The sequence below is a fragment of the Lonchura striata genome, chromosome 6, assembly GCF_046129695.1.
Source record: "Lonchura striata isolate bLonStr1 chromosome 6, bLonStr1.mat, whole genome shotgun sequence".
NCBI classification, from domain to species: domain Eukaryota; kingdom Metazoa; phylum Chordata; class Aves; order Passeriformes; family Estrildidae; genus Lonchura; species Lonchura striata.
The window spans coordinates 25309690-25563949 of NC_134608.1; the positions used below are offsets into that span (position 1 = coordinate 25309690).

Genomic DNA, 254260 nt, shown 5'->3' on the forward strand with positions numbered 1-254260 from the left:
GCTGATCAAGAACAAACTATTGATGGATGATATTTTATGGCAGACTAAATAATGACCTAAGCCTACTCAAATTTCAGGCTGTTATACAACTGGAGTATGAGGAAGAAAGGCCCTAGGGGTTTTCAGAAACTGAGCTATCACTGGCAGCTGAAATAACACAGACCTTTCTAAATGTGCCATTAGCTGCACAAATGTGCTGATTGTTGCACAGACCCACACAGAATTCTCAGATAACCAACCCAAAACCAGAAGCAGGGGTGCTTATCTTATCTACCTGGCATAAGGGAAGGCGAAATTTGGAGGCATGAACAGAAATCCAAGAAGTTTTGTAAAGTTCACAATTCACTGTACATCTGATTCTCCTCAACTCAGTTATCACATAAGGTTAGCATTACCCTTCATTAAACACAGAATTGTAGCTTCTTTAGTACAATGAACTTGAAAAAAAAAAGCACGAAAAAATTAACCAGTCTCAGTTTCTGACAACTTATGAGGTCTTTCCCAAATGCCTTGAAAAAAATCAAAGAGAATTTTTGAATAATTAAAGCCAATATGAGAAGTGGACAGCAGAGGAATGAAGGTAAGGAGTAGTTATGTTGCATTAACTTGGCATTCTTTCAAGGAAACTTGTGTGCAACAACTAAAACTGCCTGGTAATCTTCCCTTTCTCCTCAGTACCTCCTCCCTCACAACTTCATAATCTCCCTATTTACTGCTATTTACTGCTGAGGCTAAAACCTCTTCAATTAAAGCAAAATAAAAAAGGCTTTTTGCTTCCCAGAGACCTTCCTGTTCAAGGACTCTGTCTATTGGCCCTGTCTAGCCCCAACACTGCCCAAAGCCTCAAAACCTGGTAGGTGAGACTAAGCCAAAATCCCAAAGTATACTACACACAGAATATTTTCCCTAAATAAATGTCAGCTTCAGTGCTGTTTAATTATAGAAGACATCTCTTAAATCCACTACATGCACTGCAAATAAATCAGTCCAAAGAACTGGACTTGGACTCGCTCCTCAAGCTTTTTCCTTCTGCTTTTGCCCTATATCCTCATATAAACCTGAGCAAATAAGGTCCTCCTAACTTCCCCATGATTAAACCAGTAATGTTGTGAGGCTTTCAACATCAGGCCATGAACATGAATTATCTTAAGACACACACACCACAAAAATTGATATTAACTTTACACAAAGAGCCAAATAGCTCAGATGAAAGATACAGCTCAGAGCATAAAATTTCTCTTAAAATACAATTAAAAGGCAAGCAACTACCACAGAAACACTAAAAGTCATCAACCATTTTGATGACAATTTCATAGAATTGGAACTTTAAAAAATAACTTTAAAAGGAGACACCAAGAATTTCAAAAACCTCTGTTTTATTTGTACAGAGTAAAATACATCATATAGCGAACACTGTTTTCCACCCATAACCTAAAACCATTATTAAGTGTTTTCTTTTCTCCAAACATCCTGGCCAGAAGCACAGACAATGGAAATGGGAATGCTAATTAGTCTCTCTCTGCCAGAGCTACAAGGTGCACATCAATCTCTGCTTCTGTAAGGATCCTGAAAGAACAAAAAGAAATCTTAAATAGCTTAAATGATTCTTCCCCTTAAGCTTCAATATTACAACCTAATATCTATACAAATAAGTTACAACAATGCATCTTTCTGCCCTTTAAAGCCCTGCTGCCAGTGCCACAGGCTGACATTCCAATTCTCTTGAAAAATAAAGGAAGAATCAAATGCACTAGAGAGCAAGGAGGTAACAAATGATAGAAAAATAACAGGTAATTCCTCATGAGTAATGCATTTGCAAGTTGAGACCTAGTGAGAAGGTAGCTTGATCCCTTGAGTGGCAGTAGAAAAGGGGTCATGCAGCTCCTGTCTGCTTTCTCACACTGTGCTCCTCTGTTGTCCTCAGCACACACCACCAAATGCAAAACCACCCATCACCATGTTCACCTTAAAAACATTAGGAAGGAAGCACTTAAAAGACTGAACCTGTAGGAACCAAAGGTTTGAAGTCTCTTCAGTCCCCACTTACCAAGTAGTCAGACTAAAGTAACTTTGTTCCCAATTTTACTGTTCCATCTTTTTAAATAAAAAAATAAAAAAAAACCCTCAATTAAAGACTAAAGCAGAAATAACTCTATCTCTCTGCAGCAAGCCAGACGTACCTACATTTTAGGTAAGCCATACCTGGATGGCTCTTTTGCACTCTAAAAACTCCCCAGAACTTTTTCTCCCACATTTCATGCATTCTCCTGCAGCTATACACTGAGCTGTGAGAAGGCTGTCAAGTGCACTGTATGCCATGTGAAGCTTTCCTGCCCTCAGCAGGAAGACTTCAGGTGTTGCCTTGATACACTGGCCAAGTAATCTTGGTGCACACAGTGTGCTGCAGGCAATAATGGAGGAGGGAAGAAATAGCAGGTGCCTTGTTTTCATGCTAGATGGGAATGCAGAGTACTTGGAAAATAGATCAGCCATTTTCAAATCACTAGTGATTTTTAAAATCCATGATCTTTTAATCTTATGAAATTTAAATACAGTTTTCCAAACTATACATGTTAAAAAATGCTAACTATTAAAAGATGAGCAAGAATAATTTAAAGATTCATTTTAGAAAAAGAATAACAAATTTAAGGGACTTGTAAATATTCCATAATATAAACCAGACTTTACTGCATTAGTTAGTATGACTGTGATTTGGAAGTGGACCCCAGATACCATTACTATGAAAAATGTTTATGCTTCTAAGCATGAAAACACTTTTAGACCAGATGTAACTACATTCAGTCATCAGAGAATGCAATACCCTTTTAAAACATGAAAGATCTCTTTTCTCTACTAAATCCCTTAACCATGTCACACATTTTAAAACTGCATTATTCTTTTTATACAATGTTTTCTACCCCTACACATTTTGAAGAGTTACAAGTAAAAAACCCTTCAAAACTTCAATCTCTTAAATTTATACCTTTTCTCAATTTACGATTACTCAAGAAGGTAAAACTAATTGCACATAATCAAAGAAACACACCAGGTTTTATCAACACTGATTGCTTACCTGAACTTAGGATTTTCCACTGTGACTACACCAACTTCTATTTCTGAAGGTTTGAAATCAATGGATAGTACAGTAGACAGACATGTTATTGCTGTCTGAAAGATGACAAAACCCCTAACATTAGAAAGAAAGCACTATTTTTTTTTTTTATTAATAGACATAGCATTAACAACTATCCTTCCTTCTGGTTTAAAGTTACTTCTTCTCACTTCAAAATCTCAGCTTAGAAATTCTAAATAGTTTCCCCTTGCTACAGAATACAGCCCCCTTCCAATCCTCTCCCTAAAAAGCCTAATCTACAAAAAGCAAAGGGACATGTTTTCGTATCAGAAAAAGACACAACAAAACCAAAACCTTTTATCATGCAAAGATACTGTTTGAAATACCTTCTAATACAAAGATTATTTTAAATTTCACTAAAAGTTAAGTCATACTGGTATTCCCAAAATCAAGCACTGTAGTAACCAAACACCAGTTACAGTGGGAGTGCTACAATTACAGAATCTGCTTCAGCTAATATAAAGCAAAAAAAGCAGATTAGATGACCATTCAAACACTTGCAGAATATTTTCATATAATTTTCTAGTTAGTATAGCTATATTTGCTCTGGCAGAAATAGAGAATTGTAGGGAAAAAGGAAATGCCTAACTACATTTCTCTGCATTGCAAGACTACATGCAACATATTCATTAAAAAATACTTTAAATAAATTTTAATTTCCTTCTGCTAGCCTACCTCTACTGTTTGTTCATATGTCCAGTCAAATTTCTTCTTTACTTTCTTTTCAAGAAAACTGGTTGACTCTGTCTGTTTAACTCCTGCAGCTGTGGCCTTGAATCCACAATAGTAACCTGCTGGATCACACTTGTATACCTGAGGGCCGTGTTCTTCATCAATACCAATCAAAATCATACCTTGAAGAGAAAATTTGTTAATGTATTTTTTTCCCCAATTTTAGCAATTTTATTCAGCTGAAGAACAGAATGGATACTCCTCTCTGTGAAAAAACATGCATGCCAGCAGTGCATCTCTGGGAATCAGTCCCATACCTGGAGCTGTGGTTTCCCTTTTATCTCTAATTTGCCATTTCTTACCAGCACCTCATTACCACGAGTGCAACCCAGTTCAGCAGAAACTATATTTCTGTCATTCCCAAAGAAGGCTACTCATTAAACATACAAACATTTTTGCCATGCTCAGTGTGTAGAGCACCACAAAGTCAGGAAATAAAGTTTACCAAACCAAAGCTCACATCCTGTGTCATATGACACAGAAGTATAAACAATAGTTCTATTACCATGTGCCTTTTACTAGAAGGCATAAACATGCTGAAACTAATGGAAATATTAAAAGATCAAATTTAGATTTCTTGTTTGTAACCTTGAAAAAACAGTGCATTACATTTTCCTCTTTAAACTAAAAAAATCTGAAATGAAAAGTGGAAATATCAGGACATAACTGAGTCTTTGAAGATCATCTGACTAAGTGTTTTGAAGCTGGATAGTTTTCAAGTAACACAAATTGACCACATCACTGAAATGCATGTGTTCACCCTCACGTCTTGATTTACAGCTGCATTGCCTCAACATGCATATTAAAAAATAAGTCAAAAGCAATACTTGCAATAAAAAACCAAAACAGAACAAGGTCATGGTTTTCAATTATTTTCACTTTACACTTGTGTAACTTTCAGCTAGTAGTTAGAGGTGATAAACTTCTGAGCAGCTATTACTACAACATAAAAAAAAAATCCCCTCATATTTTCAAAAAGGCTAAGGGAAAAAATGAAAAAGACATTTTTATTTATGTACTATAAAAAAGGAATTTCCAGCAGTATCAAGGCATGGGAAATGCCAAGGGAAGAAAGAAACAATCCTTCCTGAAAATTACAAGCACACAAGCATAGGAAAATTGCCCCATCACGGAAACTTTGGCACAACTCTGAATGTTGCTTCTTTAGTCTTAGTGCCTATTATGGTTACAAGAAGTGATTCATCAATTCTGAAACTATTCCTCCTTAAAAAAAACCAAAAAAACAAAACCCAAAACCCAACCAATCAAAAAGAAACTCAGAATGTTTAATCAAAAGGTAATTGAGGAAACCTGTTGAGTCTTTTACCTCAGTTCCTGAACAGCCTAACAGTATGTTTATAATTTGCTTACAGTCCAACATGAGAAAACAAGTCAGAACCAACCCCAGAACACACAGATGAACAGGAACATTGACAAAAAATGACTCAACACACAACTTCTTTTTAAGCTGCATTTGCCGTTATAAAACAAGACATGTAGAAATATTTGCAAGGAAAATATTTTAGGCACTTTTTCCTCTACATTATATATATATGATAGCTACGTTAGGAGCAAAAATTTTGTATATCTGTCCTATAATTACTATTTAGATTAAAAAGCCACAAAACCTGCACAAGGATAATTCACTCCCCATCTCTCTCTTCTAACAGTGATGTTCACCCAGACACAGTGCACTGGGTTTGCATGGCAAGGTTTTGGTAGTGAGAGGGATACAGTGTTGGCTTCTGTGAGAAGTTGCCACAAGTTTCCCCTGTGTCCCAAGGAGCTGAAGCCAGCCAGCTCCAAGACCAACCTGCTGCTGGCTGAGGCCAAGCCCATCCACAATGGTGGTAGTGCCTCTGGGATAGTGTATTTAAGAAAGAAGAAAAAAAAAAAAAAAGAAAAAAAGAGAGAAGGAAATTGCAGACAGAGAAGAGAGGAGCGAGAATAGGTGAGAGGAACAACTTTGCAGGCACTGAGGTAAATGACGGAGGGAAGGAGCTGCCAGAGCTGAGATTCCCCTGCAGCCTGTGGTGAAGACCACGGTGAGGCAGCTGTGGCCCTGCAGCCCACGGACATCATGGTGGAGAGACATCCACCTGTAGCCCCTGAGGAGCCCACGCTGGAGCATGTGGATGCCTGAAAGGGGCTGTGGTCCCACATGGAGCCTGTGCTGGGGCAGGCTCCTGGCAGGACAGTGGTGCTGTGGAGGAAGGAGCCCACACTGGAGCAGCAGTTCCTGAAGGACCGCACCCCACATAAGGTGGGGTCCTTGCTGGAGCAGTTTGTGAAGAACTGCAGCCTGTGGGAAGGACTCATTTTGCAGAAGTTCCTGGAGCACTGTCTCCCATGGGAAACACATTGGAGCAGGGAAAGAGTGTGAGGAGTCCTTCCCCTGAGGAAGATATAGCAGCAGAAACAATGTACTATGAACTGACCACAGACCACCTTCCTATCTCCCTGTGCCATTGTGGGAGAGGTAGAGAACCAGGAATAAAGTTACATCTGTGGAGGAGGTAGGGGGAAAGTGTTTTGAAGATTTTGTTTTACTATTCAGTATCCTATTTTTATTTGCTTGTTAATAAATTCAGTTAATTTCCCCAGGGTGGATCTGTTTTGCCCATGGTGGTAATTGGTGAGTGATCCCTCCCTGCCCTTATCTTGACCCATAACCCTTCCATGGTATTTTTTCTCTTCTTTGTCTAGCTGAGGAAGGGACTGATGGAGAGGCTTTGGCAGACACGTGGCATCCATCCAGGGTCAAACCACCACAAACAGACACAGTTACAAGCATCTCCTGCACACAGGCATCACTGCACAGTGCAAACAGACCAGGCCCCAAAAACTAAGGTGAAATAGGATCAGAGAGGCTATATAATTTCAAATTCTGAGTCAATGGTAAAACCATGGCTCCAGTTCAAGACCTACAACACTGCTCCCTCATTCTGCTGTTCACCCCCGTACTCCCTCAGTTACTCATTTTGAAAATGGGTGAGAATTTCTTATATGTGAATTTGCACACTTAGACAAGAAACCGTAAAGATAATTTTCATAAACTGTACTTACAGCAACCAAGGGGCCTCATTTCAGCATTCTGTGTATAGACCTGAGAAATATCTGCAATCCTTTTACACAGCATATCCACAGGGATGTCATACCCATACTTGTACTTCCAGTTAGCAGCCTCATAGCGGGCTCTCTGCACCTGGGATCTGCTGTCAGCTAGACAAAAAGAACTAATATTAATTCCACTGAATATGTACCATCTTTATTTCTAGCATTGCCTGAGAATATAAATTCCAGGTCCAACTTTACATTGTCTTTAAATATACCCATTAGAACTAGGAAAATTCTCCAAAATCAGACTGGTGAATTAAATACCTGTCATTCCTGTCATCACGCAGCCAATATTTTCAGTAATTTTGAATAAATGAGTCACTGTGTTGGAATCCAGTAACTTGTCCTAAAGAAGAAACAGAAATAGTAAGTAATAGCAAACACTGTCCTTGAAGTTAAAAGAAAACAAACAAACAAACAAAAAACCCCCAAACTCTGAATCCTCTGGTCTTTACAGAAGAGCCCAAAAGGACTCATAAACAGCTAAAAACTCTCTTTCAGGCTTTCCAGTGTTTACTGCTGTAGGCATGCGAAGGAAGAAACTGGAGAATAGGGAAGATTTAAAGCACAGATCTGAAGAAGGAGAAGAACAAGAACATGATCAACATCACAGTCCTTTTCCCTCTGAACAAACTTTGAGAACCCACATACAAAAGATTGCTCTCTTACTGCATGCTGCTCTTCAAACATAAAAGAATTTCCCCTCTTTTTCAACAGCACATCATCACTGAGCTGAAACACTCATAAAAACCTGCTCTATGTGCTATTGGTATCACATTTTCTCAGCAGAAATTAAAGAAATGAGGGAACTGGTTATGGACAACTCAGCCCTTACAAGCCAGAGCAATGAATGCAGCAAGCAGGGTCACCTCAATATACACTCAATACAGCAGGGTCAACTTGTATTTTAGATTTATCCCTTCAACAGCTACAGAGAAAACGCATATTCCGTACTAAGTGAGAAAATGTACAATTGAACACTACATGGAGCTAGAACTTGTAATAAGCAGAATGATAATTAGATATTCAGTTCAAATAGAAATTTATGTCAGTGCTAATAAATATAATATCAGTATTGCTGAGTCTCACCCCATCTTTTTTCCTCCTCTCCTTCCAGACCTCCCTTCAAGAACAGACTACTTACAGGTACTTTCTTCTGTGTTACAATGACTGCAGAATCTTTCCCACGAACAGCTACAGATGTAAGTCCACCTTGGTTTATGGCCTTAAAGGCATATTCTAGAAAAACATACAAATGTTAATAAAAAACTTGTGTCAGAGACACTAGTACAATTAAAAATTTCCCCCAACACATGAATCTCACCAATTTATGGCCTTTTAATACTTTAATACTTGCACAACGCTTTGTGTCCTTAAAATCTTTAGTACAATGTGCATTGACTCTCTTCAGAAAACCACTGTCACTGCTTCCTCGAAATGTTTCTTCTCATTTGACTTTTTGGTCAGTTCAAGCTTAACAGCAACAGAATAAAGTTTTATTACAAAAAGGCTGTTCTGAACTTGACCAAAATTGTCCAACCTTAATCTACAGTAATTACAAATTCTTACAGAAGAATTTTTGACATGAATTTTAGAATTTTAAAGGATACTTTTCTAATTTTTTACTGATATAGATGAAAACTGGCAGGATGACACAAGAGGCACAGGAGACAGGTTTTAACTATCATATTTTCTGACTTGACATTTAAACACTGCAATGCTTTTCTTCACTTTTTATAGTGAAAGCTACCAATTTAACAGTGTTATTCATGTAAATACAATGTGTTAAGAAGCAAACACTAAAGTAACAGTCATTAAATAATCCATGAAATAAATTTCTCCTGACTGTCGGTTTCAAAAGCCTTAGGCACAAGAACTTTAAAAACTGTTCACCTGGCAATATTTGACAAACATTCAGAAATTCCTAATATGTGGCTGAGTGGTAAGTTTCAGACAGCAGATAAATGTAGGTGAGTTTTTTCGTTAGCTACACACGTGAACCCAGAATTTAGAACACGTCTACAAACTGCACAGTAAATTGCTAAAACTACCTTAAAATAATGGGAGCACAAAACTTGGCTATTTTAAAAGCTGTACTCAGATCTATAGACAAGACTGCACAACAGACAAGTAATAATCTGAAGATGAAAAAAAATTCAAACCTAGTATATTAATGTTCAATCTGCTGAGTCAGGGTTGACTGAGGAAGGGCTCATTGTAGTGTATTTATGGCACTGTATTTACTACTCTCAGACATCAGAGCATTTACTGGTTACCCAAATGTGCCTTAAAGGATGTTTCCCCTTTCCCTCTGTACAACTCTGCCCACTTGGGATGATCAGTGCCAACCTGCAGCAGAGCACAAACCCAGTACAACAAGAGCCAGCACTGCCTGCAAATTGGTCATGCTTGAAGCCCTGAGCACAGGCTTTGCAACACTTGTCTATTTATCTGTACAAGCACCTGAAGGGAGGGTGTAAAGCCGATGGACAGAGCCAGCCTTTCTTCACTGATGCCCAGTGACAGGACCAAATCAGAGGTGACTGAGCACTGGAAAGGTTGCCTGTACTACTCAAAACCCATCTGGAAACACTCCTGGGCATCCAGCTCATCCAGATGGGCTTTCTTGGGCAGGGACTCAGAGGCCAGATGATCTCCAGAGGGCCCACCTGATCTCAGTCATTCTGTGGTTCTGTGACACTTAGGTGGCACTAGGAATAGATGCCTATCACAAACTAATTTTTGTTCACAACTACCAAAAACCAAGCTTGCTAAACTGCATCCCCTTATTACCACCTCCATTGCTCAGTTTTCAAGGAAACTGCTAATTGCTATGTATGTATTTCAGCAGCATGGCAGACATCCACTCTGAAAATAGCAGCCCCTTGCTGTTCCCTGAATATATGGCAACAGCCAGAAATTTCACTGTAGTAATTTTCTTCACCTCCCAGAATTCCACTCAGAAGAAACGTCACCTTTGAAGATTGAAACTAACAGGTGGCAAGAGAACACTGATGCTCTGAGGGATTTTAACCACAGTAATGCGAGATAACTGTTAAGTTTTCTAATATGTGATCAAAGGCACATGAATTTTCTGAGCTTTGGAAGCAGAAGACAGACCTAAGACAAAGTATAGGCATTTCAGTCAAAAATCACTATGCTGGAAATCTCTGTTCCCATACTGCCAAATTCCAGAAAAAACTCAAGTTTTAAGGCAATCTTAAAGCAACACATGTCCATGCTCATCCTTGACAGCCCCTAGCTAACCTTAATCCAGCGAAGAGACAAAGATAAAACAAAACCATCTAGATGTGGACATCTGATTGCAAGCAAACACGAGATTTCTGCCCATGCTATAACTGGATGCTGGCAAACAGAGACACCCATGGGGCACCATGGCCGAGTTACCAGCCTGGCTGTGAGTAAAGTGAGCTCATTCTTGCTTGAAGTTAACTATGCACATCTACATATTTTTCTTCCTATAGCACGTAGGTACATAAAATAGCTTTAAGACAGCTTCAGGCTGTGTGCAGAAGCTCTCAAATACACATGCAGATACTTCTTTCCAAGACACTGTTAAAAGTTATGGAGGTACCACACATTTCTCATACATTAACCTGCTGGCTAAATATACCCCAGAGGCAGAAAACCAAGGCTCAGTTTCCTCTCTGCTACTAATGCCAGTAGAAAGTTGGAGCCTAGGACTCCTCTGCCACAGTACCACTGAAACCCTGTGTGAGGAGGCACTCTCCCTACCATTCCTATGTATAAGGAATAAAAAGCATTATACATGCTCCAGATACAAGACATCGCCCATATGCAGGTATCTAGTATAGGTAACTTTCTGTCTGTGTAGACACCTACACACAGGCACCTTCCTAATTCTTCCTTGCAGAAAGGACTGCTCAAGACTGGGCCACCTGTCCAGGAGGCCTAATCCACACAGGCTTCTTCCTGAGAAAAACTCAAAGGCAGTCACAAAAAAATATGTGGCTGCCACAGGCAATTAATACAATCTGACTGCAGCAAGCTCTTTTCCCGGAGAGCAGACGGATTTAGGGACATAACATGCACTGGATGTGCAGTGAAGGCACTGCAGCTGGGGAAGGCAGCATCAGGATGATGCTGCAGAACAGTTCATCTGTCCCTGTTGAGAGGATCCTCCAGGGGCACTCTCAGACTGCTGTCCTGCCAGACTGTGAGCCAACTGTGTCCTGCACAGGGAGCACCAGGACGTGCACTGCAAAAACAGGAATAACAGCATCAGTGGCTTACAGAAGAAGCTGAAGCTTGGCTTCAGATTATTCCAAGAAACCTGAAAACAAAGGAAGGTTGCTGCTATCTCACAGGCCACAGTGAGCAGAACAAGCAGCATTCAGGTGTAACAAGAAAGTGCCTGAGTTCCGTCCAATAACTGGCTTTGTCACTCTGCCATGCAGGTTTTGAGGCAGCTCAAATCTCATTTCAAACAGCTAACACACTTCTCAGATCCCCAAACGCGGTGCTCCGAGGCTTGGCAAGGTTCACTCAAAGAAACACTTAAGGGAGGGTCCTCCGGCGGCAGGGGACACTCAGGAGCCCACCCTGGCTCTCCGTTTCCTTATCGCACGCCAGCATCCCTTCCCCGCGCCCCCACGCCGGCACGGCCGGGCCCGCCGCTGCTCCACGCTCCCACCGGGCTCTCCCCACGCCCCGCGGGCCAGGCCGGCTGGGAGCCGGGACCCCCGAGCCCCGGGAGGCGCCGCGTCTCGCCCCGTGGCACGGGCCGCCGGGCTCGGCGGAGCCTGCGCCGGCCGCCCGCGGCCCCGCTGGGCGGGCAGGCCGGGCCCGTGACGGGGCAGTTCGGGGCGGCCCCGGGCGCGGACACGCACCGACTTGGTAGAGGCGGCCCTCGGGCGAGAAGATGGTGATGTGCCGGTCGAAGCCGGCGCTGGAGCCGCGGGACATGGCGCGAGCGGCGCGGGAGCGGCGCGCGGCCGGGGGGAGCTGTCCGCGTGCAGGGCCCCGCCGCAGCCGCAGCCACCGCCGGAGCGCTTCCGGGTCACGCGCACACCCCGCGCAGGCGCGCGCCCTCCCGCACCGTCACGGTCCGGCGCTGCGCATGCCCGAGCCGCGCGCCGCCGCGCCGCGCACGTCACGCGGGCCGCGGGAGGAAGGCGGGGCCGGGCCCGCGGAAACCTGGAATTCCGCCGGGCGCGCCGCAGGGAACGCGCACGGAAGCGGCAGGAAACGGGATGAAAGGATCATCGCGGCATCCATCAACACGGGATAAAAGTATCACCGCCAGCCGGGAAAACAAATTCCAAACTTTCTTTTTCCAAATTTCTCCTGAAATTCCAAACTAAGTATTTCTGCGTCTCCTCTAGAATGAGAATAATTTTAAAGCAAGTACCTCAAAAAATAGTGTTTAAGGTACTCATAGGTAATTGTTGCCGCAGCTGCGTTATAATGCGATGTTTAAAAGACTTTTTATCAGTGTCCAGTCCAAAGGGAAACTCCCCAAATTTAAACTCGTGAATATTAGTTTTTTGCCTTTCAACATCTTGGAATTCCCCTGCTTTTTTTGGGAAGGCATTTTTTAAAAGTTGGTCATTAAAAGAGATGGAAGAGCTGCATTCTGGTATCCACGCCTCTATTTCAAAATTATTAGCTGAGCTTATTCTTTGTTGAAAGCAGAATAAAGGTGGGTTTTGTGTATGCCATGCATTAAAAATTTGTATTCTCAAATTTTTCAGAAGACTTCTTGCTTATTAATACTATGGAAGAATAATGTCCCACTGTGTATTACAAGACTGAGAGTTTGTCCCTTTCATTAGGGAAGGACTCTGGGCAGACACACAGCCAAGTTCAAAGGGGTGCTGCAAGCTCTGGAACACAGAACATGAACAGGTAGGACTGTGTCTGCTGGGTCAGAACAGAGCCAGTCTCACCTACTGCTTTCTCCAAATGTGGCCAAAAGGGGGATACCCAAGGATTTAAGACTAGAGAGAGCCTTTCATGATACACTCCCTGAATCCTCTCCCAGACTCCAACCTTCTGGAGAGACTTCCAAGGCAGGGATAGTGTCTGGTTATTTAGTAACCCTTGCTGGTTCCCTTTCATGAACTTTCTGGTCTCCCCTTGAACCCACATGTACTTTTTGAAACCATAACATGGCAAAGAGCTGGTCTGCATAATATGTTCTGTGGTTTTATCTGAAACCTCACCTTTTATCTGAACTTTCTGTCTGCCACTACCATTTGATGCTTTTGTACTGACACAGCCAATGAAGGATGCCTAGGCGTTCCTTTCTATGTGATTCCATTTGTGATTCTTACGACCTCTATGGTCTCTTAAGACCAGTTTCTCCAAGATGATGACCCACACCTTTATAGTTCTTCCATCTACAGAGCTCTTTCATTCTCTAGAATGATCTTTTTTTTCCCCTGAGAAAAGGACATGAGAAAATCTAAGTAAATATCAAGTGTTCAGCCTGATTGCCAAATAGTAACCAAGAAAATCCTTATGTTTGGAATCAAAGATTCAGTATTTGAATTACATAAAGGAAGGAGTTAATAGTTGCTCAATACCATGGACGTGATGGAATGGAAGTTAAGGTACTTTCAGGATACAGCTTCCAGAGTACAGCATTGTTTCAGAAGAGCAATCATGCTTTTGGTTTAATGTTAAATCACTTCTGGTGAGTATGGGGTATGGAGTCAAATTCTGTGTTGCAGGATCCTGAGGAAAGCTGTTCTCACTGTCATCTTTTTCACACAGTAAGCAGTAAGTGGGAGATCTTGGAGGTGATAATAGCTGGAGTGCAGGCTGAATCAGTTCATCTTTCTCAACTCTATCTTGCCAGCGTGTCTCTGTCTCCATGGCACACAGCAAGCTAAGCTAAGGGCACATTCCTTCTGATTCCCACTCTCCTCACTCAGTGTCATAGCAAATGGCAGTCAATGTCTCTTTGGGGGTACCAATTGCTGTACTGTTTGCAAGACTTGTCTTTCAGCATGAACCCATCTGTGTAATAAATTACCTTGAATTTTTACTGTACCACTATACAAACAGTAGATGTCAAATAGATCTGCTATTTGTACTGCCTTTGGTTTGGCTCTCACATTTATTTTTATTGTCAGTGAAACCCTCAGAATTCCTTTTAGATACTTGGAAGCATATCCTCATATTCATTGTTACCTTGAAATGCAGTATTTCAGTAATCTGAAATTTGAAGACTTAGAGCAACCCAAAGAAATATTTCACAGATGTCTTAAATAAAATTCAAATAATTAACCACAGAACTGAGGCTCTGGATACCATGTGCATCTATGTAACAAGCATTATACACCTGAAAAAGTCTGTAATTTCATCACTAATGTTTCTCCTTTGGTTCCACAGAGGCTGTTAATTCCTGTAAGGATCTACAGAGAAGTATATTAGCAGCAAACACAGAAAAAAGAAGTCACAAATCTGACACCAATATTGTAATACCTTCCAGTTGTAAATTCCGTATTCTGTTCCCTAAATCATCCCCTAAATATACTAGTAATGTGTATTTAGGAAGTGTTATTATTTAGAAGGCATTACAGTATCTCTCTAAGAACAGTTTTTGAGGTGAAACCCAAGAGATTGATGAGGGATATAGGGACATGTAGTGATTAAAAAGGAAGTAGAAGATGCATTTATTACAGCTGTATGTGGATATTATGCATGCCTGTTAATGACCAGGGTGAGGTAAAATACACACTTTAACAGATGAATATATCTGGCAATGAAATGGGTACCCTGAAGGTGCAGTTTCTGCTCAGCTAGAGCTGACCTAAGGCAGAGCTGCTGCAAGGACCTTCCTTCTGCAGCCTGCCATTTGAACCCCACTCCCACACAGGTACCCATACTTGTGCAATGGTGCTAGCTGAGTGCAACAATGCCAATTCTGACCTAGCCAAAACAAAGTTTTAAGACCCATCTCTGCATTGCTTTGGGCTGCACGACCATCAGAGCTAGGACCAAAGGAGGACTGTAACAGCACTGACTGACACCAGCTGAGGCCATGCACAACTTCATACAGAGGGTGCAGGAGCCTCGTACAGAGCGGCAGCTGCTACGCAAGCACTCCTGCACAGGAGCAGACACCGATATTTAAAAGCAGTATTTCCATTTCCAAGGCAATGTGGCAGTTCTCTGACTTAATTATAAAAGCAATCTTCTGACAAATTAGAAGTACTGAGAAATAAGAGAAGTAGATCCAATCTCTCTGCTTTCCCTACTGGGCTGGACTCCATAGGAGCTGTCATGTTCTGTCAGGAAAAGGGTCTGTGATGAACACTACCATCAATATGATGAATTTAATGCCAAGGTTTTATGTTACCTTAAGAGGCACCCAGCTCCTCTACACTTTCTGCACAGTACCTGAAGGACATGACTGTATGCAAATCACACTTGCTGGTTTACAAACTGGTACCAGAACATGTGTCAGGAGTGTCCTGGAAAAAAAATAGCAGGGAACATGCTTGAATGCTGAGTCCTGAGGAAGCTCGTCATGGGGCCCTACAAGAACTCAGAACTGCAAGTTCTATACAAAAAGATCTTAATGTTTCATCTCAGTTCTGAACAGAGGATTTTGTATGAGACGAATGTGACAAGCCCAGGATATTTCATCTGAGATTTATGTGGCATTTCTATGTTTTGGGGGCAGAAAGGTTTGCATTAAAGTCACAAGTTCAAGAAACAAACACATTTACCACACACACACTTATGAATAACTTAGAACACTTTTCCTGTAATTTATACTATTTTTTTGCTTTATAACTTGGGATAGATTTTATAGAAATATACAAGAATCAATTTTGTCCTATTATTGTCTTTAAGAATTTCTAGCTATCCATTTTTATTTAAAAAATCAATGCATTTCCATCAGCAAACTATTGCAGTAATGCCAAATCCAGTTGTAAATGGCAAATTTAGGAGTATGGAAGTGTGGAAAATACACAAAAAAAACCCACATTCCACTGGTTGTTTCCTTATTTTTCCAAATGAATGACTGCTATATGTTCCTCTAAGCAACCCTCTTGTGTTCTATGTGATGAAACAAATTCTAAGTGAAGTGAGGAAGTCTTAGGTGTGTGTGTGTGTAGTGAATGGTATATGCACCGTTTGTCCCCTTTAGCTCCATTGAATAGAGGTAGACATTGTGCAACGCTCTTGCAAGCTCAGCACCACAAACTCTGAAGGTACTTTGCAAGTCTTGCTTATTTGTTCAATGTATACAGTTTCAGTGTAGATTAAAAGCTTGGGGAAAAAATAAAAGATAAAAATGCTCAAACTGTAATTCCAACAGGAAAAATCAAGTTTTAATTCAAATCACAAAAATTGCTTGTAAAAATGGAAATAATGGACATAATTCACCCCCACTGGACCACCACTGATGTTAAGAGATGTATGCAGGAATGATTTTGTCAAAAGCAGTAGCAGTCACTCAATTTTCTTTAGTTACACACCTCACACATTTAATCCCATAATTGTCCTGCTGAATTCTCCTAGCCAGCAACAATGATTACAAAAAGAAAAGGCAGCTTCAGCTTGTCCAATTACATTTTTCATAATTTCTGTTGAATGCAGAGCCATTTTCTTGGTACTTCATACGAATATTTTTCCTCAAAAACATCTTTATAGGGAATATGCCATGTATCACCTGTAGTCTGTACCACACAGTCATAACTGAGAGCAGGCTGTTGGGAAAAAACAGAGGGAAAATATTTTTTTTGGACTTTGTACAAAGTATTACTAAAATGTCAATTATAAGTAGTTAGTTACGACTTCCAGTGCTTACCTTAGAAGTCTCCACAGTTTTATCTCTTAACAACTCTCATTTTATTTTCTTGTACAAAATAAACCCTAAATTTTAGTCCTGGAGGAAAAATGAAACTACCTTCTAGTATTCTGTGGTCTAGGAGTCATTATAAATTCTGTCTTCAATCAGCACTAGATAATAATGATTTCAGGATAATGCACTCAATTACTAGAAATGACAAAATTATTGTTGTTCTGTTCAGTTAAATGAAATCATATGGGAATTACTCAGGATGTGCAGTTTATAGGCTTGAATGTAGGATTTAATGACATTAATGACATTTTGTATTTGTTCTCCCAGTGTCTCTCTTTACAGAGCTGACTTGTTCTGTCCCAAGGAGAAGAAAGAAAAGGAGATGTAAGAAAAAGGCTTATCACTAACACTTTCACAAGCATCTGGCTGAACAAACTGAATAAACAATCTTTCAGGTCTACTAATTCAACATATATAAGACAAATACAAAAGAAACATTACTGGTTGGTAATTATGGTTCCCAGGACATACTATCACTCTATATGTATAGTCTCAGAAGTCTATTTTCCTGTGGTAGCTTCCAGAATAACCTAGAAGACAGCTATGATTGGGAATATCAATCACTCAAATAATTTGTATGGGAATTAAAACTTGGGAATTAGTAGTCCCTTTGTACAAGAGAAAGAAACAAGGTGTACCTAAAGCTGTGTTACTCAGGTGACCCACCATTCATTATTTGGCTCCGTAAGAAGAAACGTATATATGGCAAACATATTACATGTTTGTAATCATGAATGTTATTTTACAATTTTAACCGGCAATGGAAGAAAATTATCTGCATAGGTGCAGTATTCCTTTAAGCAGGCAACAACAATGCAGACAGACCAGATAACAAAAGAACTGCATAAAGAATGTCAGATGATAGATTTTTCCCTAGAAAAATCTTAAAACAGCTGCATTCCTGTTAATAAAAATCACAAGGATACAGAACTCCTAGACAATAATATCAGTATTCTGCCGTAACATGATATTACTGCAATGTCTGTAGCTGAATACTAACTATAAACCTGACTGTTATGGCCTTTCCCTCATGAAACTTTACACTAATGTTAGGTTACTATTATAGTGAATACTGAAATACCTGTATTTTTCTGCTTCTTTAAAATAAAGATGAAAGAAACTCTATTGTAAAATTAGAAATATGATGTTTTATAATAGTGCTGCAGAAGACAATATGGGATTTCAAAGTTTAAAATAAACTAAAACATTGGTACTCAGATTTTAATGAGGCCTGTAATGGTTACAGAGTTTCCAGCACTGGAAATATTTGTATACATCATCTTTTATGTACATTTACATTTTAAACATTTAGGTAGCATTTCTTGTCCCTCTCACAGTTTTCTTGTTTGTGGCACACTTTGTGAATCCAAAGAATTTGCAGTTAATAAGGGAGTTTTGAGTGCACTGGTACAAATCCGTTTCTTAGACTACAACAAGATATTTTGGCTTTCAGGGTTTGAAATAATGTATCTTCAATGAATATGCTCAGTGTGTTTTCTGACTGCAGTGGGAAAACTTACCAAAAATTTTATGCTCCTTCCATCTGCAGAAGGGAAGAACACTATCTGGTGCCCACGCTGCCACTTCCGGAACAGGTGACGTGTCAGACTGTCGGAGAGACAAGCCTTGTGATCCCGGAGAAAGTCTCTAGTAACAAACCTGCAATGCTTGCCCGATCGGAGTGTGGCATATAACAAGAAGGCATCATCTTCAGAGCTTCACAAAACAAATGGAAAATACAGACGTCATTCACAAGGCAGTAAGTGGCTGCAGGAAGTGATTCAAATGCTGATCAGGATTTATTCATCAACAACACTGAAAATTCCCACCACTACTCTAGTTCCCTGTAAAATAAAAAACTGTTTACCACAGGGCACCAAAAGCTAGAGTGCAATAAAAATTAATTGCATGCTACTTAGAGCACTTTTTTCATCTTCTCACAATCTGATAATAGAACAATATAGTATCCTGCCATGAAGTTTAACAATACTGTGCTATGTAGAACAAAACTGCTAAAACTTGACAGTGTACCCTCACACAGCAGCAGACCACAACTGCACACTGATGCTATCAGAAATTCTGTAGTTCAGGGCACCGTCCTCTTGGCAGTGGTTTTATCAGTCATAAACCATACAGCTGTCAATATGATTCCAAGTGATGAAAGTCTTCATAACACAACTTTGTGTGCTTTTGAAGCAAGTATAGCAAAGGATATGCTTCTTTCACAGACACAGATAGACTAGTAATGGTACGAAAAGCTAGAGCAAAATGCACATAAAACAAGTGTTGGTCTCTATTATATTGAGCTGTATTCTTCAACTTACATATTTTCAGCAAAGAAGAAGTCTGCCTTATTCTGCATCTCCTTCATAATTTCTCTTTTCCAGTTTGAAGAGTTCATCAGCATATGTTTGCGGCCCAGCACAAGCAACCTGGCATTCTCTTTTGCCAGGCAGTTGACAGCATCGAGCAGCTGCAGAAAACAAAGCAAACCCAAAGATTTTCTTAGCTCTAAAAACAGTGACATAGAATATTTTCATGTGTGTCTCACCTAAAGGGACTTCTAGACTACTCTAATTTCACACAGTTCTTAACTGCAATGCAAATTAAGCAGGTACCTAATTTAATTCCGTAATCACAAAGAAGAAAAGAAACAACAAACCAATTCATTAAAGGAAGCTACTCTCAACCACACAGAAAATAGAGTGTTTTTTCAGATGACACTTAGGGCCTCGGGCAGAGCTGTATGGAGATGTCAGAAGTTCCAAGTCAGCCGAGGGCACGAATCCCACCGGGTTCCGGTGATAGGCGCTGTGCAGCGGCGGAGCCCTGAGCGCAGCGCCTCTCCCCACCTGCTGGGGCTGGCACCGGCACGGCGAGCGGCAGGACGCGGAGATCCGCCACCTCGGCACTAAGGCTGTATGAAAACCACATCCAGATTAGTCCCCCACTTGTGAACCAACATACCGGTGGTAAACTCACTGCAGAGGGACTTTTCTGCAGTCTCTTAGGGCTGTGCCTGTTCTGCAACAAGCGCTTCTCAGGACAGGCACTGTGCCTGGGACTTTCCCTCTGTGGTTCACCCAGACTGAGCTCAGGGAGGGCAAAAGTTCTGGCTTTCAGATATTACTGTGGACTGTCACAAAACAATGGCATTCAAGTTCGACCCAGAAAGACAGAATTGTTTCTTGAGATTCATGCATCTATCGTATTTGAAAGACAAGTATGCTCAACCACTAGGAAAAGGTATTTCCTAATTTTTACCTGCATTTGCTACCACTATTTGCCAGCATACAATCTCCTAATTATTCTTTATTCCTTCCTGCTTTTCTAGCGACTTCCCTCTTCCTTGTTACTTTTCCTCCCTTTAATACCTTCAATTGCCCTTCTCTTGCTCTTTGCCCTCCTTTCCTCCTATTTGTGATCCATCTCATTTTTTGGTATAATTTGCTTTTGATTCAGGGGCTAGAAAGAATTGTTCATGTAACTCCTGTGTGCCATTTTACAATATATTTCGTTTCATCTACCTGCAAGTACCAGGAGAAAGCAGTGGCCCTATTCAGTCTTCTCTCAAGCTGCACAATCTCACTAGTTCATTTGTGTCAGATCTATACCACAACTACACATGAACTCACTGATCCAACAAAAGACTTTTTTGTGGCTTGAGCTTGCAGCAACCCAGCAGACAGACTTGAGTCAAAGGTTCAATGACTAATGGGAATACATCTCTGGAGGTGGTGAGGACAGGAAGTGCAGGACTGCCCTTCACAGGAAAGGACCTGCAGGTGGCTCAAACGAAATATGCCATGAATCTGGATCTGAGGTTTGGGAGAGGAAGTCAGAAGATTTTCTACATTCATTTTTAACCATTGAGCTGTAAGTTGCTGTTGCCAGTATTGATTCTAAGGGCCTAAAGGCTCTGTTTTCAGATACAGGACCTTGGTGCTAATGAAAAGCACAAATGCATAACAGTACCTATTGGAACTGATTTCCTGCTTCCAGGAAATCACACTTTATATTGGCTACACATGTGTACAATCTACCTTTTCCTGGTTAAAACAAACAAAACATAATGTAACCAGGAAAAGGCCAAAGGCAATAACTTCTCATGCACTGAACCAGTCCTGCAAATAGCTGGATCAAATACAAAGGAGAATTAAGTTGGTTAATCTGAGTTCATTAAAGATAATAAAAGTTAGGAATGTAGCTACTGCATCCACAGACATTTTCATGCACAGAAGTCACCAGTGAAGAAATAATAACAACTAGTAACTTTAGCAAACCCTTACAAATTCCAAATGAAAATATTTTTTCTTTTTGCCTAATATTTTGCTACATTACGGGAAGGTTAGCAAACAATCAGGTGAAAAAAAGAAGTTAGAAAACAGCAACTCTAGATACAGACTGGTCAACAGTAGCTATTCCCAAATATTCTTGGATTCCGATCCTATAGGTCTTTCTTTCTGGAGGTTGTAACTAGTGGCACTTTGTACCTGGTTAGTCATGTAGACTTTCTTGTCCTACATATTATTAGCATATGAGGTTTTCTAGTGTGAAGTGCTTCTGGGAGAAAATTGAGAGGTTGGTACAAATTAGCTAAAACTGGAAAAACTCAAACCCGGCTTAAAATGTAGTGAAATTAAAGGGAGTTAGCATTTTAAAATGCTGACACATTCCTGCTTACATAACAACCCACTGTCCTTCCTCTACTTAATACAGAGATTAACCTTACTTACACAACTAAAATACAGAAGATAAGACATTATTTTTGTTTTCATAAAAGACAATTTTGTTCTGCACACTCCCTTATCTGACACAACTTAACTAAAGAGCCTTTTCTCTCACTTTAGGATTGGACACTTTATGGGGGTGGTCTACATGGAGTCACAGAACTTACATGGGGGGTTTCCTAAGTGTGCCTACTCCCACGCCTGGCTGCTTCTCAAGAAAGGAAGATGTGAGACACACTAACACTTGTTTCAGTCACAGTGGAAAGTAACTGAACATAATGGTATTAACACAAACACAGCAGTAGTGAGTTCTCATTTAAAAAGTCAAGGGTATTTTATTAATATAGTATTTCCAGAAGTTGCATGAGTGTATAATGGAGCATAAGAAAGACAGATTAATTACTCTAACTCATACAAGGAACTATGAGAAGAGCAGGATACAGATTTCCTAAGACTTCACTGCCAATACCTTTCTGATCACTGGATCATGCTGTGTCATGTGTCCCCAGCTTCAAAGGTTAGCTTGAGGTAGCTTTCTCATTAGGTACTACTGGTAGATTCCCACTTGTGAAATGGGAAATCCCTACACACAGCTGCTGGGAGGCACACCACTAGTGATTCAGCAAAAGGTGACTCACCCGTATACACGCTGAGCATGAAGAAGTAACCACCAAAAATATTTAAATTACATTTTTTATTAATAAATCATGTTTGACATTGCTTAAACTTTTGGGTTCACTAACTGCCATTTAAAAGCAAAATTCACCTATAGGTTATCTGCTAGTAAGAGCAACAAACTGCTCTATTACTGCTCTTTTCACCTACTGTTAGTGCTGCCTCCCACCCAGCCAAAGCTCTGAAACTGCCGAAGAAGCCCCAGCACAGACCACAGGTTCAGAGCTGCCATTACTGTACTGTCAGGCAGGGTTGACATGATTATTGTCCCCAAAGTTTAGCCAGCAATTGAAGCAAGTCAAAAGAGGTGATTGTCCCACTTCACTCTTCACTGGTGTGGCTTCATCTTGAGTCCTGGATACAGTTTTGGGTGCCACAAAATAAAAAAGACATGAAGCTGTTAGAGAGCATCCAAAGGAGAGCAATGAAGATGGTGTAGGGGCTGGAGGTGAATCCGTATGAGCAGCACAGAGGTGACTTGGTCTGTTCAGCCTGGAGGAGACTGAGGGGAGACCTCACTGCAGTTACAATTTCCTCATGAGGGGAAGGGATGGGGCGGGAAGTGGAGGGGCAGGCACTGATTTCTTTGGTGACCAGTGACAGGACCCAGGGGAATGGGCCTGAAACTGGGTAAGGGGAGGTTTAAATTGGACATTGGGAAAAGCTTCTTCACCCAGAGGATGTTTGAGCACTGAACAGGCTCCCCAGGGAAGTGGTCATAGCACCAAGCCTGACCGAGTTCAACAAGCATTTGGGCAACACTGTCAGGGACATGGTGCTATCATTGGGGTGTCCTGCACAGGGCCAGGAGTTGGGACTTCAATGATCCTCGTAGGTCCCTTCCAGCTCAGGACATTCTATGATTCTGTAAATGAATTCCTGTCATGACTACATTTATTTGACTTAAAAGTTTCACTATTTTTGGTTATTTTTTCCCATATTGTAGATCAAGAAAATAAACTCAAGAAAAACCTGTTTACTTCAGTCCCACACACAGGAGAGACAAGATGAAAAGCCAGAAATTTTTGCCACAGCCAGTTACTCAAGGAAAGCATGTGTGTTGCTTGCAAGAAAGGCTGGATTTTCTCACTAAGCCTGGTAATTTCACCAACCACATTTAAGATCATTACCACAGCACCAAATATAAATGCTTCTTATATTCTCTACATTATTATTGATAACACAGTGTAAATTAGTCTCAAGTCCTCTTAATTCAAACACAGGGGCAGTATACATGTTTCTTGATTTCTCTGGAGTTTATGTGTCCCTGACTACCATGGGCATAGCTACTTCAAAGGGAAAGCAGTGATGGATGAATAAGTAACAGATTAATTAACTAAGATTAATCAGCCTGGTTTACTTTCTGCTCTTTAGTCAGGAGGCAACTCTTGGGAATTATCCCTTACAACACCAAGGATCTCTGCAATACTGCAGAAACAATATTGTTGGGAATATTTGTATCCTGTGTTACAGTAAAACTATTTAGATTGATGTAACACATCATCATGCAAAACTCTACCAGTGACAGCCCTTCGCACATCAGTGATGGCAATCACACAATGTTTAACATGCTTTAACCTGTCTGCATTGACTCTGTGCCTGGAATTGACTTATCCTCTCTTGACACATTCACTAGAGATATGTCTTAACTTCCTATCACAATTCATTAAAATTTGCAGTTCACTTTTAGATGTTAGCTTTTACTCTTAACAGTCAACACTTTAAATCAAAGGCAGATTATTGATTGAGCAGGAAAACTACCACAGAAGCAGATTTCTCAGTTCATTTAATATAGATTGAGGATGGTACGGTAGCCTCAGTTTGCTCAGATGAGGTGATACCTACAGCTGTGCTACCTGCAGAGTAGGTCTGTATTCAGAGTGAAGATGCTTTTGCAGCCAGGTCCCAACTGACTGGTACCAGGTGTGTACCAGGACACCTGGTGCTCCTGCACAATCCAGTGTTCCCACTGGCTGGAGGACTTGGCCCAGCTGTAACACTGGGTGAATGTAAACACATTACTTTCAGGTCAAAACTGACTACAGCAATACTCCATGGACTGTAACCAAGATAATGAACCATCTTGAATCCTGAGTAGTGGGGAGAATGAAGCAGAGTAACTGTAAATATATTCAGGTCAGGTACAGAAGCAATAGCACAATTTACATTTTTCTGTATTCATGATATCCTGGCTCTTATGCCAGTAATGGGGATATCTTTAATTATAACTCCATTTTATTTCAACTAAAGATGCAATCTGCTCACAACAATCCCTAAAACAATTCTGAATGTAGAAGTAACATGTTTGAAATAGTCTACAACACTGCATTCTGCTATATTATAAACTGTAGGTAAAGTGTCCAATTTCAAACAATCTTGAAGAGCCACCCCTTTTTTTCTACTGATGAGCTCAGAGAAAAATATAATACAAATCAAAACTGTGTAAATCAACCTCAGATTTGGTTAGACTATTATCAATTTCTCCTGTGCAGATAGGGAGGGATAGGTGCCTATCCTTCCCAGCAGAGAGCCATTTAAGAAAAAAAAACAACTTTGAAATAGATGTTTTCCATCTAATTACAGTCATGTCCTGCTCTGTCTTATTTCCAAAAGGCACAAGAAGTAATTTGATGGACAGTGAAGCAGTATTTCCTACAAAAATTAACAGAATCACAGTGGTATGCATGCAGAGAGTGACAATATATATACACAATTTAAACATGGAATTAAAGTATGACATGATGGATGGGGAAGTAGGTGAGGGATCATCAGGTGAAAGAGCCATTAGCTTTTTGGAATCTGGCTTTTTAGAATCGACTGTCATCTTTAAAAGATCTCAGCCACTTTGTCAGACCTTACACCTGAGAAATCTTTTAGTGTGAACATTCTTGCTCACACTTTTTGAATGTCTCTGCTTTTGAATGGTAATATTTTTATCATCATGATCCATAGATGAATGACATTCATCCACAGATTAAAAAAAAAAAGAAAAATGCATAGTGACAATAGTTACCATGCTACTAAATAAACAATGCAAAGAGCTCTAGAAATGTTGACTAAAGAAGATATAGACATTTTAGGAATTGCTGAATTTTATAGTACAAGTTGCAAAAGAGAAGAACAGGCAAATTTTTCTGACTCTTACAATTCAAGAAATAAGCAGATAGATATTCTTCAGTTGTCTAACTGCATTTTTGGAAGTTTAATATTGTAAGTTACTTCACTGGCACTGTAAGTGCCAGTCAAGTTTCTAAATCCAAAAGTTTTCTTAAGCAACTACAATATCATTTTTTTCCCCAATCACTTACATTTTTTAATGTAATGTTGATTTAAATGTACAAGCAGACCCTTTGATGTTGTGTATGCAGCTATGAAGTAGGAATAATGATGGAAAAGAAGGGGTGAATATTAAATCCAAAGCAGCATTCTTCTGGGGTAGCAAGTGGGAAATGTCCAGCTCACCATTAACTATAGCCCAGTGCTAACAATTAACTTTTCTATTTTGATTAAAACTTAACATTTTCTATGGCAGTTGTGGACTGCAATAAATGTGAATTTTCTGAATGTCTTCCTTTCTAGAGTCATGTAAAAGGACAAAGGTATTTGTCCTTTTCTGATCTTCTCTGAGATACTTTTTCTCCATAGCTGATATTACTGTATACTTTTATCTCTTCTCTTCCTCATCTTCTTTCTTGTAACAAAGAATAAATACCAAGACCTTGACAATGCATAAGGGGCAGCTTATGTGGATTTGATTTTATCCAGACATCTCCTGAGATACTACTGTTTTGTACCAAAACCTAGAGATTTACAAAACATTAAAAAGTCTCAACTCTCCATACCAAGGAGAGGAGTTAGGTGATACTGTCTATCCGTGATTATACAAAAGTAGGAAAAGAAACATGTAAAACTTGAAAGTGTTCCCTTTGCACTTCCACATATCAATACTGTCCTTTGTCCCATCCTTGAATTCTTTCTGCTTGCACTGCTGTTTCTTTAACAGTATTTTGTTACTGATCACTACACATGGCTTCATTGCACCAATATGACACATACATCATCTTTATATTCTTGAAGAAGAAAGTTAAATAAAAATGAAAAGGTAAGAGGTTTTACTTATTCTTGCATAAGGTTCAGATGTGAAACTTTACCTGTCAGAGCCACTGACTGTAAATGGAATAATATTCCCAACTGAAGTCACAGCTTCAGAGGTCAGCCTTCTTTCACTGGAAATCCAGTCTTTGCAATTACATTTATACTGTTGCTTTTCTACTATTATCAGAACACTGTATACAAAGATTTAGGGCAATAAGGGAGTTTCTGTTACCATGTTTCATTTTAGAAACAATGTAAAATGTAAAAATTTAGCCATTGGAAATGAACTAGAAACAATGTAGCTATATAAAAGGTACATTTGTGAGCCCAATGGAACTGTGCCAATCTTAAGATTTTCAGCGTGGGCCAGAAGCTACATTTAAGTACTGAAAATCCAAAATGTGAGCAGGATCTCCGGGTGGTGGTGGTGGCAGTGGCAATGGGATGTTATGAAAATGAAAGCACAAGCTTGACTGATCCTTTCCACAGATAGGAAATAACTCGGTGCAGGACTGAAATCGGCTTTGTCAGACTGAAACTGACAGTTTAAGAGGTACTAACACTTCAGCTCTCTCCACTGTCCTGTGCAGGTGTCTGTACAGCGTGACTGACTTTGTCTGATGTTATGTGTTTTCCCTGTGTCATAAAGTCCCAGACAGTACTTTTGTCCTTTGAGGAAAGGTCCTGCAGCAGCTGGGGACATCACTGTTAAAGCAGGTACAGGCATGATGCTGTTATGGTATATTAAACCTATGCTTCTACAGAGACATCCCATATTTTAATAAACTTGACAGCTCTGGAAACACTTTAACATAAGGACTACTTCTAAGCTTGCAGGACAACAGACATCCAGGTAGAATGACATGACAACCAAGGAAACATCAGTAAACTGACAACTTGCAGTTGAAAAAAAGCATCAGAGTACAGTATGCAGCAAATATAACACAATTTTCACACTGTCTTTCTGCTGTTTCCCAGTAATACTATTTTCCAGTTGCCTGCTACAGATCATTATACAGAGGTTACCTTCAAAACTTTTATACATCTTCAAGAACAATTGTTTCAGTAAGAACTTTTGCAGCTCTTAACACATAAATACATAAACAAACTACTGTAATGAATGATGATTTCTCTGAGAAGATCAGAAGGAGGAAAATTTTGTAAGTGTTCTTCTTCAACACTACAAAAATCAGCAGAAGCAAACTAAAGCATAAAGGTCTGAGATGGAGGAGCAGCTGCATGGTCAGAGTCAGACCTATCTGTCCTGGGCCAGCCATGAAACCAAAGCTTTCAGCAAGGAGGAACCTTAGGAGGGAATCTGTTTAATATTGCTAAGAGTATAACTGGTATTTACCAGATCGGAAAAACCTCAGGGGACTTTCATATCCATCAGCAGACCTTGCACTGCCAGTGCCATGAGGCAGAAGTTCAATATTCTCAGTTGGATCAAGGCTTACCCTGGCAAGAAACTCACTGTTCCTACAAAACCAACAAAAATCAAAGGCAGTGTAATGCAACTGATGTAAAATATGGGTCAGCATTATTTATCTTACACAGCCATTAGTTTTGATCATTACAGACTCATGCCATCTTACTACTAGGAACACTGCCAGCAGTGTCCATGCCTGGAGATCCTAGGCCGTGAAAGTCTGAAAGCCCACCATGATATCTAAAGCCCACAAGATCCAATTTTTGTACATTGATGCTTTTCATGTAAGTATATTGGTAGCAGTCTGCAATACTCAATAGCTGGACACTGGGCAGGCCACTGTTTTATCTGAAGTATTTTTCTTTTACTCAAAAGATACAGCAATTTGACAAATAGATGTTATTGTCATCTCCCACAGATTAATTATAGATGATATCTGGCATTTGTCTAAAGGCTCGGCCTCATGGGAACAACCAGTTATATGAAAAGCTTTGTATACTTAGCCGTTTTTTTCCCCTTGTCAAGAGAAACAAGCTTGAGAATATGAAAATATGACCACCAGAAAGCTTGGGCAGCAGAAGCCAAGTAAGAACCATTCCCAAGCCCCAGCCCTATTTCATAGAAGGATCTATTTTTTAAAGCAACTTTTAGCTCGGGGACTCAGAATTACAGTTTCCAGGTATCTATATGACTATATCAGCCAGCACTTTGGAGGAATTATGTTGCATCTTGCCCTCTTTTGTCCATTTCCATGTAAAAGATGCAGATACCCAGCTAACAACTCTGGAGCATCCAGGACTGAATATCAGTGCTCAAGCTCAAAACAAAACTACAATTTCAGAAGTGTTTTGTTTGCCAAATTTAACAGATAGCAAATGGTTAAAATTGTGTTTTATTACTGGTTATGTTAACTAGGCTGGTGGACTAAATAGACTTGTGGAAATGAGAGTGGGTGGGATGACAAAAAAGAAATCCCTAACCTATAGCATTCAAATTTCTGAAAGCCCATTTGGGAATGCCCATTCAATGGAAAGTTAAGAGATTTCACTCTTTAAGGCATGATATACAGATACATACACATAAACTAGAAGTGAAAAAGTCAAAACCCTCCAATTCTTTAAGGCACTTCCTCTCCCTATTGAAATGTATGGCCATTCCACATAAACAGATTTAAATAGCACAGTGCAATGTTTTACAGGGACATCGTGTACATGACTTCTGATGATGATAGCAGCATAGTGACATTAATGATAGATAAGCCCAGGGTAACTACTCCGCACAAGGAGCACGGTAAATCACCATCAAATCAACATCATTGAGATCAACATCATCTCAATGTTTCAACATTGAGATTTTGAAACGTGTGGTTCTGCTCTATGATTACTTGCAACCCTCTTATTACTACTTAATTTTATTTATTCAAATGTGTGGCAACTTAGGGCTGTGTTGGAAGAAAACTCCTATCAGTCAATCAGTCAATGAATCAAGTAGTAGTATAGGCAGTATTCAAGAGATAGGTATTCCAGTGCCCTTTTCTTAAGCTTGCACTAAACGTAGAAGCTCAAACTCTGGAGATCCACAGCTCTAACAAACACCTGCATCATACTTCTACTTTTTTTTTTTTTTCAGTGTATAGTGTAAGCACTACCTAACTTACCAAAGTATCACACAATTAGGAAATAAACAAGGAGAGAAGGCATCAGCAAGGTTGATCTTCCCATACTGGTTGGAAAATAGAATTATGTTTACATAATTTTGACAACCTCTTTAGCTTTTGACTCACTATTTTTCAATGCATATTTCCAGCTAGAACTGTGAAAAGAACTATTCAGATCATTAAAGAACTGACCAGTGAGTAATAGATCACAAAGAAACAGCATCACAAGCTAATTTCTCTGGGTGGAAAGGAAAAATCAGTAGATGCATATAAAGATTAGTAGTAAATATGTTAAACACTTGAAGTTGAGAATTTCTCATTAAGAAAAAGGTTTCCTAACAATGATACAGGGCAAGTAGTTACAATGCCAGAGATAAACCATTCAAAGGGATTTTAAAATTGTGTAATTTTGGGGGGGATCATATTTAGGAAATAATAATTACAGAATATAAGTTTTGAATATTTATTTTATGGAGATCTACAGGAAAACAAGAACACCAACACAAATGATGCTTTATAAGGTTGTTTCTTCACCTAATGGTTTGCAAGTACTAATTTTTAAGATCTTGATTTAGGCATTTTTCTTGAAGAATGTGAGTGAAGATTTCTATTGTGTAACAGTTACTTTCCTGAAAACTTGAACAGCAGCAGCAAAGGTAGCCACAGTTATCTTATTATGTTTTTGGTACTGGTGTTCTTACTACATCACTCCTGTTCCTCACATGATACCAAGAAACAAAATTGTTTACAAGTCTCAGCATGTACAATACCAGTTTAATGGCACAATTCTGGTAGCAGTCCTCTGAGAAGTAACAGATATGAGATATGAACGAGATCTCCTCTTTATATTAACACAAGTAAACTTATTAGTTTAATCTAATTTGATCTCATTTAGATTAACACCACAGATAAAGGCATAAGTCTGAATTAGCATGGGGACTATTTTATTTTGACTCTTGGGATTTTTGCCCTGCCTCATTTTCCCTCCCTTACCTGGAAGAACTGCACAAATGTACTCTTAAACAAGAAAAGTAAAAAGTAGAATAGGCATAGCCTCTTACCTTTTATATCTGTATCTGATGTGCAAAATCAATACTGGCAAAAGGTGAGGTTTGCATTAAGAAGTGTTTGATACAGAATGTCACCTTTAATGGGCAACAGTATTTTGGGTAAGAAGAGTTCTTATCATTTTTCAGAAGTTCAGTTTGAAAAGGGAATTCTTGTGAATTGGTTTCAAGCAGGAATACTGCCAGCACGATTGTCATCCCCAGAATAGAATTTTAATTCTGGTCAAATTGGTCTACTAGATTCAAATAGGAGTTCCTATTTCCATGTTCCAGACAACACAAAGCAATCAGTTTATGAAGAGATTTAGATTAAAAGCTGTTTACAATTGTATTTGATTTTCTATAAGTCCAGATTAAAAAAAAATAAAATAAAATTACTTTAACTACAATTTTAAACTTCAGTGCAGGTTATATTAATTTAATAATTTCAATTTATTTACTTATACATGTATGTCTCTTCCAATCCTGCTTTACAAATATAATGCAACTAGAAAAGAAACAACAAATGCAGCTTAATGGATTGTTGGGTCATTAAACATCATGTCTATATATGTAGATCCCTAGGAATAACATACTGCTCAAAAAAATTTAGGCTTTCAAAGCTTCATAAACAAATCCAAAGAGACTTTGGGCTTTTATTACATTGTACCTTTTTGCCTTCAGGTAACACAACTTTCAAATACATTTTCTTTCCTACTTTTACTAGAAATAGCATATCAAATGTCAAAGCCAAGCATGAACCAAAATCGGTTGCTTTTCAAATACATAAATAAATCCAGGGGTACATGAATGAGCACAATCATTGTCCTGAGGATTACCTATGCTGCTTTTAAGATGACAGTGAAACCAGCACTTCTCACATTCAAATCAAGTATTCATTCTTACAGAGGACTAGCTCATAATAACCCAGCCTTCACATTTTCTGGCCTGCTTCCCATAGCCTCTCACTCCTATGGAGACATTTCATATGAAAATAATTTCTAAAGAAGCAGTTCAGTTCCCCAAAGACCAGGTTTCCAATTTGGAGGTCAAGCACATTTACTGCCACAGTGACAACAATTCCATGATTATGTGAAGCAGTTGAGCTGCCCAAAGAAAAACCCCATCTTGTGGTTTCTAAGGGACAAGTGAAAACAGCAAGAGAGAAACTCATCCAGTTCAGAAGACACATTCATTTGACTTCATCACCTAGATTTTAGACTTCTCTACAACATACAACCTGTTACAATTACTAAGTTCACTGGGACATGAATCATCAAGGCAGGTTCACTCTCCCCTGCTGAATTTCAAGCTTATATTTCTAGTGGTTAGAAGAATCTTACAAAAGATGTGACACAAATTATTAGTAAAAAAAAAGGTATGATTGGTGCTTGGGTGCTTCTGTACTTAGGTTAACTTTTGATTTGCTATTATCACCAAATACAAAGGTAAAAACCATAAACACCAGATGGAAACCAATAGAGATAATTAATTTAACCATATGGGTTTTATTAATTTTATAGCCAGAAAAAAAGGTTGCAAATAACTGGAAGCAACACCAGGAAGAATCTGACTCTGAGAGAAAGTAACAGGCAGAACCTGTCAAATTGCCTGATAGTCAGATTTCTGTAACTTGATCAATTTCTGCTGCTCTATTCTCACCAGGAAATGCAAACCTAGAGCGGAAACCTCTGAAAAGAAATTGTCTACAGCCGACTGATGAGGCATTTACTTAGGGAATCCTGTCGACTTCCCCTTCCCTATTTCACAATGTTGAGGATTCAAAAGTTTTGAGAAAGCTTCCCCTGTATTTACAAGTCTGACCTTGTGCTTCCCTTCTTAACATGTCCCATCTACCTCCGACTCTCCTGTCCAGTGCTGCAGAAGAAGGACACTGGAGCACACCTTTATGGGAAGAGCCAGATTTGCTGGCTCAAGGTGTGTAGGCAACACAGGCGGTTCCTTGGTGGAAGCATCCATGCCAACCAGCTGTAGGAGTACTTTGGAACCTCTGACACACTGATGTCCAATACATCTGCACTTACAGTTTAAAGGTATCCAAAGCTGAATATATTAATTGCTCTTTTATTTCTCTTTTAGCCACAATCAGGAACTGCCAGGTTTCAGAAAAGCTGCAGGGAGAGGAGAATTTGCAGGCCTTCCTTCTAGGTTTCACTGGCAACTGAGTCTATCTCCTTCAGCTCTCCTGGGAAGTTTAACAGCCTTGTTCTTCTGCATCTGGTGACCAAAATTCTTAAGCTTGAGCTATGCTATTTTAGGATGGCCCCAACATAGAAGGAGAGGGGAAAGATTTCAGCAGATTGGTATTGATCTCTGAGATGTGTCTTCAGAGAAGTTCTTGTGCTGCGATATCCAAGGAACCTCCAGAAGTTATCTGATGAGATATGGATGCAATGCTGGATATTTCAGTCATTAATCTCTAATACTAAAAATAGGTGATTTTTCTTTCTCTTCTAAGATCACGTTACACAGATGGTGAAGGTGATTTTCAATGAAAACACCAATAATGTTAATCTTTAGGGTTTGTGCAATACTTACAGGAAATGAAAGTACAGGTCTAAAGATGTTGCAAAGATAAATATCTCTCCAATCTTGAGCAACAGGCCAAAGGTTTTGTTATCATGGAAATGCAAACTTGAACCATCATTACAAGACAGGAAAAAAAAGAAGAGATGGAAAAGGCTGAGAGCAAACGAACAAACACATCTGACTGCTTGTTGAGTGGTAAGACAAGAGGTGGTCAGAGGCAGAATTGATGAACTGTCACAGTATGACAAATAAGACCTCTGTTGGATGTATTGATTCCAAACAGAGAATGACTCATGGATCTACTTCATTCTTGTTTCATTTACAGACAGTAAAGTACTTGAGCAAATCACAGATGCTGCCAAAGGAGTCAGAAAAGAAAAAAAATTCTTTCCCATGGATGAGTTTTTGGGGTCAAATTTATTAATAACTACTTGTTTTGTAGGACAGCTCATAGAGTGGAGCTAACGTTTTCTACAAAGTATCACTGTCTTAATAACTGTACAGATGATCTTTTATGTATGTTGTATGGTTAACACTGACTGGAAGACTTGTAAAGATTACCACATGAAAACATGAGCATACTAGTATGTGTATTTGTCAACTATAATTGTATGCACAGGAGCTGATTTTTTTGTGTCTCATGGCCTCAAAAATGGTTTAGTAACTGGAACTTGGAAGAGAAAGTTGTATTCGCTATTTTTCTCAAACACTACAAGCTCCAATATGCTTTTTGCTCTCCTTGTTTCATCATAGAAGATTTATAGGCATTAAGGGGAGATTTCAAAGAAGCAAAATTATGTTTCAAAATTGATTTGGGTTATTAAGCCAGGAGAATTGTGGGTCATAGATACCCTGGTTTTCTTTTTTTCACTCTTTTCAAAAATTGTGCCTTTATTTGAAGAGTTGGTGTTTTTTGCCTTGATAATTGTCTTTATATTTGGAAAATAAGCCTTGCAAATTGAATACAGTACATACCAAAGCAATGGTTCTGAGCTGAATTCACAAAGTGTAATTCACTTTAATTCTGTGGCCAAAGCTGGTCTTTTTTCAAAAATTTAACAGGACCATTCACCATTTTCCTGTAGACTGCTATCCTGTGTTCTGTTTTTCTCCCTTAGCTTCATGAAACTTATGAAACTTTTTTTTTTCACTATCAGCTTTTCTTCCAAGACTGCAACCTGTCTCCCACCCCACCCCCCCCCCCCGCTCTTTTCTCTACTGCTAATGTAGCCAGGAATCCAGAAATAACTACTACAGAACCACTAGAATAACTAAAAAAATGTTAGTTTTAAACCTTGAATCTTCCTGTTAAATATAACTTTAGATCTTTAACATATAGAAAAATAAAATGCAACAATATGTTTACACACAAATATTGTTATGCAAAATTCTCTTAGTTCCTCCCCCAATTCAGAGGGCAATGTCCACTCAACAAGCCTAATGCTCTTTCCCTGGAAGAGATGAGAAACACATGCAAAACATGAGGTGTCCCCTGCACCTGCCACAGAGCACTCCCAATTGCAGCAGTCACAGCCTGGCTTTTTGTGACAGCCTGTGAGAGGTGCACAGGGCAGGTCTGGTGGCTTTCCTGGCAGAAGCTGACTGCTGCTTCAGGCCAGAGATGTGGTATGCTGCCAGCAGATCGGGATGGGAAGGAACAGCAAGGATGTGGCTTCCTCAGCTATTCTACAGGACTACAGCAATTTATTTGGGAATTATACAAACTCATGTAGTCCATTTATAGAAGTGCTGATTAAGTTTAAGAGGAACCACTTTGAATTACCTGCCAAGAGCAAACACTATTCCTTTGTGCATTGTTAACCTTGAGTAACTCAATCTGGAACTATTTTACCAATCGTTTCGACGTCTGAGTTTAATACAGAGATCAGAGAGTGTAAAGTTAGGGCAGAGCTGACCCCAGCTGCCAAACTGTTTGAAGAAGTGAACAGTGAGTTAGCTTTAATCCGACACACATTTGAAATATGTATTTAGTTACTTCTAACACCAGATGAGTACAGCTAAAAAAAAGGACCTGGCTGCATACTTAATTTACAATGTACCAAACTCATTGTAAATTAAGAATAGCAAAATATTCTTCAGATTGTTCTTGCAGATCATGCTCTCTCAGCCCTCTCTCATCTCCCACCCTGGTCCTCCACAGTTCAGGGGTAGCTGAAGCAGAGCAAAGTGCCTTCACTCCTCTTCTGCAACCCAAGAGCAGTCTCCAGAGCCTAGCTATCCTTGCACTGGGATTCCCTCTCATTTAGAAAGGATACTTCTGCAGAAAATTGTCATAAACAGGAAAACCTCAATTTAAAAACTATGTAACAGTTTGTTTATTAGAAGAAATGGACAATTAATGTGGAAATACCCTCTCTTGACCTTTACAAGGTGAAAGGTGAGAGCACTACAGAGAGTGCCAAATGTGATTGTGCTGGGTAAGGATTTATGTAATTAGATACATTGGGAGATACATAAATGTCATGATACAGCCTGAATCAACTTTGCTTAGTTAAACTGCAAGGATAGCTCTGTTTACAAGCCACACGTTTGCAGTACAGTGACTGACTCAGTCAGGCAAAACCCATCAGGTACAGTCTTACAGCAGCAGATGACAAGGCTGAATGACTTTAGACTTTAGGGAGGTTTGGAATTTTTTTCTATTGATTATATAGCAAAAATAATTTCCATTCTCTAATATCTTTTAATTAGGAGTCAACTTTAATGCCTAATTTAAAATGCTACAGTAAGGAAGCAAAGGGTTGAAAGGAGGTGATGTCCACTGTTGTGGTTTTACAGTCACTATGTGTGCAGGGCTCACCATTCCCTAGCCCTCAAAAAATCTTTGCTCCCATCTTCATGCTGCCTCCTTCCTTTTTTCAAGAATTGAGTAATTGATGCAGCCATATCATAATTTCTACCAGGAAACAGACCAAGAATAAAACCTACTTGGACAAAAGGGCAATTGGGGATTATCCTTACAAACCAAGAGTATCATAAACCAGAGAAACTGCCACAGGAGGTTCCAGTACATCTGTCAAGTCAATAATATTCATGATGATTTGCTTAGTGCTGACTATGAGGACAGAAGTTGTCTGGGAAGTCACATATCTAGCTTTATAGAATGTCAGAACACTTAGGGAATTAAATGAGTAAAAATTTGACCTTCAACCTCTGCTTGTTTTCTGTCTCCTCTTATCCCTCAAGGTACCTGTGCCTTGCCACACAACCCAGCCACTCCCCAAGATGCCTAAGGCATGCTAAATGGAATTACAGATGTTAGGCTGTTTGAAACAGAGCGGAAAATTTCATCCATGTTTTTTTATTCTAATCATATGACTAAGAGTTAGTTAGAGTCTTGGTCTTCAGCAGAACAGCTGCAGTTCTGGAAGCTAAGTAATGAAGTTAAACAGTACTTTTTGTTAAATATAAATTAAGACCAGGATGCATTTTAATTACCATGTTTTTTATCACATAAATCTTAGGCCTTCTCTTGTGTTAAATAAAATAAAATTTCGCCATTCTCTCTAAATCACATAAGGGACAGGTTCCAAAGAAACTAATAATTTGCAAATAGTATCACTTAAGAGTGTGTTAGAAATACAGCAACAATCTCATTTTCTCTTTCAGCTATGCTGCATACTAACTATATATTCTGCCAGAAAAGTATATAAAACAATGTCCTGACTGGGTCTAACAGATGCAATAATCAACCCTTGAAAAGGGTTGATCCATACCTGGAGACTCAAAACAACTTAGCTTTTTGACAAGTTAAATAATTTAGCTTTTAACAGGCTGGACAGCTTTAACATAGGTCCTCAGAAACACTGCTCATTTACTACCTCTCTAATCAAGCAGAAGTCACAGCATACCTCTCTTCTTCAAAATGGGACTGTCATGCTACCCCAGCCAGCCCGTCTGACCTCAGTAACCTTCACTCTTGGCTTCTTCCATCCTTTGTGCTCTGCCTCCCACTTCTCTCATATTATTTCTCCTCTCCATCTTCTCAGTTCAGCACTGTGTTTCCCTATGTAGACTGAAGAACTTCATAAGGCAGGCTGTAAGTGCCCCATACATGCCACTCCACATTTTCCATTTGGTTGTCACAGGCATGAGGACAGGAGCCTCCAGAAGAGGATGCTTTGTGGCAGAGCCAGCCCTCAAAGGACAGACTACAGCATTGAGTGAGGTCAGCATTCACAGATGGGAAACTACTTGGCAGCAACACCATAACCAGAAAAGCAACACATGAACAGATTACTGTGGCCTTCCCTTCCCTCCTCTGAAAAGAGTTTGGAGACAGAAGAAAGGATTGCTCTGCTTTGTGCGTTTCTTTCTGTTTTTAGCAGTCTCAGAAAAAAAGTCAATAAACAAGAATGCATGCTTCTTGTCAGAAGTATCCAAAATAAGAACAAAAACATAGTCCTTTTTTGACATGTTACAACACAGAAATTCAGAGTCATGAAGAAATAAAAAGATCTGCTAGCATCCAGCATGATCTCACATTTAAACTATGTTTCCACTTGGAAAAAACTAGAAACTCAATAGTTAATACTGTAATTGTGTATAATGACATCTAGCATTAAAAGAATTAAAAGTATCTCAGTTAATTGAGAGGATCAATGCAGGGAAAAGTCTTTAGTAGTCCATGTGTCTAGAATATTATTTCTTTTGGAAAGTGAAGGAGCTATTTTGTTGTTTAGAGTGCAAATATACACTTTCCATGCCAAAACAGATACTATTCAGCCAGTGAATATCTACAGGTCTATGGCAGAAATAATGGACTTCTCCAATCTCTCAACTCTCCATACTCCCAAAAACAGGATCCAGAAAACAGGAGCATCAAAAGACTGGCAGAAATCCCAATGATTAGCATTTTTTGTGCATGGCAAAATGTAATAATCATTCACAGCAATCTAACTCATAGGACAAGCCAATAAAAGCTAAAAGAACCTTCTGAACAAGATGGGGTGAGTCCAAATTACTTTTCTGCTGTGTAGGAAGGAAACACAGGTCTTCCCAAAATCCTCCTAATCAGTAAGCAGCTGGGATTCAAGAGAAATTTGATCTGTATCTATATGGAACAACCTATATGAAAGTTGATGCCTCCACAGAGTCCTCCTGGAGTTCTTTGGCATCATGGATCCCAAAGTGCCTCCATTACAGCCCAAGCTAAGGAGAAACTCAAAGGCAATTTATGCTGTTCAGCATGCTAATACCTCCTAGTAAGATTTCTGATCAGAACACAGGAGTAATTATCTGCCAAAGATTGGTTCTTTGCTCGATTGCCTCCAGTTTCTACAAACCATTCAGAATCCTGTTTAGAACTCCCACAGTGGGAAAGGCATGCACTGAGGAAGCCCATTCTTTTCTCCTCATCTTCAGCAGCACAGATATGTCTTTCTAGATGTTAAAACACTGTGCCACTATGTTCTTCCTGGAATTCTTCTAGATAATCAAAACTTCCTCCCTGATCCCACCCAAACAACTTGTGAACTTTTTTTGCTATTTTTGTAGCAAGTAAAGTACTCTCTTTGTGAGACAGTATCTCACGAAACTACACTGCCACTCTGAAGCATCTTTCAGCAAGTTTATCTAACCTCCCAGCTCACTTTTATCTACATATATGAGTATACATTACTTTCTAACAATAGCTTTAAAGTAACTCCTAGAACAAAAATGTATTTCTTGTAATTAGTAAAAGTGAATTTCTTTTTTTATTATCAAGCTAATTTATAAATTCATTTTAATTTTGAGAGTGCGAAAATTTAAATTCTGGCTTTGGAATAAGTGTGAGCAGCTACTTTGCTACTCCTGATTTAAAGTAAATTTGATTGACAAAAAAAAAACCCAAATAACCTTAAGCCAATTCTTAGTGAAATACTACAAGGGAGCATCAAGAATTCTCAAACATGGGTCATGACAAAGGAGCAGGATTTTTCTTCTACAAATCAAGTGGAAAGAACTGAAGCCAGTTTGAGCTACCCTTGTCAAACAGGACTCAAGTCTCAAAGCAATAGGAAGTGAAATAATGTTTAAATGTGTATAGGATGTGGTTTGAACTAACAGGGGGTTATTTTAATGACAACTTTTACAAGCATAACTACATTATACTAAATTTTCTACACAGCAGATTTACCCAGTTCCCCCAAATCCCTATTACTATGAAAACTTACACAATCACAGTGTTTTGCAATAAAAACTTTGTTATTATTGATACCTTAGCTGTAACTATAAACATTGAATACATGAGGAAATGTGTGACATTTTACAGCTAATACAGGTAAATATATAAGAGCAATCTTCCCACTAATAAATTTTAATTTGTGAAACTTAGATAACTCTTTGAACTTCATTGTGAATGTGCAACTAAGTATTTGCTCATTTTCTCTAGAGGATAAGTAATAATGAGCACTCACTGTTTTACAATCAGTATACACAAAACACTTAATGAATATTTAACCAGCACTTACATTTTCACACTGCATTCTTCTGGATTTTATGTGGGAAACATTGAGTCCATCAATAACAATATCAAAAGGAAGTCGATTTTCCACAAATGTTTGAAAGGCCTCCAATTCCTGAAATAAATAAATAAATAAATACAGATTAATATGTTGAGTTTAATAGAAAGAAATTCTAGTCCATTTTTATTTAAAAAGAAAATAAAGCCCAAATGTCTCACTTTTCCTTTGTTGCCTACACTTCACATCATTACTTGATTATTTCCTAAAACAACCACACCAAAAAAAACCCACTCCGTCTTTTAAGCCACATGTCTTACACTGGATATGTCCAATAAAACCATTACAACCAAAAATTACATTACAACTGAAACCCAAAACTTTACAGCAATCAAAATTACAACCTGGACTGCACACTTCTATAAAGATAGATGCTATAGTCATTGTCACACAGAAGCTGCTGAACAAAGCAACTTTACAGTCCAGTAGACAGTTTCACCATTACTAGCTCTTAACATATCCAAAAGAAAAATAATGATCATACTTAGGTTCTCTGAAAGAATGATGAGATCTCTGAATGCCAGTCAATATTTAAATAAACAACCATTTAGAAAGATAGTACTCCATCTGTGAGAAACATGTGGCTTTAAAGCTAAAACCATGAACTTTCTGACTAGGTCAGAAATGTAATGCATCAATTGAGCAAAACATCCAGTTTTTCCCTCATAAGAAAACCAGAACTGCTTTAGGTTTGAGAGTCCATAAGAGAAGAACAGACTACAAACCTATAATAAAATCTTCAGGAATTTCTCCCTTGATTTTTGGGGAAAGATTTAGTCCTTTTTTTGCAGACACTTGCATAAGATTTGTACTTTTTGCTTCTGATTATTTTTAATAAGACCAAGAACTCTGCATTATCCTGATGGGTAGTGACCTAGTTGCATAAATTACCTTTCTAGTAACAAGTAAGATTTATTTATCACTGACAGAGCTTTCACAATCCAGACTATAAATTAACTTTCACAGGAACTCAAAACAATTAATATTTCATGCCTTCTGCAAAAGATTCAATAAGTACTTGTCTCATCTTGCCTTCTTCCATGTAGCAATTCTGCAACATACATCTAAATAAAAACCACTGCTTCAGCACCCAAAAACATACAGAGCATATACAATTCTTCCTTGGAGAAAAAAATGAAAGAAAGAATCCATTTTTCCAGAAAATACAATGCAGTCAGGCAGTAGCAACTGATCACTTCAAAATTAGTTGGAATGCTTATGACAAATTATATTAGGAAAAGGGCTACCTATACTAAGAGTATAAACCACTCAGCTGTTAAAATTTCAGGAATACTTTCCAGGTGAACAGAGGTATACCAGTCAAAAGCACAGTGATAAGAATACAGACAACACAGGGCTTAGTCTAGCACCCTAGGAATCAATCACCTGTTATGTGATCTTTCATTTCTCTATGGCTTAAATAAATGTTACTGTTGAGAAAGTATAAAACACTGGACAAGGAAATTATCATCTAAACCAAAAATAAATTGTCAGCACTTGTAAAGTATTTTCCCCAACCCCCTGCCCTAATCTCAATGTATTTTCCATAGATGAACAAAAATTCTCATTACCATCTGACAAGGACACCAAGACACAGAAGGAAGTCACTAGGAAAGGCAGTGGCAGGGATAGCAGGCAGAAACAAGTGCAAAACCAAACAATATGCATTCCTGACTTCTGAGCTAGCACCACCCATGGACCTCCCCATGGTTCAAAATCTGGAGAGTCATCACTGCAATACTGGATGGCTGTCTGAAATGTGGGAGAGATGAAAAGAAGCAAAACACACGCAGCCCAAATGAAATTAAGATAGAAAAGCTCTGAGACAAAGATGAGTGAAAACAGAAAAGACAAAAAGTGGAAGCAGGTAAAATGTGGTAAACATTCCAACACAGTATTCTTTTCTCAATGCTAACAAATGGCAATATTATTTGAAGCAACATAGTTACAGTCAAGACATTTTTAAGAAGCAAACTATACAAGTAATCTTGTCTTTATGGACTCAGTTCAATACAAAACAAGCACTTTGCAGAGAATTTTTCAAGTGGCATTTTATTTCAAGTGACAATGGTTATAGAGCAGTTCCTGAAAAGGTGTTTTTCCCTTTAATAAAGGTTTTCCAGAGTAGACTGCTTTGTTCAGGGAATACTACAGCATGAGTTGGGGAAGCAGCAGATGCTGCAGGGCTGCCAGAAGAGTCTTCCTGAAAGACACCAGGATAGGCTCAGCACTCCTCAGAAAGCCATCTCCTGGCTCTCTGGGGTTTACTCCTGGAGCTGGGGAGATGCTGCAGCTTTTTCAGTGTCATCCCTTTGGCCACTGCAGGTTTCTGCACCATCTCCTCCTATCCATGTCTCCTAACACTCTCAACAGATGCCTGCCAGACAGCCAGATCAGCTCAATTGTTTTGCATCTCTATGTGTACACTCTGCAAAACAGGGAGGGAAAGTTTGCTGGTGGTAGCAAGAACACTTATTCAGGCAGGGAAATGAGGAGTTAATAGCAAAGTGCAGAAGACAAATGGCCAACTTTAATTCATGTCACCAACTACAGAAGACTCCAATAAAAAGCCTCAGACAGGCTAAAAATCCCAAGGGTCAGTTCATATTTTCCTCACGACCCATATTTCCCCCGCAACACATGAGAGTGTGCTCTTTCCTTTTCCAGAAAAAAAATACATTAAGAATGACAGAGAAGGTCTCGTCCCCTGAGAGACATCCCCAGTTTTTGAGCTGCCATATTTATCATCTTTCTGGACACAGGGAAGGAAAAGGGCAAAGCTTGGAAATAAGGAGCAGGCTACCTCATCCAGACATAATATAAATGTCCAAAGACTTACACAGTAGGATGTACTGGGTCTGGCTGAGCTGGAGTTAATATTCCCCACAGCATTAAGGCTGTGTCTCCAACATTCCCCCTCACCAGTACACAGGTGGTGGGCAAAATCTTGGGAGGGGACATCATAAGACAGAGGACTCAACCTGACCAAAGGGATATCCCATCCAAAAGTCACCTCCTCAGAACAACATCCAAGAGAAAGAAGGGGGTGAGGGAAGGGTGTTTGTTATTATGACCTTTGTTTTCTGGAGCAGCTGCTATACTGATGCTCTACTTCCCAGGGAGTGGCTGGGCATCACCGGTCAATGGGAAGTAGAGAATAAATACTTTATTTTTCTTCACTTCTGCATGCAGCCTTTACTCTTGCTTTAATGAACTGTCTCTATCCTGATTCACAAGAGTTTTTCCATCTCATTATACCCCTACACCTTGTCCTGTTGAGAGGAGTGATAGAGCAGCTTGGTGGGCACCTGGTGTCCAACCAAGACCAATCCACTACAAAGAGAGAAAGTAGACAATTCAAAGAATGCTGATCTTTTAAGGATTGGGATTTGTCTGGATTTTATGCAGCTCTTACTTCAGCCACAGTAGTAAACAGATGATTCATGCACAGTTCCCTAAAGATATCTCCCCATTAGCTATCTGTTGGAAGAAATTACAGGCTTTCTTTCCAATAAGTAAATGAAGCAGAGCACAGCTGCAGTTAGGGTACAATTAATCAAGAGAACCCAGACACAATGGCCATCAATGCAGTACAAGGATGACATGAAGGTTACAGAATCCTAGAATATGCTGAGTTGGAAGGGACCCACAGGGATCATTGAGTCCAACTCTTAGCCCTGCACAGGACCATTCCCAAGAGTCCCAGGAAAGAGCACCAAAACAAACACAGCAAACCTTACAGTGATTTTTAATTTGTTCCGACTGTGTTAATCTCACAAAGTTTTTAAGGAAAAGTCCGTTTTCCTTATGGACTGGGAACATGACTCAAACTGAAGGAACTAAACTAAATTCACATTTTGTATTGCTTATTGACGTGACCCTCCATAAGGCTCAGGCTCTGCAGAGAAGAACTGCAATACAGCAGGGCTGTTACCTCACTGCAGGACTTCCCCCCACACGCACAGCACAGCACTCACAGTGGCTCCAGTGATATCCTGCTTCACACCATGAACAAAAGAAAAGGGAATTTTAAAAAACCCACCTGTTTCCATTCATTGCCTTACTGGGAAAATAGGGGAATGCCAACTATGCAACCTTTAAAAATTATTCACTGCACCTTCTATTAAAAAATATTTTCTGCACAAATGGATACACACTGACTAAATCAACTAAAAGAAAAAGGCAGCTATAACCAAATCCATGATGGCATTTATACTGATATAAAGAATTTAAAGAGTTTTTAAATAATTTATTGTTTAATCACTAGGGCGTGGGTGGCTCAAGTCCATTCATACCTTGGCAAAAGCACAAATAGTTGCATTTTTTTTGCATTCCACACTAGCTCATGCACTATTTCACCACCATCTTATACTGGTATGTACTGGTGGTGCCCCAGAAAGGGGTGTTTCCACCTTCTCCCTTTCCTCAGCCATTCATTCCTGGCTTTGTTCCCTCAACTACCTATGCACACATGCTAGCACATGGAGAAAGACTCGAGTGGATGAACTCGGCCCATACAAGAGTTTGTAGTCTCCACCAGTTCCCTCTGCTGAGGTTACAACACAGAGGACTGTCCTGGCATGAAAATGCAGCCAGGAAATGGAATGAGACTGGTAGCAGGTGAGACTAGTGGGATCACCTTTTCTCATAGCATTTGACTATGCTAACTGGCTAAATTATGAAATGACATTTTATGAAATGCAACTCTCAGCCTGGAATATTAGAGCAAAGCAAGAGAGGTTGGTTGTAAAAAAACAGAATTGTAGGAATTATTGTTTGAAAAAGCAAGCAAGAAAAACATGACTAGTTTTGCTACCTTAATTAATTCATTTAAAGTTTTTTTTAAATAAGTGTACCTTCCAAAAGTATGGTTTATACAGCGAGAAATATTTGGAAAAGCAGCAGTAATAAATATAAAAATAGTAATTTTTTGTAAGACAATACTATTTCAGCTTCTGTAAATACATTTATAGATTTATAGAACAGAAATATATGTATTTCTTCCCATACCAGATTACAAGCTTCAAGACCACAACAAAAATGAGGGAAAGAATTCATTATTAGTATTTACTGATACTATGTTAAACATTAGAACAGAAATAAACATTTCAAAACAAAGAAAATATAACTAAACAATTAGTAAGAGTAATGAAAGTAATCCACATGAGTATTTTGAAATAATTTTAATGTCTGTAACAGTTCTAAGTGTATCACAAGTTCAAAATCACAGAAAAATTGAATCTCTTGAACATTTTTCTTCTCAAGTCTAAATAAGAAATATGTTGGCAACTAGAAATAAAAATCATGGCATTAGTCAAATTCTTGAACCATCCAAAAGGTCTACTACCTAAATGTCAAAACCCAAAGTAATCTAACTTACAAAGGAGATACATGAGCAAATTCAAAGAGACAAATACAAGAAAGGCTATTATGTTCCTGACAATGTACAGAGCTCAAAAATAAGAATTAAAAAAACCCCACACTAAAACGTATTCAAATCACTGCAGAAAAGGCTGTTTGTCACTTCCTCTGAACAATAAAGTTTTTGTTCACATCAGGAATGGTGGAGAGACACTAGTTAAATTAAAAAATTTAAAACTACAGTATTAAACATATACTTTCTCCAGAAGAAGTCACAATACTTTAAGCTTTGTACAGCAGAAAAAGCAGTGCTTCCTCTCTTGTTTAATGACAACATCCTCAAGTGAAAGGAAACAGCAAATTCTGATAAACAGAATATTATACTGCACTTAATTATAATGTAACTACCCCTATTATCAAACAGGGTGTATTTTAGAGAAGTGAAAACATTCCATTTTTAACAGTTTCATAAAATACAAAGTTATGAGGGTTGATTTGTTTTCAACAATGCTTCTTGGTATCAGAAGAAAAATATAGGAATGAACATCATGTGTGAGAAATAAAATTCAGCTGTCCAACTGAAACCCAGCCAGTTCTTTTTTTTAAGGCGCCTTGGTGGAGCATTCTTAAATCTGTTTGCTGCTATGCCCAACAGGTTGAATATTTCCCCTACAGTTTCAAAGCCTGGAAATCCCCTTCAAACCCTTCTAAACAGGATGGCTTTTCTCAGTATTGTGTATGATATCTCTATGTACCCTGGATTGCACACAATATGTTTGGCCTCTGTTACACGAGCCTGAGTTCACAAATAACCCCTGAGTCAGGAACTCCTGTGGCTGTAGCCTTGGCAGGCACTGTCAGGAACAGGAAGGTGCTTGCAGGCACTGGCTGTGATGTGCTTGTGCTGCCTGTTCACAGCTCTGCCCACAGCGGGCACTGCTGGTGCAGGACTTGGCTAATATCCATGGGAATAGAGGTAGAGGAGGAAAATGGCACACTTATCCCAGGCAATACTGTGCCACATTCAGAACAGGACTGACATATACGCTAAGCCCCTTTGGGTCATTTAGGGGCAAATCATGGAGTTGGAAGGGGAACCAAAGCTTTACAGAAAAAAAAAACGTATGAATCTAAAAGGTAAGAGTAGGAATTTTATGTTCAAGGTTCCTTGGAAATAGCACCACCTCATTCAGTTGCAAAAGAACACTGAGATGAATGGGCTACTTCCTCTTTGTCGTCTCCTTATGTTCTAGAAGAATATCCCTGCTTAGCTCAGATCTGGTGTGGGAATTCACATGAGCACAACCCCATCTCTTCCTGCCTTCTTGACAGCACATACACACATCTCCCATGAGCTTCCTTCCCACTGCACAACAGTCCTTTCAGGCTTATCAGAGGTATGTAGGAGCCACAAAGGGAATGAAATTACAGCATTTGCGTAAACACCCAGGAGCAGCTGCAACATGAAAGTCATCACAGCAAAAGTTGATTCTGACTCTCAGCATACCAATTATATCCTCTCAGGTTCAATGGCATAGCTCCCAATTAAATGCAGCCAGGGTAAACAAGCATGTGACAGAAAATATCACGTAGAAATTTGGTACAAAAGGTGATAGTCTTACTATAACTGTTTTCTTTCTATGGCAGCCTGCAAGGTTACAGCTCTCTGTATTAGATCATCATATGACATCCTAGTAGACCTTCCAGAAGCTATGCATAAGGATCTGAATTGATGCCTATTTTTAATGTGTAACATTTCATCACAGATAATCAGTTTTATAGTTCATGCAAGCCATCTTTTCAACATATTTGTAAATAGTGTTCACTACCATTCTGATGTACAAACCTATGCTGTTTGATTTTCATTGTTAAAACTAATTACAAAAAAGACTTATTTTTTTTAATCACTGCACAACAACCTACTTTTGGGGGTTCCTCAACAAATCAAGTCTTTGCTCCTCATTTTCTACTCTGAATACATTTATTCTTAAGTGATGGAAATAAAATAATGCAGCGATGCTATTGCAAAAATAAGACAAAATACTATTCCTCAGTGAAGAAAAAAACTGATTCCAAATGCATTTATATATTCAATTTGAAACATGGTTGGAAAAAATATTTAGAGCTCAAAGCAACTCAAACTGTTTCCCTGAATAATCATTTCATTGCAGGGAATATAGATCCACTAAAGAAAACTAGTTAGGAGAAAAGAAGGAATACAAAGCTAAAGTGTCCTGTTTGAATTACAGCCACTACACAAGAAATGACTGACTAGAAAATGAAATCCCCCTTCACCTTCTCAAATGTATTTGCTCACATCCTTATTTCAGCCTCATCATCTAGTTCCCCTCTGGAAGCCCCTGGCTGCAGAAGAAGTCACACAGTCTGACATACCTAAAATGGGCAGCATATTTTCATCACCACATGTCTGCTTTCATAGCACAAAGGCACTAAAAAGTCCCAAATTTATTTCTGGAAACATCTGATACATTATGACACTGTTTTGCCACTACTCCCACATCCATGTTCAAAATTCACTGAGGAAGCAGACTTTAAGCTTACAAGCAACAGTAAACACACCGAGTTCATCCCCATTCAGGAGAATTATATATATATATATAAAAGCTGCTGATACAGAATTGGAATGAGATCAACTTGAAACTAACAAGTAGGTAGCCCTGGAGTGATAAATTATGGAATTTCAGCTATCACACAGACTAACAGAATCTACTGACATCAAAATTTAATATAGTGTATTGTGTCTTTGTTTCATTAGATTGTATGCATTTAATCAATCAGGCTCTCACACAGGGGAACATAATTTCTACTACTCTTCAGATTGTATGTGAAGGTCCTGTTACACAGAACTCCCTTCCTAAATCTCTCCACCTTCAACTGGTACTGCCAACCTAGCCCTGTCTACCTGATCCATTTGAAATTTTCAAGCCATACAGCATTCAATAAAATACAGCCTTTTGTTTATTTTATATTATAGAACTTCAATATCTATTAAAACTTAAAATGAATGCTACATTTTGAAGGAGAATTTTATTCTCATGTACAATTCACAAGTATATTAGATGAAAAGTCCTGAACTGATAATTAGATCTGTGTGGAAATTAGATGACTGCACAATAGGCTGCATGTATTACAAATACACCAAGACTGTTTCAAGTTTCTGTAACTGACAAACATGAAAGCCTGAAGAATAAACCTGGTGTCCTCTTCCATATTTTCAAAGCTGGTGAAGAACTGAGGTGCCAGCTGCAGCAAACACCCAATCAATACTCAAAGCCCACACCCAAGATGTGGTGTGGGCTCCATCTAGTGGGACTCAACTTTGTTCTGTATTGCTACCACCAAATGTGTTATCTCCACACAAAATGTGTCAGAAATAGAATCATTAAGATTGGAAAAAACCTCCAAAATCATCAAGTCCAATCTGTGACTGATACCACCTTGTCAACTAGACCACAGCACTCACCCCATCCAGTCGTTTCTTGAACACCTCCAGGGACGGTGACTCTACCACCTCCTTGGGCAACCCATTACATGTTTTATCACCCTTTCAGTCAAGAAATTCTTCCTCATGTCCAACTTCAACCTCCACTGGCACCGCTTGATGTGATGCTATGCTCTCTTGCCCTGTTGACAGTTGCCTGGGAGAAGAGAACAACCCCCACCTGGCTGCAGCCTCCTTTCAGATACTTGTAGAGACCAGTAAGGTCTCCCCTGAGTCTCATTTTCTCCAGGCTGAACAATCACAGCTCCCTCAGTTGCTCCTCCTATGACTTACTCTCCAGACCCTTGACCAGCTCCATTGTCCTTCTCTGGACATGCTCCAGCACCTGAATGTCCTTCTCATGGTGAGGGACCCAGAACTGAATGCTGGATTAGAGATGTGGCCTCACCAGTGCTGAGTACAGGGGGACAATCACTGCCCTGGTCCTGCTGGCCACACTATTTCTGATACAGGCCAGGATGCCATTGCCATTCTTGACCACCTGGGAACACACACTGGATCATGTCCAGCTGCTGTCAAGCAGCACCCCTGGGTCCTTTTCTGCTGGGTAGTATTCCAGCCACTTTGTCCCCAGCCTGTAGCACTGCCTGGGGTTATTGTGACAGAAGTCCAGGACCTGACATTTTGCCTTGTTGAACCTCACAAGATTGGCCTTGACCCATTGATCCAGCCTATCCAGATTCATCAGCAGAACCTTTCTGCCTTCCAGCTCAACACTCCCACCCAACTTGGTGCTGTCTGTGAACTTGCTGAGGGTGTATTTGATCCCCTTGTCCAGATCATCATCAAAGGCATTAAACAGGACTGGTCCCAGCACTGAGCCCTGGGGAGCCCCACTGGTGCCCGGCTGCCAGCTGGGTGCAGCTCCTTTCACAGCCACTCTCTGGGCCTGACCATCCAGACAGTTTTTCACCCAGGGGAGAACATACCAGTCCAAACCATGGGCTTCCCCAGGAGAATGCTTTGGGAGGCAGTGTCAAAAGCTTTACTGAAGTCACTGCAATATACTGTAGTGTCTGAAATCGGGCCCTATCATATGTTCACCATGACCTTTGAAAAGCTTGATACTGTATACTGTAATTATAAATATGAAAGTGCATCTTTAAAACTGAGGAGCAGTTTACAGGTTGGTGGGTTGTAAAAGGTGACAGAACAACACCATAACCAGTTCTTTACTTTTTTGCCAGCTCAAGATGTCTTATTTTGTTCCATTCACTGGATTTTATTCCATATTTAAAATTCAGCTTTTGGAAGATCAAAAGATTTTAATTTTTTAATGTGAAAACCCCCCACATTTTTATTATTTCAGCATCCATTAACAGCTGGCTGAAAATGTAAGAACAAATAAAATATGAAAGATGTTGAGATTTAGATGCAAATTATAAACACAGCTGAAAAAGACACATAGGGTACTTCATGGCCTATCTAATGACCTATCAATTTAAAGCAAAGAAAAAAATTTCTGTTTTTCTCAAAGTGCCTGAACATTACTTTCATATATATTACTTGTATATGTACTGCACATTACTTCTATCCAATGAACCTGAGAGTGTAAGAGACCTACCTTTGGACTTGTCTTTCTAAAAGTGTCAGTTCCATGTATCACATCTCTTATTATTCTCTCACTGAGATGACTGTATTCCTGTTCGGTGAGGTTACTTTCCTCCAGCTGATGCTTGCAAACTGGGCATTGTCCACTGCAATAATAGTGAAACAAGAAAATAAAAGGAAAAAGGCTTTTAAATAAGAAATTCATTAAATATTACTAACTTGTCAATAGTCTGTATATGAGAACAATTTCTTAAAAGAGCCCCAACATGGTACAATCATACGAAAGTCACTAGCTCTTATATTCTTTTTATTTTCTTGAAACCACTTTAATTTTGTTCAAATACTTATCCAAGTAGGCTACCTCAAACTTGTTTAGTTCAAAATAAAGTGATCTTACAGTTCTAACAAAATAATCACTATGGAACCACTTGTCACCATTTTGTTCACAGATGCTTAACCCATGATAAAATGTAAGGTGATCTAAGTTTAGCTCTCAAAGTCTTAAACTGTTTACAGACAGTAAGACAGAAAATAGACTTAGTTCTCAGTCAAGACAATTGACTTTAGGATTTTAAAACTCTTAAAGGCTGGAAAAGGCTGTCTAAAATATGATAAATTATTATAACAGAGTACAGTACCACACATCCTTACATAATAATAATCTATTTTATAGCATGAACTATCACTGTTCTTTCAAGGACTTCAAAAACTGTGGGTTCTACATTGTGCTTTTACTTCACAGTATGCAACATAGAGTATTTTTATAAACCACCTAAAACCCCCATAATCCATTGGAGACATCCATAATTCATACATTTATAATTGCCGATTTGCTACAAAAGCATAAAGCAAGGTTTCAAATAGAATAACATTTAAAACAGCAATTTACAGACATTAAGAAAACTGCACTGTAATAGAAACACACACCCAAATATACCTGTGAAAATGTAAGAACCATTTTGTCTTCACTGAAAATGAGATAGGGAGAAATCTTTCATCTGTACAAATTAACTGCAGTGTGCAAACAGTATCAGTTTTCAAAAAGAGAACACTACACACCACAGCTGCTCTGCTATAGACCGTGTTAAACAACAGTACCATAAAGCCAACCAAAAAGGAAGTCTTTAAATCCTAAACATGAGACAAATAAGCCACACAGTAAAATGGCACCTCTTATTTTTCACTGTGATTTTCTGTCTTGGCTCTGCTAAGCGTAACTCTTTTCCAAATATGCATGCTGGGTCTTGTTTAATGTGCGAGTTGGAAACTGGAGTTTGCCAAATCATACATTACAACAAAGGCTCATATTCTCAAGGACTGAAATACTTTTGTATATAGGGAATGCAATTTTTTTTGTATTTTAGAAGGAGGGGTTCAATATAGACGAATCAAAACAACACCTCACTTATAAAAAGAATTTTGCATTTACCTGTCTTTAACGTTGGTCAGGTGTCCTCTCCAGTTCCCTCCTGGTAAACTAATAGGTATGGAGGGAAAGATAAATAAAAACATTAGGTAGGCTCTTATTTAAAAATATCTGAATTGCATGTCAGAATAATTATATTTTGGTCAACATTTAGAAATAAAAAAAACCAAACAATCATCTACCTTACAAAGGAATTATATAAAAATCCATATTAATTTAGTAACACCTGGAAATATTATATAAACAACCAGCATTTAACAGAATGCAAAAAACTAACACCATCAACATCAGCAGTTTGTGCTGTCCCCAAATTTTAAGAAACACACCAACAATCAGTGTGCACTGACAACTTTTAAGTTACTGCCCAACACATTCATAAGCCATTCCAATAATGGTAGTGCATTCCCACTACCACATTTTCCATCCAGGAAGACTAACTTGTAAAATGGCTCTGTAGTTCATATCAATCAAAACCAACAGCTAAAAAAATCACAGATGGGCTCACATCCAACCTCATGACAAATATGGAATGGGCTCAGGTGAACTCCATGGTACATGGGCACTGTAACTAGTTGTAATCTGCGGAGTCAGACAATCACTACTCATGATAAGTGTGACCAGCTAAATATTGTGCTAAAATATAGACCCTTCTATTAAGATTGCATAGAATACTAGGAGATTAACAAAGTCAACGCGTTTAATCTTCATTTTACCTAGTGGAATTTGCTGCCTCTTTCTTTAAAGAGAGAAACTATCTAACTTTCAACTAGCTTACTACTTCTACACTCCAATAAATTACAGGAAAAGCCCTCATACACCTGTCAATTTTCCTTATCTAGCACCCCAGAAAGAGAGTAAGTCAGCTGAATTTGAATTGCCATTGACCCAACACAATTTCCTAATTTTTGTACCAAGGAACAATATTTAACAGGTAAAAGAAAAGGTGAAACCAGTAAAAAATTTAAACTTTCACAGTAATTTGTAAGCAAAAATAAAATGCATCTTTTAATGACAACATGTCTCTTGTGGAGACACAAAAATAAAAATGAGATGTTGAATGGGTCTCAGAATTGATCTGTGGGATAATCTGAATTCCTCCTCCTCATAAACTGCATCTTGCTATTTAAACTTTATTTACCTTTCAAACCATAGCTTTATACTCCGCATAAATGTTTTGTGAGGGTATATTTGGTTCTCTCTCAAATATAAGAGGATACCAAAGAGCTCTTTTTGTAACTCAGCACCTTTCATACCCCTGCTGAAGTCAAAAAATGACTGCAGGACATCCAAGGTTGGGACCAAACCTTTAGCCAACATTTCATTGTACAGTTCAAAGGCGAGTTTCATTTCTTGGTGATGGCTGGCTGCTTTGATACAAGATTCATAGCACATCCGTGAGGGAATCATAATCTTTTTTACTTCTTCCAAAACAGTCAAGGCCATTCTCCATTGATTTGAATTGCTCAACCCCCTGATCAAAAGGCTGTAAGCCCCACTTTCTAAAATCTTAAACCTGGCTTTCATTATGTCATGCACATCACGGATTTCTGAAACCTGTCCCTGCTGAACACACAGGGTCAGGTATTTGACCAGCACACTGTATGCAATGTCCCCGTTACGCTTTGCCAGGTGGGTCAGCAAGGACTTAGCCACATCAATGGGGCTGTTGCACCTGATCATACTGTTCAGCATCACCTCTTCAAATATTTCAGGTGATTGGAAATCTTCCCTTAGTTTGTTCCATTCTTCAGCCTGCAAAGGTTTTTCTGGAGGTTGCACTTTGCTAAACTTATGCCTTGACAGAACATGACTCATTGACCATTTCTTTGCAGCTCCAACAGAGGAAGAATAGTGGAATTTCCCTTCAGGTATTTCTTTAGTCTCCTCATCCCATCCTTCTCCTTCTTTGCAATCAATTTTAGACTTTTTCTCAGTAGGTAAGACATCAGTTTCTTTGGGGTCCACTGATAAAGCAGTGCTGGAAGATGTCATAAAACTGAAAGAGTTAATTTTTTCCCTATTAGGGATGCCCAAAGAGACAGCAAACAGGTGTTGGCATCTTGAAAAAGGCCAGAATATGTGACATTTCCATAGCAAAGCCTGAAAACCCTGCTGACTAATTTGAGAAAAGAGTGCCATCACAAGACCAAATTGTCTTACGGTTAGTATGATGAGGTTATAAAATGAAAAATACAGTTTGCATGGGGATGTTTATTAATAGAAGCCCAAGGGCTGTCAAGCTGTATAAGCTTGTTTCATGAGTCCTTTTTGTCTCTTACAGACACAATGGTAAAATCTTTTTCCACAAAAATCAATCGCTTAGACTGTGAGGACAATCATCCAAAATGAGGGTATCCTTCTTTCTAGAGAAGATGTTTTACATATTCCTGTTTGTTGGTCACAGCAGCAACGTGTACTGTCAACGCTGTACGCAGAAAGGCAACACTGACGCAGCTACACAAAAAGCACGGGGTTTTTCTTCCTGCCTTCGTCCCAGTTAAGTCAGGAGATTTCCTAAAAATAAAAATAACACCACGACATCATGACCTGCTCCGTGGTTTCCTGTGATATTACATCTGCATGCTAGCAAACACCAAACCCAAGGTAGCTCGACGATCCTGCAGGCAGTCTCAGGGTTCCTACATTGCTTCCCACACATTTTTCACTTAGTGACAAACTCCCGTTTAACTTGTTTTCCCAATCCCAAACCCTTGGTAACGCCCCTGCCAAAGAGGCAGAGCAACACCGCGGGCGGTAATTACACTGGGGTCCCGGGTACACGTTAGATTACCCGGATAACTAGCGGGAGGTCCGCAGGCTGCTCCGCCTTACGGGGAGACTCCGCAGGTCCCACGTGCCTCACTGGGCGCCCCGCGGCCCGGCCCAGCCCGGTACCGCCGCCCTTCGGGAAGCCTTTCGGGAAGCCTTTCGGGAAGCCTTTCCCGCTCGCCCCTCTCTCCCCCGTCCCTCCGCGGGGGGCCCACCTGAGGCTGCGCGCGGCGGCCATGCGCGGCGGGCGCGTGCCCCACCGCAGGGCGGGCTAGCTTCCCATTGGCCCGGAAGCGCGTGGCGGGCCCGGGCCCGCGCGTGGAGCCAATCGCGTCTCAGCGGGCGGGACGACACGTGATCCGCGCGCCCCGGCGGGAGGGACGGGGCTGCTCCGCCATGTCGGGTGTGGGCAAGGAGCTTCGAAGGGCAGGGGCGCGTCGCGCGGGACAGCGCGCATGCGCGGGGCGGCGGGCGCGTGCCGATGGAGTGGGAGCGGAGGCTGCGGGCCCGGCTGGCCGCGCGCCGCGCGCGTGAGTGCCCCGGGATCGGGATCGGGATCGGGAGCGGGAGCGGGAGCGGGCGGGGCGGGAGCCCCGGGTTCCCCCCGGCACCGGCGGGGCGAGCGCCGGCCTGCGCGGTGCTGCCGTGCTTCGCCGCGCCCGGGCTGCCGCAGGGCCGGGCGGGTCCCGGAGTCGCCGTGCGGAGAGCCAGACTCGCGAGGCCCGGAGCTCAGGGGCGGTGCGGGCTGCGCCGCCCGGCCCCCGCAGCCCGGCTGGGAGCGGTCCGCGCGGGGCGCAGCGACAGCCCCGGAAAGGCGATCCGGGGGCGGCTCGCAGCGTCTCAGACAGCGCTGCTGCTGCTGCTGCTGCTGGGGCGGGAGCTCTGCTGCTCTGCCGGGCGTCCTCGTGGACCTGCTGCGTGAGCTGCTCCTTACCTTGCAGTCATTGGCAGAGGTGCTTATACGGCCCAAATACTTGTGGGACGTACTCTTACACAGTTTATGTGAGTGAACTGTTGTCTATACTCATTTCCACCTCGTGTTTATGTTGCTAAACAGCACAATCAGATAAACCTCAGTATTAGCTCTGTTTTTCAAGCCCCTTCTTATGTTAGAACTCGGTTTGGAATACACGGTTAACATTCTTTTCTGTATCAATCAGCCAAAAAGAGTGAACAAGAGCTAAAGGATGAAGAAATGGAATTGTTCACAAAATATTACATGGAATGGAAAGGAGGGAAAAAAACCGACAATATGTCATATGCAAACATACCACGATTTTACTACAGGGTAAGTGAAGTATCCAGGTAAACTTCTAGCAGGAGGTTATTCTATGTTAGAAAAATTTTATGCTCACTCACATGGACACTGCAGCTTCAGAAGCTAAAGTAGATTGAAATCTGAGTGATGTGAATTGCTTAGTCTAATTTTTTGTTTTGTACAATTGTGAATTTTATCAGTTTTAAATAAGCATTAAGAACCTTACCAGAGTCAGTGAAATGTTTTGCTAATCAGTCTGCTTGGTAAAGATAGGAAGTTGTCTTTCAGAGGCACTCCGTGTTCTAACTAAATTTTGACATACTGGTGTAACATGTATGTATCTTCCAGTTTCTGCTTAGACACAATGGGATGCTGCCTCATGAAAATGGTGGGGCAGTGGTCTTGCAGACTAGAGATGGATCTGTTGTTTGCATCATCTATCAGAAATGCTTGGTGCAGCAACCTAGTTGTGAGCATCAATCAGATTGGGATGGGAGCACATGTTGACACCTTGATATTGCTGTCACTCAGCAGCTTGACCACTCAGCTGCTGCCAAACCTCTCATGGTCACGTATTCCTTAGGGTCTCACATTTCTGCCAGCACAGTTCTCAAGTACCTAATTTTCAGTTGATGGATACACGTGCAACTCTCCAAGTTCCAGTGGTGCTGTACAGTTTGGCACATAAATATTGGCAGAACTTTCACATTAGGTGTTCTTTCATCTTATTTGTTGGCCAAACAAGTCTAGTAGACTTTCACACTTTGGAGAGTCAAGCCTACCACAAAACAGAATGTTCTGTTTCTCCTGAGTAAAGCACAACAAATGTCTTTTATGGGTGAGCTCTCACACCTAGTGACCATGGGAAAGTGCTTACTTGATGGGTTATCAGGTATGAGGTACTTCTCTGCCTGTCCTGTTAAAGATGTCCTGCTTTAAGTAAGTGTTTCATTATCAAAATGGTTTGAGACAGTATGCAAATGATATCCCTTGTAGCAGAAGCCAGTTTGGTACACTGGCTATTTTCTGTCAAGTGAACAACTTCAAGCAGAGCATGTGACTCAAGACTACCTAAGAATACTTGCTGGATGTGTAGTTTTTGAATGGTCCTGTGATGAAAATTAAAATGCCACAATGTTTCCAGCTGCCAGCTGAAGATGAAGTCTTGCTTCAGAAATTAAGAGAAGAATCTAGAGCGGTCTTTCTGCAAAGGAAGAGTAGAGAGCTGTTGGATAATGAAGAGCTGCAGGTAGGAAAATAATTTCTGTATGTCTTAAAATAGCTCCTGAATGGATTTAGATTATGTCTTGTCAGAGTTTGACGATTTCCTGTCTGCCCACAGAATCTTGTGGTGAGGTGCTTTGTATTTGGGCACACAGTACTTGGTAAAGCTGAAGTGCTGCCTAGTATTGGACTGGAAATGCCAGTGTGAAGCTTCCTTGTTATGATGTATAGGAGGACTAAATTGATGGCTTCCAGTTTTCCAGCATGTTGCAATGATTTCCCTGGTGGGCCCAGACAATGAAATAAGTTCATAAGTTCTGTTTAGGTATTGCTGAGAGAGACTCCTAAGATGGTTGATTTTATTACACAGCGAAGACAAAAGGAGTGTGACCATAGAAAGCCTAGTGATAGAGGGAGAGTGTGCATGTGTTTAGCAGCATTTAAGGGAATGGAAGTAACACACACTCTCTTTTCTGGCTGAACTGACCATGTGTCCTGATTAACTGAGAAAATCTTGCATCAAGCCCACATTTTTGCTGAGTTTCTTTAATACTATGTCTTAAGCACACTGCTGTCCCTAAAGAGATCTCTTCTTAACCAAATATAAATACATTTCAAGAATCTGTGGTTTCTGCTGGACAAGCATCAGACATCACCAATGATTGGGGAAGAAGCAATGATTAATTATGAGAACTTCTTGAAAGTTGGTGAAAAAGCTGGACCAAAGTGCAAGTAAGGCTTTCTTCTCTTGTATGTGCTCATTTTGACTAAACCTAAGTGCTACTGTTACATTCAGTTGCTAAAATAGATGGGAACAGATTAATGTTGAGAAAAAATCATATCCATGTAGTTACTGATGAACTTTACATCCTTGCAAAGGTGTACTCTGCCTCTCTGAGGTGACTTGTAATAGAGCTGCGTAAAAGAATGGTAGTAAATCCCTTCGAAGAAAAATTTTATCAGCATGAACATTTTTAGATTATAGTGGTCAGCAAACAGCACATTATGTAAATGAGCTGGAAATCATCTCTCCAGTGATATTTCCCAACCTTCCCTGATAATCTTCTGATGCAGAATTTCCTTCCAGATGTGCACAGTGAATGGTAGTTCTTTATGTTCCTTTCGGAGATGGCTGTGATGCACATAGCTTTGTGATTGAGCTTTGGGAAGAAGCCAATTATTTGTCAATACTGGCAGCTTCTTTTATGTGCATATTGTTGTAGAAGATTGGAAGCTATCAAACACATTGTAATAAAGAGAAATTTAATAAAAGCTCTCAAAAGTTCTATATCACTGAAGAGTCTCATGAGCAGAAATGTAGCTGCTTTTTATTGAGTTTGCTGTTGTTACTTGGTAGGTTTCCAGCTAATGAGTGTAATGTAGCATATTAAGACATTCTGTGTTAAAACGTTATTTTACAGCATCTGTAAATGTCAAATACTGTAACTAGATCTGTTAGTGCAGTGTAATCAGATGCATAGAAGTAGCTTCGTGTTTGTTTTACAGGCAATTCTTCACAGCGAAGATCTTTGCTAAGTTACTCCATAATGATGCTTATGGAAGAATATCTATCATGCAGTTTTTCAATTATGTCATGCGAAAAGGTTAGTGGATGCTTCTTCTGTGTTAGGAATTGTTTCATTTTAAGGCTGTTTTCAGCTTTATAAGTTATTTGATGTTCCCTTCAACAGCAGTGGGATCTGCCCTTAACTGCAAATGCTGTTTTTCTTGAGGCTTGGGTTTTTTTTTTCTTGTTACTAGAAGGTGGGAGTCCATCATACCTCTGAAATCCACCTCTCTGCGGCCACAGATATGCATGATCTGTTTATTATATATATTGTCATTCTGATTTCCTTTATTCAGGCAATCCTGTGAAGTGCAAAGCAATACAGTTCCATGGCAGGTGTGATCTTAACCACTGTGGTTGGGCAGATAGCTTTGTTTGCTCTTTATCCTTCTACAAAGTGGTGCTGTCAATGTTTTCTAACTGTTTGTCAGATATGTCAGTATATTTCTGTGCTTAAAACTTACCATGTTTTCAGCTATTCATTATAGCTAGCCAATTGAGCTGACAAATGCCTTTTTTAAAAAATCTGTATTAGATGTTGTTTAAAAGCACTAGGCTGGCTAGCAGAAAGGAAGACTCTCTCATTATCTTTTGTCCTGACTACTGTGTTCTTAGATCTGCTAAAGTCTTCAGGAGAGGAGAACAGCACCTTTCTCTGAGCAGCTCAGCTTGCTTGACTTAAAATCTTGTGGTGCAGGGGATGAGAAATGTGTTGAGCAGGAAGCATGATATGCAGGTGTGCACAATATGCAAGGAATGAGTAATAGTTCCATTTCCAACAACAAATCCAAAAGCTGCAGGATAGGAGACTTACAGCAAAATCTGTTAGAATTATATGTATTTCAAAAAGGCCCACCCAGATGGACAGAGGTTTTTCAGAGCTTGTTTCAACATGAAGTTTTGAGTCTTGTGTATTTAGGATGATGCCTTTCTTCTAAGCAAACAAACAAAATAAAAATTAAAAAAAAATAGCCATCACCACCAAATCACTACATGTGTGATGCATTTACCTTTAACTTAAGCCAATGACAAAAGTCATTGTGTAATGTCTGCCATCTGACTCTTAGCACACCAGCACACCACAAGATACACTTACCTTGAAGACTCAATGTTATGAAGGACAGCTCATATTGCTTAAGAGGAATTTTTGAACTATTTCTTCAGAAAATGAGAGTTAAATCTAATGTTGCATATATGAATAATAGTTTTTATTAATCTAATCTGTACTGCCATCACTGTTAAAGTGCTTTAACAATGGCTTCAAGGACATTGTCCTGTAGATTTTCAAATAATGTGCCTCCTCATGACAAAGATAGATGCTTGTGTGATTCTAATTCTTGTGTTGTAACTCAGAAGTGAGGGCCTGAGCTTTGGCTGTAGCTACAGTTCTGGTGTGGTATGAGGGGTTGTAGCAGTCTCTCTGTATGTGACATTGTGCAGCTGTTTAATGCACTGAAAATGCACTGCTACATGTTTCTAAGTCAGTGAGAGAGCAAATCTGTATAATTCCATATAAGCAGCTGTGTGTGTTTGCAGCCTGGAAAGCCTGGGCTGCATCAAAAGAAGCATGGCCAGCAGGTCAAGGAAGATGATTCTCCCCCTCTGCTCTGAGACTCTTGAGACCCCATCTGGCGTCAGCACAAGATGTGAGCCTCTCCTATGACTACAGGCTGAGAGAGTTGGGGTTGTCCAGCCTGGAGAAGAGAAGGCTCTGGGGGAGCCCTCATTGTGGACTTTCAATACTTTAAGGGAGCATATAAAATGGAGAGAGAATGACTTCTTATCCAGACAGATAGTGATAGGACAAGGGGAATCAGTTTTATATTAAAAGAGGGGACATTTAGAGTAGATGCTAGGAAAAAATATTCTACTCAGAGGTGGTGAGGCACTAGAACAGATTGTCCAGAGAAGTTGTGGATGCACCATCCCTGGAAGTGTTCAAGGCCAGGCTGGATGGGGCTTTGAGCAATCTGATCTAGTGGGTGGCATCTTCTGCCCTGTGGCAGGGGGAGGTTAGAAGTAGGTGATTTACAGTTGCTTCTAATCCTCGCCATTCTGTGATACACCAAATAAAATGTGGTGTCCACTCAGCCATGTTTCACATCTAGTTATTATGAGGCAGTCATAGCAATGGTGTATATTTATATTATAAATAGTATATATTTATGAAGTGTATATTTATAGTATACTGCAAGTGACTCTTTAAAAATTCAGAGACTGAAACAGTGTTTCTAAGCAGTACATGACATGGCTTTGCTTAATCTCTGAAAAATGGGAAGAGGCACTTAAAATCCAACTGTGCCTTGCAGCCTCTAGAATAACATCAAATTTTGGCATGCACTCAAAAACCCCATAGGTCTCTTGCATTGTAATTCTGTTTTCTGTTTCACAGTATGGCTTCATCAGACAAGAATAGGTCTCAGTTTATATGATGTGGCAGGACAAGGCTACCTCAGAGAATCGGTAAGTAAATTCTTGATTAACTTAACATCTCTCTTTAAATCAAATGACAGAGCATCAGAAAGATCCCAATTTTTTTCTAGCCTTGTCTTGTAAGATCTTATATCATAACATAGATTTGGGGTCAGCACATTTGTTTGGATAAATTGCAATTAATGTATTCAAGAGATGTGGTGAGAGTGGTGCTAGCCTTTTAAACTTATGGGTAATTTTCTGAAAAAAGGATTGTATCTACAAAGATTTCATGTCATTAGCACTTTACTAGGTTTAGTAGGGTATGATAAAAATCACAAATTATTCTTCAGTGAATTATTTTCCTGTTCTAAAAGGAGGTAATATTATAAAATAAATAAAAATGTCCTAGTTACCACTCAAAGAAAAAAGATTTATTAAAGAATATTAAGTAATGGGATAATCCAATCAGGAGTTATGCTCCTGATATTTAAAAAAGGCACAGTGGAATGCATTTATATTTACATATAAATATCATGTACTTTGTTAAATTCTGATTTATTAATAGATTGTTTCAGCCCTGGAATCACATGTGCCTGTATATGATCTTGGATTTCTTGCACATAGACAGAAGCATTTTTGCCTGCTTTCATGCTCTTTCCTGTATTGTTGCAGGACTGTATTTTTAACAAAATACACTTGAAAGCCAGGGAGGAACATAGCAAACATGGAACAATTAGCAATGTTTAATGCTTGTTTCCTTTTCTTAATTCTGCAGGATTTAGAAAACTATATTTTGGAACTGATCCCTACTTTGCCACAACTGGATGGCTTAGAAAAATCTTTTTACTCCTTTTATGTCTGCACAGCAGTTAGAAAATTCTTCTTCTTTCTGGATCCTCTCAGAACAGGTAGGTCTCTTAAAATGCTTCCACTGAAGCTACTTGTGTTTTCAAAGCAATGTGAAGTTGTCCTGGTAGGCTTTTGTTCAGCATTGAAGATTATTCTCCACTGAAGACCATGACCCTTTACTGTGGTCTAGTAATCTACTTTTACAACTAATGAATTCCTGGAGATACCTATCAGTTGAGGTACTCTAGAATTACCTCTTAGAAACTGAGAAATAAGATACTGTTTCATCATAATGAGCCATTACCAGTAGCTAGTTTTGTAAGTGTTTAGGTTAATAGAAAACACAACAACCAACAGCACAACTGCTTGTCAGAGCGGTGGAAATGCTCAGAAATGGTTAGAGTGATGTGCTTTTCCTGTGAATAAATCTGTGTGCACCATGTAGACCCACTAGAAAAGGTCTGCAGTTAGGTCTGATAATGCTAGTTACAAGTGTAGCTCCCTCCTATGCCCTTGATTTAAGTCACAAACTGCATGTGTTTGCAAGGTCCAGCTGTGCCCCTTGTAAAGGTCTGCCTTGTGTGGGCAGCAGCCTCTGACAGAGGTAATTACAAACGTTTGGAGAGGGTGTGTGGGAAGTTATAAGTGCCATCATTATGCACAGCTGTTAGCACAGTGTCTGTGCACCTGTCAGAGCTGCACCAGCAGAAGTGCATTCTGCTACCTTAGCTTTGTGTCACAGCTGTAGTTTTGAAGATGTAAGAATATCATGTCACTTAGGAGACTATTATTATTCATCAAATGTTTTGAGCATGCTTTCTTTGCATTTTTATTTTATATTTTGAGTAGTTGATGTTGAACATTCACATTTCTTTTAATCTAGTTTTCTGGCATTTAAGGCTTCAGGATAGCTCCTGCCAGTATCAGGCTAGTTTTGTCCAAACATTTTAAAAGGTGTTTTATTCTATCTCTGAAATGAGGGCCTTATCCTTGGTGTTAGACATAGCTTTTGTTTCTTAAAAAGGCATCTTTTTCTGCTCCAAATACTTCTTTCATAAGTAGAACTACCTAAATGAGACTAGTCAAATGGATATGTTGGCTGAGCAACTGTTAAAATGTAATTTCTTTTTTTTGCTGCAGGGAAGATAAAGATACAGGATATTTTAGCTTGCAGCTTCCTGGATGATTTACTGGAGGTAAAGGTCTCTAACATATACTGTTGTATTTTAATTGACCCTTTCTGATTTCTAACTTTATGTTTCGTTTAGTTAAGGGATGAAGAACTTTCTAAAGAAAGTCAGGAAACAAATTGGTTTTCTGCTCCTTCTGCATTAAGAGTTTATGGTAGGTTCCTTTATATGCCAACACTTTTCTTCTCCTCTTTTTTGTATGACTTAGTCACATTATTACTGCTATTTTTCCTCTGCTTTTGTCATGTTAAATCCTGCTGCTAACTTGTCTTTTCAAATCCTTTATTCACCCTTTCAGTTTATCTTCCTGACTTTCTTTAAAATTTTGGTTCTCCGCTGTTGCTCTTTATTGTGGTTTTAAAATCTGTCACTTTGTTGAACAAGGTACAAGATTCCTCTGTAACCTTCTCTTCTGGCTCTATTCATTCCTTTGCATGGACTTCAGCTCTTTATTAATGATTACAGCATATGTGTAAAGTAATATGCTCTTAGCCTCCTGCTCCTCTCTCAGTATCCACAGCTATTAACTTACATTAGAACTGCTAACACCTCATTATAGTAATCCCACTTCTCTCCCTCCATGGTCTGTGCTTATTTCTGATGCTCTGTGAATATTATTGTGGATCTAGTAAATTATCACTTAACAACATTAATTTTATTATGGAATTGGAAAAATTTAGCATTTCAATGTTTATTCTCTGTTGAAAGAATTCTTTCCTGATAGAGGTTCTGATATTATGGTTTGCTTTTTTTATCTCTTTCCTAGGTCAGTACTTAAACCTTGATAAAGATCACAATGGCATGCTCAGCAAAGAAGAGCTGTCCCGATATGGAACAGGGACTCTCACCAACATATTTTTGGACCGTGTCTTTCAGGAATGCTTAACTTATGATGGTGAAATGGTAATTACATGTTTTCCCTTTGTCCACAGCATAACATGTTTGGCTTATTGACTTGAGAAATGTCTAATAGTCAATATCTTTAAAGAGTAGCTTGAGGTAAAGTAACTTTCGTTTATCATTGTGCCCACAAATGACCATGCAACACATGAGAAAATTAATTTTCTTAAGAGCAAAGTGATTGTAATGTGGCCTAAAAATAAATTGCTTGTTTGAAAAAGCAGAGGTGATAGAGAACCCAGACAGCCTATGATAAAGCCACTTGTAGATTCAATTACAAAGTGCATGTTGAACAAATGTATAGATGCAGCAATACTTTTTAGTTAAATGCAATGTTTTAAAGAGAACCAAAGACAAGTGGCACACGCAAGATAAGTGCAAGTTAGCTAAGCTGTGTAAGCTTAGCTACATCTTAGCTACACCTTCTTCATGAAGACAACAATGTTTTTCATGGTAAGCTTCCTATAGCTGTGAAAAATGAGAAGTCTAACTAATTTAAAGTATCACCTTATATCTGTATTTTTTGAAGCTTTACTTAATGTTCAGCCACAATTCTTGTCTGCATTCAGATGACTGGAGTGTGAAGTGATAAGTTCACTATACAGCCCTTTTGCCACCTGAGCAGTTTTTTTGTTAGAGTCACATGATCATTGAGCTCATGAAGGATTCTCTTAGTTGTCCTGTTCTGGACTTGAAGCAGTAGGTTCATCTCTCTTGCATGGAGGAGACCAGAGCAGGACCCAGTGCCTGGATGTAGTCTAAGCAGTGCTGAGTAGAGAAAGATCACCTTCCTCAGCTTGCCAGCTAAGTGTTTCCTAATGTAGCTGAGGGTGATGTCAGCAGCCTTTGCAAGGGCCTGTTGCAAAGCTGCTTTCTGATAGTCAGCCCCCAACTCTACAGGTACATGGGGCTATTCCTCCCCAGATGCAGGGTTTTGCCTTCCCTCTGTTGAACTTGATGAGGCTCCTGTTAGACCATTTTTCCAGGCTGTCAGGCTCCCTCTGAATGACAGCACAACTCCCTGGTGTTACAGGTAAACAGGGTAATTATACACACAGGGCTGTAGGATTTCTGTTCTTGTCACAACTGTATCTTGACTGCAAAACCAAGAATTCATACTAATGAAAAAGTGTGATACTTACTTGGAACATTAAGTAATGTTTCTGGCACATGATTTCCCAAGCCATTCGTTCTGGTTTAAGGATTATCTACTTAATTGGCCATATAGTTCACTATGTGGTACCGGTAGCTTATTGCCACTAGACATTTAATTTATGATAATGAAAACATTTTATGTATTTTTTCTTCACTAGTTGGGTATGTTCAGCAGTTTAAAGATGTATTAAACATTGTTTAAAAGCATATATATGGCATGGTTCATTTGGATTTATACTTGGAATGCTATTTTGCCTCTAAAATGGCAAGATTTCCCATTATCAGCAGACATTAAAAAGTAACTTTTCCGTGCACATTAGTGGTAGCAGCCATTTTTTATTTCATGTTGTCTTTTTCAGAAAATAAACTGATCCCCTAGAATGAAATAGCTGCCAATTACAGAGTTCCTGCTTGCAAAATCAATTTAGAAAGAAGACTATAATAAACGTGATTGTATCTACTTCTAGGACTATAAAACCTACCTGGACTTTGTGCTTGCATTAGAAAACAGAAAGGAGCCTGCAGCTCTGCAATATATTTTCAAACTGCTTGATATAGAGAACAAAGGACACCTGAATGTCTTTTCCCTTAATTATTTCTTTAGGGTAAGTCTCTTTATAAAAGTAGGCCATTTTCTGTGTTTATAGTGTTACAGCCTATGTGCTTCTGCATGCAGATCTGCAGGAAATCACTTTAAATTACCAATAGCCACAGGCAGGCTAGTAACAACTTCTAAGAAGATTTAATTTTTTTAAAGACTAAAATTGGAGAGATTTCAAAAGATAATTTCAGTAGTTTATCTGCAGTTGAAATTAACTGGTTTGATTTTGAGTAGGAGAAATATTTTCTATTTATTTGTTGTTTTTTTAATTGAAAATTGTTCTAAGATTGTGGGATGCTTACGTGTTAAAATCTTTTATGATGGTTCTAATTGATTATTGCCCATGGTTTTAATTTCAGCTGTAATCCTAAAAGAAATGAAGATAATGAAATTTATTGATAGGTCTATACAGCTGTGGGATTTTTCATGCGTTGCTTTGCTTGCAAAAAGCTTATGGCATTTTTCATAGTCTGCATTTGTACACATTGCTTCCAAAATAGATTTAAACTAAGCTTAATTTTTTAGTTGCTGTTAAGATTAATTTAAGATTTTACAATCTTCTTCCAAACTTGGTTTGTGTGTGATGGGTTTTTGTTGTTGTGGTTTTTTTTTTTTCTTCTGACTAGTGGTGATTTTAGTTTGGAAAGGGGAAGCTGTTTTGTTGTTTTGTTTTGTTTTTCTCATGGATACCTGAGATATCTTGGGAAGGGAAGTGCTATGCAGTAAAATAGTATTTTTGCTGTGGATGGTTTCAGCTGAGTTATGAGCTTGATGCTTTATTCATGTGCAGGATTCCCTCTATTCAGAGGGAGAAACGCTTCAAATTTTGTTATATGGATCTTTGTATTATAACTGTGAAAATAATGTCATTGTGCTTAGCTCTATGCTTAAAGGATGAAGAACAAGGTACGTACTTCATTCAATCAGTAAAGCATTCAGGCCTGCTCAAGGCAGGATCTTATATCCACCTTATTTCTGTATTGTAACAAGTCTCCTTTTGGACATGGAACATTCAGTTTTCCTTGGAATCAGAACAGTTCCTCTTGACTCTGTGAATGATTGCTTTTCTGCTAGCATTAAGTGTGAGTAGGTCTGCACCTACAGCGGCTGTGCTGACAAGGCTGTGCAGCTTGTGCTAGTGAAACAGTTTTGTTCATAGCTGTTACTTGCAGATGTAGGTTTGATGCAGATGTTTAAACAGTATCACATTAAAGTAATTGATTTGTCTTTCTGCTGATTGGTCATTTTCCTTCTCTCTTTCCTTAGTCTGTATTTCATACTGTCAGAAATATAACCTTATGGTTCGAGTGTATTAATATCTTAAGTTTTGAATGTTAAGGGATAATATGCAAATTGTTCAAACACTGGTCATAATGAAAGTGAGATTTATCTCGTACTCATTAAGAACTGTGAACTTAGAGATGTGTATCTTTGATAATGCCTTAACTCACCCCTGCCTCACGTGTGGAAGAAAAATGAATGTACCATGAATGCTTTGTTAGAGGGCAATACAGCTTAAAATGTAGAAGCATTGAATAACTTTCATACAATGTCAGTATAATACTGCACTAGCCATTCCTAACTTCTCTTTTTTCTAGGCTATTCAGGAACAAATGAAAATTCATGGACAAGAACCAGTTTCTTTTCAGGATGTCAAGGTTAGCTTTACCAAATGGAGTACTGTGTAAAATCTTTGAATAAGCATTTAATAATTTAATAGTGTTACATCATAATTTTTAGGTTGCCGTGTATTTCCTTGGAGAGTACTAGAAGTAAACTGACTTGTCCTACTCCTAAATTTGAAAATGCCTTTCTTGTCAGCAGTTGGGCTGTAAAAAACTGATATGTTCTAGTAGTCTTCTTAATAATAGAGAAATTACCTTTTAAATACATGTTGCTATTTCTTACACTTGAAGGTAGTTGCTAAGTCCATTTTACAATTCTGGAGATCATTCCTTGGGGGACAGGGGGCAGACTGGTGACTGAAACAAACAGCCTATAAAATTGATTACGGCTTACTGTATATTTAGTTTCAGTCCTTTAAAAAAAAGGTACAAGAGATTCTACAAAACTTAGCTTATACAAGTGAACTGAGATTAATTTTGCCACTTTGAGGCTGAAGCTTCCTCAGAAAAGCAAATTCTTAATTCAGATGTGGGAGCTGAGGACACTGCTCCAAACTGTAGCAAATCAGTCAGTGTGCTTTGTATCTTAAATGCTTTGGGGCTTAACAGCTGCTTTTTGTAAATTGGTGTGGGTGACACTAGTTACCCAAAGATCATTCTGTATATGGTATGAAATAGCCATTTTTCTGCTCATGAATGTGTGGGGCTTTTCTCCCAATTTTGACTTGTCTTTTATAGGATGAAATCTTTGATATGGTGAAGCCTAAGGACCCTTACAAAATCTCCCTTCAAGACTTGATCAATAGCAGTCAAGGAGACACTGTTACCAGCATTCTAATTGACCTGAATGGGTTCTGGACCTACGAGAACAGAGAGGTCCTTGTGGCGAGCGATAACGACAGCGCTGCTGATGCTGATGATACGTGACGTAGAATGGGAGCACTGCATCCGTAGAGATCTCAGTCTGATGGGCCAGCTGCTGGAAGCTGGAAATGTTCATTATCAGAATTAATTCCTCTTCCATTTTACTTCTCTCCCTTCCTCCTTTGCCCCCACATATAATGTAAAATATGGTACACTAATCACAGAACTAAATTATGAAACCGAAAAAGCAAGTACTGTTTAAGAGGCAAAAATAACCTTTTTTTAAAATAAATATTTTTTGACTTTTTTCACATGTACCAAGCCCTATTCTTATTTAAATAACCTTATTTTAAGTGTGAATTTAACCTGAAAGTAAGAATGTAGTTCTTGCTATCTTCAGTAGTGGCCTGTATCCATTCAGCCATCCCAAGCCTCCTTGTCCATTCTGCATGGCTTCCTCTAATGACAACACTGTTGAGCATTCTGGTGTGAAGGCAAAGGTTTTCAGTAAGAACTAAAGAATTTAGGCCTTTTTCTTGTATGCATGACCAAGCTTTGAGTGTGTAACAGGAAGGATAAGTAAATTATTGAACTGGATGGTTACCTGATTTTAAGAGGTTCATTAACAGAAATTAAACTGCACTAGTTTTATATCTAGTTGAAACTAATCCAAACACTTGTACAGAGGCTTTCACCAAGTTAACCTCCTGTGCAAGTATTTTATGTAATCTATCTTAATTGTACAACTGAGCTACAGAAGTAGCAGTTAAAGCTGTGAAATAATCTTAATCCTCAAGAAAGTCACCAAAATGTTTCAGCTTTCAAACAGAATTACAATAGCTACAGGCCAGAAGTGTTTACAGTCCTGCATTATTTATTAGTTTGAGGTAGTGCTGAACACATGAGAGTCTAAGGAAGGGGTGGGGGTAAAATGATATTTTGAATTCTGGTGCCTGAATATTCAGCCAGCATGTGTGACTTACTAAAGATGAAACAGTAAACAGGCACACACACCTGTGTACAGGCATAAAGTTTCAAAGACCACAGAGTTTTAAAGGAAAATCCATAGCCAACTTCCAGTTCAAAAATTATATTAAATATAAAATAACCAATTAATGCATTTACAGAAAAATTAAACCACAGAAAAATTAAACTACTTTCATACAGTTTGCAAAAAAAGGAAGGATTAAGTTAAGGCACAGTGAGTAATACGGTATTTTATACAAAGAAGGCAGTGAGAGCATTTGTTATGCAACAAACAATAGGAAAAGGAGGTAAAAAACCCAATTGACATTAAGGTGTTGGAAGAAAAGCAAAGTATCCTTCAGCTGTCAAGGTATTACTCAAGTTATCTGATGTTTTCTTTCTTTGATGCTATAAGAATTCCTAACAAGCTGGTTTTCCATGTATTCCACATGTGTTGAATCAAGCTCTCCTTTGCAGACATTTCAGGGCAAAGGAGTGTATTTTACACTGTGGTTAGCACCCTCTCTCTGTCTTACAATTCAGAAAAGGCAAAGAATGGAGTATCAAAACAGATAGACTAGACCTGGTAATTGAATCCTCCTCCTCAGATTTTCTGTAGTACTGGAGAGCTACAGACAGCTGAGAGGAAGAATTTGTGCTGTACAGGACATTAGTTCAGGCAGAGGGTAATCTGAAATACGTAGTTAATTCCAGAAACTAAGAGCCAAGTTACCTGGCCCGTGGTGTTACATCAGGCTCCTTAGCTGGCAGCAGGAGCAAGGCCAGGGACACATCGTGATACCCAACAACCCAATTTCACTATTTTAAACTTTTTTTTTTTTTATAAATCTCAAGGACAGAAGTAATGTTCTACATGGTAACTAGTGCAGGTTCTCTGCTCATTTACCTACAACAGTTGTCCACAAAAATGACCAGGGCAATGACATCTGATTGTTGCAAAGTAAACCATTCACCTTCTACAAGCTAGAGGTACAAGAGTCATTGTAGTAAAATAGCCTTAATTGGTATTAGATGTGGAGCTATCTGCACTTCATTTAGACAAAAATAAAATTTTCTGTTGTTGCAAGTGCAGTATCACAACACATTCTATTTATTTAAGAGAAGGAAAGAGTCATGTGTATGGTTTTGTTTTTCTAGTTATGTATGTATTCTGTGCTAACAGGATGAAAACCATCTGCACATCCCTTACTAGCAATTTAACATTCAACATGTAGTTTGTTTAGGTTATTCAAGTACACAGATGTGTGTAATCTATGTCCAAAAAAGTTCATAGTTCTAGACTGTACTACATAGAGTATCCAATGCACTTAATATCATTCAGCAAGACTTTAGTTTCTTTTCCAGATCACTGAGAGTATGCATTCAAGCACGATTCAAGCACGTGGGTCTCTTAATTCTTGGGTTTGGAGTGAAAACATCCTACACTGCTGTTAGTTCTGAACTCTGCTACAGCACTGGATGGAGCAGCTGAGCACTATTAGCCTCCAAGAGTGCTGGTACTTGTTAGTAAGTTCTTAAGGGTGCTTATAGCCTCCTGGAAAATTGGGGAGCTTTTTACTTAAAAAAACAAAAAGTCAGTGGACCCTTTAATCTAATTAACATTAAATCTAACATTTTTCTATTGTGTTAACAACAGAAAAAAAACCAAAAACACACATGCAACAGTGACAATAAATAGGGGGCGTAAGACTTATAATTACTTTTGAGTTACAGGATATTAATTCCTATTAATCTATTCATAGAGAGCTGAGCTGCAAACAATGTGCAAATCAGGTTTTTAGAAGTCGGAAACAACACTGCCTCTGCAATGCACAGGTGTTAGAGACACAGCAAAGAAAAGACATTTCTACTTACTTTACACAGAAATTAGCTCACACATTCCATTTTAGACCAAATGTTTGTAGTGCAATTTTCATTTTAACTGAAGTGCCAATTTGGCAGAATGCCTCAGCCTTTATTAGGCAGACAGACTGAACAGACATTGCCTAGCTCTCTCCTGATCAATAAGGATAGTAGGAGTTGTATTTCACTGAACAAGCATATCCTATTTTTTCCTGTTTATAGGCAGGTTGTGATACCTGACAGTTCTTATTTCCTAAATTATACAGAGCTTTATACTTAAGGAGGGATAGGAACTACATCTTGTTTATTTTCTGCAGTGGGCGGGCAGTCTCCCTCATTTTCAAAGTTTACATTCACGAATGAAGAGCATGCTGTTGCTCCAGGCTGGTCTGTCTGGACAGGAGCTTCAGCTTGTTGCTTGTTCTGCTGTTCCTGATGCTGTCTTTCTGCTTCTTCTGACATCTTGTTTTCCTGTTCCTCCTCTTCCTCCTAGAATGAGATAACCAGATTCATATGCTACTATTTACCACTTACTTAGATTAGTCTTTCCATAAGAGCATACCAGTTACAATTACAAGGTAAGGACATTTGTTCCACTAGGAAACACTAGTCACTAGTTGATCATAAGATGAGGTACATTCCAGCACTCCACTCCCATTATGGGAAAAAAAATCCCCAAAGTGAAGGCTTAAACCACATTAAACAAACAGAAAAAAGACACATATCTAGATAAGCAGTTTTAGTTAACAGCAATAGTGATAGGTCTACATCCTCTGAAGCTTTTCCAGCTCTCAATTTAAAAAGTAATAAAGCTTTAAATATGTTACCTATCTCTTCTATATGAAGATTATTAAGGGTTAGGTTTTTTGCCTAAAGCACTGGCTACCAATCATGTCCCATTATGCTTTACAACAAATGGTAACCTCGTACTCAATTTACCCATGAGACTGTGTTAAACAGGTATTAGAGCTGGAAAGTGTATTGCTAGCAGCCCCCTTTTACAGTGTTCCACCGTCCATCCAACTTTCTCAAGAGAAACAGAGCAGAGGTCAGGACCCACCCGTTTCTAAGACTCATGAGCTAGAGAGAAAAGGCTGATATATAAGAAAGCATTAATCATGCATCAAATGAAAACTGGAGGCAAGCTGAAATTGAGGGTCTAAAGCTTCATTTTAATGCTAGAATACAAGTTTTATCTTTTAGAATAGCAGGGAAGACAAGTTGGGAGGAATGCAAGAACCCTAGCTCACACACATACCTCTCTCTTCATTCTGTAATACTCATCAATGGCATATTGGTATTTTGGTGTGCTTATTCCCAGAACAGATGCAATTTTTTCCCCCAGGAAATCACACACTAAAAAAAGAGAGAGGTTTAAATAGGAAGAAAATTCTTATATGCAGTTTTATTATAAAAATTATCACCATCTTTCCTGAATGGTTTTCTGTAGTCCTACCTCACTCAAAAAATAATAAAAAAAAATCTGTGAGGTTAATCTCCTTATAGGCAATTATTAGCTGAATATACTAATAATTGTCTTTAGGATAAAGAATTAATAAACGGAGAGTATATGAAATTCAGTGAAAATATATATGGTGATAGTGTTTGAATTCTGCAAGCTTTGGATCTAAGTTTGTTTTGCTAGGAATGCAAAAAAAAAGGGCAAGCCTTTAGCTGAACTTTAACTGAAAATTAAAGTTAGACAAAAGTACATGGGCACCAACTGTACTGGCAGCTCAATCTAGTGGTACTAGCAAACTAGACAGTATTTATTGACATAAGCATACTTCAAGTCAATTTTAACAATGTTCTGTGTTGCATGCTAACACATTAACAAAATATTTATGTTTCAACAGTCTCAATTTTCAAGCTGTAGGCTACATTCAGTGCTACTTTGCTAAAACAGGTAGGGCACAGTCGAAAGTATGGAACAGAGGTAAGCTTCTGTCAGTTAGTTTCTTTACCATGGTGTGGCTAAAGATAACACTGGTTGAGTAAAGGCAAGCAAGAAATCAAATATTCTGCATTCAAATTGTAAATCTGCCCCCAAGATGCAAATGAGTTAGTCATCTTCAGGGAAAAAAAGTTAGAAGTCAGTCACTGACTGCTTTAATGAGCATTCACAATAACAAATTCTATAGATATCCTGGCATCCTGAGTGCTATGCAAAAGACCTGTTCAAATTACAGCCAAAACTGAAGAAGAAAGGACTGAGCTTCAAATTCATAAAGGATTTCTAAAAAAACGAAAAGCAGTATCTACCCTTGCATATGAAGAACAGATGTATCAAGGAATATAATTACCCTGTACATTAGAGAAAAAGCGTTTCTAAAAATAAGGATAGGTTAACTAGTACAACAGACTACCAAAAAATATAAAAATATTAAAAATTATGTGTACAATGACATAAACTCCATAATATTTGTGGAAAAAAACCTAATAAAAATACTTTACCTTGGAAAGAACACAAGCTGTTACAAGCATTTTTAAAACTTGGCAAAATTTTAAGAGGTCCACGAGTCAAATAAATGTCTGTGCAGTGAGTTTAAGACCCTTGACAACAGTCCTGTTTATTTTGTAACCTCAGAAGTTCATAGTACAGCACACTATGTGTTGCTGTGTGTTCTTGGGATACTTTCTAGTTGTCTTCAGAAACTGTCAGCCAGCATTCTTTTCAGGTAACATCACACAAAATGGTTCCATACAAAATCTAACAGGAAACCAATATATTCCCTTGCCAACATCAATCACCAATATGAAGAAAAAGGGGAAAAAGTGTTCATCAAAAGAGTACTTTCTATTCATTCTTCCATGCAAGAATTGTTTACTGAAAGTAAAAAAAAAAAAAAATTTAGGCAGGAGAGTACATCTCCACAGATTACAGTTCAATTCATACTTCTGAAAAAACAAGTAGAACTCAAAGATTATTTACAGTCTGTCAACGTGACTTTGTGAGTTTCAAGACTCCCTTTATAGTTTACCCAAGAATTAAATAAAGCAATACCTGATAAGGTTGATGTGGCAACTCGCAGCATGTGAAACCACAAGTAGGGTCCCCAGGTGAGTGTTGTCTGCAGGAACAAGAGCACTATGAGTATGTACAGCTGTATGGCCATGGCACAAAATAACACATGCAAAACTGCAAATGGCTTGAGAAGAAATACCTGCAATGTTTCCTGTTTTCCAGCTACTACCATGTTTTTGCTTTAAAATAAGAATAGACCAGACAAGTGAAGCAAAGTATCACCATAAGATATAACTATGGTTTACCTCTGGGAACATTTCTTTCACTGCTTTTTGTTCCCCACTTCCAGACTTGGGAAATGACAAGCAGCCAACTCAATCCCTGACTAGAAAATGCTTTGACAACATTCTGAATCCATCAGGCAAAGAGGAGAAGTGAGGTAACAAAGTAGTATCTTATTACAATAATGAGTGAACTGCAAAACACTTTAAAATCAAACCAAACCTTCACACCTCTGAGGAAGAGGCTGCTTTAAAACATTTACAACCAAATAGGAATTATCCCTTGAAATTACACCTGGAAAATAAAACCAGGAGTCCTGGGGGAGGGGGAGTTAGCGCAGCTCTGAGGGAGCGATGCAGAGGCTGCCAAGCAAAGCAGCTGGGGTGAAGTGAACCATGAGGAACACACCGTGAATGAACAGGGCTCAGCTGGGGTCACCTCGAGCACTGAATGTGAGTGAGGAAGTCTCTCTGAAGAGCCTGCACACCAGGGCACACAGCATGGGACATAAACATGAGGAACTGGAGATCCGTGTGCAGCTGCAGGGGCAGGATCTCGTCAGGATCCCAGGGATGCCATGGATGGACTGAGTGCTGCTGTGGAGGGATACAGACCATTTAGGAATGGCTGGCCAGGAAGACAAAATTAATTGCTTTTTGCATGGCTGGGGTGTACTCACAGCTACAACAAAAATCCTGCAGCCTCCCCACAACCTGATATATAGATATATACACTGTAAATTAAAGATTTATAATTAAATAAATTATAAAATAATGGGTGTGCACAGGTTATGCTTTTCATCAAGGGAAGAGACTGTATCTGTTAAAAAAAAAAACTGAACAAAACCGTGTAATAAAAAGGAAAAGGGGAAAAGCAGATTCCAAGCTAATGGGGAAAAAATTGTAGGTTTTCCCATTTGTGAAAAAGCAAATTCAACTTTCACATTTAACTAAAATATGTTTATAGTTAACAGGCTGTTGTGTTCAGGAGAGCTCTTTGATACATATTTCACCCCAGAAAAGATCTCTGCAGAAGTACCTTTCTTCTGGAAAGTAGCAATTTAAAGTGTCAGCTTTTATTAAGTAAAACACATTAACTCTACTCAGCTATGCAAGTATTTATAACTTGCTGCTAAGAATTGTTTGGTAGTACCCTTTTTCTATTATCTTACTTAACAGCTATGTGTACAGGAACAACCAATATTATTGTAAATAATACAGCTACAGAAACTATCTGGTATAGCCTCAGTATATATGTACACAAGCTACTAGACTTTGGTGTTTTCCAAGTGCAGCAAGAAATTGTCTGTCAAGCCACAAACTCAAGTTGGGCAGGCTGACAAAAAGCCAGATGCTATATATTTTTGGCAGTGGATATGGAAAATGTCCTGCCAAGGTAAAAGTGTAAGCAAAACCAGCTGCTATCCTGCTTACACAAAAGCACCTCCAGCTCATTGATTATGTGCTCAGCTGGCAGAAAGGCTAACGAGGAGTTTGTTCAGTTGAAGAAGTCAAAAAAAGTGCTGGAAAAGCTTGTTGCCACAGGTGCACTGACAGGGCTCTGCACAATCCTTCATGATGAGGTGACAGGGTTAAAAAGCATTCATGCAGGGCACAGGACAAACAAGGACCTGCTGTGTGCTGTAAGAAAGAAGTTACAAGAGCCCCATAACATTTCAGAGTGAAAAGACAAGCTGAGCTTCAATGTGACAGAAGTAAGTCACACCCAGAACATTCGAACAAGTTTGTGGTAACACAAATGTGCGTAACAGCTGAGGCTCGGCAAACACAGAGGTTCTATTTCTACTCTTCCCCCACCACAGCTAAAAATCAGTTTGGTACACTGAAAGCTCTTCTAACTTCAGCTTTGTGGGAACCTCTGCTTTTTAACAAAGCCCAACCAGGCATTTCCTCATCCCTGACAGGCAAGGCTTTGCCAGACTCCTCAGTTTAAAAAGTAACTTTCTTTCCAGTGTCTCAAAAAGCAATATAAAATAATGAGAGAGGCCACTTCACAGGAAATCAACAGGAGAAAAGAGATGGTTTGGACAGTAAACCACCAGGAATAAGGGAATGCATCCAAGGCATCACCTTTTTCCACGCATTCCCCCTTTACCTCTTCAGGGTAAATTTGGATGCCTTCCTAGAGCACCTTGGAGATGGAAGCACAAACAGCTGATGTGAGGCAAGAACTGGTACTGGGGAGACTGGAACCATTCAAGTGACATGAACAGCGCTCTTAAGCAATGACTCAGTACAAATTAGTCAAATTAACCCTTGTCAGCGAAGTAGCTTTAATACACGGAGCTGGAAACTGGAAAACCATACCCAAGTCAGGTCCTACAGACCTGCAGAACCACATACCCAGACACTTTATGTCAGCTTCCTTTGGTCAGCCAGAGAAGTCTTTATCTTCAGTCTTTAATCAGCTCAAGGATGCAGCAGTATTGTATTTCTTGACAGGAAACAAGGGACAGTACGAAACACGTACACTGCTTATAGTATTTCTCCTGCAATCAGTCTCTTTAGTAGATGTTTCTACAATGTTTAATTATATTACTTAGCTATCCTGATTTTATTTTGTTAAAATGGAAAACATAATGGTTTTGACAACTAAGTTTTAAATTACAAAAAAATCTTAATGTATAATTTTAATTTAAATAGGAATGCACATAATGGATTTAATCATTGATAAAACCAAGGGGCCTCTAGTTCAATAACAGAACATGATTTTGTTTCCTAGTGTGGGGCTGCTGAAGGGAGCACACATGTTCTCTTGAATTTCCGAGTGCACCATATTCCTAAACAATCCATGTATGTATTTATTTTTGGCAGATTTCAGCCCTAATAACACTTAAACTTTCAAAGGTATGTAGGGTTTCTTTTTGTCAGAGAAAACGGCAAAATGAGAAAAATAATAATTTCCTGATTTAGAGAAAACAAAATCCTGCATTTTATAGTTAATATACACAACCAAATAGATACTTTTTCATTGTTTACTGTGCGAAGATGAAGTTTAAATTAATTTATTAATTAGTTTAATCAATGACTGTTCAATGCTATAATAGGTTCTTTTGTGTAGGCCAGAGTTCACTGGTCCTCAAGAGAGGAATTTTTGCTATTTGAAGTTAAAGCCCTTTTAACTACAGGACATCAAGATAACCTTCCTGCAAGGTTGTGTTTCAATATTTCTGAGCACTGAAGGTTAATAATATCAAATCCCTCCTGGAGCTTTGTTGTAGATGTCTTCTTGGGATGGATTCCAAAGTTGTCACACCAACAGTCACGCTGCTCACAGCTCCTCTATGAAGACTTACACTCCACCTTCTGCCTACTCATCTAACAGGTGAAAGACTTTACACCAAGTGTCCCTTCAGGGAAAACTCTTCTTAATTAATATAAAATAAAGTTTTGGTGGACAAAAACAAAAGAAAATATACATATAGACTGCAAATATCTACATTTTAGGAGAAAAGAATCAAAAATACCTTTATGCTATTAAGGCATTTGAATTTCAGTGTGAGAACTTTCAGATAATACTGAATGCTATTATCTAAAAAATCATATCCTGTGTTCTGTATTTAAAACCACAAAACACAACAGAATGCACACCCCTGTCCAACAATGTTAATGAACTGAGTGCTGACCTATAGAAGTACCAGAAGTTGTTTCAAAAAAAATTTGTAACTGAGTTCTTTTTGAGAATTGCTTTGTTATGAGTAACAAGAAGCCACCACACCAAGTGCTCTGGTTATGGTATTACCAAGATTTATACATGCTACTTTGCTTAGGAAGAAACACATTGGCATTGCCTGCCTAGCTCTAAAACACAATTAAACCAAGGTGCTTACCTTAAACACATTCAAAAACTGCCAGGATGCTAATACCAGCAGAGCTTTGAAATTTCACGATGGAAAGTTTCTATTCAAAATATTAAATGTGCTTTTTCTAAAAATAGACTGGTCCAGAAACAGCTATTACTTGCAACATACGTTTTTGTATCCCAACTGAGATAACAAGTTTTAGACATGCTGGTCTCAGCAAACTGACTATTTAATTGCTTTTACAGAAATCTTAAAAAAAAATAAATTTAAAAGCAGCTGTTGGCTAAAACACCAAAGCTCAGCTTGGACTAACATTTCTTCAATTGTCTGGCTCAGCTGGGATACATAAAGCATGCAGGAGATAAAGTAAGCCTCACTCAATGGCAACCCCTGCTCTAATCAAGTTCATTCTGTCCGAGGTAAAAGCAATACATAATAAGGCCTAGTGTGTGCCACAATAAACTACTTGGGTTTAGGGGGTCCTTTTATTAAAACATGTATTCAAAATTAAGGATTTAATAAACTATAAAAGGAGAATAACGCAATCTTAACTCCACCATACAATATTCTTTTTGGTATTCAGAAAAGAAATCTGTATTAGGAAAGGAGAGGAACAATCATGCAGCATTCCTGGCTGTTGTGCACACTTGAGGGCTCTTCAGTTAAGTGTCCATTTGCACAGCAGCCTGCATGTCTCTGCCCTCACAACACCCACACCAAGGCTTCTGAGCCTTCCATCACTGCATCACCATGGAATTCTTCTACTGTCAGGAAACGGCACAAGAAATTACACACATCTTGTTCCCTGATCATTATAATTGGGAACAAAAATCTCTCAGACATCCACGGATATCTGACATGACTGCCTAGTGGGGAACAGACCTCACTCTGAAGATACCTGAACATTCCCATAGTAGTCAGTAAATTTCAGAGTTCCTGTTCTTATTTGAGAAGATCCTTATGGAAGAAAAAACACCCATAGGGCCCAGCAAGGCAGCTTAACATCTTACTTGTTGTTTGTGATTACAATACAGTTCTTTTCCAACTATATAGTTTGTGTGTATTTAATACTGATAATATCCTACCTGCTATCAGGCTAATGTTATTTTTTATTGTATATAATAACTGCCTACCAAGAAAGAGGGCAATGCCATCAATCCATACAAAATGCATTGAAACAACTTCACTTGTGCCACCCCCAATCCCAACTGAATTCCCACAATCTCACTGGAGCTTAGTCCTCAACCCATCATTTTTCTTCTTCAAGATAAAATTAATTTTACAAAGGGGAAGAAAGGTACTGCTTGACAGTCAAAGCAAACCTCTTATGGTCCACCACTTCTTCAGAAGAGCATAAGCAGAAAGTCAAATTCTTCAGTCCCTTCAAGAAAGCCAAGCTCTCTCAGAATGGATACACATATTAATAAGTACAGGGTCTACTACTGTAGAGTAAATAGAAAGCTTCAACCACAACATTTCTTAATTATGGATTCCCAAACAATGGTGCAGGAGTCATTTCAACAGCCATATCAAGTAGAAAGCAGGGCACTGTTTTCCGTGCATGCAAGGCCTCTTCTCTGAAGTGTGGTAACAAGCAGCTCCACAGCAGTGTCTGCCTCCAGCGTGCAGGCAGGCAGGAGAGCTGCTGCACAAAGCCACGACTCCTGGCTGCCTGGCTACGCAGCAGCACATCAGGGAGAACCCAGCCAGTTTGGGAGCCTCCACCTCAGTGCAGGCACCTAAGTGCAGAGAGGGCCGAGAACTCTGCCAGCAGGCAGGGAACAGGACTGCAGACTCAATTTACTGAGGCAAGGATTGCTGCAGAAGGGTAGAGGTGGCTGGGAAACAAGTTTCTGGGGTTGTCATAAAACATGAGATTGGGCATGTGGAGGGATGAAGAGCGGGATGTGGATCTTCTCTGGGACTGACTGCCAGAGGGGAGGAGCTGCTGCCACCAGAGTGGGCACGTGTGGCTGTAAGCTTTGCAATCACACTATCACTACAAAACAGTTTATCAGACAGGCCAACAGAATAAAACAGATTATGTATTTCATTTTACCTCTAAGAATAGATCCAGAATCATTGACAAAAAAGGAAAACGCATTTTAGAAGCTACAATGCACACTACTGGCTTTAATTGTTGAGACTTCACTTGAATCTGGACCAATAAAAGGAAACTCCACTCACAGGCTGAGCAACACCTCAACAGCTTACAATACAGATGAACATTACTTACAGGGACTGGGCAGGTCCTTTAAAATCTGTTTTTTATGTATCATGAGTTACACTAGTCTTCATTTATTTCTGCAAGTCATCTGTTTCTTTCCCTCCTAGACTCTTTTAATTATATCAAATTGTTGTTATGGTGACCCTAAATTACAGATTTAAATCTTCAGTGTCAATAAACACAAGGAAAAAAATGTCCCCCTTGCAATTTTATTTTAAACAACTGTATAAATCAAGGAGATACAAGGCAAGTATTAGTAGAAAGGGAAATGCTGGAGAGGACAAACTAGAACTGTGAAGAAATTAAACCCATTTCTAATTAAAAAGGCTACTTTAGTGCAGGAGAACTCCAGGACAAAACTTCCCAGTAATGCTTTCCACAGATTTCTGAGTCCATTATGCTGATAAAATTATTAGAATTTATAATACTAAGGACTGTATCAGATTTATGACACAAAAAAATAAGTATAAAATGTTTAGAGCTGCCCAGTAAACCAGAAGTAGCAATTTACAACTAAAATACCTACAGGATCTACAGGTGGCAACAGGTCTTTTTTCTCTTGTTCATCTTCCTCTTCATCTGTGCTATATTCTTCCATTGTTTCTCCACTTGCAAAATGAATGACCCTCCTTGGAATTTTCTTTTTCTTTCCTATGACACCCAGCTCCACATTCTCAAAGCCGCTTTCTCCCTTTGAAAGTTGCTATAAAGGAAAAAAAATCATTATCTCAAGCACATGCTTCTGGAACTAGAAAGTTCCCCCCTAACAAACTTCATGAGATATTTAAAATATTTTAGATTGACTAGCATTTACAGTGGACATTTATAAGAGCTTGCCTGTAGGTAAAAGACTGAAACATTCTTGTTTGGAGATATGTAAAAACTGATCCCTTCTCTAAAAGTAACCAAAAGGTTTCTTCTGGGGGGGAAGCATGTTTCAATAAACAATTTGGTAAGCACAGGAATGTCAATATTTATTAAATAAATATTTTATATTTATTGTTTGGTTTGGAATTAATATCTAATGAAATTAATCAAGTAGTTAATAGTCTGTAGCCACCTCTTTGCAAGTTCAGACACCTCTAACACAAAAGAGAACTGAATAACTAGGTAGAAGGCTCAAGCTTTGAAAAGATGCAGGAATGAATCTGACCCTGTGGGCTTTCATCAGCAACCATGATTAGTACAAGGGACCAGGTTAAAAGGATAACACTTAGTTTTGTGGCTAAGAACATACAAATCAAGAAGTACAACGTCTGGCTGTGCTCTCAAACTGCTGAATGCTACAATGCAGCCTTTGGGTCACAAACATTTAAGAATATAAACCTCTGTTTCAAAGGCCAGTCAATAAATCTTTAGGCTAGTCACTCCTGAAGGCAGAGAATTTTAGTAAGGTTTTGTATTGCAGCTATCAAAACAGAGCCTTCATCTTGGTAGAGCTTTTAGATGCCACTGCATCAAATGCACAATACTGTGCTGAAAACACTTCTGTCATGCAGAGAAGGCCACAGAGGTTAGGAAATGCCAACCACATGTTTTTAATGTACCATGAAGGTTTTTAAAAATGCATGAGCTCATGTAATTTGAAACTGTATCATAAGGAATGACAGGTGCAGAATGTAGTGTGTGCAGAATGCAGAATGTAGTGTGTGCAGAATCCAGGTTGCATAAAATGCATTCCAACTTCTTCCCTATGCAAGCCTAATGATCTCCACAGAGCACAATTCAAAATTATAAATAAAAATGCATGTTTTATCACACAGCTGTAAGACATCCCTTAATCACTGTAAGTGCAGCATCACCATCCTCATCTCTCATGCTAGATTACACAACAAAGCTTTGCAAGGCAAGCAGGCTTGGCTAGCCGGGAAAGACAGAGGGCATGGGAGAGAAAGGCAGCAGAGGGTCCTGGGGAGCAGAACCGTTTCCTTCATTCCAGCCACGGATTCTTCTCTTGCCCATAGAGAAGAGGGAGGGCAGGCAGAGATCACGTGCTGAGCTCTACAGTGTGGAGAGGGAGTGCACCCATTCATCATCTCTCTGAGCCCTGTACCACTGCTTCTCAAAAGTGCAAGTCATCTCAGCCCCCCAGCACTCCTTCAGCCATGCTGGCAGGTTTCAGGCTTTTTCCTGGAGGAACAGAGCAGAATCCAGCAGCAAGTTTTCAATGGGGTAATTCAGATGAAGCAGGATTGCATTTTCAGGCAGAACCACATTTTCATGTAGAAAGACAAAACTGACTATCTGGGGCCCAGTGCAATCTCTCTGCTGTCTATTAGTCTGGGAACAGAGCAAAGCTACAAAAGCACAAATGCTGAAAGCAGTGAAGCAACCTGAGCCCAGTGAGTGCTGCTTGCTGCCATTATAAAAGTGCCACTTCCCATCACTTGGTTCTGTACCTTTTTATGCAAAAAGCACCACAGAATCAGCTTTTCATGAACATTCCACACTTCTTTATCGACATCATACAATGACACTTCTTTTCTATTTAGGCACAGTACTGAAGAGCAGTGTTTCTTGCAAACACATCATAAATATCACTGTGATTAATAACAGCAAGCAATGTGAGCCCCTCCTTAGAGAGCCTCTAAAAGCACATCTCTTCATCCGATTCTGGCTCATTTAGTGCAAATGCTTCAAATATTTTAACTTTAAAAAAATTTTTTTTAATATTTCAAGTTTTAAAAGCAAGCTTTAGTTCCCTGAACACCCAGCCCACACTCACGCTACCTACAGTAAGCAGTCCCACATAGCTGGTACAATATTTCAGACAAATGCAATAGCTCAAAACAGTAAGGATTCACCAAGGAACAGTGAATCTGGCTTCCTTAGCAATCTGGCTCAAAGTCCTACATCATTAAACAAAATAATGCATGTCACCTGTTGTTTTACTTATTACCTAGTCAACAATCCTGAGTGTGGGTTTTAGTCATCACTGGCCTTTTAAGTTTTACCTGCACAGCAATAAAAGGCAACTCTCCCAGGTACAAGCAGAAAGTTCATCACCAATAAATTTTATCTTTCCAAAACTCTGGTAATGCAGACCTATTCCAGAGTTATCAGCTAGATTCACTTTATAGCTCAAAGGTTACAGTATTTCTTGTTTGAGAATTTATACTTTTGATCTTCCTTTACAAATTTGATCTTCTTTTCCAATTTAGATGTTAGTTTTTACAAAGATCTTTCTTCTAGTGTATGGCTTTAGTCAGGTTTCTGACCTCATTTTTCTTCCACAGGCTCCTCCTTCTCTAACACATTATATGGTCTTGAAAGACTCAGCATTTGTGGCCACGTCACAGAAGTATTTACTTTGGCTTCTATTCTGGAAACTGTTAAGACACCAAGGCTGGTCACTCTTGTGCTTCTGCCACACTAGCTAACACTCTTAAGGTACTCGGTAAACACTGTAAGGCGACTTCCACTTTCTTTTAAATGTCCTCTTGGAATTTTTCTTGGCTTTATACATACAAACCTTGCCCATCAGGCAGTCAACGATCTGAAACTCAAGTTCCTTGTTTACCCTCTTTATATCCACTCTACCTCACCCTTTGTCCAGAAACAGAGAGAGAACAGGGAATCTTTTGACAATGCTGATACAATACCCAGCACAACAGAATTTTAGTCCACATATATAATGCCAAAATAAACAAACTACAATTAAGGACAAGGTGTGCCTGGACACCTGCAGGCAAGCTGGGAGAGCTGACACAAGTAGTATCAGGTGATGCAATAACATTAAGTTTTATGAAGGAGAAAAAAAAAAAAAAGTAAAATGAAATAGGGAGACCAGTCTATTGACTTCAGCATCTTTTAACCTGTCAAATACAGGAATCCTCCTAAGAGCTTATGACCCAAAGCGCCCAAGTGTGTGATGTCCACTTTCCATGAGAAAGATGAGTAATTCACTTTGCAGAGATCTACTGACCAGATACTGCTAGTCACTAGAAGGCTGGTAATAGCTAATGAAAAATATTTCTATCAGGCTGTCTTCCTGATTTTTTGGATTATTTTCTTGGTTAGGGTTCGGAGGGGAGGGCTGTTTAGGCTTGAGTGGTTTGGGGTTTCTTCATATTGCTTGTTTTACTTTCCACCCTTGTGTTTCAACTGAAATTAAACAGCCTAAGTCTTTCAGAAACAAAAGACAGAGCCGGGGGACGACTATTAGAAAAGCGCCTCCCAAGAAGCCTTGGAAAGGCAGCACAACCGGGGAAGGGGAAGGGGCAGCGGCAGCGCCCACAGCACCAGGGCGAAGCCGAGGCCGGAGCGAGGAGCGGCCGCGGCAGGGACGGGCGACCTGTAATTAAGAGCTGATGGCCCTGATCACCTCCCACGCCTTCGCCAACTTGACAGCACGGAGAAGTGGAAACCTGTCTCACTCTAATATTCATCAGGCTCGTTTGTCAGAGGCATTGTCCGCCGACGAGCAGGAGACACCGGAGCCCCGCGCTGTCTGTAATTACAGCGCGCCGGACGGACGGGCGGACTGGCTGACAGACAGAGCGCCCCTGCCGCGGCCGGGACACTGCACCCCACCGCCACCGCGGGGAACGGGGCTCCCCGCCCGCACACCCCCGGCCCGGCAGGCCGCGGCCACCACCCCCGCCCCGGCCGGACCCGCCGCGGCCTCGCCGCGCTCCGGAAGCGGCCGCGCCCGGGCCCCGCCGCCCGCCCGGGCCCCGCTCACCTGCTCGGGCTCCATGGCGCCGGCGGCGGGCGCACAGTAGAGGGTGATGGCGGACAGCCCCTGTTCCATCCTCCCGCCCGCCGCGGCGCCGGGGGAGGGCGGCAGCGGGCCCGCCGCGGCCCGGGGAGGCGAGAGCGGCCGGGCGGCACCGCCCGTCACACCGCCCGTCACACCGCCCGCCGGGGCGGTGCTTGCGGCCCGGCAGGGACTGGGGCGCCGCTGGCACCGGCTCCGGGCATCGCGCTTCCCTCCGCAGCCCGGCAGTAACCGGGGCCGGGAGCGAGGTGGGGAGAGGCCAGAGGCGGCCGGGCTGCCAGGGACAGCCGCGCCGCCACAGAGGCGGAAACATTCCCCACTGCACCGAGGGAAAAGCACACGTCCTGGGGCAACGCACACATCATCTTCCCGAAATAGCGTGAAGCCCTGCAAAATAATAGAATAATATTTTAAGAAGCAGATGGAGTTCCTTGACAGTAGTTAGGGGCCTTACTAGCCCAGGACCACCCTTGCTTAGCCTTGCAGGATTGGGTGTTGGTTCAGGCAACTCAGCCCTTTGTAAAGAACGAACCCTCGGAGGTTCCTTGAAGTGCAGACCAAGAGTGCCCTGGCCCGTGGGCTGCGGCTGGGTGGGAGAATAACATGCATGCCCAGGAGGGTGGGAGAAGTGTTTGCCAGGTAAGAGATTTGCTCAGCTACTCCTGGAGAGAGATGAGAACCCTTCTGCCTCCAGGGTATGCGGATCCCGGCAAAATGTACATTAGTAAATGTCAACTACCAGTGAAAACAGCTGGAGGTGGAAGCATCTGAAACATCCTTTTTATGGGATTAAGAAGGGAGTAGTTTTAAATTCTTTTTGGGCTTGGAGTGGGGGGACTAGTACCAATGGCTGCAACATGCACTTACATGACAGCAAGAGCTGTCTTTCAAGCCTTCATAATTAAGAATAGTTTCCAAAAAATATAGCACAATATGGGCTCTTAGACACTTTCTTAGTCACATTATCAAAGCATAGTCCAGAGCCCATGACAAAAGCCCAGGTAAAGTACAGATTTAGATTATGCTAGCATAAAGGAGAAAATGTTCCCTTGTGAAAAGGGCTGACATATAATGTATGATTACAGAAACAAAGCTTACAGAATGAAAGGTTAGAATATTATTTTAGACAGTACAGGGCTGAATATTTGCTTACAAATAAACAAATATGGAGCTGAATATTTGCTTGCAAACAAACATACATCACTTAAAGTTGCAAATAAACTAATATTAGGATACATATTTCTTACCCTTAACAGAGTATACATTCTGTTTAGTGAAGGCCTTGCTCGAATAAAGTAACAGCCCCTCAAGAGCAGCATTAAATCAACCAAGCAACCCACTTTCCTTCACCTCTGCTGTGGTTATAGCAGCTGTACAGTCATATTGAACTTAATCTTTCACCTCCCAGAACAATTGGCATGATGTGCAACTTGGACAACTTTAATAAATTTAGCACATTAATGTTCTAAGTCCTATGGGAAGGTAAAGAGTTAACAAATAAAGCCATAGCTGTTTGTGCGTGCTAGTAGTTAATTGTCCAGCTTCTACCACACAGCTATCTATTGACCACCATAACCATTTCCTCTTAGCAAGCTGCTCAGCAGCAGCCCGAGCTCAAACAGCTCAGACAAAAGCTTGTCTGACAGCAGCAACAGCTTTCAGCAAGATATACACAGGGAAGACAGACCTCAGTCTTCCAGCATTTCCAGTGAATTTTGCTTGACTCCAGCTCTTTACGGCTTTTGTATGCTAGACAAAACTTTTCTGCAGACTTTTCCGAGATACCACAGAGGATAAGGACAAAAACTCTAATGCAAGAAAATGCTGCTGGAAGTGTTGTTACACATTTGCCAGGAGAGTTATTTGCCTCAAGTAATGAAAGGCAAAGGCCATGTAAGTCACCAATCCATTTAGACATGCTCCTATACAGGTGAACTCTTGTTCTTAGTGCCTCCATCATGGATGTATTTTTCCAGACTTGAGCTCCTCAGGCCATTTTTCTAAGCAGGCTCCAAAGTATTTTGTACCTGGCTTGCTAAGGTAAGAGCAATATACACTTTGTTCATTCCAGCATATATCTTAGAAATAACACATATTATACTTTAAAGGCAATGCATTCTCAACTTGCCCTTGTTTCTGCCAACCTCAACTAATGACAGATCTCTTTGTATCTGGTTACAGTTTTAGTACTTTGGAAATGGTGAACTAAAAGCTAAAACTAAATGTAGGCCACAAGCTGAAAATAGAGTTAAATTGTTGGTAACTTGACAGTCTGACTAAGCCTATCCTGGAGGACAGTGCTTCACTGTTCATCCTCAATATCCCTATTCATGTTTGATTTCCATCAAAAGCATTAAGCATCCACTCTCCTCTAGGGACTGCATTTCAAACCATGATTTCATACTCCTTCCTGCATGGTTTTGCATATTGCATTGGTTTATATGACTCAAGAACTGAAAATACTATAAAAAAGAAAAATCTTAGTAAGCACACCACTTCAGAAGTTGAGGACAGCTCCCCAACAAGCTGGTGTTATGCAAGGATTCATTTTGTTATATTTAAAATACAAAGATTCAAATTAACTGCTACTTTTGCAGATTAATGCTATGCATAAAATGCAGTGCATTTACATAGATGGTATACTTGAATATTTTTCAGCTTTCTCCATACACTGAACACATACCATTAATCAAGCAGGAGATAGTTTCACATTATAAACTACATTACAACATAGCTTATATTTTATTAGTGCAAGAGTCTAATTTTGTATATTAGATATCCCCTGTTAGCTGCAATCTCAGAGAACTGGCCGACAGAGGGACCCACTTATTTTAACTACTGCATTTAACTTTTATCTAGACAGCAGTAGGTGTCCATTTACACACTAAACACTGCAGTGTACTAAAATTTATAATACACCCTCTTACCCTAAGATAAGGGTAAAAGATCTTACCATATTTGCCAAGACCTATGTTGGATTTCAAGGTTCATCTTGGTCTACCCAGTTTCTGAAGTGTGCCTGTGGATTCTACCCTTTTGAGACCAACACAGTAAACTGAAATACTAAACTGCTATGGGAAATTAAGATCAGCATGTAGCCATGTTGGGGCACTATGCTCTGTTAAATACAGCTATCTCTGTTTTAAAGTTCAATACCAGCATAGAATTCCACCTAATATGCTTTAGATATTACCTCCAGAGCAAAAGAACTGCTTATCTGGTAGCCTGGTATGAAGATTATCTTCAGCATATGAGACAGTTTGATATCTGCACACCTGTATTTTTTCAGTCCCTTGATTCTTTGTGTATAGGGGAAGAATTATGCAATTCTATACAACAGAGTCCTGTACAAACTGAGCACAGCACATTCACATTCTAAAAATGCTCCACAGACAAGCACCAACAGCACATTTTCAGCTACTGAACTATTACAGTATCTATGCCAAACATGAGTGATAACAGACCTTAGAAAAAAACAAACTAAGAAAATAATCTCATTACATACTGAAAGGACAGTTAAAAGGAACTGAAGACACAGGACATTCCCTTGTTTATAACCACTTAAATTTTATTTTACAGTATATTTGTGACATTTTATGTTACTATAACCAAAGATCAGGGTTGTTTACAAATATAATGGCTGCCATTTGATGTAAACGATTAAAAAGTGTCTCTAAATATTAAAATTTTACATCATGATTTTGTTTTATTAAATTGAATTGCTCTTTGTGCCATCAGTTATTAGTGGAGAAGAACTAATTTAAGCAAAAATAGTTTTCAGAAATTAGATGTAGAAACTGAGAAGCCTGGATAAGATTTCAAAAGACCACTCTCTCATCACTGTACAAAGGAAGAAAGCAAATTCATTCACTGAAGTTGCAATGAAGAGTCAACCAAGTCCATTTGTATTAAGGCTTCTTTACATATTATTGAATCCCATCATGCCTTTCATATTCCCAGCAGCACCTTGTTGAAATTGTCTCATCATTGACTGCAAACCAGCCATGCCACCTGCAGAAAATAAGTGAGAACATGAATGTGTTGATGAACTCTGAAGCACACCTCTCTTGCTCAAGGCATCATTACTGTACACACACTATTCCAGCAACGGCCAAAGGCAGAAGCCAAAGACTGTCAAACCAGGTTTAAATAGCTATTGAAGATAAAGAACTGAGTGACTAATTACAGAAAGGTCTGAAAAACACCAGGCTTTATGTAGGTTTTAAGATGACTCATGCATTAAGAGCTAGACAGAAGAAAAAAAACCTGATGGAATGACTATTATCAATAAGTATTGGAGTCCTTATTTGTCAAATTTAATTACTTGAGCAAATCTTAGAAAAGAAGGGAAGTCTAGGAAGATTTGTTTTACCACAGACATCCTTCACCATTCCAAATCATCATTTTGAGTGCTGAATCCAAATGAAAGAGTAGACTAAGTACTGCCAAGTGCAAAGTATTTGTACTAAACTTTTTGATTCTTCTTAGAAAACCCTAGAAATACTTAATACTGATAAATAGTGCAGATAGCCTCCCATCCCTTTCCTCACTTCTGTATCTCAAATGCTCCACTATAATTGACAGTCTTCTCTTGAAGCTGTAAAACGTCAGCACATACCCATATGATGAAGAACTCTTGGATCCATCATCTTTGCCATCTGCTGATTCAGTTTGGCCAGCTGAGAAGGGTTTACGTTCTTGGACATATCACCGCCTAAACAAAAAGAAAAGAGCAATCATAAGAAAGTGGATTAACTAATGCTGCTAGAAATTAAATAAATCCAAATGTTACCTCCAAGTTCTAGATTCAAATCCATGAGCTCATTATTAGCCACTAAAAGTCAATTTAGGACCAACAGTCTCTGCACTCCACATAAGAGACTGAAGTGTTTGTACCGTAGCAGAAATCGATTCTGCTTTGGTAAAAAAATAGTAGCCTTCCTTGCCAAGTTATACACTGGTGTCATGAAAAACAGTGCAGCTCTTACTAGTGACATAAAAACTTTCAAACATGAAAATGAGTGAGCTGCAACTAATTTTCTCCTCTCCCTAATCAGTATTTTCTCATTTCCTCTGTGTACACACATCAAGTGACCTCCCCCTCTTAGTAAATAAATTTTAGGGTGGGGTATTGCGGTAATAAATTTTAGGTATTGGTTTGGGGTTTTTATTTGGTTGGGTTTGTTTGTTTGTTTTTTACCTTTGAAAAGGCCTTTGATGCCTCCCATCTTTTTCACCATCTGTGCAAACTTAGTGTATTGGGTCAAAAGCTCCTGAACATCTCTGGTAGAAACACCAGAGCCTCTTGCTACTCTTTGGATTCTTCCTGGCTGCTTACTGAAAACTTTGGCACCATCTGTACTGTCAAGTTCTGCAATTACAGTGTGGAAAAGAAAAATCCATTGAGTCACTGACATTAAAAACTGTTACAACTGGTAACAAACAGCAAGTCTGTTTTTATTGTTAAGAATTTAATTTTGAGCCAGAGAATAAAAACTTTGTTTAAAAAGTGACAATGCAAAATTTTACATAAATCATTGAGACAGAATATTCTAGGAAGTAATACTAAAAAGCTCTTATCTTCCTATGTTAATCACCATGAAAGAAAAAAGCTGTGTGAATAAATTACGCTCTTAAGCCATATTGATGGGTTTAGCACAAGGGTAAGAGCATACTACTAAAGGAATTATGGGGCTACAAACAACACTTTAAATTCCAGAGACCAGGCTAAGTCATAGGTAAATTTGAGGGTGGGTAGAAAAAAGACAGCAATGCCAGAATAAAGATTAACATACCTTATTAATTTACAAGTATAGCATTAATAATTTATGAACAGTTACAATACAATGAAGAAAAGTACATTGATTTCCAATAGAATGGAAATTATCTGAAATCCCACCTACTCTACACAAGACAGAGCAATAACAGGCAAAGTATCTCTAGATATTTAGATTTGTTAAGAAATTTGGAGACACATGTAGTCCTTGCTATTCCCAAGAATGTTAAATATCTCTTGTTATTTTCTATCATTATACATGCGCTGATATAAATTTTTGTTTCCAGAAAGATCTCTCTAAATAAGCTTGTTCAACAATCAAGAAAAAAAATAGTGGGTGAAATATGTATTACCTTGGTCATTCATACTGTCCATTATAGTCATGAGTTTCTTTAGCCTTGCCATCGATTCCTGTTCATTGCCTTTACTCATGAAGTCAGTTCCAAAACCAGGGATCATGCCCTTGTTTCAAGAATGGAAAACAAAAGCTGTGTCAGAATAGGCAAATCTAATTTTAACTAAGCAGAAAGAAATATAGACAACAACTGTTAGTTCAGTAGATGCATACTGCAGTAGGCAAATAACTTCACCTTTTTAAAAAACAGAACACAGATTACAACAAATTTAAATTAAGAGTTTTAAAATAAAATTATTTTGGGGATAACTAACCAAGATCTGACTGAATGGTCCCATTTTCATGATGTTTTGGAATTGTTCATACATATCTCTTAATGTAAATTGACCTGAAGCACAACAACAAAAGAAAAGTTAGCAGAAGTCACACTAGCATTTTGCTCTTAAGCTCCTTTTTTAATTAGTCTTTGTATTCATAAGGTAAATACTATACTACATAGATAAGTAGATAAATCTCTTCACTAAACAGTTTCAGATGGCAGATGCTGAACCATTAAGCTAGTTATTCTGCAGTTGTACTCTGACAGACTTATCATTTGAAAAGCTCCATTTATTTGGCTGCCACATTTACTGGAGAAAGAATAACTATTCCTCACTGTACACATGAACAAGTTGTTTGTGTCCACACACAGCACAAATTAACTCAGTGGTCTCTGTCACTGAGAACCTGCCATGGTCAGGTCACTATAATGCATCTGCTATTCAGACCTTGGGAATAACTTACCATGTTTTAGCTTTTCTATGAGTGCTTCATTATCATCCAACTTTAACTCATTTACTTTATCTATCAATCCTTCAATATCACCCATACCTGGATAAACAAAACATATCTGAAATTACCATTAAAAAATACACTTTGACTTTCTATTATCCAATTCTAAGCGTCTTTTAAGTACAGTTGTACATTGAACATACCAAGCAGCTTGCTGATGAAAGGCTGTGTTTTAAAGGGTTCAAAGTCATCTATGTGCTCGCCAGTTCCAATAAAAATAATAGGACTCTTTGTGGCAGCAACTCTGCAATAAAATATATTTTATGAAATGGCCTCTCAAACACCATCCATTTTTTATACTATAATCAGCTAGGCATCATCAACACTATGCATTCTGTCTGAAGTATCTGCCTTACTCCTCAAACTATTAATGAAAAAACACCTAGCACTTGGATATTTAGCTCAGAGTAGTTAAAAAGATTTTTCTGTAATTAATACTTTATAAAATACAAACTCTTTTGGAAAAAATCAGAAATAGAGGTTGCTAATTTTCATTGCTGAGTTTATGAAACTTGAGAGAAAAGAAAGAACAATAAATACTCTCCAGTTTATCCTAATACTGGGATATCACTGATACATACACTGATACTAATGATAATACTGTCAGATGATAGGCATTGATTACAATTTTGTCAAGGTACCTTATAGCAAAGACAATCTCATTTTCAACACAGGGAAAAGCTCAGACATAAGAAAACTCAAAACCTTTCCACCACACTGGCACTATCTTTTAGATAAAACTTAAGTTTCCAGTCCACAGACAGTACAGAGCAAACACAGCACACTTAAAGCACACAACCACATGACAACTTGAAAAAGAGTAAAATGAAAATATCAAAAGCTTTAGTCTTCCAACATTGTGCTATAAATAAAGCAAAATACACGTGGCAGTTTAGGAACTCTAACACTTCAGGTCAAAGATAGGAAAGGATTTAGCAAGTCACAGTCAGTTATTTTGACTGTTTTGACAAAAAATCTCAGCTCCAGACAAACTGTATCATTGAAACAACCATATAAGGCTGAAGATAAAATATAGAATTTTCTGGTCACAACTCTGTCAAGATACAGCACATGGGAAGTACAACAAGAATGAATTTGGGTATGACGGCAGACAACTTCTCATCAAGTTTCTGGACACCGCCAATCCAGAAGTTTGATCTGCATTATAGTTTTAAGGTCACTAGATATGATGAGGTAGAGTTTCTCCCCTTTTGGAAAAAACTCTTGAAATGCAAAACTCTTAATTTAAGTCATACCTGTTGAGCCCAAATTTATCTTTCTGGAAAAATGCCTAACACACAATATGCAATGAATATTGCTTGACACTGATTTCAGAAGACAATAGTCTGACCTGTGACAATATAAACTACTGTAGTGAAAATGCATCCTATCACTGAATGCTGATTTAAGTATCATCAACAGGTGATCCTAGCCACCAGAAGGATAAGTGTGACTGTGGCTGACTTACAATCTGTGCAGTGTGACAGTGACACTTCCACAGGACACTAACGCACTGCATGGCTGGCCGTGCACAGCCAGAGGCTGGACACTTTCATAACACAGTACTCACGCACTAAGAGCTCCGCCTCCTTTGGCATGTCCATCCAGCTTAGTAACAATAACAGAAGCTACATCTACTTTGTCTTTGAAAGCTTTAGCTTGAGCTTCACAAGCTTGGCCAATGGAAGCATCCATCACATAAACAATGTTATCTGGTTGCTAGGAGAAATGAGATACACAAAGTAATAATTTCCTGCTCTCCTAAACAATTTTCATGCATCATTATTATTATATATGTTCAGTAGCAAATTTTACTGCAATAACAGTATTTAAAGAGCTGTATGCTAGAGTTTAAAACAGAACCACTGTTTTATGAACAGTATCATCTAAGGACCATGAAAAAATTGGATGCTGTATGACTATATGATTTGTCTACAACACAAAGCATTACAGTTTAATAGGTTTATGCTTATTAGTTATGATTCAAGTGATTTTAGCTAGTATCTTGAACCAATTAGATAATTAGAATCTATAAGCATTTAATAGAAAACATCTTCCATTTGGTTTTACATTCAGATATTTAAGCATCCATTCCTCTAAAAATAAGTTAGCCATTTGCAAGAATTGTGTGGGAAGTGTCATACTGTCATGGAAGACCACAGAATCAAACAAATAGCCAGACTTTTTAAACCCATACAAACAACAGCTTCATTTACATATCAAAACTGTTGAAAGTTATCCAATCATCTTCTCTGCTTCAGTACAATTATTTGTGACAATCACAGAAAGTTTAGTATTCACAGTTAAAGGAAACCAGATCAGACTGGTTCTTTAATATAGTTTTTCAATGCAAAGATCCTGAAAAGGAAAAGTTAAAGCAGGAATGGCAGTCTGGTTATATGCAAGCATCCTTGAACAGAAGAATAGAAGAATTAAAACGGTCACAAAACTAACAAGCACTGGTCATTCAGCCTTTGCTTATTCACACCTGTTTGTAATTTCTAATATAATCTATGCACACAGAACATTAGGATAAAGATTAATCAACTATCATCAATTGCCAAGTTACTGTATTTCTCAAAACTACTCACTATGGCATTAGCAACTTGTAACATTTCTTCAAACAAAGAGTCTTCTTGTTTGTGACGCCCACTTGTATCAACAATGATTATTTCAAAGTTTTCATTCTTAAATTTCTCAACACCTTCTGAGGCAATTATTACAGGATCCATTTCTGTGTAACTGATCAAAAAGAGAAACAGATTTAGAGTTAACAAGTTCATAGTCAAATGACGAAATTCTGAATCTCTATCTGGATTTCAAGAGGGAAATTTCCTCTTAGGTAAAGCAAAAATTGGTTAATAATCTGTCTTACTAAGCCATTTACCCTTACTGCTCAGTGAACCGAAGCACAAAGCCTGAAGTCTGTCTCACCTGCTGGAAGCTGCAGTAAGTTCTACAAGACCCTCTCTCAATTAAGATATAGCTGAGCATCTAGACAGTTCACCTCCAGTGAATCTTAGGGGAAAGTTACTTACTGCTTTATAAAAGACACTTCAGGTCCCCCTCTGTCTCTATTTGATAATAAAAATTATGCATCCAAAAATTATATCCTTTGATCTGTGAGATACTTCCCAAAAATCTGGCCATGTCTGGTAAAAGTCTGTGAATTGCTATACATTGAATAAGCACTATCGGGAAGTACTCCTGGACACCTGATCTCTTTGTACACTATCCTACCTGCTACTCCTGGCAATATACTGAGCTGGACAGAATTTTCATCTGATCAGAGCAAGTATTACTCAGAATATATTACTGAAATGAAAGCAATTAGGCCATGCTATATGGGGTTTAGTGCAAAATACTCAGAACAGAACAATATATAATTGGAATAGAATTGTTCTCCAAAGTGTTTCTGAAAAATGCTTACCTCCCATAAAAGGGAATTCTTGCTTTTGTGGCATTCTGCTTTAACTGATCAAAAGCACCTGTAAGACAGGTATAGTCAAGGGACTATACTAAGGAAATCTACAAATATTTTAGATAGAGAACTACATCATTAAAGTCTAATGTGTTACCTGCTCTGTATGTGTCTGCACATATTAGACAAGTCTTCCAGCCTTTCCTCTGATAGAAGTAGGCTAACTGAAATGAAACCCAAAACAAGCAGTTACACTAAAGTCCCATTGCCATGACACTTCTAACAGCCTGAAGTCACACACTGAGGACACAAACTCAAGCCAGCCCTTCTATAACTAAGGCCACAGAGTAAGACTGTTCACAGTTAACATGGCCATTATTTAGAAAAGCATGTTATAAATATTTATTAATGGCAAGATGAAAACACCTGCTTGATTCTGCTTCTGATTTCAATTTCTTGAAATGGCAATCTCTAGGAATGACTACAAATAACTTAAGTTCCCATTTTACTAACTCCTGAGTTCTCTTCAGTGTTAATGCTGCAGACTGGACTAGCACGTAGAAACTACCCAAAGCAATACTTCAGTATCAAGTACCATAATGGCTACAACTTGTACAGCTCTATGTTTTTGTACTTTCAGAGGAACAAAGATATTTCCATTGAAAGGACATGTTTCAAAGCAGGGGACAGAATCCTTAACCTTACTACTACACTCAGCTTTAGGGGTGCTGTGTATATTCACAAAACACTGAGCAAATACAAATGTTCAAAATAAAGTCCTCCTACATAAGCACTAAGAAAGCCTTCTGAAATCAGAGCAGACTATACTGAGTATTTCACTATGTGACTCTCAAAAGGAGATGACAAAAAACAACAAAGACATGTCTTTTTTCCACAGGATAATTTTTCCTAACAACTTGGAATGTATCAAGCTCTGTCCTGGGGTGAATGATGAGCGAGTCAAGAGCTTATGGTTTGAGATAAAAGGGCAGATTAGTGAGGGTGATGCTGTTGTGGGTGCTTGTTACAGGCCGCCTGATCAGAAGGAGCAAGTGGATGAGGCTTTCTACAGGCAGCTTGAAGCAGCCTCAAAGTCATAGGCCCTGGTTCTTGTAGGGGACTTAAACTACCCTGACATCTGGTGGAGAAGCAACACAGTGAAGCACAAACAGTCCAGGAGGCTCCTGGAAAATGGAAGGCAGATATTACAACTTCCTGGCACAGGTAGTGGACAATCCCACAAGGAATGGTGTTTGACCTTACACTAACAAACAGGGAAGGCCTTGCTGCAGATGTGAACATAAACCAAAAACCATGCAAAGAGATCCACTGCACTTACCTTTGAACAAGTTGTTGTTTTACCACTTCCTTGCAAACCAACAAACATTATAATATTCTGTTTTCCTTTGGTAGGTGTCCATGCCTTGACTCCAGGATCTACAAGCTAAAGAACAAAGTAACACAGGTAACAGAACCAAATTTCAAAAGCATGGAACAGTTGGTGTCACAGTCATGCTAGGTGCCTGGTTTCATATTCAAAGGAGAAAAACAGTTTTTGCAGAGTCTCATCTTAATTTGGCTTAGATTTTTGCTGATTTACAGTGAACAACAACAGCCCTTACAAGGTATCTATAGTATATAATGTTCTGCATAATAATTCTGCAATAACAGTGTTAATCTCTTTCTCACACCAATCACAGTCAGGATGGCCTGTATATATGGCACAAGAATAACAACCAACACAGAAAGGTGACCTCCACCCACTCTTGCCACTCCTCAGGATGGGCTTCTTCCAGTGAGAATCCTACAGCACAGAAGATTTTTTTAAGATTGCTGCCTTCATTGTTGTGAAATGAGTACAAGGTAGATACATTCCTGAGAGCCACTACCCCTCTGGGCACAGACTACAGATGAACAAATGACTACACTGTTAATTGGAAAGAGGGCAGAATACAGATATTCAAGTCCTGATTTGACCAAGCAGGCAGATTAATGAGAAATGTTGCACTGAGCTGTTGGGTTGTTACTTATCACTTTTCTAAAGGCTTGTAAGTAGTCTGAACATTAGGATAGCAAAGCTGTGTTCTAGAGGCAGTCTAGAAGCTAGCAGTACTTTATTCTTGTCTTTACACTTTAATTGATGTATAAGAACAATTGAACTTAAAGCTTAAACTAAAGTCAGTTTGAGAAATACCCAGGATGTAGTTTCAATGAGAATACTGCTGTTTGCAGTATTGCAGCTATGCTTTCACATCAGAAAGCACAACTGCAGGTACCACATAATCACCTAAAAGTTTGACTTGCTACTGCATTACTTCCAAGCCCTTACTGTACAAGAAAAGTAATGCAATGCAGAATTTTGAAGTCCTACCTTAACAAGCTCTTTAAAGACTGCATGCTGGATCATTTTTCTCTTGTTAAGGCCAGATGCCATTTCTTCAAGATCAATTGCAGACCTGAGTTTGAGAAAAGCATGAAACACTAGCATAAGTTAAAGCACTGCTTGAACCTAGTAATAAAGTTTTTGCAATTGCAACAGCACCCTGATTTGTTCTGAGTTTTCAGATAGGATGTACTTAAGAAGTGACATGCACTGGAGACATTCTTATGCAGAGGACAAAGGTTTCTAAAATCTTTCAGACTTGCATATACTTAACCTAAAAATAGGCAAAGTAACAGTGCTAGTCACATACACAGGTTTATTTATAACCAGAAGATGTGTCTAGGAAGTAATGAAGAACTTGTTTACCAGACGACTCAACTGATGACAGCAACAGATTTTTGAAACAAGCCTGTAACAGCAATAAATGGCTAAATTTGACCAAAGACTCTTTTGTTTTCATTTAGTTCAAACAGCTGTTTTCCTGTTAAATGTCAACTGGGTGTTTCTAAAAAAAACCCCAACACATTAAGTTATAAATTAACCCAACATATTAACTTATATATTAAGTTAAAAAGTTGCTATTTTGTAAACTCAAATTACAACTTTTACAAATATCAAAAGTTAAATGCATTTTTATTATTACACTTACTTGACATTTTCTCTAAGTTGCTTCACAAGTTTGATATTAACATCAGCTTCCAGTAATGCTGTACATACTTCTTTTAACATAGCATTTAAAACCTTTGGAGTATAAAATAAAAATAATAAAGATTGTTTCACAATACACAGAGATTAACTAGGCCACTAGTTTAGGTCAAAATAAAAATGTGAAAATCTATTTATAATATAACCATGGCTTTCACAAATTAAATGCATGTAGTCCTATCATTAAATCAACTGTCACAAAAAAAAGTCTGGATTTCTTCCTATGTAAAAACAATTTAAATCTGAAAGGGAAGGGCTCTCAATTGTAACAATTGCACACTATAGAACACTAACACAAAACACTTCCTACTGCATAATGGCAAACAGCTCACACGGCAGCAAGAGACTTCCTGAACGCCCCTCTGGGCACTCCTTAGAGAATGCACCAAAAAAATCAGATCACAATACCATTTCTGTAACAGTATTCCCTGGCTAAAGATGGACACCCTGCTACATGCATTTCCAAAAACTGGGCTGCTGCTCTGATTGTATGCCTTTTAGGCAAGCAAGTGCCACAGCTAGAAATCCTGTTTATTCTGAGTTTTCAAAGTCTTGAACAGAAAGATTTTTCTGAAAGTAACACCTGCATAAATGGTCTCATTTTCACATCTCCAGCTCTTGCAGGATAAAAGTTTCCTTTGCTGAAAAAAAAATTAATTGGGCTGTATTTGAGTCAATTAAGGATTTTTTTGTCTCCCAGCAGAAGATACATTAGAACATTTTCTCTATGCATAAGTTCTAACCATACAGCTCTCAATAAGCCTATTTTTTTAGTTACTTTAAGCCACCCATCTTTCCACCTGCAAAGAATTTCTAGCAATCTATGCACTCAGAGACACTTTGAAACCATCACATTAGTTAGTTTTTCACCTTGCATTGAGCTCCTATGACAGAACACATTTCTAATTTCAAGCTCTTATTTAGAGAAAATACAGGCCACGTTAAGCCAAACAAAATTCCAGAACCACACACTGGTTTGAATATAAAGGCAGCAAATAACACATTCCTCACATTTCAGACAGCAAGGCTTACATTTGTTCTTCCACACTTCAGCTTCTAGCAGCCTAGTACACATCTGCACAGTTTGCCTGTGCACACACACAAATCAGAGCAGGCACCTACCTTCCACGCAAACTTAGGCACACACTGCCTCCACAGAACACTCATCTCCCTAAGTGCAGCCACCAGGCTCAAGGACCCTTTGACCATGGGACTCACTATGTCTGAGGTGATGACCCATGTATAAATCTAGTTTTAAGTTCCAGCAATACTGTTAGGGGGTTAAAACCTTAACTAGAAATTTTACTTGAATGAAAAAAAAGTCTATGTAGCCCACTTCAAGGTTTTCATCAGCCTTTGAGAACTTTTTCTCAGAACTTTTCCAGTGCTAGTGTCATCACATTAGTACACTACATACCTCTTCATTGATAATTGTGGCATTGCTCAGTGAGCGCAAGGCTGAAGTTATTTTTCTTCCAAGATCTGCCAGAACCATTTTGGCAGCTTCAAGGATGACTCAGAAGGATCTGGAGAAAAATTAAAAAATAAAATTTTAAACTAGTTGAAGCTATACATTCACAAATTAATTATTCAAGTAACCTTTAGGCAAAAATCCTGCTTTGCATTCCAGAAAGTGCACAAGTTTTACTTTTTAAAGTTATTTTAGGAAAAATTGGCCTGAAGTTAATTTTAGGCAATCCTGACAGCCTACTTAAAAAGAGAGATACCACACTTCAATTAGGAATGATTTCACTGTGTAGAATAAATGTGCATTGAATTCACCATGGAAAAAAAACCCAAACAAAACAGTCCAGACAGACTTCCAGAAAGAATGCCAACTGCTTTTTATCCTCTTATCAGCAATATGCTACAGGACAGAATAAAATCTATCAGAACAGCCTCGAAACTCTGCAAAGTCTGTATGACCAGAAGCAAAATATTTTGGTAGCAAAATTCAACATTATTTATCAGTTGTGTTTTATCCAGCTTTCATTAATCAAGCTGAATTTCCCATTTCAGTAACCCTACAAACATATTTGCATTTCAATAAGCAAAATTCATATTATAGCTTCTAATGGCTGTACTGGAAAAACAGACCATTTTTGCTCACTAGAAACACAAACTTCACATATAAGACTAAAGCATACCATAACTTACACTTAGGAAACCATAAAAAGTTAATTTCTTAAGGGTTCACATTCTAGTCAACATGCAAAACCATTCCACCCCCTTTATTAGGGGGTGGCAAGATATTCAGGAGAACACATGTTAGAATCAGCAACCTAAAATTCTGATTAAGGGCAAAACAAAACTTGTCTGAAGAGCAAAATTTTGCAACACCACAGCTACTGCTGAAATGGAGCACTTCAAATACTTTTTGTTTATCTTCCACTTTCAGTGTTGCTTTCCTGTACTCAGCTGAAACAACTTCCTTGCTGATAGCCCAAACTGGAATCTCACATTTGAGCTCCTCCTTTCAGAACTGAAAGCCAAATTCTCAATAATGGGAGTCTCTGTAATCAAAATAGATGAGAGTTTCAAAGATTTTTGCGACTTCCCCCTGCCTCAAATGAGAAGAAAACAAAGAAGAAAGGCCAGTCCATTTACTGAAATGAAAAATGCACCACTAGCTACATTCTGATTTTAAGAGAGAGGGCATCAATGTGCCTAACAAACCAGCTCACTCTATACACACATGGAGAGTTATCAGCTGCACAAACCCCAAAAAGCACAGTTTAAAATGGTTTCATGTTTATAAACAATAAAATATATATTCCAAAAGAGCTATAACAAGGCACCCATGCAAGACAACCTCCAGATTGCTTTGTCTAATTGGTAGGTTAAACCAACAACAAAACCCCGAAAACAACTTCCAGTCTAACCCACCCTCCCCTGATACTAAGGTCACAATGCAGAACAAAGTCTCCAGGAGCTTCAGAAGATGTAGGACAAATAAATCCCGTGTAGGTACAGGAGTTGGATATGGCAAATGACACAAACATATTTACATATTTCAGATTTAAGATATGTGGAACGTACAAGTAATGATATCCATTACAATGCCATCTCAATATTAATCTTAAAAATTAGTCTATGTTTCCTAAGGAACTCTGCCAGCAGAGTATTTGCAAACTAGTACACTAATAGACATTTATGTCCATTTTCTTACATTACTGTAAGGGGATTTCTACATGTTATCTGAAATGGTAAAGCTCCAAGGTTTCCTCACAAGGTATACAAGTCATATTACTGCAGAATAATTCTAAATAAGCATTATCATTAATAGGCTCTACCAAACAGTCTCAGCAAAACATTTTCCAGGTCATTTTCTGTGATAATAACAATGTATAAGAAAAAACAAAGTCCCAGACCTTTAAAAATAGTGCTGCACTTCAGTGAACTTTGAGCTGCTAAAACAGCAACCAATGACAAAACTTAACTATAACACTTAGATATAGCAGCTAAGAAATTTGATAGGATGACCGACATACAGAAGTCATGTGAATACTCATTTAAAATTAGTTTCCAAGAGTTCTACAGATCTCCAAATACAGAAGGTTAATTATGTCCTAATAAATGAACGTTCCCTCTGCAGAATTGCTGTCTTCTGACAGCCCTACAATAGGAATAATTCAAATCCTTTGCTAAGGAAAGGAGTTTAAGCATTTTCATATATACTGCTCTTACTAGCACATTAAGAAATCATAAGTCATCAGAATTTCTAAGGGCTGTCAAGTACAGAAATTAACAGAATTTGTGACACAGGCCATCCAAGTCGACAGACGCATAAGATGCTTTAGCAGGTAGCCAGCTTGGGTTGGCAGATAGCCAGAAGGGCATTAGCAGTAACTGCACTGCAGAAGGTGCGTGTGCTGGCAGCAGTAGCTCTGCAGTTTACCTTGAACGCAGCAGCCCCAAACACGCTGGGCAGGGCTAAACCCGGCTGGGCCCCAGGACACCGTGGGCTGCCTGGAGCAGGCTCTGCGCAGTCCGAGTCCCCCGCCCCAGCAGCAGCCTGGGCACCCCACACCGAGCTGCCAGGCCATGGTGCTGCTGCAGCGCCGGGAGCTCTGCGCTTCAGCCACAAACCGGCATTCCAGGGACACAGCGGCAGCAGAAATAGCGTGTGCCTTACTATGGCATAGCAAAGCAGCAATTCTGAGACAGGCTGCTCACACGCCCAGCATAGATCTCCAACCAAATTGCTAGCTAAAACTAGCAATCCTCTAACGTAGAGTGTTTTGAAAAAAAAAATGTAAGCTTAACAGGTAACAGCAGTTTAAACAGCTGCTTTAAAAGATAGCAACTGTTTAAAAAGATAACAAGCAAAACACACACTTAGAAACTGTAAAATAAACTTGTACTACATGTACACATACATGGATTAAGACCAACTGCAAGTCTAACACTATAACAGAGAAGTGGCTGTTTCACTACGCTGAACCTCAACTTACGAGTTTCCACCTTCTAAAATTACCCGGCTGACGTCGGGAAGGCTCTCTCAAGGCAACAGCAGGGAACAGCTACCTCGCTTACGGCCCAATGCCCTCGTTTTCACGCGAAAAACGATGAGGGCAGAGCCCAGGCTACGTACCCGGCCGCTACCTTTGCCGCGGCCGGCGGGGGACAGCGGCTGGGCGAGTCCCGCGCGGTGCTGCGGGCGGGTCCGGGAGGCGCAGAACGGCTCCCGCGGACGGAGCGCCCTGCGCGGCCCGGCCTGCCCAGGACGGTCCGCCGCCTCTCCCCGGGGTCGGCAGCACCGGCGCCTCCTCCTACCCCGCCGGGAGCGGGCCAGGACCCCTCCACGTCACTAAAGCCGTCAGGGGTCGCGGTCCCGCCCACGGAGCGGCTGCGGCGGCAGCGCGAGCACTCACCGGGAGCGCGGCGCGGGGCCGTGCCCAGCCCGGCCCGGCGAGACTCCGCTGGAGGCGCGAGGAGCCGCGGCCGCCGCCGGCCAGGGAAACGTCAGCACAGCTGCCGCCCCACGGCCCCCGCTGGCTTCCGCTTCCGGGGCGTGCGCGGGCCCGCTGCGTCGTTAAGGTGGCGGCATGTAAACGCGCCGTCCAGCGCGGGCGGGAATTGCTGCGCTCCGCCTTAAGGCGGGGCAGGGAGGGCGGAGCTCCTTCCCCCGGCCGCGCCGTCCGCAAGGGGCGGGGCGGGGCGGGGCCGGGCGCGGCGCCAAGCGGTAGCGCGAGCCGCGCCGAGAGAGGGCGTCGGTGGGCGGGGCCGCGCGTGCGTAAAGGGCCTCTTCCGGTCGGTGTCGCTCTCCCGCATGCGCACGTGTGGCCGCGCGGGGGGCGGGGCTTCTCCCGCGGCGCGCACGTGCGCGGGGCGGCGCGCGTGGCGCCCCCCCGCGGCGGCGGCGCGATGGAGCTGGCGGCGGCGCGGCGCGCGGTGCTGGCGGCCGTGCGGGGCACGCGCGCCGCCGACCTGCCGCGCCTGCTGCACTGGATGCGCAACTCCCGTAAGCGCCCCCGGCTCGGAGCGGGCCGGGGAGGGGGGAGCGGACCTGGGCGAGGGGCAGCGTGCCCGGGCCGGCTCGCCGCCCCCTTCCGCGGGCACGCGGCTCTCAGGGTACCGGCACGGCCCGGCCGCCCGGCTGTGAGCGCGGCCGGTGCCGCCCGCCCTGCCCGTCCCCGGCCGCGCTCGCCCGACGGGGGCCGGCGCGCCGTGCCGCGGTGCCGCGCCGGGGCCGGCGGTGGAGCAGGACGGGCTGCGGGCCGACCCTGCAACCCCGCGGCGGCGCGGGTCCTGCGGAGCCAGGCCGCTCCCGCCGCGCCGGGACGGCTTGGGGTGTTCGGCTTGTTTCGTCCAGCTTCGCACGTGTTCACAGCCGCCTTTCAGAAGTTTGGAAATAGCGATTTGAGCTAATTTACAAACGCTGCTTCCCGTACTTGATGTCACTTTAAGTTAACATAGCTTTCTGTTTACTCCCTTGTTTATGCCTGGATGTAATTTCATCAGCGTGCTGGAGTCAAGCATTTTGTGGCAGATGAAGAAAGGAAATATGGGTCAGTGCAGAAGCTGTAAACTTGCAACTGAACCCAAAGGATGACACGGAAAACCTCAACATAGACAGTGCATTAAAGCTGTAGTCACATAGTGCCATGCTGAATAAATTCTAAACGCTGCTTAGTCTCTGGAAGCATGTGCATTTTTCCATTGCAGATCGGAATCTGAAAGACCCCACCAATCTTGTGACCCAGTCTCAAGCATCCAGTATGTGTGTGTCCTGTTTATTAATAATTGTCTCCTGGGATGGTAAACCTACCCTGATGAATCATGTGTTAGGAGAAATTCATCATACCATACAGTACTTCCCCAAGTCATGCCCTGATTTGCTTGGGTTATGCTTCTTGTTTGGATCTTTGCTCCAGCATGTCCACTTCAGGCTGAAAACAACTTCCTAAGCCAGCTCACAGGGACCGTGGCACAAAGGCCAGCTCTGTCACCAAGAAGCTGTCCATCCTTTGAGGTACTCGGAGCTGCAAACTCACGCACTGCTGCCCTGTGGTTTGTGGCTCCCACAGTCACTCAAATGGAGAGACAGGACAGATCCTTCTCAGGTGGAGCAGGCCCTCTGCTGGATTTATGGAAGAGAACCAGCTGGGAACAGCCCTTACTGTCTGTGACAGGCAGGCAGCCCTCCCACCCAAACGGGTTCTTTCTTAGGGGAGACATAAAGTTGCAGAGCATCTGGGAGTCAGCCTTCATGACTAGAGCAGAGAACGGCCTTCCCTAGAACTTGAAGGTTGAATTTTTGTGGAAGTAGTTAGTGTTAATTGCAGTTAAAGATTCTTGTTTTCTCTGTGTGTATGTACATACCTACACATGCATGTGTCTGCATGTGTGTATAGAAGTAATGCTAGAGCAATCTGCTATAAGCAATACTGCAGCCTTCCATTTTTGAGGTCTTGTCCGGACACTTCCTAAACAGTACTTGAGTTACTGCAAATAATCTTGCTAGAAGTGGTTTTCTTCTATCCTATATGCTCTAATATAGAAAGTCTCATTGAATTTCATGTGCAATCATTTGTATTGGTTATTCACTTAACATAAATCATCACAGCTCCTGTGCACTGTATTAGTTCATGTGGTGTGCATATATGGCTTTCTCAGCTTCCTGACGCCTTTACAAATATAGTAAAGCACATGGGAGCTTACTAGTGAAACTTGAAAATGCTGAACTGTTTCAGTTAGGAAACTAATACTTAGTATTTTCTCTGTTTCAATTCTGTGATCGTGTTTTACTTCTGCCATAGGAATTTTTAGCCAATGTTTTAGCATAGTTTATGTAGACTCCAAAATCCTTTGTCAGTGAATACATTTTAATATTTATTTTTATGTTACAACTTCCAAAACTTACTATAGATGATTTCTGTGAAAGATCATATGCTGTGGTTAGCCTTTATTAGATTATGATCTCTCAAATATTTTTTCTGAATTTTAATGATGTAGCTTTTTGCCTAGGTCTTTCAATGAAAGGATACATACATTCTTGCCTCATATTTGCTCTTCATAATTAAGATACAACCTAAAGAGTAGATTAGGTTCCAAATTTTGAACTACTTTGTGTGTGGTACATCTGAGCAATCTGTGTCCTTCTATTTTTATACTGTTTGCATCAATAATGATTGCTACTGCTTCACTGTGTGCATCATCTTTAAACATAATTAGCTTTACAGTTGCCATTCAATGGCTTTTCAGCTCATATGCTGCAGATTGGAGAACAGAGTGGACAGGGCAATCAGATCAAGCAGCTGAAGTAATGAGTATAATTTCATCTCTGTAGTCTCTTTGTCAGGCCATCTTCAGAATCTTTCTTGATTTAGGGTTCTTTGCTTACCGGCTTGTGCTCTGACAATATTTTATGCTAATTTTCTCTTTCCAAAAAATGCTCATTATTCATATCCTGGCTGGATGCTATTAATTAATATTCTGAGAAATCAAGTTTAGTCATCTGCATCCTTGGCATTCGCTTACATTTTCTGATTGTACTTTGTGAAATGCTGATGCAGTACAAAACTGTAGGCAATCATATAGGTTCCAAGGTGTGTCATTTAGAACGTGTGACTTCAGCTAATCTTATTTCCCTGATGGCTGCATTTGTGGAGACATTTAGAGCCTGTAGAATGTGGCCTCATGCTAATGCTTATAGAAGTTGCCAGTGGAAAAATATCAGTGTTTACCCAGTTCTTGTGCTCTCTCAAGGTGCTGCAGTCTCCCTCTCTAACATACATATATGTTTACATGTAGATATGTGGTAAAAGAGTGGAAATTGGAAAGCTTTATGCCTGTGTGTAAAAGCTTAAATTGGTAAGCAATCAAGATGTGTTTCACTACCTCTTTGGGTCATTAATCTGTTGTGTTTTTTGAATCTCCTTTATCTGAATGGCTATGTCCTGCTTTATTTCTAGCTTTCATCCTGATGAGTACAGGACTAGCGTACAAGATTGGTATCTGTACCTTACTGGTTTTATTTTCTTGCAGCACTGGACAGTAAGTGAGCAGAGGCATTTTTCCTGCAAGTCACATTCCTTTAGCTTTTTTGCATTTTCCTCAGAGATGCAAATATTTTGTGTGATGTCCCCAGCATAGCACTCTTGTTGATGCTTCTCTTAGTATTGTTTCTCTGAGCTGCATACTGGCAGTAATTTTTAGTGTGGCCTTTTTCTTTTCCCCCTCAGAATTGTTGCATTTGAACAATTATACTGCCCATTTTAATAACTAGATAGTCCTGTGATAGTTAATAGTGCTTGGACAGAGGTTAGGGAGGAGCTGGTAGAGGTTTCTGCTGCTGTACCCTGAATACAGCTAGGGAATGTGGTATTCTCTGTATGCATAAAGAGGATTGTTTTATGGGAGATGTAAAAAGTTACCAGATCTCTGTGCCACGCAGAAATAAAAGCCTGGTCTTTGGCGATACAAAATGTAGGAAGGAAACAAACCTCTGATGAACAAAAAAAAAAAAAAAAGTGGTAGGAACGGGGAGATAATATTCTGAATGAAAACTAGGATAGGATAAATGGAAACAAAAATGGTATCCCCACAACAAACTTTTTTTCTGTGGGATGTCAGTTCCCTGCCTTCTCCTCCTGTATCCCATTCCTGTTTCTGTCAAGGTGTTGAGCTTATACTTTTACCTCCAGCTGAGGAGAACTGGGCATGATTCCAGCATTAGCTGGAGTCAGTCTTTTTCCTTCTTTGCGGCTCTCTCTGAATTAAAGTGTACATGCATCCTTAAAGTCCTGCATAAGGTGGTTATCTTTAGGGTTAGTGTTGTTGCAAAGATTATTTATTACTGTAACTTAGTTGTGTTTTCTGACTCACACACTGAAGGCATTAAATGTTACTGACAAACTTCCATGGAAGATACAAATTTAGTTATAGTAAAGCCAGTTATCTTACCTAAACTAAACCATTACATATTTTGAACTGAAAGAGCATTGAACATGTTCTCACTCCAATGATTTTTGACTAACCTTCCTTAGTAATTACGAGAACATAAGTAAATGAAAGATTCTATTCATTTTTTTTCTTTTCTATTTGTTTTTTTTTTTTTCTTTTCTTATGAATGTGGGGTTTTTTTGTACTGAGAATGTAGAAATTCCAAATCTTCATGTGTGATGGAAGAAGACATTACTGTTTTAAAGCAGCTGCTTAGCAACACTGCTTGGCTGTTTCACAATCAGCCAGCTCTTCCCACACACTGCAGTGAAATGTACGTCATTTCACGGTGACTTGCATTCCAGCTTTTCTTTTGAGTTTGTCTTAGATCTTAAAGAAAATTAAATAGTAAGAGTTGGAAAAAAGAACAGGAACCTTTGGTGTCTTAACTTTTTTATAATAGGATGATTAATGCTTTAATATCCTTTTGCAATAACCATGTTCCAGAAGTTCCGGCTCAGAAAACCTGGGTGAAGCCCAAGAGCTAATTCAAACCACTTGGGGAAACCCCCCTGACGATCCCCCTCAGCTGGGTCCCAGCATTTGATGTATAGCTGGGGCATATTCCCACGTGAACCTCCACTCCCAGATTTCTAAAATTTTCAGTAGCAGAAAAGGTTGCATTTGGTAAGAATGAATGCTGGAGGAGATAACCAGTGAATTGACCAAGCTATCTGTTTACATGAGCAGCAACACAGGAATCAGGGGAAGTAAATACAGGAATCTGAATCTTGAATTTGAGATTGAAGTCACCAAACCACTCTAGCTACTGGCAACTACTGAATGCTTTTGCCGTACTTAATGTTTAAATGCAGGTTACACAGCCTGTCTCTCAGTCAATGTCAGTGAAGCGCAGATAAGTTGATAAGACCCTTTATGCATTTTGTGTTCTGTCATGAGGTCTAAGATTGAAATATTTTTCCATCAGGGCTAAAATTACTGTTGTGTTACTGACTTCTAAGTTTTTTTCAGTTCATGTAACAGTGCAATAAAACACTCCTACAAACCTTTTCCTATCTATGCATTTCTTGAGAAATTTTTAAATATGAAGCTAAGATTTCAAAGTGATATACTGGTCTGAATTGCTGATTGTTCCTACAGTACTCAAAATACTCAAGAGTATCACTCAAAATAGTAATTGAATAATAATAATTGCAAATCTTCTAATTTAATGATAACATATAATGAAGTACAAAATTTTGTGTGTGTGTATTCACTTGTACTGGGAGCAAATCAGCTTTTTAAGAGGTTGGTGTTCAGTTCAGTCTTGTGACTTGAAAGTTGAGGGCAGTCAGTGCTGTAAATTCAGACTTTTAACAGGCAGCGAGGGAAGAGTATCTGATAAAATCAACCTAACTGATTATGGAGGATGTGCTGCTTTAGTACAGTGTTCTGAATACAGAGAAGAAATTTCTCATCATACTCTTAGGAGTGGACCAAGTGTGTTCAGCATTTTCTATCATGTACTTTATTATCAAGGAATTAGCGTGTTCTCTAATAGGTAAAGTTATCAGATGATAATTTTCACAAGACAAGAAGAGGAAAAGGAATTTTAAAAAACCCTGCTTCTTTAAATATTTCCTTTCAGTCTGCAGATGGAAGTAAAGTGGAATGAGTATCTTCAAAAAGGATGAAAGTGTGTGTTTCTGCAATGGGACAAGTATAGTATGTGTTTTTGTGAAAAAGTAGTTTAATACAAGGCTTCATATCCAAATTTGTAGAAGTGATTTATTCAAGTAAAATATCCTTTCAGAAGAGATAAAAATAGCATTGCATTTTCACATTAACATTGATTTGTTAAAATGATACCATACCAAAAATCTTTTCCTCTATTCTGTTTGATAAACTAAAATAGGAAGTTACCTATAATTGGATGAATCATCAACTTTGGGAATTGGGATTAATTTCCTTTATTGTGACAAGTGACACTGGTGTGAGAGAGATCTCAGGAATACCAAATACTTCTAAGTTGTTAGTCATTGAAACGTAATAATGGTGGGGAAAACTAGGGATTGTAAAACAGGTATGAGACTTACCTAGTTTAAAATGTAACGTCAAAGCTTCTTTAAATTAACCAATATAAAAGACTTAAACTAATAAAATAAACTCTAGTTATATTTCCGTTGGAAAAAGCCACTTTCTACCAATAACTATGTGTGCTTTGGGACAGAAATAAATATTAGTTAAAGTTCTTGAGATACTTGGCATACTGATGTCACATACTGCTTCTCCAATTGTTTAGCCAAAAAGGCAAATGCTAAAGTTTTAGGGTTATAGTGCTTCTTCCTTTACTTGGTTGTCCCGTATTATTAAAACATGCTGAATTACTAAATTAACCTCATATTAAGTAACACAGCTGTCAATATTTGCTTTTCTCTTCAGTGAGTCAGAGTATATATCTAAAAGACCATAAGGTGCTTGCTGCTATAGTTGCCTTTGCCAAATCCTCTTTTTTCCTCTCCTTCAGTGACGTGTAATCTTCTGTTGTCACTTGGAAATAGCACATTGCTTTGTCTTCAGTCCTGTATTTTGCAGTGCCATGGTGTTCAGATGTTGGTGTAGCGGTGCTCTCTATCTGGTGTGAGGCTTTGTGATGTTTTCTTAGCTTCTGTAGAAAGGCTGACTAGCACCAGGGTGATAATGAGGCTTTTTGCAACGTGTTAATTAAATTTTATGAATGTGTGTTGAGTAAATCCAGTGGAACCGGTTTTTGAAGTAAAATACAAACACTACGCACTCAGACTTCCTCCATAAACAAATGATTGTGATTCATCTTGCAGTGTTTCATGAACTGTATGTTTCTTTCCTGGTTAGTTGTCTGTTCAATGAACACAGGTTGGCTTGCACACTCTCCATTTCATGTTGTATACATTTCATGTATGTAACAGGCACTAAAATTGTATATAAAATAGTTTTCTATTTTTGTTTCTTCTTTGAAGATTCCTTTTAAGGCGATGCTGAGATTCTCAAGAGCGAACAATTTGTTAAACATAAGAGTGGAGTTGATGAAACTGTACCAGCAGAGATGCTTATTTTCATATTTGGCACTGGTGTTTCCTACTTGATGGCAATCTACAAATATTTACATACTGCAAAAGTAAATGAGTTATTGTGGTAGCTGTTGCCGTTTCTTGCTTTGACAGGAAGGAGTCGACTTTCTGTGTCAGAGTTCAGTCACAGACTGTACACACAGGTGTGGAGTGCTGCACGCACAGCTTCTGCTCCAGCTGCCATTTTGCCATCTTGGATGAAGTCTGTTCAGACCGCCTTCTCTTTTTTTGTTCCTGCTTATTGTGCTTTAGAGTATTAACTGATAGTTAGAAAGGAGCATTTCCATTTGTCATTTATTTTTCAGGGTCAGTGTTTCAACAGCTGACCTGAGCTGCATATGTGTTGTCCTTAGGACTTGTTTTGTATAGAGCATACAAGAACTCATCTGTTTCATACTTTGTTTTGCAAGGAGAGATCAGAGGGCCCTATGCAAGGTGGTCAGTGTTGTGACAGGTACTGCACAGACTGAACTCAGGGCAGGGAAGGGATAGTCTGGGTTAGGGGAAGATGGATGTGCTGCCTGCGTCTCACTGAAGGTGTGTGTTTCTCTTCTGTGGAGCTGTTGGCCAGGAAAGGTCACCCAGGCCATGAGGGAGCAGTTCCTGTTGACACACTAGATCTGGGAGGAAGAGAGCTGAAGTTCTGTATTTGTGGTGTGATGTGGCTGGCCTGGTGGTCTAGGAACACTTCCTGCATTTCATTAAATGCTATATATGAATTCGATACTCTTAACAGGCACTATAACAGCTGGATGAGCTCTCTTGCATAGTAATAGTATTGTTTTAAAGCAAGTGCCAGATGTAGAGGCTTATTGCCCACAGGCACTGATCTGTTCAGCTGCTAATATCAGCTTTCTGCTCTCTTGTTCTGTCTGTAGCACAGTTTTTCCCCTTGCTCTCTGAGATGTTATCGGCTTCAGCAAACTGGTGCCTTGTCACTCTTGAGGGCATGTTGCGGTGCTGATGGTCTCGGTTAAGCTACAGTTAGATTTGCCCACCTTCCCTTCCCATGATATCTGGGTTTACTTCTGTGCTGTGTCACATCCACAGACATCTTCCCTGAGCTTCTTGGAAAAATCACTGTGCTTCTGGGATGTTCATAACAAATCTGCAAATTGCTGGCTGGGCTGTGAGTTTAACAGGATGGGTGCTCATTAGAGGTTTCAAATTAACATGCTGACAAGCTGGAGCTGCTGCATTGCACCTGTTGTGTTGGTGTTGCTGCTGTTGCAGCTGCTGCCTCTATCTGTGTTCCTTGCTCCAAAATGTGCATCTCTTTAGGAGCTAAGTTCTGGAGAACTTAACTGTAAGCACTTTGGAGCAGTGAATTGCCTTCCTGAAGTATAACAACCACCAATGGTAATGGCCCACCAGGGAGCCACCATTGGAGCATTACTACTGTACATTTAATAAATGATAAACAAAATATATCTTAGGGGAATACAGATAATTTAAAGTTTCTGCTGCTTACTACAGGGGATTCAGGATTATCTGTTTGGGTCCATTTTCAGATGTGTTGAAAGAACCATTTGCATTTGCAGTCTAAAGAGCCTTTTGCACCAATGAATGATGGTTTCTTTAATCATACTGTTCTCACTACAGTGCCTAAGTAAAAACCATTTCAGAAGCATTTAATAGTTTAAAGGTTTGAAGGTTTCTGGTTCCTATACTAGTCTTAAAATGTCCCACTCTTTCTAGCATTTCCAGAGACCCACAGGAAAGATTAAATACATTTACATAGAGAAACTTGTAGTGTGTTCTGTAGATTTATTTTGAACCTGTTTGCCATCAAGATTTTCTGTACTAATGTTCCCACCTGGAACAGCAATGCTAGCAAATGTTGCTTTTTTTAAAAACACCTATAAAAGCTGTCAGATTTTCTTTTTGTGAGTGATGCACATACATATAAAAAGCACAGTCACTACCCAACATGTTGGCAGTCTAAATAAAAAAGAAGCAAACCAGAAGGGGTGGAGAAGAGGGGACATATGTGTCTGGTCTTAGATGAGACACAATAGATTGGTTTGGTATATTTTTTCAGGATTAGATTAGTGGTTGCTTTTTGTTGGTGGTGGTTGTCTTCTACAGGTTTGTAGCTTTGATCTGAGATGTGCCTTTGTTTAGAACCAGTTCAGCATCCTCAAAGCAGTGAGATGTCCAGACAAAAAGGAATTTCATCTTGTCCTTCTTTTGAGGAAAACATAACAAGAAAAAAGTAGAGTATAGGTATGCAGAGATCTTGTGCTGAATGCCAGTTAGAAACATCATACTCTTAACATGAAATTGTGGGATATAAGCAGGATGATGGCTGCAAGATATGAAAACTCTGGTAAGAGCAAGTAAACCTTTAGCTGGAGTGTCTGGTTCTCAATACTGCAGGTCAGAAAGTATGAGAGAGTCCAGGAGATCCGAAGGGAAGTGTTGAGAATCCTCACACACTAGGAAAAAAAAAAAAAGGAAAAAAGGTCGGGATAGGCAAATCTTGGATTTTTTTGGAAAGGAGAATGATGTGACATGTGACATGTCTTCAGGGAAGTAAATATTTACTATATAATGGAAAGGAACAAAGTTTTCTATTTCCATTGTGAGTGGGGAAGAAGATACTAAGTAGTGGCAGAGGACATCTAAGTCAATAATTAAGGGTTTTCCTTTCTAAAATTAGGGGTAGTCCAGCGCTGGACTAGATGGCTAAGGGTGGTTGTAGAGTCCTGAGCATTAACAGTAATTTTTAAAAGAGCAGTTTGAAGAAGTGATGACACTTACTGTTGATTGACCCTTGGAAGAAGAAAGGATTCGTGTCTTCACATTGTTTTCTTCTGAATCTTTTTTCTAGATGTCTTTTAAAAAAATGTGCTAAAGTAATGCAGGAATATCCTGGAAAAACAGCAAAGATTTACACTGTGGCTTTGCAAAAATGTATTGGTTTACATCCACTCCTGTTTTCCTTCTCATTTGAAATATTTTGATAGTTTAGGTAATATAAAATCTATTGTGAGTTGAACTGTTGAACTGTGCATTATCCCTGATTTTTTTGGTAAGTTTATTAGAAAGATCATACATATAAAAAGAAACTTGTATTAAAAAAAAAAAGAAAAGCCTGCATTCAGGCAACTATTGTGTTTTGTAATTTCTCCAATAGTTCAAAAACATCTTTGATGTTTTTTATATCTTAAACTGAAACAATACCACTTTGGTGGCAGCCCAGATGATCATATGTGAGTTATAAATTTATAAATATGAAAATAATTTGAGATTTCAGAAAAGCAGTGCATTTATTTTATGTGGCAAAGTTATTACAATCCAAATCTGTCATTGGCTGGAAAAGCTAACAAAGCCTGAAAAATACATACGAATAAAAAACCTTATCCATCTGGTGGTGTTTATGTCTTGCAACTGTATTGTACTGGTCATCAGTTAGTCCACATGATCTGCATATGATTGTTCTTGGGTTTTTGTTTGTCTTGATTTATAGATGACTTTGATGAACTTGTGGTGAGTAACAATGATGTTGTGCTCAGAAATATCGCTGAAGATTTGAGGAATCGTTTACCCATCGAGGCAATGTTTACTTCGGAACATCAGGCTGTTCAGAAAGTAAGCTAATTGTTATGGTCTGCTTCAGAACAACATCATTTATTCTGATAGCATTTTTAGCAGTAGTTCATAATAGAGAATGAACATGGATTGAAGTATAGGAAATCTCAGTTTGGTTCTCAGGTCTGTTGTTTTATATTTTCATGACTACAAGAAAGTTGCTTTGTAGTTTTAAATACTTTGATCATATGTTTTTTGGGATAGCTTTCATTCTGTGTGGTATGGCACCTGTCACAGTGATTCTTCAATGCTAGCTCCCTAGTAGACTCTAACAGCCCCCTTAAAGACAACAGGAGCACAGCACCAGTATTTTGCTGTTGCCATAACGTGGGCAGCCCGGAGATGATATCCAGCTCTTTTCAGATTCTCATGGCTCAGAAACAGGTGGGCTGTGTGTCCTGTGGGAGGAGAGTGCACCTTTCCTACTTGACCTGTCAATATACAAGGAAAGTTAATGCATTTCCCAGAAAAGTGGTGTGTGGCTCTTCAGTGGGAAACGTGGGTTGGCCACATGCAGCAAGCCTGGAAAAGGGAGGAAAGATGAGTAGGAGGATGAAGATTATGCCCCTTGCAATTATGAGAAGGCAATCATCCCAACTGGTATACTTTTGATTGAAAGAGACACTCATGTTAATCAGGGATGCTTCTAGATAGAGGCATAAGGCACAATAATGAAAATAGTCAGTTGAGGCTGAGAAGCAGAATTGACCTTTCTGCTAAATTTAAGTTACATTCTGCTCATTAAAAGAAGAGAAAAAGCTTTCTTTACCCTGTATGTTCTCTATAGCCAAGCAAGCGCTAAAGAGACAAAATTCACATGGGGCCCCCCTACTCAGGTATCAAAACCAGCTCGCTCTTGTTTGTCAACTACCACTTACTGGTTATCTCAATGGAATTTGATGACCCAGTTTACATGCAGGATTTCTGTTGTTTAAATTTTTTTGTAATTGTTGCATAGGGAAAAACATGGATCTCGAGGATTTTGAGAAAGGTAGGATGGTGGAACAGTTAATGTTTGACAGTGTAAGTGAAGTTAAGAGACTTGGTTATGCCTTTCTAAGGTTTTGTTTGTCTTCTCAGATACAGCAGCATCCACTGCCCATGATTCATGTTGATGCATTCCTTTATGATGATGATGTTGTTGATTCATTGTGTGAGGAGGGGAAAATGAGTAGGAGCTACTGCACAGAGTGTGGCTCATACAAAACTGCATCTTTAGGTAAGTGTTCTTTCGTGAACAAGAGAAACAAATTTAGTTTAACTAAACTGGTTTGTGCAGTGACTCAGCTGGACATGACAACATCCAGCTGACGGGGGAGTTTGTCCAGACTGCTGCACAATACAGGCCAGAATTATTTCCCATAACCAATGGAAGGAGCCTCCAGCACATGTAAGTTGAATTAATTCGTAGTGTATGAGTGACAATTGTTGCCCACAAAAACTGGGCAGGTAAGAGGCAGGCCGTCTATCACTGGAGAGAAAGATGCAAGAGGAAGACAATACTGTAGAGTCCGTGCAGTAGCCTGGGTTTCCTCTCACATGCTGAAAAGCAGTAGAAAGCACCATCTGTCTTAAAGCTTGTGTGTGGTGTGGTACAGATCAGTGCTGTTGCCAGTAGAGCACAGCCATTGAAGGAACGGTTTATATGGAGAACATTCCATTCATGGAAACTTTGGAGTTGAAATTAAAGCTATTAGTATGTCTGCCCATAAAAAGTTTTGCACAAATTTTATTTACTATGTTTCCTTTTTCAGTTAAACAGTTACAAGTTGCTTTGTTTTGCATTTTTTAACATATGTTACTGTGTACAAAAAGGTAATTCAGTTTCATGAAGGATTTCAAAATTCGCCATGTAAGGCAAGGAATCCTCAGACTTGGGACAGGTTGCTTACCTCTGATCTGAAAACCCTGCTCTAATGCACTAATGCAGACAAGAAACCACACAAGTTTTCAGTGAAGATAAATTTTCAGGTTATTATTTCAATGGTTAATTACACAGTAGTTAGTACTGCCCACCCAACACCTTTGTTCTGTTCTTATTTCCCAGAGTTTATTTCGCATTCCTTTTCCCTCATGGAACTGAAGTTTCTTTATCAACATGTACTGCCTGACCTGACAGGAAAGGTAGTGGTTGACGTTGGCTCCAGGCTTGGTGCAGTGCTATTTGCGGTAACTTCCAGCATAGGAATTCATATTTTATTACTTTGACAAACATCTTCCCTCTTTTCTGACTGCCTACTCTCATTACTCAATATTGGATGGGTCATTCTGAGAGGCACCTCTAATCTGACTCTCTGAATAGTGTAAAGTGCTATTTACTAGCACTTTCAGTTCTTCCTCTATTCCTCACAAGAGGGAATACAGATGATCTTGCTTACGGAGAGGAAAAGTCTGTTATTCAACAGAATAGCATATTGCTGTCACACATGCTGCTCTTTTGCTTGTTCCTGATGTCTCTTTCATAAATAAGTTTGTCCTCTTATGTCTTGACCATGCCTATATATAGATTAGTTATGTTAAATTCCTTTATAAAGCTGATAAACTGTTAAAATATACAAAGGAAGACTTTGATATGAATTTGTCTCCAAAAACATATTGTCCTGCTCTGCATTTTAAAATGCACAGAAAATACTTCATCGAGAAACTTGAGTGCAATTTTGATTGCTTTTGGCATGGCTGGTACAACATATGGCCAACAGCGATGCAAAACACACACTACTACTTTCTTAAAAAAGTCAATGTGTGTTTAGGGCTCAATCTTGCAAACACTTGAGCATGTGATTTTACTCATTTGAATAGTCTAATTTTGGGATCACTCAAATGAGGAAAGTTACTCCCATTTGTAAATATTTGCAGCACTGGGTCCTTAAATGGTAACAGTTTGGCTAGGCTGAATTTGTTTTGAAGTATTTAAATGCTTGTATTATTATAGGAGAAGACACTCTCAAAGCACTCTTACAAAAAAGAGTTCTGCTTTGTAACATGGTCTTGCCTTGGAGGAGGGGTGACTTCACAGGTTGCTTTTCTACTGTCTGAGTTGAATGGTTTCAGAAAACCTTAATAATGAAGTTGTAATACTAGTGCATCTCAGATATTCTATATCTTCAGCATTGTTTGTCTTTGCCATTGTTGGTAAAGTGTAATTATTGTGCTCAATGGAGATAGTGGCATTTAAAACAATATCTTTATTAGGGCACTGTACGCTCAAGTATTTGTACTTTTTTCTCTAACATTTCCAACAGCTTCCCAAAATCTTAGTCCAAAACTGAACTGGTTTTTTGGGCGTAATATTAAGTCATAATTTAGCTTTTTTTTCCAATATGTACCTGTATGAAACATCTGAAAATGTCAGTAATACAGTAACTTAGAGGAGCTGACAAAGACTTGATCTCAAAATATCCCACTATATTATTGTTATATTGTCCTCCATTTTCACTCATTTTGACTCTGTTGTCTCATATTTTTGTTATTTTTTTCTTGATATTTTCTTCTTCAATTCTCCCAAGAAACAAAAATGACATGTAGAGTCTTTTTCCTTCACACTATTTTTGTAACTTGTTTTGTACACTTTTTTTCTTTCTTAGACTATTTTCCGTCTGTTTTGCAGTTGAAGTGAACTTGGAGCTTTCCTTTTCTTGCTATTTTGATGTGCCATTTTGGATCTCTTACTAAAATTTTTGAGGCTTAAGAGGGAATTGCCAAATCAGGAGCTTAGCTATGAAAAATATTTCACATCCACTGAAAGACATTTCTCAACTCGCTATTTTAAATTGTTTCTTTAATCTTAACTCGTGTTTAATTCTCTTCTTTTTAAATGAAAGTTTTGAATTTTTTTTAAAGGCATCACGGTTACTAAATTTCCTTTTCCTAATGTAGGGTTATCTTTATAGCTCAGCTTCCCAGCTCTATGGAGTAGAAATGAATGCAGACTTTTGCCAGTTGCAAGAAATGATGGTTACAAAGTATGAGTTCATTGACAGAATAAAGGTAACTAAATACGTGTTTTAGTTTATGTATTTTTAACCACTGTGTACAAGGTATCTGGTTGAAGCGAGTGGCTGGTAAATCAGCATTCTGAGAAGTTTCTACATTTGCCTGTTTTGATCCTAAACAAAGGCTTTGCATTAGGAAAAAAAGACCTTATAGCACAGAGAAAGAGGGAAATTATCAAAATATTAATCACTTAGCCTTTTTCCTAACTAGACTTACCCACTGGCTCACACAAAACAGATAAATCTTAGCTGGTTCACCCAGTGAAATCAATTACATCATTGCCACTCCTATGAAACTGAGTGTATAAAGAATTTCTGTCACAAAGACAAAAGTAAATGTCCGAGATTCACTTTTGTTAGCAGAAAAATGTTTGTAGGATTCGCAAATTTGCATCTAAGAATACCTAAAAGACTTAGAATTAGCCATATTTCCTTTCATAGAATGTCAGTGTATGTGTACCTTCCACAAACAAAATGGATATCAAACAAAGTGCTATCAGTATGGGAATCATTTCCCTAGTTTCATTATGGGAATAGCTACTAATATTTTAAAGAGGAAAAAAAATCCTTTCAGGACCAGACCCATTATTTTGTTACCAGCAAGAGTTGGTATGTAGAATATGCTGAGTATAATACTGGCTTTAACCCTGTGTTGTATGCACGTGCCCCTGAATAGAGTCACACTAACTGCTAAGTATGGTAATTTCTTGGGTATTAAGGTAACCCAATTTTAACCTAGAAAGAAAGAATAAACATATTTAACACAGTGTAAGCAGTATCATTGGGTTGCTCAATTCAGTTGCAGATCCATAATCTTTGGGTTTTGCATATGTTTTGTGTTTATAACACTTTATTGTGATAAAAGTGAAAGAGCAGTTAGGAACTCTCTCAAGTTAATTCAGTGGAGCTGGAGATCTATAAGCATGCTTTTCAGCACTGTATATTTTTTATTATGAGCTTTTATGTATTTTCTTCACACCTTGTAATTCTGCTGAAGTATTCATTTTGGAGCATAAAGATAAGATAATAGGTTTTCAAAGCAGTGCCAGAGGACTTAGCTATTTGAGTCTCATTAAATGCTAATTTAGTCATGTGATTTCTGTTATCACACTGCTTTGAACATTTAAATCTTTTATTTTTATTTCACTCCCAGATGACTTCTCTCATAGAGGTACATATCAGGTTGAAAAATTATGAGAATCCAGATGCTGGTCATAAAGTTTGAAAAACGTTTTAGTGACTCTTCTTAAATAGAGATTTTTTTTTTCAAGATAGTTCTGATTTTTTATCAGAATATGTTCCTAAAGGATAGCAAAGTGAAATGGTATCTTTAGTGGCTAAATCTCTGAGTGAACCTTGTGTTTCTCTGATCAACACTTGGTTTGTTAAAGTACGTAGAAGGTTGCTCAGCGTCTTTTGCCATTTGAGGAAACATTTAGCTACTGGGAGGAAAGTAAACAGTTCAACAGATCTTAGGAAACTTGAGACCTCAATTCAGAAATTGTCTGTAGTCATGAAAGGCTTGGTGTTTATTCCATTGGATGATAGGGCAGTTTTAAAATCAGTTGCTGCCTCCTCTGTTCTACTGGCACACAGCCAAACAGATCAGAGAACTAGTTCAGCTGAAACCAAGCCCAGCAATATTGGGATTTTGACTAGAGCAGTATCTGGGTCTGTCTCATTTTGCAGCCATACATGCTTATGTGGTCCCAAGTCCCCCAAGAGGAATGAGGATATGTTTGAGGAGAATGAGGTGCTTAGGTCACTTTGGTCAGTATGGTCACCTACTCTGTAAATGCAGAGTAATTTTAGGTCAAGTCTTAAGTATCATTCAAGTCAAGAAAACATCAACTTATGTTCAAAGCTTCCAGTAGTTTAAGCATCTTTCTGAATTGTGGTTTAAATTATTAGGACTGCCATTAGTATCCTATCCTATGCATGGGAATATTCTTTCCCAGGGGTAGGACCCTGCATTTGCCTTTGCTGAATTTTAGAAGGTTCCTCTCTGCCCATCCCTCCATAGCCACTCCTTCCAGCTTCTTGTCTTCAGTGAACTTGCTGAGGAGGCATCTCCCCTTCATCCAAGTCATTTGTGGATAAATTAAACAATACTGGACTCAGAATTGAGCCGTGAGGACACCAATAGTGACAGGCCTCCAGCTTGACCCTGTGCCACTGTTTATGACCCTCTGGGATCTGCCATTGAGTCAATTCTCAGTCCTCACTCATCCAGCCCTCACACCCTGAGTTTGTCTGTGAGGATGTTGTGAGAAACAGAGCTGAGAGCCTTGCTGAAGTCAAGTTGACAAAATCCCCTGATCTCCCCTCATCCATGCAGGTAGTTGGTTCATCACAGAAGTCAATCAGGTTGGTCAAACATGATTCACCTTTAGTGAATCCATATTGACTATTTATCCCTTCAAAAGATATTCCAATTTACATTTCTCATCAGATTTGGGATGCATAATAATAGAATATCCTGAGTTGAAAAGGACCCACAGGGATCACTGAGTCAGAATGACAAGATTTTTCTGTCTTTAAGAAGAAATCAAACACATCAGAGTGTTAATGAGCATCCATATTCTCCTGTCTCACTTGTTTTGAAAAATGACATGAAGTGCTAATATCCTTTTTGTAGGTGAAGGTAGATAAAATCAAAATAGCTCCTCTTGTGCTGACTGGAGAGGCAGTTGTTTAGTAGTATCCTCCAGTGCTACTGAGCATCCTGCCTTTCCAACATTCCCAGTCTCAATATGCATTGTGAGAATTCAGCTGTCAAAGCTGGGTTTGTAGTGTCTTTTCTAGCTATAATCCTTCAGTAACCCACTGACCCTGTGAGATGCCTTTTATTATCCTCAAAATAGCTTCAACTAGCTTAACTTCTTTCTTGAAATCACTGGACATTTGTGATAAAATATAGGGAAATGCAACACCCATCTCATACATTATCTCATCTTTTATGGCATACAGTTCTAAATCAAAATTCAGATGTACTTTATTTTACTGAGCATAATGGATGGAGTATTTTAATTAGAAGAGTTAAATCTGGTTTTTTTTAATTTTTGAAAGGTTATTATGGTTGTGTATGTCAGTTTTATCTACTGTGAAGCCAGTGGAATGACTGTTTTTGTGACTGGTTCAAAAGGGTGGTAGCAGCTGCTGTATTAGGCTGACAGGCTTCATGACTTCTCAAAGGCTGTATTTGTCTCTTAATTTATGCCTTGGGAAATTTTTCTCCTTCAGGTGGTTCATGCAGACATCTGTACTCAGCCCTCACTTCTGCAGAAGGCTGATGTTGTTATAATGAATAATGTCTTTGAATATTTTCTTGACAGACAGGAACAGGCCAGGTAAGCTCTGTGTCCAAACAAGTTCCCTATTTCTTTGGCAATATATGTGTAACCTTGTGAATAATGGAAAACCTTAAGGTTGTGCTTTTTGAAGGCACATGCATAATTTATATAAGGAATTTGTTTCATACTGCCTACTTCTAATTGTTAGACTTAACTGCTAAGGTGTTCTGGCAGTTGTTTGTTGTTAAACCCACTAAACACTGTTGCTTTGTTTACCCAAACCTTGGCTTGAATCCTTGCACTGATATGTTAAAATTGTATCTTGCTGCTTTAGAATCTGAAATTACTGTATCAGCATAGAATTTAATCTTCAGAAGTAAGAGTCACTGACTCATTGATGTCAGAGTTTTAATATATACAGACTACAAAGCATGGTTATGAATGATATTTCTAACAGATATTCATAAGGATGTGGTAGCAAACAAACATGTGGCTAAGGTTCTCTTTCAGGTACAAGGCACTCACAGATGAGCTTTTGCTAATCCAGCAGCATCCATTTCAAGTGTAAATAACTTATCATCCTAAGTTTAGAATGGGCAGTCAGAAAAAAGGACTATCTGTGTGTCTACTTGGTCCCAGCCAAGTCTGTCATTCTGTACCAGCTTCAGCTAAGCCTTGCCCTGCTGCCCTGGTTACCAGGTGATAATACCAGCCAGACAGGCACAGAATGATAGTAGGTGTTTCAAAATGCCAGGAAATATATTTCCAGGCACAGGACTGAGAATTCACTTGATTGTGACATAACTTGGGAATAGTGGTTTAGTGTTGCATTAGTAGCATGAAGACAAATGACATTTGAAGAACGCTGGAAATTAAAGTCTTTTTAGTCTGAATTACTGTGCTGTGAGAAATAATCTTACTTGCAAAATAAAAAAAAAAAGTGAATGCTGGGGGCTATGTTTAAATACTCTGATTACTAATGTCTTAAGAGAAGGACTTTGTCACAACTGTACACAAAGTATGTATGTAAAGCACAGTTTGTTGTGAAGCTTAATAAAGGACTGCACTTCAGGACTAGATTTTCTTCAAACCAAAGAGGCTAAATGTCAATGTTTAATGCTTGTTCAAAGTGAAAGTCTTGACAATACCAAATTATATGCATGTATGTATGAGAAATACAAAGTTACAAAATCTGACATTGTAAGATCATGTATTCCCTGTGTTTTTAATACAAAGCTTGGTTTTATTCCTGCAAATACATTTGCTTAGATATTAATAATGACTGATAGGCATGTATTGCAAGCCTTTAAGCTTAGTCTACCTCTGGCCAATAAAGTGCAAGTGTTAGATTAATTGTATATCAAATATGTCTTTTTTTTTCTCAAAAAAACTGGTCACCTATCTTTAAATATGTTTCAGAGCTTGGGAATTTATTGCTTGTAATGTAAGGAAAAGAGGGTCCTTATTAGTGACAGTTCCAAGTCTTGAGGAATCACTTTCAAAGCTCCAGGTAAGTTCCCTCAGCCTGTTTTAGCTGACACACTTGGTTATATTCTGTCAAAGTGACATTTCTGTAGTTGAAGTCAGCTGCTTGCCAGTATTGCTGTAAGGAAGGATATTTAATTTTGTGCAAAGATTAAAAGGTGGAAGACTCAGGATTGTGTTTTGAGGTTGACCACCAGCACTTCTTCCTGTACTTCGATTGTCCTCGTGTGAAAAGGAAAATCCCAGCCTGTATCCGTAGGCTGCATGAATCATTGCATTAACATGTGTATTAATAGGGCAGTATGAGCTTTTGGAAGTACAGATTAGTGAGAGATGTGGTCTCCCATCTAGCCGAGTGACTACCATCATGCATCTTGAATCATTGCATGGCTTTAAATTGCAGTTGGAAGCAAACATCTTCCATGTCTCTGTGAAGGCAGTGCATCTTTCAAAGATGTTGAATGCTCTGTGCTGCTCCCGATGGGCCATGCTCCACTCTGTCCCTTCTGCTATCGGTCATCAGCAGATCATATGTGTGATACCTGGTCAAATTATGTGGCCTAGCTTTAGTTAGGAAACAAAACACTGATCAGACATTACAAGGTTATGTATAAAGTGATTTTCTCACAACAGTAGTTAGTTTTAGAGAAATTGAATCACTTGTTGCCTGTATGCTGATGGATGAAGTAGATCCTCAGCCCCAAGACGAGCAGTGGGGTCATTTGAACTTTTCTTGGAGCAGGCTGTAATCACAGAGCAGCTGAGAAGCCCGTTTTAGCCTTAATACAATACTCCCTGGGTGTAAAACAAGAAAATACCTGTGATTCTTCCATGATACTGTTACCTGCTCCCTCAGCACATCTGTCAGAACATCACCCTTTGAATTAGGATGTTTGAGGCGTACACAAATGCATAAAGAAAGGTGTTGGTAATATGCTAACAAAATATCTAGACTACTGACTGAGATAATTTTTAAAGTTATCTTTATTATCTCCTATTTGAGTTAAAATGGCTTTTCCAGAAATTAATTAATCATTGTCATATAATCTGGAATGACTAATCTCTCATATTATGTCTTGCCTTCTTAATGTTGAAACTCCTTAACCTTGAAACTCCTGCTGTTTCATAACATGGTGTTGACTTAAGGATCTGCTTTCATTGTTTCAGGCAGATGTACAGCTCAGTCAATGGGTTGAAGAGGTGCAGCTGAACTATGATGTTTATATGGAAAAGGATATTGACAGAGAAGCACTCGAACAGATACATTTATACAAGATTCTCTAGTACCTGGAAAAATTTACCAGTATCCTTATGATATATATTTTGAACTTGGATTGATTTATATGAATAAATCAGGTCAAAATTCATAATGTGGTTAATTTGAGTCATATATATGGTTTTTAATGAAAAAGAGTATTTGGAAACAGATTTTCTTACTGAGTTATTTTGTCTCAATGGGATATTTTGACTTTTTACTAGGAGATATCCTCATGGTTTATTTTTTGTAGAAATCTTAAAAAAAGCGTCTACATAGTAATGCTAAAAGAACTTTTGGCATTGTGCACTCCCAATGTTTGCTAAATATATCAAACCTAAGAACAGTGAATCCTTTTTGATGTGAATTATAAGAATGCATTTAGTGTAATGTTACATAAAAGTTGTAGTGCTGTTTCATTTTGGTATAAACCATTTATTCTTATCAGCAATAATATTTATTAACAGTATTATCTTTGGTGTTCTGCCTATGGAATTTTTAGGTTTTCTTTCCAGAGTCTGCTTGATAAACAGATTACCTACTGGCATATGTTATGAGGGAGGCAAGTTCATCCATTTAGTTAGTTGTCCTTAAGGTGGGTATTAATATAAAATACTGAAGGACACCGAGGAGCCATGGAGAATTAATACAGCAAATCCAGGATTATGGAACTTTTCCTGCACTTCTTCTGTGGATGGTAGGAAGAGTAATAAGGGGTTAAGAAGCTGAAAATTCTGAACAGGTGTCGTGGCTTAGCAGAGGCTTGGTGGTGGCGTAAAACAGTGAAAATTCGTAACAGAGCCTCCTCAGAGAGAAAAGATCCACATACACCCACCATATTTATATTTAGCTTTTACGTTCTAAGGATGTAAAGCTTTTAGTCAGCTGAAGAATGTTTTAGGTTTTAGCAAACATTAACAATCCCAAGTGCAAAAATATTAACTTCAGGAGTTTTGGGCTTAGTGTGTTGTGAATTTGGAAGCATTGTTAAAAAGTTTGCTGCACAAGTTATGTCTAGTGTAAATGGGAAAACATTAAATTGGATTTCAATCTTCATGTTTTGTACAAGTCAGTGACTTCAATAATACGTGCTGTAAGCAAAAGGTATCAGTGGCCTTTAGGCACTCACCAACTCAGTAAATAAATGGGACTGTAGAAAGGATAGTGAGTTTTAAAAAATCTTACTTTCATGTCCTGTTCAGAGTGGAAGAGGATGTCTTGAGTGATACTGAACCGCTGCTCAAATACTGTGTTGAATCTATTTTTCATGCATTTAAAAATGTAAAAAGAGGGAAAGCTTTTCTTAAAATATTTGTTTTATTGGTTATTTAATTGTCAGTGAGACAAGTGCCCTTAGAAAAGAAACCTAGGAGAGGCTAAGCAGCAGGGTGGAGGGGCAATGCAAGGCTAACAGATCTAATAAGGAGAGAATAAAATGGAGAAAAGAAATGCATGCACAGTTCAGAATGAGGAAATGAGCACTGTAGTAATCAGTACAGTGGAAGCTGTGACTGAATTGGAGTATATAAATAGGCTGCTATAAAACAAAAACTGAATGGGTCATAAAAAGCTGCTTCATAACCCTACTACCATGTGAGAAGAAAACACCATGTTGGAATGCTTTTTTACTTTTTTCCAGAGTCCTGAAAGATCTCCCAAATCAATTGTCAGGACTTGGGGCCCATGGTATTGGGTATGATCTGTGCCCTGCACCTTGTTTTGGTAATATGGGAACTACAACTTTCATTGCAGTTGTTTCCCCTCTTCATGCTGAGTCTTCAAATAGTTTTCTTGGGTGTTGATCTCAGATTAAAAAAAAATCAATAGACTGGAGCAGATCACCAGCATATTTAATGACATCTGTATCCTCTGACTGAAAATAGTATGCACGCATCTGGAGCTCATATGCAGCAGAGGGTGCAAAAGGGAAGCTCCCTCTGTCTTTTTTAGACATCAGGAGAAACTCAAGAGGTGAGCTCAAGCTGCTGAAATGTCTGTTTTCCTCCTGCCCTTGATGGGTCCTTGGTTAAAACGCTTACATTGACACGTTCACTGAGAAGAGGTGGTGGTAATTGTTTGGTTTTATCAAACTCAATATTAAGAGATATAACTCCTCTGTCCTTTTAGAAGCCTCTTCCTAACTGGACTTCACAGGACCAGAGATCACAGGGCTATTCCTTAGCATGTTACGAGCTGCCTAAATTACCTGCTGAAGAGCTAGAAACAACTCATGTATCAAGAAGGTAGTAATTGTCTCTTTTCCAGCTGGCCCTTTTCAGTCCCATTATACACACACACAAGGGTAGCAAAGGTAAATTGTGATGTATTTTGCAAAACCTTGTATGAAAAGGGGTTAATCAGTCCTCCCTGTGCAGGCTCAGAATACCTCAGATGTCAGCTGAAATCCTCCCAAGAGTGTGTATATTGCCTCAACTAAGGTTTTGCTTGTTCAGCTTGAGGAAGCTGCTGGAGTATATTCAGCATGTTGAGTCCTTGTTCTTAGTTCTGCTACTGCTGAATTGCATGGTATTTGGCCAGTGATTAAACTTTTCTCTTCCTTAGTGTCTACAGTGAAAACGAGAACAACAAAATCAGAGCAAGGTTGTGAATTGATCAAATATCAATTGCTTTGAGATTGTCATATAAAAAATGTTAAACAATGGAGCTTTTCTTTGTAAAGTGACCTGTTTTAAAACACCTGAAAGGCAAAGATAATACCAGTACCTCTCTGAGATACTTTCAGGCTCTTTCCTTCACCTGACAGTATTAAAAAGGAAGCACAGATTAACCACAGTACAATGCTGAAAATGCATAAATAATTGTTTCCTAGTGCTCTTTGTTTTTACAGTGCCCTTGCTGTTAGCTGGCCCCTGATGTTGAGAGGAAGGGAGAGGGGAGTATCTGGCACCCAGATTGTTGGGCCTGCGTGCAGGACAGCCCTGTGACAGCTGCTGGAGATGTCACGGTGGCTGCCACAAGCTGCCAGCCCGAGCTGCTCGCTGCCCTGCACAGCTCTGGGGCTGCACAGCTGCTGTGTGCTGCCACTGCCTGTGAAACACAGCTCTGTGGCCTGACAGAGGTCCCAACCCCAGCTACGGCAGCAGTTCACTGTGGTCATGAACACCTTGTAAATCACAAAATTTCAGTTTTGTAGGCCTGAATTAGAAAACATTAATGAGGGAGATGCATATCTGCAGCGCTTATAATTGCCAGGAGTTCCTGTCACACATGGAAAGCAGCTCTGCTATCCCCTAGTAGCAGAACTTCCCGTGCATTACCCTGGTTTCTGCAGAAAGAGCCATCTGAAATTTGAACCCATCAAGAACTAGTAGTAAAAGAAGTACTCTGTAGTAGTAAAAGAAGAATTAAAAAAAAATACTCTGGATCCACTGTAGTAGCACAAAAAATGTCAAGCTATAAGAAAGATAGATTCACTTTGCAGACAGGAAACATAGCAAATATCTGGAGACTGTTTTTAAAAAATCACCAAATGCCTAGTGAGAGCAGCCTAGTTCTCAAAGGTGTGTAGTTTTCCATGTGCCTTTTTCACAGAAGGCAATACTGGAAGGGGCTAATGGCCCATGCTTAGGAAAACTTTACAGTGCAGTAAGCTTGAAAAACCCCAAATCCACCTCATTCATTCCTCACCATCTGTATCCACCTCTCTTTCCTAGGTTTCTCCTGTCTCTTGTCTCTTCTCAGCTGTCTTTTCCAGGACCAGCCCATGGTGCAGCAGGAGATATATCTGAGTGTGGCTGCAGCATGCACGTTTTCTCTGTTACTGGAAGACAATAATCGAAAATGTGACCTGTAACTTCAGCTGAGCAACTTCTAGGGTTTGCTGCAGGCTGGAATAATGAGTGAAAGATTTTTAAGGGGCTGCTTTGTACTCTCCAGGAATTCCTGGTGGGGACTCCAGTGAAAAGAGCAGACCCTGCTCCATCTCATCTCTGAGGTCTCACAACAGACTCGGGCTCTGGCTGCCCCCTGCCCACCCTTGGTAAAGCAGGAGCTGACACGCACAATGCCAGTACTCTTTGTCAGCATTTTAACAAGTGGCCTCTCATATGGCCTTGGGCTGTCACAAGCCCTTCTCAGTAGAGGGAGTTGTATTTGTAGAAATAAGTGGGAGAAGAAGGCAGTGCTGCTTTTCCAACAAATGCATGTTAAATGCTCCTGAAAATGTCTATACTTACACTCATTTATTATGTGAGAGCAGATTGATGTGGCACAGTGTTTTGGGGAAGGAAGAGAGATGGAACATTGTGCTTAAGTGCACATGTTTTTAAAATTCCTTTGCAGAAACTCTGTGCAGCTTGTATCTCTTAAATTGACATGTTTGTGTCACCCTAGGGGTGAGTCTTTTCCAACAGGAACAAGGTAGCAGTATGCTGGAAGGCTTAGAACTGATCACCTCCAGTGTCGCTTGTAGCTTGTAATGTAGGAGTTTGTGAACACATGCTGGAGTCATTCCCCATCCAACAAAGAGATATTAAAACCCCAAGCCAAGAAGCTCACTATTAATTGTAAGTCTTTTGTACTAAGCATTTGCTTCCCCCGTTTTTTTTTTCCTTTTGCTGCATGACCTGTGTGATGTCCCAGCTCTTCCCATAGTTGTGGTACTATTTTACCTGGAGACCCTGTCTCGGGGATTTTTTTTGCTTCTCTAGAAACTCCTCCTTCCACTTGGTGGGACAGGAGAAGAAAACAGTTTTCATTCTTCATCACAGGGTGCATCAGAGGTCCACGTTCTCCTGATCTGCCTCTCTCTCTGTGAAAATGGCCAGAAAATGGCCATGATTGCTTACTTACTTACTGGCTCAAGCCCCACCAAACACCTTTGGGGCAGGTGGGGAGAGGGAGGGTTCTGCGTCTTTGCTCAGCTGTGTTTCCCAGGGTTTACCCAAGCAGAGAAGGCAGCCAGCCAAAACTGTCAGCCTGAGCTGGAAATAGCAAGGATGGGCAAAGTTGGCAGGAGATTTTATGCCAAAATTTGAAGTACAATAGTTTACTAGAGTTGCTAGGAGCTTCAACAGAAATCAGGCCCCGATTATCTGCAGTGTTGTGTGAGCATATGTATTGTCTATGTGTGTATGTGTATCCACCAACATAATGAGACTCTGCTTATCCTCAAGAGTCAGCTATGTACGCAGGCAAAGGTAGAAGAAAGGAAATAGTATTTCCTATCTTCCAGATGGGGCATTGAATTTTGTGTGGTCATTGTGATTGTGTAAATGAGGTAATTGCACACACATGGTCTGCTGTAGGATTGCTGAGTGCACTCTTTGTGATCAGTATTTTTAAGGACTTAAAATTGGGAGCATGAAAATACATAGCTGTTAAAATAAATAATATCCATTTTAAAAATGACATTAAGAAAATAAGTAGTACACATTTTACTGGCGGGGGGTGGGGGTTAGGGAGGGGAACAGGACATCACTGATTGCTTCCTGGCAAAACAATTCGAGACACAAGCACCAAGCTGACACACAGATAAACATTTTAAGGGCACTGGTGTAATGAAGAATTTGGGTGGAGCTGCCTGCTTCCAACCACTTGAACAAAGAAACTAACAAAGAAAAATAACTAATTTTAATAGTGAGCTAAACTGAAAGTTAACAAAACATCAGGCTTAGCATCTTAAAATGAGACTAAACATGATGTTGCGGAAGCACTTGCTGACTAACTAGGGCTGGATGCTGAGGAGCAGTATTCTCTACTAGAGATCACAGATGCCTTTATGTTTTCTTTCAGTCCTGTGTAAGGTGTACATGCTGAGGATGTAAGTAAACAAGTACATCAGCTTTATGATTTTGAGAGCATTCTGAATAGTACATTTCAGTTAGGAACTAGTAAGCTCAGGTAATTTCATTTTGAGCTGGTAAGCTCAAGTAATCTTGAACTACTATGCTACATGTATGCACTAGGAGTGTTACTCTCAGAAGTCTACACAGGAGCATCTCAGCATTTCTGCTGATTCTTTCCCACTTGTGTATGTTAGAAAGACTGAGCCAGTGACTGGTAGGTCATTGTCAGCTCTCCATTCTTGCCAGGGCAATAACCCAAAAGGTCATCAGCAAAAAATCCAAACCAGAGCCAGGCAGTAGGGGGTTGCCAAGCATTCAAGGATTTTACAGTCAAAACTGCTGTATATGTGAGCACAACATGCGGTGTTGCAATACTGTGAGTCTGTGTTTCTTAATCCATTTACTGAAATTAGTAAGGACCACCACTGTCTATTTAAAATCTCTGTATCATAGACTGACTCTCTACTTCAGTGTCATCAAGGTGTCAGCCAAAAATTCTGAGTGGCAGTAAGATTTGCTATGGAAGAATCCAAAATATGTACAGCTTTTGGCCCCCTTTTGGGAAGGGGCTGATTGTGGACTACAGTACATGTTGTTGGCCTTTTTTTATTTTTAATGACTCATATTTTGAACCTTATTCCTGTTTGTCTTTCAATGCCAAACAGAAATTACTATTTAGGTCAAACTGCTGTTGTGGTACTAATAGAAGCAGACATGAGTTTTGTCGATGGATTTCACAGCTATGCATTTTGCAGAGTGAAGTTCCCTCTCTAGGCTACTTCTGACATTTAGCTGTGATGGTGTTAATACCAGCTTCTAGTGCTACCTCTGCCATTATACTTGCACACGCTCAGCTGGGGAATATAGCTGGGAAGTTACCTTTCAGCTATAGCTTTTTTTTTTCATGCAGACTCTGAATAGAGCATCTTCTTCTCCCAGATCCAGCTTTCGGGCCACTTCATGCTGCTGCTGCATGGTCCCTGCTCTTCCTGTGCACTGGTGTGATACAGCCTCTTGGCCTGTCTGTGGCTGCTGCCAGCTTTGCTATGTTCTGCTTCTTTTAGAGGGTTGTTTGCTAACTCTGAGTCCCCTGGCTCTTGCTTAATGCTTCCTGAGGAGTGACAGCTTTGGAGAGGAGCCTCAGCTCATGCCCAGAGGTTTTCAGCCTGTATTCTGGTCCATGCCTCGACTCACATTCTGGTGTATCTCTCCAGAGAGGTTTGCTGCACTGCTGCCACCAGTGCCTTGGGCATGCTTGGAAATGGGAGACTTGCTAGCTTAGGTCCCAGAAGGCTGGCACCAGCAAAAGGGGTTGCTGCAAGCCTCTCATCCCTTCCCATCAGGTAACAGAGTGAATTGAATTATCTCTGCAGTACAAAGCTGACACGATTTAAGAGCCACCATGACCCATTAGATGGTCCATGGAAATTACATAAAATTAAAGAGGGGTGGGGCTGATTTGGCTGCCTGCTGGTGTAACTCTGTGTGTGCAAGACTTCATTGAATTTCCTCCATTTCTCATCATTTGAATATTGGCTCTCCACTTTCAACTCTGAGCATTGAGATTTCTGAAGATGGATCTTTAAACCAATTTATGCACAGACTCTCAGACCCTGAGCTACAGCTAAAGATATGGGCTGAGAGAGAAAGTACAAAAATGGATTTAAGGTATCTTTGAATTTCTGCATTATTTGTATTACTTTGCTCTGGTTAAATAATACTTTAACTTGCAGAATAGCCAAACATGAGTTGGTTAGCAGCCCAGTGGCCTCTACTACCAGCTAATGTTTAGAAGGCCAAAAGTACCTCCTAAGGCTACTTACTCTTTTCTTCCTTTCCATCCTCAGATTTTTCTGCAGGTAGGAGGAAGCCTAAAATTACTTTATTTTTATTCACTTTCTGAGAGGGTTGTGCTAACAGGAACAGCATGACTGAGCACAGCCTGATAATTAGGTCTGGTTTTACTTACATAGATAACAAGATGGTTTCTGTGAAATTTCCCAATCCCTTTCAAACTGATCCTCTTTTACATGTATGATATAACATCCAACACTGCATTAATTTTCTCTTCCTGGTTTTGTCTCTTGTTTTTGTGTTTGGTTTTGTTCTGTGGGGTTTTCTTTCCTGGTCAATTGTTTCACCCAAACTTTGTATGCACAACAGTTGATGCCACCCTAAACTCTCATAACAGAAGGATGTTCTTACCACTTATTGCTTTGAGTTGATAGTCATGCTCTGAACTAACTGAAGTTAGTTGCAGCACCCACATTTAATCATAACTGTGCATATGGTTTAGCTCTCACAGATAATAGGGATGAGTATTTAGTAGCTAGAAGGAGGTATTTTAATGAGACTTTGAAGCAGACCGTTCAACCCAGAGCTAATGGCCTTTCAGTAATAAGGAACTATTTTATTTTACTGTCTTGTAGCTACAGTGATACGGTATCCAGACTTGAGATTATTCCTTCATCCTTCCTGCAAGTGGCTGCAAAGGACATGGAGGGACTGGAGAAGACAAACCTGGTCAGAAACTTAATTCTGTCCCCTCCCCATGTCAGCCTTAATCATAATGAAGGACCTTGGCAGAGAGGAGAGCAGACAAACATCCTGTGTGTGTGGATGACGTCCCTGCTCACAGCCTAAATTAACTATCAGAGATACCTATGCTCCAAAACAAGTATTTCCAGTGCACGGGAATGCTGTGATCACAGCACAGGAGAAACAAGGTGCAAACTTCTCAGCATCACCAGAACAGCCTGGTGGCTGTTGGGTGGGAAAAGCAGTCATACACTGCTCAGTGCCCTAGAGAGGAGGTAAAGCCTCCAGACCCAACAGTGACCTGAGCCCTGTTTAGCAGTGCACCACAGCTGAGCCCTTTCCATCACTCCCAGCCCTGAGCAGCCATCTGTCTGTTCCTGCAGCCATTGAGTTTGCTAAGTCAGTGAGGACTTCTCCCCATAAATTCCCACTTTGCTTCTGGCATGACCTGGACTGTTTTTTCTCCCTTGCCTGGCAGAACCATCCCACCTCTCCCAGTCATGTTTCCTTTACTCTTCCTACACTGTTCTCAGAAATGTATATGAGCTATCCAATTACCTCACCCCTTGGTGAGGGAAGGTGGAGTACAGAGGTCAATAGACTGGGATCTCTTTCTGCCCAAACTGGTTCACCTGGATATTGGTTCCCAACCAGTCTTCCTGTGAGGTGGGGAAGGGGCAAGGCAAGATGGAAAAGTAGGAGAAATCAGGAGCAGGAGGGCTTATTCTGAAAGAATTAGGGGAAGATTGCTCCAGGCAAGGAGTCTGTGTATCTGCCCCTGGGAGCTGGGGTCATGCAGAGCTGATGGACGGCCATTCATTTTTCCTCTATGTGCTCCCTGTTCCCAGGACAGTTTTAAGGCACTGGGCATCCAATGAAGAGGAAGAGGTGGGTTAGGGGGAAGAGGAAGCAAGGAACCAGCAAAGGACTGGCAGCACTAATGATTGTGTAGCATGGGATAGGAGTCAACACTCCTCCTTCCATGGGGAACAGCCTTCTGTAAAATTCTGGTCTTCCACTGCTATGCTCATTGGCCAGAGAAGATCCTGAGCTGGAAGAGACCCATAAGAACCATTGAGTGCACCTGTTACCTGTGTTTTCCAGAGAAAAGCTTTCCAGACTGGCTATCAAGAAGGCTCTTTCCCATCTCCACTGCATTCAGACCCTGGTCTTTGAAGAAACTCACCCTACAAAGCCAAGGCTCAGCCTAATAATTTAACCACCCCTACCAGTGTTTTTTTTCAGAAGCCATATTTATGACAATGTATACATTAGATACAGATTGCTTAATTTGCATAGGTGCCAGACACAGAGATGCACGAAATTTGGCAGGTAAGCCCAGACACAGGGTGTGAGTGGTGCAAGAGGGAGGAGACAGGGCCTTTGTTTGTGTTCCTGTGAGGATTGCTGCTGGCAGAGCAAAATGGGTTTAACTGAACCAAAATATTTCAGATCAAAGCTGTGAAAAGGCTTTAAAACACATTCTGCTTTCCTCCTGCACTGTACCAGCACTCTCTTATTCTTTGCTTTAAGCAAAAACTTTGACTGTGGTCAAATTATTATGCATGTGAAGAAGGTGCCACACGAGGCAGCTGCAGCAGGTTTGGCAAATCAGCTAAGTGTGAGACATCCTGGTGGAACCTTGTCAGGTTTAGCAGTGATGGTTACACATTATCTGCCTCCCATCTCCCCCACCTCACTGCCAGAGTCCTTGCCCTAGCAGTGGCCAAAGCAGGGGCTTGCTGCCTCACCCTGCACAGGCCACCAGCCAGACCCCATGGAGAAATTGCCCTTCCCAGCATCTGCTCGTTTCCCCTGCTGCTGGGACAGACGGCGCTGGGACAGGCACAGCAGCTGTGGGGGAGGTAAAGTGACACAGATTGCTGCTCTTCAGTCCAGCAGAGCCCATCTGTCAGGGCCTTTAAAATGCATTCAGTCCCAAGATGGAGGTTTCCAGTACAAATCAAGCGGCTTTAGTTTGATGCTACTTAGTAGGATCTGCTCACAATGAACTAAAAACTTGGATAAGGCACCTCTGCCAAATCTAGCCAGGTAGTTCAGTGCATTAGCATAAGCAGCTTGCTACTCTTCCTGCAGAGTGGAGCAAGGTGGGTAACACACCTCATCCCTTCCTGTTCACAGCCCAGGGTTTTGTCTGAAACCAATAATAATGGTGGGCTTGTACAAAAACACCAAGCTGTAAATGAGAATATCCCTCACAAATGCTCGAATCCTGCTCTGCTACCTGGCAAAAGAGATTAATACTTTGTGACTATGATGCCTCGAGAAAGGGAAATATGTTAGAGTTTTGCAGACTCTGCTCTTGAATGATAGGATCTGTGTAGAGTGTAAGATGTTTTAAATTGTACACATTTTAGCTGATTCATCTGGCGTTTTCTAAGTGGAGACATGGCAGAAATTTGCTAAAAAGCTAATTGAAATTTTGCCTGTTGGCAAATATGAGTAATTGTAGTGAAGGCACCTGTTGACAAGAAAGGTTACTTAAACCCTCTATGATTTCATCACTTGTCTTTGGTAAGCAGAAGGCCCATAATTGTAAATTCTGTAGTCTGAGGATGACAACAGATTGGGGATGTGGTTATCTGCCTTCACTTACTCCGCTCAGAATACTCCTTCTGAGAGGCTGAATGGGATGGCCAGAAAATAGGGAGGATGTGTTTTCTGAATTCTGAATCATGACAGTTTTCCCCCAATACTCTTGTCTGTAGTAATGTAAAAATTCCAGCCTGGTAATTAGACTGTACTTGGTCTCAGGTTCTATGGGCCTTGACACTAGCTTCTTAAATTTCAGAACTAACCAGACTAATCAAATTAAATTTTTAAATTAAAACTTCTTCTAAACTGATACTCAATTGGAGGTCAAGCTGAGCAACAACATTTTAGAAGTCATTCTGTTACTTCTCTTTGCATTTCTTCCCGAGGAACTCTTAAGTCCTACAGTAATTCTTTTTGTAAAACCCTGCAGTAGAGTCAGATTCAGGCTGCACACTAGAAACAGGTGAGTGAAAATATTCCAGCAATTTGATCTTTGCTATCTCAACCTGTGTTTGAATAGATGATCTTCAGAGATCCCTTCCAGCCGTATTTGTTCCATTCGTCATACTACCTAAGGGAACATGATGAATGTAAAGAGGTGTATGTCTCTTGCTTGCAAAGATTTATTTCTAAATGGCAAACCAGTTAATTACATGTGTAGTAAAAAAAAAAAAAAAAAAAATATCAGCCAAACCCAATTAACCAATGGAAGAACAGTCCCAAAAAAACTTTGTGAGGCCTCCAGAACCTTAAATACGTACCTCAGAATAGCTGGACTCTAGTTCTCTATTTTAGACAGTAAAGATATGATTAATATTTCTTCTCAGATCAGGCTGGAGCACTTGGGAGGGAAATCTGGTATTTTTGTCAGTTTTTACCCAAGTCCTTCCTGGCTAGGGGGTTCAGCTGGTGCTTGGGTCTCTTCTCTTCTGCACCTGGGTAACAGCAGGTGAGCAAAGCCTCAAATGATTAGCAGTGGCTCCTTCAGGACCCCAAGAGGTGGCTTTTAGAGATCTCTCAGCAGACTTCAGTTCTGCCTAGTGACAGGATTGTCTTGGTCCCTGATCAGGACAAAACAGGGATGCAGTACATGCCACAGATATTCCCTATGAGAACTTACAGCCTGAAGTTCTGCTGTACTAAGCACCAACTCCAGTAGTATGTAGAGGATTAGATATTGATGTAGTACCTGACACTCTATGTAGTTTAACACCAAACTTAAATTTATTCATACATTCAAGCTTCACTTGATTTAATGATCACCTCTTCTAGTCTTTTCTGAAGTTAGCTGACACATATAAACCTGTTACTACTGTGATATTAACCTTTTTCCTGGCTACTGTTCAGTTTATCTCCAAAATTCATCTTCAGGTTTTGGACCACTCTTACCATGAAAACTGAGCAATACTAAAATGCAGAAATCTGACCATCACAGTACATCATAAACTGCCTATACCTCATGGAAAAATCTGACAGACACCTTATTTCGAAATGCTTTGATTTAGGTATGTCATTCTATATGTTTCCTTAATACGTTGCTATGAAAACAGGGCCATGGTTTAGAATTTAATCTTCTATTTCTGACTTCATCTGTAACCTCTGTCCACATCAAAATTAGCTGGAACATCATCTTTACAGCACACACCACGTTTGAAAGAGATCTTTTAATCTTTTTTTTTTCCTTCCTGTAAAGATCTGAAACCTAAGCAGGAAAATAAAGTTTTCTCATCCTTTTGAATTATTCTTAGTGTGAATTGATTTTGTGGTATTGATTTTAGGAATACTGTCTGTAAGCAGTTATATTTTGTGCAATATATTAAATAGTAAAAAATTTGAGTGTGTGCATTTATAAAAAATAGAATAATTCATTTATACATATAACACATGCCCCTATGTACACAGACATAATAATAGAAATTCAGTCAATCAATGTAGTTGCTGGTTCATTATTTCATTTATTTTTCTATTCTGTGTTCTTACTAGAAAATCTTATAATGGTCTTGCAGTTGTCTTTTGCAGTGTAGAACAGCATATACACTTGAAACTTACTGGGAAAAAACACCCCATGAACTTCCATGCATAGCTGAGTAAGAAAATTAGTGAACGATGCATTGCAGCAACACAGAATAAACCAGGCAGCACTTTATACATAAAGTTACATATTCACTACAGGAAGGTTGACTTAAATTCAGTGTCACAATGCCATCACCTGCCCTAGCTGAAAAGCCTTCTTTAGGTTTTAAGGCGGTTGCATGTAAGGTATTAAAAACATAATCCCAAAATAAGCAAACTTCCCCTGGAAATTTTCTGCTTCTTCCTTGCTTCAAAAGGATCCAGGAAATGGTAGACATATACATACTTTAAATCAAAGTCCAGGGTCTGATGAATGGGCTACCTGACCTTTCCCAAGGAGACACAGCTGGGAGGGCTGGAGAGGGCCAGTGCAGGGATGAAGGGCTCCTTGGTGCTCTGCCTAGCTGGGGCAAGAGCTGCATTTATGCATAATAATTTCTGAACTGTGTATTTTCCACTCTTTTATGAATTGTCTGCTATTGCTTAAGGGTTCACCTGCATGCTGGTTTTGGGATTTATTTACCTGTAGATCAGTTCAGAAAGAGCTAGATATATGGGTAAAAGCTGTAGTGCTAAAAGCACCGTTAGCCTAGTATAACTATGTTCACCCTAGCAGGGCAGGAAGTCACTTTATTTATATTCTTATGTTAAAACATTATAAAAGCACTGCAAAAAATTAAATCATTCCTGAAAGCAAAGAGATCAGATGAATGAGCTATATTGCAAACACTGGTTGGTATACGTTAGTGTTTATAGTGATAATGTTGGGACTTTAGAATAATCTGCATTGTAACTTTAAAATAAATTCATAAATCTTTCCATTTTTTTTAGTTGTGATTATTTTGTCTTCAGCTCCCTTGTCAATGTGTGGCTGCTTAACAATACTTAAACTGCACCTTATGAAATGCGTTCATCCAAGATGGTTTCTTAGAAATCTTTGCTTGCCATGGATTGCTTTAGTCCACTTAGTATTGCAGGCTGGGACTCATCTGCCTCACCACTGTAAGGAGAACAATTTAAGTAATTTCACTTGAGGTTTTGGTTAGTATTTTTTACCACCATGAAATGATGTAAGAATTAAAGGATAACAGGAAACTCCCTCAAATCACATTTTCAAAAGCATTTTCCAAAAGTGACTATGTTAGTAGACTTTATTGTCACCCGAAAGCCTCTGGTAATCTTACAAAGCATCTGCAATGAATAATCTTCCCCTCCCCCATCCTTATTTGTTGCCAGAAACAGCTTATAAATGCTTAGTTGGAGACGGTGCCAAATTTTGCTTTTAGGCACACTTGTAAATAGAAAATATTTCCACTGATTTTTGTAGAATTATTCCAGATTTACGCAGATGCAAGTGAAAGCCAAATTTTGCCTGGGTCTTCCCTCATGGGTGCCACTTGGTGCCCGGATCAGCTCCAGAACTGCTGCCTCTGGTGTCAGTGGAAGGCAAGTGCTTCAGCTGAATCTGCCCATAATTTGACAAATTATTATAAACAGATTTGAACAAATATTTCTTTACAAAACAAACTGGTCAGCAGGCTCCAGGCTTTAGTCTCCTGATGCATTTTACAGGAAATAATATCAAGTTAGCTATTATGAAACTACCCCCTCCTCACACACTCATAATTGCTTCCAGCTTGCTGATTATTACCCTTTCTTTAACTGATAGAGTGAGAAGAGAAATAAAAATATCTCCATACAGTAGGCCAAATCCTCATCTGGTATAAATCGACATAGCTCCATCAAAGTCAATAAAACCATCTTGATTTACACCAGTCAAAGAGCTGATGCACTATAATTTTTTTACTTGCTTTTAAAAATAAAACCTTATGTGATTGTGTAACCAACATTACAACAGAAACCAGAATTTTCTTTTGTGAAGTTAAATGTGCCCTCCCTTTGACTTGCAAACATTTTCACTTAGATAGTCCTTCTATAGCTTTTTTCCCCTTTGCCTTCTGGCAGAATGCTCCTACCACCCTTGTGTCATGAGTGAGGTACAAACTGAACTGAAAGATAATCACACACAAAATAATAATCTCATGGAGTAATGAGGACAAAGACTGAAATGCTACCGCAACTCTTTCACCTAAAAGAGGAAAGATGGCTAAGCAAAGCACAAGATAAAAAAAATATTTCTGACATCCTCTCTGATCACCATTCTCCAGTTAACAAATGTATATTAACAGCACCAAGAAATTAGTAATTCTTACTGAGGAATGACAGTACTGTAAATTACTATTATAGATTAAATTTCTTAAATAGTCTTTAAAATAGTACAGTGAGACTTATTGCAAGGTTTACTGCAGCTGATAGAAACTCTATGTGCTCTCTCTGGACAAACATTTCTAAAGTCTTTTTTCGGTGTTGTCTAGGGGCTGTGAAACACATGGTGATTTTTTTGGAATACTCTTTGTCTCTTGTACTTCTCAAAAGCACAGCGCGCTGTTCACAGCAAATCTTTTACATCCATTTCAGGAGTTCTAAGCATTTCCATGCAGTATATTATCAAATAAAGGTCTGGCCTTTCCCAAAACCTTCGGTTTTTTGGCTTGTTGCTTTGATTGATGTGTATATTCAGAAATTCATGGTAATTTCAACAACATCTTGAAAAATTGAAATTATTTCATTGTTAATGCTGACATAGTATTGTACTGGTTCAGCAAAGACTTTTAAGAAAATGTACACTTATTAATTCTTGGTATTTAGCAGCCCCTAACAGCATGCTGGTAGTTTTATTAAAGTTAATGGTGATATTTCCAGGATTGCAGCCTTTAATTTCCAATTGCTTTTTTGAATACTGTCAAAAATGAGAGTGTAATAAAAAAATGCATTAGCATGAATTTCCAAATGTTTTCATTCAAAATGCAGTCAAGATTAAGCTTGCCTTTAAATACATATTCCATTGCTTTGAATAACATCTTGAAAATCATTCTGTGATGCCTGGAATTCACTTGCAAAGACTGAATTGGAATTCAGTCACACATTCTAGTCTCTGTTTTAATACATATTTTTTGATTCATAGACCAGTCTGAAACACATACAGAATTGACTGCAAAAGTTTTTTATAGTAAGACTTGAAAATTTGCATATCGTATTTGGTGGATATCACTACACCACTTGTTTTGTTTGGAAAAGATTGCTTATCTCCATTACACTGTGAGCCCTTTAGCTTTGGGATCCTGCTTTCTCTGAAACTATCACTTTAGACTGCAGCCTTTATTTTGTGATGAGGCTTTTCCACCTGGTCAAATGAATGAATGACTGAGATGCTGATGCAGAAAAATTCAATTCAGGTCCTTTATTATCCCTCTGTAAAATATGACTTGAAAACACGATCCCTGTAGAAGACAGTAGCTTCCCATGTACCCTATAAGCAGGTATTCATAGGCAGGCACTCTCCAGATCTGTGCAGAGGAAGTTAAAAGAAAACAGAAAATGACAAACACTTCCCAGTTGGCATTGAAAGAGTGGCCCTGTCTGTAACATGGGCAAGGAGTATCAAGGCCTGCTGGGGACAAACAAAAGTTGTTCAAAAAGTCAGGTCCTGTCCTCCCTGGTACTGATATAGACAAAGAAGCTGCTACAAAATGAAGGCAATGAATCACAAATACTTTACTTCGCTAGAAAGTGCAGCTAGAAAGTTCACAGGGCCACAGTTCAGGCTTGCAGACTGTCAGGACATTCCTGGGGCTGCGGGAGCTTGGCTTTCAAGCCGCCGGTTCAATAACCCGGGGCAGGCAAGAGGCTGCTTTCTACAAAGCTGGTTCCATTTCCTACAGAACAGTGGAGCAACAGCCTCATGCTAATATGGATGCTTGCAAAGGCTGAGTGTTTCCTAGAAAAATCACAATTGTTCTTTGAGGAAGCTGATACTGAGATGGATGCTCTATGCACTGGCCATTTGCCAGCAGGTTGAAGACCAGCGACCTGGTGGGTGTGGTGCACCGTTCTGGGGAGACTTCAATCAGACTTCAGCTCTGATTGCTGAAAATTTGTCAAAGCAGGTGCTTCCAATGACATGCTTCAAATTCAGAACTTGTTTCAGCAGAAAACGCATATGTAACCAGTTACACCTCAAGGTTCTTTCCTCTAAGCATAAAACACATATGAAATAAGTGTAGGGGATTTAGGTAACATCTTAGACTGCTTTTATTTTATACACTGTGGCAAAACTTTTATTCCAAAGTGTAGCAACAAAGATTGAAGAAGAACACAGCATTGTCTTGCCTTAAGCATGCTGAAGCTTTGTGGCATCTTTAGACCGGATTCTTGGCTTTGAAGACTAGAGAAACCAGAAAGTGTACTGGAAGTGAAGTCAAAACAGCTTGTTACCCAACTTGCTTTTTCCACAAAGTATTGAAATATTAAGAACTCAGGCAAATAATGCTTAGATACAGCTCTCTTTGTTTGTGTTGAGTTCCATTTGTTTGTCTGAAGCCAAACTGGGTGAATAATTTCGCATTCTTTATCTTAGCAGTCAATTGTGTGGTTCTGAAATTTGAGTAAGATAAGATCACAAACAAGTAAAAGCATGTGTAGGCTGAAAAATCAATATGTTTCAAAGTAACAGTTGAGAAACAAATTATTCCTGTACTAATAGGCTGAAAACTAGGTTTAGAGACTCTGCTAGGACTGATAGGATTGCTAACAGTAAAGCAGTATTAAAAAAAATTTGAGCTGCCTCCATAGTTATGTTAATCATGCCATCACCTAGAAATAAAGTGGCCAGAAGACTGAAAATGTAACTGCAACATTAAGGAGTTTTTTAAGCTTCTCAGTTTTTGCATAATAATTAGATCTTGAAAACTGTAGTTCTTTTTAACTACTCATCCTTAGGTCTGCTCTTCCCATTTATCCTGAGATTTTCTAATACTTTACTTCAATTATTCAGAGTAGCTACTCTCTTGCTAAGATGTTCCTATGTTTCAGTTCAGGACTCAAGGTTATTGTCACCAAAGAGTGGCAGAATTCCTGCTAACTTAATCACATTCAGATCTATACCATGCCCAACATGAAAAAGCCATTAATATCTAGCTTATACCAATCCAAGTCTGTTCTCTGAGTGATGTTATATCTCAAAAATAGTTTCCTGTAAATTAAATCTACATTCCTGAACTTAATTGTTTCTTTCTAGTAGTCACTCTTTTGGTAACCTTTACACTTTGCTGAAACAAAACACTTATTGCCCTTAAGAAACACCTGAATAAACCATACCTAATAAACAATTCAAGAATAATCAAAGGCAATAAGTGAAAAATGTAGACTAGCAGCAATATAAAGGTTCCCCTTTGCCACCAGAATCTGCCTTTTCCAGCCCCAGCTTCATCTAAAGCATTTAAAATGGTGTAGAATTCAAACAACTGACTGTTCAAAATTAAACCTCCAGTCTTTGTATCTGGTACATAATTCACTAGGACAGAACTAAAAATCACCTGTTTATTTCTATCTATATGCTGAAGTCTCCTGAGTGCTGACTTTGTCTGCAAGCAAGCTATACATGTCCTGAAAACATTGGTGTATTTATAACACAGAATTCATCAAATTCTCATCACCTTAGCAGATAACTGACTTTTAAAAAAAGCTAAATATGCAACAGCAGTCTCATCCTCTTTCAAGGTATTTGTTTGGTCAACAGCATTTTTGAGAGAGAAGCTGTGTTGACAGGAAAAAGGACAGGTTGTTGAGTTATGAGGCTGTGGAATGACTGTGGTAGGGAGGACTCAGCAGCTATAAGTGGAGCTGTAAACTAAGATGGGTGTCAATTCAGTGCTTGATGAAGCCTGACTGACTCAAGTGGCATGTTGAGGCAACCACACAGAATCTTATCTGCTTAGTTCTACATAAATGTATTAAAATTTAAAAAAACAAACAAACAAAAAAAAAAAACAAAAAAACAAAACAAAAACAAAAAAAAAAACCAAAAAAACAAACTCAGAAGTCATATCTTCCCAGTGTGGATCATGGATCATACTATCAGTGGTTAAGATGGAGTTTGGACTAGAGGCCTCAACATGTGAGAAGCTCCCAGTCCAGACTCTTTGATTTTTATGAGATGGGGGAGAACTGCTGATTAAGGGATTTGTGTAACTTACAAAATTAAAATCCTCACATATGATGTTAAATGGCTGAGGAAGGAGTAGAAAGAAGACTGACCTATTTTTTAACCTATTTAACAATGACTGTAAATAGTTCAATCTACATGCCCCTGAAGTTCCAAATTTATTTTCTTGGAAGTTTTTCAACAGCTGTGAAATCATTTGTTACTTGCCAATTACAGTGTAACTCAGAATAATGAATGACCAGAGACATTCTAGAAGAAAAGCTGCCCACTGAGCATATGTATTTAAAGGGATGATTGTGACTGGATGTTGAGGAGCAGAAGCTGGAAGGGATCAGGGCTGGAAGCAAAGGTAAGGCCGGGGACAGCAAGTGGGACTGGTGTATACAGGACAAAAATGTGTTGTGTGAATGAAGGTGAAAATCCTTGTGGTAGTGGTAGGAGCCTCACACATACTGTGTGAGAAGCCACTGTCATTTCCAAAGGAGCTGGGCTTTCCAATCTAGAGCAGCTGGAATGAAATGTCAAATCTCACCAAACTTGGCAATTTCTTTTAGAATGTGTCCTGCTCCTGTTCTAGGAAGAGTTGTGGTGTTGCGAGTTGATCCTATCACTTACAGGTTAGTAATTTCTAATGTAACTTTCCAGCACATAGACAACTGTTAACTCCATGACTGGGATCCTTCTGGACCAGTGACTGGAGCTTGTTTAGATTCCAGAACTGGTATCCCAGCCCTTCTGAGTTCCTAGTGGTCCTTCAAGTCCCTCTTGCTTTTCTAATCCAAGCCAGGATGCACTGTAGCCCTCTCAATGTTTGCAGGGGCAGTATCCACAGCTACATGCCCTGGAGAAGTAAAGGCACTCCTGGGGAGAGGCTGTGTAGTAGAGACAGGGAGGAGGTACCTGTGGAAGGGAGAAGGGAGCCAGCACTGGGAAGAGCAGGGCTCTTACTCTGCAGGCCTGCTGCCCAAGCCATTCAAAGGTTGGTTCTGTTGTACCAAGCCCATTATCTACCTGATGGTAACAGCATGCAGCTTGTGCCATTGGTACTTGTGTTGGACCTTTAGAAGTAATCCAGTGAAATCCATCATGAAGTCCATACAATCAAATTGGTGGCTAAAAACCCCTCTTAGGAGCTGTATTCAAAACAAAAAACACAACATGGCATTAACAAGATCCAAATGGAATTCATACAGTAATACAGACATGGTCTTTATTTTTCTATGAAGTTTAATGTGGGCCTGGTTTGAAATGTACTACAATATGCATTACTTGTTATGAATAAGGAAACCATTTATGACAGAGTACCCAATGGCATCTGCCATTACAAGTGACTTAAAAGCATTCTTAAATACTATAAATATCCCAAGGAATTGTGAATTCTTTCTCCCACAAAAACTTTTTACAACATCAGAGCAAGCTAACTTTTGATGTACACTACCGCTGTGAAGCTAGATATGACAGTTCAATACAAAACTGTGTTTCTGATTGATAGGGATGCAGTTAAACTGACATTAACAATTGATTTTTCCTCATGATCTAAACTATTCTGGAACTATAAGTTCTAGCAACTGTAACAAGTTCAGAGATAAAACAAAACAAAACAAAAACAAAAACCAAGCTGAAAAGGGTGACATTAACAGAAATGTTATCAATCTATTATTTTTGAAATTGAGTGATGAAAGGCAAGGTGAAGTTCACCTTGTACAGTTAAGATCTATATACCATTTTCTTTGCAAAGTATCAGAATAGGGAGTCTTCTGAATTATCTAGTGTGTAACATTTTTCTTATCTTTTTCTGAAACAAGGCTCACAAATCAAGCAGGAACCTGTGTTGCCTTTTAATTTTTTGGTTGCCATGTGTTCATCCCTGTCACTACCTAACCTTCCAAAACAGGATATGGATGAAAATCTTTCTTTGACCCAGGGTTTCTTGCACCTGCAGAAAAAGAGGACAGAATGTGATCACTAGCTTTAAACAGGCTGAAATCAGCATCTTTCTTAGGTGTCCTTGATCTGCTCCTTTCTCAGTCAAACCTAGAAAGAGACAAGCCTGAGTCTGGAGAACATTAGCCATAATTTAATTTTGCTAAGTGAGCCATACATGTTTATGGTGTCTCTAGATAAGAGGTTTTATGTGTTACCTACTACATTTTAAATTATTATAATCCTATCCCTGCACTGTTCAGGCTGCTTACTCTGCTGGCAACCAAACAGGTTTAGTTTGAGGGTGTGAAGTCCTCTTTTTCTCATAACTGGCATCACCTATCTCTTAGATGCACATTGAGCATTCCTCCCACTAAACATCTGATTGTCGTAAAAGGAAAAATAACATTTTCTTCTTGGCATAAGAAGTTATTATTAGAATGTTTGAATTAATTTGTCTACCAGGAGGATAATGGGGCAGTATGAACTCTATCCCTTAATTTCAAGTTTTTAAAATAAACAGAGAGTAATAAATGTCTTCTTCTCAAACCCTGTGCTTAGTCCTCTGGTCCATTCAGTGCCCCAAATGACTTTTTCTCTCTTTTCTTTTTTCTTTGTTCTCACACAGTGTAATACCCAGTCAGCTCCAGGATTTGTTACTGGTTATAAAAGGGCAAAGGTTTTACATCACTCTAGGCAACAAGAACACAAAACCAAAATTTCCATCCCCTTGCTCTAGGCAACTCCTAGACAGAGGGTTGGAGTTTTTGTTCTGGGGCTGGTGGGGTTTTTTGCTCATAGAGGCAGTGTCTTCACTCTTAATTCATTCACATCAACCTGGGAAAATCACATGTACTGCCTGGACTACTTCTTGCTCAGGCCTTCAGCAATGGTTCAACCCTTTGCTTTGGCATGCTGCTACCTCCATGTTTCCAGAGTAACCACTGTACAAAGACACATAGCTCAGAGCAGACTCCAGTTAGCCTGAAAGAAGAGACAGTAGGGCAGCCAGATGTATAAATCAAGTAGATGACTGTCAACAGATTAAACCTTCTTGATATTGATTATTAAAAATGTTCAACATTCTAAAATGTTGACTCCTTTTTATTACTCCACAAATTGTCATTACTTCCTCATCAGACAGAAACTTGAGAGCATGATTGTATAAAACAAGTAAGAGGAATTCTAAAATGATACCTTGGATGATTCACTAAAGACCAAGGAAAAGCAAACATGACCAAACCCTATCAGCTGACATGAAATAGTTTCTCAATGCTTATTCTATCCTATCTCTAAAGACAAAAAATTAAAAAAAAAAAACCAACCAAACAAAAAAAAGAAAGCTATGACAAACCTTTTGTTTCATTATCTTGGAAGTTGTTTTGTTGTTTAAAGAATTAATCAGCTGTTCCTAGCCCAGGGGGAGCATTCTGGAAGCAGAGATGCACTGCAGAGCAAGTCCATGCTTCCCATGCCTATGTTCTGGGAGTCAGAGTTCAGAAGCAGGGAAGTGTACACTGTCCCAGCAGGTCTATGCCTGGCAGAGCTGTTTCTGGAGAAGTGAAAATACTTATGGCTGGGGCAGTTAAGCTGGCAGTAGACCTGTTTTGAACTACTTGGAATAGTGCCAAGGATCTGGCTCAACTGATAGATTTTGTTTTCAAGTTGCATAAGCATAAACCTGCAAGACTTGATTATTTTTTTGCACAGTGGGGAAGTTCAGATAGGATTATTTAAATAGCAACTACAACGGAACCCATATAACCACCTTTTATTTTACCTTAATCATCTTCCTGGGTGCTGCATCCTTGCTTGTTGGCCTTTGGGTTCTGATCTTAAAATTGTTCCAGTGTTTTGACATACTAAGCACCACTGAATCTTTAAAGATTCTGCCCATATTCCTTCACAAAAATTGCAGATCTTACTTATCCATATTATTTTTATTAGGAAAAATAATAACCAGGTTTCATAATAAACACAAGGGTAATTTTAGTATGAGTGAACTTATGTGGATAAAATTCCATCCTTCTGAATACTTTTTCATCTTACTGTGGACTCTTCATTCAATTTCCTTGGAAGTTCAAGCACACTAACAAGTTTTCCCTTTGCAGACATTTTGCAAAGGCTTTAAAACATACTCATCTGGGGAAAATAATTATCTCTTGAAATACATAGTTATTGATCACCAAAGGAATTAATAAATTATACCTAAGTGTAAAGGAAGCAGTATGTAAGTCAGCTAGGAAACAGTGTATAAGTCAGCTGACAGAGATGGATTTTTATCTTTACTACTACCACAGGAGGGAAACATACTAGGACACATATTTCAGATACTTCAAGGCAAATCTCCCTTTGGTGGGACAAGCATATACTTATACCAGTCATCTGATACAGAATTAAGCAAAGTTCCTACACAAGCCAAATCCAGACAAAAAGAAAAACTAGTCTATGCAAAAAGTTTTCACTGGCTCATCTAGACCCCTTTTTACTCCTACTTAACTAAATACCTTTAAAACTCTGTGTTAATGTGCTAATGTAGTGTTTGCACCTTGTTTCTCAATGTGTCCACCTGACAGGTCACAGCTCAGCCACTAAACTGATGCCAAAATAACTCTAGTTAAACTAGTTCATGGTCTGGTCTGCATGCAAAGCTTATGATACATCTGAGAGTAGGATTTAGGAGTAGAATGTGTTAAAAAAAAATCAAGAAAGTTCTGTTCTGCATTCCCTAACACTGTGAAACCATAACAATTTACAGGAGCTTTTATCTTTCCCTAAATCCTTATGAACTGACAGTTTACAAAACAAAGAGAGAGAAGAGACAAGACTTAATTTTAGAACAAAGGATGGTCACATGCACAAGGTCTATACACCATTGAAATATGAATCACTAGTAGATTCATTCTGGTCTAACTGAAGAAACAAAGTCCAAATTATTCCCAGGAGCATTTTGTTGTTTGACCCCCACTGGAACTGATTACATTTTATGACTCTCAGCAGAAGGACCTCTTAATTTCCGTGAGGTTTTATATATACCACGCACCGATGCTAGCGCTGGACGCGATGTGGCTGGTGCAGGAGGAGCAGCACAGCTTGCAGTGCTGACCCCAGTGCTGTTTCTTTCACTGCCGGCTAAAGGGGTGGCCAAACCCGGCACCCATCACCCACAGGCTTCAAAGCCTTTACCTGGCTTGGAGCAAAGAGACGCTTCCTACCCAATTTTGGCAAAGGCCATAACGGTGGGGAGGGTGGTGGGCCTCCCTAGAGCAGGTGGTGAGGTGCTCCATGGAGTGCTGGTGGTGCACGCCAGCTGTGCAGGGCCAGGCACAGCCCCAGTGCTGCCCGGGCTCCCGACGCGCTGTTTGGGGACATGCTGGACGGACGTGCGGAGGAGGCCGATGGATGGACTCCCCGCGGCAGCCGCAGCGCCGAGCCTGCCTCCTCAGGCAGCAGGCTGGGCAATGGTGGCCTCCAGCCCCTGCACAGCCCTGCAGGGTGGTCAGCTGAGCTGTGAGGGCTGTCCCTGCTCCTCAGCCCACTCTGGTTAAGCTTTAATGATCCTCCTTATCCAGAGGTGAGCGGGCGGACGCTCCACCTGCGACGAGGCTAGCCCTAATGGGCAGCTGTGAGGGTCTTCCCCCTATGGCTGCCATGGCCCACTAGAGACCCCTGAACTGCTCGCGGTTTAGGCACAAAATGTGTAGTTCCTGAAAGTGGTTTTTTTTCAGATCCCATCATTAGTGCTAAAATCCATCCAAATCCCACTGACAGGCCGGCCTGCAAAGTTGTGCCCACCAGGGTGGCAACATCAGCCTAACAGAAACAAATTAATGGCAGCAAAAAAACTCCTCTGGTAGCATTTCCTCATTCACACAGTCGGACTGAGCTCCACCAGATGAAGAGTGCTGTTTCTATTTGGTTCTGCAAAGCTGTTTGGAAAGTCACCATTTTTTGTAACCAGGTTTTACACGAACATTAAGAAGAATCCATATGTGTTGGACTCAGAGATGGGTTGTACTCACAGCCTGTTGTAGAACTCATTGAGAATTCCACCATCGGCACAGACAGGAGCTGTGTTTCCTGGCATACCTTTCCCTTTCCCCCTCCTGATTTTTTGACAAACTGTCCTCCTGCCAAGGAGATTGTTTTAGATGGTGTGAAAGAATTATTATTGGGGGCAGGGGGGAGGAAGTGTTTTATTTCAACTTCTGTCAGCTGCTAAACATTTTTTCCAAGCATGTGCACATGCAATATGCACAAGTATTAGATAATGCTGAGGTTGTACCTCCTTTTGCTGCTAAACTCTCAGTTGCACAACAGGCAAGAAATAGAGAATTGAGGTCATCCATATGTCTTGCATGGTTAAAAACCTATCTATGAAGAAGGAAATTCTCTCACTGAACTTCACTTTTGTCACAGAGGCATAACACATCCACTCACAAACATTAGAAAATAAAAATCAAGTCAATTCAGGGCAGGGAAGGCATGGGCATTTTTAAACTTGATCTGACCTTTTAAACCTTTCCTCTTGGTACTGATTTAGTGGGGATAGTGGCCAGTATAAGGTGTAAAAGAAATGCCCTGCACATTTTCTCCTTTTTTTCTCATTGTCAGCTGCATTTATTTCGCTGTGCCTCAAATGAGTCAGTGGTAGGGAGTGCAACTGAAAGTTGTTTTTAAGGGGGGGGTCTTATCCATTGCATCCACTAAGGACTAGGCAGAACTGTAGATGACTGTTTCTTTTTGCATTAAAGGAAGCTTGCAGTTATAATTAACTTTCTGATTTCTGGGGGCAACACAATGGTTGGTATGCTGGTTTAAGTATTCCTGTCTCTGTAAATCTGGATTTACATGCAATGTTTTACAACATCCTGTAATTGTAACAAAGATGCAAACTTTTAAAATGTATTTTAGGCTGAGATATTTATGCCAATTCAACCTTAAATATGGGTACATTTACAGATATATGATGATACATTGAATCACTAGAAAGTGTTCCTATAGAACAATAAACTATGTGGATATAAGCATTTTTGCAACTTTATATCTGTGTCCACACCATAGTCTATAAGTTCTATGTGTGAAGGTAGTCTTAGGATTGCCCTTACCTTTGCTTTTTGTCTAAGAACTTCTTGGATGACTGGAAATTACAATTGAAATAATTGTTGCTTCTTAATTGATAAGAAATGAGCAATTCTGAAATGAGCAATTCATTTATCAATGTTTACATTTTCCTCCTTGCTATGAATGCGTAGCAACTCTGTGGTAACAATCCAACTTTCCAGCTGTCCTAAGTCCTCCAAAGAGAGCAAGACTATAGTATGCACTGGATTTACAACCTTGAAAGTTTTTTTCCTTTAGTTCTGCTCTACATGCATGCTTTATATAAAACAGACATATTTATGAGTGCCTGACTTTTAAGAAATGTAGAAATTCTGTCAGTATCTCACTTTCCCCTGGGTGTGAGCCGCCAGCATGGGCGGTGGTGTCTACCTAAATCATGTCTGTCCCTGGATCTGTGGCAGAAGGGAGAATGATCATTTGGGCTTGAGCCTGAGGAGCTCTCCTTTCAGAAGATTTCCCTGGAGTACAGCATTCCCCAAGGACTATATTCTGTGGCTGTGACGTAGTATGGTTGGCTCCCCTCCAGATGTAGGACTCAGCAGGCTTGGAGCATCCTGTGAAAGCTCAAAATCAAAACTGAAGCTTGCTTTGTACGCAGAGCAAGCTACCAGCTAACTCCAGCCCTTGTCTACCTTGTCTGAAGTGGTCTGAGCAAGAGCAGAAGCATCATGGTGGGGCTGTTCCACCTGTGCACACCATGACTCACCCATGTCTTGTCAAGTGGGGAGACATCCAGAGTCTTTTTCAGCCAGCTACTCTCCTTCCAGTTCTGTTCTTATCTGGGATCTACCATCAGAAGAGTGCCTGGATAGTTAACCTCTTTGCCTTAACTTTTAAGGTCTTCTGTTAGAGATGAGTAGCAGGACAGAAGAAAATAAGGTGGAGGCCAAAGGTGTAAGTCCGAATCCTGGTCACAGGTGTGAGTCATCACATTTCTCAAATGAATGACTCAAAGAAAATTCAGCATGGTCTGTATTTGACTGAGCAGATATATATGCTTCAGATTGAATCATCACTGTAAACTCTGACTGAATAACCCAGATCAGCTACTGGGCCAACTTCTCTTCATATACTCCTCAACAGAAATTGGACTGCATGGGATCATTTCAATGTGCAAGTGAGTTGTCCAATCTCAGTATTGGTGACAAAAAAACCCACAAAAACCTAAAACAAACAAACAAGTTGGGACTGTACCGTCACATTATAAAATCATAAAGCAACATCCTTGAAATTATTTGTTCCACTCATCAACTAGACAGAGAGGTGTTCAATGTAAGCAATTCAAATAAGATGAATGCAAACTTAGTAAATGGTAGGTTAGTATTATTCAGCTTGAGAGTTTCCAATCTTAAAAATTTGACTGTTCAAAGAATATCTTAATCATACATATCCAGATTTCAAGCACGCTGATTCAGAATATTTAAGTCTATTGTAAAATGTCATATATTGCTCCAGTAGTGACAACGTGCATATGTAGTAAAATTTAGCAAATCTGCCCATCATTCATTCATTCATTCATTCATTCATTCATTCAAAATCCTTAATCAGCCATCATTCATTCTAAATATGAGTTAGCAATAGAAATTCTGCATATTTTAGTATAAGAAAATTACAGTAGTGTCAATACTCTGTATCCTGTGCACTACAACTGTAAGAGAGAAAACATGGTGGCAATCCTCTCAGAGTTTAAGCTGGTTTCAGAGACACTATTAGGAAATGAATAGTGGTTTCACAACATCATTTTATCATTTTGTAACCAGGTTAGAGGCCAATCATACATGGTCATTGCTGTAAAGTAGATAAGGTCAGAGTTCCACCCCACTAGTATAAAGTTATCAGCTTAAATACCTTTAATAGCATTTTTTGAGAGAAAAAAAATAGGATATGATTAAGCTTTAAAGGAACATATCTCTTAATTTCTAGAGTTGCACAGATATTAAACATGCAATATCTGTTAAAAGCAGTGAGAACCATATGTCTAAATCCTATTAAACTGTGAAAAAAAATTAAGAATGTGGAATGCCTTTCCACAGAATGAATCCAGTGATATAAGAAACATCCCGAGAGCTCCCTGAGGGCTTTGTTGAGGGATGGGCTCTGCTGTACTGGGTGTTCTTTAAGTTCAACAAGAGCCACAGCAGACCCTGGCCATGACTTAATGTCCTCTATAATAGCAAAAGACCCAACAATTATGCCTGCTTTTGCAGCTGTGGAATGCTTAAGGTTATTAAGAAACTACCAAAAATTCACTGGCAACAGGGATTCTTTACCTTTATTTGTGACTCACGAAAGCAACAAAATAATGAATGCATCCAGCAGCTGCAGAAAAAGGAACTTGCTTCCTGTTCTTGTGATTACAGAACTACTTTAAAAGTATGTTGAAATATAACTGCACCAGAATGAAAGATTAAATGTGTTGTGAAAAATCATGTGTACTTCTTCTGTGGTTTCTTTTTTTGACTGTAGAATGTTATTTATAAGTGAGTATGTTATTAAACACTGAACATAGTGCTTTACAACCAGTAAAAGACAATAGACCAAATGTTACTGTTACCCACAGCTGGAGTAGATTGATAAAACTAGCACATTGTCTTTGCTCACATAGTTAAAAGTCTAAATAAAGATATATGATCAAAAGAGTGAATTGACTTAGCAAGGTGACAGAGAAAGGGCAAAAGGTGAAAAAAAATGGTATCAATAAGTTATAAAATCCATAACTGGATAAATATTTTGCTGAGTGCCCTAGGCTTTAAAAAAGTGATCTATGGTTAATGTTTACATTACAGAAATTAAGGATTTTCAAAACAGCATTTGGAATGGAAAGGGATGATACTAGTCACCCCAAATCTACTCAGTGCATTAAAATGAGTCAATCCTTGCATATATATTATATATATGTTCTGTCTTTATATATGATCCAGTAAACTGGGAAAAAGGTAGGTGTCATTGCTATCATGTCATTTGACAGAAGAACTTACAAGCAATCTATCATTTACACATTTTCACATTTATCTTTTCAACCATATGTTTTTTTACAAAAATTAGAGTTGAGAACCTAGCATACCATTCAAGGTCCAAGGATGTTCTTAATGAAGAAATCCAATTATGTTTTTTCTCTAATTTCAGCAAAACGTTGAGAGAACAAAGTAGCAACTTTGGAAAAAAAAATTAAAATAATAAAAAAAAGCAAGAGAGTGAGTGGCTAAACACGCTGCAGAAAATACTCTCCCAGTTGCATGATAATACAGGTAAAACTGAGTAAAAATTCTACTTTTGCACTGTTCCAAGTATATGATTTGGACAAGTATTAGTTATTCCAACATTAATTCAAGTATGATTTTTAAACTGACAATCCTTTAGTAAAATATTGCATGTGCTCTACTTTTTCCAGAATAACAACAGTCACATATGGAATTATTTTGTAATGGACATAGTTGAATAAAAATTTTGGAGTGTCTTTGTGTAAAGCAGCTCCTGGTAGTTTAAAGAGGGGAAGAAATAGGATTAGGAAATTAATCTGTAATACTGGAAGGATCCAGTGAAAAGAAAATTTCAAAAAATTCAAATTGTGGGGACCTTTGAAGGAGCAGTTGGGCAGGGGTGGGGGAGACTGCCCCAAGTCTGGGCTGACTCTGTCCCTAGGAAATTGTGTTACCCTTGTAAAGCATAGAGACCAAGTGTTTTATAAGATTTTGTGTTCCAAATACAACTATTTTTAAAGTTCTGTGAGTGAGAACTGCAATCTCCCTGACTAGGGAACTATGATATATCTATTAGTGTATAAGTCATCTTCTACAAGGAAAGCAGCTTCATTTTTGCTCTTTGTGGTAAAATCCACATCAACAACGTCACTGAATGTTACCAACCATCCCATTCCTGCATCTTGAAATAAAACTACTTCCAGTAATTTGTAAAAAAGCCCCAAAATATTGTAAAGCCTAAACATTGTGTTTAAAAAAATTCCTGTGGAAGGAAAGTATACTTTTCCTGATGTTTCAGAATTATTTTATGTTGATTTCTCAATGCCCACATAGACATTTAGCTGGCTGTCATAAAAATTTGTTCTAGTCCTGCTGACCTTACCGGAAGAAGAACCAGAGCCTGGATTTGTAGATTTTAAAGAACAAAGGTGAAAACTAAATGAACTGCTCCTGTCTGTCCTAAGAACATGAAAACACAGTGCAACCCTATTACTCAGTGAGGATCTGTTCACTGGAAAATCACCGAGGGATTAATGAGGGGGGAAGAACACGAGGAGGAGGAAAAGGTGAGAAGAAAAGAGAAAGAGGGCAAGAGAGAGCGAAGAGGAAAAGGGAATTTGCTTTTGATGTCACAGTTCTATCAGCTCATGCATTTTTCATGGATACCAACCAGTGCTAAAATAATGTTGTGCTGACAATACAAGCATGAAAAAAACAGCCAGGTTCCCAGACATCATAAGAGTGGCTTAAAAATAATAAAATTTACCAAAATTTGTAACTCAAAGCTTTCTTTCCCTTCTAATTCATAAGCCTTTTGGGGCTGCATATTCCAGCATTTCTCTCAAACTTGAGATTTATTATTTTTAAGGTGACCTGAAGTCCCAATTTAATTGCATCTGCTGAAGAGCTTAAAACAAAGCTAAGTGTTGCAAAATTGCTGCAACCCCAAGAGCTGGCAACACTAAATGTCACAAGCATGGCATACTATACAGTTTTGAGGCAAAATAGATTAAAATTACCGGATTTTAGATAAAACTGCATTAATTCAAGTAGCATTTGTGCCCTTTGCTAGAAAGAAAATAAAAACTGAAAGGGTAGCCAGCTGGTAAATGAAAATAAACTGGTAGGACTCAGGAGTTAACATGATTTGCAGTACAGGCTTTGTAAACTTAATTTGAAGTGATCATAAACATTTCTCCGTGCTTTTGATTAAAACCTGCTATTTTTAAAATAATCAATGGATTGCATGTATACATTGTTTTAGTCACACATGCTACAGCAGTGGCGATTGCTGGCTTTACTTGCAGAGGAAAGCAAACCATCATGCACAGGTGCAGGAAACAGCACCGGATCTTTATTTGCAGGAACGGCATTTTCAGTTGTTGAATTATTTAGGTATCAGCCTTCAGATATTAATCATCTCAATAGTTCTAAGGACTTTCTACAGTTACTCTGTAGATTTTTTATATAAACACTGCACTTAGTTCTGATGAATTACAATGGATATGGACTTTCTGTGGTTTTTGTCTTCCAACCTGGCTAAGCACTCTTAGGAACACAATTAATTTAATACTCCAGTTTTAATTACCAATGACACTGTAAATGCATTAGCGTTTAAAAAATGGTAATGAAAATGAATCCATTAACGAAACCATTTAATGACATTTTCGGTGAACTGAAAAGCAATGTTAGGGGGCCCACGTACAACCCTCATGCTCATCTTAATTATATACAATCGCACTTTCTTCAAAATACACCCGAACGCCCCCGCCCGCGTCGACAGCACCGTGGCTCGGGGGCTGTAACTGAGAGAGCAACGCGCCCGGCCCTGCGCTGTCAAACGCCGAAATCCGCCGGGAACCAGCCCCGCAGGAGACGCGCCGGGGCTCCTGCTCGCAGGGCAGGTACGAAGGGCAGAGAGGGGGTGGCTCCGGGGCCGAGCGGCGGGTGTCGCCGGGACCGGCGGGTCTCGCAGCGGCTCGGCAGCCCCTCGGCAGCGGCTGCTGGCGCCGCCGGCGGAGGCGCGGGCGGGCAGCCCCGCGCGCCGCGGGCTCGGCCGCCCCGCCAGGGTCGCCGCGCTTAAGGCGCCCGCAGCCCGGGCCGGCCGCAGCGCCGCGCGGAGAGCCGCCTTCCGCTCCCGGCAGCCGGGCTGGGCGCACCCCCCGCACCGGAGGTCTCCGGCTGATAATTCAAAAATGGAGGATGCGTCCTCTCATCCATTAATTAATAATGTAGCTCGCTGTCTTCCTGTGTGACACACGCTGGAAGGCACCGAGCGGCCAATAAAGATGTAGGGGAGAGCAGGGGAAGGCTCCTCCCCGCAGCTCTTCCTGATTGAGGGCTTGAAGAAGTAGATCAAAAACTTCCCAGGAGCCGGCGGGGGGGGGGGGGGCTGAGGAAAGGGAAGAAACGCGGCGAGGGGGACCGCGCTCCGCACCGAGCGAGCAGTGAGCAGAGCCTGCGGCCGCACCAGGTGGGCAGGACGGACGGGAGCCCCGCAGCCCCCGCTGGACAGGCCGGAGGCCGGGCTGTCCCCCGCGCCGCGGCCGCGTCGTCCCGCGGCGGCGGAGCCCGGCAGCCGTCGGGCCGGGGCGAGGCGCTGGGCGGGAAGGGCGAGGACCCCAGTTAGGCAGCGACCCGGCAGAAAGGGAGGGACGGAGATAAGTGGTCAGCGCTGCCCCTCCTGGGTGTTTGCTTTGCGGGAGGAGGAGGAGGCGGAGGCGGCGGGGGAGTGGAAGTTGGTGTCCGGCCGGGCGTGTGCGGGTCAGAGGCGGGGGAAAGGGGGTGACCCGGAGGCAGGGGCGCCGCAGGAGACAAAGCGGGGCCGGGGTATCCCCGAGCCGAGCACGTTGCGCGGCTGGCGCGGGGGTTGCCGCCTCCGCCCGCCGCTCGGCGTCATGGCCCCATTGTGAGGCGGGCGGAGGCGGAGGAAGGTGCCGCCGTTGGTCCGCGCGCAGTCCCAGGCAGGCAACGGCGTGTCGGGCACACAAAAGGCTCCGCCGAGCCGCCACCGCCGCTCTCCTTCGCTCCTGCCTTCGCTCCCCCGGGAGGAGGGACAAGCCGGGCCCGCTCCCTCCTCCCCGGGCTAGTGGGTGCCTCTGCCGCGCTTAATCTCTCCGTGTTTTTTATTTTCCTCCGTACCCCTTGAAGCTGATCCTGGGGCAGGAAGAGAGCCGGGAGCGGGGCGATGCCGCTACTGCACCGAAAGCCCTTCGTGAGGGTGAAGCCCCCCGCCGACCTCCGACCGGACGAGCGTGTTTTCTACTGCAGGGTCACTAACGAGATCTTCAGGAACTACGAGTAAGAAAGAGCCCCGTGTCGGTCTGCGCGTCCCTATGTCCGTCCTGCACTCCCCCGCCAACCCCCCCGCGCTCCGGCGGCGGCGGGCAGGGAGCGGCCGGAGCCCCCAGCGCCTCTGACACCTGGGCGGGCAGGGAGGGAGGAAAGGGGATTCCCCGGATCGCCGCGGGGAGCCTTGCCGGGGGGTGTGAGTGGGGGACCGCGGCCGGCGCCTAGCCTGTGCCCTCGCGAGGGGGATGGGGGAAGAGAGGGCGGATCTCTCGCCCGGGGCAGGGATTCCCCCTGCCCCTCCTCGGCGGGGGTACCCCTCAGCCCCCTTCACCCGCGGGGAAGGAAGACAGCCGGCTCCTTCCCCTCTCCTTCTCCGGCTCTTTCCGCGGTGTCGCCCCTGCCCCCGCCGGGGAAGTGAAAGTTGCGCGTATGGGAGGCGGCGGGCGGCAAGGAGCGTCTGCCGGGCTCGGGCTCTCCCTCCCGTCCGCCCCCGCCGGCAGCCGCGTGTCGGCGGCGCACGGCGCTAGGCCGCTCCGCGGAAGGGGCCGCGCCGGGCCCGCGTTCAGCCGGCGCGGTGGGGGCCGCCCGCCCGGCGTGTGCCGGTGCCCTATTGTTGTGGTGACGGCCGGGCGGGGGGCACAGGCTGCCGGGCCCGCTGGGCTCCCCCGGGCTGGGCTCCCCGGCCGGCTCCCGCGGTTAACCCCTTGCTGGCGGCCCTCGCCGCGCCGCCCGGGGCCGCGCTCGCCCCGCCTCCGCGGGGAGCTGCCGGCTGATCCGGTTGGAAATGGCCGGCGGGGAGCGCGGCGCGGGCGCGGGGTCGCTGCACCTGTCCGGCGGGGCAGGGGTCCCGCCGCCGGCCCTCCCGTGCCGGGCCGCACAGCCGGGGGTTGAACCCCGCCTGAAGCCCAGCGAGCGCACCTGTCCCCTTAGGAGCTTTTTTTCCTAGTGAGGCTTTTATCGCTCTACTCATCCTTTTTATTTTTATTTTTTCCGCGTGTACAAAGCTGAACAGGATAGGTGAAATCCCCGTTAACGCGTGAAGGCGAATGGCAAGCGTAGTCCCGAACTTGCAGCCACTCACTTCACCGTTTGTCAGAACAATGGACAGAAAGTATTTAGCAAGACATTTTTCAAAAGCCGATAAATTACGGGTTTTCACCACCGGTCTGATTCACCAACATTCCCACCTACAAAAGGCCCCCACACCCAAACTATAATTTTTTAAAGATGTGCAGACTAAGGAGGCTAAAACTAAAATGTGTTTTATTTTCGGCATACGAAATAAAAGCACACCTAAATATTTTTCATGTTTCGACTTGTTTTTGTTTTTCAAATACACTTCACTTAATAAAATTTTAAAGAAGCTGGATTAAGTAAATTTGAAGGGTAATGCCTTGCTGTTCCTTGAACTCTATACTCTAGGGGTGTTGATTATGTTGTTGGGAGTTCTGGAAGGAGTATTTTCCTTATAGGGCATGTAAGAACCTAACAAGGGAGAGGTGACAGCCTCCTGTTTCTGTAGGAATTGTCCTCCTTCCCCAGCTTCTGATATTGCTTTGCTTATTGATAATGAATTGCTTATTCCGATAAGCTGCTTTTTTGGTTACAATTATTTGGTTACAATTATCATTAGATGACTCTAATATATTTGACACTGGGAAAATTTGTTGACACAGGGAAACATGTTTCAGGTACATGTAGTTTTACTAAAATTTCAGTTTGAATATAATCCTTTTAAAATGTTTGTCTGTTCTCAAAATGTTTGGTGACTATTTGAAGTATTCTGACAGGCTTACTTATACTGCAGAGGTGTTGTCAATAAGTACGAAAGATCAAATTCCTTACTTAACCAAAGTCCATGAATTAAGGAGTAAATTTAGATGTGTTCACACAGGCAATCCCTAGAAATGTCAGTAGGTGGTTAGATGAGAGGTCAGGCCTTAGAATGTGGTATTTGGGATGACTCTACAGAAAATTCTGCTATGCTTGTTTTTTGCGTATGGGGGGGGGTGTGTGTTTTTTGGTAATGGGTTTGTTTTTGTTGTTTTTGTTTTCTGGCCCTTTTTGTTAGTTTGGGTAAAATTGGTGCATTGGATTGGAAAATGTACTTTCTTTACCTAGCAAAGTGTTCTGGCACAGATGGGTAGTAAGTTTAGGTTACTGTTAGTTGGACATAATCTGCTGGAGAAGATAAGGTTGGTCATCTTTTAGACAGATGATGATCCTTGTCTCTGCTGGTTGCTGATTGATAGTTTTCTGAAAACAACATTACCTATTTCTTTGCTTAAGCAAGGGCAATTAGAATAATAGGGATAGGGAAGGCCCACTTCTTAAAATTTTTATTAGCTATTTCATGAAAGAAAGCCATTGTCTAAGTTGAGCTTTGAATCTACTATTTGAGGGGAGAATTTAAAAATTACAGTCTGACTAGATCAAGAAGGCTGTACAGATATATATGATAATCTGAAATCACCCCCTACATCAACTATACAAATGCTTTTAAACTAGTACAAACAGTTCAGACTCAAACTGGTTTTGTGTTTGTTTTTTGTTGGGTTGTTCGGTGGGTTTTTTGGCAGAGCACAAACTTAGTGGTGAAAAGCTGCTTTCATGTATGTGTCAGCTGTAGTAGAGTTGATTAGAAGTTATACATTAGTATTACTCTTTCCTATATAAGAAATGGTTATACTAATATAAAAATTTGGCAAGACTAGTATTTTGTAAAGTGACTTTCCTGTTGAGAATGTATTTCCTCTTTAATTTGAAATACAATCACATAATTTTGTAACACTTTCAGAAGGGGGGAGCATGTCCAGTTATATTTATCCTTAGGAACAGAAACTGGGAGAGCTGATTTTTTTCATGCTTGGTTATATTCCTGGTTAGAGGGACAGACCAGCAAGGAGAGTCTGTGGGGTTAAAGTAAGAAGATCAAGTACGGATGTGCACGGCATATATGGAATGCATGAAAAACATATTGAACCAGTGGGATATTACCACCAGTCTTTGACGCCTTGTCTGTGAAAGTTCATAGCTGATATAGATGTGCAGAGAAAGCTACTATTAAAGTGTGGGATGTCTTGTGTATGAGGACGTTTGAAAAAGACACTGATAAGTAGTGTCGATGCAGTGGTAGGAATGTTTCTCATTCTAGAACATGAGAGGGGGAGAGGAAGAGCTGTTTCTCTTCATCTTCAAAACTTAGTGAAACTTCTTTATGGGTTGGCCTGTAGAGTTCTTGGTTACAGTCAAATAGAGATCTTTCAAAAGTCTTTTTAAGTGTCCTTAGTTAAATTAGGTGAATTTTCCTGTTCTCTTGGAGAGAAACTCATCACTTTAAATGTATTCCGTAATGCATAATTTACCCACAAATACTAAGGATTAAATGTATTTATCATGGGTTTTTTGTTTGTTTTGTGCATTGTTTGTAATGCAAATTCTTGACTACTTCTGGAGACCAAGAGTACAAGAAAACTCTGATCCAGAATGGCAGAGTTCATCTTCTCTGATTACCCTCCTGTGGTACACTTAATTATTTGTTTTTAACATGTGCTAAGAAAATGAATTGGAAGTAAATATTTGCAATAAATGCTCTTGAAGCACACTAAAAATATAGTTGGTCTTAAAATCAAGAGGAATATTTGGTTAGTTCAAGAAAAAGACAGCCATAATTTCTAGGCTCATTTTTATATCCATTGCAAATGCAGTCAGCATAGAGATTGCAAGTAATTTATTTCTTGCTTCTGTTAATGACCTGCCTCCTATCAAATACCTACTGAGTAGAGGCATTAAACTACTACTCAATGATTTGCTGATAATTTTACAGTTTGCCTTACCTTGCATAAAAAACTAACTAATTAAATGAAAAGAGGCATCCAGCTGAGAAGTTGGTGTTAATTACAACTACAAAGACAAATTAGTTTTTAGTCCATGCTCCTCGAGTAGTTGAGCTGATGTGGGCATCACCAGGGTGCTACAGTTGCACTTGACTTCCCGAATGCAGATGCACCCATGCAAGTGACCTTTGTGGATGTGTATTGTATGAACTTCTTTCTCCATGTTGCCAAGAGTCACAGAGATCTTGAAACAGCAAGGAAGCCCCAGAAACCATAATTCCCTAGATAAAGACGTAGGTAATGCTTGAGATGTGATGTAGCAGCAGATGCTCTTACTGTTGTGAAGTTAAGTTGAATGTAGAATATGATCAAGGGCATTATTAATTACCCTTCAAGTAAAGGGAAAGGGTAGCACTGCTGCTGCTGCCATTCCCTTGATTTGGTAGCTGTTGTGTCTTCTTTGTCAAGCATTTTGTGATAGCTAATGTGCCCTGGAGAGACAGGGACAGAAAGAGTATATTTAGTAGTATACGGTGGGATTTTGTTTTCTCTCAAACCAAGTTAAAGTGAGATCCTTAAAATATTGCAGTGAAACTGCTAACAGACTAAGCCACAGATGGTTTTGATGCAATAAAGGTAAAGATAGCTAAATAATGCTTTCAAAATGGAATGTAGCTTTTTTTCACACTCTTTTTTCTTCCCTGTAAATTCACAGGGGAAAAATCCGCACAAAACAAAAGAGGAAATGAGGGAGAATGAAACTAGATACACAAAAATATGCTCATATGCAAATGGGACATATTTTCTTCAAATATGTTTCAGTTAATCTTAGCATTTTGTACTTGTAATAATCACGATTAGGAATTTTTAGAAAGAAGTTTGTTGATTGGAATTTTTAAATTATTTTTTTAGCTGTTTTTAAATTTTTTTTCCTCCTCTAAGTTCAATGCTGCTGCTTTAAATAGCATGACTGCCCAGTGTCCCTTCACAAAGAATAACAGCAGCTCTTAAAGGAACACTGTCAGTGTGAACTTCTGTCTCTCTCTTGCCCTCTGATACCTCCTTGGCTTTTTATTTAACTTTACTTTAATAATTAAAAAGAAAAAATATATTCTGGTACATTTTTTTAGTAACTCTTTAGAGTGTTTTTCTATTTCCTGTCTAAAGATAGTTACCAAGAGCCTCTTGGGTAACTGAGACAAAAAAATATATGTAGAAATGCAGCTGAATGAAGACTTAAGTAAGTGCTACTTTTTCCATTGAATACCCATCCATAAAAATTACTTATTCTAATACAGAAATATTGAAATGTAGGGCAAGACAAGACCTGAAGAGATCACATTTTATCTATTCTATCACCTCACAAAAAAACCCAAACTCACAAAACAGATTGTTGTCTAACCTGTTCTTTAATATGTTTAAATAAGTATAATGCACAATAAAGATTCACAAAGAATGACTGACAGCCATCTGTTCTTCATATCTTGAAGAATAGTTTATTTAATTTTCTCTCCTTTGTTCTTCTCCTTTCTGTCTTTAGAGTATGCAGGCCCACATTATCCATGTACTGTCAAAATATATTAAGTAGGTAGCAGGATAGCAGATGATATAAAAATCTGAAATTCTCTAGCTATTAAATAGTATTCAGATAATTTATCTATCCCTTCCTCTTCTATCCTTTTCCCCTTCTTGCAGCTGATGGTTCTTCCTAAAGCATATCTGACTCAGAGGAATCCTGTGCTCATACAGAAAGGATTATCTGAGCCAAGACCCTTCATTGTCCTCAATCTGAAAATTTCCATTTTCATTTACAAAATGTTATGGTTCATCTGCCCATCTGCAGTGAACACTATCATCTGCATCAGTGTCACCAGTGAATGTTTGCCAGCTTGGGTTTGCAGGGAGACTGCAAGAAAAAACTCATTGTGAACTGTCTAATTCTCTTAACCTCATTACTAGAAATTATTTGAACAGGTCTATCCTTTTAAAAATGGTTGTTTTGGGTTTTTTTGTAAAAGGAATTAAATGAAACTTCAGTATAGGTAGCTCATGCGTACAGTTGACCAAATATTGTGTGTTTTGAAATAGCTATGTTGGACTGATAAACCTTGGTTTGTCGTGTGTATTCAGTAGTTACCAATACTAGTCCATTAATATTTGTTAAGGCAAGTAAAAGCATTGTCTGAACTGGGGCATATTGAAAGATTGCTTTGCTGTCTGATCACTGATCCATAGTATATTATATGTTTTAACATGGCTTTGTGAATAGATATGCCATCTACTTCATTTAGGAAATGTTTTAATAAACTGCTGTTCTTCTGACACCTGTCAAAAATGGACAGATTTTGACTAATGAAAACTCTTCAATCTTGATTCCAATATAATGGCTAGTAAGCAAGCAGTAACAGCAATGCAGTTTTAGCCTTAATTGGAAATGTGTGGAAGGAAGAGAATCAATATTTACTAACGGAACAAGGGAGGAAAAAAATCTGTAGGAAAAAATATTTCAGTGCTTTTCTGTAAGAGCTATGCAAACAGTGAAGGAATAAAAACTATTTAGAGAGCTACTTGACATTAATTTTTTACCTCTCCCATCTTTTAGTTTGTGAGTTAAGGCACTCAAAATCTGGAACTTATTCAAGTTGCAACATGTTTGTGATCTTACAGTTATTTCATGTTTGTGCAGTTCTAGGCGCTCGTCATGCAAATATTTGTGGAAATGGGGGAAATGTGAGTAGAGTATGACACCTATTAAACTCAGTGTGATTATTATTATGCAAAAGGCTTCTTATACATGAATATTTGTTTGCAGCATTTCTAGGTCTTGGTTCTCTTACTGTAGTCTGTAATGAGAGGATACTGTGGTTGTACAACAGCAATTTACCATGCCATGGCTGAAAAATGGCAAATATCCCTTGATATCTCTACCAACACTAGAGAAGCAGAGCTGCTTTTGCATTTCATACTTGTAAAAGATATTTGCAATTTGCTGCTGTATTAACTGTGAGCAAGTTTAAAATGTTAGTCAGAACTCAACTGTTTTCTTTTTTCTTCCCCCTCCAACCTTTCTTCCATTCCAGTGATTTTTTTGAACGCACCATTCTGTGCAACAGCCTTGTGTGGAGTTGTGCTGTCACAGGCAAACCAGGACTCACATATCAGGAAGCTCTGGAATCAGAGAAGAAAGCCAGGCATAATCTTCAAAGTTTTCCAGAGGCACTCATCATTCCAGTTCTCTACTTGGCCACCCTTACCCATCGCACCCGACTTCATGAGATCTGTGATGAAATCTTTGCTTATGTCAAGGATCGGTATTTTGTTGATGAAACAGTGGAAGTACTTAGAAATAATGGTGCAAGGTAAGTGTATTTAAAAATTTTTGAACTCAGCACAAAGGGTAATAAATTCCATCAAACAAATACATCCAAGTGAGGTGTGATGCTTAAGCTGGTGGTACTATTATTGTACTTCCCTGCTTTAATTAAGCAGGATTGTGTTGCTGTGCTTGATACCTTCACTTAGCTTTGAAGCAGCTGTGGAACTATGACAGTTCTCTCAGGTCTTGACACTGCATGTTTTTTGGTCTGTGTGGTGGATGTACAAAAGAATGTTGGTTTTTCATGTAAGAAAGGTGGGTTGATTCTAGAATAAGATTCAATGAGAAATCAGGGGAAGCTATGAATTAAAACAACACACATAAGTTTTGATGACTCATTCAGAATTAATAGCCAAACTGCTGAAAGGTTTAAATAATTGATAAATGTTGGATTTTTACTTCTTAGGTAGTGCAAAAATTGTGATTGCATTATCAGTGAAGTTGGGAATTAACTGTATAAAGTTTATAATAGTTGATTATCTAAAATTTAGGTTGATAGGGGTTTCTTCCCTCTCAGTGTTATACTTATTGTAATACCTGGTGTATTTACTGCAAATGTTTTTATTGTTGTCTTAGTCTCATTAAAACCTTGGAAGAATTCAAAGCTTCAGATGTGTTCTTTCTGATATCATTGGTACACACATGCTCTATAGTGTAAATAAGCTTGAGTCTTTCTTTAAAGTAACTTCTAAGAGAGGTCTAGAAAAGGTCCATATTTTATCTAAATGAGTTTACAGTTTCACTTAATTGAGGTTTAAGGTGTGAAAAAACATGCTCAGCTTGGACATACCTGCAGAATGGGTGCTAAAGCCTTTGTGGGTTCAGCTGTTGCTGCTGCGGTTTTTGTTTTTGTAGGGTCATTTTATTTTCCTTTTTTCAGGAAGTGGGTAACAGCTTACACTTCAGAGTAGTGGGGACTCCTGTGGGTAGCCTGATGCTCAGTGCATAGTTTGGTGTTTGCTGGGTGATAGGAGTGGGCTGGTTTAAAATGGTCACTGGAGTAGAGTTATTCTGTGTGAGTTATTGTAGTAGCTGATCCAGATATTTTGTACTGCACCAGGAAGAAAAATCTCGATGCACTGAGATAAATTGTAAGGAAGCTGATATGGTTATGTACATAAGGTCAGTACTTAATAGAAGAGCTTTCCTTCACTGCTTCACTGCTCTGAAGTGAAGCAGTGAAAGCTTCAGAGCTTCACTGCTCTGTTCTTTTCAATCAGTAAACCCCAGTCTGCAAAGCCAGGATGAGAACAACTTCAGTAGGGTTACTGCCTTCTGTATGGAAAAGTGTTATCCAAAGTTTCTTTCTCATCTTTGTACTTGTCAAATGACTAGACTCAGGTTACCACTGGTATTGCAGTTAATTTGCTTAGAGAATAAGGTGTTCATTGGTTTCATTTGTTCATTTAGAAACATGAATTTTATGAATTGTCAGTATTGTTCAGGTGTTCTTTTTTGCTCAGTGAAATGCCTTAGTATCTTCAGAGGTAGAAAACAGTTTCCAAAATAATAGCAAAAAATTACTGTTCTTCTAGAAGTTTTCTCCCTCAAAAATGACTATTTCTATTGCTTTTCTGAAATATTTGCATTGTTGTATTGTAGCTTTCCAAAGATGTTTCCAAAGGTAAAGTTGTGACATCTCCTTAAGAGAGTGCTGCAGTTTTTTTACCAGCCTTTAATTCAACCTTCTGTGTTACTTGAACTTGTGTTGAGATAAACACAAAATTGTTAGATGTATATGTTTTACTTTCACTGATCAGTACGTGTATAGGATATAAGCTGAGTTGCTTAAGCCTCTGGTATGGGCTGGATACCGTTCAAAAGATTTAAAGTTTCAAATAAAATTTATTTCCATTAGAAATTAGTCTGCTAGAGATTGTATGTTTTAAATTACATAAGTATAAATTGGTGTAAAATGTACAATAAAAAACTTGCCTTAGCTGATAATATGCCACTGATACTCTAGACAAAGGTTTAGCAGGGAGCTAGTTCCGACTTTAATACCAAATCCAGGAAACGCTGCAAATAGCATGGTAATGCAGAGGGACTTCTATGCTTAGGGGTACATAATTAAAGAATACAGAGTGGGAGGAGGTGAGGCGCAGCTATTTGTCTGCCAATTAACAGTTGACTTTGACCTGTATTTTGAAGTACTGCACTGGGGATTAAGTGTACCAACTCACATTACTTGTACATAATACGGCTTTTCAGCAGAGCTGTTTGCGTGCATTTGTCATTTGCAGCTACATTTTTATGATCTTTCCTAGAAAAAATTATCACAGTCCATCTATATTGTAATTGTGTTCTGTGACAGCAACAGAATTTGGCAGATCATGAAAACCCAGTTGTTTTGTGGTGTTGTAAATTCTTCCACTGCTTTTGAAGTTTTTTGCACGTGTAATGTCAGTAGGATTTTTTGGTTTTCTGAACTCTGTATCATTTAATGCCAAGCCTACTACATAATGCATATGTAACCAAGGCTTCTCAAACAATTTAAATATTGATATTTTATTTTATAACTCCTGACTTTGCATGTGTATTATTCTTGTAAGATAGTTTGCAGGTTTGTAGATTTTGAACAAAATAAATGTTTGGGAACCCAAACACTAGAAGGCTTAGCATTTTGGCTTAATACAAATGTTTTTATCCTTGAGCATATAAAGTTGTCTATAATACTGCAAGAGATGGCAGCTGATTTGCAAAGAGAAGACAAGTGCTTTGTTCAGAGTATAGGAATATGTTGGCTTTTTTGGTTGTATGAAACCTGTGTGTTCTGGTTTTTGCAGTGTCTAATGCTCGGTTGGTTACTTTTTCTGGTCTTATGTCTCTTCTGGTTTCTGGCCATCTGCTATGCTGCTCAGTTTTGAATTTGGCTAATTCTGCCTTGTTATAGAGGTCTGGTAAGGGGAACTCAGGAGAGTTAGGGATATACCGTCCTCCTCTTGTTTTGGTGTGTCTGGTGTCTCCAACAACTGTTGTCAACCAGAAACAAATTGCAGAGAAAGCCCCCCCCAATCCTATAATGTGCCTTGTTCAAGTGGACTCTAAAAATTATGGGTGCATTTTGGTAATCTGTTAGAAGCAACAAGGAGATCATTCTGCTTTCTCTTTAACCCTCTAAAGTGATGTATTGATTAAAAATAGCCATGTTTCTTGGTTTGTATGTGTCTGACTTTTCTGGCCAAACTGGGGCTGACTTTTCTCCGAAGTGGCAGTTGTGCTATGCTTTCAGAGACAAGATGCTCAGAGTTCCAGTTAAAGAAATGTAGGAATTGTGTAACAACACTTCACTAGTACTGCCTTCACAAAACACAAAGTTACTACTTGAAATATTGGTCAGAAACATTACAGAATAAAATGAGAAAATTTAATCTAAAATTAAGTTTGAGTTGCTAAAGAATTGAAACCAGTTGACATTGTAAATATTGTCCATTAGAATGTCACATTACAGTTTATGGAAAGTAGTTTATTGAAAAAGGCATGGAAATTATTTGAGATTTTGCTGGGGGGAGGATTAGAGCAATATTCCATGTTAGCCATGATCAATTAGCATGTAAAATGTTTTAGCTCACACTTTATTGAAGGGGAGGAAATATGTTTATCACATTAATGGAATTGCTCCCTATATTTGACATTCAGAACTGGAAGTTCAAGACCCATCATGTACCTATTGGTCTTTTGATTTTCCACAAGGAATAGTGTCTCTTGCAGTAACCTGTCTATTTGTTGCTGTCTTAGTACTGTGTTTTATTATTGGTAATTGAAAGTTGTGAAATTGATTTTGACATATTTTGACAGCTGAAGATAGTTACCTGAAAGCTGAAACTATGTAGTATGAAAGACCTACCTGAAAATAATAACCTCAGCTAATGCCTTAGACATACTTAAAAAAAACCCTTCAACAGCTTAACTTGCTCAGCAGTAAGACTTGTTCTTTTCTGCTTGAAGTCAGCAGCATACTCTTTGGATTTAAAACTATTTTACTTTGTTGGAGGAAAAACTACATTTAAAGCCCATGTAAACAACCTGTTGTGATTTATCATCAGTATTTTGAGTCTGGGTGCTGTCACAAGAAGTAATGTTCTTCTTTATCAGGATATATAGGTGAGCAGTTTGATAATTAGTTAATTAAACGATAAGCTTTTGGTCTGACTTGAGCAGTGAAGAGATCTGGCAACTCTACCTGCACTTTTAAAAATAGCTTATGTGGTGATGTCTTCCCTTACCCATGTGGAGGTTGGGGCCCAACCAATTCTTGTCCATCCGTTAATTAAATTAAAAAGTCAGCTACTTACAGACTGAAATAGATTGCTTAAAGGTCAGTGTGTAAGAAGGAAGAAAATCATACAGAAAGGAGTAGCTTTTATTTCATTGAATTCGACCACTAGATGACACCACTGCAAAAGAATACTTGCCTAAAGTCTCTGAGCAAGCAACACCAGAATGCTTTTAAAAATAAGCCTAGTTACAAAAGTAGTAGATGGTGTTCTGTTAGGAAGATTGCTGCATCTGATCATACATTTGAATAGATTAAGATCCTTTCTCTGCTTCGAACGATCTGATGTTGACAGTTGTCAGACTGCAGGAAACAGATGATCAGAGATCAAACTGCTTTTAACTCATCAGTTGTTGGACTGGTGTCCCAGTGCTTTAGGAGTGTTCATTTAGGAGTGGATTAACCATTGCATTAGGCCAATTAAATGATTTGCATACCGTTTTCATCTCTGGAAGTCTTAACTGGGGCACAGGAAGCATGTTGCTGGTCAGGACTATAGCTGATAAGGAGTTAGGATGATAGGAGATATTCCTTACAAGAGATAAAGTTATAGCTAATTTTCCAACTTTTTTATTCAAGCTGGCGAGTTGCTTATATCTGTCTATGTATTTGTAGTGGTCTTCTGAGGCTAGGATGAGTTATGATGTAATAAGACCACTAGGTAGTAAGTGACAAAGTGTCTTGCATGTTTAGACTAACGAGATACAGAGAATTTAAATTATAATTGCCAATTGTGGCTTTTTAGTGGTAATGCTTAAATGTAAGTTCCTGTATACAAAGGAAGTTTACTACTTTATTTTGAAAGGTGAATTTGAATTCCAGAAAGTATTAAAACTAGTGTGGTGTCTGTGAAGCAGCATCTCTGATAGTACTGGAGAACAGCTCATGTATTCATAAAACAAATACAGTATGCATTTTTTCAGCATTAACTGTTTAAGGATCAATCGACTTCTGGCCTGGAAAAATCATATTTAAGGAATTTACTTTCAATTGTCTTTAAATCCTTTGGGATTCAAATGTAAATTTGTTGACTAATAAATATATTTGTATTGACTACTGGAAGATGATGATATATGGGAAAGAACCTGCAGCTCCTTTCTTACAGGTTGTTAAATAGTTGTTAGAACAATTGGCACTGCCAGTCTCTGTTAGATGTCATTCTCACACTCTCTATTTTATAACTGTAACTTCAAAGGTAAAGGTTTTAGTTTATTTTATTACTTACTTGTTTTTAATCAGTACAATGTTATGAACCAAAGGCTGGGCAGTCAAATGATACATATACCAGTGTAGTAGTGTCCTAATTCTCCAGGAGACAGCTGATACAGCTAGTCTTTACTTGCTCTTGTCCTTAGCAAAACCATGTTTCTTACTAGTTTCTTTGAAATATACAATCTTAACTGTAACTTGACAGACAAATGAAGATGCTAAAATACAAAAGCAGCAGCTCTTTCTGCGCTTTAGGAAGCTGTTACGTGCATAAAACCTGTCTCCTTGTTGTGTGCTTTTGTTTTGTGTGTGCATTAAACAGTATCAGTTAGCTTAGTAAAAGATGCCACTTACTCTTTCAGATCTTCTCTTTTACCTTAATTACTCTCAAGCGTATGAGAACTCTTAGGATGAGGATATGAGTGACTGCTCGTACTTGACATTTCCTTCTTAAAAGCTTACTAAAACTGACAAAACAGAATGATGCCATAGCTTTTTGGTACTTTTTAGCACTTGATACTACAGCTTCTTGTATTACTCTTCTGGGGGTTTCTGTATTCAACTAACTTTACATACTGTTTGAAAAAGTGTGCTTTTTTAATTTTGGCATTTGAAAAGCTTCACTTTCATTTGTGTGTCTTAAAAAGTGAATTTGGTTCTGACTCACTGATCATTGTGAGTTTTATTTTAAAAGTTGACTTCAAAGTGTAGCAATGTTCCCACACTGTCTCATTTGAAGCAGCCATGTGCCATCCAAGGGTTAGTTTTTGTCTGCTTATCATAAAGCATAAAGAAACATATTTACAACACATCTGAGCCTTCAGGGTATCTTGGTTTTTCTTAACTTGAAATGGGGACATAGCTGAATACAAGACTATTATTTTTGGCAGAGTAATTAATGCCAGCCAGATCAAAAGTTAGTGTGCAGAATGCTCAATTGAGGAGCTGTGAGAAGCGGTCTCTCCTCTCAGAGCCTCTCTAATGCCAGCCTTGGTTGGATGTAAAGGCCTGCTTGGCATTTGGGAAGAACTTTTCTGGGAAGCAAAAGTGCCAGTAATTTCAGGGTCCAGGTTTTTCAGTTGGTATCCTGTAACGTTTTTGGCCTGTTACATAGTGGAGTGCAGATCCTCTTGTCTTGTTTAAATTGTGTTCTTCTACTTCTCCAGTAGCAGTAGATGGAGATACCTGGCCTGTTTTGCAACTCATAATAACTTCTGTACATGTCTCTGAGTTGCTGAGATGAATGAAAGAATTTGTTCTGGTTTGTTTCATTCTAAAGAGCAATGGAAAAGGCAGAGGAGTATTAGGGAGTGTGAGAGAAAACAGACTGCTGGAGTCACATCCTTCAGTCCCTGAGAGAAATGCAATGGATGGAGGCTTAGCAAAAGTCAGACAAACCCTGACCCTCTCAGCAGGTAGAAGCGAGTGACCTAAAAGGTGAGGGTGAATAGAAACAGGTCCCTGCCCAGGGAGATAGGACAATTCCCCCCGGCCTCCCTTTTCTTCCCAAGTGCCCTTGTATGAAGGGCACTTGCACCCATATGTATGAAGCTCTGCAGTATCAGGGTCAGGCAGATAATAGTGGGGATGAAGTTCTCTCTTGGTGCTTGCCCAGAACAAGTCAGCCAGATGGATCACAACTTTGGGTGGAAAGAAAGAAAGAAAGGTGATTGTAGGTGACTTCCTTTGCAGGGAAACTGAGGGCCCCATATACCAGCTGGACCCATTCCACAGGCAAGTCTGCTGCAGCCTTGGGACCTGGGTAAGAGATGTTATTTGGAGACTCTCAGGACTAATTGAGCCCTCTGATTATTACCCACTTCTAGTTGTTGTGCAGGTTGACAATGACAAGGTGGATGACAGAAGTCTTTTGGCAGTCAAAAAGAACTTCAGAGCACTAGGGCAACAGATTGAAGGAGCAGGAACACAGGTGGTGTTTTCCTCAAACCCTTTGGTTGCAGGGAGGAAAATGGTGAAAGCAACAGGAGAACTCACCTGATCAACGTGTGGCTTAAGGGCCATCAGTGGTGTTTTGGCTTTTGCAATAATGGGATGGGATTTCTATGGTACCAGGCCTGCTGGAGACAAATGGGGTTTGCCTGTCTAAAAGTCCGTGAGTTGGCAGGGCTGATTGAGAAGGCTTAAAATTGGCTTTGAAGGAGGAAGGGGGTAAGACCAGGCTTGGCAGAGATGAGCCTGGGTGCAGCTCGCCAGTGTTGGGGGTGAAATCAGTAGCCCAGCTGAAGAGCATCCATATTATACTGACTTGCAAATGTGTGAGCTATGATGGAACATGCAGTCTTATGGAGATGAGCAAAGGACTCTTAAGGTATTATAAATCAAAAGGGAAAACACCAGAGAACGATCTCTAAGGAATTCAGGGGTGTGTTCCTCTAGGAAGGTGACATAGCTGACAGTCTGGCTGAGTGTGCAAGTTCCTAATGGTTCTATTCTCTATATTTTGAAAGCCTTTGGGATTCACTCAGTGTGACTGTAATCTTTATTGTAATTTGAAGAAAGTGCTTCCTGATTGATGGGGATATTTAGGGTACATACTTACATACGTTGATGCTGCTGTCTTTTTAGATTGAGTTGCCCCCAAATCTTAATTTATTTGGAATAGTGAGCATGGTTTGACATAAACTGTGTAAAGATCTTGAAATATCTTTTTTTAGGAAGTAATTCAAGTAGTATGCTTCATTTAAATGTCATGTTTCAGCTTTCAGCTATGTTGTTTTATGTGCCTTATAATATAAGAGTTGTAGTGAGTGAACTCAGGGAATTATGAGGTTATCAAGAAGAGCAGACCACTTGCACTAGAAAGTGTTTTTGCCACTTAGTCCAGAGAATTGGTGCTATTAGCCATGACTTGACTACAGGATAAAAAAATAATTAATAGATTATTTCTTTAATGCCAGAAAGAATGGTTGCATCACTGTTTTTAATCTCCTGTCCATCAGTAAGGATTAAATTGCACAGGATTGTGCTTTTATTGCACCAGGTAATGTGTGTTTCACTTGATTCCTTCCCCAAAGGTTTCTGGTAATGATTTGAACGGCACAGAAGATGGAGTATCACTTCCTTTCTGAGATAGCTTAATCTGTTAGTCATTCTTCCTGCTGAAAAATAAAGGGGAAGGGGGTGGGAGTGGAATGCAGCTGTATTGGGGATTTTGCTGCTTATTGAGTCAAGCATATAGAATGTGTAATTTCCATGCTTAGATAAGGAGATGTGATGCCCTGTAAATTACGGGGCTGCTCGATGGATGAGCAGGTAAAATCAGTGTCGGAAAGCTCCTCGGTGACTCGAGTGTTGAAGTGTTTTTGTGCAGGAGGACGGCCTGGGGCGTGTGTGCGCTGGAGCCTTTGTCCCCGGGCGCCCCGGGCGGCGCGGTGGCTGCGGCGTGTGCCGCCCCCTCTAGCGGTGAGCGAGCCGGGAGCTTCTGCTGGTTTTCCGTGAGAAATTAGATGTGTGACTTCGTTTGAGTTGGACTCATTAGGAAATATATTTTATAATATGAAACAAAACTAATTCTACTAAGAAGTATTTTTTAGAAGATGATCTTAGTTATATTTTTAAAAAAAACACGCGTAATAATACACATTCTGTCATGCAGTTAGTTCTGTATTATTTAGTATGAAGAGGTAACTGTGATGTTGCAAATATTGGAAAACCAAGTTACTAATAATAGACTTTACTTAGAGGACTCGGAGTCTGGTGCTGGACCAGGCCTTACTAAACCTTGTTGGACTTAGACTGATTTTGTGAAAAGTCACCAGGTTTTACTTCCACTATACTTGGACTCTCTCAGTTCTTTATACAGAGACTATTTATACTTTTTACAGTTAATAAGCTTGGTCTCACTGTCTGGGAAGACGTGTCTTCCAGCTCCAGACCAGTCAGCTTTGGAACCAAGATAGGCTGCATTGGAATAGCAGTGTGCTTGTGGCCCAGCCAAGTGGGCTGGGGCTGCCTCTGCATGCAAGCAGCTCTCCTGTCGCCATGGATACTGTAAGCATTGGTCATATTGCTGTCTTTAGGGGTACATAAGGATGTTAATAGTTTTGTTGGTTTTTTAAAATGAAATTATTTTCATGTTTTTTTAATAATGTGATGGAGCATCTTGGACCTCTCTTCCTGTTGGACAGAGCAGCTACATGGTCTTACTACATTAGTGGTCCTTGATAATGTCACAAGAATACTACCTAGGGTATTTTAATGTTATTAAATTATTTTAATTCTTTGGCGCTTTCTCTGGCTACTGCCCTATTTTCTTTCCCTTTCTCTGTCCCCAGTCTTTTCTGTGTGTGCAAGTTTTGGGTAGTACTGTCTGCTTTCAGAAAGATGTGTTCGAGAAATATTCTGACATTGCTTCCATTTTGCCAATGTTTCGTTCAGATAGAAGAACATCTAGAATTTGTCATGGATTTAATGAGGTTTGTTTGTTTTTAGCCTAAATGGGACACTACTAGTTCAAGCCCAGGACTTCATGTATTCTTCATTTTACATATTCCAAGTAGGACAGCTTGGTGCCCTGAGAAGAAAATCATTGTGTTCTTTTCCTCCATTTTTTGAGCTTTTAGTGGTAGAATGTGACAACATCCATTGATAACAGCAGTTAATTTTGATGAATCAGACAAGGCTTTTGGATGTTAAGCTAAATAACAGGAACCATGGAATTCTAGAAAGGGGTGAAAGTTAGTGGTTAAAAACCAGTTATAGTACAGTTACCCAGCATGAAGTGTTGATTAATTGTACTTTTTGGTATGTAGTTAATTCTCCCTTTTATAACTGGCATTCAGGATGGCAAACGAATAGGCTTGTTTTTGTCAATTGTGTGCATGCCAGATGGAGCCTTAATATGTGTCAGCAGATAAATGGGCCATTATTAAGATTAGATGCATAATGATCATTTCAGCCTTGTTTATTTAGGTCATCAACAGTAGTAGAAGATGATCTATTACAATAAAAATACTTCAGGATCTCAAAATCTTCTGCTTTTCTTAGACTGCTATGAAAATTAAAGTAACACATTAAGTTAACATTTTAGTTTACCTAAATGAAAACTGAAAAAAACCCTCACAACCACAAGTAACTTGAATTGTTTTCCTGAGAAGTGAAGCTGATTGCTGTGTGAGCAGATGAATTTGTCTATTTATTAGGAATGTGAATGAATATCTTACCAAGTATTTCAGTTGAAGGGTCTTAGTTACTTATGTAGACACTACAATGTTCAATTATGTATGTATTCTTAAAATAACATCCGCTACAATTTTAGGCTTCTTGTACTAGTGGAAGACTTTTGACATTAATAAAATGTCTGTTTTATTGCAGGTTGCAGTGTAAGGTTTTGGAAGTCATAGCTCCAGCCCATCACAATGGAATGGCAAATGGCCACACCAGCAGTGCTGATGGGGACACCATTGTCATCAGCGACAGTGACGACTCAGAAACGCACAATAGCTCTGCACAAAATGGGTACACGATGCTTTTACTGTGTCGTTTTCACTGGGTGGAAATGAGATTAAAGCCAGATGTGTCAGATTCTGACTGAAACAAATTACTTGATCTGTATGGATGGTGAATGTTCAGACAGCTGAAGGTGACAAGCTGAACCTTCAGAGGTGCTGGTTATGCTAATGCACCAGAAAACTGCATTATGAGAAGTGGAATACCTACAGGATAATCATTGGTTATCTGTTTGCAATGACAGTGTTTTTGCTGAGCGATAGTGGAAGAACTACCTCTTGGTAGTTCTCTATGCTGGGAAATCAGTGCTGCTGTAGCAGAAAGTGCAGCATGTTCTGCATTTCTGCAGTTGCTGTCACTTCACTTCCATCATGGGGCTCAGAGTTGAGATGACAGGAGGGCATGCTTTTACTGGAACTCTCTGAAGAGTCTTCCCAGAGACTTCTTGTGTTTGTGTCCAAAAAACCAAAAACATACCAAGCTTTCTTCATTGTGCATGCGCCCATATAAATATATCATTGTATTTGATGGATTTGGTTAGGATGTTAGGTGCAGTGAAACCGTGTGTCTTGTCTTGAGGAACTTTCTATGGGCTGGAGTAGCCTAATAACATTGACTAGGAGAGCTTCTTGGCTGTAACTGTGCTGTTTATTGTGTTGGAATGTCCCTTTACGGAGTGGTAATTGAGCCTATCCTAGCAGTATAATGAGAAGAAAGACTTCTGTGCTTCATAGGCATGATGATGAAAGAGGAGTGTTTGAAGTGGGCCCTAATCTAGGATCTAGCAACATACAGGCATTGCATGAGCTGTTACTGACTTGAAGATGTCACATGGATGCAGAAGTTAATCTAACTGATTGCTTTATGATGAAGTCATGTCCTGACATGCCTAGAATAACTAGGGTGGAGCCCCTCACTTGGTTAAGAAAATAACATGGGATAAATAATTTTTAAATTTCTTTGCTGTCTCTTGAAGGCAGTGTCTAAGTTATTCGTGAAGATGTCCTATGTATTTGAAAAAAATAAATGCATTTTCAGTATTCCAAAAGGCATGTGGCATTTGAAAAGAGGTGATTCTTGGAATCAGGCAAGCGGGCACGGAGCTGACTGTACGATTGATCCATTATAGTGCTGTCACTTCCATGCATGCAGAACTGGTGGTAAGACTAAGTCTTGCACTCCCAGTCAGTCTGTGGTTCTCCCCAGATGATTAGTTATTTTGACATTGCAGAGAAGGGAGAGAAAATAATTTCTTTCTCTTGGAAGAGGAGTTCTTGTGAGAATATACAGGCTTTTGAAGCTGTGTTCTGTGACATATCTAACATTTATGCTGCAAGTTAAATTGCAAACCTCTTGTGTCTTTAAAATGCTTACTGTAAGTTTTAAGTGAGTCTGTTTATAACAAATGTGAGAGTGTAGTAACAGTCATTTTCTAGATATATTCTGAGTATATGCAGACTTGAAAAGTATTATTTGTGATATATGTAAAAACTATCTGTAGTAAAGCATTGTTGGAAATTTTTGTATGCTGGCATATGAGATTCTTTATAGTATTGCTCATAACAATGAAATCCCACTGAACTGAATGACATTGTTTTGCAGTCCTAATATTTCAGAGAGTAGCTGTTCATGGAGAGACTTACATGTGGAGAGTGTGGATGTTAGTCACCTTGGGACCAATGTCAAGTTGATATGTGCAGGACAGTTCTGCCTCAGCCTGCACAAAAATCTCTAGGTTTTGAGACCCAGCCTTTGTGCAGAGCTGCAGTGCTGTTAAACAATGGTAGAGCAGATGCTCAGGGTGTTTGTGAGGGAGGGGGAGGGGAGCACAGCACAGATTGATGGGCCATCTGCAAATATTTTTCCTAAAGAATATGTAAGGGTAGAGAATCTTAACTGAAAATAGATGTCATTAGAGATCCCAGCCTTTTTGTGACCCTACTCCTACTGTCTGTGTGGGGCAGAAATAGCTGTATAGTCTGTACAAATGTTCCTGTTGACCTTTATTGTTGTTCTTCAGTAAAAGTTGGGGTGGTACAGGGGGGAAGAGGCTATGATGCTCTTAGTTTCCCTCAGAAAAACAGGCTGCTTTCTAAGGCCTGGGTTACATTGCAAAAGGTAGCAATCTTCTGAGTTCTTAAAACATTTCTGCTATGCCCTGGGAGTCTCTGGTACCATAGGATAGTGGTCACATGGAATGGCAGTATTCATACCTTGAACTGCTAGACTTTTAAAGGTAAGGTTGAACTCTTGCATTGGCTTTAGCACTTGGCAACAGCCTGGAGGTTTGAGGGGCTTTTGCTGCCCAGTGCATACAGCTGCAAGTTAATTATTCATGTCATTTCTTTTGCTGGGGCTATGAGTAGTATATCATCAGAAATAGCAGAAAAAAATATTATTGGTTTCCTGGCTGGTTTACGGCAGTAAATTTGGGTGCTTGTTTAGTTTGAATTTAAGATTAATTTTGAGGAAGGGCTAATTGTTTCTGCAAATTTTGGAATATAAGAGGTAACAGTTTTTGGAAATAATGTCAGTGGAACCTTACCATCTAGGCCTTTTACAATCTTCAAGTGAGTTTTTAAACTCTATTTGGAGAAAATATTATGAACTGGGTATGTCAAAATGTGGGCATAGCTTGTCATTAAAGCTGTATTATATCTTCAGTATAGTAAATCTTTCTTCATCTTAAATTCTTATCTTTCCTTTCTTCCTCTCTCATTCTTCCATCACTTGTATCCAAGAATAATGATGATGATTTGTATTATAAGGAAAGACCAAGGATCGAAGGCACCTTAAAATCTTCACTGGAAACTTAAAAGTCAGAATTTTTTTGTAAAGTGCTGTTGTCTTGTCCCTAGAATGTTGTTCTTAATAGTCTTCAGGTTGCTCTGTTTTGTTGTGGAAATTTTATTTAAGTTGCAGAAAATATTTGCAATTCCAAAGTTAATGTTGTTTTTATTGCTCAGTAGAGAGTTCCTTGTAAGTGGCAACCTTCAAAGATGTGCAGAGGCAGCCTTGCTATGGGGATCAGTTTACTGACAGGTTACCTCTGCGTAAGGCTTGCACTGGAGCATGATGAGACCATAAATGATTGGGTTAGTTAGCATTCTTCAAGGGACTTTTTTTTCTTTCCCAAGTTTAGTCAAAGAGAAGAAGAAAAGCCACTGCCTTTTTCTGAAAAAGTGGGACAAGCAGTCATTTTAGCACTTCAGGATGGCATTCCAGATTCTCGAACTCTCAGTATTTTTCGGTGCAATTCTTCCATTTCTGTTAAATACAGTAAGATACAGGTAGCTGTGGCAGGACTCAGACCAGATGGTGTAGATAGGTGTCCTGGGCAAGGTAATTCAGGAGGATAAGATTGAAGGAGCAGGGTTTGTTGAGCCTGGAGAAAAGGAGGCCCAGGAGGGACCTTAGCACTCCCTACAACCACCTGAAACGAGTGTGTAGTGAGGTGGATGTTGATCTCTTCTCTCAGGTAGCAAGTGACAGGATGAGAGGAAGTGGCCTCAAATTGTGCCGGGGAAGGTTTATATTAAGGAAGGATAATAGGAAAAATTTCTCCACTGAAACATCAGGCATTGGAATAGGCTGCCCAGGGATGTCATGAAATCGCCATTCCTGGAAGTGTTCAGAAGGCCGTGTGGATGTGGCACTTGAATATGTGATTTAGTGATGAGCAAGGTGGTGCCAGGTTGGTAGCTGGACTCAATCTTAGAGGCCTTTTCCGACATTAACAATTCTATGGTTCTAAGGTCTCAGAGGTTACTTGGTACTGCTCCCTTAGTACTGTGCTGTCAGAATGTGGCATACCTGTAGTGTAAGAAGAAATTTATGTTCAGGTCATGTGGTCACCATGCCAAAGTAATAGAAGGCTTGATGAGATTATTACCTCTCAGTGGTTCAGTATAACGTTATTAAAATGCAAGATTCTGGCACAAGTACTAACCACATTCGCTGGAGCGCAGTAGAAACTAGTGTAATATGGGTGAGTCAGTTGCAGTTTTTACCTACTAAATTACAAAATACTCTATATTTTTTCCTCTGGATTTGGTTGTGTGTCAGAGCTGTGTTGTGAAGATTTTTTGTAAGGGATCTCTGCTGTGAAATGGATCTACACCTTGCTAACTCGAATGTATTTTATATAATGCTTTACAAAATAAAATATAACCAAGGATAATGTTTTAATGCTAAAGCTTCTAGATAATTTATGTATTTTTAAAGCTTTCTTTGTGTATTGAATGACCTTTTTCTTCCTATTTCATACTAAGCAAAATTTTTGCTGTAAATTTGAAGGAGGATATCAGGAATATATTTACTTCTTGGGATAATCACTGGAAACTCAGAAACTGAGCAGAAAAAATGTACTGTGTTTTGAAATGACATTTGGGTTATTATGTATGATCCACTGAATTTGAGAAAGACATCTACACAAACTAAGAAGAAAAGATTAATGGTAAAGAGTTGAAAATTTGATTATTCTTTGGGTCCTGAATTTGATTGCAAACATTATTGAAGTTTAGAATTTATTAAAAAATGTATAAATAAGCTTATAACTTTTGGTTTAATATTGGTACTCTGACCAAAGACCTGGAAAGGCAGTGGTGTGTGGTGAGGTGCTGCAAATTTGTCTTTCACACTATACAAAAATTCCTGAGGACAGCCTTCATTACTTTAGTTTTCCTGTCTTGAGACTGAAGATGATCGTGGAAGACCAAGTTATGATATGACTAGTATATCAAGGCCCTTTAAAAAAAACTTATGTAGAGATGTTAAAATCTTGCCAGTGGATGTACTGGATTACAGTTCATCTCTGTTTTGCTAATGTGAATAGCTGGGTGGGCTTTATTCTATTATATTTCTTAAACTATGTTTGGTCTGAGTGACTCAACTTTAGACTTCAACTGTGATGTGCATGTAGTATAATGCAAGACTCTGCATGCATGTCACAGCACTTATCTGTAGGTCTAGTGGATGTGTTGCTGTTTCCAAGTATTTTTTTTTTTTTTTTGTCCATTTATTATTAACTATGCTAATAATTTAGTCATTATAAACTTTTTTTCTTGAGAACTTCGCAAATTCTTCTCATCTGAAATGACACTAATGGTGAATATGTACTTTTTCATTTAATTTGTATGAATTTATGTATTTATTAGACATTGGAATGTTAACATTTCTTGTATTTCTCTTTCAGAGAACTAGTGGGGAAAAACAAGAATTGTAGCAAATTTTATTTTCAGCAGCATTGCATAGTACAGTTCTCAGCATCTTGTGCATGTTTTTCACAAGGCTAAAGAACAGCAAATGATGTACTGGTTTATTTCATCAAACTCCACCTGGAAGCATTCTGTAAATGCTGGAAGGACTGACAATGATGAAATGCATAATTTTTAAGTCTCTTAGTTCATCTACATAGCTGCTTCAACTTTCCTTCTTGATAAGATGATGACTGAATTCTTCCTGATAAAGTAGTACAGGTCTTGATTACTAATTGTCACCTCAGGAGAAGTTCTGTTGTTTAATGCCAAAATACAACATTATTTAAATAAAGTCTTATTAGTTTAGCTCTGTTCATGAAGTCTGTTCATAAATACTTCTTTAAATAAATTCTTCATAAATACACTTCTTAAAGTATATTGTCCATGGCAAAACCCCTCTTTCTTGTAAAGGAGTGAATTTTGGTAGCACACGAGACCTGGGTGTTATCCATCTAGGAAGTGGTGTACCAAAACAGTTAATGTTATGTTAAAACTGAAGAAATAATTTCCATGATGGGGGAAAACATCTAGGTCTCTGTAAGAATACCTGTAAAAGGGAAGTCTACCTTGGCTAATAAAGTGTGTAACATGATAAGCATTTATTTTGAAGTGTAGATATGTTGCCATATGATTTCTGTTGCTTTCTGCTATTTTATGCTGTTGGTAAAGTGTTTGCTTTGTGGGTTTTTTTCCCCAGAGTACTAGTTTGGGAATATTTTAGGTAGTTTTTATTTGTTCTGCAATGCAATTGGTAGATCAAGGGCTACTGTTTTTATTAATTTTATTTCTATCTTTTGGACTCCTTTCTCATCATCCTTTTCTCCTTTTTCCTGTCTTTCTGTTGCCATCATGAGTACTGAGAGTATTAAGGAGACAATCTTCTGAAGTGCAGGGATGTATCATTACTTGAATCATTACTCTCTTTTTTCTTCCTTCCCTTCTTATCTTACATTTCCTTGCTAAGAAAACATTCCTTGTTGCTCTTCCTGTTCGTTGCAGGAACTGGTTTTAATGCAGATTTTAAAATAGTAGCAGAAAAGTTGGCATAAATTAATAGGCCCTCTTTGGTGCTGATGGAAGTTACAAGCTGGGTATTTTCAAGATCCATTGTATAGGCATATAAATATATCAAATGTGTAAAATATGAGGCTGATGATACGTGAATGTAAACTTTTAATTTTTAAATTTTTTTCCTAGGGAGAAGAAAGCCATAATTGATCCTTCTTTGTTCAAATACAAAGTCCAACCTATTAAAAAACACCTATATGAAGCTGTTATTGTTAAAGCATCTCAACTAAGGTAAAAATTAGTATGTGGAAGTTAAAATTATACTTAGTAACTGTGAATTGTGTAATATTTTTTGATATAACATTTTAAAACAATGTTAGAGCTACTAATTAAAGCACAGGAACAAAATACTGTAATACAGACCTTCTGTATCAAGGATTCCAAGCTTTGCTAGCATTAACACAGGTACCAACTCCTTGCAAGTCTTTGCTTTCAAGTCTTTGCTTTCATTGGCACACAGATGAGACCTTCTGTTGTTGTCTGCAGAAATCTGATTAGCTACCCAGTGCAACAAGCCAATAATTACACATTCAAGAGAGACAGAGGTTATTTATTTCAGGGATGCACAAGCCTAGGTGATCAGTGGTATTCCATAAATCAAGAACGTTTTAGCAAGCAAAAGAATGAGTGTTCACTGGCTACAAGTTACGTAAGTTCTCTTGCTAATTACTATATTTATTTTCTATTTTCTAGTGGTTAATTATTCTTTTGGTAATTAGTCTACATGCTCAATATTTCTCTTTTGAGTCATTGAGTTTCTTGTGTCAATGGTCCTGAGTCTGTGGCCACAGATTTCCCCCTGCAGAATTACCTTTTACCCAGGTGGAGTTGGTTTGGTACAGTTGCTTGGTTGGGTTTCCTTACCTTGGGAATTCTGCTCGATGTCTTTGTGACCCCTAAACTCTGCATTCTTTGTGTCCACTGTCATCAGTGGTCATTCTTATTCCCAAGCTTTGTTAACCTCTCCCCAGGTCTGAGACCACTGAAGCATGTCCAGCCCTAAACCTTAACAAGACAATTCTGCCAACAAATTATTTTTCTAGTACCTGCATATCACTTATAGTAGCTAACAGCCAAGCCCTCTGTTTCATGTGTTAAATTTCCCTTTGTGTTGATTAGGCCTGAAAGTATCCAAAGAGCAAACATCAAAAAACATCCTTTATTAAGAAAATTTGAATGTATTCCATATTTTGCAACACTGTGACTTCTGGTACCTTGGCTACTGTTGTAATTGGAGTAGGAGGAAAAGAGTGTGAGAACTCTAATAACAATAATGAGCTGTTGGTGTTGTGAGCACTCTGGTAGCATTGCTGGTTTGAAATGTTGGAGCAGGCACTGGCAATCAGATTGATTTAAAATAGAAAGGTGTAGAAGTTTTGAGATAAATATTTTATTTAAGAAAAAAAATTTAGTTAAAATACATGTTTAGAGTAGACTGTGCATCAAAATAAACTGGATGCTGTAAACAAACTTCAATTTGTGTGATGACAAGTCATTTAGTTCCAGCACAAGTCAGGATTTCTTTTTCCATTAACTACTCCTGTGTAGTGAAGCCCTTTCCTTCCCATGATGTAATGCAGGTTCCCTGGAATGCCAGGAGCCAGCAGAGTTCACACTGTCCTGTAGAAAGAAGTTGCATAGCTTGACTGAGAAGTGTATGAATTCACCTTGTCACTTGTTGGCTTGCCTCTCTGCTTGAGAGATGTGAATGCTGCTTTCCTGCTGTCCCTGTGGTTTGTCTTCCCTCTCTTCTGAAGCAATTAGACTTGAGTTTTATTTCAGAATTTTACGAAGTATTTGGAGGATCTACCATGGATCAAAAGGATGCTTATAAAAGAGGACATAACAGAATCTTCAAAATAAAAATTGCAGATGCATAAAGCAACTGTTTATGTACTACTTGTGTTTTTAAATTCAATTGGGCTTTCAAAGAATGGTTGTTAATTACAATAGTAAGGGTGTTATTTATAATTAAAAAAATAAGAAGATCAGTCATATGGTCTATCACATGTATTCCTGCAAATACTTTTGGCTGTACTTAAATACTAATTAAGATGTTAGTTGATAATACTACCTTTCTTTCCTAATACAGCCGGAGGAAACATCTCTTTTCTCGTGATAGACTTAAGCTTTTTCTGAAACAGCACTGTGAACCACATGATGGAGTAATTAAAGCTAAGGTAAGCAAGAAGAAATAATTTATGGATCTAATATTGATGCTATTTAGTATATTTTTGCTCTTCTCTACTAGCTGCTCAGAGCTCCTTTTAAATACTACATCAAATTTAGCTTTTTGCAAGTATAATATACTTTTGATTAGTCTAGCACATGAATTATTTTCATTCTTCAAGTTATGCAGGTGGTATTTTTAAGTCACATAAAAGTAAATTGTTTCTGTGTTGGCGCAGTAAACCAATATTTTTCTGTTCTAATTATTTTAGCTGGAAAATGTTTTATAATAGGTAGAATTCAGTCTCTAGATGTTCAGTGAGACTTGTACGAGAGTTTAGGTGACTGGAATGGGTTTTTGATAAGGCCTTGGATTTTGACTGTGCATGTGTTTGTAATCTTAGATATATGGTGATACTTAGAACAATTCAGACTAAAGTTCACATTTTAGTGGGCACCAGATGACTGAGAATTTGAGCAGCTTTTCCTTCAAGGCAGCATTTTTGCTTGCCTTGCTTACTGTACCACAAGAGATCCTGGACTCCTTCACTGTATATTACAGCCTTGACCCTGAAACCCTTGTTATCTTCTTGTTTTTAGAAAGTATTATGTCTGTTATTTTCTGATACAGCTGTGTAACTGCTCATTCTGCACAGGAAGACTCAGAGGGATGAGAGTCAGTGACTGTCTTGCCTCTAAAAGTTGTGGAAAATAACAAAGGCAATGAATTTCTAAATAAATGTCTACCTCTAAGAGTCTGTTCTAAAGAAATTGAAATATCACCTCATTCCTTGGGCTTGTTAGTGGTTATTTTGACCCAGCTCATTGTACCACATTAAGGACTAGTGATCTATTAGTGATACTTTCTGGAGCCTCAGGAAAATTGTTACATTTGTCATCTTGTCTTTATTTGGGCTTTCTGTAGAGTGTCTTCTTGTCCTCTTGCTGATTGACTTGCATTTGAGTTATGTGAACATGTCATATTTGGAATGTCTCCTTTGTTATCCTTATCCGTATTGTCCGATAAGGGCAGATTTCCTGAAGTCATCAGGCTGAGAAGGTAGACTCAAAAAGAAACTTTGATAAATTTGGAAAAGTCTTCCTTCAGAAATAAGTGTCTGTGTAATAGAGAATTATGTAACTCTTCAATAAGTTTCTGCTTTTGGCGGTCAAAATTTATTCTTCACACACACACACACAAAATTTATTTTTATTATGCTAGGAAGACACTTACAAACTGTGTTTGCTGTAAAGAAACACCATCTTACCAAATGAAGCCAAATTCTAGTTTCGGATGTGTGCTGCATACATAATTATCATTGGTAGATTAATTCTTCACTTAGACTACTTCAGAGCTTTATTTCTTATCCTCAATTAAGCAGTTGTGGATATGGTTACTCTTATTGTCTTCTTTTGTGAATTAATGGTTGATTAATTTGCTTATATTTAGATTATTTAGCTTATGTTTATAACTTTCACCATGAATATCTATTTTCATCTTTCTTACTAAGGCAACATCAATTGAAAAATATAATCTAGCAGAACAAAACTTCTCCTGTTTCTTTCCTGATGAACCACCCACATTTATCTTCAGTCCTGCAAGCAGACGGCGAGGGCGACCTCCAAAGAGGGCATCAGTAAGTCTTGTAAGTAATAACATTTTTAATCCCAGATGAAGACAATCAGCATAGTTTATGAAGTTCTTCTGTTTGTCTGAGTTTTCAGATAATCTGAAATACAGAGTTGACATTGTGGGTTTTTTTATTTTGAGGGCAATTGGGATATATTCCATAATTGGTCTTAAAGTAATTGCTTTATAGTTAAGCTGGTAAAAGGGATAATAATTGATATGTTACCTTCTTTTTTTTGTTATTATTTCTGGGATCCCATCAAGAAAATAGTTTCTCAGTGTGTTATGATGACAGAGTACTTGTCCATTCTGGGATTAATAAATAATTTACTAAAAAGCTTTAATATGGACTCTCAGACAAAATTGTCACTTGCCTGTGTTTAAACACTGAGACTCTTAGTCACTATATTACTTCATTGTGTTCTAGAGAACAGCTTTAAAATTGGGAATATCTTTTGCTGGTCATTTCACTGTAGTTATTATGCTCTTTTTTTTCCTCTCCACCTCAAAATTCTCTATCAGGAGGACAATATTAAATCTAAACAAAACACACCAGGAAATAAAAGTAAAGTATCAAGGGAAAGGGCAAGGTTCCAGAAGCAAAAAGATGATGTGCAGGCCATAGGTAAGTTCAAGTTTACTCATATGACCAGTAAAACTAGTTTTTGCAGATTTGAGAGTAGGCCATAATTAGAGTATTTTTGGAGTTGTACCTTTCAAAGGGAACATGTATTAAGAGTGTACTGCTGCACCAAGTGCTCCTTTCAGTAGTTAGCATGCTTGTTTCTTGGTTTTATTTTTTTTTTGTCCATGTTAGTTGTCTAAATTGGGGAAATGTCGGAAGCTTGTGGTCCAACTCTGTTGATTTATCTCTCAGATTAAATAAAGAGCTAAATTATTTTTTGTAGAAGCTTGGATGGTGAAGTCGTGTATTAATTTTACCAGCTGAAAGTGTATCAAAGCACAAATGTGTAACACAAATCTGTTAGTGTTTCCATTTATGCATTTTCCTCATACTACAATCTCAAAAATTAAAATAACTGAAAAATATTCTGAATTTCTTTAGTGTAAAAGATTCAGAGATTTTTGGTTTGGATTGATTGAATTATTTTGGCTTTATTTTGACGTGTTCCTGATCAATTAAAATTTAATTTCAAATGAAGTAAGGAGCCATTTGCCTTTTATTTGGGTTTAACTAGATAAATTGGTATGTCTTCTTGAGGAGACATTCTTCTGAATTGTAAGGATTGTCTTTTCTGAGGAAAGGCTTTCATCAGTGGAAGTATTTTAGTGAACTTCTGGTTGTAGCCTTTCATCTTCTTGACAGAATTTTTTAAGATGGCAAGGATTTTAAGAAATTACCTAGTCCAACATCTGCTTAAATAACAGCAAAATTGTCTGACACAGCTTTGGCCTTTCCTTTATAGAAGATGGGGACACTAGAATTTCATGGGTTCTATTAAACTTGAGTGTGCATATTCTTGCACAAGCATCTCTTTGTTCATGTGCTGGGAATGACAGCACAAGAGAGAGGTAACAGCTGATCAGCATTAAATCTGCTTCCTCTCTTGTGTACACTGCACTTGTGTAAACTGCAGCTTCTAAAAGCGTAGTTAAGACACATTTTCACAATGTGAAAGGGTAACAAAACACCAAGTACCTTGAAAAAGTAACCTTCTCAGTGTGTTGAAGACCCCAGGGATCAGCTTCACTGCATTTGTTAGCCAAATGCATACATTGCTGGTATGTGCAGTAGCTATCTGTAGGAGAGACCTAGCCCATTTTCAAAATGTTATAGGAAAATATAGTACAAGCTTTTCTTGTTAGTACTATCCACTTGGTAAGAGTAAGGATCTTTTTTCATTTCATTCACATATGATTTCTAGCTTTCCTGTTTATTCAGTTAAAACAGTAAGACCTCCTTTTATTTGTTAGCATGTGTGTGAGCTGATAGGCACTGTCTGTCCACAGAAAGTGGAAATTTGTATCCTGTTCTACACATGACTGCGAAGAAATCTGCATCTCTTTAGGCAGTAGCATTTATCATCATTTAAAGTTCAACTTAAACTGTGTAACTAAAGTAAAATTTGAGCAAAACACACTGAAACACTACATTGCTTTAAAATGTAATTCAGTAAGAACTAAATATTTAAAGATCACTTATTTAAAGGTTTTTACTATCACAGATACTTCATGGTTGTGTGCCACACCTGTTTGTGACATGCTTTTATTAGGCAGTCATTACTAAATATGTTGGTGTAATTATATGTTGGAATCAGTTCTCATCTTCATATGTCAATTGATAGAAACCAATAAACAAGTAATAACCTTCTGTATACTCATAAAACCAGATATATTTAACTTTATTACCTGTTGACAACCTCGTAAAACATGTCTAATACATAGGCTTGAAACTTTGATTCTGTAAAGAACTTCCAAGTGTTTGAATTTCTGGTTGGTGTGGAAACAGTTCAGTCTTCATAACCATATCTTTTTCATATGGTAATTATAAAAATCCAGTCTATTTATCAGTTAAAACTAACATTTTACAAAAGCAAAAATAACTTAGGTTTGTCATTTTCCTTTATAGCTTTTGAAAAAGCTAAATTAAAACAAGAGAAGGCAAATGCTATAGAAGCTAGGAAAAAGGAGAAAGAAGATAAGGAAAAGAAGAAAGAAGAATTAAAGAAAATTGTAGAAGAAGAAAGGATGAAGAAGAAAGAAGAGAAAGAGAGACTCAAAATAGAAAAAGAAAAAGTAATGCTTTTGAAGTATATGTGTTTCATTTAGGAAGAGTGTAATGGCTTTCCAGTTTCGTTGTTTCTTAGTCTCTGTTTAAAGTTATTTTCCATTAATCATTTTTAGTTTCTAGAGATGCACTTTAGAAGAACAGGCAGTTAAAAGATTTGATGATGGGTTCTATTTTTGGTTAACATTATATATAACTGTAGTTTACCAAAAGCTCATTATGAATTTGAATTTACTTTTGAAGTAATAATGTGGGTTTGGGTTTTTTTTTTTGCCAACAATGCATAAAACTGTTTGATTTGATGGTTGTCTTCTTTTTGAAGAATTTGTTCTGCATCAGATTGACAGCATATCTAATGGTTGTGGGTTTCTGTGTGGATTCTCCTTGGATGTAAATTGCTAAACAAATTTTGTCAACTTGAATGAAGATGTTATATATTCCACTATATTTTGCCACAGCAACATTCACTATCATATTTTGATGGTCTTTTTTGGGACAACTTTCATAAATGCTGTTTAATTTTTGGTATGTTTTCTTTAGCCACTTCCATTAAAAAGAAAACAAAACCCACAACACCCCCCAACAAAAGCAACAACTAATCCAACAACCACTTAATTAAAATATTTTTGCCAGTATCATTTTATATAAAATAAAAATGAATAGATTACTCCATTCTATAAATATGATGTTTTACTTTTCAGTGTGATTGAATAATAAGTGCAGTTTTAGAAATTGCAGTAACATGTATGTAACAATAATTATATACAATTTTGACTTTTTTTCAGGAAAGAGAGAAGCTGCGTGAGGAAAAAAGAAAATATGTGGAATACCTGAAACAGTGGAGTAAGCCTAGAGAAGATATGGAGTGTGATGACCTTAAGGTATGATTGAATTTAGAAGAGCTGAAGACTGTAGTTTGCAGGGTCCCCAGATGGATTAGAGTCCCTAATGCAGAGGCAAATCTAGATCTGATTGGAATGCTAGAGGCTGTGAGTCACTTGCAGTGTATAGTATTTATTTCCCAGTGCCAATACTAATGGGATCATCTGCATCTGCATTTTCAACCTCCAGAAAAGCTTTACAGGCTGTGCTCAGTCTACTATGGAGTATGTTCAATGTGCTGGCATTACTGAGTGAAGGGTATTGAGTATACCTGATTTTTCTGTGAAGTATACAAAATGAGGTCAGTTATAAGAACATGAATTATGTAAAAGATTTGAGTAATGAAAAAACTAGATTTTTGGCTGTGAAAGTTTTGGCTTGTTACTTCCTGTGGCATTGTATTGATTTAAACTGTAGCAATATACTGTATATATCATGTTTAGTGAGTATCTTTCATTACAATACTGGAAACCTGTAGAAAGTAACAACAATTTGCTTCTCAAAGAACTTAGGTTTTACACAAGACTATAGTGTGGCTGTACGTAACAGAAGATTTTCTAGTGTTATACTTTTATATATGCTTTATTGGGATTCATTTTAGCAGGGGATAGTGAAAGGGGGCAAATAGTCAGAAGCACAAGGATGACAATTTGAGGTACCCAGGGAATCATAACAAGTGCAAGGAGGGCAAGTGGAAATAAAGGAGAGTGTTAATGAATTCAAGTGAAAGCACTGATTGGGAGGAATATGAGAGCTGAACATACTTGCAAGGAGATCTGTATGGCAATTGAAATGGGATTGAAAACTCCTAGCTATGTAGAAAGGGGAAAAAATTTGAAGAAAGGGAAGGCCATTGCTGAAAGGAGAGCAAGCTGTGAAAACAGTGCTGTTGTATTTCTACTGGAAAGAAAAAAGGAGGAGTGGAAGAGCGGTGTCATCACTACACTGAGACTCTGCTGCTCTACTCACCCCACTTTGTGCCTGGTGCAGCCTCACCTGGAGTACTGTGTGAGTTTTTGGGCACTGCAATACAAGAAAGGTATGAAGCTATTAGTGTTCAAAGGAGGGAAAAAAGGAAGGTGAAGGGTCTGGAGGAGAAGCTGTATGAGGAGTGGCTGAGATCACTTGGTCTGTTCAGCCTGGAGGAGACTGAGGGGACACCTCATCACAGGTCAGGCAGTGATGTCTTGTCTGTGGTGACAGTATCCAAGAGAATGGCCTGAAGCTGTGCCAGGGGAGGGTTAGGTTGGATATTAGAAGAAACTTTACCCAGAGGCTGGTTGGGCGCTGGAACAGGCTTCCAAGGGAAGTGGTCGAAGTACCAAGTCTTATGGAGTTCAAGAACCATTTGGACAATGCTCTCAGGGACAGGATGGTTCATGTGGATGATTCTGTGCAGGGCCAGGAGTTGGAATTGAAGGGCCTTGTTGTTCCCTTACAACTTAAAATAACCTGTGATTCTGTGAATTGACAGACTATACAAAGGCAGTCCTCACCTAAACTCATCTTTATTTAAAATTCCTGTCTCTGGAAACTTACGAAATATCTTACGGTGTTCTTTTGAAGCAAAATATTTGGCTTTCTTCTTTTTAATATTTGTAAACTACCACATCTGTGGAAGAGACATAATTCTGAAAATTACTCAACTATGTGTGCTAAGAAACAGTAAATGAAAACAAATATTGAAGGATTATGTGAAGAGAGTTTCAAAATCAAAGTTGATGTTAGGCACTGTAATCTGTGATTTGGTGGTGGTGCCTCTGTTAAATGATCTCATTCTATGGTTACATCATCTCCCTTGAATGTCTTCAGCTACCATAAGTGCCTTACAAATGCAAAAACCCCAGTACCAGAACACACAGTTGTTAGACATGATCTTGCATATCCTAGTATTAGAAGAGTGTGTTTTATGTGAATGTGTTAGCATTTTGGTTTGCTTGTCTTTGCAGGCAATCATAAGTAACTTTTAAGAGTATGTTTATTTTTGTTTGTCTGGACAGTTCAGGAAACTGAAATTCGAAACTCTTGTGAAATAATACAGGTATAAAGGAAAAAGCTTGACAGCCAATGTTTTTAACTTGTAGTGCGATTAACTTCATTTAATAAAGATACAAACTTCATGGACATGAGTAAACTTCTTTCTCAAAAATTTTACATTCAAGTTGCATGCTCTTTGGTTTCCAAAGTTAGTACTTTCACCAGTGTTCCCATGATAGCTGGTCATGTGTCCTGTGGCACTCGTTTGAGTAAAATGCAGAGAAACCCAATGAATACGTTCCTTAGAATAATAGTCTCTTTGGTTTTAATGATTTGTGTACTTTGCACAAACCAAATACTGTATTAAGTTGTCCCATTTGGTTTGCAGGAACTTCCCATTCCAATGCCAGTGAAGACGAGACTTCCTCCTGAAATCTTTGGTGATGCTCTGATGGTTTTGGAGTTTTTACATGCTTTTGGGGAACTTTTTGATCTTCAAGATGAATTTCCTGAAGGAGTGACTTTAGGCAAGTTGTGGTTTATGTGGCAAGGTGCCCCACCTTGGTGGTTTCCCTTATACCAAAACATCTGAAGTGCACACAAGTACCACTGCTACAGAACTTCCTATGTGGCTTTAATCTGTCAGTGCTAACACATGCCTATCAATCCAGTTTTCGGTTCACAGTCAACTCCAAGGGATTTGTAAATTCAAAATTAGTTTTGGTTTACAAGTTGTTATTCTGCTTATCAAAATATCTACTTGTACTTTTTTCTTGCAGTTATGTATTAAGAAAATAATGATTGGTCAGCACTCTTTCTGGCACCATCACTCTAGGAATATATGCAGTAAATTATGGAAACGTAATTTAATTATCATACCTGAAGGAAAAAAAGTTTTCATTCTTCAGTACATAATTTTTTTTCCAACTTTGCGGCAAAAGTGACGCTTCTTAAACTTTATTCACAGAGGTTTTAGAGGAAGCTCTTGTAGGAAATGACACTGAAGGCCCACTATGTGAATTGCTGTTTTTCTTCCTGACTGCCATCTTTCAGGCAATGGCCGAAGAGGAAGAGGAAGTGGCCAAAGATCAAATAGCTGATGCTGAGACCAAAGGTCAGATCTTTAATTTTACTGCTGAAAAGCTGAAAATGCACTGGAATTAACTTTAAAGCTGCATGATTTACGGCACTCCCTTGTTTAACCTTGTCTTATTATGCATGGATATTGTATGTAAATGGACTTGTTTTTTCTCTTTTATCTGAAATTAAAGCCTTAAACTGGGCATAGACCACAGGGTCTGGGTGGGAATAGAGAAAAAGGAAGCTCATTGTTACTAGGATTGTATCCAGCAAAGCATAATAAACTTTTAACAGCATTGCTTGTGTTTTGGAGGTGCAGGAAGCATCTTTACCTTCCTCCTGTTCCTCCAGCACTGTTACATGTTTCTCCTGAGGGTCAGGAAACAAATCATTTTCCTAAGTCTTCTCAAAGATGTCTATATCAGTAAAAAAATCTGTACCTAACTAGATTAAAAATTAAAACTCCCCAGCACAGCTGTAATGGAGAATTGAATATTCATTGTCCGTCAAGACCTGTAGTTATGCATCCACAGTTCCTTGATATTACCATGTGTTCTTTCACTAAAAACTCTCACAATCACTCTGACTTTGCTCTAAAGCTGATGTTGTCCCCATTTTTCAGAGGCATTCAGTGTATACTAACCACTGATCAGAAGGAAGTGCAGGCTTTGTTACAAATTTGTGGTCCTGTGTTTATGGACTGCCAAATTTGCTGACTAAAGGAAAAGCTTTGACCCATCCTACTAGCCTATATTTCATTAGAGGCAGGTACATAAGAGCACTCCCTGTTTGAGGTCAAGTGAATTCTGTGGTGCCCCTGCAAGCCAGATGTGTGAGTTAAACAAAAGTTCCTTTAATTCCTCCCTTGAAGATTGTTTATTTTCATGCTTAAGATTAATGTCCATTCTATAAATTAACTTAATATAAAGCATGGGCACTCTCTTCAATATCAGCGTCTGCTCTTGTTAATTGAATAGAGATTTGAGACAGTGTTAATAAATTTAGACTGTATTTTAATTACTGCTGAATTTAACTATTTCAACTGTATTTGTTAATTACTGAGAGTATTGCCTTGGCAATACAAACAAGGATTATCAGGTAATCATAGAATAGTTGATTAGATTCTATATTATTCATATAGCTGATCAGAAAAAGCATAATGTAACTTTCATATTTTAATTTGATATAATGGGGCTGACAATTGCAAAAGTCTGCCGTTTTGTTTCTCTCGGCAGAGTTGTGGGTAAGGCACTTCATTTAATGTTTTACTTGCCTCAGAACTTTCATTTCTTGTCACTCTTGTTTAGACATCTTCTTTCCTGTAAAAGAATTACATAGTCTTGGCTTTGTAATTCTGGCTAACCAAACTAGCAGTAGTCAGCATGTTTGCTCAGTTAAATTCTGTACAGGCAGAGTTTCTGCAACAGGGAGCACTACTGTTGCAATGTGTGGTTTTGGGGTGTACAATACTTTCTCAAAGTGTGTTATACAGTTAAATGTGAGAGAGGAGGTGCAGAGATTCATTTAGCTGTGTCAGGGTGACAGTTTTAAAACAACATTAATCATCCTAGAGGACTGTTGTGGATTTGCATTTTATGTATTGTTTGTATAGTTTGTATTTGTGGTTTTATTTTGACTTGATGACTTTAACTGCTTAATAATTTGGATTTGAATAAAGTGAAATTGTTGAAACAGCATACACTGCTGAAAATATTATGCCAACCCTCTGGAGAAATATCTGTAAGTGCTGAGGAAACCTTTGTTTAAGAAACAGGAATTTGCTGTTTCTCTCTTTCACTTCCCTGCTTTCTTGGTCAGTTTGCTTATGCATGATGGTCATTAAGTGCAGGTACTTGATTTGGTGAAATAAGATTTACTTGTAATGTCTTAGTAATTGTGTTTGTGCAGAACAGGCTGTATCTGAGTTACAGATAGAAAGTGTAAAGTGAATGGTGATAGCCAGTATCAAAATACATTATTGGTTTGAGTTATGCTTCCTAAATGCAAAATTATGATAAGAAAAACCAGTTTGTTTGAGGAAAGGAAATAGAGGTGTTCCTGCATTGCTACTTGTCTATGCTTTCAAGTGTGTTCCTGGATTTGTTCTTGCTGCCTTTTATGTTGCCATTGTGCATGTTCTGCGTGTTGCGGTTGCTTTAACAGCTTATATGGTGGGCTCCCTATATATAGCATGTGGTGCATGTCCTTAGCTTTTAGTTGGAGTTTTTTTAGTTGCATTTCAAGATATGTAAATTTTTGTTTGGATGTAGAATTGAGCTTTGAACACATTGATGCATCTGTAAATATCATCCCTCTTTTTGCTTTGTCTGCAACTCTCAAAACACAGCTTCCTTTACTTCCCTCCACAGTACAAGTTTTAATTTGCACTAGAATAAAGTGTTTATTTCCTTAAAGATTTAACAGAGGCTTTGGATGAAGATGCAGACCCCACAAAATCTGCACTGTCTGCAGTTGCAACTTTGGCAGCTGCATGGCCCCAGTTACATCAGGGTATGTGTGGGTTTCACTTCTTGTTTTGTTCTTGTTATTATTTTGCTCTGTATTTTAAAGAACTATTTTTATATTTATGTACATTTAAATATCTGTATAAAATAACTGTTCATTCTTCTCAACTGTAGGCTGCAATTTGAAAAACTTGGATCTTGATAGCTGCACTCTTTCTGAGATTCTCAGACTGCACATTCTAGCATCAGGTGCTGATATAACATCAGCCAATGCAAAATACCGTTACCAGAAACGAGGAGGGTTTGATACTACTGATGATGCTTGCATGGAGCTGAGATTAAGTAATCCTGGTCTCTTGAAGAAGCTTTCAAGTACCTCAGTATATGATTTGTTGCCAGGTAATAAAAGACAATACATGTTAGAGGTTATTAGATTGCTCAATAAGTGGTCAATTTTGCAAATCCTTTAGACCAGTAATAGTAAAAATTTACTGTAGCATAAAATAATTGAGTTTGAAAAGGATCTCTGGGGGTCATATGTAGACCGACACTCATCCCCTTATGCTTCAGTCCCCACAAGCCTATCCCCCACCACATCAGAGATTGCAGAGCCTAGTCAGTCTCATTACTTCTGAGTAGCTTTTCTTTCATCTCATTTAAAAAAATATTAGTATTACTTGAGTAAGGAAATCTCTCTGGAAGAATCACTGGTATATTTGATTCAGCCCCTGCTTTTTTTCCCCCTGTTTGTATTTGGGTCTTTTGTTCATTATTTGGAAATTGAGAAGAATTTCTATCAACTGTTCCTTTATCTCCACTTTGTGTTTTACTATTTATTTTGATGGTAATAGTTAATAAACATACAGCCTTGTGTCTCTGAGCAAAGCAGATATGCTTTCAGGAAATGTCTCTGTGAGTGCACCTAGTGCACTACAAATGTTTGTTCACTTGTTCTTAAGTGAGAACAAATCCAGTTTGGAGTCTGTAAGAGTTAGGCTTATTATCAATTACGTAGTGAAATGTAAACATTCATCTGAATTTTATTAGGAGAAAAGATGAAGATCCTTCATGCTCTCTGTGGGAAACTTCTGACTCTCGTCTCCACTCGAGATTTCATTGAGGATTCTGTTGATGTGCTACGACAAGCAAAACAGGAGTTCCGGGAATTAAAGGCAGAACAGCATCGTAAAGAGCGAGAGGCAGCAGCAGCAAGGTAGAACTAGGATGTGGAAAACTAAATTTTGGTGCTACAGATGAGATTAATCTCTTGGTTGCAGAAGGCATATGAGAAACAGTAGTAATGTTTCTGTTCTGTGCTGGTTTTCTGGGACAGTAGGCAGGAGTGAAATTTAGTTGTGCTAAATGTTGTATTTTCCTATGTTGCTGCTGTTTTTGAATGATATTTTAGTATAAAAGAAAAAAGATGTGGACAGACCAGATAGTGTATTAATTGCAACTGGTTTTCTATATCCTTCTTACTATTAGGATACGTAAGAAAAGAGAAGAAAGGTTAAAAGAACAAGAGTTAAAAATGAAAGAGAAACAAGAAAAGCTGAAGGAAGAGGAGCAAAGAATTCCTGCTGTAGAAATACCTGTTGGGTATGATACATAGTATTACTGTGATGTATAAATAGAACACTTTTCAGCTTCCTGGCTAGACCTCACATGTGTAGTTTCATTGACTAGATCATATACAAAGTTGTATTTTAAGTATATTGTCCTTAATGTTGATTTTATTTTTCTTCATACTGGTGTAAATTGGTAAAAAAGCTATGTTGTAAAAACAGCCTGGTTTTCTGTAGGGTATTAATTATATTTGCTAGATGAGGCAAAAATGTGTAACAAGCATTTTACAGAATGGTATATGCATTTTGGGAAGGAGACTTTCCTTATAGATGAAAAAAAATTTACAGCAATAGAACTACACAAAGATGTCTTCAAAAATGATCTGATTATAATAGTAATCAGATGAAATACAAGTGTTGGTACCAAAGAGCAAGTTTTAGTCCTTAATATAAAACTTCACATTTACAGTGCAGTGGGTTTCTTTTGGGTTTTAATACAGTTTGTGATTTACAGTTTTTTTTTTTCAGAGCATTATAGGTATTTTACTGGTTAAGTAGTTGGGAGATAACAGTACTCTTTGTGTCAAAGATGCCATATTTTATTGTGTATTTTTTATCATTCAGCTTATATTGCATGGTTGGTTAGTCACTGTTTGTTTTGCTGTGTCAGGGAGGAGGAACGGGAGGACCTTGATACTAGTACAGAGAGCAAAGAGATAGAACGTAAAGAGCAAGACATGGACACAGTAACAGAGGATGAAGAAGAGCTGGGACCAAACAAAAAACGACGGAGAGGTAATGCTATATTGAATTTGTTTGTGTACCTGTGCACCTGCTTGCATGCACCTGGCAAGCTCTTGTATTTTATAGTAAAAGCATCAATCTTTGCTGTAATTTTCTTTTAAGCAAACAAACCTACACTCAAACATGATCATAATGGGCTGTTAAGTAAATTGAGCCTGCCTGGTGTAATTCTTATGGTCAGCTGTATGTTCTTTCACACTTCTGTTTCTTGTTGTCTTCCATACATGCTGTGTGGATTCCTCTTTTGTCTAAAAAACGTTATGGTGTTGCCATTACAAGTACTTGCCCTCATAGAGATGGTTGTAGGATTTTCATCTCATAGGAGATGGTGTGGGTTTGATATTTTTAATTTTTTTATTTTTAGTAAAGTGCAAAATCAACTAGTATTTCAAAAGAAAACATTAGATCAAGCATTTGGGTGTAGTTTTCCTTTGTTAATGAAGCAGCATGCCTCCTACACAGCAATAAAACCAGTCTTAAGCCTAGATTTAATTTCCTCAGCAGTGTGCTAGTAGGAACTGCGCTGCAGTAAATGGTGCTGCCTCCTGTTGCTAACTAAACATAGATGTCACCACAGGAGGAAGAATGGTTGATGGCTTTGGGTTGCTACCTCATCCGTGTCTTTCTGCTGGGATAGCTTCATGCTTGTGTCTGTGCCAGTGAAAATCCTGGATGATTCTGGACTTAAGTTGCAAACTTGTACAGTTTCTAACAGTACCTGGGATGGAAATTCTGAGTCATTCAGTAATACAGATTTACCTTTGTTACAGCTTTGCCATGAAAAAGCAATGAGCTCTTAAACAGAATTTCAGGTTTCTCAAATACTCATGTTTGATACATTGCAACTGGATGACAAATAAGTGTTACTACTTCATTCATAGAACCAGGGAACTGAATGTCACACTGGAGATGTGTAGAATTTGAGTGTTGACTGCACCTTTCAGGTTGCATGCATCAATTATGAGACATAGTACCGATCTAGATGACTACCAGGACATAATACTTTAGTAAACTAAAGACGTGAACTGAAATGTTTTCAGCTGGTACAAATGAAGGGGGGAAATAATAGTAAATACTTAATCACTTTGATTTTTAAATGCAAGATACCTGAGTTTGCCATAAAAGCTGCTATGTAGGGATTCTGGTCTTTCTTGAGACCTTTGGCAGTTTAAGATTGTAATTTTGCATATAATAAAGTCTGGATCATAGTTTGTAATCAGTAGTGAAATTGCTAGAATTTTACTTTATCCTTATATTTCTGTTATACATTTTTGCATTCTTAAAATTTTGGTTCTTCTTATATGATATTGAAGATGACACTGTCAGTCAATGAGACTTAGTCTAGTTTCTGTAAAGTGAAGATGTATTTAAAGTGGTTACCCGTTTTTCAAGGGAATGGGGGCTAATCACTTGAGGTTTTTTAATAAAATGAGTATTCTCTCTTGACTGAGCTGATGGTCTTTGACACTGTAAGTTTGGATAACCAGAAAGGGCAGAACTAAAATCTGCCCTTTACTTGAGTTTTTGGTTGAAAAAAAAAAATTGTAAATTAATTGCTATCATACTTCTTTTAACTTTAGGAAGGAGAGGGCAAAATGGATTTAAAGAATTTACAAGACAAGAAGAGACCACTTGTGAAAAGAGCGAACCTCTTACTGCTGAAGATGAAGAAGCTTTAAAACAGGAGCAACAAAAGAAGGAGAAGGATCTCTTAGAAAAGATTCAGAATGCAACAGCCTGCACAAATATCACCCCATTAGGTCGTGACCGCCTGTACCGACGCTACTGGATTTTCCCTTCTGTTCCTGGATTGTTTGTAGAGGAGGACTATTCTGGTCTCACAGAAGACATGTTGTTGCCTCGAACGTCTTCCTTTCAGAATAGTGGACAGTCTTGCACAAATGAACCTCAGGTATTCAGTAAAACTGGAGAGTCTTTGAAATCCTCTGAATCTACCTCCAATATTGACCAAGATTCACATACCAGTGTTGTCGTAGAGGTGCCAAGGCCAGTATACAAACCAAACCGTTGGTGCTTTTACAGTTCTCGGGAACAACTGGACCAACTGCTAGAGGCTCTCAATTCTCGAGGACATAGGGAGAGTGCCTTAAAAGAAACTCTTTTACAAGAGAAAAGTAGAATATATGAACAACTAAGGAGTTTTCCTGCGGAGAAATTCCATATTCCAGGTAAATGAAAGGTCCTTGGTCTTAATTTGCTTCTACAGATAAAACTTCTATATAATATTATAGAAGCCTCTAGATCTAATTTAACTGTAATTTCTAAGATCTAAGAATTATTCTTGAGGTTTTTTTCACTTGATGGAAAACATATTTGATTTTTTTCCTGCCTTGCATCTTTTTTTTCTTTCTGCTTAACAGACCTTTGTGGTATTTTCTGGTGTTTCATGCTAAAAAAAAAAGCAGTAATTTTTCTGTGATCTTACTGCTTAGTAAACCAGGACTGGCTTTCAAGCAGCCAACTTCAGGAAGTAATTTTAGCTTTGGAAAAAGATTAACTAGGGAATAAAAGTTAATATGTGCTCAAAAGCCATGTAGCTTTTCAAAAGCCATGTATTCGTTGTTACATGGATTAACACCAGTGCAGTGGCATTTTGGGATATTATTATTTTCTGGGATTTTTTTCACTTTTCTTCCTTTGGCAGTCAGTGCAGAAGGAAGCAGCAGGATAGCAGATGTTTTTATGGATTTTTAAACATAGGAGTGTACTGAACACCATCCTAGACCTAGGATTTAGGGCTATTTCCTTTTTCTCCTAGCCAAGTATTTTGCCATTTATTAGCAAGGCATTGGCTCCAATCACTGATAAAATTCTGCACATGCAGGCTTACAGCTGGCTTGATTATAGCATGTTGATAGGCAGACAATGTTACCAAAGTGAGACTCCATAGGGTAATGTTTAAGAAACTGCATTTTGTTTTTAATTATGACAAATTACCTTGAGGATTTAGGGTTACCAGTACTGGGGCAAGGGACCATTATTCACAGCAGACACAAATTCTGTTTTCCTGGAGTGGGTATGCTAGGACATGCTGTGGGCACATCAGATACTGCTAAATTTATAACTGATCTAACATTTCTTTTGGTAGAAACTAGCACAAGACAGTTTTTGCATAGTAATAAAGCTTTATTTTGAGGCCTTTTTTCAATATTGGGGTTTTTTGGTGCAAAAATCTCCATCATCTTCTGATATGTTTGAATTTGTACGTATGGTTCCTAATTTCCTTAATTGCTGAGCTTTATCTGTATTTTGTGTTGCTTTCTGCTCTGAAGCAACTTGATGTCCACAGTCACAGATTTTTCTTCTAATTTAATGTTAGAATAGCATTGACTTTCATTTAAAAAAAAGAGAGGCAACTTTGAATTTCACTTGAATAGAGATCAAGAAAATTCAGACGTTGTGGTCTAATACCAATAGTGCCACACCACTGTGTGATAAGCAGGAATAAATAGCCACATGTAATGTGTTGGGAGCTTTTCTGCTGTGGATTCCAGATGCTGCCCTATTGCCTTCACTCAAATGACTTGTAGGACAAGAGGGATTCTCCTGCACTATAGGCTGCATTTCTGCCTTTTCCAGTTGAAATAAAATTGGTATGTGCTATTACTTGATTTTATTCCAGTATCCACTAAATTCTCCTTGGCAATTATTTGAAAAGTAGTTGCTGCTTTTCTAGTTCTGCTCAGGTGAAGCATTGTGAAGCAAGTGAAGCATTTCTTCCTTGCTTTTAAACCAAAAAGGACCTTTCCCACATCCAGGCATTAGAGTTGCTAGTCTACATTTTGAGAGTATTTGCATGATTGCCTTCAGTTACAGGGAATTGTTTCAGCAATTAAGAGCACCTTAGAAATTCATCCTGTGCTTTCTCAGCAACAGCTTTATTTATATTATTTATTAAATACCTCTTAAATTGTTGCATGTACCTTCTTATCACTGCACTCAAAGATTTTAAGGTCGATCCTGTGAAAAAAAATGTTCACCACCGATGCAGACTTGCAAGCACTAACTTAGGATTTGGGCAGACTTTCAGCTCTTTCCTGTGGCTTTTGAGTTTTTGCATGAACTTTGAGTTCTCTTGGGAGTAGGGTTTCACTTGAAAGCCCATCATCATCAGCTCTCGCCTTGTTTTCATAAATTATTATGTTGTCTTGCTCCTTTTTTCCTTGCCTTTAATTAGAGGACACAGTCAATCTTGTCTGTGCCTGTATCTTATCATTTTGTTTTAAGGTTAGGTTTTTAAAAGAGATTTTATCTTGTCTTGGTCTGTTAGGTTTTATGATTTTCAGTTGCACATGCTTATTATAAGTGTTTCTATGATAAAGATACATGCAGGAAAGACAGTTGAAGTGTTCTCTTGTAAGAGCAATCAAATAATAGAAATGTGACTTTATTCTCTCTTTTTTCCTCTTTGCACTTAGAGCAAGGCTGGTGTTACTTATGTACAACTTTCAAAAGAATTTGAAGACAAAAGAACTACTTTTAAATTAGCAAGGATTTCTCTCATGAGTTGTTCTGAGTGGATGCCAATCATCTATTGGCCATCTTTTGGTCATCATTACCCTGCTTGGTTGAATCAGATTCCTTAGTTGTCACAGATGTTGGTGTTGGCACTTAGCTACGAGAAGGGAATTTTGAACCTATATATTCAGCTTGTTCTATCTTGTACTATTGTTCCCTCTGCCAACTACTGCTTTAAAGGAACAAGATCTACTAAGACCAAATTACTTGCTGTTCTTGCAGAAAAACCTCAAAGTGATGTCAGACCTCCTATAGGACGGGGAAGGATGCAGAATGTCCATGATGGATCTCACCTATCTGCAGAGAAGCAGCTTGAACTGAGACTTAGGGACTTTCTTTTGGACATTGAGGACAGGATCTACCAAGGAACGCTGGGGGCTATTAAGGTATTTGTAGTGGTGCCATCAAGTCTGTAACTTAAATGAGAACTCTTGCATGCAATGGTTTTACTAAAAGCATAATTAAATTAAATGTAGATAGTAATGGGTACTAAAAGCTTGTGTTCTTTGATTCTTTAGAAACCTCAAATTTGTATGTTTGCTTCAGGTTACAGACAGACAGGCTTGGAGAGCAGCCCTGGAACATGGGAGATATGAGTTTCTGAATGATGAAAACAAAGAAAATGGCATTATTAAAACTGTGAATGAGGAATCTGAAGAAATGGAAACTGATGATCACGATAAGCTTATTGTGAAAGACAGGTAAGAGCTATAGTTTAAATAATGGTTCTCTCTGAGTTTTATAGCAGTGCTCTGACTTTGTTTGTCTGGGGACTTTTTGACCTTCAAATTATTTTTACCCTCAAATTCCTCCACGTGGTGATTTTTAAGACTGTAAATCGTAAAATGCAGGGTTTTACTTTGGTTTATAGTGTGTAAATGATGCTATTCTATTACCATATAAGATTAAGGCACCAATTTTTACATCTTTCAGTGTTCAGATATTACACTGCTCAAAGTAAACATTAATTATTAAAGAAGGAACATGTGGATTAATTTTGAAGAAATTTTAAATGCGGGGAAAAATTATACTGGCAACTGATGATGTGTTTTCCAGAAGAACCCTCCCCCAAAGAAAACCTGAAACCAAAAAACCTCACACAAACAAAAAACCTCGAACAAGAGACAAAACCAAAACCCACCAAACAAAACAACAAAATCAAAGCCACTTCAATTTCTGAAAAGAGTAGGGGTGTTGAAAAGGAAAAATGGTAATAGTAACTAATCTCTGGTTGAGCTGGCCAGCTCACTCTACCTTGTGAGTCACAGTAAGAACCACTGGGGCAACAGGCTATGGTCTGGATTAACTTAAAGCATAGCAGCAAAATGGATGTGATCTTACAACTTTAGGATTGATAATACTTCTGTGGAGCAAACTGCGGCATAGTGAAAGGAAGGAGACCTCAAATGTTACAGCCATGTTGTGGCTGTAAAGTGTTTTGTGGTGTTTGGTTTTTAAACATTTGAGACAGATGTGGCTCTCTGATAGCAGTTCCTGTTGTAAATCAAACTTCAGAAATCACAGAAAGAGTGAAGATTTCCAAATTCTTAATTCTCACAAGTTTCATACTTGTCAGAGATAAAGGTCTACCTTAATATAGTTAATGCATATAAAATTGTATCTCTTGATAGGGTGTGAATATTGAAGTACTTCAGGAAAAAAGATTAATTGGAGACAGTCATTGTACTAACATGTTGTTTACTTTATGTATTTTGTGACATTTCTGCTGTTAGATTTCTATAAAAGCTGTATTTCGGAGTGGACTAATGAGTGCTGTGTTGGATGCTACAAATTTGAAGTTCTTCAGGTTTTCATCCCATTTTATTTCAGTTCTTATTCATCACTGTGAATTAGAATTTTCTTATAAGACTGTGCTTTGAATCAGAGTTTCCTAGTTTCATGCAATATTGATGAGGTCCTCCTTTATATTAATCACAGAATGTACGGACATTTGGTTCCTGAAAACCACAATATATAAGTATTCCACTGTTTTAACTAAAAAGCTTTTTCTGTTTCCACTTAAATATTAGATACTTGTTCCATTGTCAACTCTCAATTCAACTGCAGAACTTTTTAGCTTAATTTTTTTTCCATTTGATACTGACTCCATCAGAGTTTCTGAATAAAGTCTACTCTAATAAAGTCTTGCATATTAAATCAGACTATGGGATTCTGAAATCATGTGACAGATTGCTTTTGATGTGGGGCTTTTTATCCACCTCAGAGCAAGTGACATCTCATTAAGACCTTGGAGTTTGACTAGTGAAATGTAAATAACTACGCAGCTTTCTTTCTGTTTGCTTTCAGGCTCTCAAAATGTGTGTGACTGCAAAATATAATGAACAGCTTTTAAGTGTGAAAAAAAGAACAGGGACAACCAAAAGCATTGCTTATTTACAAGAATAAGTCAGAATCCAGACAGTTTTAATTAGTTAATTTTTTATAAACTCCAAGTAGAAATGGAATTTCATTTTAAGTGGTGTGAGCTGCTCTCCTACACATTACTTTGTTTGTGGTTCAGAAAGATTGGCTACATTTTGAAATGATTACTTAGTCTTTTGGTCCTGTTTTGTTGGAAAACTACCTCTTTGGTGGTCTTCTTGTTTGTTTGTGGGGTTTGTTTGGTTGGTTTAAGGGTTTTTTAGGAGGTTTTTTTTATTGTTTGGGAGGTTTTTTTAACCACCCTTACGTGAAAGTATTTTATAAAGATCCTTCAAGGATGAGGACGTACAAGTTAACGATTCTTGATTTACATTTAAAAATTACTTTGGTTTTTATTTTCTTCTCAAAAGTATTTTTGAAGATGTAGTTGAACTGCAGGTGGATGTGTTCTAAAAGGCTACACTTCACCACTGGAAGTGTTTTCACGGAAGAGTTATTGGGACTCTGTTCTTCACAGAAATCTTTCATAAAGTAGCTGATGGATGTCACATCAGATTTTATGGAAATTGTAATTGTTTTGAAATTTGTCATCCGCATTTCTTGCAATTTATGTAACTGTTACCTAAAGATGACTTGTCTAGATCAACTAGGCTAGCTGAGCAAACGTAAGCTCTAGGATAGCTCGTCACACTGTCTAGTATCCATTCATGTCAGTAGTCTATGCGTGTACATGAAGTTAAAATAAGAAGCTTCTGTAGATTACATTTGCAAGTATCTCTGGTGTTAAGTTCCGAGACTTCAAAGATAGTTCAAAACATTTCTTTTCTAGACTCGTTGGGTTAAAAACCGAAGCTCCAAGTGCTGCATCAACAAGCACAAGTACTCCTCAGCCAGTCAGTAATGTGGTCCACTACTTGGCATCTGCACTGCTTCAGATAGAACAAGGAATTGAGCGCAGGTTTCTCAAAGCACCTCTTGGTAAGTCTCAGAATTGAAACTATGTCTCTAGTCTTATGTAAGATTGTATAACAAACCAAACACATCCACCCCAATGATGCAGTAAGACCCCTGACCACAAACCCACTTACTTGTTTTGTAAGACTGGATGCTTTGGAAGGACATCTTGGGGAAAAGAATGAAAAGTTAACACACTCACATATCTATATATCTATATATATAGATATAAAATGTATTAACTAACAAGCAAATTCTTAAATGCATGCTTTTTTAACACAGATTTTTTTCAGTGACCTTGTTTATGTAATGCTACAGTTACTCTGATGCATTGGGAGACAAATTGTACCCGTAGGCAGAAATTATCAAGCTTTCTGGGGGAACACTATAATTCAGAATTACTGTTGAGGTCAGTATATCATGCAGTTCTAGGCTGCAAAGATGTTTGCTTTTTATACTGTTTCAGTGAAAGCAATATAAGCCTAGTTTGCCCGGATCACCCCGCTCAGCAATAACAGAACACTTACAGTAAAGTATAGGAAATACTTACATTAAGATTCTCAGGTTTTGTGTTTGTGCTGTAAAACTTGGAAATAAAGGGTTGCAAGAACAATTTAAATCAAAGCAGGATTATAGTTTGACTTTGACACGTATTTCTTGGCTTCCTCTGATGAGGCTCCATAGGTGAGAGAGAGGATCCAAAGTGCATAAAGTCAGTTTGTTTTCCCATGATCCCTCAGGTCTGGATTCCTTAGGATCCTTTTGCAGTTCAGAAATGGACTCTGATCTTAGAGAAATGTGTAAAGGTAGTTTCTGCTTCCCCAAGGTGGCTGTCTTGGTCAGACTTCCTGTCTTGGTGGCACACTGGGGAAGAGCTGTGCTCTTGTGCTTGCTGGGCTGCTTTACCTCTCGCCTCTGGTTTGCCAGCACAGTGCATTCCAGGGTCCTGCAGAGCAGCAGCTACTACACACCCTGGTAGACTGATACTCTCCTCTGATAGTCACTGTATATAAAATCCTTCTGCTCTTGCAGACTCTGCTGTAGTACTTGAAGACAAAAATGCAGGTTTTGGTGTGTTAACACAAGATGCTAATGCCCTGTTGGTGCAGTTGACTTGAAGTTGTTTCTGCGTCTTGGCTGCTCGTGCATGGAGTCTGCTCTCTGGGTATCAGTTGCCACTGAAGATGGCTTGGAGCTAGATTTGTGCCAGAGACTGACACGTGGGCATGGGTTCCCTTCCACAAGCTTTTGATATTGGTGTGATGACCTCTAGAAAAGGGAAGTGCAGCAAATTATTGAGATGAAAGGAGAGAGCACAGGAATAGTTGAAACTGCAGCTGTTTAAAAGTTTTACTTGGCTGAGTGTTTGGTCAACTCAGATATGTCTGCACTTTCCAAGCCAGGCATGATACAGCTTATTTCCTGCTATATGACTAGATTGCAACCTGTGCAACAGTTAATTGACAGTGCTTCTAGCATTTGTCCTACTTTTCATGTACAAGTTGTAAATACATTGTGCATTATATGCCTCCATTTCCATACGAGGTCTGAGAGTATTTTGCTGGCAGCCACTTGCTAACAGTTGTAAGTTTACTATTCCCCTAAGGGGAAAAACATAGTTATTGACAGGCTGTGGCCATTGATTGTACATCCTGAGTTAGAGGAAAAAGACTGAAAGAAGAAAAATGCCCCAGAAGTATTGGAGAGAAAGTTTTTTAGCAGTCTTCTGTCTTCTTTTTGGCAGTTTCAGTCTGCCATAATCTTATGTTGGTTCATGTTTTTACCTTACCTTTGGAATGATGGTGCGTTGGCTTTTTCTTTAACTTGGGAATCCTGTTCTCTTAGGTGTTTTATACCGAGTATAAAGGGACTATATAAGGAAAGCAAATATGTGTGTTTTGCATGTCTTAAATCTCTGATGTTTGTTTACTGTAATGTGCCCATGCATCTCTTCTGCTGTGAAAAATGCTACTGCTCTAAGATTACAGTAATGTATAGAATAACCTACATCACTGAGGAGCAGGAAGGATCCCAGGTGTCCTCTGGTCTGGATTGCTGCCCTAATCATTAAGTGACAGTGTCAGGTTCCGTCTTGCTTTTTGGTGCCAAATGTCTCATGTTTTCAGTTGCGTAATGGGCCGCTTTTAGCAGGAAGTGAATGTGAATGAAGGCAAGAATATAGTACAACAGACATAGAAAAGTTCTCAACTTAACTTGACAAGGAGGTGTTTGTAGTACCACTAAACCTTTAATGAAAAGTGGACTCTTGTTTCTCAGGACTGCTGTGTGCTCAAAGCTGTGATGCATTTTTTTTTCCTGGCTCCTCTGGAGTGTGACCAACAGCTTTCTGATGATAAAAATTAACTCTAAGTTTGTAACCACTGGGGTTTAGTTTGAGGAGTTCTTGGTTTTGTTTAACTGTTCTTATATAGATTACTGTGTCTCTGCACTCACTTGGGTTTTTTTCTAATAAGAGGGAATTTTTGTAATAGTTGTTCCAGTTATGTAAGGGAGTATCTGTTTCTCATGGTAAATCTGATAATCCCAACTTTTTTGGCTGATTGAGTTACCATTGAAGTAAAAATATTGGAAGTCAAGCAAGTGCTGGGAGTTCCATTTTGGTAGCAGTACAGGGGAGCACTTGCAGTAAAAAGAGTGCCCCTGCATTTTTGCTTTAAACCGCACTGGAAATGCTGCCTTTGTCAGTATTTCAGTTCTTGCTTTCACTGCCAAGTTTCTTTGCCCTCTATCCCTCCCTTTTGTCTGTTCCTGTTAGGGAATGGAGCCATACTTAACAATTTTTAGTTTACATTTATGGCTTCTAGTCCTAAAGCCAGCACACTGAAATTCCCTGCAGTCACTGGCAGGTTTATGCTGATGGCCTCCAGGGTGCAGAGCAGACAATGGGACCCAGCACAGCAATAAAAGGACCAGCTGCTCCTCTCGGCTCTGTTTTTGTTTGAGGCTCTATCAGGCTGCCAAGAGCCTTGCTGGTGATTCTGATAGGTTTAGAATTGAGGTGCATACCAAATGTTCAAGTGGAAGAGCAAGAAAAGACTGACAGAGAAGATAGCGATGTAAAAGGAGATCTGGAAACCCCAGAAATGGCCCCTTCCAGCCTCACAAAACTGCTTGATGCCCACTAATCTTCTGTTGTCTGGTGATCAAATGTAACATGATTTAAGTTGTATGCATTTCTTAATTATGAATTGTCTTTTTGAAATATTTTCATTAAAGATTACTAGGAAAATTTGGTTGTTCTTCCTTCAGTGCAGCCCAAGGTAATGTTACAGGAGACTCATGGAAAGGAGGGAATACAGTTGCATACATTGTTTTCCTGGAAAAATTTCATAGTTAAGATGTAAAAAAGCCTTTTTCTTTTTTCAGTAGTTGTTAGAAGGAAGTTCTGAAGTGCTGCTTCTCAGAAAATACTGTTTGAAAAGGAAGAAATACACACAGTTTTTATATGAATTTTGCTTCGCTTTTGATATAAATTTACTCTTCCTTACATTTCAAAATACTTTGCAGTGCAGTAATAGGTCTCATCATTCCTTTTACAGAGATGTGAAAATTCAGGTTTAAAATGAAGTGATTTGGTTGCCCTGGAGTTCAGTGAGGCATCCACAAAAAAAAGTCTGCCTTTTGCACTAGTTCAGGACTTCAGTCATTTAAGCATCCTTCAGATTTCCATGCAAAAGGTTGGATTCTAATTCATGGGAGCACCTTTGAGACTGATTGAGGGAACCATTTACCTGCTTTGTAACTTGTGCCATGCACTTCTTGTATGACAAAAAAAAACCCAAAAAACCAAACCAACTTTTTTTGTTGTTCCTTTTTGCTTGTCTTTATTAAATTCCTTTCTTTTTAGATTTTATCTTTGTTTCCTGTACTCCCAAAGCTGTTTCCTTTCCTATTTATAATTGTCCTCATAATAACATCAGACATCTTTTAACAGTATCCTGGGATATGATAGGTATATACACATACTTTTTTCTTATGCTTTCATTACTTCCCTGCAGAATTTAATGAGCAGAGGCAGCAATGGTGGAGATGAGCTTTTTTATGATAAAGAATTTTTTTTTTACTCTTCAGAGAAGACAGTCAAAGAAGGTGCCTTGTAATTGGAGCAGAGGAGGTTGACCATGACTCTTCCTTCCTGAGAGGTTAATTTAATCATTTTAATACTTGAGAACACACCTGCACAAAAATATCCAAAATACATTGTTTAAAGTGGACAGATGAACTACTTCTCTTGGCCCTTGAGAATTGTGCCCATAACCTGGCTACATTTTTTGAGCTGTGAGGAGGTTTGTGGTATCACAGACCAAACAAATTCTTTGCTAAGAGAGAAACCTGTGGTTAGTATCTGCTCCTGTAGCCATTTGCACCAGAGATGGACAGAAAGGTAAGGCAGGGTAGGATTCAGAGCTTTTAGTTCAAGCATTCCATTTGTAGTGGGACTCAAAGTAAGCACTGGGATGTGCAATTCATCAATGCACAGTACTCCCTTACCCTTCGCTGTCTACCTTCACTGTCTGCACATATTGAGAAAACCACTATTGAAGTCATGTTTTCAGACTGCACATTTATGGAATATAAAAATTAATTTAAAATAATCTGCCGTGCTTCAAAAAGGTATTTGAAATAACTCTATGAATTTAATGTTAGGTAATGCAGAAGATGATGAAAGGCACCACTGGGGGTATAAAAGGAGGAAGAGAGTGAAAGACAAGACTAGTCAGAGAGATAGTAAATTTTAAATGTTACTTGTATTGCTAAGAATTAGAAAGCATTGAATATCAGGTTTTCTTTTTTATTGTTTTTTACTTAATAAATTTTGTAGCCAGTTCCTTACATTGAAGGTATTGAAGCCCGAGGTTTAAACATCAAACAAATACAGCTCAAATATTTAAAACTAAGAAAAAGGTTTCTGCAACCAGAATTAAAGAATTGTATTTTTTTTTCACTTTGGGATCAAAATCTGTCTGTTCACATAATCCTGGGGTTTTTTCCCCCTTTTCTTTTAATGTCCCCATTTTTTTCTGAAACTTTACAGCATTGTGCAACTGCATATCCTTTCTAGAAAAACTAAAATGGAAAACCCTTTCCTGAACTCAATTAGCTATTGATAGATGAATGCATAGATCTGTCAAATGACTTAATTTGCATTGTAGCAAGGATTGGAGGACTTTGCTGACAGAAGGGTATCCCACTGCGCAGTGTAGAGCTGCTCAGATACAAAGAAAGAGGCCATTTCTCCCTCTGAGTTAACAATATAAATGAGAAAGATGATGGATGGAAGAAAAAACTGTTTTTCTTATTTTACAAATTGGGATCTGAAACAGTGAGTGTTGTTTGGCTTGTTTGTTTCAGCAGAAGGACATGCTGAAGCAGGTTGTGGTCAGTAATTTTCATTTCTACTTGCTCTGCAAATTCACAGTTCCAATATATTTGTTGTGTTATGTGATGAACTATATTCGTGAGCCAATCCAGGGTGAAAATTACCTCCAAATAAAAGCAATAATGCTCAAGCTGTCATTGTTAGCCAAAGAAATGCTTACTAGAGTTACAGTAAAAATAAGATTTAAGTGATTTTAATTTTCCTACTGAATTAAAAAAAAATACATGGAGATACATTTCAGTGCTTTGAAAAGGACCTTTTCTACTGTCTTCAGAAGACTAAACACAGGAAGCCTAAGGTCTAAGTAATAGGAAATGTTAGGAAATACAGGTTTGCAGTTTAGGAGGGGCTGTATTTTATTTATGAAGCTGTGTTGCCTGTTTATCCTCTGCCTTCTCCCATCACTTCTCTTGTGCTGCTTGCTGCTAATGCAAATGTATGCAAGATTAGACAAATCCTGGCAGCCAGTTGGTGAGAAGGCAGAATGGTCTTGCCAGGAGAGCAATTAGTCTCATTTTTGTTCCTGCATTTTATGTGTTATTAGGTATTTTCTCTTCTTATTCCTGAGAATAAATCATTTGACAGACAGGTGCATCACAGGCCATTCATGTGCCCACTGTCAGCAGTCCAGCAGGCAGGGTGGTATTATATACTGGAGTGCATCATTAATCAACTAAGATCACGCAGTAGTAGCTGGACTGTCACTTTTAGAAGGGCAGTCTGCAGATGTCTCCATAACCAAAAGCACTGTTGTATTGTCTCTTCCTGTCGTCAAACTCTCTTACTTTAAAATGCAAAAAATAACTTTTGGCTTCAATAGAGGAATCAGCTTTCTGCTCAGCAGCAGTAGTGCAGGGTGTCATATATACCTTCTACTTTCTCTCAAGTTCTCAAACACCCTGTTTGCTTCTCTAGTTCCCAGCTGCCCATTCCCATTCAGTACTGCCCCCTCACTATTCAGTGTTTGTGTGGCTGCTTCTGTGGCCTGGATTGCAAACCAAAACTGTTTGAAAATGCCATCTAATTTCTCACCCCTGTTCCCTCCCCTGTTTATTTTAAACTTAATTAGGAACTCAGGTGTTACTTAGTCTGACACTTGATGTGCACCACAGGTCCCTTCTATGTGCTATATTGCTTAAAAGGTGTTAAAGAAACAGTTGTATTTCATCCAGGTCAGTCACCCAAGCTAGTCAGCCACACAGAGATGCAGGTGCTTGTGAAGGCAGAGTGCAGGGCAGGAATGAAGGCAGTGAGGCGTGGGCAGAGGGCTGAAAGGCTCTCTGGTAGACTGTACTGGAGCAAGTGGGGGTGAAAAGTGCCTTTCAAGCTGTTCTTTGCCAGTGAAGTTTCAGGTACTTTCTTTAAACATTTTGGGACTTCCAGATGGAAATAGAAAGGAAGGTAAATTAGACATGTGATCATTTTTTCATGATCTTAAGTAATGTTTTATATTTTATAAATTGATTCAAATTAGGTTTCCAGGTTGATATCTGAGTTTACTGTCTTATTAATGACCTATGTATATGCAAGTTCTAAGCTGAGTAGTAATTAAAGAGTAAAATCTTAAAGCTCCAGCATCTTGGAAAGTATGGAGAAAATACTCCAGTACTGAAGAGATAAGACGGAGGTTGAATTATTATCCCAGTTTGCTACTTGCTGTCTGTTTGACAGAGTATTACCTCTTATTCGAGATTAACCTGGATATTTGAAAAAAGTTTGATAATTCTGTGGGGGATTGTCATTTTTCTTATTTTTTTAAATCCCCTTCTTCAATGGAAGATGCCAGTGATGGTGGACGGTCCTATAAAACAGTTCTGGATCGCTGGAGAGAGTCACTTCTTTCTTCTACCAGTTTGTCCCAAGTCTTCCTTCACCTGTCGACATTGGATCGAAGTGTCATCTGGTCCAAGTCCATCCTCAATGCGCGCTGCAAAGTGTGTCGGAAGAAAGGCGATGCAGAAAGCATGGTGCTGTGCGATGGCTGCGACCGAGGATACCACACGTACTGCATCAGGCCCAAGCTGAAGGTACCTCAGGAGAAAGGACTGCTTCCTTTGCATACAGGACCTATAACGTACTTGCACATTGCTAACGCTTTCTCTCTTAATGTCCCCTTCTGTTTCTAGGCCATTCCTGAAGGAGATTGGTTTTGCCCAGAGTGCCGACCAAAACAGCGCTCTAGACGCCTCTCCTCCAGACAGAGACCTTCTGTGGAAAGTGATGAAGAGACTGCTGAACAACTAGAAGGGGAAGAAGAGGCAAACTATGATGAATTGGGACAAAGTGAGGAGGAGCATTATGAAGAAGAGCAAGATGAGGAGGATGAATCTCAAGAGGAGGAAGAGATAAGGTAAATAGACTTCTTAAAATATCACCTTGATCATTATTTGGAGTAATTGTTCACATAAGCATGTATCTTGAAACTCTAGTTTGAAAAAGACGTTTATTTTTAGAAAAATGGCAGCGTGTTGTGAATTTGGCTCTTACCAAAAGATTTAATACTAACAAAAGCTAGGGCTACTGGACTTGGGCGCACTTTTCAGGATAAAAATTCCAGCTTTGAATGTATGGGTGAGAGAAGGCCATCAGAGGTGCAGTGCTGTACAGCTACTTTTTGAATGTGAAATGAAGAGAGTTCCAAAGAGTAAAAGTTTTCTGGAGAAAACTGGGAGTTATTTTTGTCTACTTTTGAATTTTGGAGGACTGGATGCATGCAGTATTAGAACATTAGAGAAAGCAATCCATCAGAGGCCACGTGACATTGGGAAGGCTTGAGGACTAATGCAGTAGCTGTTTAAAAAAGGCCAACAAACAAACCAAACCACTCGTACCCACTGAAAAAGCCCCCCAAAACCATAACACCACCAAAGCAAAACCCAAACAAACAATTCAGGAAAATCTCCTTGAAAAACAACCAATCAAAACACACTACACAATCAACTAAATAATACAAAGTGATAAGCTCAATAAGAATGTGATTTGATATGCATGCCAGCAACATAAAAATTGAAGGAAACTTTTCTGGTCTCAGAGTATTTTTCTTCTCTTTTTTGTACAGTCTTTTGAATTGACTAAAGCAGGGTTATTTGCAGCTCTGAAAGTTGAGATTTGGTAGTTGGAGAGAATGTGCTTGTCCTCAGGAAACAAATTTATCTCTGGGATCTTGTCTCTCCCCTGTATAGGAAGGGGGAGTCTTGAGTATTAGTTATAAATACCAGAGCATAATTCTTATAAGTAGCATTGTACAACTGCATTTTATTTATGTAGCTGATAATAATGTTCAGAAATCCAGTGAATGTATTTCTATTGCATAAACTGCAAAGGTGATCAGAATTCTGAGCATTTATTTAAGGTATGTACTCCACATAATATTTAATTGAGAGACCCCAGAGGAGTATTTAAGATAACAGTAATTATGGGTGACTGACTGCATTGGGTTGCAAGGCAGCTGCTTACCAGTTCAGTCTTGAATGGCTGGGGTTTTTAAATGCTGAATTAGAAAACTGAGGGAAAAGAGACGAATGGAATTTTGGAATAAATAAACATAACTGTTCACTTTGTAGCCCATCTAAGCAAGGAAGATCTCAGGTCAAGTTTCCATTGAAAATGAGAGCAGCCAAGCTCAACAATCCGTTCTCAAGTCAGAACAGCCAACGTCAGGCAAGATATGCTTCTCGGAGCCAGCAAATTGAATCTTCATCAAAAATTACCAGAAGGGGTTTAAGAAACATGAAATCAGCCTCTTCAGCAGTGACAAAGCCCACTTTAAGACTTAATAGCCGGACCACTCGTCAGAGCCAAAGTTCATTACAAGCAGATGTTTTTGTAGAGTTACTTGGTCCTCGAAGAAGACGAAGAGGAAGAAAGAGCGCTGATAAAACACTGGGGAACAATCCTTCCAACTCCCTTGGGTTTAGAATTGTTGATACTGCAGACCCTGGTGAACAACTTAGGAAATTTCCAGTTTCTGCTTCAAAGCTTTCTCTTCCTGTTGCTGAACCCAAGAGAAGAGGCAGAAAACGACAATCTACAGGTTAGAGAAATACGTTTATCACAGTGAAATCGACATTCTGCTCCTTGCTAAAATATTTGTGTATTAGAGCACGGAGACTATAAGTAGTGGTTGAAGGCAGTTTTGCCCCTTCCAGTGAGACAGTTTTTCTTTCATAGTGACAGAAGTGAACCTTAAAATTTTCAGCCATCTGAGATTTATTGTATCTATATTTGAAATTTCATATTTGCACACAATATGCTCTATAATATGTGGATAGAAAATTTGGAAGTGCCTTAACCCATGTAAATGTTTACTTGTAGCTTTTATGATTTTATTTTATTAAAGAATTAAACAGTGAAGAACACAGATAGAGGAAAGGTAGCAAAATTGGGAATATACACACAGAACAAGAAACTGCTACCAGAAGAAAAATGTTGTCTGCCTGGTATAGGGCTAACAGTGTCCTTGCTTGTTAAGGTAATACTTTGATGGTAAGAAAATACTTGGAAAGATACAATACCTTTTAAAAACAAAAAGGACCCAGTGTGATACTGAAGAGTGTAAAAGAGCTTGCACTCCAGTGTAGCAGCCTTGTATTCTTCACCATTTCTGTCTGTCACTATTCAGAATTTCTGAGCTTTTCCTTTAACCACCCTGCTGACTACTCTTGAAAGCAGATAAAACCAGTCTGAATAGAGGTTTTGTGAAAGTAAAAGTTAGGCGCAGGCAGCTTATTCTGTTTTTTCTCTAACAGGGCTTTTTTTCAAGTGTTTAACAAATTGTTTTAAGATTGAAATCAGTGAAAAAAATCATGTCCAAAATTAATACAATGGAGGAGGCACCCAGCTAAGGCCTGGTACTTAGCATTTTGTATGACAAGAGAGACACTTGAGTAGTAAATGACAAGACTGGAGTATAGTTAATACTTCAGGCCAAAAGTTTTAGTACCCCAAAATAATGGTGTTTAATTTTTTTTTTACTTGTCAGGCTTTAATTTTTATCTGGTGGGGTGTTGGGTTGTCTTTTTTTCCAGAATCATCTCCTCCAGTATTGAACAGGAGAAGTTCAGGACGTCAGGGCGGAGTCCATGAACTCTCAGCTTTTGAACAGCTCATAGTGGAACTGGTGCGGCATGATGACAGCTGGCCTTTCATGAAACTGGTTTCCAAAATCCAGGTAACTGACAGAGCTGTAGAGGGAACACTAATGGCTGAGTTCTGCTTGCTGCTGGTAAACCTTGGGAATTTACAGCATGGTACAAACAGCGGGATAGAGCCAAGCAGTGGGATTCAGGAGGACTCTTCCATTTCAGCTCACATATTTGGTGCCAGAAATAACTTTTACAATTGATGTAGTATTTGCAAAATTTTAAATACACTTTTCACTGTGCCTTTTAAAATGTGAAATGCTTTGGTTTGAAAAAACCCAACCAAATAAGTAGAGCACCCGACTGCTAAAGGTAAACTTGTGGTTATTAATTAATTAGTTGAATTAATCTTTAATTTATGCAAAGACCTGAGAAGAAACCAGCAATAAGTAATAAGATAGAAACAACTTCACGCTGATCTTAACTATAATGCAGTAAGAAGATTATTCTGTAGCTTCATTCATTTCCCTGTTGTTTAAATTTCAAAATACGGGATGATAATGTGGGTACCCAAAGTAAGTGCTGCTCCAGCGGTTTTTACTACAACAGAACTTCCCAAAGCTGCTTTCTGCAGGCTGCACTGGCTTGTCCATTGTAAGGCACTTCTGGAGCTATCTGACCCTGCCAAAGTGCCTGTTCTTTCCAAGTCCTCTGGGGCAACTCTGCATGAGCATTCGTGAGGATCTAGAGTTTGCTGTTTCAGAGCTCTGCTAAAATTAGCAACGATAAGTGTTTAATGAAGACCTGAAACACTGAGTTCAGAGTCACAAATAGTTGGAAGGATTAATCTGTCTGGACAAAGAGAATGATGTACACATGTGAATGAACAAAGTAAGTGTAGAGGAGGAGAGGAATTTTGAATGAAATGGAGATTGGTGACTGCCTACTAGAGTATTAAAATTATGTGGGGATGGGCAAGAATCTGGTGAATGCAAGGAAGGATGGAGAATTCAACTTCATTTTGATGCTGAGATTAAACTGCTAGAATTCAGTGCATTCTGGTTTGCCTGAATCAATCACTAAGGGATAGTTTCTATGTAGATGGAAGGAGAAATCCATACCTGACCCAGCTTTCCTTCATCATGATAGATATTTTGGTTTAAACTTTCAACTGCTTTTAAGACAATGTAAAGAATACATTGAATGAGCAGTGCACAGCAAGCTGGAAAAAGACTTTTCTTTTTAGTAATTATATAAACAAGCACTCCTAATGGGAAAGGAATGAAAAATATGTCAATTTAATTGTTTCTCTCCTAATTCTTCCTTTAGGTTCATTTCCAGGTTGCACTTGATCTAGAGTAAAATTACAGGCCATTACCAAAAACTTGGTTTTAAAACAGACATGATAGTGCATGTGGGTATCTATCCTTGGAGGAGGGGAAGTCATGTTTGGATCAGATACCTCTTCTTTTGCTTCTCCTACCCCTCTTTGTGAGACAGTCACCCTAGACTTGGTGCTTACTGGGATTCAAAACTGGATCCAAATGATGAGTACATTTGCAGGTTAGGCAGTCCTTTCCTCCCTTGACCCTTGATCCCATGGACATTGTTCTGGAGTGGTGGTTTATCTCTGGTACTTGTGTACAGTCTCCTGCTTGCTGCTCTTCAACACAAGTAAATGGAATCTCTGAATTCGGAATGAATAATGGTGAAGTCAAAATGGTTATTACTCATGATTAAAGAGCTTTTAACATTGTAATATATTACAGGAAAATAAAAAATTAAAAATATTGAAAATAGTTTTTGTAATTGACAGATGGGAATAGCTGGGACACCATAATGCTTATCTGCTCATGCAATTTTCTTACAGTTGTTCACAGGGCATTTAGGAGTAGATTTATTTATTAAATTGCTGGCTAATGTTTGTTGTAATCTGCTGCTTGAATGATGGGGGGAAAAAAAAAGCACTGCCTGAAAACTAGTGTTCAGTTCAGGGAATGAAGGTAGTTGTGTAGGACTCCTTTGTTTCTTTAAAAGCCGAACATAAATGCTTTTTGCTGATACATTATTTGCTTTAATGTTTTACATAGGCAGAATTTAAGCTTCCATTTTTTTGTCCATTAATCTTTTTGTTTGGATTTTTGGCTTTTTTAGGTACCAGACTACTATGATATAATCAAAAAACCCATTGCCTTAAATATAATCCGTGAAAAAGTGAATAAATGTGAATATAAGTTAGCATGTAAGTATTATTTATTGAAAGGGTTATATTGTACCATCTCACTTTTAATGCTTGTCCCAAAATAGAACTGTGTTGGATGATTAGAAAATTGAAATTGTGTTTGCTTTGGGGTTTTGTGGTGTGTTTGGGGTTTTTTAAAGGAGCTGTTAGTAAAATTTTTAAAATAAAATCTGTTGAACATAGTTCCTTTTGCTACTAACATTCATGATGAATAGATAAGAAATCGGCAGCTACAAAACTTCTGGCAATTCTCAAGCCTTTAATATCAATGAGTGACACTGATGGAATAATTAGAAAAGGTACTGTTGTTCTTGTCTCTGATTTGTATTTTCTGTATTGATAATCAGAGAAACTGAAGAATGTTGACACGGAACAGCACCAATACACAGTGATAGAAACTCGATACCCATAAAGACATTTTTGTGTTGCAGCTCTGCTTAGGATCACTGTACTAATTTATTGGTGTCATACTGGTTTGTCAGACTGCTGTCTGACTTGAAACCTGCTAAATTAATTTATTTTATTCCCTAGCTGAATTCATTGAAGATATTGAGCTGATGTTTTCGAACTGCTTTGAATACAACCCTCGTAACACAAGTGAAGCAAAAGCTGGAACTAGACTTCAAGCTTTCTTCCACATTCAGGCTCAAAAGCTTGGACTTCCAATCACATCTGGTAATGTGGACCACACCGCTCCTGCGGCGAAGAAGTCACGAATCTAACCTCTGCCTTCCAAAGGATTTTTTTGAGGGAATTTATTACATTAATTAAAATGGATTGTTAAATTACGCAGTCGTCATGTCTATTTAAAGCAATAACAACTGTTTAACCACCTTGAAGTGTGGCCTGCACTATATTCTCAATATAATATTAAGCACTCAGGAGAATGTAGGAAAGATTACCTTTGCTACAGTTTTATTCAGTGTCTAATAATTTTGATAGATGTACTGGATACAGTACTGGTTTACAGAGGTTTTGTACATTTTTAATACATTCATGTGTCCTGATAACTTCCAGAAGTACTTTGTTTTTTCCTGCACAAAATAATGTTGTTTCATTCTCTAGATTTTGTAGAAGCTGTGGTATTGAGGGCTTTATCAACTCAGAGAAAATCTTCTGCTGTAGCACAGTTGAAGAAACTGTGTGTGTTGTTAAAACTTGTTTGAGCATATCTTCTCAACACTAATGAGTACAACTGCATATCTTTTCAAGTACTGTACCAGTGCTGGCTGGAGGTATTCGGTCTGAGTTTATTAAGTAGATATTTATTTAGCATTCAAAGTAATTTGTGAATTTGTTTTGTATTTATAAAATTTGTACTTGGGGCAAAAAAAAAAGTCCCATAACTTTTTAAATTTTTGAGGGTGGGGTTTTGTTTGTTTGTTTGTTTATTCCCCTCTGACTTGATAATCAATCAATAAATACCTTTTGTGTCCCTGGCAGTTCTTCTAGCGATGAGTAAATTTGCAGGACTGTACTCTTAAATTTCTACATTCAACTTCGGAAGTGTACAAATAAAATGACACATTTTTTCAAAGTACCTTGAGCTTGGACTTCCTCTTGAGTTGTTACACCACCTTCCCGTTAACTTATGAGGACAATTTGCTGGAGGCAACACAGCAGAATGTGGTTCCAGTATGAGTACCCCAGCCAGCACCCGGCGCAGCTGCAGCACTGTGATACCTGGTCTCTGAGGGATGCGAGTGTCCATCAGTATGTGCGGCGTAACGTGAGTAGTGTGAGTTGTATGGATCCCTAATGTGTAAAGCCTCACAGATTTGTTCAGTTGACCAGCAGCTTCTTTAAAGTATCCTTAGTATGCTTGATAGTTTTATTTTCAATATTTATTAATTTAAATTTATTAAGCTCAGTTTGAGTTAATAGGTTTAAATCAATCCTGCCTTCTTGTAGATATGCCATACTCCGAGAAAAAAGTATGGAGTGCAAGTTTGGGGATAGAAGGGAGTGGTAGGAAAAACTGAAACATGAGGCTTGCTGCTGCAGCATCTTTTCCCCGTGTTTATGCTGTGTTTATGTTTAACAGCTAATTTAAAGGGTTAAAACCTGAATATGCTCCTAACAATTACTTGATATGTAATTGTGGACATTCCTTGGCTGCTGTAGTGCTTACCTTGCCTTAGAGGTGGTGAGAATGGGCATTCTCTTGAGTTTAAGGAATGGATGGCAGTGGAGAGGAGACTGATCAGTTCAAAGTGTTGCAGTTGTAGGCTGGGGTTTTCTTTAAATCATTTTTTTTAAATCGTAAGAGCAAAAAGCGGGAGGCATGTTGTTCAGAAATGTTTGCTAATACTTAAAAGTTTCTGTGGAAGCTTTCCACAGAAAGCTGTCAGTTCAGAGCTGACGTCTGTCTAGATTTATGAGATGTTTTTTGTTCCCAGAAAAGAAATGCTCCCACTAAAGAATGCTAAATTCTGCAAGGAATATGAGCAGCAGAAGACTTGGTTGCAGGGTATAAGTTGTACTTGATACCCCTGCATCTGTCCAGTCCCGAGAGGCTGTGGAAGTCCTGACCAGTAGGTTGCACAAACAGTTGTGCTTGTTCATGTGAATAATCCCCATTGACTTGAATGTGAATGCATTTTGAGGAGGGGGCACAGTGAGCTGAATAAGTCTATCTGTGGCAGATGTAATTTAAATAATTTCTGTCCCAAACCTACTCCCAGCTGTCCATTCCTATCACTCTTTTTCCAGGATTATTTCCTTCAATAGCATCCCCTCAACAACGCAGCTTTAATTCTGGGTTTGGATAGAGCGAATGAGAACAGTCCAACCCAAATCTCTGCTTATGACAGTTGTGTTTGTATGCTTGTGCTCAGTAAAGTTACAGATTTCCCTTCAAGTTTTTAAGCCTGAGGCCTCACTTACATACAGTGAAGGTGAAATGCAGGAGCTACTATTCTGCTTTGGACAACTGCTTAAAATACTCCTGTCTGCTCTATGTGCAGTTCAGATATGATTGTCCTTGGCTTTAGTGGTGCTCATGGAGCATGAACCAAGTTCCTTAGAGCAGACTGCCTGATCTGGTACTTTCTTTGAAGCTTTTTCAAACTTCACTGATGCTTTTTCTGAGCTATGTTAGGATATCTTTCTTACAGCCTTTGGGAAAAGGAGTTAATTCTATCTCCGTCCTTGTCCTAGGGGTTGAAATATTAATGCTCCTCATCCATCTTTTTCCCCTGAAAGTGTGTTACCATGATCAGCCATCCCACCTGATGTTACCATCATAGTAAGATCTGTACAGTATCTGTCAGGGGCTCCAAGCAAAGGTTTTTCACGAAGGTGTGAAAATAGATACAGTGAACAGCTTCATCTTGGATTCAGACTAATGAGGTTGTACCAGGCTCTTACAGAGAACAGGCAGTAGGCTTCATTGAGCTTCAAGTGTAGCATCTGTCCTCTAAGCTTTTTAACAAGATGCAACAGTGAAAGTCTTGCCTTCTTGGTTGCTCCCATAGATCTTAGCCCTGGCATGTATCCAGATACTGCAACACCAGCTGCTTTTCCTGATGTGCAAATTCTGCCGCTTTCATTCATGTCAGAGCTGCCCTAGGCAATTTCTTCTCATGTTTTTTTGTACGTAACTTCAACAGCCATGGGACCAGTCCCTTTGGGTTCCCAGCCCAAAGGATTCTCTTGTCCAGGAAGCACCCATATTTCCTCAAAGACAATTTGCTCACCTCCTGGCCTCCACAGGCCACAAAGATGCAGAAGACCAATCCCTACAGTGACTGCTGGTACTAGAAGCAGCCCTTCCTACCCAAGCAGCATGAGGTCACAAGGAGAAGACTACTTCAAATGCTGGCTGGAGCCTTCTGTGGTGGTTGTAGTCAAGCTGATACTGGCTGTTCGTGTTTAGGTGTCAACACCAGTGTAGCTAGGACTTGTACCAAGTGCCTTCACCTGTATTAGGAGGCAGGTGATCACCTTGACTGGCATATCCAGTGTCAGATTCCTTCCTGCTGGAAGGAAGTCTGATTTCTAGAAGCCTGTAACAATGCTAGAAAGCTTGTGTTGCTTTGGTCTGGCAGCCCACATGACAGATGTGAGCTAGCACTATTCTTTGTGAGGGGTTTGAGCTGGGGCCAGTGCCCCAGCACCCACTAGTGGATGGCTCTTTTCTGGAGGGATGAGGTTTTAAGCACTTAGCACTGAGCACTTAATCATTAGTATTAACAATAAAAAAATATGATCTTGCATAATCTTAGCAAATATGGACATTAGAAACCAGTACATAGCAGCTGAAAACTACCGCGAATATATAGTTATAGGGAGGCAGACCCTGAACAGCCCCACTCACTGCAGTCACCAGCTGCCCCACAGCCAGCTGTCCTTGCATCTGTCACAGTGCAGAAGTGAAGAGCTGTCCATGGACATGTGCAGGGCACAGGTCTTTGGGGACAGCTGCCCATGCTGGAGTCCTACCCAGCACCATGTTTGTGCTGCACTGGTAATCTGGTACTTTAGGATTTAGGAGATTACACTTGTGGTTTATGAATCATTGATGTAACCACTGAGTTAACCCTTACCCTGCAGCAATCTTGACTCTTCCAAGTTTCATCTGTTTGTATTCAATAAATAATATCTACCACTGGTCATGTTGCCTGTTGGTGATCTCTGTTGTAACTGATCACAGTGGTTCTAGGTAATGCTTCTTGAGGCTAGCAAGGGCTATTTCTAAGGATTATTTCTGCCCTCCAAGAGCCTTCTCACTCTAAAGAAGTTGCCAGTGTCCAGATGACTGCAAGAAGTTTTTTGTACAGCATTTGGCTGTAACTCTGTGAGATCTTTCTCTTGCACTGCTAAAGTGCCTTGATCTTCACAATAGTGACGTAGTCTAGTTCTGCAGAGCTGCTCCTGGTGCTTTACAAAGTCCTTTTATCCCCTTGCTGCAAGGGGATGTTCTGAGATTTCTCAGCCTGCTACCAAGTGATGTATTCTTCCTCCTGCCCTTCATCAGCTACCCACTTCCCTTAATTTGGTGCTTCCTTAGACAGTGCTATTAAAACCTTGCCTTTGAAGTGCTCAGTTGTGTATATGTATTAGGCCTGTGTAAAAACTCCTCAGAGAATCTTCAATTGCCACCAATAAGAAAGCTTCCCCTTTTAGGGCACTCAGGTTTGAAGTTGATGTCTGGATGAAGACTGATGCAAAAGGTAAAATAACTTGTGCTGCAAATCATAATTATAAAGACAGGTAAGTCAACTGATTACCTTGTTTCCCAATCCGGATGCTGACATAGCGCCATCCCTAAAATATGTTTGTGTATTTGTAGATGTATGTGTATATACTTAGGCAAAGTTTGGGATTTTTAACTGCTCTAAGTCACTGACTATTAAACCAATAGTTATCATTCATGAATCCTAGAACTTAGAGAATGACTTGGGTTAGAAGGGACTTGAAAAAATCATCTTGTTCCAATCCTGCTGCCATGGGCAGGGACACCTTCTGTTAGACCAGGATGCTCAGAGATCCATCCAACATGGCCTTGAACACTGCCAGGAACACTGCCACAACTTTTCTGGACAACGTGTTCCAGTACCTAGCTAACCTCACAGTGAAGAATTTCTTCCTCTTACGTAATCTAAACCTGCTCTCTGGTAGTGGGAAACCATTCTCCCTTGTCCTGTCACTCCATGCCCTTGTAAAAAGACTCTGTCCAGTTTTCTTGTAGGCTTCCTTCAGGTAATGGAAGGCATTTTGGAGTGCATTAAAATGCACATCAATACAAGGTACACCTGAAATGTTCTTGGGGCAGAAAGCCACAGACTGCATGTGTTTTCCAAAAAGTGCACTGTCACCATAATACATCAGTTGCCTGGATTTGTAGTGCTTCTTTCCTGGAAAACTGCTGAGATTGAGTTGCACCTAAAAGAATGTATTTAAAATTAATCTTTAAGGTTTTTTTTAGAGGTGAAAGAAGGGAAAAAAAGTGTTTTCAGGGTCTTCAAAGACAGGGCTGTGTCAGCAGCTGCCCTGCGAGTGGCTCTGGGTACACAGCGGCCAGCCAGGCTGGAGGTGCTCAGCCCACACGATGTCCTGCAGCCTTTGCCAGAGGGGGGAGAAGGCAGCAAGCCCCAGCATTCTGCCAGCACCTCCCTGCTTGCTCACAATGTTTATCCAGCTGTTCAGGTCACTCGCTTTTGATGAGAGAAATGTTTGGTTGGGCCAAGTTTCCTACAAGGATGTTACATGACAGCATACTCTCCAAAAGGCTGGCCAATGGCCATGGAAGATCAGCTTTCACTTCTGTCTTCTCTGCTGTTGTTAGTCTCTTCCTTAGATTGATTTCAAAGAACCATAAAATAAAGGGTCTTTATATGACTAACACAGAGCTGCTGCACCAGCACTGCGTCACAGCATTGTGGTCTGGAGTTATTCTGATGCTTGTGCTACCTGGTTTAACCATGCCATGTGGAGGGACTGAAAATGGCATGCTTGTCCCACGATTTCCCTGTAACGAGGTTAGAAGGAATCCTCTACAAGGATTACCTTGCTCTGCTAGGATTGCACACAGTTCAACTTCAGCTTTGTCAATTTGCTAGCCTTGTTTTACCAATATATTTAGGATTTATTGTATTGATAGTTCCTAGGTTAACAGTCCTATAAGAATGTGTGTTATAATCTACGTGCTTTCCAATTTTTCTCGTTTGAGCACCCTGTAGATAAAATTAGCTCGGAGAGGAAAGGTCTTTGAAGAGATAGGCAATGCTGTGGCTCAGCTGCTGTGAATTCTGTGTTCAAAGTGGCAGAAATGGGAGCCAGGATGCTAAAATGTTTGGGGTTTGGATGGTAGTTCTGCATTTGACTCTTGTCAGCATGGGGCTTCATAGTTGCTTTTCATGAGCATTCCTGTGCAGATCCCACCACCAGTCACATGCTGGGCTCTGCAGTCCTGGCACAGCTCATGAGCACTGCTGTCACCAGAGGACACTTCTGCACTGACCGACAGGCCTCACTATCCAGCAATAGTTATAAATATTCCTGGGCCTCAGTCATCCTAAAGCCCATCCTCAATCAACAGAAAGTGATCTCAACTCATGTATTTAGCATGTTAGGGTTAGCTAAAGTTTTATTTTTAGATTGCTATCTGAAAAAGAACAACTTAATTGTTTTAAAAGGCACTATCAACTTTCTAAAGCACCACATCTTGTGAGGGGGCTTTGAAATGCTTGAATAAGTTTAGACGGTGCATCTTTAGTTTCCACAGTTGCTGCTTTTAAGAGGTTTCTTAGAACCAATCCTTGGGGTCAACCTTCATCAAACAGAATTTCCTTTCGTTCAGATGCAATGCTGCAAACAAAGTCTGCAATCTGTCTGGAGCAATTTTAAGAGTATTAAAACTCCAGAACCGAAAGTGTCTGTCCTCCTTTTTGTCAGACTTCTACAACTTCCAATCTAAACAAGCCATATGAATTAATCTCTGCCATCTTTGCACTTTAGTCATGGCTTTGTCTGTCTCCTGGAGAGTATTTGATCCTTTACTGGTGATTCTTTTCTGTATTTAAAGGATATCTCCTTAAGTCAGACCTGCACTACCATAGAAGTGCTGATCATGATTAGAGACAGTCCATTTTCCAAGGACCTTATTCCAACGTGATGACATAACCCCAGCAAGAAAAGGCTAAGCCTGGAAAACTTGGGATTAATGCCTGAAATATCTGTACAAGCTGTGTACAGTACTGGTTTGCAGTGGTCCATGCACAGAAAAATAAGGATTCCTTGTCCCACCAGGAGCCCTGGCTATCTTGGGGGGACTTTTCTGTAGAAAAGAACATAACAAAGTTGAATCATTATACACATTATGTGTCAGCCAGCCCCTGCAGCTCAAAGGTCTGCACACACATATCCTAAAGGAAAAGAGCTTTTGGAAACCATCGCCACCTTTTCCTGGAGGTGCACCAGTTTAAACTGTGCCATCTGCTGAGATGGCTGGCTGTACCCTAACTTTTGGCAGTTGTCCTGCAAACCAGGCTGAGGCTGTTAAAGAAATGACCCTTTCTGGCTGTCATGCTTGTCTGCTGAGAGGAGTCGCTGCTCTATAGCTCAACAGGTTTTCAGAAACATAAACAAGATGAACTCGCTGCTAAGAGAATTGTAGATGTGCACTTCAGTAACCCTACTGTTGTCCTTACTCCTTTTTGTAAGATCCATTATATTTAGCTACTAAATATAATATAATATGTAATAATAGAATATAATTAATATAATATTGTGAGCAAAGAACCAACTGTTGAGCCACAATACAGAGTAAGGAAAGAAACCACACTTTTATCTCTGTTCTGATTTTAAAAAGAAACAGAAACTTCTGCTTCCATGTTGTGGTAAGTCTACTAAAATCCTAGCATAAGAGGCAGCAGAATTTGACTTTCTAAGCTTGAGGATAGAAACTTGAAGACTGCCAGCATATGGACTATCACTAATTTTGTAAGACATGGGGAAAGTGTAAAAATTGCTGAGTGCTGTTTATGCGTGCGCATAGCAAAAGGACATTGCAGTAATTGGAGACATTTTGTAGGGCATATGGGAATTACAAAGGCTATCAGAATAAACTGTAGCTATTTCTTCTAGTGCTACAAATGTGTAAAACCTTGTAAGAGTCGAATATGTGCTAATTATGTAAAGGTAATTTTTATCTGTTTTTATTAATAAGACCGAGGGAAGTTTCCCTGTATTTTTAACTGTAGGGGAATTTTTTTGTTTTGTTCTGCCATTATTTTTCATGTTTCTCTCACAGGAAAAAAATTTATTTCCTTTTTTTGCTGTGTTTAAATACCATCCCTAACATGATGTCATTACAAGACATAACATTTTAATTAAATCTCTCTTTTGCTGTCCAGTGACAGGCCCTCGGCTGCCCGGCGTTGTGATTCAGTGACACGTGTGAGTTACCAGCACGGCGGGAGAGGGGGAATTACACCCTGCCCCGAAAAACACGTGCCTGCTGTTCCTCGAGCATCCCTGCTGGGCTTAATGCTGGTGCCGCTCCCTGCTGCCTCCTTCTGCCTGCTCTTCTGGCATACGGCCACCAGGTCAGCTCGTCCAGGGAACGCGGATGGCTGACGAGCTTTGCAAGCGGTGGGCGGGGGGGGGAAGGAGCTTTTCCTCAGCCGTGTCCCTGTACGGGCTGAAAAGGACCTTCCCCACCTGGCCGGGGAAGAAGCTGCTTAACCCAAGTGCATCACCACAGCGCTCAGGCCGGCACCGCCGCCCGGGACCGCGCACGCCGCCTCCAGCGCATCCCTCGCCGCAGCCAGCGGGGCGGAGGGGAAGGCTCCCGGAGCCCCGGCGGTGCCTGGGCAAGGCGGCGGAAGGCAGGCAGCGCTCCCAGCCCTGCGGCAGCAGCTGGCAGGCCGGGGCCGCGGTGGCGGCAGCAGCCGGGCCGTGACTCACGCAGGAATGTCCTGGCACGGGCGGCCGCGGCTCCCGGCGAAGGTGACGCAAGGAAGGGGCCGGGCTCGCCCGGCCCCGCCGCGGGCAGAGCCAGCGGGCGCCGCCGGCTCCTGCCCTGCCCCAGTGCGCCGAGAGCTCGGAGCCGCGCAGGGACTGCGGCACCGCGCCGCTGGACGAGGCGCCTTAAACCAGCTGAAGTGCCCCGTGGAAAAGGGAGACTGGAGTCTGGAGCCGCCCTTATTTACGGGGCTGGCTGGGGATCCGTGCCTCACACTAGCACGCTGCCCCTCGCTTCAGGCTCCTGGAATCGGCTCACACGGAGGCAGCAAGTCTTCCTAACTTGCAGCAAAATCGTGCTAGGATCCACATCTTTAGAGTCAAATATATTTATTGTTGGCTTTTTGCTTGTGGGGTTTTTTTTTGTTTGTTTGGTTGGTTGGTTGCTTTTGGTGGTGTGGTTTTTGTTTGTTTGTTTGTTTGTTTTTTTGAGGAATGTATCTGCAATGTAAGGAGAGAGCAAACCTCAATGTTAGCACTTCACAGCTTTTCTTTAATACTCTCTTACATTACCAGAAGTGAGACTTTGTCCAGCTTTCTTTGTGCTCCCACTGAAAATACAGAATTGTTAGAGGGAAACTTGGTATTTTGCAGGACAGCAAAGGGGAAAAAGAAGTATTCTGAGCAAGAGATCTCATCAGATGCAATTTCTTATGGATTTCTCTCCCTTGACAGGTTGATTTTTTTAACTGAATGGTATTAAGACTCTCTGCTATTTCAGTGTGCATCTATGCAAGTTTCTCTGCCTTTTCTTTATCTCTTTTCTCTCTCTTTCCTCTTGAAGGTAATCTGGCTCCACCATAAGAGCTCCAATTCCAATATCCCCTAGCAGAAACCAACAGGTTCCTGAATTGGACTGGTAGACAAATAGCCCCACTTTCTCCTATCTCAAATGGATTATTTTATAAAATTTAATTACTTGATTAAGGATCTTAATTACTTTTGTGACCTCTATTCTTCCATCAGATTTAACTCAAGCTAACAAGTTAAAAAGTCGCTGAGACAAGGACTAGCCTAAGTGAGAGAGGGGATGCCTGAGGAGGCCAAGCAGAGGCTTTGCTTCCATGGGAAATGAGGCTGAAGCGGTAACACTGTGCTCAGTGAGGATGACAGAAAAGCAAATAGGATACACAGCGAGGAAGGACTGTGATACCAAAGAGCTTCAATGCATAAGGCAGCTTAGTCGATTATAATAATTTCTCAGTAATGAGCGCCCAGGAGCTGAATCCAAACAAAGAGTGCCTCCTGCTTCACAGTGAGTCATTGCTTCCATCCACAGAGGGTGAAGGGAGCCTTGGAGGGCTTCCTCAGAGGCATGTGCTCCACAGAGGGTATCATTCACAAAGCTTTTAGTGCTGCTGCTGCTGGGCTCTCTGAATCATTGGGCTATTTCGGTGGTGCCTGGTGGGATGCAGGTCTTGTGGCATAGGGGTAGTGAAACCCGATGCTTCCCGAGCGCAGTGAGATGCCAAAGTGAGGAACCAGCTTTGTCTGAGTGTGCCTCAGCAATAAGATTTGCTTGGTCATTACTGCTTTTGTCTGGGTAGTGGCCATTTCTGTGGCCTCCAAAGTTCACCACTGTGCTCTGTCACAAATTCCTTCTCTGATCGCTGCAGTTACCAGGAGTACAAAATTAATTTCCTTGAAAATGAGAAGCCCCTTTCTGTTTTTCTGTGACCTGTTTTCACCTCTAAGAAATGCTCTCAAATTCTAGTAAACTCATTTCTGTGTCAGAGACTTCTGTAAAGTCATAAAATACTCCTCCTTCAGCCTGTGCTGCTTCTGTACTCTGATGACTGCCAAGTATCAGTCAGTGATGTGCAGCAGCAGCAGCCCTTAGTGCCTGGGTCCCTCAAGTATGCACCTTGTGAGATGAAGAGAGCAGCAAGCACTTCTGATTCATTATTCAGTTTCCATGGTGTTAAAAACAGAGGGTGAATCATGCACAGTTTTGCCATTGTCATTACTGGAGCACCTATCCAGCCATGCAGCTCTGGAGCTGGTAATTCCACATCTTTCATTTTAGGAGCCTGGGATATGCAGTGCAGAGACTCCACGTGGGTGGCTGAAGGTGCTCTGCAAGGGCATGAGATTAGGGCACTCACACACAGGAGATTCCTGGTCTCGTGCACATGTTAGAAGAAGTTTGCTGAGCCCATGGCAGCAACTGTGGCCAGCAGCACCAGAGGATGTACTGCACATGGGCACAGCTACATCTGCTTGCCAAATATACAATTATGGTACTCCTTCCTGAGTCCCACATTGCTGGCACTTGCACAAGCAGTAAAAGTGAGTGGCCATCATCTGGAAAAAAAAAAGACTTGAGTTGAACAAAGCTCAGTGGCAGCAGGAAGTCCTGAATATGTGGCTGTAAGGAGCTGAGAGGTAAATATAGCTCTGGATTAGCAATTTAAAGGCTGATGGATCAAATTTTGAATATTGATGATGCAAATCAGCCTTGAATTCTGCATCCAGAGGGCAGGATATACCCAGAGGGACGGGTGTAACTCAAAAAGGATACTGGAAACATAGTGTCTCAGCTAGCAACACGGTAATGTATAGTAATGGAGAACGGAGCCGGGGGGAGAAATGTCAACGCATCCCTCATACAATGCAGTATGAATATACATGTATCTAAAACACATAGGGAAATCTAATACACATATACACATGCTGACAAACACTGGCTTGTTGGTTTCTACCACCATACTGGTTGCAGTTCAAGTGTCTGGGGGAGAAAGAGCTGGCCAGTCACAACGCAGGCTGGAGACTCATAGACAGAGCTCCTTGAGGTCCTCAATGTTTAGGATTTCTTGGTTTTCAGACACACCAGTTCAGGGTGCAGTCACATAGGACTGAGAATCCTCTTGTCCACTTGAATGGGCTAGAGATAGAATGCTCTGTGTTTGTTGTCCTGTGCTTGAAGCCCTGTACAGCTCAGTATGCAACAGCAGAACACTGTCGGGAGAGCTGTCCTTCCTTGTTTTCCTGCAAGTCATTTTCTCGTCTTTTAATGCACCTTCCACCCTACGTGCTGTGTCCCGCCCCACTGTCTGAGCAGCTCTGCCAAGCCCGCGGAAAGAGCAGTCCTTGTGCCAGGCCGCTTTGTGCCCAGGGCCTTTCCCTGCACAGCCCGGGCCGCAGCACAGATCCCTTGGAGCGGGGACAGGCGGCGTGGCACACGGCAGCGGCACCGTGACAGCGCCGGGCCGCGCACCGCGAATGACAGCCTTGGAGCGGCAGAAAGGAAAGCGCCTCGCCGGGCGGCAGCGCGGGCGGAGCGGGGCAGGGCGGGCAGCGGCGGCCGGCTCGGAGCCGCCGCGCCGCCATCGTGCCCCGCCTGACGCTGGTGCTCCGAGCCCAGCGGAGCGGCCGCATCGCCCCTTCAGCAGCCGGCCGGCCGCCGCCGGGGCCCGCTGAAGGGGCCGCCCGGGGCTGCGGGGCCCGGGCCAGGCACCCGCGGTGCGGCCCCGCCGCTGCCTGTGCCGGGCGGGCGCGGAGCCGCGCCGCCGGCGGGCCGCACCGCGGGGGCCGGCGCAGCGCGGCCGGCGGCGGCACGTGGTGGCGGCGCGGCCCATGTGACCGGCCCTCCCCGGCCGCTGCGGCTCATCCCCGCCCGGCCGAGTCCCCGCCCGCCTCGCCCCTAGCGCAGCGCAGCGCTCTCTGCGTGCAGCAGCCCCGCACCGCAGGCAGCCGCCGCCGCCCCGGGACCCGGCGCCATGGTAAGGGCGGCGCGGCGCGGACGGGCGGCGCGGGCGGCTGGCGCGGCTCGGCGGAGCCGAGCGAGGCCGAGCGGAGCAGGCCCGGCCCGGCGCGGCCCCGCGGCCTCCGGCGGCCATTTTAGTCTAATTTTAGCCGGGTGCGGGGGGAAGGGGACGCGGGAGCGGCCGCGGGGCAGCGGCGGGGCTGGGGCCGGGGCCGGGGCCGGGGCCGGGGCCGGGGCCGGGGCCGGGGCCGGGCGGCGCAGCGCTCCCTGCGGCACCGCCCGGCCGCGCGAGCACCGGCGGGGCGGCGAGGGGCGGTGGGCGCGCCAGAGGCCGCCGCACTCCTCCCGGAGCCGCCGCTGCTGGGCCCGGGAGCGGCCGTGCGGGAGCGCCGGGGCCGGGCGGGGGCGGCGGCGCAGGGACGGAGGTGCGGCGCGGCGGGGCTCCCTCCGTCCCCGCGAACAAAGCGGCGGAGGGGCCGGCGCGGCCCGGGGACAAAGGCGGGGGGAGCCGCGCACCTGCCTTCCCTCCCGGGCAGCCTGCGCGGGCAGCGCCTGCCTCGGCAGATGCGGCTGCGGAGCGGCAGCGAGGGCGCTGCAGATGGGCTGAGCCCGCTTGCTCACTCGCAGCGGGGTTTGCTAAATTATTTTCATTTTGCCTGGAGCTCCCCGTTTGCCCTGCCGGTGTTTTGTTTCCTTGCTGGTTTAGGCTCTTATTTTGCGTGACTTGCGAGTTATATGGGGAGCTGTGCAGTTGTAATCGGTATTTTTATATGAACCAAGAGCAGTCAAACAATACTCCCGCAGCAATATGAAGTAAAATTCGGGAGTTCTTAAGGCGCGGTGTTGAAGCTGACACAATGCAGAAAACATTTCTGCTGCTTCTACAGCCTTACCTCACTCAACAAAATGAGAGTCATGACAGTGCTGGATGTGAGCTGCTTCTGTAGTGTTTGCTCTACTGAAAAAAAAAGCCAACAAAAATCTACCCACCAAAACCCCACCCCCTCCTATCCCAACCGAAAATTACAAACTGCTCTCCTATGTTCCGTTCCTACCCCCTCATCGCTCCCTCTTCCCCTCCCCCCAAATAAGCCAAAAGCATGATAAGGTAAAGTAAAACTGCTTGAGTGGTACAGTTGTGTGACTAGTTGTATGAAACTGCTATCCAGAACTGCAGCTGAAAATGCTGAGTTCTGGGAACTACTGAAGGAACTACAACGAGGAACTACTGAATTCACGCCTCCTTTATATCCTCTGCTCCAGTCCTACAAATATTACTATATTCATAGTGTGTTCAGGTTGAGTATAGTATTTTTATTCTTACGGGGGCAGGCAGACTTCTTTATCTAGCACTGTGGGCTATCATATTTTTCTAGTGAGTGTTAATTTTTGCTGTTTAAATTATTCCTTTGATCTCATTTTACAGGCTTCTGGAGTAACAGTGAATGATGAAGTCATAAAGGTTTTTAATGACATGAAAGTAAGGAAATCTTCAACCCCAGAAGAGATTAAGAAAAGAAAGAAAGCTGTTCTCTTCTGCTTAAGTGATGACAAAAAACAAATAATTGTAGAGGAGGCAAAGCAAATATTAGTTGGTGACATTGGTGATACTGTGGAGGACCCCTATACAGCCTTTGTGAAGTTGCTACCTTTGAATGATTGCCGATACGCTTTGTATGATGCCACATACGAGACAAAGGAATCTAAGAAAGAAGATCTGGTATTTATATTCTGGTGTGTGAAAGCAAAGCTTGCTGTTAAATTTGAATATTCTGGAGCTACCACTGGGTGACTTAGTAACTGTTTTGTTGTTGGCTTTTTCCTTTAAAGGGCTCCTGAAAGTGCACCTTTAAAAAGCAAGATGATCTACGCAAGCTCTAAAGATGCCATTAAAAAGAAATTTACAGGTATGGACCTAAAAATGTTTTTCTCGTTAACCACTGTGCCATTTAGATGTTGAGGTTCTCACAAGTACATTGCTGTCCATCTGTCTTGCAGGTATTAAACATGAGTGGCAAGTAAATGGTTTGGATGATATTAAGGACCGTTCAACACTTGGAGAGAAATTGGGAGGCAACGTGGTAGTTTCACTTGAAGGAAAACCCTTATAAAAAGACAGACAAGTGCCATCTGGATCTAAGGAGCTTCCATTTCTGCAGCTCGTTCAATTGGAATAGTATTAGTCTCCCCTCCCCTCCCCTCCTACAAAAATAAGTCCCTTCCCCACTGCCCTGAAGGAGATGTCATTGTTAAGCAGTCTACCAGTGATTGTCATTAGACTGTTTAATCCTGGTAGCTTTATGTAGGATTCAAGGAATGCTTTCACGTCATCCTCTTGGCCAAAACTGATGTTGCAGGCATTCCTTGCAATATGTTCAATGAATGTGATAGTTAATGTAAATAGTCTAGCAGACAGCAAAGGGTAAGCTAATTGAATGCCTTGAAAGTATTGTCCACTGGTCGGATGGTAGACTCTCTACAGTATTACTTACAGTTGCACTTGATTGCAGTTCCATGAGGCTCTTGTGCATTCATACACCTCACCTGCCTTGACAAGCCTATTTTTGTGACATGGCAGCACACAACACTATGCATTTAAAGCACTTTTTTGTAATATGTTTGACCCGCCCCCCCCCCAAGGAATGCCAATTAAGTTGCTGTAACTGTGTCATCAAATTATTGTAGTACCTCAGTTTCATTCCTGTTACATGCATATCTTTATAAATTAAGTAGCTGTTACGATGCCTTTCGTTTTCCATTGAATGTACACTACTGAACAGGAGTAGAAGTTATCTGTTTACCATATGAGTCTTGAAACACTAAAGTTTTGTAAAACATCAGTCATGGTGGCAATTTCTGTATTAAAAAGAGCCTTAAATGGAACATTGTTCTTTGAGATCAAAAACTGGCCACGTTGCAATAAAACTTGTGGCTTATTACAGAATGTTGCCTTGTTTTCATTGGAAAATACAGTTTTTAAGTGTTTAAGCATATTTCAAATAACTTCTGTGGAAAGTATTGTAAAGGTAAACAATCGTTAATCTCATCTTGAATAATGCAAGTTTTTAATACTGATTTAGGCACTGCTTTACAATACTTTGTGGCTCTGTTCTGGCCGTTCAATAAAGGACCTGCTCCTAGTTTACCGTAAAGTAAAGAAGCTACCACTACTGGATACCATTAGTCCCATGAAACACTTGTGTCAGAAAGTTAAAAATACGAAGTAATTAACCATGCAGTGTGTTTTGTACCTGAATGTTCTTAAAGTTCTACATGCCAGAGTAAAACCTTGCACGAGTTTTTACAGCTTGCTATTTTTTCAGGCAAGATGATGTGTAATGACAGTTATATGCAGAGTATGAAGCGGGGAAATAATTTTTGTTTCTTGAGTGTTATAGTTAGACCGACTCAGTACAAGAATTAGCCTAAATGAACTGTTCTCCTTGTTAGCTTCTATGTAAATAGAACTGGAAAGTGTTTGCCACTACTGAGGCTTGCATAGGGGACGTGTTTTGGCTGGGAGCCAAATTATGCTCTCCTTATAGAGAATTTGATCTGCTCTGTGTGAGCAATCCTCCGTTAGCCAGAGCTATTTATGGCAAACACATGCTTTTGTATCTTGTCATCGTTATCCACAAATGGCAAAACTGGACATGATTCTCCTGGTATGCATAAAGGAGCGCTGTTAGGCAGCCACTGGCAGCTGAACTGTACATGCTGCTAGAAGGAATGCTCTTTTATCATTACCTTATTTTAAAAAGTGGTAGAGTAGAACTGTGGAGCTTTTAAATGCAGGCTCTTCATGTTCAGTCCATTTTCAACAAGGAAGCAGATACTAATCCAAATACTTTCTCTCTTTTTTTTTCCCCCCCAATAGTTTAAGCAACCTAATGGTACTGTGTTTAGGCTCTCTTGTCCTGTAGAACTTTAAGACTTTATTTCAGGCTTCTGGCTATCCCTATGACCTGCACACTTCATTGTGTTTGCTGTTCTATGTAGACTAAACTTTACTAGAATTTAAGTAAAAAGGCATGATGACCACTGACTTAATAAGTGTATTAATGAGTCTTGGTTTTGTTCTACAAAACTCTCCTTTCAGGTACCTTTTAAGATTGCGAAGTAACTGATGGTATGCATGTTGTCTAGATGAAAAAAAGCCCACAACTTTTTATTCCTCAAAATAGTCTATTTCTGATCATTCATGTTGTATGCAAAGCCCAGTTTAATGTAAAGATATTTGTGCTTTATGTTTAACTTGAGTTCAGTACAGTAAAATGAAATTATCTTTTAACTGATTTTTCACAAGGAATAAATTGTTTCTTTAGAAAAAGCCAAATGGAGAATATTAAATTTTAATAAACCATTTGAATTTTCATTTTAGACAGTAAACTTTTTTTAAGGAGTATTGTGTTTAAATTTATTGTTTGTCTCTGCTGCAGTCCGGAAAAATGTCTGTGGCTTCTTAGTTGAATATTGTAAGTTCCTTTTTTTTTTTTTTTAAACTTGCTTAGGTATATATTCACTCAGTCCAACTAGCTATGAAATTGAAGCACAAACTGTCTTTATGTAAGATTCCTACCAAATTAAAATTTTGGATCCAAAAGGGTCAGCCTGCCTTCAGTTTGTTCTTGAAATGAATGACTGACTGACTGATGTGAGGTCCAGTTCAGATGGCTTGCTTTTAAAAAAAACAAAAACAAAAAAACAAAAACCAATAAAGTGCTACAGAACTGTTACTGTTTGAATTATAAAACAAATGAGAGACAGCTGGCATCTGTTCCAAAATGGTTTGTCAGCTGTTGTTTTCTGTCATTATGCAAAATGATGAGGGCCTCATTGTGATCGAGGAGTGGAGGAGAATCCTCTCGAGTATCTTCTGTGTATCTGTGTAGATGTGACTTTTGGATATCTTGGCTTCAGTTATTTTATTGATAAAGAAATGTTAAATAAATTTTTCATGAGAGTAGCTTGTGCAGAAATGGCATTTTTCTTCCAAAAAATTTCAAACCAGCAGTTTTGTTTGATTTGGTAAATCCTGGAAGAGGTATAGATAGATTGGTTTGATTTCTCTGAAAAGGGAAATCAATCCAAGATGAGAGTGTGTGAGGTTTATGCTTGTGGCGATTTTAGAAATGCAAAGCTTAAATTTATATGGACTTGAGTGTAAAAAGCACTCCTAGTCAGATCATGAAGTGGAGTTTGAGTATGCTCCGTTAAACCCAAAGTGTTTTGCTAAGTGGAAGACTTTTCCTTCTCTACCATTCCCTCAGAACAATGTGGTGGAATACAGCAACTGCCACAATTTGATAAGCTTTACTCTCTTATGCCAATTCCAGTATAAACCAAATTTTCATGTCTGCCTATTTTTTATAAACTTCTGTAAGTCCCTTTTAGTTTCTGGTGGCGAGTTAATGATTGTAGAGTGAAAACACGGCACTAATGGTGGATCAAAGATCATCAATGTAGCACCTGTCTATTGAACTTCTTTGAAATATTTCTGATTTTGAAAACCTGGTATAAATAAAATTAATTTAAATGTCTTCAGTTGTTGAGTTTGTTTGTGTGCTAGACAGCACCTATGCTAATCACTTTGTTGTCTTTGGACTGGGAGTAGCCCAGGTACTGTGAAAGAAGTTGTGGAATACCTGGATTTTTTGTAACAGGTTTTATCCGCTGCCCATTCAGGTCAATATCCAACTGTAGCAAAAGCCAGCACCGGTGGCTCTGGAGATGGATATAAAGACATTTTTAGTGGGTTGGTTCTAGATAACCTTTTTCTTTTGTTGGACACCAGCTCGGTGTGTTCAGAAAAATAGATGGCTTTTATATAGCAAATGTAAAAAAGTATGTTTACACTGGCGAGTCATTTCTAATACAGGGAAGGAAGTTAACTGGTGTAGTGTGAAAAAACTGGCTCCATGAAGAAAGATCAAAATATTGTTTTGGTATCAGTGGCATCTCTCTTGTTAATACAAGATTTCTTGGATCTGGAAGAGTTAATTTTGTAAACAAAGCTGTGAAGAAACAGCTTCACTGGATTCTCTGGAGAAGGCAGACTTTAACAACGTGCACTAAAAAACCCTTTGCTGTTCCTCTAACATAAGCATTCTCTATGACTCCGGGGAACATACATAAGAATGTGCATTAAAAAAAGAATGAAAGGTCTCTGAAGGTTTTAAATAAAAATTATTGTGTAGTTTAAAATTTTTCTATTTTGTTGAAATTAATATCCAGTGCTTGACCCTATTGAATTTGGATATTTTTCTGCCTGACCTCCCATGCTGTTGAATCTGCAATAATCCCCATACATCTTACTCTTGTGCATTCTACTAGTAACCTCTGAAAAATAAATACAGCAGTAAAAATTAAATCTATTCATAGGAAGCTCAAACAGGTGACATAATTTATGTTCGTTTAGTGATTTCATAGAATTGTCTTTTAAAGCTTAGAGAAAAAAATGTGCTAATTGGAGGTACTGAAAGTAATTTTGATATGCTTAAGATTCTGTAATTGTTTTTTTAATAACTCATTGTAGGTTAATGTTTCTGTTGTCAGCTTTGCTTCATAGTTATTTAGAAAACTAATGATTGGAAAAGAAACTTGAAGGTGCTGTGATTATTTTTAGAAATTTCTAAATGTCAATTTGGACTATAAAATAATATACAAACTTCAAATTCCCACTGCTTGCCTAATTTTTACTCTTGTGCATACAGGCTTAGAAACGTATGTGTAATCATGCCTCTCCTCTTCCGCCTCTTTATTTTTAAAAACAGCTGTGTCACTGCAAATCCCTACCATCTGCCCAGTATCTTCTGTAAAGGTTTACAGACAATCTCCACTTGTACCTTTCAGTATCTATTTTTCCCCTCTCTTGTTTGTGATTGTTGGAGTTTGGTTTACAAAAACTAACCGCTGTAATATTGTGCTCCTCGAAACCTTTTCTATTATGCAGAAAGTTAAAAGCATCAGTTAATCTCTGGTGAGCACAGCTGCAGGGTGCACATTGGCTTGAAAAAAGAGATGTGATTTTGAGAATCATTTAGAGAGGCTTATTTGTGTCTGCTTCCTTGTAGTGGCAGCACTGCTTTCATCTGTGACCTTCTATTAAAGCTGATGTGAGAGCTAAGCTTTTCTTCCATTTTGGCTGTTTCCACAGAAAATGGAATGTGCTCGCAGCAAACAAGGCGCAGAGAAGCGGATGAGGTTTAGAGGTAGCAGTTTGAATTTCAGAGACCTGTATATCTGGTGGGGGAGAAAGTGTTACAGCAGAGGATTTGTTTCCTTTTAATTTCAGTAGGAGGTTGCAGCTGTAATGACTGGGTTCATGTTATCTTTTGCTCTCCCTGAACATACTGATTCCACAGTCTCAACTGTCTCAATGCTTTCATGCAATGAAATGTGAACACAGCTCTTTATCAGTGAAATGTGGTTTACTCCTACAAAAGTGAAGCCCTGCTACAACAGTGCTCTTGGTTAGCCATGTCACATGGAGAGATGTACCTAAGCTGCATTTGAACAATCCTTTAAAAACGTGTGGGTTTTGATTATACCAAATACAATAATTATGCTATTACATGGATACTGACGATGAACAGGTGTAGTTCTTCATTAGGTGACTGCAAGTGACAAATATAATTCATGGTCATATTTTTGAATCTTAGCCCTGTTATTTAAGCATGACTTAAAGATTAAACACTTCCCAGTCCACAGGATTCATTGCCTGCATAAATTCTTTTAAGCAGCAGTGGCATAATTTTAGCTCTTTACTGAATATACTGATGCAGAATCTGTCACCTGATGGTTTTTATTTGTCTGCTTGACAATTTCCTTTTGTAGTGCTGCATTATTTCTCTGCATCCACACTTCGAATTCAGTTCCCAGAACTCTCCTTCCAAGTAACCAGAATTCCTAAACAATATTTATTCTGTGTGACTAAAGTAGAAAGGCATCTTGTAGAACACCCATAGGAAACAAATGCATGGTATTAGCTTGTGTGGCCACTGAACATGTTTGGCCCTGCGTGCCATCTCTGACTGTTGGGTTATTCTGATGAAAGGTCAGCTCATTCAGGTTTGTGTGGAATAGCCCAACACAGAAAATTTGTGGAAACAGGAAATAATGTTTTAATTTTGCTCAGATAAAGACTTTGCAAGCTGGGTGTGATAACAGCTTTTTAATTTTTTCTTTTTACCTGTCCTGACAAAACACCTGGCTTTGATTCTAGCCAGTTTTATCGATTTAGTTCGACAGATGCACTGGTTAGAAGTATCTTCAGGACAAGCTATATTTAGATATATAACCTTTTGATAATTCTGGCAGTTGTTTTGATCTCATTATTTTAATTCACTCGCTTCAACTCCATTACAATTTTAACTGCCTAGTGTTCAGCACTGCCAAAGTAATCTCACAACACAGCTTGAGGAACATTTAAAAGTAGTCATCATCAAAATTAGGAATAATATAAATCAATTTTATTTATTTATTTTATTGAGCTCAGTTTTGCAAGAACAATGACAACTTTCTTAAAGTTAGGTGGTCTTCCAGGGAGTTCCTGACTGAGCACCTGGCGTAGATCTTTGTGATAAGATGGAAGAAGTGTTGGAGCATTCATATCAGAGCAGTTTGCTTTGCTTTCTTGCATAGCTGGATGCATTTCCTCTCCTGGAAGATGTTGAGGTCACTGTGGTGTCAATATTTAAAGTATTTCACTTTCTATTTCTGAATAGAATGGACAGACTGCAATTACAACTTAGGATAACACAGTCAAGGATCTCAGCAATGAATTTCATTTTTCCTGATTACCAGAAGGGAGAAAAGAATGTGTCTCATTCCACTGTGCAGCATAAGGCCAAAACACAGCACTGCAATTACATGTGGCACCATAATTGTATTCAGCTATTTGTACCTGTTTGCAGCTATTTGTACCTGCAGGTACAAAATGTGATCTTGTCAAATGAATTGTGCACGGTCTTGGAAAACTCCAGAAAAGAATTGTGGTAAGAGAAAATACAAAGTTGAGATACTTCTAGTAATTGCTTTGTGTACAACAGATTCAAGAAGCATGTGGCTGTCTCTGTGTTTATCTGCAGTTATTTTGTGCACAAAGTAATAATGACACATAAATATATATTCAACACTAATAGTAATTCAGAATATATTGTTAATTTAACAGCTATCTTATATGGAAGACAGTGAGGGTAAGATTTTAAGATTTTACATTTTTGGGGTTTTTTGTTTGGTTGGTTTTTTAATTTTTTTTTTTTTTTTTAGCAGAGGTGTTAATGACCAGTTTTTCTGCTGTAACAGCAAACTATGGAAATGGGAGAAGAGTTATTTCTCTTCACATCAGCATCTTACATTGTGTGCAAATACAGATCCTCTCAGTTTCTTCTTAAAATAGTGTTTGGATCACATCCAGTGGTTAATGGACAAGAATATAGGATTTTTCTAAGTCACATTTTACAGTATTAATGTGAGCATGCACATGTTTTTTGAGCTGTGAGAAAAAAACCTTTTAATTACAAAAGGGCATATTTTGAGAGAAAAAAATTGATAACTTTTTAAAGCTTATATTTTCCTCTGCTAGCACTTTACTTTTTATTCCTGAAGTTACCCATTAGGATCTGTTCTTTTCTTTTTGTTAGTTTTTTGGTTTTGATGTTCTCACTTTCCCCACACTACATCATGTTTCAGCCTAATATGGACTGGATAAAATTGTTATCAAAGGAAGAAGGTATTAGGTATATGACATATACTGTTTCTGTAGGAAATAGTAAACTGTGTGCTTGACCCAGTTTTATGGAGCTATTTCTTTCTACAGAGATGGGATTCAGTCAAGGAAGAGGGACAAATGGGTTTGCTGAGAGTATTTAGGAGAACTCAGTGGGAATGAGATTATTACTGTAGTGCTTAATCCTGAAATAATCATGCACCATCTCATCAACATTGCATCAGCGAGACATAAATATTCTAGCTACTTTGTGGTATTAGTCCAAGATAATTTTCTATTATTATAAACTTGGAGCTCTCCAGATAAATATAGAATATTTCTACCTGTGATCAATATTTTGATGTTTTCACAAGCATCTGTTGTGTCTTTTAAAAGATTATTTCAAACTAGTGGAAATGTATTTCTGAAGAAATACATCTTTTATGGGTCTGAAAATTAAAGGGAAGGCTACAGAAGCAACCACTTCCCTTAATTTTTTTTGGGAATTCCTATAATGTTATAAGGCTTGATTTTCCATCTGTTAAGCAGGTATGAAAGAACGCACAGAAAGGCTGTTATGGTGACATAGTATCTGTTATCACTGACTTCAAATTCAGTTTATGGTAGTGAAGTTACAAGTCATGGTGTATGCAAAGGGAATAAAAAATATTCTCAGATTAGAATTTGTCATTTTCATAGACAGTAACATTTAGTTCCCTTTGAACAGGTGTAAGTGTCCTGCTGTGTTTGTGTTTCTGAAGATGAAAATGACAAACCCAAGCCTGTCCCTCCCTGTGATTTTCTGTGTCCTATTTCCTCCAAAGCATTTCCCCCTTCATCCAAAGCTTTATCCCTGAGATATTGCTCACCTGCTTCCTCTAATCCTCTTATTTACTTCACTTACCTCAGTTTCACTTCCTTTCATTACCTTTTAGCTCCCTGCTATTCTGATTTTCCTCTGGTCCTATTCCTTCATATTAGAAGTGTCCTTTAGTCTTCATCATAAACAGAGAGCAAACAAGAAAAAAATCCCCACAAACCAAACCTCTTTTGTTCTATTTACTATTTTCTTTTAATAAAAATGTGAATTCTTATGAAGAAATAAATTATTCAAATAGTAAACCTGACTATCGAATATTACCAAAGTGTCAAACAGTTTGAAATAATCTCTTGAGATGTTTTAACAGTTCCATTCCGTCCACAAGGTTTAACTCAGAAATCCAGACTCCAGCATTTAGATGGGAAATTGCCATATTGGGTTATTTTATGCTGTCCTCAGTGCCAGAATCATGAACTCTCCTTTTTTTTGCAATCATTAAAGCATCTGATTTCAGCAGTTAGCTTCCATGAAAGTGGTTAAGTACTTACAGTGTGAGGAAATGCTACAGATGCATGACTTTATGATATATTGAAAACTGAAGCTGTAGAATTAGTGTGAAATAAACTGTGTATCAGCACAGAAGCTCGAAGTTAATTGCACAGCTCCCTGGTTCATTGCCAAATGCACTGGTTCCTAGTAAAATCAAGAAAATCTCAGTATTATAAAATGCATAGAAAACTGCTACAAGAATTAGAGGTCATATTACAGTATTTCATGTTAAAAAGGATTCAATAAATCTTGAAGTAACCTTTTGTATAATCAGAAATTTTGTTAGTACAATACCTTTTAAGTATTTTCATCTGCTTCCTTGTTTGGAACCTCGTATTAGGCTTATTCATTCATCTCCTTGGGCTTTTCTCTGCAGTCAGAAGTACTAGAAATTGACAGCATTGCATTAAGGATGTATGTCCTTTTCCTGATTTTGAAAAGAAAATTAAAAAAAAAATCTGATGAAGAGATATATGAAGTAGAGCCATCTGAGGGTGCTATTTGACAGCCTGATGAAGGCACACTAATGACACGCGTGGGATAAGAGGGGGATTCCTGCAGAATGGGCTGAATGCCCCCTCTCATTTCTGGTGCTTTTACCTGCCCATCGGGCAGTGAATTTGTAAATCTACACTTCTCACTTGCTTTGGAAAAGTTCTTGCTCGTTTAGGGAGGCACGCTGCCTGAAATGTTTCAGATGTTTCTGGGAATTGCCTTGGTCAGCATCTGGTGTGCAGGGTGTCCGTGGGGGAGCTCAACTCCGTGTCCATTGAGGGGCTGGAGCACGTCCAGGGAAGGGCCATGGAGCTGCTGGAGGCTCTGGAGCACAGGTCTGGTGAGGAGCTGCTGAGGGAGCTGAGGTTGCTCACCCTGGGGAAGAGGAGGCTCAGGGGAGATCTTACCACTCCCCACAGCTGTCTGAAAGAGGAGCTGGTAGCCAGGTGGGAGTCGGTCTCTTCTCCCCAGCAACAGGGCTAGAGGAAATGACTTCAGGTTGCACCAGGGGAGGTTTGGATTGGATATTATGAAAACTTTCTTCGCCAAAAGGGTTGTCAAGCATTTGAACACACTGCCGAGGAAAGTGGTGGGGTCACCATCCCTGCAGGTGTTTGAAAGACGTGTAGATTTGGTTTTGGGGGATGTGGTTTAGTGGTTTAATGGTAGACTTGATATTGCTGGGTTAATGGCTGGAATCAATGATTTTAATCCCTTCCAACTCAGCATAATCTATGATTCTATGGTTTTATAAATGATTTTGTGATTCACAGCCACCATGCTCCTGCATGTTGCTCAGTGTATTTCCAGGTGAAGCTGGGCTCCTGTGTTACATATATGTTGTACAGTAAATCCAGCACTTCCAGGAAGAATTGGATAGTCTCTGTCCATACATCACACAGATGATGTGTATACTCATAATGTATTTAACAAGGATCAGAACAATCAGATGTTTGGGTCTCTGGTAGGTAATGAATGATTCTGACATCATCATCTTGTGTCTTAGCTGGCAAACCTTGGGGCAAAAATCTGGAAAGCCCAATGACCACTGGCACCTCAGCTTCTTCTTAAGCATATACTTTAAACTGAGTATTCTTCAGCACTCTGACTCCTATGCAGCAATGGTGAAATTCAGTCCATCAACACTCAGCTGTGGATCATGCAGCACAAGACTTGTAAAGGCATTTTGGTGTTTAAGGTGAAATTGGGAGTTACACTACATCAGACATGTGTGCCTGACCCCAGCTCTTGCTTTTTCCCTTCACTCCTTTTAACAGTGCTCCAATCACCCTTCCCCCACGAAATCCGTGATATGAATTAATTGAATTCCTCAGATTCTGAAGTTCTGACTGCAAGCTTTCAGAGACTGGGAATCCTGCCATGCCATAGTGTTCTGAAGGGTGTAGGCAAGCATGCTCCATGCACAGCACAGTCACTGAGCTTTGAATACCTAAGGGCCAGCACTTCAAGAGAGTTTGGGTTTTGCTTTGTTCATTTAATTAGTGAGAAAAACTTTGGTTTTTTAGCTTCCCTTTCCTGTTAGCATTCCAGGTGAATTGTATCTAGTGGTGTTTTAAGTGGGAAAGTAAATTAGGAATTTACTATAGACTAGTTAGAAAACAAAATTAATAGGCAAAGATACACCTGATGTGTATCTGGAATTCAAGCAGTGCATGTATATGCTAAAAATAAATGAAGTTGAAGGGGGTTTTTGTCAGGATTGATGTAACCCAAGAGCTATTAGGTGTAGTTCCATTAAAATTCCATTCTATCTTATCTTCTGCTGAGAAGATAGAAATGTTTATTAGAAGCTAAACATTTTGCCAGCATTATGCATATTTCAGAGCATGCAACACAGATTTGCAGTTTTAGGCAACAAAGACTTCAGACTGAAAAGTGATGGGTCTCAATATATACAAGAAAGGCATGATTACCCATTATGGAGGAAACTGGAAGTAATCTCTCTTGTGACTAGTTATAGTTCTAATTCACATGTTAGTGCCCTAACTAGGTCTGAAAACTCCAGTCTCTGTTTGCACTGCAGGTTAGGGGTTTCACTGGTGTTCCTGTGTGACAGCCTGGTCCAATGGGCAAGATTTACCCTTTGATACTGCCAAGGTACAAATCAGTGCTTTAACACACCTTCACACTGACTGCAGCATAACTTTGCATCTTGAAGGACCCTGGTTACTGGTCAGGAACTTGTTTGTCTGGTTTCTGCCTCCAGAATTGTACAAGTATTCTATGTTTGTTAGTGATTAGGGACAGACATCTAGAAATCAGATACAGTATCATCGTGGTGATGATATATCATCCTATCTAGCTCACTTTGCACTTCATAGATTCAGCTCTTAGAGATCATAACATGAACACTTCCACATCTAACACAAGCCTTACTCGTGTTATTTGTCTGTTTAGTACTTCTCTTTAATAAGTTGGGTGAGCTTTTTTGAAAAATCAGATTCAGTTGTCACAACAATTCTTTATTTGTTTAGCTGGCTTAACATCACCATGAATTTAATTTAATTCCTTTGAGAATCATCTCTTGATCATTGTCTTTGATCAGAGGAAAGTAAACGTGTTTTTCTCAGCCTAAGCTCCAGTGATGAGATGCCAAGAAATATTTCCATGCACTCACAATCTGGGAAGTGAGATAGGCATCCCTGTAAGTTATTGCTATAAAAATCAGTTACTGCTGTAAATTCAGCACTCTACATGTTGCCAGGGTGGACTCACTGAACAGGTCAAAGCTGCGTGGTTCACTTCTCCTCAAACAGGCATTGCTTGGTCTTGTGCATTGCTGAAGGATAGGGCTGCCACAGCCAAAGGTACCCAGGCTCACAAAGGTACCCCTATTCCAGCTGTTTGGTGTTCCACAGCACCCAAAATGTCTGCAAGTCTGACCACAGAGGCCCATACCTGCAGATGTGGTACAGGTCAGGACTCCATGCAGCACATGTGAAAGCTTGCTCGTTGTTTTTCCATGCAAATCTGCCTGAAAAAGAATAGAAACCTGACCCCATCCAATGGAGCTTTCACTCCAGTCATTGCCTATTGCCTGCAGTCAAGCCTTATTGCTCCTCTTCCTCCTCCCTCCCTCAAATGCAACAAGTGCAACTTAATTTTTTTTTTCCTAGTACTGTGATGGGGATGATATTTCAGAATCCTGTGTTGATGCCTTGAGGCCTTATTTTAATACTAGCCTAAATATATTCTTGGGCATTTTATTTTGTACCTGTATTGTTCTTTTTTTAGAATAGCCTTCCCTCCCCCCCTTTTTTATCCTCTGACAAATATATTTTCCCTTATATTTCCTTATATTCTTCTTATATTCCCTTTTTTAATATTTTCACACCAAGATATTTCCAGTAAGATAGCCTTCTTCATCCTCTTCATTGCTCTAGCAGTACCTCTTGCTACCTGGTCCAGTCTGAAACATTCTTTTCCAGACATATTTGACCATGCTTTACCACTACAGATTATGAAGATATTATTGCACTGCTTTCTCTGCATCACAGGATCCTTTGCCTTCTTGCATAGAAGTCTGATTATATCACATGACTAGTATACCTAATTATTTTTGCTCCTCTGCTCTTACAGAAATTTCTTTTGGCTCATTAAGATCATCACTTTACATTATTTGCTAAAAATTCCATCCTATTTCTGTTACTGCAGTCCTCGAGGTTGTGAAGGTCTTCCTGCGTGATTCTCCAATCCTCTTCTGCATCAGAAATTTTTTGGTTTAGCAGATTTTTCTTCCTCATTCACCTCCTATTTTTTGTGCCAAGATCATTAATGAGAAGATTAAATAAGATTGTTTCCAAAGTGAATCTAGGAAACTCCATTAATAATTCCCTTTCTCCTGACAAAGACTCCTCTTCAGTCAGTTTCTTGTATACTTTACAGTTCATATGTTAGTCTTGATTTTCATCTTAATTAATATTATACAAAATACCTTCAGGAGTCCAGCAAGATTAGGTCTAGAATCTGTCTCTGTAAAAACACAAAAACATTTTATCAAATAAATGTATAAAACAAGTCTAGAATAATTTATCCATGATAAGTGGTGTACTTTTATGCTACTTCTGAGCCTTCTTTATCTTTTATATTTCCCTTCCAAATGTGTCATTAAATCCTGATCATTATTCAGCTCAGAGACATGTCATTTAGCAGCTACTGAGCTAATTTATTCTCTTTCTTGGTTAAATCTAAAAACTAATATTAAGAGATTGATATCTCTATTTTATTGTTAATAAATTAACCCCCAAAATATTTGGTAATTCATTCAAAATTAAAATGCTAAAACGAGAAAAAAATATTTTCTGATATTTTGTTAATAATTATTAAAGTGTCTCAGAAATGTTCAAAGAGGGGAAATATGAAAACTGTGAAACAGCTATAAATGTTATTGTGGATGGCATTAAGAAATTCTGTAAACATCATATAGCCAAATTTCAATTAAGGACCATGCTGTTATCTCACTGTGGAGCCCTACATGACTGCCTTGTCCCCCAGTATGAATCAGACTCAGCTGTGACATTGCACGTCCTTATAATAAATTTCAGCATTGATGTGTTTTAGATTCAGAACCAGATGTAAACAGCAGGTGACCCAAAGAGGAGGGGGTTAGAAGAATTGGTAGAATATTGGGATGGGACTTAAGCTGAAAATGTGTAGATTTAACAAAGAGCCTTACTGAATTTAATTGAACCTTACTTGCTCTTCCAATTTGATTTAGTTCATCACAAAGTTTACAGGTCAGACACAATGTGAAGCAGCCAAAAAAGCATTTTATGATTGGTGTAAAATGAGTCAGGCTGTGTACCTTAGGCCATTGGTTCAGAGGTGCTGCAGAGGAAGTGTCACCTCATGAAGCACCCCTATGGCACATGTTAGTGTTCCTTCCCACGAGCTCGTCCCACAGGTACTGACGTGCTGTCACTCACTTTTGGTTTGTCTGCAGGATTCAATACAGTCTTGTACCACTACAGAACATTGGTATGTTTTATGCATCAGAAATTAATGTACACACCGAGATAAAGTAATCATGATTAAGTAAAATCCTTAGCTGTTGGTGGCTCAGAGCTGATTTTGTGACTATATGCCTGGGACACAGGATTACATGAAGTCCAGAGCTAAGAAAAGTCAGCCCAGACTGGAGGGGGAATCCATTGCCAGGACATATTATTGTAACTCCTCAGTCTTAAGTGCTACAGCTAGATGATTATTTGAGATGTAAAATAAGAAATACAGCAAATAAAATGTTTTTGTGAGAAGTGAAAGGCAAAATTTAGCCAAGACCTTTATTAGGTGCATTTGCAATTGAACTTTATGCTGTTTTGTAAAGGCCTACCTTTGTCCTAAGCACTGATTCTCTGGGTGGGGAGATTTCAAGGTTTTAATTCCAAAAATAGCATTGCCTTAAATGCTGGGAAATAAGCTGCATTGCAGGTTTGGTAAATCTGAAAGTTTTGTTCAGCCACTTAGTCATAGCTGCCCCCTCAAGCAAAGAGATAGCAAGAGAATATTTTTTTGAGAAGGTGGGTCTAGAACAAATATAATGACCTGAAACTGCATGGGTCCTTTGTATCTTATAAAAGAAGCAGAGGTAAAAGATTTCCTATTGTAGAGTATTATAAAATTGCTAGAGCAAATAAACTGTACATAATGATTTTGACCTCATGTAATCAGCAAAGCCCCATTGACTTTAATGGAAAAACATTCATTTGCACTAGCAGAAGAGCTGAGTGGAAGGAGGTGCATTACTGCTTGTCTTGTTAATGTGGGTAATTTTCCTGAAATAATTCTCAAAAATAGAGATTATTAAGGGTTTGTGTTTCTTTTGTAGCTCCATTCTGCAGGTCCTTACACTTTCAGTGCCAAAGCTGTAACAGTACTACTGCACAAAATGTAAGGAACACATTCCAGAAGGGAGCCTGAATTTATTGTATTTTTTTTTCTTGGTTTGGATGATTCCTCACCAGTCCTGAGGCACTGGTGCCTCAGGAGAGCTCCTCTCTCCAACTGCTGGTATGTATTACTTTGTGCACTTTTATAGTGTCTACCATGGGGGCAGAGTGAGGTACCTGAGAATTCAGCAGCATTGAACAGGACAGTCAACTCCCTACCTTTTGCAAAGATTCAAACATTAACCTGATTGAAGATTTTTTTTTTTTTTGAGTCCATGTTATTTCATGTATCAGCAGGATTTGGCCCTACATGTCACAGTTACTGGGATAATTGTGGACAGATCTGGACATGGCAGTTAGGATAACACAGCTGAGATTCCCAAGCCCAAACTAATGTTTTGGATTTGGTTTCATAGCTTGGGAATGAGAAATTTTCATCGAAGTGCAAGGACTGGCAACATTTCCTAAGCTGGTTCAGTTTCTGTTTGCAGAGCCACCCATGTGGCTTTGGCCACGTGTAAAATTCTCACTTAGGCTGGTTCACCTGTTCACCATCAAATCCACCCACTCAGATGCAAAAATCCATAAGTCAAAAGGCATTAATGTGGAAAAAGAAAAAGAGAAACTCAAAGCACCGGTGCTTTCTTTCCTTCTCTCCAGTGCTTTCTTTCCTTCTCTGTCCAGATGGGACAAAAAGCATCTTTAACACTGCTTGGTTCTTCACTGAAGAGCTGATCCTGAACCTGTTCATAAACATTACAAGTATCTCTCTGTCTGACCACATGCAGTACAGGTCAGGGGCTTAAATACCAAACATTTCAGTTCCCCACATTGCAACACGAGGCTTGTTTGTGCTCAGGTACACAGTTACAGTTTTGATTTCTACATACAAATATATAATCTCTCATAGTATCATATTATCTTTGCCTTGACTATGGGGCTATTGCAACTCAATAAAGTGCTAATGGAAACCCAAATGTTATTTCATTAACTTTCATTCCAGATTATAGCCTGGCCTGGGCAACATCACAAAGTTGTGCTGGCTAGAGGCTGATGGACAAGTGCATTTGTTATCTTTAGCCATGCATGCTTTGTGCAGACTCCCTTGTCACACAAACTATCCCAGCTGAATTTGTGCTTAGATGGGTTCAGTGTGTTTGCTTATTGGCATGTCCTGTCCATCAGTGAAAACCACTGCACTAAAACATCACAGCAGAAGCCACAAAATTTTTCCTGGTGTGCTTACTGGATTTTCACAGTAGGGTGCTTTACTGTAATGTACCTGAAGTGCAGGATGAAGTACTGTACTAGCAATGCCACAAGAGGTTTCCTGATTGGTTTGAGCCAACCTAAAACTGCACTGCTGCTAAAAAGTGTGCTACCCTTAATACCCTCTCTATGCTCTTATTATGCCAGCCTAAGTGAAACTGATCCTTCAAGAAAAACAGGCAAATTGGATCAGCTCCCTCACCTCTCTGCCCCTGGGGCTGCACTGAGGGAGCACTGGGACAGCAGAGGCATGGGGCATGACATGGAGAGACATGACTTAGCCCTTAGCAGGAGCATGGCCTTTGATGTGTGTCCTGGTTTCAGCTGAGATAGGTAAATTTCCTTCCTTTTATAGCTGGTACAATGCTGTGTTTCAGATCCAGTATGAGAATAATGTTGGTTACACACCGATATTTTAGGTGTTGCTAAATGGTGCTTGCCCCACGTCAAGGACTTTTCACTGTTTCATGCTCTGCCAGTGAGGAAGCACACAAAAAGCTGGGAGGGAGTATGGTCAGGGCAACTGACCAAACCAGCCAAAGGGATCTTCCATACCACAGAATGACCAGTATATAAAGTGGAGGAGTTACTTGGAAGGGCACCGAGTGCTGCTTGGTGATGGGTTGGGCATCGGCCAGCAGGTATTGAGTGATTATATTGTGCATCATTTTTTCTAAAAAAATTTAATTCTCTTTATATTTTACTTAATTTTAAGTATTAAACTGCTCTTATTTCAACCCTGTGGTTTTACCTTTTTCTGATTCTCCTCTTGACCCCACTGGGGTGGGGGAGTGGGGAGTGAGTGAGCAGCTGTGTGGTACTTAGTTGCCAGCTGGAGTTCAGTGATGATAATGAGCTTAATCCAAACTGCACCCTTGGTTGTTTTACATTCATCATCTCCAGATTGAGAGACCTGGCCTGTCTGGAAGCATGGGCTGCAGCTCAAGTGCTGGTGGTTGCACTGTGGGAATCAGTTCCTCATGAAGCTATTACGATAAACCTGCACATCTTGGCTGCTTGCAGTGAACACCATCAGTTGAGTCAAGCTGTCTCAGGAGATGTTAACTCAAAAGCAGACAGCTGGAAGAAAAACTGCAGTGAAACTGAACAGTGAGTGCTTTCTGTGGCTGCACTTTCATCCATGCCTCTTATTGCAACTAGCTGTCCAACACAAATTAAAATTAACAAACATCTCCATCTCCATAGACATTAAGTCAGAAAAAGAGAGCCAAGGAGGTGATTGGTTGGCCAGCTAATGTCTCCATGGCCCAATTTTTTGTTTTCTGACTATCCCTCAAGTCCTAATGCCTCTGGCTCTGCAGATACTACATAGAAAGGAACACATTTGGATGTAAGGTAGAATTATTTTTTTTTACTGGACCTCTGAGCAAGCAGGAGTTTGAGACCATAAATGAAACATAGGATGTATCTTAGGATGGCTACTCCCATGCAGCTGTGCTGTAATTTGAATGTCAGAACAGATGGAAGCAGCTTTGCTTTTGAGTCAGATATCATCACGTTTGAAGAGATGTTCCTGGCCATTAAATAATGCCTCAGTTGGTTTAATGCTGTTTGATGGCATCTATCAAACAAAGATTTTTCTCTGGTAAACATGTCAGAAGCAACATGTTTGGGTTTTTTTCTTATCTTTGACTATTTTGAATGAGACCGTTTTGGTCAGAAAAATTGTTAGAATGCTGGTCAGGTAAGGTTCGCCTGATATGTGCAGGAAGACAAAGAGCACACAGTGTTTGGCTGGCACGTGAATGTTGCCTCAAGCAGAACATGTTAATGGTCATCACATCATCTCACACTGCAAGTGATGCCCTACTACTGCTGGCATTCAGAGGAAGCACTGGGAGACATCTAAGGTTTTCAGAGAACTCAGAAGAGTGTCTCTTTCAAGAGTACAACAGCAAAAAACAGTGACCAAGAAGCCAGTGAGGAGCAGAATAGGACAACAGAAGACTGGATCTAAGACTGAGATTAAGAAGAGACAAAAATGGAATGAGCTGATTACACAGAGGACCTAAAGGTTTGGGAGTGAGGGGAAAGTAGCAATTTTACAATAAGCTGGAGGAAACAGACAGCTGCCCTCAGTCAAGACCAAAGGAAATTGGCTTATGGAATGGGGTGGTCCAACAAAGAGAAAGGAAGAGACAGACTGGAAGGAGAATAAGAGAACAGGAAGGAAAAATGGTAGCTATTAAAAAAGAGGGGAAAATAATCAAAAAGAAAAACAAAAAAAAATAGGATAAAAGTAATAAGATAACAGGGAACAAAAAAGTAGTAGTCCCCAAAAACACTGATACATACTGAATTAGGCAGAAAGTGTTATTCAGTCTGGTCTGACAACATAAGCAACACTGTGCAGTCCTTCCTGATACCCACTATTGTACCAGTGACAAGACACAAGAGCTGCTTTGTCTTCCCTGCCTGGTGCTGTCCTGCTGGGGCAGAGCTGGCCTTTGAGGAATGACGTGTATGAGGTCAGTCTTAGCAAATCTGCATTTTATCCTTCTTGGTCGCACTTTCATCAACAAGGCCTTATTTATACTGAGGAGTTCTTGTCAATTTTACTATTCCCTAGCTGTGACACGCAGTACTGTAAAAGGTCTTCTGGTATTTTTACCTCAGACTCATCTCAACATCTGACACAAAAAGAGCAATAACACTGCTTTGGAGAAGTCTCCCATAATGCTCTTACCACTGCAGTTACTGACTGACAGAGTTAAGGCTGTTGTGAGGCTGATATCCCTAAGCATTCTTATTGCCCTCCACAGCACATGGATTAAACCAGGCAGCTCTAAAATTAAAACCCTGATATTTGACATGGGAAAACAATCTCCCTGTTTTCAGCTGTCACGTTACCAAAATGGTTTTTCTTTTTCTGTTATAAAAATAAATTTTGTTACAATAAAAAATTAAATAATTTTGTGCTGTACTTGGTACAAGTAAAACCCTTAGTATGGAGCAAAAGTGAGGCAGGACATTTTGGCTTTCTCTTAAAAAAAAGACATTAAGAACTGTGAAGAATGATCAAAAAGAGTTCTCTGAGAATGTTCTCTGAAAAACTCCATGTTTCAACTGGTTTATAAAGAAGGGACTGCAGTTTAGGGAAAGAGATGAGTTCAATTGTTTTAAATCCAGAGTAGGCAGCTGATGCTGATCAGTCTGTGACTTGTTTATAAACATTTCTATGCACCCCTGTGAAACAGGGAGAACTTCTTTATAGGCTCCTTCCTAGACAATCCTATAGGAGCTATGGGAGATGCAGTCTCCTTTTGCATCCATTTCTAATGAAGAATTTGTGCAGATCCATGATCTCCAACAACCTGTTACAGAAATATGACAATTAGGTTAATCCAAAGAAGAAAAAAAATGTCAATACGTTCAGAGCTCAGAATAAGTGAATTTTACCTGTACTGCATAATATATTCTTCCCCTTATAGCTTCTTGGTGTTAGTTCAAGGCAGTGGTGAAAAATGAGGGTTAGATAGCTCAAATTTCTGCATCAGTGTAACTGCATATGGCCATTAAGTCATTCATGGCAGACAGTGTCTGTAATGCCATGTAAATAAATTTTAAAAAGAAAGAATTTGATTCTTTCCTAGGGAAGAAGTGTGATGAATTTCATTACAATATAGCTTCATACATAGAGTCAGCATCTTGCACAAGGAGACCAGGATTTTTAATACTGCGCAGCAAGCCTTTTCTGGGTCCCTGCAGTCTGAATAGAAAACCACACATCCTTACTATTTGCATATGTCCCCATTATGCTTTGGAATTCACAGAAGACTACTCCACACTGAGGAACAGATATTTCTTTTCTTTTCTTATGGAAATTACTGTTCTTCAGAGTGTCTAGAAGTTACTGAGCAGTACTAAGCTATGGTTCTCTTTCTCTTATATAATATTATACAATTTTTCCTGTCTTTCTTGTTCTTTTAATCCTACATATCACATCCTCTTTGTGTTTCTAAGGAAATATTATCAGTTTGATAGTAATTTTTTGCTATAAAGTGATCTATCTCCATAACAGGTAAAAAGCCTCTATTGCTAACTGAGCTTTTTAGACAGGTTTTATACGGTTTTGAAGCCTTTTTCTCATTCAGCCTTAAACTTTTGAGAACATTACACTTAAAAGCTGAGTTTTCATAGAAATAAAAGGTAAATATTTATTAATTTGTTATAAAGTGTAATAATCTGCTCTGTAAAAAAAAAGAAAAGAAAAGAAAAAAAGAAAAAAGAAAAAAAGAAAAAAGAAAAAAAGAAAAAAAGAAAAAAAGAAAAAAAGAAAAAAAGAAAAAAAGAAAAAAAGAAAAAAAGAAAAAAAGAAAAAAAGAAAAAAAGAAAAAAAGAAAAAAAGAAAAAAAGGAAAAAGAAAAAAGCACCACCATAAAGCTTTAATGATATGGGTCCTTAATACAGTTTCAGTTAGCATCAGTAGAGAAAATTGAAATGAAGTAGGTTAGGGAATAAAGTTTTTTTATTTCAAAGACAAAACAAAACAAGGAATCAGTCTGTTACTGAGATACAGGAAAGCTGGTCCTTACAACCACAGCTGGACTGCAAGATGCTG

At 39.5% G+C, this 254260-nt stretch overlaps 7 protein-coding genes across 14 annotated transcripts; 4 read left to right on the top strand and 3 right to left on the bottom strand.

The window, feature by feature from the left end:
* Positions 1–1359: 1359 nt before the first annotated feature.
* PSMA6 (proteasome 20S subunit alpha 6) lies at positions 1360–12017 on the bottom strand. Its single transcript, XM_021542693.3, has 7 exons — positions 11854–12017; positions 8127–8221; positions 7247–7328; positions 6932–7087; positions 3809–3987; positions 3074–3168; positions 1360–1566 (listed from the first exon to the last, which is right to left on the bottom strand). The coding sequence occupies exons 1-7, from the start codon at positions 11927–11929 to the stop codon at positions 1509–1511; spliced, it is 741 nt and encodes a 246-aa protein (XP_021398368.1). The 5' UTR covers positions 11930–12017; the 3' UTR covers positions 1360–1508.
* A 4275-nt stretch (positions 12018–16292) lies between these two features.
* Positions 16293–54573, bottom strand: PRORP (protein only RNase P catalytic subunit). Of its 2 annotated transcripts, none has more exons than XM_021542691.3 (8): positions 54399–54573; positions 52553–53928; positions 51418–51465; positions 50002–50134; positions 39503–39610; positions 19172–19320; positions 18368–18563; positions 16293–16692 (listed from the first exon to the last, which is right to left on the bottom strand). In XM_021542691.3, the coding sequence occupies exons 2-8, from the start codon at positions 53551–53553 to the stop codon at positions 16561–16563; spliced, it is 1767 nt and encodes a 588-aa protein (XP_021398366.2). In that variant the 5' UTR covers positions 53554–53928; positions 54399–54573; the 3' UTR covers positions 16293–16560. The 2 variants fall into 2 exon arrangements, with proteins under 2 accessions (XP_021398366.2, XP_021398367.2); XM_021542692.3 differs by lacking the exon at positions 54399–54573 and adding an exon at positions 54206–54383.
* A 43-nt stretch (positions 54574–54616) lies between these two features.
* Positions 54617–68428, top strand: PPP2R3C (protein phosphatase 2 regulatory subunit B''gamma). Its single transcript, XM_021542689.2, has 13 exons — positions 54617–54713; positions 55344–55471; positions 56586–56690; positions 57285–57397; positions 58172–58269; positions 60625–60695; positions 61423–61555; positions 62637–62692; positions 62765–62840; positions 63453–63589; positions 65209–65346; positions 66941–67000; positions 67706–68428. Exons 1-13 carry the CDS (start codon positions 54665–54667, stop codon positions 67892–67894), a joined length of 1353 nt encoding a protein of 450 aa, XP_021398364.1. The 5' UTR covers positions 54617–54664; the 3' UTR covers positions 67895–68428.
* Positions 68429–68905: 477 nt separating this feature from the next.
* Positions 68906–103158, bottom strand: LOC110477191 (signal recognition particle subunit SRP54). Of its 6 annotated transcripts, XM_077784038.1 has the most exons (17): positions 103023–103157; positions 99566–99674; positions 98093–98184; positions 97432–97516; positions 96400–96504; positions 95218–95284; positions 95070–95127; positions 94231–94381; positions 93210–93358; positions 91783–91883; positions 91592–91678; positions 91123–91196; positions 90807–90915; positions 89878–90048; positions 89296–89391; positions 71919–72016; positions 68906–71149 (listed from the first exon to the last, which is right to left on the bottom strand). In XM_077784038.1, the coding sequence occupies exons 2-17, from the start codon at positions 99641–99643 to the stop codon at positions 70937–70939; spliced, it is 1734 nt and encodes a 577-aa protein (XP_077640164.1). In that variant the 5' UTR covers positions 99644–99674; positions 103023–103157; the 3' UTR covers positions 68906–70936. The 6 variants fall into 6 exon arrangements, with proteins under 6 accessions (XP_077640164.1, XP_021398365.1, XP_021398360.1 ...); XM_021542685.2 differs by lacking the exons at positions 68906–71149; positions 71919–72016 and adding an exon at positions 88220–88688 and having other exon boundaries at positions 103023–103158; XM_021542688.3 differs by lacking the exons at positions 68906–71149; positions 71919–72016; positions 103023–103157 and adding exons at positions 88220–88688; positions 102743–102883.
* Positions 103159–103515: 357 nt separating this feature from the next.
* Positions 103516–125320, top strand: LOC110477190 (uncharacterized). The gene is made up of 8 exons (XM_077784412.1): positions 103516–103612; positions 114118–114239; positions 115320–115458; positions 116287–116408; positions 118116–118226; positions 121475–121581; positions 122944–123034; positions 124177–125320. Exons 1-8 carry the CDS (start codon positions 103516–103518, stop codon positions 124291–124293), a joined length of 906 nt encoding a protein of 301 aa, XP_077640538.1. The 3' UTR covers positions 124294–125320.
* A 30491-nt stretch (positions 125321–155811) lies between these two features.
* BAZ1A (bromodomain adjacent to zinc finger domain 1A) lies at positions 155812–219293 on the top strand. Of its 2 annotated transcripts, XM_021542677.3 has the most exons (27): positions 155812–155954; positions 157201–157350; positions 164258–164536; positions 175373–175516; positions 181963–182064; positions 183926–184013; positions 185514–185648; positions 186155–186257; positions 188223–188389; positions 189167–189262; positions 191629–191767; positions 192208–192354; positions 194736–194831; positions 194960–195184; positions 195833–195998; positions 196271–196384; positions 197021–197145; positions 198735–199343; positions 201916–202079; positions 202240–202394; positions 204905–205053; positions 212210–212457; positions 212557–212780; positions 213994–214463; positions 215458–215600; positions 217666–217753; positions 218285–219293. In XM_021542677.3, exons 2-27 carry the CDS (start codon positions 157238–157240, stop codon positions 218473–218475), a joined length of 4680 nt encoding a protein of 1559 aa, XP_021398352.2. In that variant the 5' UTR covers positions 155812–155954; positions 157201–157237; the 3' UTR covers positions 218476–219293. The 2 variants fall into 2 exon arrangements, with proteins under 2 accessions (XP_021398352.2, XP_021398355.2); XM_021542680.3 differs by lacking the exons at positions 155812–155954; positions 194736–194831 and having other exon boundaries at positions 156856–157350.
* Positions 219294–230819: 11526 nt separating this feature from the next.
* Positions 230820–236467, top strand: CFL2 (cofilin 2). Its single transcript, XM_021542674.2, has 4 exons — positions 230820–230943; positions 232354–232661; positions 232758–232834; positions 232926–236467. The coding sequence occupies exons 1-4, from the start codon at positions 230941–230943 to the stop codon at positions 233036–233038; spliced, it is 501 nt and encodes a 166-aa protein (XP_021398349.1). The 5' UTR covers positions 230820–230940; the 3' UTR covers positions 233039–236467.
* The last annotated feature ends 17793 nt before the right edge of the window (positions 236468–254260 follow it).

What these genes read in the sequence shown, in the direction of transcription:
- BAZ1A (XM_021542677.3), top strand. Translation starts at nt 157,238, where the DNA reads ATGCCGCTACTGCACCGAAAGCCCTTCGTGAGGGTGAAGCCCCCCGCC. An exon ending in TCCTGAAGGAGTGACTTTAG is followed by an intron (nt 191,768 to 192,207) that starts GCAAGTTGTGGT and finishes CTTTATTCACAG; the next exon opens with AGGTTTTAGAGGAAGCTCTT. An exon ending in AACTGGTTTCCAAAATCCAG is followed by an intron (nt 215,601 to 217,665) that starts GTAACTGACAGA and finishes TGGCTTTTTTAG; the next exon opens with GTACCAGACTACTATGATAT.
- LOC110477191 (XM_077784038.1), bottom strand. Translation starts at nt 99,643, where the DNA reads ATGGTTCTGGCAGATCTTGGAAGAAAAATAACTTCAGCCTTGCGCTCA. An exon ending in GGACAGTATGAATGACCAAG is followed by an intron (nt 90,049 to 90,806) that starts GTAATACATATT and finishes CTGTAATTGCAG; the next exon opens with AACTTGACAGTACAGATGGT. An exon ending in CATCAAAGGCCTTTTCAAAG is followed by an intron (nt 89,392 to 89,877) that starts GTAAAAAACAAA and finishes CTTTTTGTTTAG; the next exon opens with GCGGTGATATGTCCAAGAAC.
- PPP2R3C (XM_021542689.2), top strand. Translation starts at nt 54,665, where the DNA reads ATGGAGTGGGAGCGGAGGCTGCGGGCCCGGCTGGCCGCGCGCCGCGCG. An exon ending in TCTGGATCCTCTCAGAACAG is followed by an intron (nt 61,556 to 62,636) that starts GTAGGTCTCTTA and finishes TTTTTGCTGCAG; the next exon opens with GGAAGATAAAGATACAGGAT. An exon ending in TTCTGCATTAAGAGTTTATG is followed by an intron (nt 62,841 to 63,452) that starts GTAGGTTCCTTT and finishes TCTCTTTCCTAG; the next exon opens with GTCAGTACTTAAACCTTGAT.
- PRORP (XM_021542691.3), bottom strand. Translation starts at nt 53,553, where the DNA reads ATGGCACTCTTTTCTCAAATTAGTCAGCAGGGTTTTCAGGCTTTGCTA. An exon ending in TTAGAAAGACAAGTCCAAAG is followed by an intron (nt 39,611 to 50,001) that starts GTAGGTCTCTTA and finishes TATTTATTTCAG; the next exon opens with GAATTGGAGGCCTTTCAAAC. An exon ending in TTCTTCTTTGCTGAAAATAT is followed by an intron (nt 18,564 to 19,171) that starts GTAAGTTGAAGA and finishes TGTTTTGTGAAG; the next exon opens with CTCTGAAGATGATGCCTTCT.
- CFL2 (XM_021542674.2), top strand. An exon ending in GATCTGGTATTTATATTCTG is followed by an intron (nt 232,662 to 232,757) that starts GTGTGTGAAAGC and finishes TTTCCTTTAAAG; the next exon opens with GGCTCCTGAAAGTGCACCTT. An exon ending in CATTAAAAAGAAATTTACAG is followed by an intron (nt 232,835 to 232,925) that starts GTATGGACCTAA and finishes TCTGTCTTGCAG; the next exon opens with GTATTAAACATGAGTGGCAA.
- LOC110477190 (XM_077784412.1), top strand. Translation starts at nt 103,516, where the DNA reads ATGGAGCTGGCGGCGGCGCGGCGCGCGGTGCTGGCGGCCGTGCGGGGC. An exon ending in ATACAAAACTGCATCTTTAG is followed by an intron (nt 115,459 to 116,286) that starts GTAAGTGTTCTT and finishes CTTATTTCCCAG; the next exon opens with AGTTTATTTCGCATTCCTTT. An exon ending in GACAGACAGGAACAGGCCAG is followed by an intron (nt 121,582 to 122,943) that starts GTAAGCTCTGTG and finishes AATATGTTTCAG; the next exon opens with AGCTTGGGAATTTATTGCTT.
- PSMA6 (XM_021542693.3), bottom strand. Translation starts at nt 11,929, where the DNA reads ATGTCCCGCGGCTCCAGCGCCGGCTTCGACCGGCACATCACCATCTTC. An exon ending in TAACACAGAAGAAAGTACCT is followed by an intron (nt 7,329 to 8,126) that starts GTAAGTAGTCTG and finishes TTTCTTCTTTAG; the next exon opens with GACAAGTTACTGGATTCCAA. An exon ending in GTGGAAAATCCTAAGTTCAG is followed by an intron (nt 1,567 to 3,073) that starts GTAAGCAATCAG and finishes TTGTTCTTTCAG; the next exon opens with GATCCTTACAGAAGCAGAGA.